Here is a 276494-nt window from a genome sequence, read left to right on the forward strand (position 1 = left end):
TTATTAAATTCTTTTTCTGCATCTGTTGAGATGATCATGTGGTTTTTGTCCTTAATTCTATTAACACAGTGTGTTAGTTAGATTGCTTTTCATAAGTTGAACCAAGCTTGCATTCCTGGGATGAATCTCACTTTGTTATGGTGTATAGTACTTTTACTTGTTGCTGAATTCAGTTTGCTGTTTCGTTGAGAATTTTTGCATCTCATTCATAAGGGATGACTTTCTTCCCTTTTCATGTGGTGTCTTTGTCTGACTTTGGTATCAGGATTACACTGGTGCTGTCTTCTCTTTCACTTTTTGTGAGAATTGGTGTTCACTCTTCCTGAAATGCTCGTCCTTGCTCTAATTAAACATTTTCTTTCATACTAAAATTTTATTTGTGATTTGGTGTTCTGCTCCTTAAAGAGGGTCCTCAAGTTTTATATGTTTCAACTCCTACAAAACTAACATCTCTCCTAGAATCTGTTGTACTGTTACGGGCCCTTGGGTTACTCCCATTTGGGACTTCATGAACAGTGCTGCTATGAACCTTCTTGCGCGCGTCTCCTGGTGCCCATGCAAATACATTTACTGAGGGTGACACCTAGAGTAGAAGAGCTGGGTCAGAGAGGACAACGCTGGTGCCCTGAGCTGGTGGCAAGATACACTCCCACTAACCTTGGACGGGAGTTCCTGTTGCTCCACAGCCTCACCAACACTTGGAATTGTCAGATTTAAAAACTTCAGTGTATTATATGAGTGTAGTGGTGTCTAACCTTGGCTTCAGTTTGTGTTAGGTTAAACTGAATGATATTGCCATTTTGTAGGTCAAAATGGTCAAGCACAGTTCACTTCACATTATTTAATCTAACATTTCTCTGCTGACTTATGAAGTAGAGCATGCTTTCATATATTTAATGCCCATTTAATGGACTTCCTCTTCTTTTATGAAATGCCTGCTCAAGTAGTTTGCTCATTTTTCTTTTGGATGTCTGATGTTTCCTACCTACTTGTAGGACTTTACAGACTCTGACTATGAGCTCTATGTCAATTATATGTGTTTCAAATGTCTGTCTCACTTCACAATTTGTCTTCTAATTCTCTTAAATATGTCTTCATTTTAATGAGGCAAAATTTGCCAGTGTTTTCTTTTTGCTTAGTGTTCTTTGTATCCTGTTTAAACCTTCCCCTAACCAAGGTGGTAGATATTCTCCTGAAAGAGGAGAGTGAAAAAGCTGGTTTAAAACTCAACATTCAAAAAACTAAGATCATGGCATCCATCCCATCACTTCATGGCAAATAGATGGGAAACAATGGAAACAGTGAGAGACTGTATTTTGGGGCTCCAAAATCACTGCAGATGGTGACTGCAGCCAGGAAATTAAAAGACACTTGCTCCTCAGAAGAAAAGCTATGATCAACCTAGACAGTATATTAAAAAGCAGAGACATTACTTTGCCGACAAAGGTCTGTCTAGTCAAGGCTATGGTTTTTCCAGTAGTCATGTATGGCTGTGAGAGTTGGACTATGAAGAAATCTGAGCACCAAAGAATTGATGCTTTTGAACTATGGTGTTGGAAAAGACCCTTGAGAGTCCCTTGGACTGCAAGGACATCCAACCAGTCCATCCTAAAGGAAATCAGTCCTGAATATTCGTTGGAAGGACTAATGTTGAGGCTAAAACTCCAATACTTTGGCCACCTGATGTGAAGAACTGACTCATTGGAAAAGACCCTAATGCTGGGAAATATTGAAGGCGGGAGGAGAAGAGGGTGACAGAAGATGAGATGGTTAGATGGCATCACTGACTCGATGGCCATGAGTTTGAGCAAGCTCCAGGAATTGGTGATGGACCGGGAAGGCTGGCATGCTGCAGTCCATGGGGTCACAAAGAGTCACACATGACTGAGCGACTGAACTGAACTAAACTGAATGTTTTCTAAAAGTTCTATTATTTTGCCATCTATATTTAGATGTAACGCCTACTTGCAATTGATTTGTGTATTGTGGGAGATAGGGTTCCAATTTAATTTTTCCACATGGATATCCAATTTTCACAGCACAGTTTATTGAAAAGACCCATCTGAATTGTCACTTTTATCACAAATCAAATATCAGATATTCAATTGTCTCTCTTAGTTTTATTGGTCAGTCTATCGTTGAACCAACAAGACACTGTCTTAATTACTACAGCTTTGCAACAAGCTTCAACTGGTAAGGCAGTTGACCTTCTTCAAAGATGTCTTAGCTGTTTCCACATTGTGTTTAGTTGCTCAGTTGTGTCCAACTCCTTGTGACTCTGAACTGTAGCCCGCCAGGCTCCTCTGTCCATGGGATTTTTCAGGCAAGAATACTGGATTGGGTTGCCATTTCCTTCTCCAGGGGATCTTCCCGACCCAAGCATTGAACCCGCGTCTCCTGCATTGCAGGCAGATTCTTTACCCATCCTGAGCTGTTGGGAAAGCCCTAGCTGTTTCCATATAGTATATTATATATATTATAGAATCCCCTTGTCAACTCACACAAAAGAACAAGAAAAGCAAGGAGGAGGAGGAGAACCCATGACAATTTTATTAGGGTTGCCTTGAACCTATATATCAATTTGGAGGATAACTGATATTTTTACAATATTGAGTTCAACATCCACAAATAACACATATCTTCCACCTACTTTCATTTAATTTTCTCTGTAGCGATCTCCCATATTTTTATGTTTATTCATAGGTTCCTGATTTGTATGCTTTGTAGAAGTAATCCTTTGAAAATTTCATTTTCTAACCATTCATGACCGGTATATAGAAATATAATTGATTTTGTATATGGATGTTCAGCCAGCTATCTTGATAAGCTTTTACTAATTCAAATAATAGATCTTCTGGATTTTTCTATAACAAATCATATCGAAAGGAAGTTTACTCCTCCCTTTCCAGCCCTTCTGTCTTTTATTACTTTCCTCACTTTATTACCTCACTAGGGACCTACAGTACAGTGTGGAATAGAAATAGAATAGTAGGTTGCTGCTGCTAAGTCACCTCAGTTGTGTCTGACTCTTTGTGACCCTAGGAATCATAGCCCACCAGGCTTCTCTGTCCATGGGATTCTCCAGGCAAGAATACTGGAGTGGGTTGCCATTTCCTCCTCCAGGGGACCTTCCAGACACAGGGATCTAATCTACATCTCTTATGTCTCCTGCATTGGCAGGCAGATTCTTTACCACTAGTGCCACCTGGGAAGCCCAGAATAGGAGAGTGCCTTATTCTCCATCTCAAAGGAATTCTAATTTAGTTTGGGTTTTCCCAGAAGCAGACCCTAGACAAGAATCTGAGGGCAAGAAGTATACTCGGGAGATGAAGGAGAACATTGGGAGGGGTGGGAGACAAGGAAGGGAGGCTGGCTGATCAAGGGGTTTGTTATCAGGCTTCATTCTGGAGTTTAATTTTGCTGGAGAGACTGTTCAGTTCAGTTCAGTTGCTCAGTCGTGTCCGACTCTTTGCAACCCCATGAACTGCAGCATGCCAGCCCTCCCTGTCCATCACCAATTCCCAGAGTCTACCCAAACTCATGTTGATTGAGTCGGTGATGCCTTCCAACCATTTCATCCTCTGTCGTCCCCTTCTCCTCCTGCCCTCAATATTTCCCAGCATCAGGGTCTTTTCAAATGAGTCAGCTCTTCGTATCAGGTGGCCAAAGTATTGGAGTTTCAACTTCAACATCAGTCCTTCCAATGAACACTCAGGATTGATCTCCTTTAGGATGGACTGGTTGGATCTCCTAACAATCCAAGGGACTCAAGAGTCTTTTCCAACACCACAGTTCAAAAGCATCAATTCTTTGGTGCTCAGTTTTCTTTATAGTCCAACTCTCACATCCATACCTGACTACTGGAAAAACCATAGCCTTGACTAAACGGACCTTTGTTGGCAAAGTAATGTCTCTGCTGTTTAATATGCTGTCTAGTTTGGTCATAACTTCCTTCCAAGGAGTAAGTGTCTTTTAATTTCCTGGCTGCAGTCACCATCTGCAGTGATTTTGGAGCCCAAAAAAATAAAGTCTGACACTGTTTCCATTGTTTCCCCATCTATTTGCCATGAAGTGATGGGACGGATGCCATGATCTTCATTTTCTGAATGTTGAGCTTTAAGCCAACTTTTTCACTCTCCTCTTTCACTTTCATCAAGAGGCTCTTTAGTTCTTCACTTTCTACTATAAGGGTGGTGTTATCTGCATATCTGAGGTTATTGATATTTCTCCTGGCAATCTTGATTCCAGCTTATGCTTCATCCAGCCCAGCGTTTCTCATGAGAGACTGTGGGAGTCAGTATAAACCACAGACATCAGAGTTACTTCACCCAAGACATGTGCAGCTGTGTATCCATACACAAAATCTCGCCAATCACTGGTTAAACTTCTCTGGGGTAGACAGTATTAGTTCCCTGGCATTTCCAACAGCCACGTGAGTGGAAAACTAGTTAAGCAGCAGAGGAAAGCCTGCAGGTAAAGAAGTACAGATATCGGTGGTTGGATGTGGGCCCAAGTGGACTGAAGTGGGGAAAGTGAGACCCACAGGTGGGTTACCCACAGTGTCTTCTACAAACACCTTCTACTTTTTATTATTTCATTATTTTTAAAAATGATCTAGGCTTCCAAATGTCCTCTATTTAATTCAACATTTTATTATCACAAATAACAGTTGCAGTCCCCACAGGATATCAGCAGCTGCTTAAGTCCAAATGTCTCTGTGCATCCCTCAAAAATCATGCAGTTAAACAGAAAGAAGGAAATAAAAGTACTCATTACTGGGGAATTCCCTGGTGGCCCAGTGGTTAAGGATCCACCTTCCAACGCAGAGGACACAGGTTCAATCTCTGGTCAGGGAAAGAAGAGTCCACAGGCCAAGCAGCCAAAGTGGGGGGAAAAAAAACAGTCATTACTCTGGCTTATAGCCTAATTGCTGCTGTTGCTACTGCTGAGTCGCTTCAGTCGTGTCCGACTCTGTGCGACCCCATAGACCGCAGCCTGCCAGGCTCCCCTGTCCCTGGGATTCTCCAGGCAAGGATACTGGAGTGGGTTGCCATTTCCTTCTCCAATGCATGAAAGTGAAAAGTGAAAGTGAAGTCGCTCAGTCATGTCCGACTCTTAGCGACCCCATGGACTGCAGCCTACCAGGCTCCTCCGTCCATGGGATTCTCCAGGCAAGAGTACTGGAGTGGGGTGCCATTGCCTTCTCCGATAGCCTAATTAGGATAGAAAATACTACAAGCTTGAGTGGTAAAGTGCTGCCACCTGGTCTCTGCTGTTCTGAAATCCCATTATCACATCAACACTAGGGAGTGATCCCTCTCATCAACACTGCCTGCCTCAGCCAGGGGGAGGCTTGGTAACTGTGATACAACAGCAGGCGGGGCTTACCAACACTTAGCACTAACAAAGGTAAACAAGTGCTGGTACTTAGAAAAAAATCCACTCCATTGGGAAAATACTGGCTAACTTAAGAGAAAAAAAAGGAGAACAAACACAAGAAAGGGAGAAAAAAAGGAGAGGGGGGGAGAGAGAAGAGAGAAATTAAAGGGGAAATGATTAACCAAAGGGTGGGGGGGGAATAGTAATGAGACTGCTTTAAACTGGGCAAATAAATGCGAACACTTAGATAACATGACTAATTTCTAAAACCAAAATTTACAAAAATTAGTGCATAAATAAATTAGACCAGGAAAACATCAAAAAATTTTTTATGAAGCAAGAGTAACATTAATAGCTAAAGCTAACATGCCAACAAACCCTGCAAGTCAATCTTATTTATGAATATACATGCTGAAATCCCAAATAAAGTGAAATAAAGTGTTGTCAAATACAATTAATGATCCCTTAAAAAAGAACATGACATGATCAAGGGGGACTTGTTCTGGGAATATATGGCTTGATATTAGGAAAATCTATCAGCATAATTCCCTACATTACTTGTTCTAAGGAGAAACTATCAGATGATTATGCACCAGACATAAAAAGCACGTACTGCCTGATTCCTTTTATGAAAAATTCCAAAAAATGCAAACCAACCTATAGTGACAGAAAGCAGACCACTGGTCACTTGGGGCCCAGCGATGGAGAGTAAATGATTGCACAGTGGGTAGAAGGCAACTTTTTGGGGGAGTGATGGAAATGTTCTGTATCTTGACTGTGGAGACGTCTTCCTAGATGTATATATCTGTGAAAATTCATTGAATTGTATACTTTTCAAAAAAATTGTATACTTTAAATGGGTATAGTTTCTTGTGTGTAAATTATACCACAATAAAGTTGAAAAATATTTTAAAAATCAATAGCTTCTACTAGCTACACACTGGGTGACAGTATCTTTGATGCACAAACCCAACAAAGGACTTGGATTCTATATAGGAACATACAAACATTCAGAATTTACGTTCTGAGTGTACATCTGTGTATTCTATATATCCATCAATAAGAATAGGACAAACAAGTCAATGTAAATGGCCAAAATATAACAGCAACTTCACATGAGGTTATCCGAACAGCCAGTGAAAACGTGCTCAATATTACTTACCAGGAAAATGCAAACTAAAATCCAATCAGTTACTACTACACACTTAACAAAATGGCTAAAATTAAAGAGACTGACAATATCAAGTGTTGGTGAGGGTGTAGAGCAACTAGAATTTTCCTGGGGGGTTTGTAAAAAGCCACTTTGTAAAATAGTTTAGAAGTTTCTTATAAAACAAGCATACACCTATCCTATAACCTGTAATTCTATTCCTAGGTATATATCCAAGAGTAATGAGTATTTGTCCACAAATATACTTGCCTGGAAAATCCCATGGATGGAGGAGCCTGATGGGCTGCAGTCCATGGGGTCGTGAAGAGTCGGACATGACTGAGTGACTTCACTTTCACTTTTCACTTTCATGCATTGGAGAAGGAAATGGCAACCCACTCCAGTGTTCTTGCCTGGAGAATCCCAGGGACGGGGAGGCCTGGTGGGCTGCTGTCTATGGGGTCGCCCAGAGTCGGACACGACTGAAGCGACTTAGCAGCAGCATACTTGCATAAGAATGTTCACAAGAGCTTTCTTCATCATAGCCAAACGCTGGAAGCAATTCAAATACCATCAATAGGAAAATGAAGAAAGAAACCATGGTATATGGTATATTTTGCTGAATATGGTATTATTTTATTATTCAGCAAAATATGGTATATATAAAATATTCAGCAAAAAAAAGGACTACTTCCACATGCAACCACATAGATAAATCTCAAAAATATTATGCTAATCAAATCTTGTTAATCAAAAGCCGAAATTGTTAATCAAAAGCCAGACAAGTTAAAAAAGAAATCTGACAATTTGGACAAAGAGAGTATGGTTTCGTATATGAAATTTGTGGAATTCAAAAACCGACAAATACATAGGGTTTTGTCAACCTTCTGTATCCTTTTGTTTTAGCTGTGTCTCTTGTAAACAGCTATAATTTTCTGAGTCTGACAATCTTTGTATTTTGACTAAAATAGTCTACTTGTTTTTTTAAATAAGAACTTTGAGATATGATACAATTAGTCAATTTATTAATGTTTTAAGTAGAGATACTGGGTTTCAGTCGACCATCTTAAATGCTTTCTACTGCTTCTTTTTTCATTTCTCCTTCTGAATTTTAAAAAAATTTCCCCACATTTTTAGTATAAAAATGTTCAAACATACAAAATTTGAAAAAAAAAATAGTACAATGAACACCCTCAATCTCTCCACTTAGAGTCAATGCTTTTTAACTTAGAGCCAACCTATTTTACTATTCGATAGCACACACACATATACATAATATGGTTTTGCTGAACCATCTGAAGCGAAGTTGCAGAATAGACCGATTATTTTTTATTATCCCATTTTCCTCACTCAATTAGTTTGAAGTCGCATTTGTTTCCTCAGGCTGCTGTAATAAAGTACCATGAACTGGCTGGCTTAACACAATGGAAATTTGGTCTCTTACAGTCTGGAGGCTTGGGAGTCTGAAATCCAGGTGTTGGCAGGGCCATGCTCCCTCTGAAACCTGTAGGGGAATCCTTCCTTGCCTCTTCCTAGTTTCCTGTGGTTTGCTGGTCATCTCTGACATGCCTTGGCTTGTACCTGCAACACTCTGCTCCTCCACTTTCACATGGCACTCTTGCGGTCTCCTCATCTCTTTCACTCTATGCATCTCTGTGTGTCCAAATTTCCCCTTTTTATAAGGACACAGTCCTGTTGGATGAGGGATCCCTATAATGACCTCATCTTAACTTGATCATCAGCAGGACCCTTTTCCCAAATAACATTGCATCGATAGATCCTGGGGGCTTAGGATTTCAGCATCTTTCAGGGGACAATCCAACCCCTAATAGAAGCTATTGACTCAAACTCTATTTTAGTGTCTTTCCTAAAAACTACAATATAAATCCTTGACTTCAAAGGATAGTATTGAACTGATTCCTTCCCTCTCCTCCTGAACATAGCAAGATACTTAAGTTTAAACACACTTAAGCACACTTTAACACATTTCTCTCTCCATAGTTTTATGCTATTGTGGTTATACAGTTTAATCATATGTATTTTAAATCCTACAGGCATCATTATTATTTTATGCATCTTACTGTTTTTTAAAACCTAAATGGTTGTATTTATATACAAATTAATTTTTGCATTGGTAACCAAAAAGTTGGAAAGACACCACTTAGCACAATTATTTTGATAGAAGAGTTTACAAGTAGACTTGTGGACTTTTCCTATTTTGATTTTTTTCAGTGATAATTGTTTCTTGGTCATATGTTAACAATCAAGTAACAGCAGCAGCTGCTAAGTGAAGGATGATGAAGGGCAAAGCTGAAGCCCAGACTCTGTCCCTCTCCTGGCAGTGCCTGGGAGGGGTGGGAAAGGGATGGGTGCAAAGGGGAACAGCCTGAGCCGCCCAGGGAGGCTCTGGGGGCATCTAACGCTGAGCACTCAGACCTGAGGGCCAGGCTGGGCTCCCAAACTATTCTGGGAATGGAAGGACTGGGGATGGGAAAAGACGTGACCTTCCCACTGTGAACTCACCCACCTCTTCACTTAGGCATGAGCTTAAGAAAAAAGAAAAACAGACTTGAAATCCAGTCTCCATGAGCTCTCCCAGGATCTGCGGCCTCCTCTACCTGTACCCTAACTTCCCCGCCTGTTCTGCACTCAGAGGTTTAAGCCAGGCCTGAACCCCCCACCCCGCCAACCTCCAAATAAGTGCAACGGAATGAGCTTGAGTGAAAAATCCACTTTAATAATCCAGCTTCAGCTCAGCTGAGAACTTCCCCTCTCACGTGTGAGAGAAGTTTCTCCAGAGGTCTCAGTCTACCAGGAGGCTACGGCTCAGAGAAGGGAACAGCTCAAAGAAGCCCTAAAAGAGAAGGCAACATGGGATTTGCGGTTAGTGGAGACCAGATGGGGGGTGCCCCACTGCTCACTGTCTACCAACACGGCCCAGCAAGAGAGGAAGGCATAGTTGCTTCGCCCACAGTTGACTGCTGTCAGTCTTCTCATCCCCAATCTCCTCTCCAACTTTTCATTATCCTCTGGGGGCTGATGAGGGCCCCTGAGCTTTGAGAAGAAGGGGGACCCTACTTTGCCTACACGGTAGCACTAAGACAACCAGCCCCGTGCACGGGCCGCTCACTTGGTGATGGTGCCCCAGGACTGATCCAGGTACCAGATGGGGAGGGAGCCTGGCTTCCACAGTGACGGGGGAGAGGGTTCAGAGTCACCTTAAAGAGAGTGATGGTCTGGAGTACTCCTGTGGTGCAGGCTGTCTCCCGGATGGAATGCATGGCCAGCTGGGGGCTGCCTAAATCCAGCACCCGCAGACCTAGCCGAGAGGCCAAGATAGGTCCGATGGTGGTGCCGCAGGGCGAGTCATTCCGGACCATGAGATCCTGTGGAGAGGAAGGGCCGTTCACGAGCAACATGTAACACCTGTTTCTTAAGACCCAGGAGGAAGTCACCTTAGAACTGAGGGGCTGAAAGGAGTCTGGTACAACGTCCACTCCGACCTCCCCAAAGAGTGGACGTGACCGGTGTAAAGTCCCAAGGCTGACACTAAGCCAGGCCCGAAGGACAGGATATTCTGAATCGGTCCCATTCTCTCCATCTGCATTACCACCAGCGCAGTTCTAACTACCTCGTACTGCCTTTCACACAATCCATTCCCCACGCAGCGGGCAGGGGGACTGGAAATATATATGTACCCTCTATGTCCCCTTGCTTCGTAACATGCACCCCCACCCCACCCACACATAAAGAAAAGTCACTCAGTAATCTTACGGAGAGATCTGACAGAATGTGGTCCACTGGAGAAGGGAATGGCAAACCACTTCATATTCTTGCCTTGAGAACGCCATGAACAGTATGAAAAGGCAAAATGATAGGATACTGAAAGAGAAACTCCCCAGGTCAGTAGGTGCCCAATATGCTACTGGAGATCAGTGGAGAAATAACTCCAGAAAGAATGAAGGGATGGAGCCAAAGCAAAAAGAATACCCAGCTGTGGATGTGACTGGTGATAGAAGCAAGGTCCGATGCTGTAAAGAGCAATATTGCATAGGAACCTGGAATGTAAGGCAAATTGGAAGTGGTCAAACAAGAGATGGCAAGAGTGAATGTCGACATTCTAGGAATCAGTGAACTGAAATGTACTGGAATGGGTGAATTTAACTCAGATGACCATTATATCTACTACTGCAGGCAGGAATCCCTCAGAAGAAATGGAGTGGCCATCACGGTCAACAAAAGAGTCTGAAATGCAGTACTTGGATGCAATCTCAAAAACGACAAAATGATCTCTGTTCATTTCCAAGGCAAACCATTCAATATCACAGTAATCCAAGTCTATGCCCCAACCAGTAACGCTGAAGAAGCTGAAGTTGAATGGTTCTATGAAGACCTAGAAGACCTTTTAGAACTAACACCCAAAAAAGATGTCCTTTTCATTATAGGGGACTGGAATGCAAGAAACACCTGGAGTAACAGGCAAATTTGGCCTTGGAATATGGAATGAAGCAGGGCAAAGACTGATAGAGTTTTGCCAAGAAAATGCACTGGTCATAACAAACACCCTCTTCCAACAACACAAGAGGAGACTCTATACATGGACATCACCAGATGGTCAACACCGAAATCAGATTGATTATATGCTTTGCAGCCAAAGATGGAGAAGCTCTATACAGTCAGCAAAAACAAGACCAGGAGCTGACTGTGGCTCAGACCATGAACTCCTTATTGCCAAATTCAGACTGAAATTGAAGAAAGTAGGGAAAACCACTAGACCATTCAGGTATGACCTAAATCAAATCCCTTATGATTATGCAGTGGAAGCGAGAAATAGATTTAAGGGCCTAGATTTGATAGATAGAGTGCCTGATGAACTATGGAATGAGGTTCGTGACATTGTACAGGAGACAGGGATCAAGACCACCCCCTTGGAAAAGAAATGCAAAAAAGCAAAATGGTTGTCCGGGGAGGCCTTACAAATAGCTGTGAAAAGAAGAGAAGCGAAAAGCAAAGGAGAAAAGGAAAGATATAAACATCTGAATGCAGAGTTCCAAAGAATAGCAAGAAGAGATAAGAAAGCCTTCTTCAGCGATCAATGCAAAGAAATAGAGGAAAACAACAGAATGGGAAAGACTAGGGATCTCTTCAAGAAAATCAGAGATACCAAAGGAACATTTCATGCAAAGATGAGCTTGATAAAGGACAGAAATAGTATGGACCTAACAGAAGCAGAAGATATTAAGAAGAGGTGGCAAGAATACAGAGAAGAACTGTACAAAAAAGATCTTCACGACCCAGATAATCACGATGGTGTGATCACTGACCTAGAGCCAGACATCCTGGAACGTGAAGTCAAGTGGGCCTTAGAAAGCCCACTACGAACAAATCTAGTGGAGGTGATAGAATTCCAGTTGAGCTATTCCAAATCCTGAAAGATGATGCTGTGAAAGTGCTGCACTCAACATGCTAGCAAATTTGGAAAACTCAGCAGTGGCCACAGGACTGAAAAAGGTCAGTTTTCATTCCAATCCCAAAGAAAGGCAATGCCAAAGAATGCTCAAACGACTGCACAATTGCACTCATCTCACACACTAGTAAAGTAATGCTCAAAATTCTCCAAGCCAGGCTTCAGCAATATGTGAACCGTGAACTTCCTGATGTTCAAGCTGGTTTTAGAAAAGGCAGAGGAACCAGAGATCAAATTGCCAACATCCGCTGGATCATGGAAAAAGCACGAGAGTTCCAGAAAAGCATCTATTTCTGCTTTATTGACTATGCTAAAGCCTTTGACTGTGTGGATCACAATAAACTGTGGAAAATTCTGAAAGAGATGGGAATACCAGACCACCTGATCTGCCTCCTGAGAAATTTGTATGCAGGTCAGGAAGCAACAGTTAGAACTGGACATGGAACAACAGACTGGTTCCAAATAGGAAAAGGAATTCGTTAAGGCTGTATATTGTCACCCTGTTTATTTAACTTATATGCAGAGTACATCATGAGAAACGCTGGACTGGAAGAAACACAAGCTGGAATCAAGATTGCAGGGAGAAATATCAATAACCTCAGATATGCAGATGACACCACCCTTATGGCAGAAAGTGAAGAGGAACTAAAAAGCCTCTTGATGAAAGTGAAAGTGGAGAGTGAAAAAGTTGGCTTAAAGCTCAACATTCAGAAAACGAAGATCATGGCATCCGGTCCCATCACTTCATGGGAACTAGATGGGGAAACAGTGGAAACAGTGTCAGACTTTATTTTGTCTCCAAAATCACTGCAGATGGTGACTGCAGCCATGAAATTAAAAGATACTTACTCCTTGGAAGGAAAGTTATAACCAACCTAGATAGCATATTCAAAAGCAGAGACATTACTTTGCCAATAAAGGTTCGTCTAGTCAAGGCTATGGTTTTTCCTGTGGTCATGTATGGATGTGAGAGTTGGACTGTGAAGAAGGCTGAGCACTGAAGAATTGATGCCTTTGAACTGTGGTGTTGGAGAAGACTCTTGAGAGTCCCTTGGACTGCAAGGAGATCCAACCAGTCCATTCTGAAGGAGATCAGCCCTGGGATTTCTTTGGAAGGAATGATGCTAAAGCTGAAACTCCAGTACTTTGGCCACCTCATGCAAAGAGTTGACTCATTGGAAAAGACTGTGATGCTGGGAGGGATTGGGGGCAGGAGGAGAAGGGGAGGACAGAGGATGAGATGGCTGGATGGCATCACTGACTCGATGGACGTGAGTCTGAGTGAACTCCGGGAGTTGGTGATGGACTGGGAGGCCTGGCGTGCTGCGATTCATGGGGTCGCAAAGAGTCGGACACGACTGAGCGACTGATCTGATCTGATCTGATCTGAATCTTAGTGGTTTTAAAAATATAGCTATGGGAAGTTTTAAACTACTTGATTTGTATTCTGGTAAACAAAAGTAAATATGTGATGGTAAACATACCATCATAATAACGATGATAGACATCAAGATTTTCCACATAAAAGAAAATTACAAAACCAAGTAGTAACTGTTCTTTTTTTAAAAATGAAAATCGCAGTATTAACTCACGATTTTTAAAATATGTACATTTTTCCTATGTCCTTAGAAATGACCCCAAAGCATTCCTCCCCCCGCCCCCACAATAACAAAGAACACTCATGATGCTAGACAAGCCTCTGACATCAATATCCATCAAAGGCCACCAAGTCTGGGGAGAGAAATGAGCAAGATGAGCCTGAAATTTCCTCTTGGGCCAAAAAGCAAGACAACTACCCAGAGTCATGACAGAGAACACAGGAGTTATGTGGAAAGGACTCCCGCTGGTCAAAGTCACGACAATTTGAGCGTGAAATGACATGACTATGTGGACCAGATCCACCTGAACCAGCGGAAATCTATGATTCTCATTTTACAAGACCATCAAAAAGGGAGGCAGCCATGAAAACACTTCACCTTGAAAACTGGTTATTAAAGGGAACAGTAAGTATTTGTCCTAACTTTCCAGGAGCAACCATACTTCACAATAATCAAATGGCCCTACTGGATGGGAGAAAGTTCTACTTCACAGAAGAATGATAGCTAATAAATGCAAAAGGAATAAAAAAAATGGACGGGGGCATTTCTTCAGTAAACACTGATGAAATTATGGACTTAGGCAAGGATTATCAATTAGTGTTAAAACTCAGCACTTGTCTGATTGATGGGAAGCTCATCACTTGTACAGGTTACTGTCCGGTCAAAGGAGAAATACCTCCACGCAGCGGAGGGACTGAGGGCAACCCTCCCAGTGTGGTGATCAACCTTATTATCACTACGGGTGAATCACCCAGATAGTATGTGGGTGAGACAACGTGGAGGACACACCTCTCACGATGTCTTCTGGCCAAAAAGGTTTAACCTGAATCCATCAAGCCTTTAGATATGAATTCTAGATTGCAGGAAATACACGGGCTAGAGGCTTAAACTCAATGACACCATGAGGAAGCAACCAGGAAAATCCAAAAAGGAAGGAGACATCACATGGGATGATGAGCCTGGTTTCTTCAATAAGTCAATGTTATTTAAAAAAAGAAGAACAACAACAAAAGTAGGTGGGGTAGCTATGCTAGATAAACAGCCAGATATAACACACGATCCTGGACTGGAAACCTAAGTGGGACAGACTGTAAAGAATGCTTTGGGGATAACTGAAAATGATCTGTGTATGAAATGAGACATAAATTTACAGAAACTAAAATTTTCTGAAGTAGAAAGATGGAGAACACTGAGTGAAAAGAGGAAACAGAAGATATATCCAAGATGATTTCATTTTTTTTTTAACAAAACGTGTGTTAAGTATATACATAGAAAAAAATCTGGAAGAGTACGTACAAATCTCTTGGGATTAATGTTTTATTTTCTCATTTCCATTTATATTTTCTAAAGTACACATGCCCTGCTTCTGCTGTAAGCTGTTGAAGAGAAATCCCCCAATGTCCTCCTACTGCCTTAGCAAAAGATCCAAACACCCTTCCTGCCTAGGAGGCCCAGCAAGACTGGCTCCTCCCCCTCATGCTCTCAGCTCTGGCTGCTCCTAATGGACCAAGATCACTCCTGCCCACTGGGGGCTTTTGCCTTGGGGCTTCCCTGGTGGCTCAGACAGTAAAGAATTTGCCTGCAATGCAGGAGACTCGGGTTCAATCCCTGGGTCAGAAAGATCCCCTGGAGAAGGAAATGGCAAGCCACTCCAGTATTCTTGCCTAGAGAATTCCATGGACAGCGGAGCCTGGCGGGCTGTAGTCCATGGGGTCACAAAGACTCAGACACGACTGAGTGACTAATTCTCATCCTCAGGCAGGGATGCTATTTACTCATAGCAGCCTCATTCTCAATGCTTAGGTCTCAGCTCAAATGTCACCTCCTCAGAGAGGCCTTACTGAGAATGGAACAACTCAGTTCTACAGTGTGAGGTGGGGGAAGCTATATGGGCAGAGCGAGCCCTAGGCTGGAGTTCAGGATGTCTAGTCCTAACTTATTAGGACCTCCCTGCTATGTCTATCACCGGACCACCTGGGCTCCAGCCCTTGAAACATATATTATCCTAACATAGATCTTAATCATTGCATATTTTTCCCTCCCTCCCTCTCTCTCTGACTAGATGGGCCGTTGCCAAAGCAAGAGTGACAATGAGTTCCAGGTTTCCTGGCCCTGAACTTCTCTTATGGAAGCCCCCAGGGCGTGTAAGAGAGACACAGGGGAGCTGGAGGTGCTGGGTGGGAAAGCGGTAGGACTAACTCTCCATTTGCCACGAGGACACTGCACCTTCAACCCCATTTTCCAGGAGTGGAAACAAAATCAAGGGAAATCAGGAGACGAGTCCAGGGTCACAGGACTAGCATCCCGTCAGAACCAGAACTGTTCCTGGCTCTGGGAACAGTTCCTGGCTCTGGTGGGGGTATATCCAACCCCACTGCTCCTCACTCAACTAGGACCCTCCTCCACTAAAGACTGTCTACCAGGCCCTCCTTACTGGGGGACCATCTGCCTGTGCCCCCCACCCCACCTTCCCAGGCAGGGTCCATCCTCACCTGCAGGGGCACCCCGACACTGCTGGCCACCTCTCGGATCAGGGCCTCTGAAACCGCATTTGAGGCATAGCGTTGCTTGCTGTTCACCTTGATCACAGGGCCCTGGGGAGAGGGAAACCAGGAGTTGAGAGGGAGGCAGAGATGCCTGACAGGTCCAGAGGAATAGGACGGGGCCTGGAAACAGTCAGGCCTCCAGACACCAGAGGAGAAGCAGGAGCGCCTCACCTTGTGGAATAAGGGCCTGTGGTTCTCCTCATGCTTGTCCCTGTAAGAGACCGAGAAGGGCCAGGGATGGCCAACAGCAGCTGTCAACATGCACCACTCGCTCACGGCAGACATTGCTAATACGGCATTCTTTCCCACCCAGTCTGCAGGACCTCAGAGTCAAGCTAAACACAGGGCTCCAGGCAGCCTCTTGCAACTGGGGGCGGGGGTGTGTGTACAGAAGTAAGTCTGTAGACAGAGCCTCTTTGGATGGGTTAGGCATGACGTGACTTTGACCAAGTCAGGCTACAGAACAGTCAAAAGGAAATCCCCACGGAACCTCCTGGCAGAATGAGGAGGAAGGGGAAGGGGAGAGGCGGAGCCCCAAGCCCAGGGCTGAGCCTGAAGGCAGGCCGCGCTCCAGTCTCCAGCTATGTGAGGCCTGTATGCCCAGTGCAGGAGACTCACAGGTAGTTGGGGTGCACGGCATGGGCCATGTCTGCGCTGATCATGTAGGACTTGGGGATGGCTTCCTCGAAGGCCGTCAGGTGCTGGGGCGAAGCCGAGATCCGCCGCAGCACCAGCTCCGTCAGCAGTGACTGTGCGCCCTGTGCACTCTCTGACCCCACCTGGTGACAACAGAGGCCCGGCTCTGGGGGTCTGGTCTGGGGGTCTGGAGCTGGAGGCCAGGAAGAGGGGCCCACTGCCCAAACTGGCTCAGAACCCCCACTTAATCAGTGGGTGGGAATGCGGACTGTTATCAGCCACTTCCCCAACCCTATACCACCAAAAAGCTGATGGTGAGCTGGGGCCACCGTCTAATGCTTGGCCATGTCCAGGGGAGAAAGAGAATTGTCCAATCCACTTCCATTCCTGGCTGCCTTCCTTATCCCCTGACCATCTGGGGTTCAAGCCCAGGTGCCCCAACTCCCTGGTCAATCTTCTTTCGTGCATGTGACAGGAGCTGCTAACCCTGACGTGTGCGGTTACAGGAAGCTGTGTAGCTGTGTAGGCGTCTCAGCTGGCACCCTAACCCAAGCACCCCAACCCAGGCAGGGTGAGGACCCAGCCTGCGCCAGGCCCTGGGGCTGCTAGTGCGAAAGGGCAGAGTCCCTGTCCTCCAGGAACTCACCACGTGGCACCCAGAGACATGGGAGTTGTCGTCACACTAGGAGCAGGTACAAGCTGAGCCAGAGGGCACACCGAGAGCTGAGCAAGCACAGGCAGTGTCTGGCTCATCCCTGGAGCCTCCAGAAGAGCCCTGGCCCGTGGCAGCTGCTGGATACCACTGGCTGCACAAGACTCCCCGGAGAAGACCCTCCCCAGAGCTCCCCAAGCACCTCTTCATTGTCGTAGAGGGCGATCATGCGCACGTGGGGATCCGCGGCCAGAGAGGCAGGGGCTGAGCAGGAATCGATCAAGGCCTGTTGGGAGAGCAGGCAAAAGCATCGTCCTCCCCACTCCTCCTTCCATAACTCAGCCCACCAACACCTGGGAGGCTCACTTGCTCGCCTCCCACCATCAAGGCCTGAGTGAAGCGGGCTCCAGCGGTCACCGGGCTGCATCTCTCAGGGTGCTGCTGGGTGGGAAGACATGCGGGGGGCCTTTTCGACGAGATGGGGGAAAAGCTCCCTCTCCTCCCTCACATGCCTTCCCACACAAAAGGCAGGAGGGTGTGTAAGATGGAGAGGAAGGGCTGAGAACCCTAGCAAGTCAAAAGGACCAGACAGGTCATGTAAACTAGTTGGTCTCGGCAAGGACACTAAGGGCCAAAGAGGTGACTGTGACTCCGTTGAGGTGATGCGACTGGCTGGCTGGCAGCGCAAGTGGCTATGAATCCCAGGTCTGGCTCTGGTCTCAGTTACAGCCCAAAGCCTGTCTCTGAGAACAGGACGGGGTGCAAAGGGGAGAACGGAAAGGACAGAGGGAAGAGCAGGGGTGATAGGTGAGGAGGAGGAGGAAGTGACCAGGGTAGAAAGAAGGTGGGGAATATCAATGCAGCCACCCAATGAGATGCCAAGGCTCAAAGGCGGCTGGGTGGGCTTAAGCCAGGGCTTGGGGGGGAAGGCTAAAGGGAGGGGAAGATACTGCTATACAGGATGCTAGGGTCTTTCCTTTAAAGCAGAGCTTAACTTGGAAGCAGGACAAGTCTCTGTGAGGCCCTGAACAACCCTCCTGTCGACCTCATCCCTCCAGCCCAGCCAGTGCAAAGATGGGGCCCAGAGGAGCGACACTGAGGCTGAGGCATTTAGGCCTCTCCCCATGGTCCACCCGCATCAGGGGTCTTCTCATGACCCATAGGACTCAAGGCGGTCCTCCCGCGCAGTGCTCCTGGGAGTGCCCCGCTCCTCACCTGCAGGGCACAGAAGCAGCTGTGCAGGTTGTCCAGCCGAGGGGCAAAAATGAACTCCTCGTAGGCACCACCCAGGACCTAGAAAGACAGGACGGTCATCCTGATCTTCATCCCCTCCCCAGGACTCAGCCTCTTCTCCCTGCTCCCTAGGAGCTGCGTTTGAATACATCTCCTTGGTTCCTTGCCCAACCTCTCCCACCCTCTGGCCTAGAGCACTCAGCCCTTTTTGCTGAGCTGAGAGGAGGATGGAGAAGGGCCAGGCTGGAGCTGAGGGACAGGAGGGTGCAGGCCTGCGGCTCCTGACCAGTTCCTACGGGACAGGACAAGGGAGAGACCAAACAAGAAAAGGAGAACGCCAAGGAACTAAACAGAGGAGACTAGGCGAGAAATAGAAGCTGAGCACATGTCAAACATGGGCGAGCATCCAAAGACATGGCCATCTCCTACGGTCAGCAACTGGGAGAGATACAAGGACAGGCTCCAGGAAGGGGGGGCGGTGCCCGTCCAGGCCTCCCGTCCTCAGAGGTTTGGAGCCAGCACAGGTCAAAGTGGACAGGAACCCCAGTAGCAGAAACTCCTCTGGAAGTTGTGGAAAGCTTATGCCCCCACCCAAACAGCCCGAGTAGGCAGACCTGGCGTGGGAAACCTGCTATTTTCGAGAATCACTGCATGAAAGCAGAGCGGGGTGGTCTCTACTGGGAAAACAGTGAAGTGAAAGTGAAAGCCGCTCAGTTGTGTTGACTCTTTGCAACCCCATGGACTATACAGTCCATGGAATTCTCCAAGCCAGAATACTGAAGTGGGTAGCCATTCCCTTCTCCTGGGGATCTTCCCAACCTAGGGATCAAACCCAGGTCTCCTGCCTTACAGGCAGATTCTTTACCAGCTGAGCCACAGGGAAGCCCAAGAATACTGGAGTGGGTAGCTGATCCCTTCTCCAGTGCTTGGACCCAGGAATCGAACTGGGGTCTCCTGCATTGCAGGCAGATTCTTTATCAACTGAGCTATGAGGGAAAACAGGGATGAGTATAATCGAAGGACTGGCAGAGGTGATGAGCGCTTCAGGGGGAGACATGCTCGCGCCGGCTGGAATCCCAGGGTCCCCACCCATGAGTTCCTCACCGCTGGCTGAGTGTCGGCGAGACACAGTTCCATCTCCAAGATGTCCTCGGGGCTCAGCCCCAGATGGGCGCAGAGAAGGGACGTGAGGACCGAGTGGTGCCGCTCATCCTGCAGGGCAGGGGGTGCTGAGAGGAGGGCTCACTCCCCACTCTCTCCCCTTCTCCGGAACCAGTCTCTTCCCCCCTGCGCCCCTCCCCACGAGCAGGTGGCTCTTACTGTAGCATTGAGGGGGCCTGGCTCAGGAGTCCCCTTCTCCAGCTCCTCCTGGATGGATGTGGCAAGAATGGGGACCCTGCGGGAAGACATGTGAGGGGGACGTGGGGGGAGTGCTGGAGGACACAGCAGGTGGGACACCCTGCATCAGGACCCTGCGCTCAGGCATCCCCTGATGGGGAATTGCCCTGGTCCCTCAATTCCCAGCTCCCTCTCAGCAAAGCAGAGCTCTCAGGGCCCTGGACATCTGCTGGGTCCCTGGGGTAGAACTTGACCATGGCCACTGTTAGGGAGTGGTCTCTGAGATCCCAGCAGGCACCCCCCACCATCACCCACGCCACACCCTCCCCAGCTCCAGGCCACCACCACCTTCACCCTGTCTCACAAGTGCATCTCCATGTTGGGCCCAAAATTCTCATTGACATTTCTCTGCAGGTGGATGGCCAGGTGCGGGATGCGAAGAATGGGCCTGTCCACGTGCACCAGCCGCTGCTCCAGCCGGCCTGAGGTAGGGCACTGTGGCCAAACAGGCAGGGTCAGCCCAGGCTGGGGGGCCCTGCGTCCGCAGCTGGTTAAATCCCCTACTTCACCCAGACTAACCAAGGTGGTCCTCTGACCCAGGCTGCCCCTTCCCCCCTTCCCTGGGGGGCTCTCTGCAGGTTCCCTGAAGGGGGGTGACAGTCATTCTTCAGGCAGCTGAAGCTCAGGGCCTCCCAGATCCAACCCCAGTCCCCACCTTGACAATGACACGTCCAGCCAAGGTCAGGTCACGGTCAAACCAGGTGCTCCAGATCCCACCACCATAGGTCTCCACACCAACCTGCTGGAAGCCCACCTGGCTGCGGCGAGAGCGCCGTTTCACCTGAGTGGGACAGCCGGGAACAAGTATTCAGAAAAGGCCAGGCGGCATGATTTGGCGCCGAGAGGACGGGTAGTGTGACACAGAAGGGCCCCAAGAGTGGAGGAAGGAGCTGACAAGTCTTCTCTGCACACCCCCTGATGCCTCCCTTCTCCCGGGAAGCCCCTCTTCCTTACCCGGAGGCAGGGACTGTCCGTGTGGGCCCCAATGAGGCTGAAACCATTGCCGGGAACGTACTGGCCCCCCACAGCAAATGCGATGATGGTGGAGGAGTTCCTGGTCAGGAAGTACTGGGGTGGGGGTTTCGAGCTGGATTAGCCAGAGCACAGGACTTAGAGCCCCAGCCCAGGTTCCTACCTCTCCGCCCCCACCCCATCCCCAGTACCTTGCTCTCCGGCTTGATATCCCAGCTCTCGGTCTCCTTGAGTTCATGGAAGCCGGCCTGGAGGAGGCGACTGCGGCACTCGGCCACCGCTGTAGGGAAAGAACCCTCTCACGGTTGATCGAAGCCGGGAGGAGGCACACCGGCTCCCTACCCGCCCCCTGCCCTGGTCACTCACCGTGGAAAGGAGAGGGGCTCCGGTTGACGAACTTGAGCAGTTCCCGGGCCGCGGCCTGAACCGCCTCTTTGCGGGCCCTGCCGCTCATGGCCACCTAGGGGACGGGGGTCGGGGGGGGCGCTCATACGCTTACGAGGTCTAAGACCCCTGACCCATCTCGGCTTCGGGAACCTCTCCAGCCAATCCCCACCGAGTGAGGGCTCGCAGGCTCAGACCTCGGCTTCCGCCCCTTTCCCCACACCAAGAGACGCAGAAGGCCGGGCTCCAACCCACCGGAAAGTATCACAACCCTCCCGCTGCGCTCCGGGCCCAGCCGGTCCCAGACGGCCCGCCCCCTAATCCGAGTTTCAGTCCGGCCCCACCAAGTCCATCCCCACGTGACCGACTAGCTGGAAATCCCGGTCAGTTCCCAAACTCTGAGCTCGCAATCAGAGGCCCCTAACTCTGAGCGGGCCCGTACACCACGTGCGTGACCCCACCCCAGAACCAAAGCCCTGTCCCCTAGGGAACACCCCACCTGGGTCTCACCCCTGAACAACCCGGGAAGGTAAAGTCACTTGGGATCAGACTTTCGGTTTCGTTTAGGGTCGAGGGGAGCCCCCCACGTCAGCAAGCGCGCTGCTGAGCTTGGACCCGGGCGGGCACCTGGGCGGGTCTAGGATCGAAGTTCGTCGGGGACGAACAGAGGCCACCTACCTGCATGGCCTTACTTGTGGGCCTGCGTCCGAGTGCCCGGCCCCTGCGCACAGCCCGCTCCGACTCCCGCCGCTATAGCCCCGCCCCGGCCCTGAGGCTCGCCCCGCCCCGCCCTCCGCCCCTTCTACGGGGGTGGCGGACGCCCTCTGCCGACCCGGAGGTGCTAGGACAGCCTGGAACGGCCGGCCCGATTCTTTAACCCCCAACCCCCAAGTTAGGGAGTCCAGGAGAAAACGCCTCCGCCAGCTCACCTGGTCACCTGGGTGTTGTACAAAGTGCTCTCTCTCCCCACAGGCACTCTGGTGGTAATAAAAGCAACATGGTTAATGTTTATGGAGGGCTGACGATAAGTTTTAGCTTTATAATAAAGCTTAATGCGCTAGGTAGTTTAATCTTCATTGCCCTTTCAACTTTATATCTTTACCGTCCCTGGTCAGTGAACTAGATCTCGAAAGCAGCTGTGAAGGGAAAAAAAAAGGACAGAAAAAGACAAACTCCATATATTCTTGTAGGCAATTCCAATATTCCTATGTCAAGAGTGTTAAGTAGCAATTTTTAAAACCCAGGAACACATTTGGTTATAATGGCCATCACTTTAAAATCTACAATCAATGCTGCAGAGGGTGTGGAGAAAAGGGAATCCCCTTACACTGTTGGTGGGAATGTAAATTGGTCTATCCACTAGGGAGAACAGTATGGAGGTTCCTTAGAAAACTAAAAGTAGAGCTAACATACGGTATATGCCCAGCAATCCCACTCCTGGCCATATATCTGGAGAAAGTCATATTTCAAAAGATACATGGGACTTCCCTGGTGCTTCCGTGGTTAACCAGACTCTGCCTTCCAGTGCAGCCGATGTGGTTTTGATCCGTGGTCGGAAACTAAGATCCCACATGTTGCAGACAACTAAGCCTGCGCCACTACTCAGCAACAAAAAGATTCCACATGCCACAACTAAGACCCGGCACAGCCAAATCAGTATTTTAAAAAAAGAGAGAGAGAGAAAAGATGCATGCATCCCAATGTTCACTGCAGCCCTATTTCCAATAGCTGGGACATGGATGCTACCTAAATGTGCATCGATGGATAAAGAAGATGTGGTACATATATACAATGGAATATTACCCAGTCATAAAAAAACCCAATAATACAATGCCATTTGCAATGAGAAGGATGGACCCAGAGATTGTCATACTTAGTGAGGTAAGGCAAAGAAAGGCAAATATATGACATCACTTATATGTGGAATCTAAAAATATGCTACAAATCAACTTATTTACAAAACAGAACTATGGTCACAAATGTAGAAAACAAACTTATGGTTCCCAAGGAGGAAGGAGGGGAGGGATAAGATCAGAGATTGGGATTGACGTATAAACACTGCTGCTGCTGTTACTGCTAAGTCGAATCAGTCGTGTCCAACTCTGTTCGACCCCATAGATGGAAGCCCACCAGGCTCCTCTGTCCCTGGGATTCTCCAGGCAAGAACACTGGAGTGGGTTGCCATTTCCTCCTCCAATGCATGAAAGTGAAAAGTGAAAGTGAAGTCGCTCAGTCGTGTCCAACTCTTAGCAACCCCATGGACTGTAGCCTACCAGGCTCCTCCGTCCATGGGATTTTCCAGGCAAGAGTACTGGAGTGGGGTGCCATTGCCTTCTCCAATATAAACACTACTGTATATAAAATAGATAATAAGCACCTACTGTATAGCACAGGGAACTCTACTCAGTACTCTGTAATGATCTATATGGGAAAAGAATCTTAAAAAGGAGTGTATATATGTATATGTATAACATTCACTTGCTGTACAGCAGAAAGTAACACAACATTGTAAACTATACTCCAATTTTTACTGGAGTATAGTTAACATTAAAAAAAAAAAAAAAAAAAAAAAACCCAGGTCCTTGCCTAGCCATTGACTCTGATCAGGACTCTTGATGGTCCCTAGGTTCAACATAGGGGCCAATTACCAGGGGTGTTAAAAACATTCCAGGGATTTCAGGTTGATGGAGCAATCTGCTGTTTATGTACTGGAGTAGGAATATCAATGGCAACCCACTCCAGTATTCTTGCCTGGAGAATCCCAGGGACGGGAGCCTGGTGGGCTGCCATCTATGGGGTCGCACAGAGTCAGACACAACTGATGTGACTTAGCAGTAGCAGTAGCAGGAATGTCAAGGGAGTGAGGAGTAGTTGGAAAGATCCTGCGGCCCTCAATTCAAAGGAATAGATATTGCAATGTCGTATTCAGGAATATGAGCTTCCCTGGTAGCTCAGCTGTTAAAGAATCCACCTGCAATGCAGGAGACTGTGGTTCAATTCCTGGGTTGGGAAGATTCCCCTGGAGCAGGGCATGGCAACCCACTCCAGTATTCTTGCCTGGAGAATCCCCATGGGCAGAGGAGCCTGGCGGGCTACAGTCCATGGGGTTGCAAAGAGTAGGACCCAACAGAGCGACTAAGCACATTCAGGAATATACACACTAGGTGATGGGTTAAATTCATGGCGTTCCCTCATTGTTCCCTGGAATGCCATTATGTATAAAAATTCACCGCTGAGTGGGACATGAAGAGAACATTCTTGCTCTCTGAGGAGCCAGAGGCTGGCTACTGGTGGAGGAACACATTCAAGGACAGTGACAAGAGCAAAAACAGGGATGCAAACAGGGTAAGGGAGGGAGACTTAGCTCAGAACTCTTTAATGTTCTGATCACAAAGAAGAGTACTTGTTCACAGCAATTGCAAATCAATTGTACTTGAATAAAAAATAAATAAAAACAATTCAAATAAGTAAAATGTATCATGTTTTTAAAAAAATACACGTTAATGTGAGCAATTCAAATATCAATAAAATGCAAAACTTAAAAAGTAAAAGTGAAAGTAAATGTTTGCAAAATTGAACATCCAGTCTTAATAAAAACAAAACCAGGGAATTCCCTAGCGGTCCAGTGGTTAGGACTCCACACTTTCACTGCCAAGAGTGCAGGTTCAAGCACAGCCGGAAAAAAAAAAAGAACCACCAAAAAACCAAACAAAAAACAAAACCAAAATCCTCTCAAGAAACGAGAAGAGAAAGGATAAAGGCTGTTTTCCAGAAATCTAGAGCAGACATTGTGGGGAAATACAGAAGTATCCCTGTTCAAATCAGAAGCTGATGAGCTGTTATCACTGGTAACCAATGTGGATCCGAAGTCAGAGCCAGTGCCAGAAAACGATTTTATATGTAAAAGCATAATCTGTCCCTATTTGTGGGTTATATTTTTTTTACCAAGGGCTTCCCTTGTGACTCAGCTTGTAAAGAATCCGTCTGCAATACAGGAGGATCTTGCTTTGATCCCTGGGTTGGGAAGATCCCCTGGAGAAGGGAATGGCTACCCACTCCAGTGTTCTGGCCTGGAGAATTCCATGGACTGTATGGGGTTGCAAAAGTTGGACAGGACTGAGCAACTTCCACTTTCACTTTCGTAATTACCAAGACAATAAACTGACGAGCTGTTAGAACTGGAAGAAGGGGTGGCCTGATTTGAAAAATCATCGGCTTTCCTGTACAATAATCAAACAGAAAATATAATCATAAAAAGGTCCTATTTACCAGAACAAGAGAAACTGTTAAATTACTAGGAATGAGCATCTGTGTGACCCAATCTCAAGTAGCCAGGGAAATGCATGTTAAAAGTGAGATAGCATTTTTGATTTGTCAGATTAGCAAAAATGAAAAAGATTGGTAATATCAAATGCAGGAGAAAGCCTGGGGTCATGTATGTCTTTCTACCCAATTCTGTGGTATAAACACTCCCTATGGCTAATTCTAGACTGCCAACATGAACTGAAAGTGGAATTGAGAAGGAATTTGGAAAAGCAAACCATTGTGTAGATTTCTACCAAACGGATGCAAATAGACACAAATAACCTCAGGAACATAGATTTGTAGTAAAATAATTAAGAAAGTGATGATTTTTGAGTATTTATAACCTCTATTTCAATATAATTTCTTTGGTTGTTAAGTTTATATAATTTCATTTTTAAGGATTGCTGTGTTTAACAATAGGATCACAAAATTCCTAGAAATTTGACGGTCAGTTCTTATGAGCTGGTCCAAGCTGACTCTAACACACCACTTCGCCCATACTCTACACCTCTGTTCTGCAAGGTGTGATTGGTTGACCTGGGAATTTTTCAGAAATTCAGAATCTCAGGGCTTACCTCAGATCTACCAAATCAGAGCTGCATGTTAAGGAGATCCCTAGATGATTTGTATTCACATAAAAGTTTGAGACAAAATGTTTCAGATTTCCTTGTGGCACTAAGAAATGATGTGAGGTCAATCTTGATGTATTATGATAGGAAAAAGTACCAAATATACTGTTGAGGGAGGAAAAGAGCAATTTCCAGAATAATGTTTATAGGACAAGAGTATTTTGGTAAAACTCACACAATGAGCTAAATTTCTAGATTTTATATAAATATGTATGTAAATTCATGGCAATGTGTTTGGAAGGAGAGTGGCCATCTCTGGATAAGGAAATGGCATTGGGTGTGAAGTGAGAGTCAAGAAGGGACCTCATCTATCCAAAAAATGTCTCTGAGAATCAGTCTTGCCTTCAGCCTCCTCAAGAAAATCTTCCCCACCAGTCCTTATCTGGTGTTTACAATGCTACCATTTATTATTTATCTTTTTGGTTGAACAACTATTTAAGTGCAAATGCCTGTGTTAACACAGCAATCTGTTACACATTTCAGTGTGAGTTGATTTGATATGTGTGTCCTTTCTGATCAGTTTATGAGAGATGGTTCCTACGTAGTAATTTGTCACATAATACATTTGGGATAGAGAAGACCAAAGCAATGCTGTAGGGAGAAGGCATTTAGAGTGAGTGTGAGTGTGTGTGTGTGTGTGTGTGTGTGTGTGTGTGTGTGTGTGTCCTGCCCTGTCTGCTAAAATGGGTACAGTGAGAAGCTAAATCAGAAGACCTTGATTTCCTGATGCTAAGACAGTCCTGGGTACCTCATAGCTGGTAGATATCTCGGTTGTTTAACTAAGTAAATAATTCACTTCTGGGTCTTGCATAACACGGCACAATTTGTTCTCTTACGTCGTTGTTGGATGGCCACTTAAGTTTCCAACACGTGTTTTCTGCTCAAGTCCTGTTTTCCGAGCAAGACTCAGCTGTGTAAGATCTACAAATCCCAGAGTGCCTGGAGGAGAGTTGCTCAGGCAAGATTATAATTTTCAACCAAGGCTGCAGGAGGGAGGTTTGAAAAAGCATTTTATTTAGTTAAAAAGAATGAGTGCCTGTACAGGTACAACTTCCAAGATATATTATTAAGTGAAAAAACAAGTGGTGCAGAATGGCAGTTATGGTGTGCTGTCATTCATGTGTATAAATATCCGACTACATATTCCTACATGTTTAAGACATGTCAGGAAACACACAAAAAATGGTAACTGACTCTAGGAAGGAGAAAAGTGATAGGGAGAGTTGAGGGTAGAGGGAAACTTCCTTTATCCTATGAAAAGGATTCCTATAAATCCTTCTGCAGTTTTTGAATTTTTTTCTATGTGTGTACATAGTAAAGCTTTTAAAAAGTAAATACGAAAAAGTTTTTTTAAAAAAAACTAAAACTGAAACTAAGAAGTAACAGGTGGCAAAATAATCTTTGAGTGCTTTCTGTGACTAAATGTTTGTCGTTTCTGCACCGTGATTGAGTTGGTAGCATTTGTTGGTTAGGGTTTAACCCTACAGCTTTCAGTTAAAAAAAAAAGCCCCACGTGAGGCTTCCCTGGTGATCCAGTGGCCAAGACGCTGCACTCAATGCAGAGGGCTTGGATTCGACCCCTTATCAAGGAACTAGATTTCACATGTCACAATTAAGAGTTCCCAGGTCCCAACTAAAGATCCTGCATGCCACAACAAAGACTGAAGATTCCACACGCTGCAGCTAACACCTGGCACAGGGTAATACATAAATACATATTTTTAAAAATTAAAAAATGCCCCCCCCAAAGCTGTATTACCCTCTGATATGGAAATTGTCTTTTGATATTGATATTTTAAACAAAAAATAAATTGGGAATGAGACAGGAAAAGCTTCAGAAAAATGTACTCAACTCTGTTAATTCCTTACCCGCACATGAGCTAAAAACTATTGATCCTACCTCTTCCCTATTCCTCACTCCCCTCCTCTTCACTCACCTCCAACTCGGTACAACTCATCTGCTCCATCATTGTAATCACTCCCTTGCACACGCCTCCAGTCCTTGGCTCACTCTAGGTTTGCTTACTTGCCTGGCGAAAACCCTGACTGACTCAGCCAGCTCCCCATGCCTCATGTCTGTACCTGGCACATAGTAGATGAATAATGAATATTTATTAGGTGAATTAATTTTATTTTATTTTTTCTCTGCACTATGTGGCTTGTGGGATCTTAGTTCCCTGACCAAGGATTGAACCCGGGCGCCAGGAGTGAAAGTGTGGAGTCTTAACCACTGGATATTGACAACTGTGTGCATGCTCAGTCGTGTCTGATTCTCTTCAACCCCATGGGCTGTAGCCTGCCAGGCTCCTCTGTCCATGGAATTCTCTAGGCAAGAATCCTAGTGTGGGTTGCCATGCCCTTCTCCAGGGGATCATCCTGACCCAGGGATCTAACCCAGGCCTCCTGCATTTTGGGCAGATTCTTTACTGTCTAAGCCATCAGGGACTCTATCCTTTGATACAGCAACTCAAACCTTAACATTTATCTTCAGGATTGAAATGCAGGTACACAGATTCAGATGTAAACTGCTTTTTCAGTGTAGTGTCATTCAGAATAGTGAACTGAAACAACTTAAGTGTCCAACTACAAATGACTGGCAAAAGTATTATATAGCCATGTGAGAAAATATTCCACAGTCTTCTAATTATTGTTGTTATTTAGTCGCTCAGTTGTGTCCAACACTTTTGCGACCGCATGAACTATAGCCCGCCAGGCTCCTCTGTCCATGGGATTTCCCAGGCAAAGATACTGGAGTGGGTAGCCATTCCCTTCTCCAGGGAATCTTCCTGACCCAGGGATCAAACCCTTGTCTTTTGCGTCTCCTGCAATGGCTAGTGGATTCTTTACTAACTGCGCCACCTGGAAAGCCCCTTAACCACAGGACTGTTGAGGAATAAAATTTCTGTTATTTGTGAGAAGTGCCTCTCATCCCACCACAAGGAGAAGTCCTTGGGCCACGGCTAGAGTAAGCCTGCGCACCCCAGTGAAGCACCCACAGCCCACAACTAAGACCCAGTGCAGCCAAAAAGTAATAACAAGAAATGGTCCTCATAGAATAATCCCCAGCAATAAAAAGGAACAAACTACCGCTAACCACAGCAACTTGGATGGATCTCACAGGCATTACGCTAAGCTAAGAAAATGACAAAATTATAGACTTGGAGAACAGAGGAGTGGTTGCCAAGGGCCAAGGAAGGCGGAGAAAGGGATGGGCGTGACTCTCAAAGAGCACCACAGGGAATAACTTGATGGTGGTGGAATGGTTCCACACCTTGATTATGATAGTGGTTGCATGATTACACATGTGATAAAGTTTGAGAGATACCTGTTGAAATACAGGACACCCAGTGAAGTTTGAATTCCAGATAAACAAAGGATAACTTCTTAATCTAAGTGTGTCCCAAAGAGTGCATGGGATTCCCTGGTGGCTCAGACGGTAAAGAATCTGCCTGCAATTCAGGAGAGCTGGGTTCATCCCTGGGTTGGGAAGATCCCTGGAGGGGGGCATGGCAACCCACTCCAGTATTCTTGCCCGGAAAATTCCATGGACAGAGGAGCCTGGTGGGCTACAGTCCATAGGGTCACAAAGAGTTGGACACAATCAAGCAAGTAACACTTGCACTTTCACACTTACACCAAAAACAAATTTTTAACTGAGTGTCCTGTATTTGTAATATCTGGTAATCTTGGATAACATGACATAGAACTATACACACACACTTCCCCAACATCATCGGCCCGGTTGTGGTATTGTATTGTAGTCGTGTAACAGGGAACCACTGGGGGATATCTGATGAAGAGTACATGGGGCCTCTCTATTTCTGCAGATGTGTAATTGTTTCAAGATAAAAAGTTTTTTTTTTTCCATGACCCTCCAAAGAAAAACAACTGTTTCTGTTGGTGATTAAAACAAAGAGATACAGGGAAGTGCTGCTTATTAACCTTGGGAGTTTTACAGGGCACTGTAAAACCAGAACTTCACACCAGTCTTGAGGTGTTTCCCTCTCAAATGTCAGTGACCTTGTTTAGTTACTGACAGTGTAACAGAGTGGTTATGTGCGAGGGCTCAGGATCAAACACCCCTAGGTTCAAGTTCTGGCTCCTCTGTCGATTGGCCATTGCAGTGCTATGCTGGAGGCAGCTCACGCTCCCACCCCTTCCAACTCCACATTCAGTGACAGCAGGCTGGTGGCTTGAGACTGGCCTGGGAGAATCCACACTACGGTGACTAGCACATCCTACAAACCAGGGCTTTGTTTTCCTCCAGAAAGCAAGCTGTTAAACATTTACCATCATACCAACATCAACAGATGCTGAACCTCAATTCCCTCATCTGTAAAATGGGGGAAAGTGAAAGTGAAAGTTGCTTGGTCGTGTCTGACTCTTTGTGACCCCATGGACTGTACAGTCCCTGGAATTCTCCAGGCCAGAATACTGGAGTGGGTAGCCCTTCCCTTCTCCAGGGCATCTTCTCACCCAGGGATCGAACCCAGGTGTCCTCCATTGCAGCCAGATTCTTTACCAGCTGGACCACAAGGGAAGCAAAATGAGGAAAAGTAAGAGTAATAAGATAACGTTAGGAGGATTAAATGACATAATGTGTGTGAGGTGCTTATCATTAAGCCTGGTCAAATAATAAATGATCAATAAATGTTAGCTATGCTTACACCCTGCTATATGGAAAGTAGGTGAACAATAAGGACCTAGTGTATAGCACAGGGAACTATATTCAATATCTTGTAATAACCTATCATGGAGAAGAATCTGAAAAGGAATATATATATATATATAACTGAATCATTTTGCTATACACCTGAAATTAACACAGAATTGTAAATTTATACTTCAATTAAAAAAAGATTAAGAAAAGCATGTTGCTTTTTAAGCATGTTGCATGCATGCTAAGTCACTTCAGTTGTGTCCGACTCTTTGTGACCCTATGGACTGTAGCCCACCAGGCTCCTCTGTCCATGGGATTCTCCAGGCAAGAACACTGGAGTGGGTTGCCATGCCCTCTTCTGGGAATCTTCCCAACCTGGGGATCAAACCCACGTCTCTTACGTCTCCTGCATTGTCAGGCAGGTTCTTTAACACTAGCACCAACTAGGCAGCCCAAGAAAAAGTTAGCTATTATTATTTCCTCAGTCTTATCTCTCATACTAAACTGTGAGCAACTTGAGAGCAGGTTTATGCCTTACTCACCTTGATATCTTTAGTGACTGGCACAGGGCCTGAAACACAGTAAGTGCTAAACAAACATTTGGGAAATTAATGAATAAATCACAAATAGTAGTGACTTGAGGTGCTATACCTCCAGAAAATGTGCATTTTACCAGAGGCCTTTAATCTTGGAGGTTTCAGGCCCTGTGGCAGGCTGCCAGGGAGTTCTGGGAAGCACTCACACCCCCAAAACTACTGTCTGCCCTTGGAGACCTGACCCTGACCTCCTAATGTCCCTCCCTGCCCCCTGCTGCCCCAGCTGATGCCCCCAGGTGGTGGGGACAGGCCCTTAGCTCCCCTTCTTCCGGGAGCCAAGATGGAGTGAGCATTGCTGGCTCTGAGCCTCTCTTACTGGAGGTCATTTAATCCTTGCAGGATTTGTCCTGTTTATTTTAGTGAACAGGGCTGTTTACTTTCAGTTCGTATTTCTAGGGGTGCTGCTCATTTTGCTTCCCTATTATTTACTCTTTGCAAGCACTTGGGTTTGAGTAAATATGTCTATAAAGTCCCAGAGACTGGCTTATTCTGTGTCTGGTATTTTAATGGCCTTTAAACAGTGTCTGCTCAGGTAAGCATTTTATAGATGAGTCGAAAAGATAGAGAATTCTGTTCTCGGTGGCCACTGATTCCTTCCAAGTGACGGCTGGCCGCCAGTAGCCTCTAAATCATGGCTTTTCATCAGTAATACAATATCAAAAGCCGATACCCATCTCTGGACAGAGAAACTAGCCAACCCTGGTCAGTCAGACATGGGACTCGGGGACTCTGGTAGGTATTTCCACCCTAGGACAGTGCTTAAGGTAAGAATTACTGAGTGTTTTTTAAAATGCAGATTCATGAGCCCTACCCTTGAAAATTCTGCTTTGAAAGATTTACACGAAGGCCCAGTGATGTGCGTTTTTAACCATGCTGCAAATAATTCTATCTTTAGACATTCTGAGAAACACTAGATTCTCCAAACCAAGAGTGTCAAGGGCAGCCCTTGAGCACAGTGCAATGCTCAGGGATGACACGGGAGAAGCCAGGGAACGAGATGGGGCTGTATGGAGTTATTTCCATTTTTTTTTTTTTTGGCCATGCTATGAGGCTTTTGGGACCTTAGTTTCCCAACCAGGGATTGAACCCACACCCTCAGCAGTGAAAGCGCCGAGTCCTAACCACTGGACTGGAGTTATTTTCATCACCACTTAGCTCACCGCTATGCCCAAGTTAGCCAAGAGGACAGTGATTATGTTCTGGGAAGCCACTTGCTCAAGGTCTAGTGTGTCAGCAACTTGAGGGTCCCTGCCTGAAGTCCTGGTCATCTTTTTATCCCCCAGGCAGTGCATGGCTCACAGCTTGGCGCTCTGGACTGGCTGGGGTGCTCCCACCAAGACAGCCTTAGGACACAGGCCTGGTTACCTCAGGGTAGCCTGGGAGCCAGTTGTTGGGAATGGACGTGGCAGAGAGGCTGAGTGCCATGGTCACCTGCTGCCTCCTCTGGAGCTGAAGCTAGGTCTGTTGGAGGTCGAATGGGCACCACCAGCTCCTTCTCCTGCTTTGGCTCCTCTGCTGCGACCTGCAGGGTCCTCGGTCCATCCCACAGGGCCCATTATGACATCATCAATGCAATCTGAAATAGTAAGGGCCTCACAGCACCCGGGCTTCAGGGGGTAGCCTACTGTGGCCCAGGGTCTAAAGGATAACCCTTGACCTGGGGGAGGCTGTCCTGTATTCCGGGGACTCCATGGGTCCATATCCAACCCCCCTACCTGCAGAATGCGACCTCCAGGAGGGCACAGCCCACATCCACTTTGTTCAGGCTGAATCCTTAGTATCTACTGACACATAGTAAGCACTCAAAGATTTTTCTGGGTACAAGAGTATGTGAATGAGAGGTTTGGCTGGCTCCAGCCATCCATTCATTTATTCACTCGACAAGCATGTTCTGTGGCATCTGTTGCAGGTCAGGCTCTTGTCCATCTGAATAAAACTCGTTTCCTGCCCAGAGGAGCTCCCAGCCTGCTGGGAGGATGCTGGAGACACATCCTTTGTGTAATGTTCCCTGACAAGGGCTCTGAGATCTAAGGGAGATGGGGTTGTAGGGAGGAGCACACAGTAGCAACGACAGGCCCTGAAGACAGAAAAATGGTATGTGGTCTGGCAGGATTTCCCCTGCCTGAGTCAGCGAGCCCCATCTGCCCCAGGCCCCCGTCTGTGCTGACAACCAGGCTGCTTGTTTCTGCTAATATTGCAGCAGGGTGCATCTATAGAGGCAATCTATAATACACCATTTACAGCCATAACTAAACCACAAAAATCAATTCCCAGCGCTCACTCCCATCAACAAACATGCTTGCAGGGCCTCGTGAGTGTGGCACACAGCTTTAAGGAACCACAGGAGATACAGGGATGAAAAAGTGAGGATTCTGACCCAGGAGGCTTTGAATCTTGCTGGGGAGACATGACACATGGAAATGAGATGATGAGCCATACCGAGTGAGAGAGTGTATGCCAAGAAGTGGATGAAGGTTCTAGAACTGCAACACGCTAGCCACCAGCCACCTGAGCATCTTGAAATGTGGCCAGTCCCAATTGAGAGGTGCTATAATGGCAACCCACTCCAGTACCCTTGCCTAGAAAATTCTGTGGATGGAGGAGCCTGGTGGGCTACAGTTCCTGGGGTTGCAAAGTGTCAGACACGACTGAGCGACTTCACTTTCACTTTTCACTTTCACTTTCATACGTGTAAAATAATGTATACATTGGATTATGACAAAATATATATCTCAATTTTTGACCACTGCTTACATGCTTGAAATAATGTTTTGGGTGTATGTGCGTGCTTAGTTGCGTCTGACTCTGTGACCCCATGGACTGCAGCCTGCCAGACTCCTCCGTCTATGGAATTTTCCAGGCAAGAATATTGGGATAGATTGCCATTCCCTTTTCTACTCCAGGGGATCTTCCTGGCCCAGGGATCCAACCGGCATCTCCTGCATTGGCAGGTAGATTCTTTACCACTACACCATCTGGGAAGCCCAATGTTTTGGATACATTGTGTTAAATATATGATCAAATTAACCTCACTGGTTTCTTTTACTATTTTAAGATGTAGCTGCTAGAACATTTGAAATGATGCATATGGCTCCCGTTACATTTCTGTAGACAGCACTGGTCTAGGAGTTGAGGGGACCCAGTGAGGGACCCTGTGCTACTAGATTTGAGAAGAATTCTGAGGAAATGCAACAATGAGGAGCAAGCAACAGGACACTGAGGACAGGTGTGGGAAGACATTTGAGCAGTTTGATCATGAAGGAGGGAGGAGGGCAGCTCGAGGAGGCAACAGAGGCCCATGAACCATGCACGCATCACTGTGCCCTCCCTTCCTTCCGTTCCTGACATCTTCCAAAAACATCGTGGTACCTCCAGCCACCCTCCGACTCAGTGACTCCAGAAGGCTCCTTCCTCTCCATCCTGGACAATGGGGAGCTGGCCTGTGAGCTGGGCTTACATGCTAAGTATTGGCTGACTCCCAGCCCTGGGGAAAAGGGCAGTGGTGGGGGAAGGTAAGGGAGCTCAGGTATCCCCACGCTGGTGGAGCTGGGAGTGTGGTCAGTGTTTGCTATGGGAAGCAGTGTGGCCTGGGAGGAGGCAGTCAGCCCTCAAATCTGGCCAGACAAAGCTTCCCCTGTGGACACATTTCATTAGAGGAAATCAGGCAGCCTGGATCTGATGTTCCTGTGTCTTCCCTCCCACTCAGCCACACAGAGAAGCCATAAACACTCAAATGCAAGGATTAACTCTGCGTGTGGTGTCTGGGACACTGTGCACAACTCTTGGTGGCTGTGTTTGTGTCTCTGTTAAGATTGATCTTTTTAACCCCCAGCACCTAGGATGTGGGGCTTGCTACACAGCCAGTGTTCAATAAATATCGATGTATGGAGGAAGGAAGGAAGAAAACAAGATGGGGAGTGGGGAGAGGGTGAGGGTGGAAGGAAAGATAAAACACTCATCTGTCACAGCGCAGAAGTAGCCAGTTGGAAGGGGTACACTGTTCTCCGTTAGTCTTGGATGTGGGCAGCATGAGGGGTCTCAGGCCAGATCCCACGTGTCCAGGTCAGAGCAGAATGGATGCTCTCCATCACCCTACCTCCCTGTCACATGGCCTTGGGCCCCCAAGCTTGGAGACAGTGTCTGTCCAGGCTGTAACCTTCCTGGGATAAAGCTCTGCTCCTAGTCTCTTAAGGCCTCTGTAAAAGGAAAGATAACGTGAAGAAATCGGGGAGGGCTATAAGCCTGATCTGGAGGTAGGGCTGGCTTGAGTTAGTTCCTGGACCAGCAAAGGAAGGACTCCCCAAGCACACCGGAAGCCTGCAGTTTTTCCACACGGCCACTGGAGGGCACTTCAACCTTGAAATAGAGTCTTTGGAGAGCCCAGATTCAACAAACGTTTTTAAATTATCACAATAATGATAGCTCTCCTGGTTGAATATCCAATGAGGGCCTCAACGCCTTAAACATATAGCATCTCGTTTAATATTCACTACGATTATGTTCAATTAGCTATTTAGTAAAAATCGAGGCTTAAAGGAGCCAAAGAATTTACCTAACCGCCCCCTGCTGCTGCTGCTGCTAAATCGCTTCAGTCGAGTCGGACTCTGTGCGACCCCACAGACGGCAGCCCACCAGACTCCCCCATCCCTGGGATTCTCCAGGCAAGAACACTGGAGTGGGTTGCCATTTCCTTCTCCAGTGCATGAAAGTGAAAAGTGAAAGTGAAGTCGCTCAGTCGTGTCCGACTCCTAGCGACCCCATGGACTGCAGCAGACCAGGCTCCTCCGTCCATGGGATTTGCCCCTAGCTAAATGCAATTTGGGAATAAGAACTTGAACCCAAGCCCTTGGACACCCATCATAAATAATGAATATACATGAAGCTGAAAAGGAGACTGGACAGAAGCAGAGAGTCTGCCACACAAATATTGTCACTGAACAATTTACACATACATGAAGTTGGAAGATGGCTTACAGATACTTTGTACATTTTACGTGGTATTGTTCCTTTTTTTCCACTGGAAATGATGTTATTGAATAAATGAAGTATTTCACAATTTATGATGTCTTAACTTGGAGAAGGCAATGGCACCCCACTCCAGTACTCTTGCCTGGAAAATCCCATGGATGGAGGAGCCTGGTGGGCTGCAGTCCATGGGGTCAGGACTGAGCGACTTCACTTTCACTTTTCACATTCATGCATTGGAGAAGGAAATGGCAACCCACTCCAGTGTTCTTGCCTGGAGAATCCCAGGGACAGCAGAGCCTGGTGGGCTGCCGTCTATGGGGTCGCACACAGTCAGACACGACTGAAGCGACTTAGCAGCAGCAGCAGCAACTTGGAGGAAATGAAGTCATTGTAATACAAGGCAGTTAAAGATAGTTTCATCAAACACTTAAACAGCACTTACCATTCTCTGGGAATTGTTCTAACCACCTTGTGTCAGGTAACTCATAGCCACTCTGTGAGGAATGCACTATTATGATCCCCATTTACAGATGAGGAAATGGAGACCTAGAGAGGGAAGCAACCTGCCTAGGGCCACATGGCTGGTTTCAGCCAGACCTGGGATCAGCGGCCCAGGCAGTCTCCAGAATGAATTTGGGAAACCAGGCTGGAGCTGGCCCTTGAGAGAAGAGAGGGTAAGAGTTTCCTAGGAAGTGCGCTGTGGAGGGGAGGGTGTTTCAGGAGGAGGGAATTAGCACCAAGCGAAAGCTCCGACTAGCTGGGGAAACAGGCGGTCAGCAGTCAGGATCGTCTCAGGCCTGGGCTTAGGAGGCCAGATGGCTAGGCTTGCACAGCCAGAGCTCCCTGGGGCCTCCTAAGGCTGGGGAAAAGAAGAGGGGTGCAGCAGGAGTGCCTGGGATGGGGCCAGGACGGGGGTGCTCCGATGCAAGGGACGAGCCGAGCCGCCCTTCCCCCACCCCACCCCTCTCCAGGGACTAACAGTTTGGGAAGTGCGGCGTGTGCTCAGGAAACGGTCGGATTGGATTACAGGGAAGATTAAAGGAGCTAAATCGGGCTTGGGGCTGGGGGAGGTGTCAGAGAAGGGAGCTGCAAAGGGCCAGCGGCTGGACGATCGGGGTGGGGGCAGGGATCCCACATCGGGCCGGAAGCCCTCTTGACCCCAGTAAGGCTGGAATGTGGGATCACCAAGCCAGGGCCTTCCCATTTTGAGGGAGCTGGGGGAGGGGAGGGGCAGAGACCCGGAGAACCCGGGAGGGAGTTGGCGGGCTGAGTCCCTGGAGGATGTGGACGCAGACCTAGAGGTCGAGGAGGCGGGGAGAGAAAGAGGAGTGACCTGGAGGGGAGGGGAGGCGAGCTGAGACCAAAGATGGGGCCAGAGATCGGGGGCGGGGTGGGGGGCGAGGGAGGATCAGAGGGCGGGGGGGGAGACAACTGGGGGGCGGGGGGAGGTAGAGGGGGCGGGGGGGGGCGAGGTAGAGGGGGCGGGGGGGGGGCGGGGGCGGAGACCGCCTGAACTGAGAGGGCTTCTAGCGATTCCAGCTTGTCCGGCTGGCAAGTAGGGGGCACAGGTTGCCTGTCCAGAGTCGGTAGGGAACCCGTTGCACTCCACAGAGAAGCAGCTGGAACTGGGCCCCCGGGGCGCCCTCCTGCCGTCCTCGCCCCCACCTTTTCCATCCCCTACCCCAGCCTGAGTGGCAGCACCGGCTGCGGCCCCTCCTAGCCCCGAGGGCAGGTGGTCAGTGGTCTATTCTGGTACCCAGGGTGGCTGGGGAGCCAGAAGAAAGGCGGAGGGGGTGAGGTGGGGGTGGGGGAGGGTGTGCTGGCCCTTCTTCTTTTCGAGGCTGGATGGGGAGGGGGCAATGGGGAGGGCTCTTTGGGACAGTAGGGGAGGTAGATTTCTGACCACTGCCGGCTGGGGAGAAAAAAAATTATAGTGCTGTTTTCAACAAATTGTATCTCTCAGGACCTTTAAAATTGGGAAGCAGAATGTATGCCCGGCCTGAGAGCCGGGACAATGGAATCCCCAGCAGCTGACAGTGGACCCCAGAGTTTCTTTAGAACTTGGAGGACACAGGACCAAGCCCAGCCCCCAGTCCCAGTCTTCCAGGCAGCCTCTCAGAGAGAACTGTGGGTGCTGTTGTCCCAAACCTCCTCCCAGGCCAGCGGGGGGCAGTCTGGGGCCAGGGTGCACTCAGGGGAGCCTCTCCAGCCTGGGGGGGAGCCCCAGTGCCTGATCGGCCTCAGGGTGGCACAGGGCAGAGTGGTCCCTATATTTCCCAGATAGAAAATCTTTAGTGCTCCACCCCAGTTCCTGTGAGATGAAGGCCAGAGTCTGCTGCTCTTTCCAAGCCCAGCTCCATATCTGAGGGCAGTGGGGTTGGGGAGAGAAGCAGGGCCGAATGTCGAGAGAGACTTGTCCACTGGACAAGGGACTTTTCAGTGGAGATCCCCAGCTAGGGCCAAGTTAAAAGGGGAAGGACCTAGAGCTGAGCCTGCCAACGCGGTTTATGGCAAGGCCTTACTGACCACACAGAGAAATGAACTGGGTTTCTAGGAACCATGGGCTAAGATTTGAACCTTAGTTCAAGTCCAGACTTTGTTTTTACTTCCTGTATAACCTTAGGGAACTAATCTAACCTCTTTGAGCATAATGTCTATAACTGAAAAATGAGGTTAATAGTTACTTCCCAGTGTCATGAAGATTGGAGATAGTAATTTTTACATAGCAGGTATACAGAATACCATGCCAAATATACAGTTCAGTTCAGTTCAGTCACTCAGTCGTGTCCAACTCTTTGTGACCCCATGGACTGCAGCACGCCAGGCTTCCCTGTCCATCACCAACTTCCGGAGCTTACTCAAACTCATGTCCACCGAGACGGTGATGCCATTTAACCATCTCATCCTCTGTCATCCCTTTCTCCTCCCACCTTCAATCTTTCCCAGGATCAGGGTCTTTTCCAGTGAGTCAGGTCTTTGCCTCAGGTAGCCAAAGTATAGGAGTTTCAGCTTCAGCATCAGTCCTTCCAATGAATATTCAGGACTGATTTCCTTTAAGATTGACTGGTTGGATCTCCTTGCAGTACAAGGGACTCTCAAGAGTCTTTTTCAACACCACAGTACAAAAGCATCAATTCTTCCGCGCTCAGCTTTCTTTATAGTCCAACTCTCATATCCATACATGACTACTGGAAAAACCATACCTTTGACTAAACAGACTTTTGTTGGTAAAGTAATGTCTCTGCTTTTTAATATGCTGTCTAGGTTGGTCATAGCTTTTCTTCCGAAGAGCAAGTGTCTTAATTTCATGGCTGCAGTCACCATCGATAGTGATTTTGGAGTGCCCCCAAATAAAGTCTCTCACTGTTTCCATTATTTCCCCATCGATTTGCCATGAAGTGATGGTACCGGATGCCATGATCTTAGTTTTCTGAATGTTGAGCTTTAGCCAACTTTTTCATTCTCCTCTTTCACTTTCATCAAGAGGCTCTTTAGTTCTTCTTCACTTTCTGCCATAAGGGTGGTGTCATCTGCATATCTGAGGTTATTGATATTTCTCCCAGCAATCTTGATTTCAGCTTGTGCTTCATTCAGCTGGAATAATGCATGATGTCCTCTGTAATAAGTTAAATAAGCAGGGTGACAATATACAGCCTTAACGTACTCCTTTCCCGATTGGAACCAGTCTGTTAGTCCATGTCCAGTTCAAACTGTTGCTTCTTGACCTGCATACAGATATCTCAAGGGGCAGGTCAGGTGGTCTGATATTCCCATCTCTTTAAGAATTTTCTATAGTTTGTTATGATCCATACAGTCAAAGACTTTTGCATAGTCAATAAAGCAGAGGTAGATGTTTTTCTGGAACTCTCGTGCTTTTTCAATGATCCAGTGGATGTCAACAATTTGATCTCTGGTTCCTCTGCCTTTTCTAAATTCAGCTTGAACATCTGGAAGTTCACGGTTCACATACTCTTGAAGCCTGGCTTGGAGAATTTTGAGCATTACTTGGCTAGTGTGTGAGATGAGTGCAATTGTGTGGTAGTTTGAGCAATCTTTGGCATTCCCTTTCTTTGGGATTGGGATGAAAACTGACCTTTTCCAGTCCTCTGGCTGCTGCTGAGTTTTCCAAATTTGCTGGAATACCGAGTGCAGCATTTTCACAGCATCATCTTTCAGGATTTGAAATAGTTCAACTGGAATTCCATCACCTCCAGTAACTTTGTTCACAGTGATGCTTCCTAAGGCCCACTGGACTTCATATTCCAGGATGTCTGGCTCTAGGTGAGTGATTACACCATCGTCGTTATCTGGGTCATGACGATCTTTTTTGTATAGTTCTTCTGTGTATTCTTGCTACCTCTTCTTAATATCTTCTGCTTCTGTTAGGTCCCTACCATTTCTGTCCTTTATTGTGCCCATCTTTGCATAAAATGTTCCCTTGGTATCTCTAATTTTCTTGAAGAGATCTCTAGTCTTTCCCATTCTATTGTTTTCCTCTATTTCTTTGCATTGACCACTGAGGAAGGCTTTCTTATCTCTCCATGCTATTCTTTGGAACTCTGCATTCAAATGGATGTATCTTTCCTTTTCTCCTTTGCCTTTAGCTTCTCTTCTTTTCACGTCTATTTGTAAGGTCTCCTCAGACAACCATTTTGCCTTTTTGCATTTCTTTTTCTTGAAAATGGTCTTGATCACTGCCTCCTGTACAATGTCACGAACCTCCATCCATAGTTCTTCAGGCACTCTGTCTATCAGATCTAATCCCTTGAATCTGTTTGTCACTTCCATTGTATAATTGTAAGGGACTTGAGTTAGGTCATACCTGAATGGTCTAGTGGTTTTCCCTACTTTCTTCAACTTAAGTCTGAATTTGGCAATAAGGAGTTCATGATCTGAGCCACAGTCAGCTCCCAGTCTTGTTTTTGCTGACTGTATAGATAGAGCTTCTCCATCTTTGGCTGCAAAGAATATAATCAATCTGATTTCGGTATTAACCATCTGGTGATGTCCATGTGTAGAGTCTTCTCTTGTGTTGTTGGAAGAGGGTGTTTGCTATGATCAGTGTGTTCTCTTGGCAAAACTCTGTTAGCCTTTGACATGCTTCGTTTTGTACTCCAAGGCCAAATTTGCCTGTTACTCCAGGTATCTCTTGACTTCCTACTTTTGTGTTCCAGTCCCCTATGATAAAAAGATATCTTTTTTGGCTGTTAGTTCTAGAAGATCTTGTAGGTCTTCATAGAACCGTTCAGCTTCAGCTTCTTCAGCATTACAGGTCAGGGCATAGACTTGGATTACTGTGATATTGAATGGTTTGCCTTGGAAACAAACAGAGATCATTCTGTCGTTTTTGACATTGCATCCAAGTACTGCATTTCAGACTCTTTTGTTGACTATGATGGCTACTCCATTTTTTCTAAGGGATTCTTGCCCATAGTAGTAGATATAATGGTCATCTGAGTTAAATTCACCCATTCCAGTCCATTTTAGTTCACTGATTTCTAAAATGTCGATGTTCACTCTTGCCATCTCCTGTTTGACCACTTCTAATTTGCCCTGATTCATGGACCTAACATTCCAGGTTCCTGTGCAATATTGTTCTTTACAGCGCCGATTTTACTTCCATTACCAGTCACATCCACAACTGGGTGTTGTTTTTGCTTTGATTCTGTCTCTTCATTCCTTCTGGAGTTAGTTCTCCACTGATCTCCAGTAGCATATTGGGCACCTACTGACCTGGGGACTTCATCTTTCAGTGTCCTATCTTTTTGCCTTTTCATACTGCTCATGGGGTTCTCAAGGCAAGAATACTGAAGTGGTTTGCCATTCCCTCCTCCAGTGGACCACATTTTGTCAGAACTCTCCACCTGACCTGTCCATTTTGGGTGGGCCTATATGGCATGGCTCATAGTTTCATTGAGTTAGACAAGGCTGTGGTCTATGTAATCAGTTTGATTAGTTTTCTGTGATTGTTTTCATTCTCTTGGCCCTCTGATGGGTAAGGATAAGCTTATGGAAACTTCCTGATGGGAGAGACTGACTGAGGGGGAAACTGGGCCTTGTTATGATGAGTGGGGCAATGTTCAGTTCAGTTCAGTCACTCAGTTGTGTCTGACTCTTTGTGATCCCATGACTGCAGCACGCCAGGCTTCCCTGTCCATCACCAACTCCTGGGAGCTTACTCAAACTCACATCCATCGAGTCAGTGATGCCATCCAACCATCTCACCCTCTGTCATCCCCTTCTCCTCCTGCCTTCGATCTTTCCCAGCATCAAGGTCTTTTCCAATGAGTCAGTTCTTCGCATCAAGTGGCCAAAATATTGGAACTTCAGCTTCAGCATCAGTCCTTCCAATGAATATTCAGGACTGATTTCCTTTAGGATTGATTGGTTGGATCTCCTTGCAGTCCAAGGGACTCTCAAGAGTCTTCTCCAACACCACAGTTGAGTAAATCTTTAATCCATTTTCTGTTGATGGGCGGGGCTGTGTTCCCTCCCTGGTTTTTGACCTGAGGCCAAACTATGGTGGAGGTAATGAAGATAATGGCAACCTCCTTCAAAAGGTCCCATGCATGTGCTGCTGCACTGAGTGCCCCCGACCCTGTAGCAGGCCACTGCCCACCCATGCCTCTGCCAGAGACTCCTGGGCACTCGCAGGCAAGTCTGGATCAGTCTCTTTTGGGGTCACTGCTCCTTTCTCCTGGGTCCTGGTGCACACAAAGAGTCTGTTTTGTTTGTGCCCTCAAAGAGTCTGTTTCCTCAGTCCTGTGTAAGTTCTGGTGGCTCTATGGTGGCGTTAATGGATACCTCTTCCAAGAGAGCTTATGCCATACCCAGGTCTGTTGCACCCAGAGACCCTCTCTCTGCGGCAGGCCACTGCTGACCCAAATCTCTGCAGGAGACACTCAAACACAGGTCTAGCTCAGTCTCTGTGGGGTCTCTGGGTTCTGGTGTGCACAAGGTTTGTTTGAGCCCTCCACATGAGGGTATGGGTTTTGATTCTAAAAGCAATTTCGCCCCTCCTACCATCTTCCTGGGGCTTCTCCTTTGCCTTTGGACATGGGGTATCTTTGTTTGGTGGTATCCAATATTCTCCTGTCAATGGTTGTTCAGCAGCGAGTTGTGATTTTGGAGTTCTCTCAGGAGAAGATGTGTGCACGTCCTTCTACTTCATTATATTCTTCTGACGTATACAGTAGGTGCTCAATAAGTGGTGTGTGCTCAGTTGTTCAGTCTTGTTTGACTCTTTGGAACCCTATGGACTGTAGCCCACCAGGCTCCTCTGTCCATGGAGTTTTCCAGGGAAGAATATTGGAGCAGGTTGCCCTTTTCTCCTCTAGGAAATCTTCCTGACCCAGGGATCGAACCCGAGTCTTCTGCATTGATAGGTGGATTCTTTACCACTGAACCACATGGAAAGCCCTCAGTAAGTGGTACCTCTGCTATTATCAGAGGCAGCATAGCCTGTGATAGAGAGCTTTGGAGTTAGGCAGTCTTGGCTATGAATCTTGGCCTCTACCTGCTGTCCTAAAGCAAGAACTCAAGCCAGACTGGACCTCCAGGAATCAATTTCCTGTCGGTCCAAACAGGATAAAATATTAGTAATGGCTGGCACTTACTTCACACTCACTGTGTGCTAGGCTGAGTGCTAAGTGCTTTACAGTCCATTTCTCATTCAGTCTTCCCCAAACCCTATGCTATTATAATCATTTTACAGATGAGGAAACTGAGGCTCAGAGGGGTGAAGCAACTCACCCAAGAGTGGTAGATCCAATCTGAACCCAGGCAGTGGCCCAGGAGCTGCTCCCCAAATTCCTCCCTTTGTCCCATACCCCTGCAAAGTCGAATGGAACTTGGGCCATTGGCTGGCTGTCTGGACAGGTGTGAGAAGAGTTCTGTCTGGGGCTATAAAAACACTGAAGGTTCAAGAATGGGTATCTTCTGGGACTTCTCTGGTGGTCCAGTGGTTAAGGCTCTGCATTTCCACTCAAGAGGCTCAGGTTTGATGCCTGGGCGGGGAACTAATCCTGCGTGCCTCGTGCAGTGCACCCCTCCCCCAATTAATTAGTTAATTTTTTTTAATGGCCATTTTCTGGAACCCAAGACTCACTTTCATTGTGTATTTGGAAAATCTGAAGAATAAGCATCTGACCCAGCAGTGAAAACAGCTCAGGATGCTGTAATGGGCTGTGGTCTGGAGTGGCAGAGAAGACCGTGGGGTCTGAGTGGACCCCAAGCTGACTGTGACTCAGCTGGCTGGAGGAAGAGGAGGATGATCCTATAAGGCTATAGATAGCAACTGTGCATAGTGGCCCCGTGAGGTCATTGCCAGCCTGCTCAGGCTCTGTTTAAAGCACTCCACAGCCTCAGAGGGATGTAGGAAACCTGGAAAGCGCCCAGGACGGCAGGGATATGACCAAACTGGAGGGGTTGAAACCAAAAACAGCCTATGAAGAAAGATAAAAGGAATGGGGATAAATCAGGCAGAAGAGAGGGGTGAGTGATGGCACTAAGAATGGCAGGAGAATCCTGGGGAAGAAGGGAAGCTCTATTTCTCTATCTGGGTTAAGGTCTAAGAAAGAAGGAACTTACATTTCAGCAGACAGGTTAGAGTTAGGCCCTGAGTGACTCTCTAGAGTGTGAGTCCATAGGTAGGCAGAGAAACCCATGAAATCTCCTTTCACAGAGGTTGGAGCAGGGCTGGGTGCCACCCTACACCAAGCTCAGCTGCTCCCAACTCACCCTGACACCTTCCCACCCCAGTTCTCACACCCCTGCCCCTCCTCCACCCTGATAAACCCTGGTCTGATCAAGGACAGTTTTCTCTTATTCTCCTTGGGTTTCAGCTGAGGGGACGGTGCATATTTGTGTTGGAAAGAGAGGGCTCCCCTGCCTCTTCAGGAAATGGCTCAGGACTGAGGGGACTTGGAGAATTCAGGGGTATCCCCCCAGATGGCTGGGAACTGTGGGGAGGTGGCTGGATGTGGTGGGGGCAGCAGTGTACCAGGACAGCTGAGACGCCAGGAACCCATGAGGAGGTGGGGGCTGTGTCTGTTCTGTGGGGCAGGAACAGGTGCTCACACAGTGAGGACGGAGCCAACAGAGACAGGGGAGGCAGGAGGAACCTGCGGGGAGGGAGAATGTGTCTCTACGGAGGAGGCTGAGTCCATTTCTGCTGGCAGGTGTAGCTGCCTCTCATCAACACACGGTGGGGTTGGGTGTGTTCTAGGTACGCGCCAGTGTTTGGATTTGGCTTGATAGGAGTCTGTCTGAGCAAAAAGGCTTCAGATGAGGCAGCCCAGGGAGGCACCTTTTCATAAGAAAGGGCCTCTCTCCCTCCTCTTCTGGGGGTCAGAATAGGGAGGGACATCCAGGATATTTCATTTTAAGCAAGGAGACACTGCAACCCAGAGAGGAGATGCAACCAGTCCAAGGTCACACAGCTTATCTGGGGCTGGCCAAGACTCTGGCCTCCTAAACTCCCAGCCATATGCTGCTCCCAGGGCACCAGGGTGCCTTCTTGGGGACCTTCCCTTCATGCTAGCAAAGCTCCCTCCTCTTCCTTCAAACTGACTTCCGTCTCCATCCTCCTCGCCTCAAACCTCTTACTGATTCAAATAACACCTGAAAGCTACCAGATGCTCAGAGTCCACAAAGCACTTTCACCTCCATTTACTAGCTCCTCCCTTTGAGGTTCAGCCTCCCTGTCCCCACTGCCTCCTCCCCAGCCTGCAAGGCAGCCTATAAGGAGGAGGTGAGATCAGCCTCAGACTTCTCCTACTTTGGCAGAAAACCCGCAGCACTCCATGTCTGTAAAAGGAGCGTGGGTCAGGAGGGGGTTGGAGCCAGCCTGTGAGGCCTCCCCAGAGAAGGAGCTAGGTCAGGGGTGTGGGGTTGACGAGGAGGAGATGTGGGAGGAATTTATAAGAGCTGGGGTGGGGGTGCCATGAAGGAGGGGTCCCAAGAGAGGGTCTAGGGTCAGAAGGTGGAGAGAGGTGGGAGAGGGAGGCCTGGAGGTCTTAAACCAGTGAGATGCAGAGGGTGGTGGATGAGAGGGGTGATTGCTGGCTGTGGGGCCAGGGGGCCAGTGCAGGGGGGAGGCCGGGGTGGCGGGGGATGAGTCTCAGGGATAATCCTGACGCCACCGTTCCAGCTGGGCCCCCCAACCCAACCTCCCCCGCGGTGATATCAGGAAGAAACAATTGCCTCTGGACATTCCTTCCCTTTTACAGTCACTCTAGCTCCTCAGCCGCCTGTGGAGGTTAAGCAGCCCTACAGCTGAGAGGAAGATGGGGGGGCAGCATGGAAGGGACTGTTGAGGGCCGGGTCTCTGGGAGCACTGAGGCGGGGATGACTCTGCCAGGGACCACTCAGTGTCCCACCCCCTGGGCCCAGAGACTCAGGATGTCAGAAGCTGAGGGGGCTCTGGAGATGACCCGGCCCAATCCCCTTTCACACCTGGACATGTGAGACTAGGCAGGAAATGGGACTTGCCCAGGGGGCACAGATGGTTAGTTGGTGAACCTCCATGATAAGCATCCATATCTTAGCCTCTGGCTGACTGCCCCACCTCCAGACCCCCTTGCTTGGGTCTCCCACCTCCCCACCAAGTGCTGAAGCTCAGGCAAGAGCCAGGGTCCCAGAATCCACACCTGCCATACTGTCCCCAAGCTCTGACGCGGTGGCTGTCTCCTGACCCAACCCAGCTTGGAATAGAAGCACCAAGATGCTGGGAAATAGAAAGAGGAGGGTGGGCCCTGGACAAAGGGACACAGGCAACCCTGGAGGTGGGGGTCAGCTGGTGGAGAGGGGGTGCACGGTGGGGAGGCACCAGCACTGTCTTGCGTCTGGGATCCTGGAGTAGACCGGGGCTGGGGGATGCTCCCAGACAGGGCAAGGTGGAAAAGTCACTTCTGGTTGTCTCCTTTTTGACCTCTTTCATTTTTTCCCTCAATTCAGATGCCCTGTGGTGGCCAAGTCGGTATCCCCATCCTGGTGATTCATCCATATCAGCTGCCTGCCCCCTATCCATGCCATCCATGGGGCCTGGGGGGTCCTATGGTACCAGGGCCCTTGTCTTCTAGGGCACCCTCCATGAGGTTCAGAGATCTACCCAGGCATCCACAAGCCCTCCAGTCACTGAGTTTAGAGGAAGGCAGGGAAAAGCTTGGCAGTGTCACCCAACAAAAAAGAGGCTGTGTGAGGTGAGCCCAAAGGAGAGGTGAGTGAGCTAAGGTTAGCAAGATGGGCCAGTTTGGTGGGGCTTTGGAGGCTAGGATGAATTTGGGTTTTGCTGGTCCATTAGTTTAGGGAAGGGAGAGAATTGGGAATGGTGAAATAGGCAAAGTCTCCAAAAGATGTGAGCACTACCCCGAAATATTTGAAGTGGGATCTCTGAAAGGGATTTCTTTTCGCTCTGTTTGGTTCCCAGGGCAGAGTAATAGGTATAGCAGAGACATCTCCTGGGTTCAAATATAAGGAAATGTTTCAAACAGCAGGGCTGTCTGTTGTCCCATGACCAAGGCATGTTATTTACCCAATACTCTTTGTGGAGTGGAGTGGGCACCCTGGAGACACTGTGTCCCCAGGCAGTAGAGGGATTCAAAGTGGAGCAGTGCTTGCTTGAGTCACAGTAGAAACGATTTAAGCCTTAACTGAGAAGTGGGTGTGTGGGACTGGTTGACCTCATGACCTATGAAGTTACTTCCAACCTTAAGTTTCCAAGACTCTCCAAGGTTGGAGTAATGTGGGAAGATTTCAAGCAAACATCAGGACTGACTTCCTTCTTTAACTGATTCAACAAAATATATTGGTAATGTGCATTGTATTAAATACAAGGGGACTGTACCATGAACACACATTTATAAATTGTCCCCCTTTTCTGGCAAATGATGAATGAAAAGGTCTGTCTTGGTGGACCTTCCCATTTCCAATATCACTTAGCTCCAGTGAGAGATATGACCATAAAATAATGTGATACCTTACCAAAAGAATAAAATGCCTTACCAAACTTTATATATTCAGAAGTTTGTCCCGGGACTTCCCTGGTGGTCCAGTAGTTAAGAATCCACCTTGTAATACAGGGGACATGGGTTTGACTCCTGGTCAGGGAACTAAGATCCCACATGCCAAGGAGCAGCTAAGCCTGTGTACCACGACAGAAGAGCCCATGCACCACAGCTAGAGAAAGATCTCTCATGATGTAATGAATATCCGATGTACTGCAACTAAGACTTGACAGCCAAATAAGTAAATATTTTTTAAAAGTTTTGTTCCAAGGATGTTCATAGCAGCATTGTTTATAATAGCAAAAGATTGGAAATGTTTATCAATAAAAAATTGGCCAAATATGGTAAATACGAATACAAATGTGAAATACAAATGAGGATATTAAGAAGAATGATTAAGAAGAATGACTCAAAATCTCCCAATAAAGAAAAGAGTAAGACAAGATGACTTCCTTGTTGAATTCTACCAAACATTTCGGAATTAACACCAACCCTTCTCAAAATCTTCTAAAAATTTGAAAAGGAAGTATTTCTTAACACATCCTATGAGGCCAGCATTAGTCTGATACCACAGCCAGACAAAGACATACAAGAAAACAAAGCTACAGATGTATATTCCTTACAAATATTAATGTTAAACTTCTCAACAAAATGCTAGCAAACCAAAATTCAACAGCATATTAAAAGCATTATACACATGTTGACATGGGACTTTTTTCTGGATGCAGGAATGGTTAAATACATGAAAACCAATCAGTATAATATATCACATTAACAGAATAAAGGGAAAAGCCCTCATTATCAACTTCATCTATAATAGCATCAAAAAGAATAAAATACCTAGAAATAAACATAACTAGGGAAGAGTACTGTTGCCTGGAAAATCCCATGGATGGAGGAGCCTGGTGGGCTGCAGTCCATGGGGTCGAGAAGAGTCGGACATGACTGAAGTGACTTAAGAGTAAGGCTTGTACATTGAAAGCTACAAAACATTTCTGAAATGAAGACACAAAAATTGAAAGATATCCAGTATTTATTGATTGGAAGACTTAATATTGTTAAGCTTTCAATACTACCCAAAGTGATCTGCAGATTCAGTGCAACCCCTATAAAAATCCCACCAAAATTTTTTTTAAGAAATAGAAAAATTCATTCCATTTAAAATTCAAAATGGAATCTCAATGGACCCCTCATAGCCAAAACATCTTGAAAAAAACAACAAAGTTGGAGGAGTCACACTTCTTGATTTCAAAACTTATTACAAAGCTATAGTAATCAAGGCAGTATGGTACTGGTGTGAGTACAGATACCTAGGTCAATGGACCATAACAGAGAGCCCAGAGGAAAAAAAAAACTTCAAATATATGGCTAAATTTTTTCAATAAGAGGAAAAGGACAGTCTTGTCAACAAATGGTGCTGGGGAAATTATCTATCATATAATACTCATATAACATATTAATATGAAAAAGAATGAAGTTGGACCCTTATACTGTGTATGAAAATTAATTCATAATGGATCAAAGACTTAAAACTGTAAAGCTCTCAGAAGAAAACACAGGGGATAACATTCTTCACATTGATTTGGCAATGATTTCTTGGATATGACACCCAAAGCATAGGCAATAAAAGAATCCATAGATAAACTGGACTTTATCAAAATTAAAAACTTTTGTGCATCAAAGGATACTATCAAGAGAGTGAAAAAGCAACCCACAGAATGATACCTTCTGCATTTTATGCTAAGTGCATTACCCATCCAGATAAATTGTCATTATTTTTAGCATGTCTAGTTCTAAGAAGTCCCAAGGGGAGTCTAAACTCTTCCTTCAGTGGTGCTGCCTGGTTAGGAACATGCTTTGGAATGCTCCTCTTTCACCTGCCTTCCAAGCCTCCAAGTGTTGTTTTGCTGCCCTCCATGGTAGCAAATCCTTAGGGGTGGAACCAAATTTTGGAAACAGCTCCAAGTGGTTCAGAGCCAAGTCTGGCAGATGTTGATTTTGACTAGAGAATACATGGTATAATTTATTTATTTGCTTTCTGTCTCATTTCACTAAGGAACTGAGGCCTCAGGCTGGTCCAAAGGGCAATTTCCTTATGTGGTCTGGAGACTGTTCACAGACAGGAGTCCCAAAAGTGTTCTGGCCTCTTTAGTGTTGTGGAAATGGGCGCACAGTCTCCTTACAGCATATTAGCCAGGGTTGTTTTGATTACAAATGGCAGTAGCCAATACCAAGTCTCTGCAGTTTAAAAAAGAAAAGTTTATTGGCCCCAAACCCAGGAAGGATACTGGGGGAGCTCACAAAATGGAGAACTGAAGAACCAGGGTCCCGGGAGATGGAATTTAGGACTTCCAGCCTCACATTCTCCTTTTCTCTGGGTGTCTCTGCTGCTCCCGGCATGCTGACCTTTTTTTCCCTATGCCAGAAAGACCTCCCCAGTGGGTAGGAAACATGGTTGCCAGGCTCCAGTTTAGTAATCCCAGTTCCATGTATAAATTCCAAGGTGGGTCTCTGATTGGCCCTGGTCAGGTCCAGGCCTGCCCCTTGAGCCAACTGCTGCAGTCAGAGGGATTCAGTTATAAGAGTGGCTGGGAGCTGACTCACCTGTCCACTCATGGACAGGTGTGTCTCATGGACATGTGTGTTTGTGTGCACGCAGCGTATGTTAACAAAATAAGGGGATGGGAAAGAAATCTTTCAGGCTACTTTGAACAAGGACAGTGCTGCCTGTCCAAAGGGACATGCAAAGGAGTCACATGGTCTCCCCAAAATTCTCCAGGAGCCTACAATCTAGTTTGGGAGACGAGACACAAAAATAACCAGAACACAACAGCTTGCACTGACTCGAAGGCTGGATAAGAATATCTGGAACTCCCCACCCACCTCATAAGCTTGTCTCTTGGATAAAAATTAGAAACTGAATGTGAAAGGGCTTTGCAAAGACAGCAGCAACAAAGCTCTTTGCAGTTAACCTGGCACATTCACACATACCCTGGGGACAAAGCATGGGCTCTGGAGTCAGACTGCCTCAGCTTCCTGAGCTACAACATGGGAAGGGTACTAGCTCTTACCTCACAGGGGTGTCAAGAGAATTGGGGATCACGGGTGGGAAGTGCTTAGCAGAGTGACACACGGTGGGTGCTCAGAATACACAAGGTAGTAATTGTTACTTGAGCCTCTTCAAACCCATAGTCGGTAGACACCGCCAGGGTGACCATTCATACATTATAGTGACGACACAGAGAAGGGAAGGACTTGCCTGCTTGTAATTACATCTTCAGGTGATGGCAGAGCTAAGATAAGACCAGACCTCTATTTCCAAACTTTGCATTCCTAAAGGGTCAGGCCTAAGAGAGACCTGAATAGTGCCAGGTGGAGCTTTGGAGAAACAGCCAATATTCATGGAGAAGCGGAAATGTCCTTAGGGGTCAGCCAGTGCCTTGTACTAAGGAGGAGACCTTAGTACAAGGGATGGACAAGCCCTATTCAGGGCTTCTCTGCTGGGGGCTTAGAGCATGAAGAGGGTGGGAAGTGATTGGGGCTCATCGCCTCAAGCCTTCCTCCACCATCTGATACCCATGTCTCCTCAGGTACCCGACCCCCACCCCCCCAGAGCTCCTCTCCTGTGTGCTTGTTTCCCGGACTGATGCATTCTCCTCTATAAATACCAGCTCTGGTATTTGGGGTTGGCAGCTGTTGCTGCCAGGGAGATGGCTGGGTTGACATGAGGCTCCTGACAAAACACAAACCCCTGGGGGTGGGGGTGGTGTGAGGAAGGGGGATGAATCAGAGAGGGGGTGGGGGTGGGCTCACAGGGACAGAAGCCCAGAGAAGTTGGCAGTGTGGGGGTGAGAGGACACAGTTATAATTGTTATAATTGGAAACTGAGAGCCTACCAGGCCCTTTCTGGAAATCACCCTGTTGTTTGTAAACTTGAGGCTGCACCCTCACTGGTAGGGGTGGGGTGGAAAAGGACCTTCATGAATCCAGAGGGAAACTGAGGCTGGGAGCTGGAACTCAGATGCTAGTGGACATACCTGAGGAGGTGGGCTCTGGTGGGGATGGCTGCCTATCCCAGGGAGGCCTTCCCATCCTCCCTGCCTGTCAGAGACGCTCCTCCACTAGGCCTGGCTGGGGCATCCCTGGTCTTTGTCTGAGCCCTCCTAAATGTTTGCCACTTTCGGAGAATCTTTAGGGAAAAAAAAAAAAGGTGATTTGCAGACTGTCTTGGAAATAGGCCTTGTCTCTTCAGGAAATGACCCAAAGTATCTCTTTGGAGCCAAAAGAAGCCCCTCAAACTAAATAGAAGCCTCTCCCCAGCTCTCTCCGCTGATCACCCCAGGACCAGGGAGGCAAGGACTGAAAGGGGGCTGGCCGGGGGCTCCAGACATGTTTGCGCCCGGGTGAAGCGGCTGGCAGGCCTGCCCACCTTCTGCCCTCCTAGGTCCGCCAGCCTCTCCCACACCCCGCAGGGGCCCCCACCCACCCGCCCGCTGAGGGGCTCAGTCCTCCTGCGGGGGAGCTGGCCTCCCCGCCCCCACGCCAGGGGCCGCCCTTTCCTGGCAGGACAGCGGGATCCTGCAGCTGTCAGGGGAGGGGCGGCGGGGGCTGATGTCAGGAGGGATACAAATAGTGCGGACGGCCGGGGGCCCTGTCTCCCCTCGCCACATCCACTCTCCGGCCGGCCGCCCGCCGCCTCCTTCTCCGCGCCGCCCAGCCTCGCCCGCGCCGCCACTATGAGCCAGGCCTACTCGTCCAGCCAGCGGGTGTCGTCCTACCGCCGCACCTTCGGCGGGGCCCCCAGCTTCCCGCTCGGCTCCCCGCTGAGCTCGCCGGTGTTCCCGCGCGCGGGCTTCGGCACCAAGGGCTCCTCGAGCTCGGTGACGTCCCGCGTGTACCAGGTGTCGCGCACGTCGGGCGGGGCCGGGGGCCTGGGGGCGCTGCGGGCCAGCCGGCTGGGTTCGACCCGCGTGCCCTCCTCCTATGGCGCGGGCGAGCTGCTGGACTTCTCGCTGGCCGATGCCGTGAACCAGGAGTTCCTGACCACGCGCACCAACGAGAAGGTGGAGCTGCAGGAGCTCAATGATCGCTTCGCCAACTACATCGAGAAGGTGCGCTTCCTGGAGCAGCAGAACGCGGCGCTTGCTGCGGAGGTGAACCGGCTCAAGGGCCGGGAGCCGACGCGCGTGGCCGAGATCTACGAGGAGGAGCTGCGCGAGCTGCGGCGCCAGGTGGAGGTGCTCACCAACCAGCGCGCCCGCGTCGACGTCGAGCGGGACAACCTGCTGGACGACCTGCAGCGGCTCAAGGCCAAGTGAGCACCCGCAAGCGCCCTCAGAACCCTCTCCCTCTCCAGGGGCCAGGCACGGGAGGCTAAGGCCTGGGGCTGGGTCCAGTGGTCAGTACCCCATCGTACCCAGGGTGAGGATGGTCTAGCTGTGTCTCCGGGGGAGGGGGAAGAGACGCCATGCCTCTCCCTGTGCTCTCAGGCTGCAGACGAGGCTACGGTCCCAATTTTCTTGGGGACATCGTGGAGTGGAAATGGGCGACCTTGGGAGACCAGGTGCTTCTTACAAAGCATCTTAAGATGCTAGGGGTTTGTTTCTGGGTTCAGGTGGGCACATGGAAGGAGAAAGGAGGCCCATAGGCAGTGGGAGGGAGAGGACAGGTTGGTAGGAGACAAGGAAATCTGGGGCCAGCAGTAGCTCTCAGTTCTTCTGTGATGAAGCCCTGTGGTTGGGGGTAGAGAGGGGATCTTGACCCCTGGGCCAGACTTAAGCTTTATAGGGAGGATGGATAAGCTGGAGGAAAGGAGAGAGTGAGTTGGGGGGGCGGGGGGAGAGGAGGAGACGCAGCCCTCAGACAGATTGGAACACTGATTGTGGCTCCACCAGGCTCCCTGTGCTTCAGGCAGCAAGAATAGAGCAAATACTGGTGGGTCCTGCTTTTCTGTCCAAGTGATCACTGTTCTACCACCCAGGTCACAAACGTTAAATGAGCACCTACATGCGCCAGGCTGGGGCTGGGGCCTGGGAACCCAGAGGTGGATAAAATAAGAACCGGGAGGTGGACAAAATAAGACGCAGTTCTTAATCCCAGGGAGGTCACAAACTAGCGAGGACATGGACTTCCAGGGTGTGGCTCCAGGGCAGAGATTGGGCCACTTCCTGTCCCCTCCCTGTGTGGGCGGGCCCTCCTCACTCTATTCTGAGCCCACTCCCTGGGCAGCCCCCAGTCAGTCTTCTCCCCAGCCTGTTTCATCCTCACCATCTGTCTGTCCTTCTGCCTGTGTCTACCAGGCTGCAAGAGGAAATTCAGCTGAAAGAAGAAGCGGAGAACAATTTGGCTGCCTTCCGAGCCGTGAGTCCTCTTGGGTCTCCCAGCTGCCTTACCCCTTCTGTCCCCTCTGTGTCACGCCTGGTCTCCCTCTGCAATGCCCGGGTGATCAGTGTCCCTCTCCCTCTCACTTGACCTTTCCCAGGACGTGGATGCAGCCACTCTAGCTCGAATTGACCTGGAGCGCAGGATTGAATCTCTCAACGAGGAAATCGCGTTCCTTAAGAAAGTTCACGAAGAGGTACTATGCCCTGGTGAAAGCGGCTGGAGCGGATGGTGGTGGTGCTGGACTCGGGGAGTGGGGTTGTGAGGGTACGTGTTGGGGCTGGTTGGGGACTGAAGCCTAGCCATACCCTGCAGGAGATCCGCGAGCTACAGGCCCAGCTTCAGGAACAGCAGGTCCAGGTGGAGATGGACATGTCGAAACCAGACCTCACAGCTGCCCTCAGGGACATCCGTGCTCAGTATGAGACCATCGCGGCCAAGAATATCTCGGAAGCCGAGGAATGGTACAAGTCAAAGGTGAGACTCTGGCAGCCCCTCTGTCCCCTCAATCCCAGTTTGGAGGTATTTCCTATGGCTCCATCTCTGGGGAGGAGGGTGAGCCCAGGGTCTCCATGCTTCTTTGCCCACCCCTTCCTGTATCCTGCATCCTCCCTGTCATCTCAGGGACCCTCTCTCTTTGCCCATAGGTGTCTGACCTGACCCAGGCAGCCAACAAGAACAATGACGCTCTGCGCCAGGCCAAGCAGGAGATGATGGAGTACCGCCACCAGATCCAGTCCTACACCTGCGAGATCGACGCCCTCAAGGGCACCGTGAGTCCCTGCCCACCTTGCCTGGCCCAGCCCTTCCCATCTGCAGCTTACGCTCTGTGACCTCAGGCGCATCACACACCCTCTCTGGGCCTCTGTCTCCTCATATCTACCACAGGGGTAGAAACAGACAGGTGGACTCCCAGGGGGGCTCTCAGGAATCGTGGGACTCCTGCGTGGAGGCAGGAAGGGTGGACAGCCATGTTCCCTTGTATCAGCTGTATTCTCTGATATTCCACATAAGGCTTCATTTGAGTTCCGAGTTCCCTGGCTCAGAGGACTTTAACAAGTCCTCGGCTTGGCTATCTGGGGTACCTCCCAGCCCGGAGACTGTGCCCCTGTCCATCCTGGGCCCCCCGTGTCCCCTCGACCACCAGCACAGCCCGTCCTTGACCTGGGCACCCCCTCCTGCAGAACGACTCACTGATGAGGCAGATGAGGGAGCTAGAGGACCGCTTTGCTAGTGAGGCCAGCGGCTACCAGGACAACATTGCCCGCCTGGAGGAGGAGATCCGACACCTCAAGGATGAGATGGCCCGCCACCTGCGCGAGTACCAGGACCTGCTCAATGTCAAGATGGCCTTGGACGTGGAGATTGCCACCTACCGGAAGCTGCTGGAGGGCGAGGAGAGCCGGTGAGGGGCCAGGCAGAGGCTGGCCGTGGGCTCCTGGAGGGGGGTGCATTGAGGGCCCCTTCCTGCCCTGAAGCGGGGCTCAGGATCACCATCACAAGATCTAGAAGCAATATTATACAAGAGGCCACCACTGCGCTGATTACAGAGAATTAACCAAAGCCACCTGGGTAAAAAGTGATTTAATTAATAGCTTTTATAAAAAGAGAAATATAAGTATTCCCATATCCACCTTCAGAATTAAGAACCAGCAGCATAAAACCATATTCAGCAACTAGTAATAAAACATTACTGCCAGTCAAGGGAGAGATGGAAGCAGAGCTGGGAGTGATGAGGAAGGAAAGGGAGGGGGCAGATAGAGATGAATAGAGACAGATGGAGCTGGGACATGATAGGCTAAGAGAGAAGGTGCAGAGATTCATGCTCAGAGGGTGCACACACATGCATGTGTACACACACACGTGCTCACAGGAAAAGATGCAATGACGTGCTCAGAACAAATCACCTTTAGACACAAAAACACCATGCAACCAGAAAGGGACACAAGGGAACCTTCTTCGTTGATGGAAATGTTCTATATCTTGATTTGGACTGGTGGTTACATGGATGTAGACACTGATCAAAACTCACTGGATTGCACTCTAAAGATCTGTGCATTTCACTATATAAACTTAACATCAATTCAAAACAGATCATGTACTCAACAAAATGATGCCCACTGATGCTCACAAAAATGATAAAATCTGAAGTTTACAAAAATCAGCTGACATATTTAGATACAGATTTATAGAGAGGAAGATTTCAGATACTGTAGAATAATATCCTCATATAATGACCCCTTCAGGTAGCTAAGGTCACACTGCATTTTCCCAGCTGTAGGCATAAAGGGCGGGTGGCAGTTCCTGGAACTTGCCTTCCTGTGAGTGGGCCAGAGATTCCCAGACTGACTGGAGGGTGGGCACATGCAGTGGATGTCATCCACAGCTCTTGTTGATACACCCTGCAATGCCAAGGGCAAGAAAGAAATCTGGGTACAGTGGAGGGTGCAGTGGGGGTCCTGGTGTCATACCAGCAGGTCAGAGAAGGACTGGGGTGATCCTTCCAGAAGGGACAGTTCCTGGGACAGCTCGAGTGGGCCTTTGGCCCCATGCCCCAAGCAGTGTTGAAGTCAGTGGGACTGGGACAGCTGAGGATGGTGTTTACAGAGGATCAGGGCAAGTTTTGAGGGGTGGTGACGAGAGAGATGGAGGGTCCTAACCCTTTGGGGGCCTGGTCTCTCTCCTTTTAGGATCAACCTCCCTATCCAGACCTTCTCTGCCCTCAACTTCCGAGGTGAGTGCGTGTTGGCAAGTGGAGGCTGGAGTGGCAGAGGGTAGGAGACCAGCATGAGCACTGCCCAAGGCCATCCAGGAAGGGAGGATACACCATAGGGACAGGGATGGGGTCTGGGGAACAGAAAGGGGGCTGCAACGGGAGAATGGGGACATTTAGGTAGAGGCATCTTCTGACAAAGGGAGCTTTTTATTTTATTTTTTTAAATTTCACGGTGTTGTATTGTATGACCATGTCCCCTGCATCTTCTGGGAATATTAAGTGGCCAACAGTTTCTTTTTCCTAATATACCCAAACTCTGAGGAAGTACCAGGGTATCCTTGGGGACCTGGCGGCAGAAGCATCTAGAACCCTATGCCTGAGCTACAAGGCACCCACCACTTATTGTCTGTTTGACAAGTTGCCAAGCACCCCCCACTGCCCTCCAGCTGCTTATTGAGCATTTCCAGCTTTCTGGAGCAAGATGTTGGGTGCTTGCTTTAAAAAATGAAGCCAAACCTTAGCAAAGCCAAACAATTAAAAGAACGAACTCCTAGGGCATTCTGCCATTCTGACATTAGTAATATGCAGATCGAGTGGCTTTCCAACCCCAGAGAGCAGAAAAACACGCTCTAATGATACATTAGGAAAGTAAGTTGGAGTCCTTGGCAGCTTCGCCTTTCCTAGATCAAATCTTTTATATATTCGATGTTCATTTTCATCAGAAAAAAATACATGCTGTGCTCCACCGAGTTGCAATGTTCATCACAGGCTGGCTGACTGCTAAGGAGATTTATGAACACCAAACTCATAACACCAAGGACCTAAATTTGACCCTTCCAATAAAACTCAGAATGGCTCTTTTCGGTTAGCAGTTTATGCAGATATCAAGTGTGAGCCTTGCATTTAAAATCGCTTAATGCTTTTTCAAGTCAATAGTTCTGGGCCATGACAGGGCAAGTACTGCTGTTAACGTTCATTTCACAGTGGGGAAACTGAGGCATGGAGGGACAAGTGACTGGCCATCCACGCAATAAATCAGTGACTGATTCCTGTCCATCTCTCTTTCATTAAGACATCAAGTTGTTCATCCGGAGATAAAGGAGGCTGGGTACCAAGAGATCCTTCAAAAGAGTGCCTTGGTTCTGGGCTCTAGGGTCCTAACTGTCAGGGTACCCTGCAGGGATTCCTGCAGGGGTCTCTTGGGGACCAAGGGTGGAGGGGGAGTGAGGAGGGGTGTCGGTGGAGGGGGGACTGCTGGGTGGCCTGGGGCCTACGTGATCCCTCACCCTCTTGAACCTGCCAACACCTGGAGCACACCCCTTGGCTCCTTGTCTTATCTCAGCCCTGGGACAGCCCCTTGGGTCTGCAGAGCCACCTACTGGGTGCTGGGCACAAGGACAGGTGAAGATGTTTTGCTGAAAAAGTAACAGGCCCATATTGAGGGGGTGGGCATCTTCCGGGCTTTGCCCAGTGAGACCAGGGAAGGACTCCCAGCCACAGGAACAGCCCAGGCCTGGCCTTGGTCAGGCTGAGTGTGTGGATGAATCTGTTACAGAAACAAGCCCCGAGCAGAGGGGTTCTGAGGTCCATACCAAGAAGACGGTGATGATCAAGACCATTGAGACCCGGGACGGGGAGGTGAGTGGTCTGCCTGGTCCCCTTACCCCTGAGGTGGGGGGGCCTGTGGGGTGTGTCTGGGGGGGCTGTCAGCCAGGTGTCTTCTACCAGCCGTGCTGCTGGTTCTGCCTGGGGGCAGAGGGGTCTGCCACTCTGGGGAGGAGGTGTCCCGGGGTCATGACTCCATTCTCTGGCCAGCCCTGGGTTAGACTGGGTTTCTCTTCCTCTCCAGGTCGTCAGTGAGGCCACACAACAGCAGCATGAGGTGCTCTAAAGCCAGAGGCTTCTCTGCTGCCAGAGACCGTGCTCACCTCTGTCCTCACTGCCTCCTAAAGCCAGCCTCCCTCCATCCCAGGGCACCACCCCCAGCCACAGTGCTCCCCTCACAGCCTCTGACCCCTGCTCACTGCGACCACCCTTCCTGGTCCCCACAGGGGACATGGCCCAACCCTCCCAGGCACAGGGAACCCCTGCCGTGTGAGGTCTGGATTTTGAAGTGAGGGGGCCTGGCCCTGGGCCGCCCTTGGAGTGTGCTAGACAGGGCCAGGCTGGAGCCAAGACATGGCAGTGACCCTACCCTTCCCACCTCCGTGACCTCAGGCTCTAGCATATGGCTTTGGAGGGGACTCCAGAGTAGGATGTAGGAACCCCTCAGGGTCAGGTCAAGCCCTGTGGACCTCCCCACTGCCCCCGCCCCGGCCTGAGTCAGAAAGGCAGCATCCTCAGCAAGCCAGGCAGGTAACTGGGGACATAGCCCCCCTGTGGTTACTGGGGGGCTTGAGACTGACCCCATGGTCCCTTACTTTCCCAAGGTGGGCTTACAAAGCAGGGGCTGCAAGAGAGAACCCCCGAAGGTGCCAGATGTGGGAGCAGGAGATGCAGAAAGAGAGAGGGTGGGCGAGATGCTGGAGCGAAGAGGAGAGAGGAGAGAGCGGTCTCAGGCAGGTGGTAGGGGGGCCCACCTCCCCGTGCCTGCCCCTTCCCCGCTGCAGGGGCTCTGAACAGAAACAATAAAAAGATAAGCACAAGCCTAGCACGGCCCCTGCTGTTTTGACTGCCAGGTCTTCTCTGAGAGAGCCCTGTCACACTATGTCTTTTTTTTTTTTTTTTTTTAATATTTTTTGGCCACATAACACAGCATGTGAGATCTTAGTTCCCTGACCAGGGATCAAACCTGTGCCCTTGCAAGGGAAGCATGGAGTCCTAACCACTGGACCACCAGGAAATTCCTTGTATCACCTCTTGAGGTGAACTGTGTGCTGCCCTCCTGACCAGCCAGACTGTCCCCCAGGGCCTGCCACCCCTTCTATTCCCAGAGCTTTGCAGCCTGGCTGTATGTGTGTAGCATATGGGGGAGGGGGCTTTTGTTGGGGACTCACACATACCTCTTGTTACGCCCCATTACCAGGACTGCCCCCACACACTGCTCTGAAGTAGGGCTCCTGTGGTCCTTGCCTAAGGTAGCTTACACCCTCTTCCCACTAAACCTGGATCTTCGAAGCTCCAAGGCCAAGTCAGGAAAAATAACCTTGTTAAGAAAAATAGAAAGCTCTATCTCATCCTTGGAGAAGACGACTCACTGCTCTAAAAAAGATGTCAAGTCATCCTATGTTAGCTTATAATTTCAGTGTAATATAATCTTAATTAAAATGACAAAGGGAAATTTTGGGAGTATTTGGAAAGATAGGAGGGAATGTAGGACATATGGGAAAAAAAATCATAAAACATTAACACAGATATCTTAAAGGTTTCCATGGGGAAACCTTAATTATTCAGTACTGGGCATGGTAGCCATGGACAGGGGCAGCAGTGAAATCTGTCTTTTCACTCCTTTCAAAAAATAAATTCCAGGTGGATCAGAGATTTAGGAAGCTTGATGGATCCATGTAGGTCTCTGTCTTCCAACCACCCCTCATATTTAAGAGGTTACCCTTTAGAAGCGGGAAGAGGGTAGAGATCACAAACATGATAAATTCGGACAGTTTGTAAGGGAAATAAATCCAACAGAGCTTTAGTCCTAAAGTCCTTAGTATGCTGTTCCTAACTGGCTTTTTCCAGAAGCTTCCAAAAGCCTTTCTGGTGTCTCTTTCTCCCCCTTCTTGGATGCAGCCCTGGCTCATGAGTTGCCAGCCCCCCCACCCCCACCCCGTAACTTGTGTGGTCCCTCCCTCCAGGGCTCCAGGAAGGACCCCCTTCTTCAAGGTATGCTATCCTTCATCTTGCCCCGGGAGCATCTGGGGCTAAACCCCATGTCCCCCACCCTCCCTTCCTTTCCCTGCAATCCTCCAACAGAGTGAACCCTGAAGGCCCCAGAACACCCCCCCCACAATCAACCCGTGGTGGACCCCCAACAGAAATGAGCAGGAGCATTTCCTGTGCACACTGGGATAGAGGGGGGCAGCGCCTTCTTATCCTGAGCCTATGAGGGGCCCTGGAATCTGAGCTCCTCTCTGTGTGAGAGAGACTCCTGGGTGAGGTGGGCCCACGTGGGCATGGTGGTGTTCGTGTATCTGTGAGTAACCTCCGGAGGCTCTCAGCTTGCTCTTCCCCCTGAATGAGTTCTGAGCACTCATCTACCCCACAAAGGATAAAGGGACATGAGGTCAGAGAAAGGCTTAGGGGCTTCCTTACCTTCCCAAAAAAGGCTTAGGTGCAGACTGGTCACTAGAAGGAGAAAGTGGAGGACTCTTTAAGACTGGCAGACCCAGATCTCAAAGGCCCCCAGGCCATGACTTGCCCCCCAGAAAGTCCCACATCTTGACCAGCTGTCCTAAGGCTACGCTTGAGTGTCTCTGGGGTCTAAGAACACACTGCCTCTTAGGGGGCCCCTTCTTGCTGGGACAGCTCTGAAGGTCAGAAAGTCCTTCCTTCTCACACACATTTGTCCCTGTGATGGCTACCCATCTGTCCTCAGAGAAGGGAGGAGGCCCAGGGGAAAGCATGGTCTGAGTCAAGCCTTCCTGGACTGGAGCTTCTGGTTCTAAGCCCTCTGCTTTGTCTGTCTCCTTGTGGGTTGGACCGTGACCTAGAAATCTGGGGCAGAGGAGATGCATGTGGCCTGATCCCAGAGAATGGACAAAAATAAACTGAAAAAGATCTGGGTCTCTGGTGGTCATACACATACACCCAGATCTTCAGTCTGCACCCACACACACTGTGTGTATCCCTGTCCCCTCCATGGCTAAACCTCTCCCTACTCTTTGGGAACTGGCATCTGAACACTGAGAAATAAGATGGTTCAGAGGGCTGACCAGCTTCCCACCATGGGAGCAGCTCCAGACCAACTCAGACCCTACCTGAGCAGGTGGAGTGGGAAGGATTGTGGAGGCAAATATGTCTATAAGCCAAGAACTGACGTCTCAGCAGGCCCTTTCCTATCCTGTCTGTCCACTCTGGCTATCCCGCCACCCCTGCGCCTTGAGACAAAGCATTCCACTCACTCACCACTTCTCTCGCTCCTCCTCTGACCACCAGCCTGCCCAGGACTCATATGCAAATCATTGACCTTTGATTCAACACCTAAAATGTCAGCTAACCAAGGGCAAGGTTTTCATTCATTTTATTCACTACTCTTGGTGCCTGGAAGAGGGCTTTGTCCATAGAAGGTGCCCATCAAATATTTAAATACGTGTTGAATGAATACCCGCTGGGCACTTTTATTTACTTTTCTCTAAATTAAATATTTACCAGAAAGGTTGACGGTCCCCACTTCATTCACTGATTCATCAAACAGTGAGCTTTTGCCATGTGCCAGGCACATGGTGCCTCATTATGACTTGGAGGAATCTCCCGCGGCCCAGAGAGATGGGTGAACTGCCAAGGTCACACAGTGTATCATTGGCAGAGGAGGACGGGGGCCCCTGCTCCTTGGCCTCCAGAGAGCAGATTTCTTTCCATGACACCACAGGCTTGTGATTGCAAAGCAGGGCAGACTGGCAGCACACACCAGCTGGGCGCCAGGCCGCGGGGCACTGTGGGGCCGCTCTGAGGGACAGATGAGCGCCTTGTAGCCAGCTGGTCTAGGTGAGGGCCCTGGCGAGGGCTGGAGGGCTTCCGGCGTCACAGCCAGTGCGGGCTCTGCCAGGAGAGGGCGCCCGCGACTTGCCAGGGCCTGTGCCCTCCTGACCCAGGCCCGCACACTCATTGCCCACACCTCAGCGAAAGCCCCCATTATGCTCATTCAACCAGGAGAGAACGAGCCACGTTCCAGGCTCTGTGCCAGGCCCTTTTAAATAGTTAATATTTGTTTTAATATTTAATATAATAATTTAAAGCCATCACAACAACCTAAGTCAGATCATGTAATTCCTCAGCTCAGAATCCTCTGAGATGGCTTCTCGTTTCACTAGAAATAAAAGGGTCATGGCCTACAAGATGCTAGGCTATCTGGCCCCCACTGCGTGTCTGAACTCATGTCCCTCTAGCTCCCCCACACTCCCCCCAGCCCTGCTCTTCTGGAGCCTACAGGGCATATGCTTCCTGGAGCAGTCCTGCCCAGACTTCTGCTCCATTTGGTCCTCACCCCTTCAAGATTGGCTCAACAATTTCTTGTGAGGCCAATTCCTACCACTCTGTTTCAAACTGCAAGCCCCCCATCACACTCCCATCTTCCATGTGTGTGTGTGAAGTCACTTCAGTTGTGTCCAGCCCTTCATGATGTTGTGGACTGTAGCCCACCAGGTTCCTCTGTCCATAGGATTCTCCAGGCAAGAATACTGGAATAGGTTGCCATTTCCTCCTCCAGGGGTTCTTTCTGATCCAGGGATCGAACCCGAGTTTCCCGTGCCTCCTGAATTGGCAGGTGGATCCTTTACCACACTAGCGCCACCTGGGAAGTACCCCCTCCCATCTCTCTTACCCTGCTTCATTGCCCCAGAATACTTATCTTCTACTGATCTTTATAATTTGTTTCCCTATAGTTGTCTCCTTCCTTGAATATAAGCAACACGGGGGTAGGAACCCTTGTCTGTTTCTTTTTTTAAAATTTATTTATTTTTGGCTGTGCTGGGTCTTTGTTGCTGTGTGCAGTCTTTGGGGTTACTCTCTAGCTGCGGTGCATGGGCTTTTCCTTGTGGCGGCTTCCCTTGTTGCGGAACACGGGCTCGAGAGCACAGGCTCTGGTAGTTGTGGCATGGGATTAGCTGCCCTTTGGCAAATGGAAATCTTCCTGGACTAGGGATCAAACCCATGTACCCTGCATTGGCAGGCGGATTCCCAGTGACTGGACCACCAGGGAAGTCTCCTTTGTCTGTTTTGTTCCCTGCTATTTCTCTAGAGGCCAGCACAGTGCCGGGCACACAGGAGGAACTAAAAAATGTTTGTTGAATGAATGAATAAACCCTGAGTTGGGCTACTCCCAATTTATAATTGAGGAAACTGAGGCTTAGGGATGTTAAATAACTTGATCAAGATCACAGAGTTAATTTATTCAACCAACCAGCCGACCACCTACCACAGTCCATGCAAACTGTTGAGGTATAATGCTAGGAAGTTTGGGGTTATTGGTTTTTTAAAAATAGTCTCAAATCTTTCTTTTAGTCTTGGTGTTCCATGTGCTTACAATGTCTTCCCCCGCTCCCCATTTTTACTTTATAGAATTCAATTTACGTTTGAGAATTCAACATCTGTGGTAGCCTGAGTTGGTGGAGAGGGCATGGTTGACTATGAAGGAGATGCTCAGGCCCATCTTTAGGGTGATGAGACTGTTCTGTACGGTCCTGGGGAACCAGGTGCACAGTCGTCCGCATTTGTCAAAACCAGCAGAACTGCACATCACGAAAAGTAAGCGTTAATGTACGTAAACTAAAGCCAAAGATTTCATTCCTCAAGGCTCTCGTCCCTGTAGATATGATCCAGTGTTTACACGGTTTCTTCTCTGCCCTCTCCGTGTACACACAGACACAAGCACACTTAGCCTGCCAGAATGACAGTGGGGGTGGGGAGGGTTGGCAGGGAGGGGAAAGGGTAACTTTCTCCCTCTAATGACTCCCAGCTCCTCCCTGCTTTTCCCAAGCCCATCCCTCAGGGCTCAAAGTCAGGTCTGGCTGTCTCACCTAAACTTTTTTTAAGCTTTTTATTTTGAGATCATTGTAGGTTCACTTGCAGTTATAAGAAACAGTACAGAGAGATCCTGTGTATCAGTCACCTGGTTTCCTCGAATGGTAACATCTTAGATAACTCTAGTACAGTATCACAGCCAGGAAACTGACATTGATACAGTCCACCATCTTCTTCAGATTTTATCAGTTTGTGCTCTCATTAGTGTGTGTGTGTGTGTGCAGATATTTGGTTCTATGAAATTTTATTACATGTGTAGATTCACACGACTACCACCAGAGTCAAGACACAGATCGTCTCATCATAAAACTCTCACTTAGACTTTTAAAAGCAATAATGTCCTCGCTTGACATTTCTCAAAGTACAGTTCTCAGGTGCATCAGAGTAACTGGGCCAATTCCGGGGCCCTCCCAGGGCCCCATACTTTACATGCACCTCTGGGAGTGGAGCTCGGAAAGCTGTGCTTTTAACAGAGGCCCATGGACAGGGGAGCCTGGCGGGCCATGGGGTCGCAAAGAGTCAGACACGATGGAAGCGACCTAGCACAGTACACAATACTTTAAGAACCACAGGTTCTAACTGGCTTCCAAGCCTCCCATCTCAAATCCACCCTCCCCACTGTGGCTGCCAGAGGGATCCTTCTAAAAATCAGCTCTGACCATATTATCCTACTGCTTAATGCCCTGCAGTGCCCTACCTGCATCCCCCACCCCCACCCCAGGGCCATCAGGATAGAGACCTTAGGGAGCAAAGGGTCTCCTGTCAGGACCCACCTCTCACCTCGCCCACTGGGGTTCAATCCTTGCAGACTCCTCTGATTCTCCTTTTGGCTTGCTGGGTGGCTTGTGAGATCTTCCTTCCCCTACCAGAGCTCAAACCCTGTGCGCTTGGCAATCAAAGTGTGGAGTTCTAACCACTGGACAGCCAGGGAATTCCCCAGACTCCTCTCATTCTTAGCACACATCATCTCCTTTCATCATGCTCTGATTTTGGTCAGGCTGTTCCCTCTGCCTGGAACCTCCTTCCCACTCTTCTCTGCTTGTTGCAACTCTGTACAACGACTCAGTTCTTACAAATGAGGATGTGGAGGTTGAGAGATGTTTGATGTCATCCAGCAAGTAAGGGCAGGGACTAGCTGGGCGGTCCACCTGACTCCCTGCTCCAGGTCTTACTGTTCACCACGGCTGTCATGGAGGCTGGGGGAAGCCACTGGTCCCTCCTCCCCAGCCTCTGCTCACCTCCACTTGGGCCTGCTTGCCCATCTGCCTCTCAGAGGTCTCACCCGGGACCGTCTCTCTCTCTCTCCCCCAGCCGCTTGAGGCTGGGAATCAGAGACCCAGGAGGAGGGAGGAAGGGAAATGGGATTTAGCCCAAGGGTAATCCGACTCCATGAGTGGGTGGCTGGGGGGCGGGGCACACCGCAGGGTAGGGGGCTTGGAAAAGGCCTCAGGGACCCATATAAGCCAAGGGAGGGGGGCGACGGGGACTCCTAAAGGGGGGAGAAGAAGCAGAGTAGAGTCCAAGTCCCCTCCTCTGCTGCCCCCTTCCTGCACTGCTCCCTCGCAACCCGAGCCGGGGGGCCTAAAAATAGCCCCCGAGGCGCAACCGCGGCCGCCCCGGTGACCTTCTGTGTAGCACAGGCCGAAGGCGGGCGGGCGGCAGGAAGGCAGGGCGCCGGCCCCCCAGGACTCATCTCCCAGGGCAACATCCCCCGGGTGCCCCCGTGGCCGTCCAGTTCCGGCGTCTCCCCAGCTCAACTCGCAGAGGCCATGCAGAAAGCCCGGGGCACGCGAGGCGAGGACGCGGGCACGAGGGCACCCCCCAGCCCCGGGGTGCCCCCGAAGAGGGCCAAAGTGGGGGCCGGCGGAGGGGCGGCGGCCGCGGTGGCCGGGGCGCCGGTCTTCCTACGGCCCCTGAAGGACGCGGCGGTGTCTGCGGGCAGCGACGTGCGGCTGCGGGTGGTGGTGAGCGGGACGCCCCAGCCCAGCCTCAGCTGGTTCCGGGATGGGCAGCGCTTGCCCCCGCCGGCCCCTGAGCCCAGCTGCCTGTGGCTGCGAAGCTGCGGGCCGCGGGATGCCGGCGTGTACAGCTGCAGGGCCCAGAACGAGCTGGGCCAGGCCTCCTGCGAGGCGGTTCTCACCGTGCTGGAGGTCGGAGGTAATGGGGAGGTGGGGGCCAAGCCGGGGGGAGGGGGGTGCTCACAGGTAGAGAAGGTTACCCGGGCTGCCGCTGGCTCGGGGGAGGCATCTGTTCATCCAGCCTTTTTCCGGGTGCTCTGGCTTCTCAGATGTGCTGACCCAGGAGTGCCCGTCAAGAGGAAAGTGCAGGGAAAGCGGGTGTGAAGATAGAGAGGCTCCCCACAGGAAGGTCAGAGGTTAAGGGTCAGCGTTTGGTAAGCCAAGCCTGAGCCCCACTCAGGCCTCTCTGAGAATTGCATAGTGGGAACTCTCCTAGTTTCCCTGTAGAGAGGGGCCTCCTGGGGAAACTGTTTTCACCGGCTCTGATAATTTAGATTCGGAATCCACCTCTTCAGACATGCCTGCATGTCTGAAGGAGGAGGCGGGCTCCCCTGATCTGGCTGTGGTGTTGAGGGGATGGGTCAGAACTCCTCATAGTCCATTGCCAGGCCAGGTTTGTGTGGTCAGCACTAGGCAGGTTGGAAGGGGCCAGTGGGTGGACAAGTACGGATAGGGTGCAGAGCAGCAGGACAGGGTGCAGAGCAGCAGGAGGCAGAGCCTGGGTTGAGGGTTCCCAGCACATATGGAGGGGAGTGCCTGAGAATCCACACGCAAGCCCACCGTGTGCATGTGCATGGGCGGGCAGTGCAGGCGTCTGGTGGTGCCAGCAGATGAGGGGCTTGTGGAATTGGTATGGGAAGTGCATGGGCCATGTCTCCCCCAGGTTCAGAGGGCATGGAAGGGGGCATGGCCCTGCCTGTGTGTGTGAAGGGGTGGGTGATTGTCCTAGGTGGAAGGGAAGGGGCATAAGACTGAGCCCTGTGCTCAGGGTCCTGCTGGGGCTGGTGTGGGTGCAGGCCAGGGCCGAATTTCCTTGGGTCAGTGTTTTCGGCTTCCTTTTTGACTTCCTCAGCCCCTAAACCAGTTCTTCTCTAGGCTGAAGACAGAATCTCAGCAGATTGAGTCTTAAGCAATAGAATTCTGAGGAAGAAAGCTGCAATTGGGGGAGATGGCAAAGAGCTTGAAGATCATGAGTTTGTCCTGGTTCAAGAGGGAATTCTCACTCCGGCTGGGTAGTGTCACATAGGGGGACATGCTGAGGGGCTGAGGAGGAGGCATACCGTGCTCCCTGGGTATAGCGAGCTGCACAGCTCCAGCATCCTGAAGGAACTCAGCAGCTGGAGGGTAAAGAAGGCTGCAGGGTGCAGCTGTCGGAAGCTGGAAAAGAGGCTCGGCCTCCCTCTGCCAGCATCTCCACTCTCTCCCTAGCTCTGCCTTGCCCACCTTCCTCTTCAATGACCGAGAGGGCCGAGGCTGGCTTGTCTTGGTTGGCTTCACACCTGGCCAGGTACAGGCTTTCCTCGTACCTGCTCTGGGGTCAGGGGCTGGGGCTCGTCCTGGCAGAACTCTAAGCTGGGAGACGATGGGACTCCTTGGGGGCCTTTGTTCAGGGGCAAAGGGGACTGAAAACAGAACATAAATAAAGGCACAATTGATAGGTTGATGAGAACACAACTTGGAGGAGAGAGATACGGGACAGAGAAGAAGTGCTGAGAAGGATCCTGGTGTCATTATGTTTGTTTAGAGTCAGAAAGGACCACAGAGAACTGCAGGTCCACAGGCTGCAGCTTTAAGGGTGAGGATGCTGTGGTCCAGAGCAGAGGGGGAGGCCACGACTAGCTGTCTGCTTAAAGACAAACAGCTAGTTATGCCCATCCCAGATCTCAGAACCCAGTCCTCTGAGTTTGGGCTCTTGGGGCCTTTTTACCTCTTAAGTTCTGGAGGGAGGAGAGAGAAAAGGGAGAAGGAGCTGTCTGTTGTACGGAGGACCTTTCTGAAGATGAGAACCTCCTTGCCTGCCCTGGTCCCCCAGAGTGGGAAGGGTGACAGGATGCTAGAGCCTCCCAGCCCCTCTGGAATCCAGGTGGCAGGGTCAGCAGAGCTAAGCCCTGGCTGGGCAAACCTAGCCAGAGGCCCGGAGGCCAGAGGCCCGTCTGCAGGCTCTCTAATGGAACAGCATGTTTGAAAGACTGGGGTGAGGAAAGGATCCTGGGTGCTCGGGGACTAGATTGGAGACCTTTTGCCACTCATGTCAAAACAAGAAGAGGGGCTGCAGCAAGTCACATCTGAGAACTTTTTCATACTGGTAGAAGCTTTGCCCCAGTAGCAGCTTTGCAATTATGATTCATTGGTAATAAGTCTTAGTAGCAATTTTTAATAGTATGAATAGCCACTATGCTGCTGTGTGGCAGGCAATATGCTATCGTACCCTTTGATATATCATGTAAGTCCCACAGCAACCCTAGGGAACCTGAGGCCCAGAGGGATTAAATGAAGCACCTTGGTTGTACTGATAGGAGGTGGCAAGGCAGGAATGGAAGCCTGGGTCTGTCCCACTGCCAAAAACCACATGCTTGACTACTATGCCCCTCCCACCTGATTGGTGAGGGAGGGGCTTTGCTTTGGTGATGTTGGCTGAGTCTGGCTTCCTCCTCTTCCTACTGCCCACCCTCCACCAATCCCTGCCCAGTGAGAGGTCTCCATCAAGGTCAGTTGGGCAAGCAGCTCAGCATTGCTCAGACTTCCTCATGGAAAACTTTCTTGGTTGGGATCAATAGCAGGAGGACTTCAGGGTTCTCGAGGAAGTCCAGCCAGGATCTGGCTGCAGAGAGAAGCAGGCAGTTTCCTGGCTGGGATTGCCGTCTGGCTCGGCAAGACGGGGTGATGCTAAGGTTCCTGGCACTTCTGAAGCCCAAGATGTTAGCTCAGGGATAGAGGGATATTGGCATGGTTGGGGAAGCTGGGGCCTTGAGAAGACAAGAGGGCTGCAGGCTGGAGAATTTGAAGGATGCGAAATAGGAGGGTGGGATTTGGGGGTATAGAAATGAGGAAAGACTAGGAATAGTGACGATGGCAGAGATGCAGGATACTTGTAGAGTATTTAACATGTGTAAAGCACCCTATCTCATTTCAGTATTTAGTCTTCTAAGTTCCAGGTTACTGTTATGACCATTATACATAGAAGAAAACTGAGGTTCAAAGAGGGAATTTACCCAATGTCACCTGGTGAGTGAGGTGGCAGACCCAGATCTGAGTCTAGGTCCACAGTGCCTGTCCTCAGAAAGAGAAGCGTGGGGAGACTGAGGCCAGGATCTAGCATTGTAACTATCCCTCTTGTCAGTATCCCCAAGTACCCTTCTGCCAGCATCTCCACTCTCTCCCTAGCCTCTGCTGTCTCCAAAATAGGCAGGCATTCTTCTCTGTCAAAACATCAGGCTCCCATTTGGATGGGCTGAGAAGCTATGTGCCAGTCAAGTAATCAGGGCAAGTGCCACCCTCAAAGCTTGGGGCATGTGTGACTGGAGAGGGAGGCCTATACTGAAGGGTGGGGGTTAAGGAGGAGAGAGCACAGCCAAGGGAAGGCGCAAGCTGACAATGCTCACCGTGTTTGGCAGTCAGAAGTCTCATAGCCAGGGCCTGGGGGACCCTGGTGCCAATCAGAAGGGCCAAAGTCAACAGATGGTAGTAAACCACGCAGGGGACTTGAAGGCATGGAGAGGAGAGATTAGAGAGAAGGAGGCATTTAGCAAGAGAAAGGTTGGGGACTCCAGCAGGAGCTGCCTGCAGCTAGATGGTGCAGGATCATCTTTTTCACCTAGAATGTGGACAGTGTGGAAGAAAAGCTAGGAGGAAGCCAGCATGGAGTTGGGAATGGGTATGGAGAGTGGCCCCTCCATTCATGCTAAGTCCTAATTAGGGAGAGGAGGAGGGGCCAGATCAGGAGCAGTGAGGAGCCCTGGAAGGGAAAAAAGAGAATAGAGAGGCTGTAAAGTCAGCCAAAGCCCACACAAGAGAACTTTCCTAAAGTGAGGGTAGCCCTCCCAGGAAGATCCTGGGTGGAAACAAGATGGTCACGTCTCCACTTTCTAGAAAAGGGTCTGGGTCAGAACAGAGATGGGAGGAAGGCTGGAGAATGACCTGCTCCAGCAAGACTCATAGTCCCCATCCCCCCACCCCCATCCTCACTACCAGCAGCTCTGTGCCCCCACCCATGTGCCACGTGTATGGAGTGCCCACCGAGTGCCCGTCACTGTGCTAGGTGCTTGAGATTTATAAGTCAGGGGAGGGGGAAAGACCAAAATCCCTGTCCTCTTAGAGATGACATTCCAGGGAGGGAACACATTATGCATGCAAAAATCGTAACTATATGAAAATTATATAGTATGTCAGAAAATCAGAGCAGGGTGAGCAGGAGGAAGGAAGGGAGAAGACTAGAACAAGGCAGGGAAGAGTGGGGTGTGGGTATCTGGCTCAATGGAGGCTCTTTGTGAGAGATGAGGCGTGGCTTTTCTCTGGTTAAGGGGACCTGCAAGCGGGGCAGAAGTTGGAAGTCTGGTTTGGAGAAATGGCAGGGTGGCCCAGCTGCCCAGCCTTGGAAGAAAATGGGGCGTTTAGGGGCCAGCTCGGGGAGGCCCACCCTGAAAGTATGCTCCAGGCTGGCCTGTGTGGGTGAGCGGTGCAAGCCCAGAGCAGGAACAGAGTCTCATGGGCCCCTCTTCGGCCCAGCTGTCCCGTCACTCACGCCTGCTGCCCATTGGTTATTTTTGCTACGGAATGTGCCAGCCCCTCGGATTCTCCTGGGGAACAGGGGCTCAAGTTACCCCCTCTCCTCACTCAGCTCCCACATCTGTGAGTGGGTGTGTTTGGGGGTGGGCAGGGAAATCGCCTATGTGTGTCCCGAGTCCTCCGGCTGGAATTGATAAAGACATACACGTGTCCCCCTCTCACTGCATGTCCTGTGTGTGTGTCTGTAGGTGCAACCTCTGCTTCTGGGGGTCTGGGTAACAGGACCACCTGCAGGCACTCAGAACGTATAAGACATGACCTAAAACTTTCAAATAAAGAGCCATACAACTCAAACAACTTCAGGAGCCAAGTAGAAACTGAAAAGGAGAGAGGTGGTCTTGTCAGCAGTTGAATTTGAGCAGGCTTGCCCCACTTAAAATATTGTACAGGCTGAACAAAACTCATCAGTTGGCTCAGTATTTATTTTGGACCCATGCTTTAAAGAAAAAAAGTTAGGGGTCCTCCTAACCAATCAGCATATGAGGTTTTATGGCATGATGCTCAGTGACTCAGTCATGGTGCCTGGGTGAGAATCCCGGGATCCCAACTACAGGCTCTGTGACCTTGGGCAAGTAACCTCTCTGTGCCTCTGTGTACAGATTGAGTTTATTCGTATCAAGTGCCTAGGCCGTTGCTCCGTATGTGCTAGGCATGCTGCCAGTGTTAATGATAATGACTTTGTAGTCACATCTCAGCAACCAGGATTGGCACTACTTGTGTGGACTGGGGTGGGAATTCGGATCTGGGCAATCGTGGAGGCACAGAACCTGTGTGGCTTTGGCTAAGTGATAGGACTTGTCTGAGCCTTAGTCACTTGTTGATTAAATGGAGTCAGTTACATGTTCTTAAGAGTTTCAAACTCACAGGGTTGTTGTCAGTGAGGTAACGATTATAAAGTGCCTGAAGTTGCTCAGTCATGTCTGACTCTTTGCAACCCCACGGACTGTAGCCTTCCAGGCTCCTCTGTCCACGGGGTTTACCAGGCAAGAATACTGAAGTGGGTTGCTAATCCCTTCTCCAGGGTATCTTCTGACCCAGGGATCGAACCCAATTCTCCTGCATCGCAGGCAGATTCTTTACCATCTGAGCCACCAGGGAAGCCCTGATAAAGTGCCTGGCACTTAATAAATGTTTAGGAAACTTAGTTATAATGATTGTGTGTGGGGGGGAGGGGTAGCATTTTGTGCAAGCAAAACATTCATGGTGCCAAATGCCAGGAGGATAAAGAAAATTTGATGTGTGCTCACCCATGAATGAGAAATTGGGTTATATTTGTGAATAACAGGAAAATCTCTGGGCATCTTAGCTCGTGTGTGTGTGTGTGTGTGTGTGTGTGTGTGTATGCCAGGGTGCAGGGACAGAGGACCTACAATCAGGGAACTTGAGGGCCTTCTCTGACCTTCCTTAGCAGCCTGAAGGGGTTCGCGTTCTGGGTCCAGGTCACTAGGAGGACCCGTGCCCTGTGTATGCTCCGGGCGCCCCCGCCCGGCGCCGCGGCCCTGCGATGTGTCGGGTACTGCCTGGCAAGGCGGACGCGCGCGCATGTTTGTGGAGTGAGCCAGTGGAGATGCGGCTGACCTTCTGGAGCGGCCCCGCGGGAGGCGGGGGGGGGGGGGCGGTGTGGACGCCGCGCTGGGCAGCCAATGAGCTAGTGGCCCGAACTCTCCTAGGGGCCACTGCACCCTTTTCTGTGCCTCAGTTTCCCCATGTGCCCAGGACCCAGGAGGCCGATGCGGGGTCGGGGAGCCGCGAGGCAGGTGATCGCCGCCCCCGGGGACGCAGGGCAGCCGGCGAGGGAAGGGGCTCCTAGGGGGGTGCGGGCTGGCGGGGGAAGGGCGGGCTCCGGCCTCCGCCGCCGCCGCCGCCGTCTTCCCCCCGCCCGGGCTCCGGCGGCCCCGAGGCTCCTTCCGCCACCGGCGCCGGCCCCCGCCAGCTCCCCGCCTCGCCCCCGGCCCCGCCTCCGACTCCGCCCCGCCCCCGCCCGTCCCCTCCTCGCCCGGCCGCCGGCCCGGCCCCCTCCCCCGCCATGAAGAAGCTGTGGGTGAAGAAGCGTTTCCAGGTGAGGGCTCCGGGGGCGGGCGGCGCCGGGAGGGGGCAGGAAGGGCTGGGCGCCCCGGAGGGAGGGCGGGTCGCCGCGGCGGGGCCCGGGGGAGGGGGCGCCGGAGCCGAGCCTGCCCCACCCCGGCGGCCGAGGCGGCGGGCAGGGCGCGCTCCAGGGGGCTCCCTGGCCTACGTCAGGCCCCTCCCCGCGCCCAAGGGCAGAGCCCCCGCCGCCCCAACCCCCAGCACCCGCGATCGCCGCGACCCCCGGGGAGGCCCCCGCAGCCACCCTCGGCGTGGAGCGCCCACGGGCTTCTGTACCACCTCTTGCCTCTGTCCAACCCCTCCGTGCCCCTGGCTGGCTCTCCCCAGCCCCCTACTCCGGTGCCTTCCATCTTCCGGGGCTCCTGGAAGCAACGGCGCAGGGATCCGCGCTGAGCTCAGTGCATTCCACTAGCCCTGCCCTGTCCTCCGTGGACCCGGGCCTCCTTCTTGCTTTCCTGAGGCTCCCGTCCTTTGGAGGACCTTGCCCTCTGCCCCCGCATCACCCTCCTGCCCTCTTGACACCTATCTCAGGGGTGTCTGTTCTCCCCCTCCACCCCCCCCCCCGCCCCCATAAGGAATCTGTGTCCTTGTCCTTCCATCTCCCAGTCATCCAAGCATGCCCCCCACCCCCACCAAATTTCTTCCTTCACATCAGTCAGCCTATCTCTGAGAGTGTCGCTCAGGTCCCCAGTCCTCTGACCAGCGTTTGACCCTTAGTCCACCCTTCTTCCTCCCCAGCTCCTCCCCAGAGCCTCGCGGGAGCTCCAGGGGGAGGGCTGACAAGCAAGGAAAACTGGAGATATTTATTCCCTTTAGGGGAAGCTAGCTGCCGGGGTCCCTTCCGCTTGCTCTGCCCCCAGTGGCCCCTGGGCCGAGTTTCTGATTGATACAGAGCTTTGGACGAGAGGTATAGGGAGGTCGGAGCATCAGGAGCGAGCCTTCCCCTCAACTCCTCATTCTGGCTTTTCTCTTTCAGAAAACCGGCCACTCCCGCCGGGCCTTTGGCCGACTCACCCATGGTGCGTGGACCGTGAGCTGCCTGCTCTAGCCCGTGCACACTCCTCCTCTTGGTCCATGTCCCTTCATGAGGCACCCAGGCCTGAAGACGGCCCATGAGATACAGAACCCCCATATTCCCCCACCCACCTAACTGCTTAACCACCTACCCACCCACCCAAGAAAGCCCCTTGCAGCTGAGAAAGGACCTAGCAATAGGGGTGGGGGTTAGCTGGCACACCCCCTCATGGGTCCCGGACTTATTATTCTTCATCTGTGGGCCAGGTGGGGATGAGTTAAGTGCCATGCTTCTACAACCAGCACGTGGCTCCTGCTTGTCATGGCATTCAGGGAGAAACTGAGGCACAGAACCTGATAGAATCTGAGAAAGTTAAAAGAAACATGCCCAAGAAACTTTGCTCCTAGCCTGACCACATTTTTGAGGACCATTCAGCAGTAGCAGAGAGGGTTTGGGAAGAGGGTGCAGGTCACGTCATGATGCCAAACAGATGGAGAGGTTCTTTTGAGAGGTCAAAGCACAATGCAGATATTGTACCAGAAGGTGGGCCTGACCCCTAATGGGGGGCCTGGGTCTGTGGCTGGGCTGAGTACAAGTGGGTGTATGTGTGTGTACGTATGTGTGTGTGTGTGTGGCCAGTGGGAGCACCAGTGAAAGTGCAAAGGTGCAGAATCACTGGGGTCATTGGAAGAATCTCCCAAAGCACACTGGCTCCCCAGTGCTGGGCCCACTGGGGCCGGCAGGCAGTCAGCGAATGAGAGGTGCTTTGCTCATCCCAGGTGTCTCCCTCCCCCAACTCCCATCCCCACAAGGCATCTTTGGGCACCGGGTACCCTGATGGCCCCTCTGTCCTGCCTGTCCATCATGCCCTACCCCACAAACGCTCTGATAACAGTCTGTCCATGTCTCTCTCCTGCTGCTCCTATGGAAGCGAAGTTTTCCGCTCCTGCAGAAAGCAAAGTTACGGTAGGAAACTGGCTCCTGCCCTGGCCCTCCACTCCCCTGCTTCCCTGCCCAACCCCGGCCTCTCCTCACCCTGCCTCAGCTGCACCCTGATGTGTTCCGGCTGGTTTGGGGTGGAGGACAGGCTGGCCCTGCGGTTGGTCGAGTGCCCTGACAGTACGACTCTGAGGTGACTCCCCTTTGTTCCTGGGTACCGGAACCCAGACTTTAGAGCCTTGAAACGTAGGATCTTGTTATTTGGGGGGCTGTGTGGGAACTTAAGTTATCACTGGCGGAGAGGAGGGGGAGGGGCTACAGCCCTGCAGTCCATCAAGTGGCTGGGTGGGGGGACTGCAGGTAGCTTTGAGGGCACTACCACGGAGGCAGGGGTGAGGAGCCAGAGGACCGGCATGGGAGGGGTGACCCCGAGGCTCCCAGGATGGGCAGCGGGATGTGGGGAGCTAAGGCGAGAAAGGATAGATGATGGAAGTCCTGATGGCGATGTGGAGCCTGCTGCGGGGGAGGCAGGAGGGAAGAGTCGGAGTCAGGGGGAGGGAGAGCCCTGCCCACACAGACCCTTTCTCCTCCAGACTCGGAGACAGGCGAGGATGACATCAGCGACGGGCAGGGGACCCAGCGCCTGGAGCTTCGGGATGATGGGGCCTTCAGCACCCCCACGGGTGAGCTCTCTGGGGTGCACACAGAGCCAGCAGGTGGCCTTCCCTCCAAAGGTGCCTGGCTTCACTGTGTTCCTCTCTCTAGGGGGCTCTGATACCCTGGTGGGCACCTCCCTGGACACGCCCCCGACCTCCGTGACAGGCACCTCAGAGGAGCAAGTGAGCTGGTGGGGCAGCGGGCAGACGGTCCTGGAGCAGGAAGCGGGCAGCAGGGCTGGCACCCGCCGCCTCCCGGGCAGCCCAAGGCAAGCACAGGCAACCGGGGCCGGGCCACGGCACCTGGGGGTGGAGCCGCTCGTACGGGCATCTCGAGCTAATCTGGTGGGCGCAAGCTGGGGGTCAGAGGATAGCCTTTCGGTGGCCAGTGACCTGTACGGCAGCGCATTCAGCCTGTACAGAGGACGGGCGCTCTCGATCCACGTGTAAGTAACGGCCTTACCTGGGCCCTTCACTGTCCCACCTCACCATGCCGTCCCGCACTGCCCCTCACCGTCCATTAGCCTCCACACCCCATGTCCCCTGCACCATCCATCCCTCTGTGCACTTCTCCACCCCCCCACCATTGCTTCCTCTCCTGGCCCCAGCTGCCCACTCTGTCTTCCTACACAGCTCCATCCTCCTCCTGTTCCATCACCACCCACATGCTCCTGCTCCCACCTGTCCTGGCTCACTGTGCCATCTCCATGGTCTCGTGGACCCCTATCTCCCTTCCTTGTCTCCCGCAAGATCTCCACTCTCCCGGGGGCCCTCTCCTGCCTCGCCCATTCAGGCTCCAGTTGTCCCCAGGATCCCCACTCCCCCCCCCATCAGGGGCCCCCTCCGTGCCTGCTGTCTCAGCAGCTGCTGCCTTTTCATCTCTGCACATTCCTGTTCCCATGTGGGCCTTTTTCTGGGAGGAACGGAACCTTTCTGCACGGCAGCTCCCGGGAGAGCAGGAGGGAGCGAGCGAGAGCACAACCAGGAGACAGAAGAGAGCGAGGTGGTCAGGGGGTTGTTGGGGCCAGGGGCCTGGGAGAGCAGGGGGATGTGAAGTGTGTGGGCCGCAGGGGGCTGGGGCAGGGTGGGGTGGAGATTGGGGGTTGGGGGGGCTAGGCTGGAGGCAGAGGGCTCGGAGTGATGGAGGTGGGGGCATGTGAGGACCCCATGTGGGAGACGCCTCAGGGTGGGGTTGAAGGTGGTCCTGGGAGGCTACGGTGAGGAGCGGAGGTGTTGGAGTGAGATGTTGGAGCCGGTTTTGGGTTTTGGAGATGTGGGACTGGCAGATACAGAAGAGAGTGCTTTGGTAGAAGAGGGGAGTGGCTGATGAGAGAGGTTATCAGGGGGCATTTGGGGAGCTGAGGGGGGCCTGATTTGTGATGGGTATGGGTGTGTGTGTGGGAGGTACCACCATGGAGGAGAAAGAAAGGGCCTGGTGGGGGGAGGCCTTTTTTGTGGGTGGCTGAGGTGGCTGGTGGTAGGCAGGGAAGAGGTCTGGGGGCAGGTGCAGAGGAGGCGCCCTTGCTTTATCTGGCTGGCATTAACCAGGCGCTCCCATGCCCTGGACTTGCCTTTTCCTTCCCTGCCTTTCTTTGCCAGGCCCCAGCCAGAGCCTGGAGTTGCTATGGCAACTTCCGAGGAACCCATTTCCTTAGTGATGTCTGTGGTACACAGGCTGGCCTGGAGCTTGAAACTGCCAGCAAGAGATCTCCTCTGCTGTCCCCAATTTCTCTCCCTGCCTCACCCAGTTCCCAGAGGCCGTTCCTCAGGGACTCTGCTGTCCCTCCCCCAGAGTAGACTCTGCCTCCCTGCAGGTGGCTGGTTGAGGTTTTTCTCCCTAGGGCACTCTAGATTGCATGCCCCCCACCCCCACCCCATACCCTGTTGGAGGTGAGGTTTGCTGTGTAAGTGGCTGACCCAGGTAGCCTGACACTAAGGCGCTGGAGAATTTATGCTTATGGCCAATACCATACTTTTTTTTTTTTTCAATACCATACTATTTCTCCCGTCTCTGTGCCCCCAGAATTCCAGACATATTGGAGGGAATAAGGGCTTAGAAACCAGACTACTGGGCTTTCAATCTAGCACCAACTATTTCCTAGCTATGTTACCTTGGTAAGGCACCTCACCTCTCTAAACCTCACTTTCTTCATCTGTAAATGGAGATAATAACAGTCCTTGTCGCAAAGGATTGTTGTGAGGATTAAATGACTCAATGCATTTTAAGCATTCAGTACATGCTTGACACACAATAAGTACTCAATGAGCCATTTCATAAGTTTTTATTAAGCTCTCTCTAATGTGTTAGGTAGGATGCTAATATCTCCAATTCCTTTTCTCGCTAATCTCTATGTTTGGTGTGCCCCCAAGAGTCCAGATGGGGGAAACTGAGGCCCAGCTCTTGGGCATCAAAGTTCTGGAGGTGAGAGGGGCAGTCTGGGGCTGCCCAGCTCCTTTCTTCCTCCTCTTCTCCCACACCCACTGTTCAGGCCCACACAGTAGTTATTTTGGAGCTGAGTTATTCCTGAGCATACCCCTTTGGGGAGCTTCTGTGTTTCTCAGGGGGTGGTTTCCAAGGACTCAAGGTAACTTTCCCAGGGGCAGGACAAAGTCAGAGGCCTTGTACCGGGGGCAGATTAATCAAAGGCACGGGAACCTGGGTACCCTCGTCTCCCACTCCAGGGACCTCAGCTGTCACCTGCTGTCAGCACTGGTGGGGGCACAGGTCTGAGGAGCTGTTAGGCAATCCCAGGGATGAGGGTATTGCTCCTGGAAGGCGTGTGCCTGTTCTTCCTGGGGCACAGTGAAGGGGTATGCCCTGCTGAGGAAGGGCAGGGCTGTGGGGGCCAGCTGGGGGCAGGAATGAGTGGGAGGCTGAATTCCTGAGAGGGCCCCGCCCCATCCCACCCTCCCGCCTTCCCTGCCCACTTCATCTTTTGGGTCTTCAGCCTCATCCTTCCCCCCCCCCCCCCACTCAGTTTCTGTTTGTGCTGTTTCCCAGCTTCTGGGGCTGGGGAGAGGGGGCTGGCCAGAGCCCCTGGGACTGAGTCTGTTCCTGGACCCAGCCACCAGCCCAATCTTCCGGGGCCAGAGCCGCCAGCCTCTCCCCAGCACCTGCTCTGGCTGTGCCTTCCTCTTGGCGGGTGGGGGGGCGGAGGAGGGGCTGGCCGATGTCACCCCCAAGCCTTCCCAGCATGCCCACCGCCCGATTCCTGTCACGACCTGAAGGTCTGGGAGGGGAGGCCCCCTGAATCTCCTGCCCCTCTTCGTCTTGGTCCCGCAGCAGTGTCCCTCAGAGCGGACTGCACAAGGAGGAGCCTGACCTTCAGCCTCAGCCCGCCAGCGAAGCCCCCCGTCGCCCAGCCCTGCCGCCCCCCTCCAAATCCGCGCTGCTGCCCCCACCGTCCCCTCGGGTGGGTAAGCGGCCCCCGCCGGGAGCCGGCGGCCAGCCCCTGGCCACCCCCACGCCGCCGCACCGGCGCTCTCGGGAGCCGGTGCCGCCCGAGGACGCCACCGCCGAAGAAAAGCGAGGGAAAAAGTCCAAGTCGTCCGGGCCCTCGCTAGCGGGCACGGCGGAGTCCCGGCCCCAGACGCCCCTGAGTGAGGCCTCGGGCCGCCAGTCGGCGCTGGGCCGCTCCCCGAGGCTGGTGCGCGCTGGCTCCCGCATCCTGGACAAGCTGCAGTTCTTCGAGGAGCGCCGGCGCAGCCTGGAGCGCAGCGACTCGCCGCCGGCGCCCCTGCGGCCCTGGGTGCCCCTGCGCAAGGCCCGTTCGCTGGAGCAGCCCAAGTCCGAGGGCGGCGGGCCGTGGGGCACGCCCAGGGCCTCGCAGGAGGAGCTGCGGTCCCCGGCGGGCAGCGTGGCCGAGCGGCGCCGCCTATTCCAACAGAAGGCGGCCTCGCTGGACGAGCGCACGCGTCAGCGCAGCCCTGCGTCCGACCTCGAGCTGCGCTTCGCCCAGGAGCTGGGCCGCATCCGCCGCTCCACGTCGCGGGAGGAGCTGGTGCGCTCTCACGAGTCCCTGCGCGCCACGCTGCAGCGCGCCCCGTCCCCCGAGAGCCCGGCGAGCCGCCGCTCTTCTCCCAGCCCTCCACCCCCAAGACCCCGCGGGCCTTGAGCCCCGCCGCCGCCCAGCCGCCCCCTGCGAGCGTCGCGGAAAAGCCCGGGGATGAGCCAGGGAGGCCCCGGGGCCGTGGGCCAGCGGGCAGGACGGAGCCGGGGGAAGGCCCGCAGCAGGAGGTTAGGCGCCGGGACCAGTTCCCGCTGACCCGGAGCAGAGCCATCCAGGAGTGCCGGAGCCCGGTGCCGCCCCCCACCTCTGAGCCCCCCGAGACCAGGACGAAAGCTCCCCCGGGTCGGAAGCGGGAGCCCCCGCCGCAGGCCGTGCGCTTCCTGCCCTGGGCCACGCCGGGCCAGGAGGGCGCTGCTGTGCCCCAGACCTTGGAGAAGAACAGGGCGGGACCCGAGGCCGAGAAGAGGCTGCGCAGAGGGCCAGAGGAGGACGGTCCTTGGGGGGCCTGGGACCGCCGAGGGGCCCGCAGCCAGGGCAGAGGTCGCCGGGCGCGGCCCACCTCGCCTGAGCTCGGTAAGGCCTCGGGGAGGGTAGAGAAGGTGCTGAGTGAGACCTGGGTGGGAGCATGTCTGGAAGGAGCGAGACTGCTAGGCAGTTGCGAGGGTGCGGTTTCAGAGGAAAGGCACGGTCCCAGGTTCCAGTTTGAGTGAAGGATTGTTGAAGGCCCCTTGTATATGACCTGTCCGATGGTGAGAGTGTGAGAATGTTTTGATGGAGGCTGGGCGGAGCGGAGCTGTGAGCAAAGATCCTATGTCCAATGCCTTCTATAACGTCCCTTGGGTCCAGTGGCCTGCTGGGCTGTTGGGTCAAGGATCTAATGGTGGGGGGAAACCCTCCACACCCCCACTGGTCTGTGGGGGAAGAGACCAAAGGCCATCTCAATAAGTAATTGATCATGTCCCTCTTACTGTTAAGCTTAGGGCCAGCCAGTTCTCAGTACTGATCTTCTCATCCCCATACATCACCTGACCCATCAGGGCTACTAAGATCTCACTCAGCCTCCCTTCTAGCCTCATCCCTCCTATCTTTTGAGTCCTTGCGTGGCTGAGCTGACTGTGATCACATGCCAACCAGTGTGTTGTCGCCCACTCCTGTGGATGGTGGCCAGTACCCCAAATGCCTCTGCCCCTAACTCTGCTCAACTGAACATCAACTGGGGCCACTTCTGGTGCGAGACTGAGGAGCCATCCTCAGCTCACTCCTGCCTCTGCTGTTTTTCCAGGCCAGATATGTCAACCCCCTGCTCTTAGGACACTGTTGGTGTCTCTCTCAGTGCACTTAGCACTCCTCCCCCGCTTTTTTCATCACATTATTCTTCATTTTAGTAGTACTGTCTCAAAATCTTTAGAGATGACTAGGTGCCTATTCATCGTTCTACTAGCCACGTTATTGAGTGTCCACAGCCATGTTCCAGGTGTTGTGTTAACTGGGTGTGTTACTTTATTTTAATCTATATGCCAGTTTTATAGGATGTTGGGTGTTATTTATCAGCTCCATTTTACAGATAAAACTGAGGCACAGAGATTATCTAACTTGTCCAAGGTTTTGTACCTAGAGAACAGCATAACATCTTCATGGCTCTTTTGGCTACAGACACTGTGCGTTATCTAGCTCATGGGTTGTGTTAAGTCACTTTAGTCGTGTCCAACTCTTTGCAACCCCATGGACTGTAGCCTGCCCAGGCTACTCTGTCCATGGGATCTTCCAGGCAAGAATACTGAAGTGGGTTGCCATTTTCTTCTCCAGGGAATCTTCCCAACCCAGGGATTGAACCGGCGTCTTTTAGTTCTCCTGCATTGGCAGGCGGATTCTTTACCAGTATCGCCACCTGGGAAGCCTGTTATCTAGCTTATAGAAGGTCAGAATTAGAAAATACCCAGAGAGAGTCACGACCGTGGAGTTTTAAGGTCTCTTTGTGCGTAGGAGCTCTCTTCCTGTGTGTGTATGGTCTCTTCTGTAAGCAGGGACTGCCTCTTATTTCTTATTGTGTCCCTGGTACCCATACGGAGTAAGTAGTAAGTGCAGTGTTACTGTTTGGTGAATGGACACAGTCAAAGCTGATCTTCATGAGGCCTCTCATGGCTACCGGAAGCACCTGCTGCTCCCTTTTTAATCCAGTGGCATCACTAGTTTGACAGTTTACCACACATTGCCCTGTCACACTAGCATTGCTTAGGTCTTGGGTTGCTATTGGCTTGTTCTCTGTTTGGAAGCTTATGAAGTTGTGTCCTCCTCAGACCACCTTGCACAGGGCCTGATCTATGATCACTGATGACTGATTTGTGTAAAGACAAGCACAGTGCAGTCCCTGTCGTCCTCCAGAAACCAGCCTCCTAACTGTGGCTGAAATTAAGCAGCCAAACCACCATAGAGTCCCGCCGCCCTGTTCTGTTTGAGAACTCCCTTCTGTTTTCCTTTCTTCCCTGTCTCAGGAGCTTCAGGAGAGAGACCCTTTGGTCTCCAACCCTTGCCTTCCAGAAGGCCCTCTCTTTGGGTTTGCCCCCTCTCCCCCAAGTCATTCCCACAGGGACATGTCCCCTTACCCTCTCGCCCATGTGTCCTGCAGAGTCTTCGGATGACTCCTATGTGTCTGCTGGAGAAGAGCCTCTGGAGGCCCCTGTGTTTGAGATCCCCCTGCAAAATGCAGTGGTGGCCCCAGGGGTGGACGTGCTGCTCAAGTGTATTGTTACCGCCAACCCCCCGCCCCAAGGTGAGCTCTAGGCCTGGGGTCAGGCTAAGATTGAGAGAAGGAGGGGAGAGTCTCCCTTCCCTGCCTCCCACCCCAGTCCTTGGGGGGAATGGGAGGGAGGGGGTACGGGGAGTGGGCGGGGAGATCATCCATTCCATGGGGCTGGCCAGACTGCTGTGTCGTGTGTGTATGTGTGTGTCTGTGTGTGTTAGTGGGGTCACAGTCCCTTGAGAGAGGGGAAGGTGGGCCTGGACTTTTGTGACTGAGGGGTCAGTCCTCGGGATTCCCTGGGGTGGGGAGAGGAGTGCTGTGGGCCCTGTGTGGGGTGGGGTGGGGGGAGATTGGCCCCAGTGGGCCCCTGTGGGCAAGGACAACCTGGTCACCCCGCTGCTTCCCCACAGTGTCCTGGCAGAAGGATGGGTCCCCGCTGCGCAGTGATGGCCGCCTTCTCATCCGGGCAGAAGGCGAGCGGCACACCCTGCTGCTCCGGGAGGCCCGGGCCGCCGATGCCGGGAGCTATGCAGCCACTGCCACCAACGAGCTGGGCCAGGCCCGCTGCGCTGCCACGCTGGCCGTGAGACCTGGTAGGGAACCGTGGGCCCTGGGGCTGGCGGGGGTGAGCCACTAGTGACCCTTCCCACTCCTAGCCTGGTGCTTGGGCTCTCAACCAGTGTGCATTCTAGTCCATTCTCCTGGGTTGGCTGCTCTAGTGCAAGCATTTTAAATGGCCCTGCCCCCAAGGCAGTGGCCAAATTCCCAAGGCACATGCCAGAGACGCCAATTCATGAAGTCACTGAAGTGTGTCTTCCGACATCCTCTAAACGCCCTCCTTCCATGGCAGTTCCCTGAACCAGGTTCTGTGGGGAAAGCAAATTATCCTTGAGTCTCAGAGATAAAGAATCTCCTTGCTCAAAGGGTTTAAAAGCCATCAGGAGTCTTCTGAGGTCATTTTCTCTCTAGAATGGTCACCTCTATTCCCACCTCTTGTAAAAACAGATACTTTTAAGTGCCACAACCTTCCCCTGCTCCCTTGCTCCTTCAGTTGAACCCAGAGCCCGAAAGAAGATGCATCTGAGAGTACCTCTTGGGATATAGCTGAGGCTGCCTCGTTTTCTATTTTTATGAAAGTCCTTTCTTGGTGTCGGACTACTTCCTATGGATTTGAGCCCGGTTTCTTTCAGGTTGAGGACTGGTGTTGGTGTGCATTGCCAGTTCAAGTCATTCAGGTTGCTGGGCTGACAAAGTGCTGGCCCTGGGCAGTGGGGTGGGGTGGGGAGGTGAGAGAGGGTAGGGGGCGTTTCAAAAGGAAACGTCGAGCATGGGCTGTAGCCTACCAGGCTCCTCCGTCTGTGGGATTTTCCAGGCAAGGATACTGGAGAGGGTTGCCATTTCCTTCTCCAGGGGATCTTCCTGACTCAGGGATTGAACCCGGGTCTCCTGCATTGTAGGCAGATGCTTTACCATCTGAGCCACTAGGGAAGTTCATTAAGGAGATTACCACTGGGCAATCAACCTAGGTCAGCGGACCTGGGATAGAAGACAGTGCAGGGTAGATGAACCTGGTCCCTAGACTGGCCAAGCGGTCTCTTGGTGTTGTGAGATCCTGGACTGAGAGACATCAGAGCCCTGCAGGAGCCTGGGAATTAGGCGGGCAGGGGGAAGGGCTAGGCGTGCCTGGACAGGGAGTAGTACGCCTTGTTCTGTCCTTTACTTTGACTCCATGCTGCTGGGGACAAGATTACAGAGCCTGTTTGCTGTGGTCCTGGGTCCTCAGCACCTTCACGATCAGAGATTAGGGAGTTCTTGGCAGTGTCTGGCCTGAGTCCCAGTCCAGCATTAGGTCCTTTGGGTTGCACCTGTCTGGCTTTGCAGGCCTGCAGGTCTGCCTCTTCCTTAGCTTACATCCCCCTTCCAGGAGCCCATGAGTTAGGTATTCTCCTTCTGCTCGCCCCTCCCACCACGCTGAATCATACCCATCCCTCCACTGCATGCTTCCGTCCTTCCATCACCTCCGGGATCTGGCTTCTGACTCAGCTCCCCGCTCCTCTTTGGGGGCCCTGGCCTGGCTCCAGGACTCCGGTCAATACCTGGCTTGGGCTGAGATTTGGCCGAGGGTTGTATGTGCGTGGTGGTGGTAGTAGTGGGGGCAGTTTGCCTCAATACTGGCTCAGGGCCATTTGAAAGCCTTTTAAGGTTGGGAAGGAGGCTTGGGGCAAGGCAACTGTCAGCACTTGACTGGGAGTTCTATGTTCCGCCACATGGAACCTCCCTGCACTTTAGTTTCCTCGTTTGTAAACCAGAGATAATTATACCATCCTCACGAATGAAAGCAAATGTGTGAACGAGCTTTATGAACTGTAAAGCTGTAGACAAATGTTAGTTGTTAGCATTATTAAGGGGTGATGTTGAGCACAGGAGCATGGGTTTCCAGGAGGCTCCCAGAAAACTGCCTCTTCCTTTTCTGCTCTTCCTTCAGCCTGCCTGTGCCTTGGGGACTCCTTCCCTGCCCTCCCCAGGCCTGCGGCCCACAGCCCCTCTGTATTTCCCAGTCCCTGGGTCTTTAGCCCACCACAGCATCTCTGTGCCTCCTCCAGCCTGGGGAGCCAGAAAGCTTCATCACATGAGTCAGCCGCACCAGGCACTGTGGCCACGGAGCAGTTCCCATAAGCCAGGCTGGCTGGACGGCCTCAGGGCTTGAGGGACAAGCACGTGAGTCTAGACGCGGCTGTCGTGGAGAAAGCAGATTTTCTTACCCTACAAGGCGCTGTTTGGTCCAGAGCAGCTGGACGGGGGCCAGTGGACCTAGAGAGCAGCAGGAATGGGCGGAACCTGTGGGTGGCACAGACATTTGGCAAGGGAGGGGGTCCCAGGCCTGGAGTCTGTGGGGATTGAGGGGGTGGGGCAAGGGAAGGGTGTCAGGCAGTGTGCTGTGGCTGGGGTTGGGAGTGTGTTGAGGGAGGGAGGGTATGGTGTCATGTAGGAAGAGGTCTCTTGGAGCCACCTTCCTTTCTTGCTCCTTCTGGCCCCCCTTGGTAACCAGGGGTGGCTGCCCAGTGCCCTCTTGGGCTTCCTCCCCTCAACAGGACAAGCTTTTGAGATCCGACAGATCTCAGTTTCTGGTTGGGAACTTCAGGAACGGGGGTAACTGCAGAACAGAGTTGCATGGGTGCTGGATTTGCAGGGCAGAGCCTGCCCTCGCTGCCTCTGCAGCCCCACCCCAGCCCTGGTTCCCTCCCCGCCCGCCCCACCCTGCTGGATAACTCTGTGGAGACCCAGTCGTGCTCCCAAAGGGAGTGTGTGTGTTGGGGCGAGTGGTGGGGGTGTGTGGGAGGTGAAGCTAAGCATTCTCAATGCTGCCCACATCCATCACACGTGCATTTACTGAGCACCAACTGGGTGCCAAGTGCTTCATGTCTCTGAACAGTTTCTTGTGTTTGGAGAGTGCCAGATACTTTTTTACAAACCCTTTGACATTTCTCCCTTCACTTGAGCTGCATCCCACCACATACACCCCTTGGAGAGGAACATTTCCGGGAGTAACATGGCGGCTTTACAGACGGGATGATGAAAGGGTAAAGTGGCAGAGTTCCACAAGGGCAGCAGCCTTTACTGAGCATCTGTAATCTGCTTCAGAATGTTAGAAGCAACAGGTGACTTAAAGCGATGGAAACACTCACCCATGAAACATAAATTTAGCATGGAAGGCAGAATAAGGTAACATGCTGTTGTTCCGTCAGTGAGCTGTAGCCGACTGTCTGCAACCCCATAGACTGCAGCATGCCAGGCTTCCCCGTCCTTCACGTCTCCCAGAGTTTGCTCAAACTCATGTCCATTGAGTTGGTGATGCCATGCAACCATTTCATCCTCTGTCACCCCCTTCTCCTCCTGCCCTCAATCTTTCCCAGCATCAGGGTCTTTTCCAATGAATTGGCTCCTCGAATCAGGTGGCCAAAGGATTGGAGCTTCAGCATCAGTCCTTCCAATGAATATTCAGGGTTGATTTCCTTTAGGATTGACTGGTTGGATCTCCTTGCTGTGCAAGGGACTCTTCAAGAGTCTTATCCAGCACCACAGTTTGAAAGCATCAGTTCTTCGGTGCTCAGCCTTGTTTATGGTCCAGCTCTCACATCCACACATGACTACTGGAAAAACCATAGCTTTGACTATACAGACCTTTGTCAGCAAAGTGATGTCCCTGCTTTTTATGTGATCAGGTCTTGTGTTGACTGGGTTCTCATATGTAATACAACCCTGGGAGGTAGGCTTTATTATTATGCTCCTGTTGTTGTTGTTGTTCAGTCGCCCAGTCATGTCTGACTCTTTGCAACACCATGGACTGCAGCACGCCAGGCCTCTCTGTCTTTCGCCATCTCCCAAAGTTTGCCCAAGTTCATGTCCGTTGCATCAGTGATGCCATCCAGCCATCTCATCCTCTGACGCTCTCTTCTTCTGCCCGGAGTCTTTCCCAGCATCATGGACTTTTCCAGTGAGTCAGCTGTTCACATTAAATGACCAAAATACTGGCGTTTCAACTTCAGCATCAGTCCTTTCAATGAGTGCAGGCTTGATTTCCCTTAAGATTGACCGATTAGATCTCCTTGCTGTCCAAGGGACTCTCAGGAGTCTTCTCTAGGACCATAGTTCGAAGGCATCCATTCTTCAGCTCTCTGCCTTCTTTACAGTCCAACTCTTAATATGAGTTGGGAGGACCATAGCCTTGACTATATATGGACCTTTGTCAGCAGAGTAATGACTCTGCTTTTCAGCACACTGTCTAAGTTTGTCATGACCATGTTACAGATGAGGAAGTGGAGACTTGGGAAGCTTTAGCAAATTGCTCCAGAGCATCACTGATCATAGAACTTCCTGTGATGATAGAAACGTTCTTACTTGCCCTAATAGGGTAGCCACTAACTACAGGTGGCTGTTGAGGACATGAAAGGTGGCCAGTGTGACTGAAGAGCTGACTTTTTTGTTTTATTTCATTTTAGTTAAAGTGCACTGAAATTGTCTCAGGCAGCTGGTGGCTACCCTGTTGGGTGCTCAGCTCTAGGAGCAGAGGCCGCTGGAGGCCAGATCATGGTTTGAAGCCCTGTTCCTGGGTCTCCCAAGCTTGTCCTCCTAATCACTGCACTGTACCATCCCCTCTTCCGCTACCCGAAAGGGGTCAGGGTTCGAGGCACAAGGGTAAAGTTGTGCTCTGGAGCTCCCAGGGCGGGGGGCAGAGGCTGTCCATGCCCACTGTGGGTGGGTCAGCCTGGGGGAGCGTTTCTGTGCTTCTTCTCTGGCTCCCCACCTTCCCTTCGGCTATAGTGCTGCTTTGTTTCCCTGCGTGCCTGGTGGCTGTGGTCAGCTCACCCCCACTGCAAGCTCTGGTCAGGAGGAGGGGAGACATGGGGGATTCACGCACCCAGGCCTCCATCCAGCTGCCTTCAGCCCTCCCCTCACACACAGGTCTTCTATATTTGAGTCTACGGTTCTAGCATTTTCCAGCTGAGCCTTGGCCCCAGCTGGTGGTGTGTTCTCGTCTACAACGCAAGGATCACTTTGTAACTCCTGGGCTACTTTCATTGGTAAGATTTGTGAGGGTCTGTGGGGCTAATGATTAGGCTAAGGACATTTGGGCCAGAAGATAAGGCTTAACAAAGCTCATTCTGGTCCTACCAATAGGACCAACACTATCATAATAGGGAAGAAGTGGTTTATTGGAGGTCATCAGTGTAAAAAGAGAGGAAGAAGAAATCATGGTGCCAACATCTGCTCCCCCACCACCCCCCTGCTTCTTCTGGCCCCTGGTCTTGGTCTGTTGCTCCAGAATCACAGGTTTTTCCTTGGGAAGGCAGCAGCTGCCCATGGAGGGGACCTTGAAATGCCACACGGCCCTTCTGTCCATCTTTGCCAGCGATTTGGACAGCATCTAAGAAAGCAGTGTGGTCCCTTGACCTGACTCAGCCCACTGCCACACTGCTCTCTACCGGAAGCAAGTTGCCCCACAAAAGCTGCTATCCCAGAGTGGGAGTCATCACGCACAGCTGGCAGAAGAATGAGGGGGTGTCCAGTGGTTAGGACTCTGTGCTTTCACCACTGAAGGCCCTGGGTTCGATCCCTGGTCGGAGAACTAAGATCCCACAAGCCATGCGGTGTGGCCAAAAAAAAAAAAAAAAGAACGGGGACTTCATCCACCGTTAGTGCCAATTTATCTAAACTTGCGGCAGCCCCAAGTACGGAATTAACCGCTTCCATAGCTAGGTCAGGCCGACCACGTGAAATTCTCTCCGCTTCCAGATCCATTTTAAGCCAAAACAGAAACACTCTCAGCACAGCCCTTCTCCTTCTCTAAGCGGGGACACTTCCTGGCAGCGCCTGTGGACGCTCCCAGCTGCAGGCCAGCCTGTATCCTCCCTTCCCTCACTTCCTCGGCGGGGTTACCCAGCAGACATTTAGAGGAATCACCTCTAGAGGACCTCCCGAGACAGTGCGTGTGAAGAGTGGGCTGTGAACAACCTGACCACATATGTCAGTGCTGTGAGCGTCCGGCACGTTACCCCTTCCTCAGGTACCTCCCAGAGCTCCCCTTTGCCCTCAGAGTGAAGGCTGCACCCCTGAAGCAGACCTTGACCCCCTGGGCCTGAGCATGACCCCGCAATGGCCAGAGACACTGACACTGTCACGTCCCACTTCTTTCTTCTTTACCTAGTTTTGAGCCAGAAGGATGAGCTATAGTTCACTGCACACGCTTTCTGCCTTTGAGCATTTGCTCAGCTGGTTTCCTCTGCCAGGAATGCTTTTTCCTACTTAAACCAAACTCTGAATTCTAATACCACCCTTCCATCAGTTCTCCCTTCTTCCCTGAGCCGAAAGTAACATCCTGTTCTCTGTATTCATCTGGCCCTTATCAGTAAGCCCCACTCTTGCCACCGTATTCATGCTTGATATTATGTCGTGTGGGTATCTGGTTTGTCATCTCAAGCAGCTGGAAGTTTCTTGAGGACACCACTCTTTTCTTCACCCCTGCCAGCCCTTCCAGTCATACCTGGAGGCCCTCCTGGACAGCCAGGACTGGAGTGGACCACCGAGATGGCAGTGAGGGTAGAAGCTTTCACAAACCCCTGGAAAAGCCTAGGTCACGTGCAGAGGCTGGGTGGGATGCGAATCTGCCAAGGGTAGTGAGGATCTGCCTGAGAGTGGAGGTTGGGATGGCAGTAGAGACCATAGAGTAGTGGCCCCCAGGTGTGGACCCCAGACCAGGAGCATCATCATCACCTGGGGACGTGTTAGAGATGGAGGGTAAGAGCCCCAGCCAGACATACAGCATTAGAAACTCTGGGGCTGTGACCCAGTGAGCTGGGGTTTAAGAAGCTCTCCACATGATTCTGGTGCCAGGTGAACTCTGAGAAGCACCACCGTGAGTCAGGGGCCTTGTGCCAGGTGAGAGGCCAGTGAAGCCAGTCCTCCAAGGTTTGGAGCTTAGCCTTGAAGTTTGTTGGCCGGCTGAGGTGGGACTTAGTGATACCACTTCTTCGGGTTGTCCTCATCCACTGAGGGTCCTGGGGTCCCTAAATGTTTCTATGCATAAGAATCTCCCTGGGGATATGCCATTTAAAAAAATTTCTCATGTTTCAGGAAATCTAATTTTTCGGGTCAGAAATCTATAATTTAAATAGGCTGCCAGGTGGTCCTGATATGGGTGGTTCAGGACCACTTTGAGAAGCTCTGATGTAGAGGCTTTTCATGTAGGTGGCTGTGACTGTGTCTATACCAGCAACACCTCTGGGGATGTTGAGATGCACTGGTCTTAAGAGGGAGAGCTCCCCGACTTGTGGGCTTCCTAATTCCCAACCCAGGAATCGAACCGGGGTCTCCTGAGTTGCAGGCAAATTCTTTATTAGCTAAGCTACCCAGGAAGCCACTAAGGGACTTGAAAGTGAAAGTCACTCAGTCATGTCCTACTCTTTGCGACCCCATGGACTATAGAGTCCATGGAATTCTCTAGGCTAGAATACTGAAGTGGGTAGCCTTTCCCTTCTCCAGGGGATCTTCCCAACCCAGGGATCGAACCCAGGTCTACTGCATTGCAGGCAGATTCTTTACCAGCTGAGCCACAAGGGAAGCCCAAGAATACTGGAGTGGGTAGCCTACTCCTTCTCCAGTGGATTTTCCCGACCCAGGAATCAACCGGGGTCTCATGCTTTGCAGGTGGATTCCTGAATCCCTTGATCACCCCATGCCCCAGGTGCTATTCCCCCAGCCACCACCAGGGGTCTCGGGCTCCCTGCAAACCCTGCTGATCAAGCTCTAATTTCTGCAGTCTCTCTTTGGGCACTTGAGCTACCTCAGTGCTGTTCAACCTGCAGGTGACCCCAGAGGTCACCAGACTCCACGGAGAGGAGGGGGATGCCTGCCTCCAGGGGCTATGCCTGTGATCTCGGCATCAACTAGTGCTCAAACCCTGAGCAGATGCTCATCAAGTGCCATCCTGACTTCCCTCTCCCATCTCCATGTCAGGACAGCCAACCTGAATGGTGGGCCCTCCCCCCTTCTTCACTGGCAGCGCTGGGAAACACAGGTCATAGCTTGGGAATGTGGCCGCAGGGCGGGGGTGATTGCTGGCGGGAGAAGGCCATGTGACCTCTCCTCAACAGCTCCCCTGCTCTGCTGCTCTGTCTCCGAGCCCCATGCCCATCCAAGTGCAGATGGGTGCTAGTGGTGAGGGGTCACTGTGGGCAGCGGCCTCTGTCCTCCTGACCTGTCGGCTCTGGTGGGCAGAGAGGGTGAGGGATGTCGCCAACAGGTCCCTGGTAGAGCCGGTAGAGGAGGGGGCTGGGTGCAAGGCTCAGGAACCCACGGTCGCTGCGGGGCCACACCTGCCATGGCAGGACTGGAGAGGCAGAGTGGGGACTCTGGGCCCCTCAAGTAGAAGTCAAAGGTCCCGACAGCTCTCTGATCCTCAGCACCAGGGAAGACTGGGCACGGCCCAGCTCTAGTGGTTGAGACTTGGTGGTGTGGATTCCAGCATCAGGGAGCTTAGCCATTTAATGGTCAGGGAAAAGGGCATCATAGGGGCCGTTTGCCGTCAGTACCTCCTGTGGTGGACACGGCAAGACAAATGGGTCAGATGCGGGCATCTTGACTGCTGCAGCCAAGTGTCACTCTTCCCCTGGGGACTGAGCGCCGCCCCCCCCCCCCTTGAGCCGAGGCACCATTAAGGGGGTTTCTCATTTGTCAGGGTCTAGAAGCCGTAAGGAGAGAAAAGGCAGATCCCGCCGCTTGGGAATGATCAGGGTGGCTAAATAGGGAGGCCGCTCTGCCCCTCCCCTCTCCTCCCCCTCCGCTCCAGGGCCCAGGCACCACCTCCCCCGGCCAGCTGCCTGCCTGCCACCCAGCCTGTCCCGGCCAGGCCAGCCCCTACCTCCTCCTTCCCCCTCCCCAGGCTCCTTCCCCTCCCCCTGGACCTCGTGCAGAGCCTCAGCAGAGTGAGTGGGGCTGGGCAGGCTGGGCTCCCGCTCCCTGGGGAGCCAGAGGGGTGGGCAGTGGGCAGGCCACAGGAGGCCTGGTGCCAGGACAGAGCCTTCAGGACAAGCGCCGGCTGGGGTCCGTGTGCAGAGTCTCGTGGGGTAAGTTGGGGTGCAAGCCCTGCCCCTGGGCGAAGCCAAAGGGGCTTGGGGTGGGGGACCAGGAGGAGGGGCCAGGGGGCTGTGGCAGATTCATGTCTGTATTTGGCAGTCGGATTGGAGCCAGCTCAGTGAGGCTGGGCCCTTGGCCAGTTGCAGGGGAGGGCGTCAGGGCCCTGGGGACACCCCTCTCCCGAAGCAGTGCTGGTGCCCCCTCCTCTTCCCCTGAGCCGCCCTTCTCTGTGGATGACTCAAAACTCTGCCTTCCTGGCCCCTGAGAGTTTGGGGGTTTGTACTCCAGGGCTGGGGCCAACAGGTGCCCCTGGGGTATCTGGGGCAGGAAGCTGAGAAGGGAGTGGGGGAAGGGCTGGCTGGACAGTGCCGCCTCATGGGCCTTGGCACTGAGGTCAGGATGGGGCTTGTCCGAGGTGTGTGTTCCTCTGCACCAGGCCCAGCTCACCCGAGAAACGGGTTTCCTGGTTGTGCCACTCTGGGGTCCAGAGCCATGACCTACCTGAACTGGGGGCCTGCAGTTCAATGCTGGGTTCCCTGCTCCAGTGGAATCCCAAATCTCCCACAAGGTCCAGGAACGGCCCCTCTGGGGCCTGAATTCTTTGCCCCAGGCCATTCCCTATGGTTGCCCCACTCAAGAGGATCAGCAGGGTCAGGGTTGGGAGCTTCTGGCAGATCACGAGTCCAGGGCTCTGTGACAGGAAACACCTGGGCAAGGTCACAGCGAGTGAGTAGGAGCCCCGGGATGTGAAGTCAGGGCAGGGCTGGCCTTCTGAGCTTCCTTGGCTCCTGGGCCTTTACGGAGCCATGTCAACTCCTGGGCTCTGCGACTTTGCAGACCTTATCAGGTCCTTGACCCCAGACTATTCCACTAGCTGTCTCAGTCTCCCTGCCCACCCCACTTTCTTCCAGACATCCCTATGGCACTGTTTCTCCTCTGTCTCTCCTCCAGGTGGGTCAACATCTCCTTTCAGCAGTCCTATCACCTCTGACGAGGAGTATCTGAGCCCCCCAGAGGAGTTCCCGGAACCCGGGGAGACCTGGCCCCGAGCCCCCACCATGAAGCTCAGTCCTGGCCAGAATCGCCGTTCCTCCGACACTGGCTCCAAGGCGCCCCCTACTTTCAAGGTCAGACCCCCTAAGGCCAGCCCCCAGCTTCCTATTCCTTTGTGTGGCCCTTTGTTCTTGGGACCACACCAGGCTCCAGCAAGGCCTGGGGCTTTGTCCCATCAACCCTTCTTACCCAGAGTCGGTCTCCATCAGACTGGTGTGGAAGAGACCTCTGACCCAGGGTCCCCCTCCCCTAGGAGCCAAAGCTGGGCCCTGTCTCACCTGACACATCGGGGTCCCCTGCAGGTTTCACTTATGGACCAGTCAGTAAGGGAAGGCCAAGACGTCACCATGAGCATCCGTGTGCAGGGCGAACCCAAGCCGGTGGTCTCCTGGTGAGTAGCAGCCCCTGACTACCATCTTCCAGCTTTGCCGGCTCTGGGCTGGGCCCTGTGAAGCCTGGCTTTGGGTGGGGGGTCAGTGAACCCTTTGTGGAATTCAGTCTGTCCGAAGGGGCATCATCCCAGGCACAGTGGGACCCCAGGCTACCATCCCAGGCTACCCGCACCGTGGCCCCACCCCTGCCCTGGTGTTCACACTCATTCAGGGCTTCCCCTCTGCGAAGGGTTTGGGTAACAGATGGTCTCCTGTCTGTCCACTTGGCGTGAATGACCCTGTGTCCTCTCACTCCTGAAGAAGCTTCCCAACCCTCATCCCAACCTCAGCCCTGTTGTTTGACAACAGGGTGACTTTTTTGAGGCCTGTGCTGTGCCCAGCCCTGCACTGGGCCCACACTTAATTTGTTTCTGAGCTGCCAGTGTCCAGAGTTAAACTTGGGCCTTAGCTGCAGGGCTTCGTCTCAGGTGCCATTTGATGACTCATTTGGCTTAGGTTTCTATTGGTTTGGGTTCTCTTTTTCACTTTTAAATGATTATCTAGTCCCCAGTGTAGTTTTTTAACACTAAATTATTTCCTATTCCTTTTGGGAAGTGAGAAAGCTATCTCTCCATTAACATAAGTTAAAACAAGACAAAAATCTAAGGATTATCAAGAGCTGAATAGCTTGGTGTTACTCTTAACTGCAATTGCCCGGAAAATCCCATGGACAGAGGAGCCTGGCGGGCTACAGTCCACAGGGCCACAAAGAGTTGGATGCCCCTAAACGCACACACACACACACACACACACACACACACACACACATATGCAGTTAGGTTCCAAGAAGGGAGTGACCCAGGTGGGCAGAGGGTGTCTGGAAGTTCCTGGGGGGCAGGGGGCAGTGGTGGGATTGCGAGTCAAGGTGAAAAGCAAGCCCTGTAACCCAGGGGTACCCATGCCCAGTGAGACATATCTGGGGAGCGGACGAATGATGTTGGGGTGGGAGGCCTGCTTGGCTTTGCAGCCCCATGCTCGCAGGGCCCGGGGACTGAGTTCTCACCCTTCTGACAGGCTGAGAAACCGTCAGCCTGTGCGCCCAGACCAGCGGCGCTTTGCTGAGGAGGCAGAGGATGGGCTCTGCCGGCTTCGGATCCTGGCTGCCGAGCGGGGCGACGCTGGCTTCTACACCTGCAAGGCGGTTAACGAGTATGGCGCTCGACAGTGTGAGGCGCGCCTGGAGGTCAGAGGTGAGTACCTCACACTCTCTACAAACCCCTCACCCTGGCCCTGGCCTCATCCCTGCCCGGTTGCCAATTTTCACACAAGCTTAGTTAATGGCTTTCCACAACTGAAAGGGCCTTCGAGGTCCCCAGGTTCAGCTGCTCATGCTGTAGTGAGTAAACTGAGACCCAGAGAGGGGAGGCAATTTGCCCTAGGTCACACAGCAAATTATTGAGCGCTCAGCTTACTACACAGTACTGCTTTCCCTACCCTCCATCACGCCTGCTCCGGTGCCAGCTCGAGAGACCCTGCTTCCTGTCGCCGGCGGTCCTCATCTCACACTCTTCTAAGCCTTGGTCACCTTGCCAGGCCCCTTCCTCACACCCACTCCCTGCTCCTCTCTTGCTTCTTCCACCCATCCCATTGCTGTGTGGACGATACCGTGGTTGGGGGTGGCAGTGGGGAGTGTTTGATAGTCGGACCCGTCCGGAGGGGCCCTTGGAGTGACTTGGGCATGGAGCGTTGCAGGGACCCGGGGGTCGCCAGGGTGAGCAGAGCTGGGAAGACACGGAGAGGACTGGGCCCCCGGAGTTGGGGCGTAAGGACAGGTGGCCTCTAGGCCTCAGGACAGCAGGCGGCCCCTTGGGGCTGATGCTTTTCCTCCCCAGGGCAGGCCCTCTGCCTCACCTTCTACTCCCCACCTTCCCTGTGGGCAGTTCAGGGCCAGGAACCCCTCTCCCCAGCTCCACACTCAGCCACCACCCCCTCCTCCTGGCAGAGGCCAGCTCTGAGGAGCCCCCCAGCTCCCTATTGGAGCATGGACCCTGAGAGTCATGGTCACCTCCTCAGTCCCCATGCGCTTAGTGACCATGCCCATGCCTCCTGGTGCCTGGGGCTGCCACCTCTTCCATCTCTGAATTCTTTAGCTCTCCTCCTGCCCACCTCCCCAGCCCAGCCCCCTTCCCTGTCCTGCTCCTTCCCCCACCCGGCCCCCGCCCCCCAGGATCTGGCTCTGCCTTGCTTCTCTGTGTTAACCCACGTCTTGGTGCTTCTCTCTTTGGGATTCCTCCCAGTGTCCCCCAGGCGGTTGGGGTTCTCCTGACGCCTAGGAATGCCTTCTTCTTGGTTGCCCAGGGCCTCTGCCTGCCCAGGAACCCTGGAGACCTGGCCTCTGGCTGACTGCCGCCCCCTCCCCCCAGGGCCAACCTGGGCGGGGAGCCGAAAGTAGCAATGCCGCCCTGGCAGTCTTAAGAGGGGCCCTAGCCAGGTCTGCGTGCGTGTGCGTGCCTGTGCGTGCGTGTGCGTGTGCTGCACTAACCTGCCGCTTGCTGACTGAGGTTTTTGTCTGTACACAGGCGAGTGAGCTCAGGGGGCCGCCTGCGCTCCCCCCCGCTACCCTCCGAGCCGCGCCCCTGTCTCAGGCACCTCTCGGACCTCGCTGTGTTTCACTGCCTCCTGCCCACAGACCCTGCCGGCCCGGACCCTGTCCCAGCCTCCCCTCCCCTCCCCACCCACGCAGCGTCCTGGGACAGCCCATGAGCCCTTATGGACCCCCCTCCCCAAGCGGACACATGGTCGGGCAGGCTGGGAGCTCCCCCACGGACTGGGTGCCAGGAGGGGAGGGCGGCTGTGAGGGGTATCAAGACCACCCCCCAGTCTCTCCCCGAAGGGGAGCACCCAGCGAGTGCATGTGCTGCCTCTGCTATAGGCCCTGTCTGTCTTTCTGTTTGTCTGTCTGTGTGTCTGTGACAGTCAGGGAAGGATGCCCTCCAGCTGGCGTAGGGTCAGGCAAAGGGGGAGAGGACATGGCCTGGCGTCCGTAGGATAGAGGGAACCAGAGGGGCAGGGGGCTGTGGGCAAGGGGCTCAGGGGGCACTGACCATTCCAGAAATGGGTTTCAAATGGCACAATCCTTTCTATTTCACAAGAGACCAAAAGCCAGAGGCCCTTGGCCCTGTGCTGATGAGGAGGCCTGGCTGAAGCCTGGCCGTGGGCGGCAGGCTTAGGGCCCTTCGGGGCTCCCTTGTTCACTATCAGGGCCAGGGATGCTCTATTTGAGAATGAGAGTTAGCCAGGCTTGGCGCAGGAGTAGGGGCCTGCTGTAGTGGGTGTGGACATATTCAGAAATACCTGTTTCTTAGTTCAAATAAAGTCCAGTTTGTACCCAGCTGGTGTGCTGTGTCTTCTTTTTCCGCCGCCGTCTCTGTCCCCATGTGGCCCTCTCGGTTTTCATGCCCTTGATTCCCTCCCGCTTCCCCCGAGTTCCCCCTCTCTGGCCCAGGTGGGATGGCCATGCGGAAGCCAGGCCTGGGAGCCCCTTGCTATCTTGGCCTGCTGGGCGGGCGGGCTTTCCCTGTCTCCAAAGGAACAAAATGCATCTCTCTCTCTGTGTCTGTCTGTCTGTCTCTCTGTGTGTGTGCGTGTGTGTCTCCCTCGGCCCGTGTTTCTCTGCTCCGTGTGTGCCCCCTGTGGCTGCTTCCCCCACCCAGCACACCCTGAAAGCCGGTCCCTGGCCGTGCTGGCCCCTCTGCAGGACGTGGACGTGGGGGCCGGGGAGATGGCGCTGTTTGAGTGCCTGGTGGCGGGTCCCACCGACGTGGAGGTAGACTGGCTGTGCCGAGGCCGCCTGCTGCAGCCTGCACTACTCAAATGCAAGATGCATTTCGATGGCCGCAAATGCAAGCTGCTGCTCACCTCTGTGCATGAGGACGACAGCGGCGTCTACACCTGCAAGCTCAGCACGGCCAAAGGTAACTGCCCACTTGGGCCCTAGGGCTGCTGCCGGCTCCCAAGAGCTGGAGGGAGGGGAGTGGAAGTGTAGGAGCCCCGATGGTGCTGGTGCTGAATAAGACGACCAGAAAACGGGCCTCCATCTCTGGGGAGAAGAGCAGTGGGGTGAGAGAGTGCAGTACACCTGCCTCCTTCAAGGCAGCACCAGCAGTCACACCTGGCACAAAGCAGGTGTTTGACACGGTGTCAGTGTTCACTGTCATTCCTGTTGGGGAGCCCACTGCCAGCGTGTAGCAACCACACCTGGACTGGGGTTCCAGTTCTTGCCTGGCCATATGGCAGCTGCGTAACTGGACAAGTCACTTCATTTCTCAGAGTTTTAGGCCGTTCGCCTGTAAACAGGGATTGTGGTAATGCCTGCCTCGTAGCAGGAGCGATAGGGCTAATGAGATAATGTATGGATGGACAAAGCTAAGCACCTGGCGAAGATGGCGCCTAATGAATGTCTGCTGTTATTAATGACATCTCTGGCCTGGTCCCCGTCTTTGTGTGAGGAGCTGAGATAATGCCTCATCTGGTTGTGCTGATGTGCACCTAAAGGGGACACTGAGGCCTTTGTAAGCAGGAAGGGATCAGGTCAGCGTCAGGGGCTGCTGTTTCCCCAGAAGATTCTGCGTGCAGTGGTAGTGTGGGGCACAGGGGCATGTGCTCTGGGTCTGGGACGGGGGCGAGGGAGTGTGGGCACGACCTGGCCATAGAGGAGAGTTCCAAGGGTAGGGGGAAGGGGTGTGGAGGACGGAGTGGGCTTGGCTTTAGGCCCTTCTCTTAGAGCTGTGCTGAGGTTCACCCTGGGTGGGCAGGACGAGGTGAGGAGGGCAGAGCCAGGCCATGCCCTGGTCTCCCACGTACCCCACTGACTGCCCCAGCAGTCTGCTCCCTACTCTCGCTGCCTACCAGCCTCTGGAGAAGGTTCGGCCTCTCGATCTTGCCCGTGGTCTCAGACTGGTGCCCCGGGACCTGGCTGGGCTCTTCACAGGCTCCAATTTTTGCCCAAGCTCCTTTTACCTGCCTAGCACAAGGGCGAGACTGGTGGGTTGGGGCGCCCAGGGCTCCACAGCCTTCCCTGCCTCAGTGCTGACCCCTCCCTGCCAGATGAACTGACCTGCAGTGCCCGGCTGACCGTGCGACCCTCGCTGGCACCCCTGTTCACGCGGCTGCTGGAGGACGTGGAAGTGCTGGAGGGCCGCGCTGCCCGCTTCGACTGCAAGATCAGCGGGAGCCCGCCCCCCTCCGTTACCTGGACTCACTTTGGTATGGCCCTCCACCCCGCAGATGTCGGGAGGGGGACCTCCGAGGGGTCAGAGGGCAGGGCCACTGTCTGAGGCTGCCGCCTGACCCCCATCCCTCGCAGGCCACCCCGTGGAGGAGAGCGAGAACGTGCGGCTGCGGCAGGACGGGGGCCTGCATTCGCTGCACATCGCACATGTGGGCAGTGAGGATGAGGGGCTGTACGCGGTCAGTGCTGCCAACACCCACGGCCAGGCCCACTGCTCAGCCCAGCTCTACGTGGAGGAGCCTCGGACGGCTGCCACCGGCCCTAGGTACCACCCCGGGCCCCCCCGTGCCCCCGCGCAGCCAGGGCTGCCTCCGGGGGCCCCAGCCCTGTGGTAGGAGGTGCGACTCCAGGCCCCTGGGCCACTGTGTGGTTCTTACAGCTCCAAGCTGGAGAAGATGCCCTCCATCCCCGAGGAGCCCGAGCAGGGTGAGCTGGAGCGGCTGTCCATGCCCGACTTCCTGCGGCCGCTGCAGGATCTGGACGTGGGACTGGCCAAGGAGGCCATGCTGGAGTGCCAGGTGACCGGCCTGCCCTACCCCACCATCAGCTGGTTCCACAACGGCCACCGCATCCAGAGCAGCGACGACCGACGCATGACGCAGTGTACGTGTCCGGGAAGGGACGCTGGGGCTGTCCCCTCCAGCACCCTCTTTGCTTGCAAGAGCCCATCCCCTCTGCCCACCCTTGGGCCTGCCTTCTCTCACCTGATCAGGGATGGGGTGCCTGAGAGCCCACAGAGGCTATGGGGTCACAGCCTCCTGCCTTGAGCCCACCCGGCCCCCATCTGCTGGGTCACCACTCTCGGCCTCAGAGGCCTGTTAGCACTTACTGGCCCAGCAATCCAGCCTGCTACTGACTGTGGCAAGTTACAGAACTCTCCAAGTCTCAGTTTCCTCATCTGTGGTAGGCTTGTTGTGGGAATTGAATCAGTTAATACACAGCACGTAGGGCGAATAGCAAGGGGCCACTGAGTGTTAAATGTCACTGTTACGGCTGCTGTTGTTACCATTACCATCATCCTTGTCGATAAAGTGATGCTTCTCACACCCTCCTGGAGAAATTCCAGTGAAAATCCTGACGTGGATAGCATCTGCATGAAAAGGATGCTTGGTCCAGGGTTGTTCAATAACAAATAAAGAAGAAAGAACAGCAGGAAAATTACAGAGGGACACATTTGGGTTGGTGTCCTCCTCCTCCTCCTACTAAGTCGCTTCAGTCGTGTCCGACTCTGTGCGACCCCATAGACAGCAGCCCACTGGGCTCCCCCGTCCCTGGGATTCTCCAGGCAAGAACACTGGAGTGGGTTGCCATTTCCTTCTCCAATGCATGAAAGCGAAAAGTGAAAGTGAAGTCGCTTAGTCGTGTCCGACTCTTAGTGACCCCATGGACCGCAGCCTACCAGGGTCCTCCACCATGGGATTCTCCAGGCAAGAGTACTGGAGTGGGGTGCCATCGCCTTCTCCAGGTGTCCTCCTAGCCTGGGGTATTTTCTCAAGGAGTATCTCAGTTCCATCCTTGAAGGAATCTGAGCCTCGTGTGAGAAGGTCTAGCTACGCCCTCTCAGACAGTGCCACCCCGCAACCCGTGATGGGTTCCTCTAACTGCTGCTGCAATGTGACAAAACTCACCTTTGGTAGGCACTTCTTGAGTGCCAGGCCCTGATGCTAAAGGCCTGACATGAGAATCCCACGTTCCTCACCACAGAACTGTAAGGCAAGTATTATGGTCCCTGTTTACAGATGGGAAAACTGAGGCTTGCAGAGGAACAGAGATTTACCTAAAGGTAGACAAAGACCATCCGACTGCCTAACCAGGACATCTCCTGTCACCCGTGCTCCACTCACCCCTCCCATCCCCAGTGTCACCACCTTGGCTCTGACTCTCCCCTCAATCCCCATCCACCACTGTCTTTGCTCAGCCCACAGGCTTCCCATCTCCCAATCTGCTCTGAGGCCCAGGCTGAGCGTCTGTCTCAGGATCTGAGCCGGCGCCTCTGTTTCTGTCTGTATCTGGGGTCAGCAGTGGTGTTGGGCTTCTCTTCCTTTATAAATAGTGTCAGCAGAGATAAATGAATGGGTGGCTGTTCTGGGCAGAGATAACCTCTAAGAGCGGGGAGGGGTGTTTGGGGACGGCCCTGACGTCGAGGAGGAAGGACAGTGCACATCTCTTCCCCTTCATGTCCCTCTGGGGGATGGCCTCCTCACCATCATTCAGGAGGCACAGTGTAGGGAGAGAGCTTGGGAATCCAAGGGAACCAAGTTCGAGCCATGGCTTCATTGTCTATTAGTGGTGTGACCTTGGGACAAGTCTGTTAGTGTCTCTGACCTCATTGGTAACATGAGGACACTCTTGCAGGGTTGTTGAAAGGATATGGAGAAAGACATGCACGTCAAATATCTGGCATGGACTGGGCACAGTGCAAACAAATGTTATTGTAATTTATAATCTAATGTACTTGGCACTTACTGCATACAAGGCATTCAGTACTGAGCCTGGTGGGACAAATCAGCTCTGTCTTCAAGGAGCTTACGGGAGGCGGGGTGCATGCAAGAAGAGGAAGGACCACCCGAAGCAGTGTGGGCCGGGTGCTGGGGGGTCCTGGGGAGGTAGTCAGAGATGGAGGGGCAGAGGGAACCAGGGGCATGGAGAGCAGTGCCCAGGGCTGGCACTCACTAAACTATATCTTGAAGGAGAAGGAGGCTTCAGGTAAGAGAACAGTCCAGAAGAGAGGAATTTTGTGAGCAGAGACCTGGAGATGGGACTCATGTGGCTTGTTTAGGGACCTGATGGTGGGTCAGAGTCAGGACATGGAAGAATAGCAGGAGACAGGGGTGGATGAGTTTGGACTGAGGGCTTTTGGAGGCCACCTGTTTGGCAGTAGGTGCCATGAAGGTCCTCATGTGGAGAGATCACATGTGATCACATGAGGCTGGTGGGGTGTGGCTCATGCAAGTGGAGGCTTTGATGGGCTCTGAGCTGGAGATGGGATGGGCAGTGGCTCTGAGGATGGAAAAGAGGGAACTGTCTGGGGTAGGAACCTGCAGAGGGTGAAGTGTAGTGGAGGACGATGAGAAGGTCTGGGCCTGAGTGCTGGAGGACCAGGCAGGAGGGGCGGGGCTGCAGGTGTGGACGGGCAGCCTGGACCTAGAGTGTGGCTCCCTTCTGTGTCTGCCCTGCCCTTCTCTCCCACCTATAGCGGATTGTTGGGGGGTGGGGGGTGAAGGGCCAGGCCTGGATGGCATGGGCCCACCCTCCGGAGTATCTTTCCAGCTCAGGCCCAGTGTCATGTCGCTCCCCGCCCCCAGACAGGGATGTCCATCGCTTGGTGTTCCCTGCCGTGGGACCTCAGCATGCTGGTGTCTACAAGAGCGTCATTGCTAACAAGCTGGGCAAAGCCGCCTGCTATGCTCATCTCTACGTCACAGGTGAGGCAGGTACCCTCCGGTCAGCTGGGTACATAGCCTAGCCTCTGGCCCACCTGGGGACCTGGGTGAGGGCAGGGCCTCTGCACCAGCTCTCTTTCCCCTCCATTCTCTGGGGAGCCACCTGGCCTTGCCTGTGCCCATGGGGCTTTACCTCCAGCCTGTGCCCCAAGGCTTGGCGATCCCGTGGGGTGATGGGGCCCTAAAGGACCCCCATGGACGGTGGACCTCTGGCTTTCAGATGTGGTTCCAGGCCCCCCAGACGGTGCCCCTCAGGTAGTGGCTGTGACCGGGAGGATGATCACGCTTGCATGGAACCCCCCGAGGAGTCTGGACATGGCTATCGGTGGGTCCCGGCCACATGGGGGCATGGGTGGGGAGGGGAGGGCATGGACAAGACAAGCTCAGGCAGGGCACCGGGGGCGGGGGGCCAGGAGAGGAAGGCAAGGCCAATGGGGATATACAGGTCAGAGTGGGAGTGGATGGAGCGTTGAAAATAGGACAGAAGTGGCTTTGCGGGCCCCCTCCCCACGGTTGACAGAGCCCTGGTGCTGGGTCAGGGGAGGAGGCAAAGCAGGGGCTGCCGTGTTGCCTTCCCTTCTCAGAGGGACCGGGTGCCTGGGTGGTGGTTCTTCCCCGTGCACAGCATTCTCCTGCTCTGTGCCTCAGTCTGTCTACCTCAGGTGGTAGCAAGGAATTAGAGCTAAGTTAAGCTCCCTCCGCGCCTGTAACTGGACCGCATGCCTGACACCTCATGGGCTCTAAGCCTTCCCCCGCCTGTGGCTGGGCAGGAGCAGGTGGGGAAATGGGCAGAAGTGACAGGAGAAACTGAGGCAGGTCCTCAGACCAGACTGATGATGAGACCCTGGGTCCCGAGCCAGCAGAACGGGGGCGGGGAGCACCCCAACCAGGCCCGCCTCTAGCAGCTGCCTCCCCGCTAGACCCAGACGCCCTGACCTACACCGTGCAGCACCAGGTGCTGGGCTCAGACCAGTGGACGGCGCTGGTCACGGGCCTGCGGCAGCCCGGGTGGGCAGCCACCGGATTGCGAAAGGGGGTCCAGCACGTCTTCCGGGTTCTCAGCACCACCATCAAGAGCAGCAGCAAGCCCTCGCCCCCGTCCGAGCCCACGCAGCTGCTGGAGCGTGGTAAGCCTGGTGTTCCTGGAGGGGGGCGGGCAAGAGCCATCAGGCCAGGGGACAGGGTGTCCGTGGAGGAGGCTCCAGGGCTGGTGTGGATGCAATAACTGGCAGGATTGGCATGGCTACACAAGACCCCTACCTGTCAAGAGTGCTTCCTTCTCACTCCTGAAAGCTGCATGCACCAAAGTTGAGGCTGAGGCTCTGGGTCAGAGGAGGTGGGGGTCCAATCTCAGCTCTGCCGCTCCTGGCTGAGTTCCCTAGACGAGTTGCTAAACCTCTCTGAGCCTTGGTTTCCTCGTCTATAAAAAAAAAATGGAGCTCACGCGGTGATGGGGGGTGGATTCCGAGAGCAGTGGGTGCTGAGGCCCAGCACTGAGCCAGCCCTCCCGTTCGCAGGCCCGCCCCTGGAGGAGGCGCCCGCTGTGCTGGACAAGCCAGACGTCGTGTATGTGGTGGAGGGCCAGCCCACCAGTGTCACCGTCACCTTCAACCACGTGGAGGCCCAGGTTGTCTGGAGGAGGTGAGCCCGCCTTGCCGACCCTACTCCTCACATGAGGTGCCTGGCTTCAGCTGGCCAGGCTGACCTCCCTGAGGCTGAATCCTGGGTGACTGCCCTGTTCTGTGTCCCTCAGCTGCCGAGGAGCCCTCCTAGAGGCCCGGCCAGGTGTGTTTGAGCTGAGCCAGCCAGATGACGACCAGTACTCTCTTAGGATCTGCCGGGTGAGCCGCCGGGACCTGGGAGCCCTCACTTGCACTGCCCGCAACCGCCACGGCACACAGGCCTGCTCAGTCACCCTGGAGCTGGCAGGTGGGTGACCGCGGCCTCTTTACCTCTCCCTGCTCTGAGGCCCACAGCCCTCTCCTCACCCCCTAGATGTACACACCCACCTGACAATCCCAGGTGCCTCTGCTTAGGCTTGTCCATCTAATGGCTATAATAACTGCAGCAGTAGTAACAATAACAGTACTAGTACTAATAAGATATTATTGAGAACCTGTATGTGCTAGGCTTGGTGCTGAGTACCTTACATTTATTATTTGTTTCATATTTAGATCAACCCTGTTAGATGGAATCAGCTATTACCTGCATTTTACAGATGGGGAAACTGAGGCCCAGAGAATGTGCTAAGTAACAGGCCTAGAGTCACACAATGTAATAAATCAGGAGCTGAGATTCAAGGCTGGATGCCCTACTCCAAAGCCAGACAGTGTTCCTAGCTCCTGTGTTAAATATAGCAGGAAATAGTACTTCCAGAATAACAAACTGGGGTGGGGCTGGGGGCAGGGTGGAGCAGTGCAGGGGGATGAAGGTGGAGAAAAAGGCCCAAGTGAGAGCATCTTATCACCAGACTCCCAGCTCTGGGATCCTGGCTGCTGCCCTTTTGCACAAGCCTGTGTGACAGGCTCTGTGTGACAGAGCCTCCCAACCTTTGCAGTGAGGTTTCTCCTTTCAAGATGCAGTCTCTCAGACCGTAGCCTGCATTAAGTAGTAATTGTCTTGTTTTCCAGTTTGTTAATTAACTCTAGACACATGTACCTGCCACTCAGAACGTTGGATCAGGGTGAGCTAAGCAGTTACCTGCTGAGTAGATAAGATTCCAAGCAAATGCAAAGAAAGTTACATTTTAGTTAGCACAGGCCACCCTATCACGGGATAAATGTACATCTTCTGGTGCTTTAAAAAATTGTTGAAGTCAACTTGAAACTTTCTGATCCTTTTGACCTTAGTAGACTGACCCCTGCCACCACCTCCACCCCATACCCAGCAGACTAGGGACCAGATTCCTAGAGGGTAGGACGGGCAGCTTTAAAGTGGGAGAGAGGTGGCCGTAGGGTATGTGAGGAGGAGATATGGGGGCCCTACTGGCCCTGCTGTGGATGGTGGCTGGGGTGGAGCCACTGATGGTCTGGGTCGCTGGTTTCCCTTTTCTGTGTCTTCCCCTCTGCCTCGCATCCTCCCACCCTACCCCACCCCACCGCCCCGCCTGCACTTCCCACTCAGCCACCCCTTTGCTTCTTGGTTGTGATTTTTTCGGTTTTTTGGGGGGATTTTTTGGTCATACTGCTTGGCTTGTGGGATCTCAGTTTCCCAACCAGGGATCAAACCTGGGCCCCTGGAAGCAGAGTCCTGACCCCTAGACCACCAGGGAAGTCCCAACCACTGGCTCCTTATTAGTAGCATCTGTAGGATTCATCTTTCTTCCCAGGTGTAGGAAGAGCCCTGGGGTTTGGGGAGGCCCTGGATACTGAGAGAGCAGCAGCCAGCCTGATGGGACAGTGACTGAGGGAGACGGAGTCCCATCTGACCAGGGCTAGAGCAGGCCTGGGCTTGGATCCACACCCCTTCCTGTTGTGCCCACCCCCGTCCCCCAGGCAGGTGGAATGGTCCCTTCCCTCCACACCCGGGCCATGGATGCATTTTCCCCAGGATGCTGTCCCTTTTGTTCTGTGCAGAAGTCGAGCTATGTGCCTGCGGCTGGGTGGTGCTCCCTGCCCAGCACTCCTGCTTTCCCCCCTACTCCCCTTAAAGCCCAGATCCTCAAACACTCAGAAAGGAGGGGGAGGGCACCAGAAGTTTCTCCAAAAAACACAAGCACATTGGAATATGTATTGAATTCCGTCATGAGAATTAAGAACTGCTTTACCAGGAAATAACATGATATGTGTGGAGAATAAAATCAGTCACATGGGGGAGAACTAAACTGAGAATCGGTGACTATTCATCTTGCCATCTTCCAGATGGTAGAAGGCCCCTTAAATATTTAAATAAGATTCAGAGAGAAAACCTCAAGATGGAGGCAGTGCCATCCGTGAACTCCACGCGGGGTCACAAACTGAGCCGCCCACCGGGCCCTGGATGGGTACAGTCAGAAGCCCGCAGTAGGACTGTGCTGGGGGCCACCACCCACAGGGGGCAGTGTCGGGCCGCTCCGCGACAGCCCATTAATGCAGTGAGGGAAGCAGCTCAGGACAGCCAGTCCTGTTTTTCCAATAGAGGCAGGAAATCCAGATTTCTTTTGTGTGTGAAAATCTCCTAATTTCAAAGCTGGCCAATGAATCCTGAGAGCCCAACAAAGCAAGCCTGCACCCCCTGGCTGAGGTTTTCCGAGATTTGCAGAACATCACGTTTAGATTTACAGGGAGAGTGCTTGGTTCAGGCCAGGAATTCATGTTCTTTGGCCAAGTTTGAGAGCCCCAGGGTGGGGTGTTGGGACTCTGAGGGGTGCGGGAGGTGGGGCAGGGTCTGATGTTCTGCCTGAGCTGGTTGCTGAGGGAGGGCTCAGCGAGGGGCTGAGGAGGGAGGCCCTTGTGACCCCAGCGTTCTGTTTCCCCACCACCACCCTTGTTTCAGAGGCCCCTCGGTTTGAGTCCATCATGGAGGATGTGGAGGTAGGGGCTGGAGAGACTGCTCGCTTCGCCGTGGTGGTGGACGGGAAGCCCTTGCCGGACATCATGTGGTACAAGGTCAGAGGCTGGCTGCAGCCTCCTTCCAAGTGGGGGGCGAATGGAGGGGTGAATTCCTGGGGGCTTGGAAGGGGTCAGGGAAGCCTGGAGAGAGAGGAGGAGGAAGTGGGACCCAGAGGTGTTGGTGACGCTGGGAAACAAGGGTGGCGCCAGGCCCCTAGGGGAGCTAGCGCGAGACCCTGAGGGCAGGGTGAGACTGCGTCTCTGGTGTGGAGGTAGAACTGGGTCCCAGGCAGACAGGAAGCTGGGCCCGGGCTGGGGTGACGGCCACCTCTACAGGATGAGGCGCTGCTGACCGAGAGCAACCATGTGAGCTTCGTGTACGAGGAGAACGAGTGCTCCCTGGTGGTGCTCAGCGCGGGGGCCCAGGATGGAGGGGTCTACACCTGCACGGCCCGTAACCTGGCTGGCGAAGTCTCCTGCAAAGCAGAGCTGGCTGTGCACTCAGGTGCGTTGGAACTCAAGGGGAGCAAGGCAGAGTGCTCACCCAGGGATCCAATGATGTGGGCCCGAGCCTCCCCCCCCGACCGGGAATCACTCGCCCGCCCTTCACTCCAGACCACGCCCTCCTCCAGCCCCAGCTCCAGCAATCGTGCTTCTCTTCTGTGTCTTCCGGCTGCCCTGCCTGGCCGAGTCTCTGCCCTGTCCCTCATCTTGTCCTCCCCACCTAACGCCAGGCATCTCTTCCTCAGCTCAGACAGCTATGGAGGTGGAAGGGATCGGGGAAGACGAGGAGCAGCGAGGAAGGAGGCTCAGCGACTTCTATGATATTCAGCAGGAGATCGGCAGGTGTGGGGCTCAGAGTGGGTGCGGTGTCTGGGGCCGATAGAGGCTGGGCCTGAGGCTCAGCAACAGCTGAGCCTTGTCCTCTCCTTGCATCCTCACCCAGGGGTGCCTTCTCCTACCTGCGCCGTGTAGTGGAGAGGAGCTCCGGACTGGAGTTTGCAGCCAAGTTCATCCCCAGCCAGGCAAAGCCAAAGGCATCGGCGTGGCGGGAGGCACGGCTGCTGGCCCGGCTCCAGCATGACTGCATCCTCTACTTCCATGAGGCCTTCGAGAGGCGCCGGGGACTGGTCATCGTCACCGAGCTGTATCCTGGGATAGGCTGGGCGGGTGGGGGACACGTGGCCTGAATGGTCCTTGGAATAGCCAATTAGCAACATGTTTTACACTTTACGAAGTGGTCCCGTCGACAACTGGGATTTCTCGAGGCACCTTTTTAAAATTTTTATTCATTTTTGGCTGCAGTGGGTTATTTTGTTGCTGCGTGCAGGCTTTCTCCAGTTGCAGCGAGCAGGGGCTACTTCAATGCACAGGCTTCTCATTGCAGTGGCTTCTCTGGTTGCGGAGCACAGGCTCTAGAGAGCATGGGCTCCAGGAGTTGTGGCACACAGACCTAGTTGCTCTGAGGCATGTGAGATCTTCTTGGAATAGGGATCAAACCTGTGTCCCCTGCACTGGCAGGTGTATTCTTAACCACTGGACCACCAGGGAAGTCCAAGACATCTTATAAACACTTCACAGAATGGAGTCTGGAGATGTGTGTGAAGACCAACATTTTTTAGCTTAAATTTACAAAGTACCTGATGTATGGCTGGCAGTGTTCTAGGAGCTTTACCAACATCTGTTTCATTATCATGTATACTTATCTCTTGGAATTTTATTATCCCCATTTTATAGATGATGAAACTAAGGTGTAACGAGATAAAGTAATTCACCCAAGATCACACAGTCGGCAAGAGGCACATGATTTTTACCATGGAATGCAGTACAGTATATCCAAACATTTGCAGCGACCCCCATTTCAGATGCACGTTAATACTAGGCTTTATTTGGGAGGCTCTTCTCATACAAAATGGATTTTATTCTTTCATAAGAGCTGTAAAGTCACACTGAGGTAAGGATGCTGGGCAGCTGGCTTGTCACTGCCACGAGTAAGGTGACCATGTCTTACACGCTAGCCTCCCAGTCTGCACTGTTAGAACCCAGACCTCAGCAAAATGACAAATTTTTATGTGTCATGGGCCTTCTGGGTCATTCTCAAATACAGTCAAGAGGTTCCATCCACAGTCAACAAAATGCTGCTCTAACTTGAACCTTACAGACACTTCACAGGGTAGGTGAGAAGAACATTATCCCTATTTGACACCGGCAGGAACCTAGGCTCAGAGAGGTTAGGTGACTTGCCTGAGATCCCACAGCAAGTGAGAGTTCAAGCAGGGTTGTCCCATCTACGCACCCGGATGACAGGGGAAGGGGAAGATGCAGTTGATAACTGGTAGCAGATGTGCTTTTGGGGGAAAGAGAACCCTGTGCTGAGCTGGGACCCAACTGGAGCTCTGGGAGTGGGCCCAGCTGTTGGCACTGGTCACTGTTTCCTTGATCCAGGACATAGCTGCACAGAAGAGCTTCTGGAGCGAATGGCCAGGAAACCCACCGTGTGTGAGTCTGAGGTGAGGGCAGTGGGTGGGAGGGGCCAGGCTGGGCACCAGCGTTCACCCACCTGATCTCTGAGACCCGAGGGGTGCATCCCAGGTGTGCCATCTGTGGCCACAAACAGGCCAAGGTGGTGTGGATAGCACTGTTAGGCAGGCAGCAGACCCCCACACTGGGACTTGCACTGTCTTCTATAAATCTCAGCACCTACCCTGGCCTCCAGCTCTGTTGCTTCTCAGTCTTCCTCACATAAAGATCACTCAGACGTTACCCCAGAAGGAGCCCCATCCGGACTCTGTTCAGTTTCAGTGCTATCCTGCCGTATAGGGCTGTACAAATTGTGCACTGCACAATTCTACTTATTATCATGTAAATGGTGTCCTCCTCTAATTGTGCTGTGCTCAGCCTGTGCAGCTGTACATGGAAACCCTGAACCTCAGTAACCCCAAACCTATGTATCGGCCCCCTCCTGAAGGCCACTTCCCAGGCATAGCCTGGCTTCTTGCCACAACCCTGGTGGTGATCAAACATAATACTCCCTGGACTCTGGGCCTCCTGTCTCCACAGATCCGGGCCTACATGCGGCAGGTACTAGAAGGAATATGCTACTTGCACGAGAACCACGTGCTGCACCTGGATGTCAAGGTGCGATGCAGGTGGGGGTGGGAGCAGGCAACACCTGTGGGAGCCAGGCCTCTGGGTTGTCCTCCCCTCGGCCCTCAGCTCTCATGTCTCGCCTTGTGTCCCACAGCCCGAGAACCTGCTGGTGTGGGATGGTGTTGAGGGCGAGGAGCAGGTGAGGATCTGTGACTTTGGGAACGCTCAAGAGCTGACACCGGGAGAGCCCCAGTATTGCCAATACGGCACACCTGAGTTCGTGGCGCCCGAGATTGTCAACCAGACCCCTGTGTCTGGAGTCACTGACATCTGGTAACATTGGCATGCTGGGCTTCTGGGGTGGGCCGGGGCAGCTTCCCCCCATGCCATGCTGAAGACTCACTCAGGGGCAGAGAGGAGCTTTACTAAGCCCGGATGCCTGCCTTCTCTGACAGTCAGCTGCTGACCTTGCTCACAGGGGTCTCCTGCCCTTGTTACTACCTCCCTTTCCTCCCTCAAGGCCAACCCAGCCACTCAAGGCCTCAGCCCTATGGTCCTGGGTGCCACACCTCCCCACCTACAGCCACCTTGCCTCACCCCCAAGTGAAGCAGGCATAGTCTCTTGGTCCGCAGATTCCTCCAGACTTCCTAGGCCAGCCTTGCCATGATCCTTGAGTCCTCCAGGCACGTTGTGACCTCTGGATTCAGGGTCTTCCCCAAAGGAGGCTCCCCGTGCCTGTTTGTCCATGGCAGTGTTCACAGGGAGGACCCTTCCTCAGTAGATCAGCAGTAGCCAGAGGATTGCTCACTTCTGGTGGAGCGGGGCTTCCCTCTTACCGCTCACTCTCCTTTCCCCACAGGCCCGTGGGTGTCGTCGCCTTCCTCTGGTAAGAGCCCCTCTGCTCTCAGGAACCCCGTCTCCTAACATTTTCTCGTAGAAGGCCCGAACGTTGGCAGAGCCTGGGGCAACAGAACATTTGAGGGCTGCAGCCTGCCCCTTCTCTTCCATGCCCTGGCTGCTTCCTACACTGGAAGGGGCCTCATAAACGTGGACACGCTGCCTGCGTGTCCAAGCTTTGTCCACCGCCATGTGCCTCCATAAGGGGCGGACACGCTGGTAGTATGCTTGGGAAGGCCAGTGCTGACTCATTGCCATTAAGACAGGGGACTAGTCCAGAAGACTAGAAAGGGAAGGGCCGGGGCTCCGGGGACATATCCCCTGGCCACAGACTCCTCACTGCAGGGACGGGCCGCGGCTGGGGGAGGGCTGGCACAGGTCTGCTAGAGCACGGGCCGAGGGCAGGGGTCTGGCTGCCCAGGGCTCAAGGCAGTGCTGCCATCAGGGGGCCGAATAGGGGCAGGACGGGCAAGTATCTGCAAGATTCTGCGCAGATTCACCCAGCGCCCCCTCCCGTCCCCAGCCCTGTGCTCCTGCTGGCTTCCTACTCTCTCCTCTCAGCCCCAGGCGCCCCACCCTCACTGCAGCCCTCTCCACCCATGCAGCCTGACCGGAATCTCCCCGTTCGTTGGGGAAAATGATCGGACGACATTGATGAACATCCGAAACTACAACGTGGCCTTCGAGGAGACCACGTTCCTGAGCCTGAGCAGGGAGGCCCGGGGCTTCCTCATCAAAGTGCTGGTGCGGGACCGGCTGTGAGTATGAGACCCAAGGAGCCTCCCCGCTGCAGAGTTCCCCCACGCCGCCCCAAGCCTTTGCCTGTAGACAGTCAGTCCCCCAACTCCTTAGTGGCCCCGTTTTCCCAAACGTTTAATGAATGAATGATAAATGCCTTTTTAATACTCCTTCCTTTACAGGAGGCCTACTGCAGAGGAGACCCTGGAACATCCTTGGTTTAAAGTGAGTCTTGTCTTGCGAAACGGTGGTAGAAGAGATGGAAGGAAAGAGAACGTTATTAGCAGCTCCATTTATTGAGTCCCTCCTGTGTGCAGTAACCACGATATGCATTTTATTTACGTATAATCTGTTAGCCTCACAATAGCTCTACAAAGGAAGGTATTATCACTCCCCTTTGGCTGATAAGGAAACTGAGGCTCAAATTGGGGTATCATGGACTGCAAGGCACAGGTCTGACCTGCCCCCTTCCCCGACATCCTAGGGATCCTCACAAGAGTTCTTCTTGGCTCTTGAGCCCAGCCCTGGGCCTCCTCACTCCTGGGGCTCACCTCTCTCCTGCCTTGGTCCTGCATACTGTGGTTGGTGGGTGGCCTGGCTGGTTTGTCCTCTTGGTTTTGAGCTCCCTATGGGCAGAGTTCTCACTCATCTTCAAACCCCAGCACCGCAGGGCATAGCACCAGGCAGAGGGAGGGGTTCAGCAAAGGACCCAGTAAAAGCAAACTGTTCATGGAGAACTGTGCTGGGTCAACAGAAGGCTGAGGTCATTCTGGTATCTGTGCTTGGAATACAAGCCTGGTCTCTCAGATCAGAAACGAGCTCTGAAAAGGACAGCCTGGGTGGGTGGCTGAGGAGAGCATCTGAGGTCTGGCCCACCAAGGCTGCAGATGTCTGGGGCTCTGGCTCTTCAGGAAGCCAGTTGGTAAACTGGGGAGCAGGTTTCAAGTGAGGGGCCTGAGCACAGGCCTCCCAGGACAGCCAGTGTACCACGATAGGGCAAGCCCTGGTGTAAGGTCTGGAGTCTGGGAGCCACTGATTTCCTCTCTCTGTACTTGCACTTGTGCTCAGTCGCTTCAGTCGTGTCGGACTCTTTGCAGTGCTATGGCCTGTAGCCCACCAGGCTCCTCTGTCCATGGGATTCTCCAAACAAGAATACTGGAGTGGGTTGCTGTGTCTTCCTCCAGGGGATCTTCCTGACCCAGGGATGGAACCCACATCTCTAACGTCTTCTGCATTGGCAGGCGGGTTCTTTACCACTAGCACCATGTGAGAAGCCTGAGGTGCCTCTCCATTTAGCTTCAGAGAATTTGTCCACATGTGGGCACCTTGACGGTGGGAGTTGTTGTGACAGACCCCCCTGGGAAGGGAGCCTGAGGAGCCCAGACTCGATGCTGCTGTATCTGCTGTCCCCTCCTGTGGACGTTATCTCTGCACTGCTGAAGCCGGAGCGTTAGGGTTGATGGAGGACTTTCCCTCAGGCCCTCTTTCTTGGTTTACAGGCACAGGCAAAGGGTGCAGTGGTGAGCACGGATCACCTAAAGCTATTCCTCTCCCGGCGGAGGTGGCAGGTAAACTTGGCTGAGCCCCACCTCTGCCTTCTTCTTCAACATGCTACAGCTTGCTCTAATGCTGCCTTTTCTGTCAGATGCTCTCACTTCTGTGCATCTATCTTCATACACTTTTTAATTCTCTCGGCTGCCACGTCTGCCTGCGTTAGGCCTTCTCCCCTGAGGATGAGGTGGGCCTGAGTGGGTCAGTTTGGCCCCAAAGGGCCCTCAGGTCTGACTCTGGTACCCTGTCTCCAGCGCTCCCAGATCAGCTACAAGTGCCACCTGGTGCTGCGCCCCATCCCGGAGCTGCTGCGAGCACCCCCGGAGCGGGTGTGGGTGGCCGTGCCCCGAAGACCACCCCCTAGTGGAGGGCTGTCGTCATCATCCGACTCTGAAGAGGAAGAGCTGGAGGAGCTGCCCTCTGTGCCCCGACCTCTGCAGCCTGAGTTTTCGGGCTCCCGGGTGTCCCTCACTGACATTCCCACTGAGGATGAGGCCCTCGGGGCCCTGGAGGCTGGGGCGGCCACCCCCATGGACTGGCAAGAACAAGGAAAGGCCCCCTCTCAGGACCAGGAGGCCCCCAGCCCTCAGGCACTCCCCTCCCCAGGCCAGGAGTCCCCGTCCGGGCCCAGCCCCCGGCGGGCAGAGCTCCGCAGGGGCAGCTCGGCTGAGAGCGCCCTGCCCCGGGCCGGGCCGAGGGAACCGGGCCGGGGCCTGCACAAGGCAGCGTCCGTCGAGCTGCCGCAGCGCCGAAGCCCCAGCCCGGGGGCCACCCGCCTGACCCGAGGAGGCCTGGGTGAGGGCGAGTATGCCCAGAGGCTGCAGGCCCTGCGCCAGCGGCTGCTGAGGGGTGGCCCCGATGATGGCAAGGTCAGCGGCCTCAGGGGCCCCCTGCTGGAGAGCCTGGGGGGCCGGGCTCGTGACCCCCGGCTGGCGCGGGCAGCCTCCAGCGAGGCAGCACCCCATCACCAGCACCCACCTGAGGCTCGGGGCCTGCAGAAGAGCAGTAGCTTCTCGCAGGGTGAGGCAGAGCCCCGGGGCCGGCACCGCCGAGCAGGGGCACCCCTTGAGATCCCCGTGGCCCGGCTGGGGGCCCGCAAGCTGCAGGAGTCTCCCTCCTTGTCCGCCCTCAGCGAGGCCCAACCACCTAGCCCCGTGCGGCCCAGTGCAGCCAAGCCCAGCACCCCTAAGTCTTCAGAACCTCTTGTGGGCACCCCCAGTGAGGCTGCACAGCCTCCAGCACCCCAGCCTGCCCGAGAGAAGGCCCCAGAATCTACGCCAGAACCAGCTCGGGGCCCCAAGCCCACACAGCCCCCCACAGCTCTGCAAACCCTAGCGCCTCCTCTCACTCCGTATGCGCAGATCATGCAGTCGCTCCAGCTGCCAGGCCAGGCGCAAGGCCCCCCACAGGGCGCAGTCGTATCTCCTACATCTCGGTCTCCAGCATCTCGGTTGGAACCCAAGCCCCACCCGGCTGTGTTCTCCAGGGTGGCCTCCCCACCTCCAGGAGCCTCCGAGAAGCGCCTGCTGCCGGGAGCCGGAGCAACCCCAGGGCCAGCCGAAAAAGCCCGGGTCCCGGCGGTCCCCCGCAGGCCAGGGAGCAGTCTCAGCAGCAGCATCGAGAACCTGGAGTCGGAGGCCGTGTTCGAGGCCAAGTTCAAGCGCAGCCGGGAGTCGCCCCTGTCGCGGGGGCTGCGGCTGCTGAGCCGCTCGCGGTCGGAGGAGCGCGGCCCCTTCCGCGGGGCTGAGGAGGAGGACGGCATTTACCGGCCCAGCCCGGCGGGCACGCCGCTGGAGCTGGTGCGACGGCCCGAGCGCTCGCGCTCCGTGCAGGACCTCAGGGCGGTCGGGGAGCCAGGCCTCGTGCGCCGCCTCTCGCTGTCGCTGTCCCAGCGTCTGCGGCGGACCCCGCCCGCGCAGCGCCACCCGGCCTGGGAGCCCCGCGGCGGGGACGGCGAGAGCTCGGAGGGCGGCAGCTCGGCGCGGGGCTCCCCGGTGCTGACGGTGCGCCGGAGGCTCAGCTCCACGCTGGAGCGGCTGTCGAGCCGGTTGCAGCGCAGCGGCAGCAGCGAGGACTCGGGGGGCGCGTCGGGCCGCAGCACGCCGCTGTTCGGCCGGCTGCGCAGGGCCACGTCCGAGAGCGAGAGTCTGCGGCGCCTGGACCTCGCGCAAAATCAGCTGGCGGCCCAAGCCGGCGCCGCCACCCCTTCCGCGGAGTCCCTGGGCTCCGAGGCCAGCGCTACGTCGGGCTCCTCTGGTGAGAAGGGGCCCCAGGGGGCGAAAGCGTAAACAGGTGTGGTGGGATCTGGCGGGGGGGCGAGGCTGGTATGTCAGGTGCGGGGAGAATGAGAGGACCAGGGACTCCCAGCGCAAAGAAGCGGAGATATTTCTGGAGGCCCCCAGGACAGAACTGGCAGGACTAGGGCGGCAGAAGGCTGAAGGATAGAGGCTCTTGCAGGAGCCGGCCGGTGTCGAGGCTTAGTCGCTTCGAGTCTTTGTGACTCTTTGTGGCCCTATGGACTGTGGCCTGCCAGGCTCATTTGTTCATGGAATTCTCCAAGCAAGAATACTGGAGTGGGTTGCCATGCCCTTCTCCAGGGGATCTTCCCAACACCCAGGGATTGAACCCTGGGTTTCCTGCATTTCAGGCAGATTCTTTACCGACTGAACCACCAGGGAAGGGTCAGGGCTATAAGTTCTCTATTCCCTGGTAGTGGCTGGGCAAGTGCTCACAGGCTTGGTTCTTCACAGCTCCTGCAGAAAGTCGAAGCCGCCTGCGCTGGGGCCTCTCTCGGCTGCGGAAGGACAAGAGGTTGTCACAGCCTAACCTCTCTGGCAGTGTCCAGGAGGATTTGGGTCACCAGTATGTGCGCAGTGAGTCAGGTAATCCAGGCCTGCTGGGTGAGTAGCCCCCTGCGAGCCCCAGGGAAAAGTTACAGCCGGGTATAACTTGGCTACAAGTTGTAGCTTGGAGGAGCCCTGGCAGTGGTGGAGGGGGCCTGGAGTCAGGAAAGAACAACAATCATCATAATTGCTTCAGCTGCCATTAATTAGCAACACCAAGTGTCCTTTAAGCACTTAACAAGCATTGCCTCACTCGCCCCTCGAACATTGCTTAGGAGGTAGTCTTGTCATCTGCCTATTTTACAGGTGAGGGAACAGAGGCTTAGCCATGCTAAGTAGCTTGTCCAAGTCACAGAGCTGGTAGTAAGTTGGACTGTATGACCCTCTGCACCCAGAGCCCAGAAGTGGCTTTGTGATATCGTACTAATGCCTTTCTTTGGCCAGCTGCCCACCCCCACCACACAGAGGTCTCTGTCCCTGGGTGTGATTCTGATGGAGCTCAGGATCGGACTCCCTGTCCCTCAGCGCCCCCTGTGCTGTGTGTACACAGGATTGTTGTGTGTGTTCTCATTTGCGTCTGACTCTTTGCGACCCCATGGATTATAGCCCGCCAGGCTCCTCTGCCACGGAATTTTCCAGGCATGAATACTGGGGTGGGTTGCCATTTCCCGCTCCAGGGGATCTTCCTGACCCAGGGATCAAACCCTCGTTTCTTGAGTCTCCAGCATTAGCAGGCAGATTCTTTACCCCCTGAGCCATCTGGGAAGCCTGTGAACGTGCTCCCAAAGACACTCTTTCTCTCCCAGCCTAGAGGCCCACAGTCTGGACTGTGCCTTCAACCTTCCATTTCTCTATAGCCCTGAACACCCGATCGCCCCTCCCTATCCCCTCTGCCCCCACCAAAGGCTCTGCACACAGACAAGCCACCTCCGGGGCTCTTTCCTGGGGGGAGCAACACCTGGGATATGCCCTGGTCTATCTCTCTGCCCACGTCCCGGGGCTACGGCGGGGGAGGTATTTCCCCCCTGGGTCACCTCAGTCCTCCCCTTGAAAGTGGGGAGCATTACTCACGGATGGCAGAAGTTCAGGAGGCCAGGGTTTCCAGACCAACCTGCAGAGAGGAGCAGGCCCACCACACCAGGCTACATGCAGGGCCTTTATCAGTCATAGATCTCTTCTCCAGTTTCCGATAAAACTCCTCAGAACTGTTCCAGATGCATCTCAGCAGGGCTCATGACTGAACATGTGACCTCGTCCCTCCTTGGCTGGTGGTGGGGGAGTCTGGGCATCTCACTCTAGGCAGTGGGTGGAGGGGGCTGTAGTGAGGGAAGAGGAGGGAGGGAGGCCGGCCGGTGGGGGCAGGGGCAGGGAAGGAGGGGTGGGGGGTGGGGGGTTGCGTAGAGAGAGAAGCCAGCCCGAGGCCTGGGGACAGTTGATCCCTTTCCACCTGGGGCCCCCCCTCCCGACTCCATGTTGCTTGTGCAGCTGGTTTCTTGCCAAGGCCATGTCTCCTTACTTCATCCTCTGCCCCTCTCCCCTCGGGAAGAAGGCTGTCCCACGTCCACCTTCCCAAGTCGGGCTGGCCCCTGGGAGGATCATGAGTGGGACTGGCAGAGCTGGACCAGGGTCACTTTTCATCTCTCCTTCTCCTTGGCTCCGTCTCTCTCCCCGCTACCCAGTATCCTCCTTGATCTGAAGGTGGTCATTGACAAAACCATATTCCCTTTATGTTGATGGCACCTGGGTGTGGGAGCCCTCCTAGGGGAGCGCTGGGGTACAGTGGGAAAAGGGGCAGGCTGACGTCCTGTCAGCCTCTTCTGCAGATCCTCTTCTCCCAGCTCATCCACATCCCGCCCCCTGCTGGTTCCGCAGACAGGCAGGAGCCAGGGCTCCCAGGTGTATCTACCTCTCAGTCCACATGAAAGAAATCCACCCCCCACACACACCACTACCATCACCAGACCAGGATGGGATTTTTCTAAAAAGACATTCCCAGGGAGCAGAAGTGCAAATCCTCAGGGCACTAATGAGCCACAAGGCCAGCAAAGACCTGGAGCAAAGACAGTGGCCATCTGCAGCCCTGCCGTGGGCCCATTCACCAGCCTGCTGTGAAGCCAGCTTTGCTGAAACAGCCTCTTTGGGGGTCTGTGCTGGCTTCTCCACTGGGCATGTTAACGAGATAATAATCACAACAATAGAAGCTAGCATCTATGAGCGTTTATTATATATTAGACATCTGCTAAGCGCTTTACTTGCCTCTTTGAATGCTCATGACAACTCTGTGAGTTTGGTGTTATTTTCCTCAATTTACAGACATGGTCTAAGGTCATGTAGACACGGTGTCTTTCCGTTTCAAAAGCTCTTGCCACTTAGCTGATCTGTAGGAGGGTGTAGAAGGTCTGGGACAGGTGCCCCAGACCCTAGCGGGGACAAGGGATGGGGGAGACTGACACACTTTCAGGGTCTGCCCCAGGTTTGCCTTGACTTTAGGTCTTTTGAAATTGCACATTTTGACTGAATGTATGTTCAGTCTTGGGAGTCTCAGTTCAGGTCACCAGCTCCTGTCACTTGTCCTATAGTACCCCAGAATGAATGGGTATTGCAGGAGCTTAACCATTGTAGTTTTTCAATATTTGTTTTCATCTTATTTAGCAAGTGCTTATAGGGACTTCCCTGGCATTCCAGTGGTTAAGACTCTGCTACCACTGCAAGGGGGCGCGAGTTCAATCCCTGGTCAGGGAACTAAGATCTTGCATGCCGTGCAGCATAGTCAAATAAAAATAAAACAAAACCAGGTGTTTGTAGAGCACTTACTTAGTGCCAAGCTGTGCTTAAAGTGACTTACAAACATACAAGGTAGCAGCTACGACATGTCTTCAATAATCAGTGAAGGGAAAAGATAGTTGTACACACAGCAAGTGCCTGGGAAAGTCATGCTCACCCCAAAGGAAATTCTCAAAGGCAAGACCTCCTTCCCCCATCTGCCTGGGAAGAGATGGCCTTTCACTCTGCCCTCTGCAGGCAGTGCTAGCTCTCACATGCCTCCTCCCCTCCATCAGCGGTGAGGGAGCCGGGGTTCCCGCAGACCCATGACCATCTTTGCTGTCGCTTCAGACTTTCCCCCAGTCTTCCACATCAAACTCAAGGACCAGGTGCTGCTGGAGGGAGAGGCAGCCACCCTGCTCTGCTTGCCAGCAGCCTGCCCTGCACCCCACATCTCCTGGATGAAAGGTGAGGCGATCACATCTCCTCCAGAGAGAGAGGAGTAGGCAGGTGGCCCCACGGCCAGGGGATGTTCAGCGGGAAGTGGCAGCTGAGGGGGCCCAGAGGACACATGTGCTACTTCACTCTGCAGCCCGTCCTTCTCCTCTTTTGCCCGCAGACAAGCAGTCCCTGCGGTCAGAGCCCTCGGTGATCATCGTGTCCTGCAAAGATGGTCGTCAGCTACTGAGCATCCCCCGGGCGGGCAAGCGGCATGCGGGGCTCTATGAGTGCTCCGCCACCAACGTCCTTGGCAGCATCACCAGCTCCTGTACCGTGGCTGTGGCTCGTGAGTCCAGGGCAGGGACCCAGGAGGCAGTGATGTGGGTGGTGGGACAGGACTCGATGGGGTGCAGGGGCTCACTGGGGCTCCACTTCTCTCACCAGGTACCCCAGGAAAGCTAGCTCCTCCTGAGGTGCCCCAGACCTACCAGGACACAGCACTGGTGCTCTGGAAGCCGGGAGACAGCAAGGCGCCTTGCACATACACGCTGGAGCGGCGGGTGGATGGTGAGGGACTGGCAGGCTGGTCAGGGGTGGGGGGCAGGTGGAGGGTGAAGTTGGGGAGACAAGTACCTTCCCTGAGCTCCTCACAGATGGCACTGGGAGCTTGGGCCACCTCTTCTGTGGCCTCAGCCCCTGCCCCATGCTGCCTGTAGGGGAGTCTTCCTGGCACCCCGTGAGCTCGGGCATCCCCGACTGCTACTACAACGTGACCCACCTACCAGTCGGCATGGCTGTGAGGTTCCGTGTGGCCTGTGCCAACCGTGCTGGGCAAGGGCCTTTCAGCAACCCTTCTGAGAAGGTCCTCGTCAGGGGCGTGCAAGGTCAGTGGGATGGCAGGGGTGGCCAGGGAGGGCAGGGTTACTGAACTCCAGGTCCAGCCCCTTCTTGGAGCACCTGGTTTTGCCCCTGAGGCACCATGGTGATGGTTTTCTCTGTCTCTACTTAGATTCCTCAGCTCTGCCATCTGCTGCTCACAGAGATGCCCCTGTTACCTCAGGGCCAGCCAGGGCCCCGCCTCCTGACGCTCCTACCTCACTGGCCCCTCCCCTGAGCCCCTCCCCAGCTCCTGCTCCCCCAGGCCCCCAGGCAGCCCCTCTCGGCCCTTCATCTTCCCCAGCACCCCCCAGCCAGGCCTTGTCCTCCCTCAAGGCTGTGGGTCCACCACCCCAAACCCCCCCACGAAAGCACCGGGGCCTGCAGGCTGCCCAGCAAGTAGAACCTACCCCACCCAGTGCCCAGGACTCCCCAAGTGAGCCCAAGTCTTCCGTCCCTGACACTGGGACCCCCATCCCAGCCTCTGCCCCTCAAGTGGTGAAAACAGCCTCTTCCTCAATGCCCCTGTATATGGTGACCTCCTTTGTGTCTGCACCACCAGCCCCTGAGCCCCCAGCCCCCGAGCCCCCTCCTGAGCCCACCAAAGTGACTGTGCGGAGCCTCAGCCCAGCCAAGGAGGTGGTTGGCTCCCCTGGGGGTGGTCCCCCCAGGGCTCCTAAGCCAGAGGGCACCACTCTTCGACAGGGCCCTCCTCAGAAACCATACACCTTCCTGGAGGAGAAGGCCAGGCAAGCGGGACCAGGGCTGGGGGAGGGAAGGAGGACAGAGGTGGGGAGTACATGGAGCTTTGGCAGCAACAGGGGTTCAGAGAGAAGACCAGCCTGGCTGGGGAGTTGGGGGTGCCTGGGAAGATGAGATCTGGGTCCTTAGCCTGAGTAAGTTCAGATTTTCTCTGTGCCAGGCGCCATGCCCAGCGCTTTGGCCTCGTGATCTTAATTTTTACAACTGAAAATTAAAGAGGGACGTTGCATTATTCCATTCCATGGATGGGTTGGGGAGGTTACAGGATATGCCTGAAGTGCCGAGTCAGTGAAGAGCAGAGCTGGGACTCAAACCCAGGATCCCAGGAGTGAACTCCAGGGCCCACCCTGGGAACCACAGCATCCTTGCTCCCAGGGGTCCCTGCTTACCCTCTGCTTAGTTGGCACAGTTCAAGTGCTCCCTCCCTCCTCTGAGCCTATGATATGCCCCCCAATGCATAGGGGTCGCTTTGGTGTGGTGCGTGCCTGCCGGGAGAATGCCACCGGGCGAACATTCGTGGCCAAGATTGTGCCATACGCGGCCGAGGGCAAGCGGCAGGTCCTGCAGGAGTACGAGGTGCTGAGGACCCTGCACCACGAGCGGCTTATGGCCCTGCACGAAGCCTACATCACCCCGCGCTACCTCGTGCTCATCGCCGAGAGCTGCGGCAACCGGGAGCTTCTCTGTGGGCTCAGCGACAGGTGGCTGGGCATCTGGGCGGGCAGGGAGCTGGGGTGGGGGAGCTGGGCTCGGCTGTCCCCTGACACCCCCATCCCTCCAGATTCCGGTATTCAGAGGATGATGTGGCCACCTATGTGGTGCAGCTGCTACAAGGCCTGGATTACCTCCATGGCCGCCACGTGCTGCACCTGGACATCAAGCCAGACAACCTGCTGCTGGCCCCTGACAACGCCCTCAAGATCGTGGACTTTGGCAGTGCCCAGCCCTACAACCCCCAGGCTCTGCGGCCCCTGGGTCACCGCACGGGCACACTGGAGTTCATGGGTGAGGGCACCATGCTATCTAAGGGGGGAATGGGGTACTCGCAAAGGGGCAGCAGCCAGGGCTCACCCCACTTCACCCACACACGTGGCATTTATTGAGTGCTTACTGTATGTGAGCCGCGAATTAAGTCCTTTCCGTGGATTTTTTTCAATTTTTCTTCACAGTAGCCCTGGAGATTGGCATAATGTTACCTCTATTTTACGGATGAGGAAACAGAGGTGCAGGGAGGTGTTTGTTCAGTATCAGTGTACATGGTAGACCCAGGATGTGATAAACACAGGAGAATTGATTATTAATTTATATAAATAAGGGAAACTAGCTACCATTTAGCTACCTGCTAAATACTCTGTTCATCATCTCCATTCCCTAGAATAACTGTGCAAGCCACAATTTACAGAGGAGGAAATGGAAAGCCAGATGGGTTTAGTACAGTGCTCAGGGTCCTGTCACTAGAAGGGGCAGGCTGGGATTAGAGCCAGCCCAGCTGATTTCAGAGGCTCTTAATCTCGGTGTTGGCCATACTCTTCGTGAATGAGCGCCTACCTTTGGAGCTGATCTGAGACAGCTTGTGATCATCTGCTTCTTAGCTCCTCTGTAGTTCTGGGGACCCCCACACATACACATTCAGTGCCTGGGATGATTCCTCAGGTGCCCCAAGTCTCGCCTGGGGGCCATGCAGCCCACCAGTATCCGGGGCCTGCTGCTCTGCTTGTACCCATTGTCTGGTGACCTGGGCACCGTCCTGCTTCCCAAGCCCCCAGTGGCGTACTCTGCCTCTCTCTGGTCCCTTGCCACCTGGAAGCTGGCTCACCATGGGCTCTTGTCTCCTGTCAGCTCCTGAGATGGTAAAGGGAGACCCCATCGGCTCTGCCACGGACATCTGGGGAGCGGGTGTGCTCACTTACATCATGTGAGTGCCCCCAGGCCCCACCCTCTGCCTGCACCCCACGTCCCCACCCACACATGCATGTGCACTAGTCATGCACACATACACACATGCATGTACACACACAAATATCCAGGTATCCTTGTCCCCGAGTGCTGTGCCCCTAGAAATCCCCACACTACTGTCCCCCTGGACCTGTGAGTTGACCCTCAGTCTGCATCTCTTAACTGAACTGTCTCCTCTGCAGGCTCAGTGGACGCTCCCCATTCTATGAGCCAGACCCCCAGGAAACAGAGGCTCGCATTGTGGGGGGCCGCTTTGATGCCTTCCAGCTGTATCCCAACACATCCCAGAGTGCCACCCTCTTCTTGCGAAAGGTCCTCTCAGTACATCCCTGGTGAGTGGGTCTCACACCTGCCAGCCTCCCAGCATGACCTTCTCCCAGCCTCACACTGCCCTGGCCCAGCCCACACCTAAGCCCCCCAACTCCTACCCCACACCAATAATACACTGCTGCTGCTATTACTACGGTTACTACGCCTACTTCTCCTAAGTGGCTGTTCTGCCACCATTTAAAGCCCGTAACAGCCCTATGACACAGGCAGAATCATTGTCCCCATTTCAGAGACTGGGAAACTGAGTCCCAGAGATGTCCAGGCTCATTCCCTAGGGATGAATCCAGGATTGGGAGTCCTGTCTCTGGGAGGGTGGAGTCTGTCCTCCTCTGGGAGCCATGCCTCCAGCCTCACTGTCCCTGGCTTGGCCTGGCAGGAGCCGGCCCTCCGTGCAGGACTGCCTGGCTCACCCGTGGCTGCAGGATGCCTACCTGATGAAACTGCGCCGCCAGACACTCACCTTCACCACCAACCGGCTCAAGGAGTTCCTGGGTGAGCAGCGGCGCCGCAGGGCCGAGGCCGCCACCCGCCACAAGGTGCTGCTCCGCTCTTACCCAGGCAGCCCCTAGCGCCTCGGACCACAGCCCGGCCTTGCGGGCTTCGACTTGGGGTTCCCGCTGACACCCCGGGACATTCCAGGGCCCCCGTGGAGCCGGGTGGGCCCAGGGGGGCTTCGGACACCACCAGCACCAACATCCGGCCGGGCTATTACCTCATGGACCTGTGGGGACAGAGACCCTGGGCTTCGGCCAATGCCACCCAGCTGGAGTCAGAGCCGGAGACCCATGGGCCAGGCTGGGTGGGGTCAGGATCAGGTCAAGAGGGACAAGGAGGGAATGGGCAAGTGAGGAAAAGAAGCCGAGGCATAGGGAGGGGGAGACTCTATGGAGGTTCCGGGGGAGGGAGACTGAGCATCTGGGGGAGAACCAACCCAAGAGGGTGTGAATGAATGGAGAGGAGGAAATGGGGGAAGCCCGGGGTGTCTACAGGCCAGGGGCTGGGAGTGTCACTGAAGCAGGACAGGACGTGGAGACAGTGCCAGAGAGCCAGAGGCAGTATGTGAGAGAGGGCAGCGAGGTGGGAGAGGGAGAGGAGAGAGGACTCAGGTGGGGGCGCGCGGCCAGCTGCCAGCCTCCCCAGAAGGAGAAGCGTGGAGGGCTGAAGGCTGGAGGCGGGGTCTCAAGCCAGCAGCGCTTTCCTCCTATCCCGGTGAACGCAGCGCTGGGCCCTCTACGCTGGCCCGAGGATGTCCCCACCGCCTCTCTGTGGCCTTCACCCTCCTTCTCATTCATATTTATTTATTTATTGACTTTTATGAAGTCTCCCTGCCATCCAATCCCTCTTGCCTATGTTGTTCCTGACCATCCCCACCCCACCCCCAGCCATCCAGCTGTCTGTGCAGCTGTCTGTCTATCTGTCACAAGGAAAATAAAAACAGCAAGCAGCAGGACCTATGTGTGTGGTCTATGGGGAGGGATGACTGGGGGGTACAGCGCGTACACAATGCCAGGGTACTGGGACGGGGCATTCCAGCCTTTTCTGGACCAGTGAGAACCGAGGTATACCACCTAGCACCTTAGGACCTTTCCTCCCCTGCCCTCTGACCCTCCTGGCCCCTCACCTGTCCCTTATTTCTTGAGAAAGGAAAGATGTGGGTGTGTTTCTCCCTCTAAAGTTTCTGAAATCCTGGCAGGACCACTGAATCCCCACCCCCAGCCTCTAACTATATGGGTGGCCCCGACTTCTTCACATGTTCCATCATCGCAATGGGAGGATGCTGGGCTCTGGAAGGGACCAGCCCACACCCCCATCCTGGCTCAGCCTTCTTCACTCTGTTCAGGGGACAGGGCAGCTCTGTCCTGACCCCTGGAGCAGAGGGGGTTTCATCATGATGATTGGTGAGAGCAGATGGTGAAAGAGCTGTAGAGGAAAGCAGGGCAGGCTCATGCGCCCACGCTCTGTGTCAGAGCACCAATCAGCACACTCACACCAATCAGCTGTGAGTGCCGTCAGTGCGCCTGCTGCGATGGGGCCATAGATAAGGATTTTCTTGGGGCCCAGGGACACTAAGTCTGGCCCTTCTTATTCCCACGGCAAGCCAGGGATCCACTGGGTGCTAAGGTACCTTGACTCTAGCTGCCCTCCTGCAGTGCCACAGAAGGATCACTGGGTCCTGTAACTGGGCTGCCCTGCCCTGAGGTGGATGGAGGGGGAGCCAGTTCTTGTGTCCAGAGGGACTGTGCCCCACTGTCCCTCCCCAGACTGAAAACTCTGTTCTTGGCCATGTAAAAGGAATAAAGCCTTTCACCGTGAGCACATTGAGCTGGTGCTGGTGTGTTGCTGATCAAGTTTGAGGCTCCCTTGGCTGTAGTCCGAACCACCTTTTGCCCAGCCCAGCCTCTCTGGCTTCTCAGGACACAAGGGAAGAGCCAAACCCCATCATCATAAAATAACAGAATATTAGGGCCAGCTGGAAGGGGCCAGAGAGCCACCTTTACCACCTGCCATTTTAGCGATGAAGATATACAGTTTGCCTGTGAGAGTCTCTAATCCCCTACACACTGCAAGTGTTTTCATATAAAAATGAGGTGCCTGAACTCATATCTTGATAAATGGTAAAATTCTTCTCCCGTCCCCCCTCTGATCTTGAGCTTCCCTCTCATCTCCATTGGAAATGGCATGTGAACTGCTTGTTCCAAACCTGGAGGAGCAAAGGTAATTTATGTCAACAGAGCCGTGTCAAAACTGCTCTGATCAAAAGCTGACAGCGCTCCACACCTGGGCAGGCAGTTACAGTGAAGGGAAGCAAGGCTTATCTAGTGCCCTGGCCTGGGTGGACTGGACTCCAGGCAAATCTTAGAGGAGTTAGCCCCCTCACCCCCGGTGGTCTGATGCCCCTATACACCAGCTTATGCCCAGGGAGGGAGCTTGGGCAGACCTAGAGGGTCAGAGTCAGTGCCAATCTCCAGGGACAGTGTAGCGCAGCCAGACCCTACGATGTCCCATGGAGGGGAGTGTGGGAATGGGGCAGCAGGAGGGGTGGCTGTTCTCAAAAATCCTTAAGGTCCCTTCTAGGTTTATCTGTTTACCACCAGGAGGCACAGCGTGGAAATGACAACCCTAGACTCCTGGGGTTGGGGGGAGTAAGGTGTTTCCAGATTGGTCCTGACTGCCACGTGGGCCTCTCATAATTGGCTAGCTGGACAGTGAAGCCCATCACCACTCTGGCTTTATTCAAGGGCACCTCCAACAAACACTCACACCCCTTAACTGACTGTGTCCAGGACCCACATGTTGTCTCTCTCTCCAGGGACTGACCTGAGTGTAAACTTCCCCAGCAGGGAGCTGAGTCTCCTGTCGACCTGAAGCTGTGCCTAGTTCTCCTGGAAGTGAGATGGATAGCCCCTGCTCTGGGAAGGGGATGGGGCCATGCCCAGCTGCCCAGCTCTCTGGGTGCTGACGTGTGGTGCACCCCAGAGCCGCCCAGGTTTCCCCTGAGGGCTGCCCCAGTGGCTGAGCTAGCATCCCAGGCATCCTCAGGCTAAATAAGGAGACTGTGTGGGTCAGGGAATGGAGGCTGGGTCCCCGGGGGCTTGGGGCAGCCTCGCCAAAGAAGGCAAGGAGGGGAGCCATGTATAAAACCTGGGCCTGGGGCTGAGCAACTACCCGTGCCCTGGCCCTGCCGTTTGGAAGGCCATGCCGCCTGCCACCCAGCAGGGTGAAGCTGAGCCCTCACAGCGAGTCTAGATCTTCAGGTCAGCCTAGACACTCTCACATAGGGGGATGTTCTGAACCTACAGGGAAAAGGCTGAAATTCGGAATCTCTGTGTCAACCTAGACCTCTTTGTTTCCTGCTCCCCAGCTCCTGCCAGAAAACCAGCTGCTGTGTTCTGCTCCGCTGCGGCCCCTCCCCCTGGATGTATGCTGGATATCAATGACCCCCAGGTTCAGAAAGCAGCCATTCGCATCCAGGCCTCTTACCAGGACCACAGGTAAGGGGGAGCTCTGGAGAATTGCTGGAGGAAGGGAGCTGGAGCTGCAGAACGCTCACGACTGCATTTGGGGGATGGGGGTAGACTGTATTTGGGGGGTTGGGGAGACTGATGCTGAAGCTGAAACCCCAATACTTTGGCCACCTGATGCGAAGACCTGACTCATTGGAAAAGACTCTGATGCTGGGAAAGATTGAAGGCGGGAGGAGAATGGATGGATGGTTGGATGGCATCACCAACTCGATGGACACGAGTTTGAGTAAGCTCCAGGAGTTGGTGATGGACAGGGAAGCCTGGCGGTGCTGCACTCCATGGGGCCGCAAGGAGTCGGACACGACTGAGTGACTGAACTGATACTGACTGAGCACAGTGTCATGTACCTGTAGGGTCACTGGACTTAGAGTAGAGCGGTTTCTGAGGGGTGGAGGGGTGGCTGCCAGAGAAGACAATTTTACTAACAATTCAGGAGCGGCTGCCTTCCCTACCCACCCCCACACGTTTAAGGGTCTAGTGGGCTGGGTGGTGGATGGGGAGCAAGGGATGCTGTACGGATGGACAGGGCTGCAGGTGGGCCCGGGCCGTGTCATGAGAGCTTGGGGCCTGACTTGGACCGTGCGGGTAGGTCCTGGAAGGAGCTGCGCGAGAAGGGGCCACCGAGAGTGTTGGAGCCGCTGAAGGACGTGGTGCTGCTGATGGAGGGCGGCGCGGCGAAGCTGACTTGCCGCGTTTCGGCTTTCCCGGACCTATTCATCCGCTGCGGCAAGGACCGCAAGGAGCTGCGCGACGGGCCCAAGTGTCGTTATGTCTTCAAGGACCCTGACGTAGTGGCACTGGTGGTGCACGATGGCGAGATGGCAGATCTGAGCCAGTACAGCGTCAACGTAACCAACCCCTTCGGCCAGTGCTCCGACTCGGCGCGTATCCTTGTGGAAGGTACTACGCGCCCTGGGGGCAGCGTCACCGCGCGGAGTAGCACCAGTTGGCGGGCGCCCACAGCCTGGTCTTGCTGCGCTTACCGCTGGGCCTCCCCGAGTCCGCCTGGGGATGTGGCCCAGCCCCCGCACAGCCTGAGCCGCAGAACAGGGCGCAGCGCCGGCCGTGCGCGTACTCCTTTCCTACCCACAGAATTCCATCCCATCCAGCCTATGAAGTCCGCTAAGGGCTTCAGTCACGCTATTCCAGGGCCCCAAGGTCACTGCGAGCCAGAAGCAGAGGCAGGGTTAGAGCCCTGGTCTTCTGGCTCTCAGCCCAGGGCAATTTCCGAGGCATCGCTAGATGTGCGAACATTTCCAGATTTTCAGCCCTAGAATCTCTATTGATCCTTCTTCATTAACCTCTGCGAAGGGCGGGATTAGTCCCGCTTGACAGTTGAGGAGATGATGCCCCAGCGAGGTTAAAGACCTGCCCACCATCACACAGCGAGCTTAAATCCATCTAGTATTTAGAGATGGGTATTAGCTGGGGAGGTGATGCCCTGCCTGCCTCATCTCTAGGTCCTTTTACTGGGTGGCAGTCCCTCTCCCTTCCTCTAGTTCCAGCGAAGATTCAGAAGGGATCGGATAAACACTAAGGCGCGCAGAGGCGCCAAGGTAACGCTGATTGCCGAGATCCTGGGTAAGCCTGCGCCCGACGTGGCCTGGGCCAAGAACGGGGAAGAGAAGAAGACTACAGGTGAGGGCGAGGACTTGCGCAAGGACAGCACCTGGAGCGGGAGCTTGGGCGGGGCGGGGGTCCAGAAATTGGCGGGAGTGGGACGGGGGCGGGGAACTGGGAGGCGAAGAATGGAGTTCAGTACCCCGGGCGGAACCCGCGTAAACTGACCCCAGGCCCTGCCCTCCCCTTCTTCCCATCTAGAGTGTTCTTTGAGATCGGCAGTACCACCGCGACGCTGACTATCCGCCAGGCCACGCCGGAGGACAGCGGCAAGTACGAGGTGTAAGTGGAGAACAGCCTGGGCATGGACCATCCATCGCTCGCGTGGATGTGGCCTGAAAGGAACCCTCAGACCCGTCGCCCTGGCCGGAGCCCCGGGTGGGTGGGTCAGACCACCCTCCTTCATCTTGCTTAATAAAGCTGCTCTCTGACCCTCGGCGTCTATTCTGTTCTTTTGAGACTCCATTTCCCCTGCACTTGCACCCACGCTTATTCCAGATCAACACACCAAGGTCACAGAAAGTTGGGATCAGAATGTTTGGAAGGTGCCTAGTCCAGTGGTTCATTTTGCAGACAGGGAATCTGAGATATGACTTCTCTCACGGTCAAAAAGTTCCTGCACTACGAAGTCTATCACTTGCCTTCTCTTCGTTTGCATAGCTCAAGCCCCACCTTCTCCTGGGGGATTTGCACTCTGGCCCCGTCCATCTCAAGACTGGCCACACTCCCTCAGGTCTCTAGCCTCGCTCTTCCCTGGGACCTGGCTCTCTGCTTTGGCTGATACCCCTGGGCCTTTTCCCAGACAGCTCAGGACCTAATCTTAAATTCCAATCTCAGTTTCTCAGGCTCCATTCTTCTAATTTGGATCCGGCCCACTAGATTCCTTGGCCAGGCCCCCGTGCTCTCCCATAAATCTCACCTCCTGGCTCTTGGTAGAAAGCAAGAGGATAGTCAAGAACTACAATTCCCGGCAGACTCTGCGAAGGAGTTCTCGCGAGTTGCGAGAAGACACGTGCGCGGAAGGAGTGAGCAGTAGCGGGCGACAGATCTAGCGAAAGGGGACTAGTGGTAAAGGGAGCTGATGGAGGGGTGCCGAAAGGATTAGCGGGCAGAGGACGGTAGACCGAGAGCGGCTCGGAGGTCTCGACTGGCTCTCCGCCCTAACGCTCTTGTGTTGGTACCACAATCTCTGGCTGCGCGAGGCTAGGATTTATTAGTCAGTTGTGGGGTTCAGAGGGTCAACAATCAGTTCTCCGAATCCAGAGATTCAGTACTTGTCGTCAGTATCGGTGCTCAGGGCTTGGTAGGTTCGGTGTTTGGGACGCTAAAGGAATCTGTCTTTTGATTCGGGGTTCATCACCTAGAGGTTAGTTTTAGGATTCAGGTTCAGCCTATATAGGTTTATTTTAAATTGAATTTGGGATGCATTATATACGCATCAGTGTTAGTTCAGTACTTGGGAGGCATTCTTAGGATTGTAGTTAGATATTTGGGACTCAGGGTATGAGGTTCAATATTCAGGGTTCACTGTTGGGGTACAGGGCTTAAGATCTAGTCAGGATGCAACAATTGGGAATTGATGGGTTTGGAGTTTAGGTTTCTTGAGGTTTGAGATCTGAGAAGGGTGTATCTTGCTGAGTTTCTGAGTTTGCTGAATCTGAGGCCAGAGAGAAGACTGTTAGGGGTCAAATTGTGGGGTGTGAATTTCAGAATTTGGGTGGATTCATTGTGGGGTTTGAAGGCCAGCTGGAGTCTGGGCTGGGATTTGAGTTGTGTGAAATATATGAGGTGTTGTGTCCCGGGCAGGTGCATATTGAACTTTGGATTTACATCCTTGGAGAGGGCTAAGTGTTACTATTTGGGGTTTGGGGCCTAGTTAGGATATGAATCAGGTTCCCGGGTTGAGGTGTGAGATCTGAGCCTAACTTCTCTGTTGGGATTTGAGGTTTAGGTAGCAATCGCCATCATGCTCAAAGCTGTGATCCTGATTGGAGGCCCTCAAAAGGGTGAGGAGCCAGGGGAATGAGGGGAGGAGGTTGGGCTGAAGTGGTTGACTGGGTGGGTGCAGAAGGAGGCAGGAAGCTGAAATGTGCTTCTTTCTCCTCTCCCAGGGACTCGCTTCAGGCCTTTGTCATTTGAGGTGCCCAAACCCCTGTTTCCTGTGGCGGGGGTGCCTATGATCCAGCACCATATTGAGGCTTGTGCCCAGGTAACCCCATAGGCTCTCCTCTCCCACTTCACTTCCTGCTCATCTCCTTCATCCATATTTCCCCCTTTTCCAACCATGACTTTCCCACAAGGCATAACTTCAGGGACCACCATTTACAAATGAAAATGTGAATGTTGCCCCCTGGAGTTGTTCTGTACGGATGCCCTCCTGTCTTCCCCTAACCTAGTCTCTCATCTGGCCTCGTGCTCAGATTCTGCTCCTATTTTTAAAGCATGAAATGTGAGATCAGGCAAAAATCTTAGAGACAATTTAACGCTGTAGCTGGGGGAACCTTAATGATAGCAAAGCACAGAACTCATACCTTTGCTCACTGAGGAGCTAATTTCTTTATTGCTTTTGGTATTGAAGCAGGCAGGGTTTTATTTGAATCTAGTTTCTACTTGCTGTAAGAACATGAGCAAATTTCCTAGTCTTTCTGAGCCTTAGTTTCCTTATTTGTAAAAACGGAGATGATTAGACCTGCTTTGTGAGATGGCAAAGCTTGCAATCGTGTTTGTAAAGTGCCTAGTATAGTATAGGTGCTTGATAAATTATATCCTCATCTCAAGCTCAGGTTGACAGATAATAAATATGGGGTGCGGGGAATGAATGGGTTATTCTTTAACACAGCTTGGTAGGCAAAATCTTCCCTAGGGTGAGCCCCAGTTCAGATGTGAGAGGTCAGGGGATAATAGAATAATAAAAGATGAAAACATCAGGGACTGAGACTTTCTCCAAACTTCCTCATTGTCCAGAGGAGGAAACAGGCCAGAGTGGTAAAGTGAGTGCCCAGGGGCTCACAGCTGAGAAGGAAACTGTGGTCTCCAGACTTCGCAGCCAGCACCCGGGATTTCTCCCCGTTTTCATTCTTTCCTATCAGATATTTTTTTCTTCCAACCTCTTCCTTTATGCCTAGGTCCCTGGGATGCAGGAGATTCTGCTTATTGGCTTCTACCAGCCTGATGAGCCCCTTACCCGGTTCCTGGAAGCTGCCCAGCAGGAGTTCAACCTTCCCATCAGGTGTTTGTGCCCATGGGTGGTGTGGGGGTTGGGGGGCAGTGCCCTAAACTTCTGGTTCTTGGGAGTGGGGTCCATCCACTGGACTTTACCTCACACACTAGGAGGATTCTTATTGGGGCATCTGTGAATCCCTGAGTTTATTGAGTTTCTCTGTGGACCGCAGGCAGGTGTACCTATGGGAGCAGGAGGAGTCAGTTACCCAGGCTCCTCATATCTGTCTCTTCTGATCTCACTGAGCTGGCCCTGGGGTCCCTGGGGACAGGTACCTGCAGGAATTTGCCCCCCTGGGCACAGGGGGTGGTCTCTACCATTTCCGGGACCAGATCCTGGCTGGAAGCCCTGAAGCCTTCTTCGTGCTCAATGCTGACGTCTGCTCCGACTTCCCCTTGAGCGCCATGTTGGATGTCCACAGACACCAGCCACACCCTTTCTTGCTCCTTGGCACCACGGTGAGAGGGCCCCGGGGGGCTGGAAGGTGCCAAGGGGGTGTGATCCAGAAATGTTTCTGGAATGCAGGGGTCGGGGAGGCAGCCCAGGGGGTTGGACTGGGAACGGGTGTCAGGATGGAGTTGTGCTAGAAACCCCAGGAGCAGTGGAGATGGCGGTGGAGATCCCAAGCCCTTTGGCTGCTCAGCCGCAGGGAGCGGGTGAGGGGGTGGCGGCAGCTATCAGTTCTCACCCTTGCTGCAGACAGAAGCCCTGTCTGCCGTGGAGATGCGTGCCAGGTGCTATAGGAGAGGGAAAGAAAGACAGAGGAAATAGACCCTGCTGCTCTGGAGCTAGCAGGTCACTGTCTGTGTGTGTCTTTCAGGCTAACAGGACACAGTCCCTCAACTATGGCTGCATTGTGGAGAATCCACAGACGCATGAGGTGAGAGCAGAGAGGGGGCTGGCTGGGTGCTTGCTCTGGGAATGAGAACATGGTGATGAGTGAATGAGGCATGAGATAGGAGACAGGCGTGGGAGGAGGGGGTGAAGGGCCTGTGTGTGTCATCATTCTCCAACCACTCCCCCTCTGGAAATGCTGCACCACTCTGGGGTGGGCCCCACTCTTGTCAAACAGGTGGGGTATGTCCTCGGTCGTTCATCTTGTACCCCTTCTAGAGAGATTGCGAGAGTGAAGGCGTCACAGATAAATGATTGGGGTGCTATGAGAGCACAAAAAGAGGCCCAACCCAGCCTTGCCTGGCTGGGGGAGGGGAGGGCTACCTGGAGAAGATCTGTTTAGATGAAGGAGACGGGAATGCATTGCATGTAGAGGGACCGGCATGTGCAAGGGCCCGGAGGCAGGAAGCCACGTAGCGTCTCCAGAATTACGGAAGTCAGAGCACAGTCAGCAAGGTGGAGAGTCTCTGTCATTGTTTGTGAAGCTCCCTGAGCCTGACTTTCACATACCCCTTTTATTTGTTCCAGCTTTAGTATTAAAAATACATGTATACACACATGTGCATGCATAAATTTTATTTTGAAGTTTTGAGCTAGGCACTAGCTAGGTGTAAGAAAAGTAGAGCTGAAGGACAATCCCTGTTTCTAAGGATCTCAGACTAGTGGGAAACCCAGCCATCACAAATGATACTAGTGCTGTGTGAGGTGTGGCCAGAGGTCAGGGGTGCCCGGATCTGAGAAGCCAGCTCTGGGGCAGAGTGGACTCACACTGGGTTTTGAAAGCCTAGTTTTTCAGATGAAGAGATGGGAAGGGGCATTCCCAGAGCAGGTATGCGATAGCATGGAGTTGTGTTCCGGGAACACTGGGAAGTGGGGAGGAGAAAGGCATGTAGTTCAGACTTACCTTGAAGGTGAAGGCCAGCAGCCGGGGGCAGTCTGCGTTGCAGGAAGACCACTCTGGCAGCAGGGAGGACCTGGAGCTCAGGGGGTCTTAGAGGTGGTGGCAGTGGCCTCTCCTCCCCTAGCCCCAGCCTACTCTGTCCTCAGGTCCTGCACTATGTGGAGAAGCCCAGCACGTTCGTCAGTGACATCATCAACTGCGGCATCTACCTCTTTTCCCCAGAAGCCCTGAAACCCCTCCGGGATGTCTTCCAGCGAAATCAGCAGGATGGGCAACTGTGAGGCAGGCCCCATGACCCTGTGACCCCAAGTGCCCCTGGTCACAGACCACCCCCCCCCCCGCCACCTGCCCCCAGTCTCTGCAGGCTCCACATCCACCCGCTCACCTTCCTTGTCCTTCTTGTCTCCACTTGTCATCTCCAGCCGAGCCTCCCTGTCCCTCCCTTCCTAACCTCATTCTGTCCCTCTTCCTTATCCATCTCAGTTCCTCTTCTGTCACTGCCTGCCCACTCCCCTCCTGGTCCATTTCTCTCAAGCCCTGAGTGTCCCAGAGATGCCTTTCCGAACAGACGGCAACACACACACATGGGTGCACACAGGCGTGTGTGTGTGCACACATGTGCACGCGCGCGTACACCCATACTCTCAGGCCCAGGCTCCCCCTGGAGCACAGTGCCCCGGAGCCCTGTTCATCATCAGCCACAGCCCAGGGTCGTCGTCCTAGGCTGGGACCTGCTCCTTCTGTGGATCCGTGCCTTCACTCTCTCCTCCCCTGCCCATCTCCCATCTCATGCCTCATTCACGCATCACCATCTTCTCACTCCCACCCATCTCTGCTTTTCTCTCCATCTCTCCTGGCCTCTCTGTTTCTGCTGAGCTGGCATCTCCACCATCTCTCTCTCTCTCCCTCTCTTTCTGTGACTGTCTCTGCCCTCACCAGCTGCCTTCCTCTGGGGTGAGTCTGTCTGTGTTTCATTCCATCCAGTTGAGAGGGAGGGCGGATGGCGGGGAGAATGGGAAAAGTGGGGAGAACCTAGGTCTGGTCGAACTCCCTCTGGATGTAGGGCAGGATGGGCAGCAGGTCTGTGCCTGGGGACATAGCAACTCGGGGGGTGGGGGTGGAGAGAGGCGGGTGATGTGTGTAAGGGTGATAGGAGAGCTTCCTGAGATGTGAGCATCCTTCTGGAGCAGATCTGACCAAACCTGGAGAGGTGGTGGGATTCTCTCTGATCCCTGTCTCCAGGAGATTGTGTTGGCCCCCAGTCGGGCTCAGCTGGGGAACTGATGTCAGCATCTCTCCCTCTGTGCCAGGGAGGACTCTTCAGGCCTATGGCCCGGGGCAGGTACCATCCGCCTGGAGCAGGACGTATTCTCCGCCCTGGCTGGGCAGGGCCAGATCTATGTGCACCTCACTGACGGGATCTGGAGCCAGATCAAGTCCGCAGGGTATGGGAGTGGCCTCTGATGGGGTGGTTGGGTCATCTGAGACTTTGGGGCAGTGGGCGCAGGCCCTGCTGGCCCCTGAGCCCCCATTCCACTTTCTGGCCCCCAGCTCAGCCCTCTATGCCTCCCGCCTCTATCTGAGCCAGTACCAGCTCACTCACCCAGAACGCCTGGCCAAGCACACGCCAGGGGGTCCACGGATTCGAGGTACCCATCCTGCCCCAATCCATAACCTTTGCCCCCCAGCTCAGTCCCCCTCCCCTCTGAGCTGTGACTCCTGGTCACAGATCCAGAGGTGAAGTCTCAGTCCCACACTCCCTGAACCAAGTGTGGTTTAGGGGCATTTGCCCCCAGTCCTTTCTTCTGCTTCTAGGAAATGTTTACATCCACCCGACTGCTAAGGTGGCCCCATCGGCGGTGGTAAGCAGTGGCCCAGCCCAGAGGAAGGGAGGAAGGGAGGTGGCCATCAGATGGTAGGGCGGTACAGATTCTCCCGAGCTCAGGGTGGGGTCTCTCCTTCGTGCACAGCTTGTAGGGTGGCCTCAAGCAGGTCCCTTCCCCTTTATCTTTTCTGTGAGGGGACTGGATTTGGGGCCCTCCAAGGCCTATGGTTGTGCTTTCTCCACAGTTGGGCCCCAACGTCTCCATCGGGGAGGGGGTGACCATAGGTGAGGGCGTGCGGCTCCGAGAGAGCATCGTCCTCCACGGAGCCACACTGCAGGTAGGCATCCAGGCCCACGCTGCCCACGTGGCACCCCCAGAGGCCAAGTGGAGGAGTGCACCCCATGGGCTGTGCATCTGGCCCCTCACTCCCTTCGTGCTGTTTGTCAGGAGCACACGTGTGTTCTGCACAGCATCGTGGGCTGGGGGAGCACCGTGGGGCGCTGGGCCCGTGTGGAGGGTACCCCCAATGACCCCAATCCCAACGACCCCCGAGCCCACATGGACAGTGAGAGCCTGTTCAAGGACGGGAAGCTGCTGCCTGCCATCACTATACTAGGTATGCTTCCCGGGGTGCTGGGCTGCGAGAAACTTCCACAGGTGATGGCCATGCCCTGTGGGAGCGTTTGTGTGCCTGTGTGTCTGTGTGTGTTGAGCAAACATTTACCCAGTATCTGCTGTGTGTCAGGTCCTGTGTGAGTCGCAGGGGGCACAGATGGGCAGGGAGGGGTCCCCCCACCCCCAGATGGCAGTGGCCCCCAGCTCATTGCCCCTCCCCTCCCCTCCCCACGGCTTCTCCCTGGTGCCCTGGTCCACACTGCAGGCTGCCGCGTCCGGATCCCTGCCGAGGTGCTCATCCTGAACTCGATTGTTCTGCCACACAAGGAGCTGAGCCGCAGCTTCACCAACCAGATCATCCTTTGAGGGGGCCTGCCAGAAGGCCCCCCTGAACTCCCATCTGCTCCCCTGAGGCTCCTGCCTGCCTGCGTGGCCAGCCTCTGTCCAGGCAGGCTCTCCACACGCGCACTTGCAGGGAGCAACGTGGGTGGTTGGAGGACTCTGGCCTCCCTCTCCACTCCCTAATAAACCCGGGTGAACCCTGGAGCCAGCACGGACTCCGTTTGTGCCTGGGCCGGGGGTGATGGTGGAAGGGGGGCAGCTGAGTCAGGCCCCCCCACATTAGCATTTAAATTGGAGTTGTTGCTGCGGGCTCATGAATAATGAATCTGGAGCCCTGGTAAATTTCCCCCTCCTACAGCCTCAGCCTCTCTGCCGCTCTGGAGGAAGGCCCTCTAGGCTCCTAGCCTGCAGGCCCTGCCTTCACCCAGATGCTGGCTCCCTGTTCCCCTTCACTGGGCCTGGCTCAGGCTCCGGAGTGTAAGGGTTCCAAGGGGAAGGGGGAGGGATTTCAGTTGGCCAGTGGGGTGCAGGCGGCAGGCATGGGAATTGGGCCTGGGAGCCCAGGGCCCAAGGTTGGATCACCTGGTGTCCGGTCTCTTTGGTTCCTGCCCAGTCCCGGCCCGCTTTCCACTTTGCCAGCTCCATCTGCTCCCAGCTTGGCTTTTGGCGGGATGGGGGTATTCTCCCCCGCCCGAGGCCGGATCTCTTGTCTTCTAGTCCCTGGCAGGCAGGATGGGCCTGAGCTGCTGCCTTTCTCTCCAGAAGCACAGTGGGAGCTACTCCATTCTGGGAGGGGAGGAGCCCTGGCCACCTCCCACACTCTGGCTCTGCCCTCTTCCGGCAGGTGGGTGGGTAGGTGGAGGGTTCTCAGTCTTCCTTCCACATTCCTGAAGCCCCAGAGAAACCCAGCTCTCTCTGGTGTTCACCCGTGACCCCCGTGTGCCCCTCCTGGTGCCCCCCGCTTTCCCCAGCTGTGGGTGCAGAGCTTAGTTGCCAGATGAGCTGGTAATGATCGTAATCTGCTAATTGAGAGGAATCTAATTACCCGAAGAGACTGGGGGGGGGTGCAGGGCGTGGGTGGGAGGGAGGAGGGGGTCCTGGCAGCCAGCAGGGGTGGCAGGCAGCAGGGTGCTAGGGCCTTTATCAAAGCCCAGGATTTCAGAGCTTTGGAGCTGGGCACTTAGAAAGATGTGCTTTCTTTGGGGGGGGCGGAGCTGGGCTGAGGCTGACCTGGGGATTGGGCTAGGTGTGACCTCCTAGCCCTTGGAGGCCCCTGCAGGCAGAGTCAGAGCACCTGTGAAACAACCTTGGGGTTTCAGCACTCCTGATCTACAATACAGTCTGCCTTGACTCAGCTTCTTGCCTCGTTCCCACTCCTGGTCCCTCCAGTCTCTTCTCCAGGCCGGACCTTCTGTCGCCTCTGCGTAGGGTCCGCAGGGGGCTGCAGATGGCTCCTCTAGGCTGGGGTCAGCCCCTGAGGGAAGGGCTGGGAGAGGGGTGGGCCAGGGGGCCAGGGGCCCGGTCCCTTCCTCTCCACCCCCAGTCCTGACCCTTCTGTTCCGAGTGGTTGGCAGAGGCCATGGCAGCTTCATCATAAATATGATAATTTAATTATTTTCTCAGCAAAACACCGTGAAATCCAATAAGTCTGTGTCAGGCCCTGGCCCCCAGGAACCCCCTCCTGGGCCCAGTGGGGGTGGGGGCGGGGGCAGGGGCAGTGTTAAAAGTGGAGGGGGCTAGTGAAGCTGAGGTCTCTGTGGTGTGCCCCCTGCCCCAGGCAGAGCAGGTCACTGTTGTCTCTGTGCTGAGGTGCAGAGGGGGCTTCTAAGGAGAGAAGTTCCATTGCTCTCCACTCTCTTCAAGCCTAGTCTGTCTGGGAGGGGCCTAGTCCCCCTCCACCCCTAAGGGAACATCCCAGGACCCAGCACGTGGGAGTGTCCGGTGGGAATGTCCGGCCTCCTGAGGGGAGAGCGCTGGGGTCCCCCTTCACTACCTCCAGGACCTCACTGGCCCTGTAGGGGTAGGAGGGTGCTGGCCCCTGGGGAGAACGGAGGGAACTGGGGTGGGAAGTATGGGATGGTGGGGGGAGGGATGCGGGGGAGGGGTGCGCTCCTGCCATTAGCGCTTTTTTTTTTTTTCCAGTTTCCATAAAAAGATTATTCTGTAAAATCAGCGAGGGGGAGCGAGCTGGGGGCCGGGTGGGGGGGCGGCGGGTCCCTGGCACCAAGCTGGATGGGGTGACAGGAGAGCTGGGGACGGGGACTGAGGGGACTGAGCGTGGAGAGAAATTTGGACGGGCTTCAGGAGCCAGCCATGGGGAAGAGGCCGAGCCAAGAACACAGATTGGGGGGAGGCCGGCCAGGGTGGGGTGTGGCGGGGACCGGGCCTCCTTCCCACCCCCGTCTCCATCCCCTCCCCCTGGCACTTAGCAGCCATTATCGGGGGAGCAGATTGCAGCCCCTCCCCCTCTCCGGGAAGCCGGCACAGCTGGGGCCCCGCCACATCTGCCGCATCAGCACGGAGCACAGCTGGGTGTGCCCAGAGCCTCGCTCCCCAAAACACGACGTGGGGGCGGGGGTCCAGGGAGAGCCCAGACCCCCTGAGACAGACACACTGACACCTCTGCCAACAGACACAGACTCCTGGAGGCGAAGCTACACCCACCGCCACACAGGCTCCCTCGTGCGCGGAGACGGGAGAACTGACAAACGTGCAATTACTCTGCCCCGCCCGCCGCCCTCGCCCCTTCCGCCGCCTCCTCCCCTTCCTTCCCTCGGGGCTCCCCTCCGCCGCCCGGGCCACCTCTGAACCGCCCTCGGCCCTCGTCCGTAGGGATCAGGGATTTCTCCCTCCCCAGACACCCTTCAGGAAGGTTTGCAGAATAGGTGGGTGGCGGGTGGTAAGGGGCATCGTGTCTGAGGCTTGAGCTGGGAGAAGCCACTGTCCCTCTCCGTGCCCACGCCCTTACCCACAGAGAAATGCCCCCTCCGAAACACTGGTCCTTGCCACCCTGGACGTAAGTGGGAGTCTCCATCCCCCGGTGGGCTGGCGGGGCACCCTTGATTGTGGTCAAGGTCCCTTGTGACACGGTTTCCACTGGCCGCCTCAAGGAGGCGCTTCGTGTCCAGTCCAAGTTCTAATCAGAGCTCGGAGGCTCCCAGGGCCGGCCCCTGCCACCCGCCTCCCCAGCAGTCTTCAGTAGCCTCCCACTCCCAAGGAATGTCCCTCTCCACTCAGCTCTGCTACCCCGAGAGCAGCGTATGGGGGCTCCATCAGTGGCGGAAAAGTCCCCCACCTCAGCAGAGATGAGCAGGAAGACTCCGTCCTCTCCCCACTCCTCAACCAGGCGACGACCACGTCTGGTCTCTGGTTAAATCCTGCCCCCTCGCAGCCCTAGTTTCCCGCACTCATCTTCTGGGCCCCGGGGTCCGGCCCTCAGCCCTCTCCTTCTCGCCTCCCCCCACCCCGCCCCCGCCCCCGCCCTGGCCCCTCGGAGCTTTAATCCCTCCCGCTGCCGTACCGCCTTATCTGCTCCCAGCAGCTTTCACTGCTGCAAAGCCCTCTCCCCCCTCCTTCCCTGGATCTTCTTCCTCCTCCTTCCACGTCCTCTCTTCTCTCTGACCACCCCCCCACCCCGGCCTGCCTCTGCCTCTCAGGCCCCTACGATGACTCCTGGCTGCCACCAGATAGAACGCCAGTGCCCTTGGCCCTCTCTCCAGCCTCAGCTCCGAGGTTGCCAGCTGCCTACCCGGCCCCACATTGGCTTCTCCCCACCCCAACCCTCCCGCGACAGACTCAGACTTGGTCAGCTTCTGACCAGCCGAGATTTTGCATCTTTCTTCCCTCTCTGCCCTGCCTTCTCTGTCCCCCGCCCCTTGTTCCTCCAGCCGCCCCCTCGATCTCAGACGTGGTCCCTTCAACCTCTCGTCACCGACTGCCCCCACTGCCTCTACCTGGGCGGGCCCCCAAACCGGATGCGGGGCTGTCGGTGCCAGCCACAGGAGAGGAGTCAAGGCCGGGCTGACCCGGCCCTCGGACAGAGTAGGGGGTGCGTAGTGCTGGTGGCCAGTGGGGGCAGGGCCCGGTGGCGGGACGCTAACCCTCTTCAGTTGCCTCAGATCACGTCCGGGCCTCCCCACCCCCTTCGCTGGGACTCTCATTAACCGCTTCTCCTGCCTCGTCCGCGGCATAAATAACCCAGATAAATCAGCCGCCGTCCGCCCCCCGCCCCTCGGCCCCCGCACAGCCCGTTTGTCACCGCTGCTCGCTCACCAGCCAGGACTGGCCCAGTCCCGGCCTCCGCCCCCCGATCCGTGTCCCTTTCCCACCCACGTCTGTCCCACACTGGCTGGTGCCCTGGGTGCCCAGCAGAGCCAGGCCTGGGACAGGTATCAGCTGGGCTGGGCAGGGTGGCAGGGGGTGTATTCTGGAAGCTGAGGGTAGCTCGGGGCTCGCTCTAGGACCATTCTGTCTAGGAGTTTGGGGGTCATGTCACCCAGGCTGGGAGCGTGAGACCCACGAAGAGGGGGGGTAAGGGGCAAATGCAGCTTAGCTTGGGGGTCCCGGCTGGGAGAAGAGGCAACCCAAGGCCTGGGGGCCAGGGGCAAGATAGCTAGGAACCCCCAAACTGGATCCTGAGAGGCCTCCAGGTCTACCTTCCGGAGCACTTTGCCCAAATAAAACCTCCATGCCCCCTACCAGGGGCTCTGAGTCAGAACCCTCCGGCCCTCCCTCACCTATCCGCCCCCCATTCCCAAGCCCTGGCTGGTCAGGCTGTACAGATGTCAATCTAATCGCTGCCTCAGTCCATCCACCGAGCTCTCTCTGTCGGGAAGCCTGCTTCAGCTGGGTGGGGATGGGTAGAGAACTGGACTGGGGAACAAGTCTGGGCAGTGGGACCAATGGGAGGGCGGAGGGCGGGCAGAGGACGACTGGCTAAGGCTTCACGTCCGGACCCTGCCCTCCCCCCTCCCCCCAACTCCAACCCCCCAACCTGCACCCACATTCCCACCCCCAGAGTCCTGGGCAGCCCCTCCCCCCTTGCTTACACCCGGCCCCTGTCCAGCTAGCCACACTTGGCCCTGATGCTCACTGCAGGGGGCAGCCGGTCCCCTGGGAGTGGGTGGGAGAAGCACAGGGGAAAGGGAAGGGGGAGCTTGGGCGCAGGGCTGGGGGTGGGGGTGGGGAAGAAGCTGGGCCGGGCCCCAGGGACCAGCTGGGCAATGAGCCGGGGAAGCAGCCGGGAGGCTAAATGAGGGAGATTATCACCCAACTGCAGCCGGGCAGAGAGGGAGGCAGGCAGGGAAGCGGGGAGAGGGAGGGGAGAAGGGACGGGGGGCCAGAGGGGAAGGGGGTGTAAAGGGGATGGGGTGGAGTGACAGGGGAGGCTGGAGAGATGGGGGGGAAGACCAAGGGATGGGCTGGAAGGACATGGAGGGGCTCCCACTGAGCACAGCCATATTCCCGGGATCTGGGAGACTGGATGGTGGGGACTTGGGAACAATTGGAGACAGCTGGCTGTGGGGCAGTCGGGGGGCAGGGGTGGGGGCACTTGCGGCTCACTGCTGCTCCACTTCGCAGTGGCCTGGAGCTCCCCTCACCACCCTCTGCCCTCTGCCCCCTTTATCCCCCCCACACCAGGTTACCACCCGACTTCACTCCTGCTAGAGGCTGAAGGCTTCCTGACGCACCCTCAGGAGGAAAAGGGTGTGCTTTGGGCTCGCAATGGAGGCCAGTTATGTTGGGGAGCACAACCTGTGTTCACAGGACAATTTAGTAACACACACGGAGTCCTGGGCGGCAACCAGTGCTGGGGGAGAACTTGGGGGTAGCTCCCCGTTTTCTTGGCAGAGCCCCAGACTGAAGTAACCTTAAAAAAGCAATTAAATCACCTTTAAAAAAAAAAAAAAAAAAAAAACCAGTAAAGAAAAATCAATACCAGGAGAAAAGGGGAAAGAGAGGCTGGGGAGGACAAGGAGGTGGGGGAGGAAGGCTGGAAGGGTCTAGTGGTCTACAGGGAGGGGTGAGCATGGCAGAGGCAGCGATGAGGGCTGTTGGTGGTCACTTGGCGACTCTGAGTGCTAACTCAGCAGCTGCTCTCAGTACCAACCCCTGTCCCCTCTGGGACTTGGCCAGACAAAGCCCCTGGCCCCCAGGAGTCTGAGACCCTCAGAGTGAAGGAGCTGGCCCAGCCAAGAGCCCCTGAGGAAGCTACTTTGATGAGAGGCTAGGGCCAACCCCCGCAGGGTGCCACACAGGGCTGGGGTTGTGTGTGTGTGTGTGCTCCACGCTTGGGTGACCTGCAATGGACACGGCCTGACCTGGGCTTCCAGCCAAGAGTGTGCAGAGCCCTTCCCTGCCCCCCTGGGGAGCCACCCCGGGCCCCTTTCCGGGGCAGGGCAGGCCTGCCGCAGGGGAGGGGTGGCTGCTGGGCAGCGGGTGGACCTCAGGCTCTAATCCCCGGCTGCTGCCGTTTCCCTCAGATCGATTCCCTTCTCACTTTTTTTTTTCAGCTGCTGGTTCCACGGCTCGGATCGATGGAGCCGCCTTCCCCGCCCCTCTGAGCTTCCTCTCCCTGCTGCTCATTAGCGCCCCGATTAATCAGCGCCCCCTTTCCTCTAGGGGACAAGTGCTTCTTCTCCCATGAGGGCTCTCACTTTCACACAAGGCCCCCCGCTCCCAGGGCACAGGCAGCTCACTGTGACCACCCCACCCTGGGGGTACCCCGGCATCGTCCCTTCTGGGCCAGCCACCATAGGCCCCATCCTGCCTCTCCTCAGCTAGGCATGGCCACCCCAGCGCTCTGCTCCTCTGCCCCTCTGCCTGGCACCCCCTGCGCCTGCTTCTTTAGGATTGCATTCCCTCCGATTCAAACCCAGCACATCTGGGTTCCCTCCAAACCCCCCATTTGGGCTTTTCCTGACCTCCATGCCATACCCTCTCCCCACGTTATACATCCTCTGCTCCCTGGCCTGGCCACCCAACACGTTCCCTGCCCCCACCACAGGCCTGGCTGTGGCAAGGGATTTGGGGAATATTTGGGGAGGCAAAGTGGCCACAGATGCTTATGCTGGCCAGGGTGCCCTCTATCCCAGACACAGGAGAGACTGAGTTTGGGGATGGAGATGAAGTGGGGGAGAGGGCAGCCAAAATTGGAGAGCGGGCAGGGGCATGGTGGATGTTAAGTCTGGAGCAAAGCTCTAAGGAAGTCAAGTATCTTAATGGAGCCATCACTGACCCCTTGTCTGTCTTGCCTGCCATTCTCTGCCCTCCCCTCCCCTCCCTCATTCAAACAAGTGGCTTTCCCAAGGAGTTCTTTGGAAGGTGCTGTGAGTGGGGTAGCGAGGTCAGGAGGTGCTGGTGTTAGGAGTCAGGGAGGCCAGGAGATGGGGAGATGGAGTTGGCTGACCCTTCTCAGGGTGTGGTCCAGAAAAGTGGCAGAATAAGCTAAGGACTCTGGGTGCAAGCCTCTTCCCTGGTGGCCTGGGAGTGGGGCCAGGTGGAGACCCCATGCGTGACGAGGGTGTAGCAAGAGTTTGGGGGCCTCCCGACGAGGTCCCAGGCAAGGACCGGAGATCCCTGTCCTGGGCTGGGGGCTGCCCCCCTCCCCTGGCCTGGCTCCTGCCGCCCGTGCTGCCGGTGAAACGCTGTTGACATGTCCTGAATTATTAAGCACGGGGTGGGCTCCGGAGCACATGCTGAGCGGAGCGGCTGGGGCTGCACGGCGGCGTGGCAGAGCAGCGCTCGCTCCCTCGCTCACTCGCTCGCTCGCAGGGACACACGCAGGGGCTGACAGCTGTGCTGGTGCTGATAAGGGAAGCCACAAGGAGACGATCGAGGAGAGAGACAAGCGGCAGCAGAGGCAGCAGAGGCAGAGGCATCATCAGGGCTGCGGAGCTGCTGGGAGTGGGAGTGACTCCCCCACCTCGGGCCCCCACCCTGTCCCCATCCTCTTCCCCGCTTGCCCTGAGTTTAGAAGAGCCGCTGCTGCCACCGCCGCCACTCCAGAGGGCACCGGGGGCTGCTGGCCAGGGAGGGACAGGGGCAGGAAGGCTCCGGCTGGTCCCAGCATCTGGGGACAGATGCCGATCGAGATTGTGTGCAAAATCAAATTTGCAGAGGAGGATGCGAAACCCAAGGAGAAGGAGGCAGGGGATGAGCAGAGCCTCCTGGGGGCCGCTCAAGGGGCAGCAGCCCCCCGGGACCTAGCCACCTTCGCCAGCACCAGCACTCTGCATGGGCTGGGCCGGGCCTGTGGCCCAGGCCCCCATGGACTGCGGAGAACCCTCTGGGCACTGGCCCTCCTCACCTCTCTGGCTGCCTTCCTGTACCAGGCGGCCGGCCTGGCCCGGGGCTACCTGACCCGGCCTCACCTGGTGGTGATGGACCCCGCTGCCCCAGCCCCGGCGGCCGGCTTCCCCGCCGTCACCCTCTGCAACATCAACCGCTTCCGGCATTCGGCCCTCAGCGACGCCGACATCTTCCACCTGGCCAACCTGACCGGGCTGCCCCCCAAAGACCGGGACGGGCACCGTGCTGCCGGCCTGCGCTACCCGGAGCCCGACATGGTAGACATCCTCAACCGCACCGGCCACCAGCTCGCCGACATGCTCAAGAGCTGCAACTTCAGCGGGCACCACTGCTCTGCTAGCAACTTCTCTGTGGTGAGTCCTGCCAGGCAGCCTGGCCAGCCTAGGGTGGCCAGAGGCTGGCGGTGGGGGTGAGGGTGGCGTGCAGGGCATCCTCGACAGGGCTTCCCCTCCTTCTGCCGCCACAGGCTGGCCTCATGTCACCCCCCAGCCCGGTGTTTCCCTTGGGGCTCCCCAGCAGGGAGCAGTGGACGCTCCTGGGGGCTTACCCAGCGGCTGCTGCTGCTCCTCCACGGGCTCTCTGGCTGCCGCAGCGCCAAGGTCTGGGGGGCCGGGGGTCCTGGGATGGGCTCACAGGGGCCTGGAAGCCAGTCAGCTTGCTCGGAAGGGATGCACCAGGCCATAGCCAGACCAACTGACCCCTGCTTTTCTCTTACTCCCCTTTTCTTCTGTGGTCGCTGGATTCCTCCCCCCCCCAACCCCCACCAAACAAGGGTGATGGGGAGAGCATGTCTGGGGGCTCCAGCAAGGGAGGGACTCGGGGCTGCGTCTTGGGGAGCCGACCCGGCCGGCAGACTGGATAGAGCCGATCTTCGCGGACACTGGGTGCCAGTGTCTCCCGCTGTCCCTGTCTCTCACACACACCCCCTTTCACGAACTCCCTCACACATCCCTCTTTCATGCTCCCCTCCAGCTTCTCCCGCGGCCCAGGCCCTCCCTCCATTTCCTGGTTCTTGCTGCTCCCTTGCATGGCTCTAGCTCTTACACTGAGAATCACTCATTCACTCTCAGGAGCTTGGCTCACCCTCACTGCTGCCCCCGGCACACACGTGCATGCAACACACACACACACACACACACACACACACACACCTACCGCATGGGGACATAGTTCCTGCACACTCTCTCACTCACACTCAGCGTCCCTGTCGCTATGCTCCCGTGCACACCTGCACACCCACACACGCATCCAGAGCTACTCATCCACGTGCCCACAGCCCAGCCCTTACTCAGCTTCCCAGGACAGGGTCACCCCCTGGATGCCGACCCATCTTGTGACCCCAGCTACCTCAGCCCCTCCCTGCTCCGTCTCACATATGTGTGAATGCACGCAGACACACACACACACTCTCACGTGGAGGCGTGGAGCTGCCCTCCCATGCACACCTCCCATAATCCAGGTGTGTGAGGCGTGTGTGTGTGGGGAGGTGTGTCTTGTATGCTGTCTGTCTGTTGGTGCTCCGTTCACCCACAGTCACAGGCTGTCTGGTATTCCCAGGGCTTGGGATGCTGTCCCTGGTCCAGTTTACTCCTGGCATTATGCATGTGTGGAGCGTGGGGCGTGTGTTTTCATTCTTGTGACCGTGCCCAGCACATATGCAAATACATGGCATCAACATGGTGCCCATCCAGCCCAGGCTTTAAAGCCAGCCCCAAACGAGGCACTCTTCCTTGTCGTGACCTGGGCCCCCCACCCAGGGTCTCCTTCACTCACTGCCTCAGTAGCACCAGGAAATATGCTCCAGCCATGTTCCTGCCCCCACCAAGCCTGCAGCCTCGGGGTCCTCCTGCCGTGGGGTGGGGGCAGTGGGTAGAAATGGAGGAAGGGACGAGAAGGAGGATTGTGCTGAGAGAGGAATGGGGCGGGGGTGAGCACTAGCCCTGTGGTCCAACCACACACTCCTTCTTCCAGGAAAAATCACTGCTCTCAAAGCGATTGTCCCTAAGGAGTGTGTGAATGTGGCCTCTTGGGTCCGAGGGGCTGCTCCTGAGACATCCCCACCCCTCCGGGTTGGTTGGGGGACAGAGCCCAGTGTCAGCAGGTGTTGTTGGGGCAGAAATCAATGGGGGCTTTGTGTCCCTGAGTGGGAGTTTGTGTCCCAGGCCCCAGTGTGGGGGTGGAAGGAAAAGGGGAAGAGCGATGAAACCTCAGTGGGGAGGGAGAGATAGGGGTCGAGGAAGCAAGGTGAGGGAGGCCAGAGGTTCCTGCCTGGCCTCCAGGGAAGGAGGATGTGCCTGGAGGATATGGGAACAGGGAGTCCCGGGATCAAAGCTGGTGAATCCCTTTGAATGTGGGCATGGCCAGGCATGGGTGAGGGTGGATCTCCCATAGGCCCTTTGCGATGGAGAGAAATGGACTAAAGATTGTGGTTTTCTGCTCTGGATGCAGCAGGACAGTGAGGGGCAGAGGAGCAGAGCCAGCACTCGGGGAGAGGAATGTCCCTTGGACCCATCTGCCCCCGACCCAGCCTAGGTCCTGTACCTGTCTCCCAAACCCCAACCCCCGTGTGCCAAGTGGAACTCTTCCCTGGACCTGGCATTCTAGGGCTGAGTCCTTATTGCCAGCTTAGCATGGTCTGGCATTATGGTTGGGATGGCAGGATCCATGGCAATGGGGAAACTGGGGGTGTGCTGTGTGGGCAAGACTGGAGAAGGGGTACGGACAGACAAAGACATCAGGCTCTCTGATGGGGACTTGAGGTCACAGTAGACTCTGGTGAGAATGTGGAGCCCACGATGGGGATTTGGGATCCATGGAGGGGAGACAGGTACAGGGATCAGTGATGGGAACCTCCAGCGCATGAGTGCTGAGACAGTCAGTGACAGCGATAGATGGGGTGTGGGTAAGGGGCTGGTGTGTGTTTTCTGCTGCTTTCCCCGTTTTCTCCTTCCCACTCCCCACTCTGCTGTGACCTTTCCTCCGAATCCAAGTTAATAAATGTCACATTTTCCAGCCTATTTTTACTCTGGGTAATGCACCCTCCCCCAGTCCCCTCAGCTGCAGCTCTTGCTTCTGTTACCACTGCCATCGCTCTCACCCCCTGCTCCCTAATGTCCCCTCACCAACTCCCAATCAGTCACTCAATCAACACGGAGTTCTGAGCACCTACTATGTGCCAGGCTCCCTGCCAGGTGCTGTGGGGGCAAAGAACAAAGAACGGGGGAGCCCTGGTCACCAGTCCCTGTCCTCAAGCAGCCTCCAGTCTCGTGGTGGGGCGGGGACGGGGAGACTTCAGAGCTTAACCAACCATGCAAGAGTTAACCAGCCATGCAAGCAGTGTCAGGAGGCACCAGGATTAATTGCCAAACGAGGTACATGGATAGTGAGAGCCAAGGTTCGGAGAGGCACTCTGCTGAAGAGGGCTGGGAAGGCTTAAAAGGGATGAGGCAGGCTGGGCTAGGTCTGGGGAGGAGGGGAGAGGGGTGAGAGAGGAGAGGGCTCCTGGGTGGTGGGGGATGCTCCCACCTCTCCACCCATACGCCCCTCCACCTAGCTCACCCCATCTCTTCTCTTTCCTGCCCCCCGCCTCACCCAGTCTCATACCACCCACCTCCACCTCCTCCTTCCATCACCACCCATATACTCTCTCTTCATCCTTGATTCCTACCACCATCAGCTCCCCAACCCCAGTGTGCCAAGCCCCATCCATACTTTCCCTGGCTTCGGCTTGCTCTGAGCCTGCCCACTTACTAGAAGGCAGAAATCACTCTTTCTCCTTAGGCTTCGTTTCTTCAGCTGTAAAATGCAGCTCTAAAACTCAGCATCTTCTCTCATGTGGGGATTGTACAGTGAAGCAATCAAGTGTGTGGGTTCTGGAGCCAGACCACCTGGATTCGAACCTTGGCTGTGTGGCCTTGGAGAAGTCAGAAAGCTGCTGTGAGCATCCACTTCTGTATTCGTTAAATACAATAGTAGAACCTAAAAAAAATTGGGTGCTTGTGATAATCAAAAGAGATGGCTGTAAAGGGCTTAGCCCACTGCTTGGCACACACACACGTAGTGTGCACTCAGAGTGTCAGCTGTTAGAAACACCACCACCCCAGCTCCTGGCCCTCCTTAACCTGACTGTTCCCAGCACCACCTGCTGTTTTCCAACCCGTGTGCTGGCATCTTCGCTGCTCTCCATTACCTAGCCTTGCTCCTCTCCTGACCCTCGAGCCTGCACCCCCACTCTGTCATAGCATCCCCATGTTCTCCACCCCTCCCCAAGATTCAGGCACATGTGTGCATGCAAAGGAGTGCACACACTCACGATCCATGCTGACACACAGAACACTCTGTGATGATGGAAACGTCCTGAATCTGTGCTGTCCACGGTGGTCGTCACTAGCCACACTGGCCAGGGAGCATCTGCGGTGTGATTAGCATGACGGAGGACCAACATTCCATTCAAACAGCCGAGCGTGGCCAGTGACTGCGGTATCAGACCGTGGGGCTCCAGGTGGTCTTGGGGATGGGGTTCAAGCTGCCAGGTTGGGGAGGATAGGCTTTCCAACTGGCATCACAGGATATGAAGTGGTGGCGGTGGGCTGTGATCAGAAGTCTGGCCGTCTACTAAGGTCCCAGGTTGAGCCAAGGATGGGGCCTGTGCCTCGGGACATCGAGGTGTCTGCTCACCATGTGAGCAGGTACACCTTACTTCCCGGGTGTAGGATGTGACCTTGGTCTTTTCCATTCTGTTGTCTGGAAAACTTAGGCACGGGGAAGGTGGAGAATCCCTGAGGAGGTAGAGGGAGGCCAGCTCGTCTCAGTTTGTCCTTTGGGGTCTGGGCAGCCCCCCGGCGGGGCAGGTGACCAGGGACCTGTGTGCGCTTCCCTGTCTCTATCCACTCTCAGACTTCCCTCCCCATCCCAACACCCCTCCCCCACGCGCTGGTGACTGCCGTGACTATTAATCACTTGCCCTGTTCTCTTCCTCTCTACTAATCAGGCACAATTAGACAAGGCCTCTTCCAGCTGGGCAGTCCCCCTCCCTGCCCTCTTCCCTCCTCTCCCAGCCCCACCCCAGCTGCCATCAGGATGGCTCTGAGGCAGAGGGAGCAGCAAGTCGCCCTCCATCACTCTCTGGCTGCCCCAGCCCCCAGTTGGAGGCTCCTCCACCATCTCCTGCCTTCAATCCAAGCTTCCACCTGAACCCAGTACCCCCTTCCCTGGTATGGTCAGGCCAGTACCGACAGTCTCCGCACCTGCTCCTTGATTGTGGCAGGGGCTCCTCCGCAGATATCCCAGCTCCATAACTTTGCCTGAAGCCACCTCTCCTCGCCCCCTTGACTCAGGAGGGGAGAGGGTTCCGGCTGAGCCTGGTCCAGGCCACTATCTACCATATGAGCTGCCTCTGACCCTCACTGCCAGTCACCCTCTGTGCCCACCAGCCCCACCTTCTCCCGAGGCAAGAACCGGGAGAACATTTAACTCAACATCTAGTTCAGGGTTGGTCCTGCCTTTCACCCAGTAGGGAAGGGTGGGGGGTGAGAAGGGAAGGTCACTTACCCTTGAAGGGAGCAGCAGCTTCTCAGCCTCACCTGACTATTGCCCTCGGGTCAGGATGCCCAGTGTTGGGGGTGGGGGGGTGTCTTCCAGTTTGTCCAGAGAAGCCTAGAGTGTTGATTACTTTAATTAAAAATTTCTTGATTAAAAAAATAATCCCAAGAGCTACCTACAACTTGGACTGCAGAACTCAGTGAGCCAGCCCTCCCCACTGCGGGCCCCATCACTGGCTGCTGCCCCTCCGGCCCACCTGAAGGGGGCGCTCTCAGCCTGGGTACCTCCTACTGGCTAGTGGCGTTGCTGGGGGGGATTTAAGTGGCGTGGCCCAGACACCGCGGGCAGGCACTGTTACAGTTACCCAGGGCTGGTCTGCAAGGGCAAAGGGGAGGGCCGTGCCCCACCCGGCCCCACTCAGCAGCCCAGTGGCCTCTTTATTAATCAGGAATCAGCCCCGAGCTGGGCTCATTATCAGCTCAGCTTCTTGTGGCACTGCCGGAAGATGCTGATTAGCATTTGAAGAAATGGCCCCCGCATTCTTGTCTTCCCTCTGTCTCCCCTACCTGTGCTTCTTCCGGGACCCCCACCCCTGACCTTATGTTCCCTCTCCTGGCTGGTGGCAGGGCCGACTCCGCCGCCAAGCCCAGGCTAGGGGCAAAAGAGATCAGGGATTTGGGAGGGGGAGCGGCAGGGAGGCAGGAAGACTTCAAGGAGCACTCAGAGTGCAGAGCTTCAGGGCTACTCAGTTTGGGGCCCCGAGTCAGTGAGTCCCACGGGGGGAGGAGGAGGGGGAGTGAAGGCGGGCTGAAGACTCAGGGTGGTCTCGAGAGATGGATAGCCTCCCTGGAGGAGGGGGGTGAGAGGGCAGCTTCAGACTGAGTTATCAGTGTTTCCCTGCCCTTCCAGGCTCTCCCAGTAATGCCACCTCCTTGGAGCAGTGCGGGGAGAGGGTGGGACAGTCAGAACCGTGGACAGGAGGCATGAGAAGTTTTTTTTTTGGGGGGGGGGGAGGGCGGTAAATCCCGCAGGAGGCTTAGGGTCTTGGAGCCATCCCACATGAGTGGGGGTGGGAGGACAGAGACCCCCAAGGGGTGGAGATCAGAGGCTTCAGAGTGCAGTTTTCCAGAAAAGGGAGGGGTGCCTGCAGTTCTTCCCCGGCTCCCAGCCCCCAGGCCGGGGCTGGCAGCACTGAAAATCCAACCCACCCCCCAAATGTTCACTATGCCCTTGGGACACCCATTTTGAGTCAGAGGGGGAACAGTTCCAGAAAGACAGGCAGAGGCTGCAGCCGCCGAGGCAGCAGCGAGAGAGTTCAGAGAGGAGCCACGGGATGATTAAGGGGAAATGGAGGATTGATTTAGGAGGAAAGATTAAAGGAGCTAAATCCGTGGCGCTTGGCTCAGCGGTGACTAAGCGTGGACAGGATAATAGCTTACAAATGTGTGAAAGGTGTAAATACCAAACGGGGGGAGGGGCGGCGGCTCGGCGGCCAGGGGAGCGAGGCTGGGGGGCTGGGGAGGCCCCCGGAAGGGCAGGGGACACTCGGGCGATGGCCCCGTAGAGGGCTGGCTCCTCTCCAGTGGGGATGCAGCGCAAGCAAACGGGGATGTCGGGGAGCCCGGGTTCCCAGCAGGGGTTCCATTTCGGGGGCACAGCTTCGCCGGCCTGTGCTACCTCCATGTCCCACTCTCGCCCCGCTGAGGATCTGAGGCCGCGGGTTCAAATCCCATCGGAGTCCCTCCACGGCCCTGGGCACCCCGCCTTCCCCTCTGCAGCCCTCGCCTGGGGCCCCCCGCCCGTCCCCGGCCGAGGAGGGCGGCGGGAGGCGGGGTCTCCCTCCGCGGTGGAAGCCTTTGGCGCGGCTGTGTGCGGAGGTCACTTTGCCGAGGAGCCGGGAGCCGGGGGAATGCAAATGAGGCAAACCCAGGGAGGAGAGCGGAGGAGCCCGAAGGAGACGGGAGGGAGGGAGCCCCGGCTCCTTGATGGATGCCTACCCCGCGGGAGGGACGAGGGAGGCGGCGAGGAGCGCCAGGCGGTGGGTGCGGCCCTCTGGGTGCGCGTGGGCCCGGCCTGGATGCTCCGGTGCACCCGCGAGGTGGGGGCGATGGCACATCCACCGTCTCACTGCCGCTGCCACCTTCTCGTTCCCGGCTCCTGAACTCCCGCCGGGCTACGGGTGCGATTCACTGTGCAAGCAAACTCTTTTTAACTACTAACTTTGCATCGAAGGCTGGAACATCAGGGAAGGACTTCGTTACAAATTAAAAATATTCCTGCCTGCAAGACTGGGGCTTCCCTGGTAGCTCAGACTCTAAAAAAAAAAAAAATCCTCCTGCAATCCGGGAGACCTGGATTCGATCCCCTGGAGAAGCGAACGGCTACCCACTCCAGTATTCTTGACTGGAGAATTCCAGGGACAGAGGAGCCTGGCGGGACGCAGTTGATGGGACTGAGCGACTTTTACTTATGCAAGACTGCTTTCTAGGGTTTAAGGCCTATGCGGTCGCTAACAGGTCCGGCTGTTTACCTGGGCCCCGGGGGCCGCCTTCTCTCCTCCGCCGTGGAGACACGGCGCTCCCTGAAATCGCCGTGTTCTCCCACAGACTCACGTGCTCCTGCTACCGGCTCCAGCTCAGCAGCTACACAAGGCCTTGACTGTCTCGTACTTCTCCACCACTGCTCATGCATTTACATTTGAACAAACATTGTGCCCATTTCCTTCTAGACTCACAATCACCTATACCTTGGAGAAGAAGTCGCCTTGAAAAGTACCTGGCGGCTGGGGGCTGGGGTGTGCTGCGTCATGGTCCCTGGGGTAGGGAAGGGGGCCAGGTTTATGGGGTGGGGGTCGTGCGTGCTAAGTCGCTTCAGTCGTGTCCGACACTTTGCGACCCTGTGGACCGTAGCCCGCCAGGCTCCTCTGTTCTTGGGATTCTCCAAGCAAGAATACTGGAGTGGGTTGCCATGTCCTCCTCCAGGGGATCTTCCCGACCCAGAGATCTCTTATGTCTCCTCCATTGGCAGGTGGGTTCTTTACTACTAGTGCCCCTTAGGAATCCCTTAAGGGGGAGGGGTGGAGGTGGGGTATGCTCCCTGGGTCTGACTGTTCTGTGATCAGATGCCCTTCCTGGGTGGGTTAGTGCTCTTGCTCTGGGAAGCTTGACTCTCCAACCCAAGTTAAATTCCTGTTCCACAGTCATAGGACTTGGATTCGTCCCCCTATCACAGCTCACATCCCAGCTACTAACATTTGCTTGTCCCGGGGATTGTTGGTTTTGTGTGCTTTGTTCTCCACTGTTATACACCTGGCTCCCAGCACTGGTGCTCAACAAACACTTTTGGAATGAATAAATGCCTCTGGGGCCAAACGGCCAACTCCTCCAGGGCAGAAGCCAGGGATTTTGTTCTCTGAATTATCCCCAACAGCAAGCACAGTGCCAGGCATACTGTACAGGCTCAAGGAACAGTGTAGGACAAGGACGCCTGATGTGAACGCCCGCCACTTCAGGAGCTCCTCCTAGTCTTTGGGGCTGTGCCAGGTGTGTATCAGTACACAGTGGCCTTGAGCACAGAGTCCCATGCCCCTGACCCAGTCCCCTCCTCTGCTACCTCACGTGACTCTGGCTTGCTCTACCCTCTCCGGTCTTCCATTGTCTTGTCTGTAAAATGGAGATGTTAAGACATCTCCAGTAGAGGGTTTTTGTGAGAATTAAGGTCCCTGGGTTGGAAAGATCCCCTGGAGGAGGGCATGGCAACCAACTCCAGTATTCTTGCCTGGAGAATCCCATGGACAGAGGAGCCCAGCAGTCCTACAGTCCATCAGTTCAGTTGCTCAGTTGTGTCTGACCCTTTGCGACCCCATGGACAGGGTTGCACAGAGTCAGACACGACTGAAATGCCTTAGCATGCATGCACACAAGGAGTTAATTTATATAAAAGGCTTAGGACTGTGCTTGCCACAGAGTAAGCACTGAATAAATGTTAACTGTCGCTATTATTTATGTATTCAATACATTTTTTCTTTTCCATTACACCTCCGACGATGCCTATTATTATTCCCATTTTACAGAAGAAAAATGGAGGGTCAGAGAGGTTAAATGACTGAACCCGAATCTCACAGACAGTTCAGGGCTGCTGGCCTGCACCCTCCTCTGGTAGGACAGCCAGATCTCAGAGCCTGGGGGTTTTGCTTTGACAGCATTTCATCCTCGCCCACAACTGCTGAGAGAGCCTTTACTAAGGGGCATTGTGCCCAGTGAGAATGGGCCCCGGAGGGATCCAAGGTCAAATGGCTGCCCCAGTTGGGCTCCCCCACTTTCTTGAGCACCTTGCATGCATCTCTCTGGACTTACCTCTGATCCTCACTGTGAACCTCAGGAGGAGGAATTACCATTACCCCTTTTACAGAAAAGTAATCTGAAGCTCAGAGAGGTTAACTCACCACCCAAGGTTGTTTGTCCAAGGCTGGTGGCAGAGCCAGAATTTGAACCCTGTTCTGTTAGACTTCAAAATGTGCACCCATTTTTGAACCTTAAGAATCTTATGTGGATCCTTTCCCAGCACCGCATCTGCTGGCCGATCTCTGCCCCAGTTTGAATCTTATTGGCCTCCACAACACCCTCATAACTAATACTGAGGCCTCATGTATGTGATTTTACCTTGCAAATGCCTGTCACCTACTTCATCTCTTTTGAGACTTATTACCAACCTATGCGATAAGGCGAGCAGGAATTTCTGTCCCCACTCGACTGATAAGGAAACTGAGGACAAAAGAAGTCAGTAAATCACTTTACTAACCAAGTTACACAGCTGTCACTGGTGGAGCAAGGGCTGGAACCAGGGTCTACTGACCTCCAGGATGCATAATGGAGGTTAGTGGACAATGCTGGGGCCCAGTGGGGGTTGGGGGCTGGGTACTAGTTCTGAATGTGCCCTCTTTTTTCTGTATGCCCTTGGGTATGTCCCTTGCATCTCTAGGCTTCAGATTTGGCCTTTGTACAGTGAGGCTTTGGACTGAGTGACTTCCCAGTTCTGACCAGTGAAGACACCCCAGGCATTCTGAGTTGGCACGGTCTTCCCTGGTGAGGACAGAGAAGGAAGAGGCTTTGAACCTGGATGCTTGGGCTACCCCTGAGTGAAGCTGGGGCTGAAGAGCCATCTGACCTGGGATGCTAGTTACGGTCCATGGCAGATGAAAACATAACCCCTTCCACTGGCTACCCTGGACCCCTGGGCACTATAGGATTAAGGGGAGTTCGTTCCAGGGGCTGAAGTGAGAGGCATGGGGCTGGACCGGATCAAGGGAGGGCTGATGGAATTTGAAGGGATAAAGCTGCCGTGGAAAAGAGGGGTGGGTGGAGGTGCCAAGGCCTTGGCAGAGGCAGGGTGCCCAGAAGGCACTGGAGATAAAGCCCAGGCCGCAGATTAGTGCTGGGATTAGCCCAGCCTCAGCTGCTCCTGGCTGCTTCTTATCTCCTGGAGGCCCAGAGCCCTTTCCCCCACCACTCTAAGCCCTGGCCTTGCTAATTGCCTGTTAACCCCGTGGGCTCCATGATTGTAGGGAGGATGAGGGAGTGGGAAAGGGTGAGGGCAGATAACAGCCAGCCAGCCAGGGAGAGTTTTTCAAGGCAACCGGAGCTGTGGACAGATGGAACTCAAGGAGCTGAGAGAGAAGCCGTTGCTCAGAGGAGCACGCTCTGGACAGGTCTCTCCCAGTCTCTGGTCGTTGGTCATCATCTGGGGCAGACCCAGAGAAGCAGGCAGGGAGAAGGAGGGACTCTTGGTCAGGGAGGTGGTTTGGGCCAGAGAAAAATCAAGAGGAGGAAGACAATAGTCAGACACTGGATACCTTGTCTAGGGGATAGACAGGGAGAAAAGCAAACAGGTAGAGATGCAGTGGGCAAAAGAACAGAGGCGGCGGGGGGCAGGGGACGGGGGGAGGTGGGTGTAGCCAGGCCAATGGGAAAAAGGCCAGGCCGGGGGATGGACAGGTGGGCAGAGCGCATGGGGCAGAGACACAGGCCAGATGAATAACTGATTAGATGCTGAGGACAGAGAAAGACTCAAGAGGATGCAGAGAGGCTTGAGAGACAAATTGAGATCAGGGGATGGGGAGGCTAGAGAGGCAGACAGACCCAGGCCAATGCTGAAGGGGAGGTGGTCCGAGAGGGATAGGCAGAGGGCTGGCAGGAAGTGAGTTGGGGGAGGGGTCCAGGGGTCTGCCTGCAGTGCCGCAGACACAGTGCTGTCAAGAAGCTGTCCAGCCCCGCCCAGAGGGGCTCCGCCCACGTCCAGGGTTGGGGGGGGCGGTGGGGGGGCAGACCTAGGAACGAGGGCAGACAGCAAGGGAGGCTGAGAAGAGGGAGCACCAGGCGGGAGAAGGAGGTGTTGCTGGGATGGGAACAGCCTGAGAGGCTGAGGCTAGTGGTGGCAGATCTGGAAATAGCCCGTCAGTCCATCAGGGTACATCCTGGCCCAGGACATGCCTCTTTCCGTGGCCGGACTCTGGAGCCTCAACTCCTGCGCACTGACCCTCCTCTGGGGCCAGTCCTTGGGGAGAGCACGGTGGACAGCCAGTGGGAGCTTGTGGCTGAGCGGCCGTGCCGTCTCCATGGAAGAGTCTGTGGACTGTGCGGCCACCAGGGTTCTGCCACTTAGGAGCCAGCAGCTCTACCCACTGCTGCCTGCCTGGCCCAGGGACCGTCTCCAGGGCAACGCTCTGCTCTGCCCAGCAGTGGGGCCTGACCCAGGCGGTGCAGGTGGCCTGGCTCTGCCAGTCTGGCCTGTCCACTCCCTGCAGAGCATTGTCCATCAGACCCAGAGTCCTTCCACCCATCTTCCTTTGTCACCTTCTCTCTGCACAATCGCCTCGAGGGCAGAGATACCAGGTAGCCACCCCCATCTGAAGCCATTGGAGCCAAAGCCTTCCCAGTTGGCTCTGCCCTGCACAAGGGTAGTCTCAGTGTCATGCAGTCTGTGTGTGTGTGTGTGTGTGTGTGTGTGTGTGTGGTGGAAGGATCAGGTAGGGAGGCGGCTCTGGCCCCACCCAGGTTCAGACTTGAGAGACACAGGTTCGATCTCTGGGTCAGGAAGATCCCCTGGAGGAGGGCATGGCAACCCACTCCAGTGTTCTTGCCTGAAGGATCCCATGGATGGAGGAGGAGGCTGGCAGGCTACAGTCCATGGGGTCACAAAGAGTCACATACAACTGAAGTGACTTAGCAGGCACTGGGGATACCAAGATGGTATCCCAGCCTGGGGCCTGGGGCTCCCAGCCTCAAGGAGTCCACGGTCCCAAAGAAGAGATCATGACAGTGCCCAGGGGTCAGGGTCAGTCACTGCACGCTGGGGGGCACGTGTGAGCAGCTCCCTACCAGGGTCCCCATGCAGCCCGGTACCTTGTTTAGCTGCCCCACTGGAACCCACACTGAAAAATGGCTGCAGCAGCAAAAGCTGATTCCAGCATCTGCTTGGCTCAAAATAGGAAGGAGGTGAGTGCTTTGAGAATTGGGGCAAATGCTCACATATTCTCCCCCTTCTGCCTTTCCCACACCTCTGAGGATCCAGCAATCTTGCCCCAGCCCTGTTCAAAGCTCTCTTCCCTCTGGGGACATGTTGTGAAAACACAGATCTAGAGTTGGGCTGTCTTGCTGGACTCTGGCCCTTTTGTCTAGGGGCTTTTGACCCACCGTGTGGTCTGCAGACCAGTGGGTTGTTAGAAATGCAGAATCTCAAGTCCTGCTCCCCAACACACGTTTGCTGACTCAGAACCTGTCTTTTGACAAGACCTCTAGGTGCTCAGTGTGCAGATTAGAGTTTAAGAAGCACTGCTCTTGGAGACCTTGGCAAATCAGCCAACCTTGGGACCTCAGTTTCCTCATCTGTAGGATGTCGGGTGGCTGTGAGATTCGACTGGAATTGGAAAGAGTGTGAGAAGCACTGAGCGCAGTGCCTGGGGCAGAGCGAATGCTCTGGGACTGTCTGCCATGCCCACTCCTGCCCCACTGATGGACACAGCAGGGACCTGGGGCAGGGGTGTGACGGAAAGGGTCAATGACGACTGGAACCCAGCAGCCGGCATGGGTGCAGAAGGCGGAGGGGAGAGACAGGTGAGGGACTGAACCGAGAGGTAGCAGATATGGAAAAGAGAGTAGGGAAGGTGTAGAGGAGTGGAGTGAATGGGACGGCGGAACGGAAGAAAAGGGGTTGAGTGTTGAGATTCCAGTCTCAATTCAGCTGGATGGGGCCGGGACAGGGGCTGGGACTTGGGGCGGGGTAGGCTGGGAGGGGAGTTGCCAGCACTGGATGGTAGGAACCCCTGAGTCCTACATCTATCTCAGTCAGCTCCACCTCTCCCACTGACTAGCTGTGTGACCTTGGGCAACTCACATCACCTCTCTGAGCTGCGGCTCCCTCATCTGTAATCATCAGGCTAATTAAACCTGCCTGATACCAGGGTGGCCGAGGAGATGCAGTGGGGCGGCAGACGTTGCCGTGTTTTGTAAACTGCACAGTGCTTGTTACTGCGTCCTTTTGTTTTGAGAATCTGAGGCGGGGTGCTTGGGTGATAGAAGAACTGTCTGAGAGGGAAGAATTATCAGGATCATTAACCTAGTAGAGATAGGAGGGTGAGACAACCCTGCCCCACAGACGGGGGCACCCCAGGCCCCCAGTTCCTAGAACTCTTCACTCCCACTGTCTTCAACCCAGCCCTCCCCTTTCCCTGGAGCGAGGTGTTTAGGAATCTTTTCCCTCAGACGGCCTCCTCATGCCTCTCCTCCCAGCTTTCACCAGAGTGAAAATGTTCCCGCGGAGAAGGGGAGAGAGAGAGATTGAGTGCGCTGACCTCCTTACCGAAGGTGCTGCCTGTGATGGGTTTGACCCGGGGGCTGGTCTCTGTGGGGTGAGCCCGGCAGGGGGGAACCTCCATCTGCCTCCCTTCCTCAACCCCCTCCCCAACCCCAGCCGCTTGCAACTAACTCCCAACCGCAGCTCTGTCCCCGCCGGAGCCTCGGCTTCCATCTCCGGGGCGCCAGCGCCATCTGGTGTCCATATGGGAGAACTCTCCGCAGAGGAAACCGGGGATGGGCTTCGTTCAGCGCGGGTCGTCTTTTCTGGAAGCATCTCTTGTGCCCTGCACTGGGGATGCTCCACTCACTGCCTCTGTGTAGCATGAAGTCGAGTGAGGGATGATGACCGCTGCTCAGGGAGACAAACAGATAAGCAAGGTTATCTGAAGTCTTGATGAGTAGTTTGAGCAAACCCACAAACACACTGATCAGGGAAGGGTGACACTGAACATGGGTGTGGCCTATGAGTGTGCATCTGAAGAAGAGACACTTAAGCTCAGGTTTAAAAGATGAGCAGCTGGGCCGTGCCAGCTGGGTGGAAGGGAGCATTCCAGGAAAGGGAACTGCAGGAACAAAGGCCCTGGGAGAGATGGTGCTCCATAAGTTTGAATTTGTCATGGAGATCTCTTTGCAGGAGAGAGGCAAAGGTCACCTCTCATGGAGACTTTCAGGCAAGGAGGGAACTTGGCTTTATTCTCTGGGGAATGGGAAGTGGTTGTTGGGTTTTAAGATGGCAAGTGACTTGATTGGATTTCTGCAGTTTAGAATGAGCACTCTGGCTACCATGTTGTGAATGGCTTGGTAAAAAAACCTTAAACATGCCAACACTCAGTCATGTCTGACTTGGAAGGTAGGGGCAAAGGCCTAGGGACACTAGGGACACTAGTTCGGAGCCTGCCGCCATGGCCAGAGGCAGATAACAGTGAAAGTGGGACATGAGATGGAAGGAAACTGGATGGATTCTAAATAGATTTCGGAAGTAGAATTGCCAAGATGGCTGCTGGATTAGATGCCTGGTCACCCCTGTTCCGTATCTGAGCAACCAACTTACCAGAAGAGGGAGATTTCAGGGATTCTGACTCTAGAAACTAGGTTGAGAGCGGAGCCCTTTACTCAGAAGAGGAGAAGGAGTCAGGAACAGGATTTGGGAAAACATCAAGAGTTCTGCTATTGATACGTGAAGCTGGAAAAGAAAAGTGAAAGTGTTGGTCACTCAGTTGTGCAACCCCATGGACTGTAGCCCACCAGGCTCCTCTGTGCATAGGATTTACCAGACAAATATACTGGAGTGGGTTGCAATTTCCTTCTCCAGGGGATCTTCCTGACCCAGGGCAGATTCTTTACTGGCTGAGCCACCAGGGAAGCCCCATTAAGCTGAAGGTGCATTCTAATCATTGAAGAGAGGATGCCAGTAGAAAAGATGGAACTTGAGGGAGCAGCTGGGCTGTAGGTTGGTTGCTGGGATATAGGACAGGGGTGACCAGGCAGGTCTGGTGGCCCTTATAGACCACCAAAGCTTAAGGGATTGTCTTTCATCCTGCACCCTGCCCCTCCTCTCTCTCACCCCAGGTCTATACTCGCTATGGAAAGTGTTATACCTTCAACGCGGATCCGCAGAGCTCACTGCCCAGCCGGGCAGGGGGCATGGGCAGCGGCCTGGAGATCATGTTGGACATTCAGCAGGAGGAGTACCTGCCCATCTGGAGAGAGACAAGTACGCAGGCGGGAAAGGGACAGGGGCTCCAGCCGGGGTCCTCTGCCTGCAATGAAGGTTTCCTAAGGACCCCATCTCCACTGTGCAGATGAGACATCGTTTGAAGCGGGCATCCGAGTGCAGATCCACAGCCAGGAGGAGCCACCCTACATCCACCAGCTGGGCTTTGGCGTGTCTCCAGGCTTCCAGACCTTCGTGTCCTGCCAGGAACAGCGGGTGAGCATGCCCAACTGGGTCCTGGGTTGGCCATGGGGTGGGGCCTTTGGGCCCAGAGAGGAGGCTGACTGGATCTGCCCTCCAGAAGCTCACATCCCACCAGCCCTTCCACAGCCTTTGCTGGGGCTGTGGGTGCTGGGGGCAGGGTAAGACTTCTATGCGTGACTCCATCGTGCCCTGCCTCTTCAGCTGACTTACCTGCCCCAGCCCTGGGGCAACTGCCGAGCGGAGAGTGGGCTCAGGGAGCCTGAGCTTCAGGGCTACTCAGCCTACAGCGTGTCTGCCTGCCGGCTGCGCTGTGAAAAGGAGGCCGTGCTTCAGCGCTGCCATTGCCGGATGGTGCACATGCCAGGTGGGCACCCCACCCCCACCAGCCCTGCGTGCCACCCTGCCAGGCTCCAGAACCTCTGAGGGCAGAACACTGCTCATGTGCATGGGGGCAGGTACATGTGTGTGACACACGTGTGCATGTGTCTACCCACGTGAGGGTGCCTGGTATGTGTTTGGGATTTTGTGCATGTTTTCACATATGCATATGTATCTCTGCACACATGTACTTGTGTAATCTGTACTTGTGTATGTGGGTTGTGTGCACGTGCTTCATCACGTGCATGTAAATGCATGTGCTTAGTTGTGTCCATGGAAGCGTGCGTGGCTTGCATGCATATATGCACGCATACATCTCCATGCTTCTATGTACAAACACGTACACATTCGTGCATGCACATATATGCACAAACACCCACATGTGTGCACATGAACATGTGTGCCCATATTTGGGAATATGCGCTGTGGAGAGTGGATGGAACCATAGACTCCAGGAATAATCTTCTCTCCTTTCAGGCAATGAGACCATCTGCCCGCCAAATATCTACATCGAGTGTGCCGACCACACACTGGGTCCGTGCTGCCTTCTCGCCCTGCCTCTCCGCCCCACTCCTCTTCATCTCTCTGTCCACCTTTCTCCTCACTGCCTTGGCTCCTCCCCTCCCAGTCTCTTCCTGGGGGTTTTCCTGGGGGCTGAGCCTTATCCCATACCTCCAGGGGTCTGAGGACCTTTGCAGGTGTGGTACTTGGGTAAGTGAAAGCAGCGGGGTGGGAGGTTGCCGAGAACCGGAACTGAGAGTGAGGGGCGGGGCTTCTCATCTTGGTCCAGCAAATGAACTTGCCTCTCTGGGAAGGGGAAATGACTTCTCTCTTGGTGTGAGGAAAGGTGCATTGCTGGCTATCAGTGTGGGTAAGGCAACCCCTTCTGTCCATAGATCTCGCCTGATCCACACTTCATTCATTCATTCATTTATTCATTCTACAGATGTTTACAGTCTGCGCTGGTGCCAGAGGTAAGAATGGGAATAAGAGCCCTGCTCTGTGGTGCTTACTACCCAGCAGGGGTGTGGACGGGCATCACAATGCAGTGTGTTAGTCCTTGGGTAGGGGAACCTCAGCGATTCTGTGGGGCCCCAGCAAAGGCAGGCAGCCCCACCTGGGCAGGAAGGGAGGATTTCCAGAGGAAGTGACATATGAGCTGAGGCTTGAAGGATGTAGAGGAATCAGGCTGGTGAAGAGGGGGACCCTTCTAGGCAGTGGGAGCAGCTCTTGCTAAGATTTGTGGCCAGAGAGGGCACACATGAGTCTGGGGCCTTGAAAGGTCAGTGTGCGCAGAGGAGGCTCTGGGAAGCCAACAGCGGCTTAAGGCCAGGCAAGAATGCCTTCTGCTTTTACAAAGGGGACTCTGATGAGATGCAAGGATGGAAAGGTGAGGAGGAAGAGAGGAGGTAGACTAGACTCAGAGTGACTGGTCAGGAGCTCACTGAGGAATCTAGATGCTGGCCACAGGGGCGGGCTTAAGATCTGGGGGCAGAGTCACACCTTCTCTGTCCTACTACTTCATCTTCAGAGGGGTGACTGAAGAGTGTTTCATGAAGAAACAGATGTGAATGGGGATAAGGGGACCACAGGAGGTGTGAGACTCCACAGAACTAGGGGCACCCAGAGAGGGACCTGTGACTGTCCGAGATGGACAGGAGCTGGGAGCTGGGGCCACGAGAGGAGAGATGCAAAGAGGGCGGGGAGTCTAGGTGACGCATTTGGCAGAGGTCAGCTTCCTGGGACAGAGCAAGGTGGGGAAAGTGGATCTGAAGGGGCGAACAGAGAAAACCCAGCACACTGAGCACAGGATCTTGCCCACTGTCTGTCCGTTCAGTCATCTACTCATTCATCCGTCCACTCACCCATCCTCTCCAAGCCCCTCGTGTGTCTGTGGCCTCACATGATTGATTAGCTCTGGTTGGTGGGCTGAGCCCTCCCTCTAAGCCACGAGGACCTCTCCGCCCCAGGGGGCTGGGCAGCAGAGGGAGAAGGAATGTGCTGGGGGTTCTGCGTCTGCCCACTTTCTTGGATGGTCTGAAACTGAACCTGGAAGCCGGTCTCCTCCAGGTGGTGCCAGAGCTGGTCAGAACCCGCCCTCAGTGTGGGCGTGCCTGCCTCAGGACCGCCCCCGAGGCTTCCTTCCAACAGCTGGTGGGCCTCTGGGGATCCTGCCCTCCCCCACTGCACTTGGTGCCTCTGTGTTGCAGACTCCCTGGGTGGGGGCTCCGGAGGCCCGTGTTTCTGTCCTACTCCCTGCAACCTGACCCGCTACGGGAAAGAGATCTCCATGGTCAGGATCCCCAACAGGGGCTCGGCCCGGTACCTGGCAAGAAAATACAATCGCAACGAGACCTACATACGGTATGTGTGTGTGTGTGTGTGTGTGTGTGTGTGTATGTATGTAATGGAGACCACCCTCAATAGGTCTAAGTGTATGATGGAGGCTAGGAATGGATTGCAGCTTTGTTAATAATGAGCGTTCTGCCAGGAATACCTTTCAGGATCTTGATCTGTTTTTTTTCTAACTAACCCCTGCCCACCCCAAGTCATATCCATTGTCTCTGCCTCCAGGGATGCCCTTCAGAGCCCAAATGCCTTTCATCTGAGCTCCCACAGCATGCTCCCATATCTCTATCGTTGCATTAACCTGCTGTTTTAGAACCCTCTGTTTGCGTGTCTTTCTGCCCCAGCAACCTGGGAACTGTTCAGTGCATGTCCAGTTCTGTGCAGAGGGAGAGGAACTGGAAGGGATGGGGGAGGAGCCGGGTGGCCCACAGGTGGCCCCACTGAGCCCTGGATCTGGTACCCTGCAGCCAATCTACAAATGCTGAGCATCCTCTGAGTGCCAGGCCCAGCGCTGGGCCCTGTGGGGATAGAGATGATTATAACTCATGCCACAGTTTGTGGATGAGGCCTTGTTTGAAAGTGTTCTTAGGCCCCCAGGAGAGACAACTGCGGGTGGGGTAAGGGGAGCAGGGGAGGCATGAGCTGGGCTTCTGTGGACCCCGGGTTTGGGTCCATGAGAAGAGGAGGGAGGGGGGAATCCCAGTTAGAGATGTGTGGGATGCTGCAGAGACCCGTCTGAGAATCAAGAAGGCTGTGTGGAGAGAAGCAGATAAGAGCGCAGTTTGGACAAGAACATACAGTGCGGCGGATCATGGGCAGTCTTGAAAGTCTGGAAGAGGAATTATGGAGTGGACTGCAGGGTAATAGGGAGCCACTGAAGGTTCTATGGGGCTTCTAAGGTGGCGTTAGGGGTAAAGAACCTGCCTGCCAATGCAGGAGACACAAGAGACTCAGGTTTGATCCCTGGGTCAGGAAGATTCCCCTGGAGGAGGCCACGGCAACCCATTCTAGTATTCTTGCCTGGAGAATCCCTTGGACAGAGGAGCCTGGCAGGCTATAGTCCATAGAGTTGCAAAGAGTCAGACATGACTGAAGTCACTCAGCATGCACGCACGCCCACACACACGAAGGTTCTACAGAGGTACGGGGATGAGGCAAAGTGAATGCTATTTGCTGCTTTAGAGAAGGCAGGAGGGAAGGCAGGCCTGGGAGTTTTGTTTTGTTCTCCCAGGCCTTTTGCTAGCCTTCAGAACATGAAGCTAACAGGAATCTGGGCCTGCTTCTCCTCACAGCCTTTGGGAGCCTGGGGGTGATCACCAGCTTCTCCGTGCAGGGGCCTCAGATCTGGGTCTGCTGGGTCTGGGATGTCCCACCAGCTGTCTCCTTGAGACGATGGCCCCTCAGGGATACCCTGCTTCCTGTCTCTGCAGAGAGAACTTCCTGGTTCTTGATGTCTTTTTTGAAGCCCTGACCTCTGAGGCCATGGAGCAGCGAGCAGCCTACGGCCTGTCAGCCCTGCTGGGTGAGCCTGGCTCCGATTGCACGGGGATGGAGCAGCCCAGCCTCCTTCCTCTGACCCTGCTCTCGCGCTCCCCAGGAGACCTCGGGGGACAGATGGGACTGTTCATCGGGGCCAGCATCCTCACATTGCTGGAGATCCTCGACTACATCTATGAGGCAAGGGATAGGGGCCTGGTGGGTAGGAGGAGGGGCTGGGGGAGAAGCAGAGAGGCCCGGCAGGCTTTCTGGTAGACCTGGACTGGCAGGAAGTCAAGCTCAGAGTTCTTTACTAGCCCTCCCTCCTCCCTTGACTGGCCAGAAGGTCTGAGGGCAAGGAGGGGCAAAGAGAAGGGGGATGGGGGAGGAGGGCTGGGGTGTCCCGGTGAGGGTTTGCTGGGGCAGCAAGTCCTATGTGGTGGGGCTGGTGAGGCCCGTCCTTCTCCTCTAGCAAGTTTCCTGAGTCCACTGCTGTCCCCCTACCCTGAACCCCAAGGTGTCCTGGGACCGACTGAAGCGGGCGTGGCGTCGCCCCAAGACCCCCCTCCGGACCTCTACTGGGGGCATCTCCACTTTGGGGCTTCAGGAGCTGAAGGAGCAGGTGAGGATGAGTATGCAGCCAGTGCTGTCTCCCAGGACTGAATCCCCCGATAACCTCTGAACTAGCCCTCCAGGGTGGGGTTCCTGGAGCCTCTGCCCCCCACGGACAAGGGAAGGCTGGCTGTGAGAGGCCTGCGGGCTTCACTCAATCTCTCCCTGTCCCCCTCCCTCTTCACCTTGCAGAGTCCCTGCCCAAGCCGAGGCCGTGCTGAAGGCGGGGGTGCCAGCAGCCTGCTCCCCAACCACCACCACCCCCACGGCCCCCCAGGAAGCCTCTTTGAAGACTTCGCTTGCTAGAATGGTGCTGTGTCCTAAAGGACCCAGGAGTCTGGGACTCCTCCCTGGATCCCCACTGTAGACTCTGGCTCCCGGGACAGGAGGCCAGGGGAGAGGGGTACCCAAGGCTGAGGGAGTGAGGGCGGTGCCCACTGGAAGGGTGGGGACTCTCACTCACCCTGGCGCCAGCTGCTTTGCACAAGGCTTCCTCTTGTGCACACCCTCCTCCCCCAGGCTGGTGACCAGGGAGAACTGGAGACTAGGACGTGGGCCCCTGTGGAGGAGAGAAAGGCTGAGGGAGGAAAGAGGGAGGAGGAGAAAGGGGCCCACCCTAGCAGGAGTGGAACCCTCTGTACATTTGTATATATTCAGGGAGGACAGGGTGGGGCTAGGGTACCGATGTAGAAAGCGGGTGGGGTGATGGTGATAGGGGTGGGTAGTTTAGGGACAGCCAGGGTCCTAGCCCTGCAGTGTCAGCAGGAGAGGGCAAGCCCCTCAGGACTCAGGACAGCTGGGCTGGTCCTGCTTCCTGCCCCGCTCCAGACCCAGCTCCTCTTTCGGCAGGAGAGTGGGTGATCCAGCCGGCCTGGCCCAGCTCCCAGTTTCCACTGCCCCAACTCCACTCCCCAAAGCCTGCGCCACAGGGAGCAGCAGCTCTTCCAGACCTTGGCTGAGCTTGGGGGTGGGAAAGGGGGCTTCCTCGGGCCTCTCTGCTTCCGATCTGGTTTTATAAAGTGCTGACAAAATTGGGAATAAAGAGGTATTAAGAATTCTGTGTGTGTATATGTGACTAAGCTGGGAGCTGGGGCGTGGCAGGGCACACGCATGACTCGGTCCCTTGGAAGAGGAAATCCTGACCCCAGCCAGCACCAGGGAGCCTCCATCCTCAGTCCTCCCTGCCCCCACACCCATCTTTCAAAGACTCAAGCACCACTAGTCCACACTCAGCCAGTTTATTAAAGTCAGGGAGCTTCATCAGGAATGCAGAGGGGAGAAGATGGGAGATGACCCACCCTCCTCTCTCAGCTACCCTTCTCCAACAACTCATCTGCAGCCCAGGTCCCCTGGGCTGACCCTAGGAGGTGGGGCTGGCGTCAGGCAGACTGCACTGCATAAATACTCGGAGGCCACAGCCTGAATCAGCAGCGTCAAGGGGCCAGGGAGACGAGATTTGGGGCAGAAAGAGGTGGCTCCAAGGGTACCTCTTCCCAGGCTTGCTCTGAGCCCGAGGGCGACCCCAAGCCAGAGAGAGGGGCCCCTGGGGTCTGGGGCTGCGGCCAGCCCTATCCTGCGAGTCTGGCAGGTAGCTCCGGGTGGCTGGGGGAGGAGCGGGGCGGGGCGCCGCCTTGCCCGGTGCCGGGGGCGCAGGGCGGTGTCAGGTGCTGTTGCCCTGCTCCTGCTCAAAGAGCAGCATGGCCAGCTGCGTGCGGGAGCCGAGGCTCTCGAGCGCGCTCTGGCGGCAGCGGTGGTATAGGTCTTCGCTGAGCCGCGCACTGCACGTCTGTGCCCGATAGTGCTGCAGCAACGCCGGCTCCACCGCCCGCAGCACATGCAGGCTGGAGAAACGCAGGAACAGCTCGTACACATCCAGGCTCTCCATCAGCTCCTCCTCCTGGTCCGAGGACGCTGCCAGCCGTGCTCGGGCCGCCACGTAGTCAGAGTTGTAGAAGCAGGTCTCGGTGGCCGCCTGGCGATCGAAACGGCCTGTGTCGCGGCCCAGTTCGGGGGGTCCCGGGCCCTGGGGTGGGGCCACGGCCGGGTGGAAGGCCTGGAAGTGCATGGGAAAGAAGGCCTGCCAGCCAGAGATGGCATGCATGCGGCAGCGGTTCAGGAAGTCAGGCGTGAGCACCGTGTCTGGCCCGGCCAGCAGGAACAGCGTGTCCAGCGGGTGCTTCTTGGAGAGGAGATCCATGAGGCGCAGTGGTGAGGGTGCGGCTGTCTGCACGCTGAGCCAGGGCACCCGGGCACCGGGGAAACGCCGCTCCAGCTCTGCCACATGGGCCTTGACGGGGGCAAAGACATCGGCGTGGGCCGCCCGCTGGGCCTGTCGGGGCTCATACAGTAGCAGTAGGGTCAGGGCTGCGGCAGCATCGCCAGGCTCCAGCGCCGCCGTGGCGAAGGCCTCCAGGAAGGCAGGGGCCAGGTCACGCTCGGCTGCGGCTAGTGGGAGTAACACAGTGAGACGCGAGGCCTCGGTGACGTAGGGCACGGGCAAGATCTCCACGCGACTCAGTGGCCGTAGCAGCTGCACCCGGCGGGTGAGGGGCCGGCGGCCCCCCTGGGGGGTCAGTGCCTCCAGCTGCAAGTCCAGCGTGTACTCCATCCCCCGGGCAGGATCGAAGCGTCGGTAGCCATTAACCAGTTGCTGTTTCTGGAGCCGCAGGGCTGGGTGGTATCGGCGGTTGAGCTCCTCTAGGGCTGCCCCCAGAACGTCCGCCACATCAGCCCGGTCAGCCCCACGCAGCGGGCAGCGTGGGGAGCCATCAGCGCAGGAGAAAGCATGTTGCTCTGTGAAATAGTCCCAGCGCAGCACCTCAAAGCGGGAGGCGGGGCGAGACGGTGCTGGAATGCCCACTGGCCAGGCAGCTGCCCGCTCCCCATCCGCTGCCAGGCGGCTGGTGTTCTGGATCTCCCACTGGGTTGGAGAAAGAGGCCATGAGCCAGGCGCGGACCACGGGGGCCAGCACGCAGCCGGGAGGCTGGGCAGGCAGCACGTGGCACTCAGCACAGGTCCCCAGTCCCTTGCCAACCTCGGCCCACTCAATGCTCCCACCTGTCCTTTACCCAGATGGGAGGCAGCCTAAGAATTAAATTGGAGAGGCTCCTCAGAAAAGGTAGAAGCAGACAGGGACCAGAAAGCAGGGATGCTCTGATTCTTGTGCTAATTTTTTTTATTTTCCTGGGATCTCTGAGACCTCTTAGGAAACCTCACTCTCCACTCTTCACCCCCTACCCCCTATCCTCCACCTCCTACCCTCCACACCCCCCTACTCCTAACTCCTCACCCCCCAAACTCCCTACCCCTCACCCCCAGCCCAGACCATACCTGTAACTCCTGGATCTCCTGGTATGTGCGTTCCAGTTCAGCTCGAGCAAAAGCCTTGTGCAGCTGGTACATGTGCACAGGGTCATGGACAGGGTGAGCAGTCAGGGCACTACGGAAACGAGGGTCCCCCTCCTGCACGGGCTCCCCAGGGCTCAGCTCCAGGTAGCTATAGTGGACCCCCTGGGGAGAGGAAGGGAAGTGGGAAATACGAAGGGACAGTGCCCTCCCCCCCAATATTGTGTGTCTCATCTCTCCATCCTATGACCTGTTGTGGACTTGGGGTCAGAATCCTGTGGGTGTCGGCCTACCTTGACCAGTTGTGAGCTTGTGTGACCTTGGGTAAGCCTCTGTCAGTTCATCTGTGAAACAGGCATGTGTCCTATCTCAGAGCTGTCCAGGGGCTCAAATAAAATAATAATGGCCAATACCAAACACCTACTATGTGCAAGCCTCCCTTATTTTTTCTAATCCTTATAACAAGCCTGAGAAATAATTATTTCCATTTGTATGGATGAGGACGCTCAGGACATTCAGTAACTTACCCAAGGTCACAGGGATAGAAAATGACAAAACAGCATAGAAACCCAGGCCTATATCTCCAACCACCCCCTCTGCCTCTCAGGGGGAAGTGCAGACACCCAGATGGGAGGCACCAGTGGGGTGGCTTCTCTTCCTACCTCGTGGTCGCCAGTGCAGCTCACCCCGGTGGCATCAAGGATGCAGCGGCCCAGCCACTCATCCGGGCGCGCACTGACAATGTCATTGCGGCAGGCTTCCAGGTGGGGGCGCAGCTGCTGCAGCAATGTGCGCGACAGCAGCACCCCAAAGCCCCCGTGGCAGTAGCGGCCTGGGGCAGGCTCTCCACCGATGAAGTCCTGGGGCCGGCCCAGATAGAGGTGGGCAGCGGCTGCCAGGCTGAGGCGGCCGACTAGGCGCGCCAGTCCGTGCGCCTCAGTGTAGGTGGCATCGGGTACTAGGAAGAACCAGTCGAAATCGTCGCCGTGCTGTTCCAGCAGGTGGCGCAGTGCCAGGTGCAGGTGCCCAATGGGCCGCTCCTCACCTAGTGTCACCACCGCCATACCTGGTGGTGCCCGGCGGCCCCTCGAGCCTGTCAGGAACACCACACGCTCTAGCCTGTGCCCCAGCGTGCGGTTCACGGCCACGCCCAGCGTAGGCAACGTGGCCTGTGAGGTCAGCACCGCCACGAGCAACTTCTGCCTGATGCCCAGCTCCGTGCTGATGTAGCGGGTCCTGGGGTGGGGGAAAGATGGCCCAAGGTTATCAAAAAGACAAGTAGGGCAGGCAGAGGGTAGCATACATAGGCTTCAGCAGGTCATGTCCTCCATGGGCCTGTTTCCTCATTTATGATAGAATAACTCTTCTAGGGGTCACGAGGATTTAAGGGAATTGTTGTCCTTACCTACCCAAGTGCTTTTAAAACGGAGATAGTATTATCCATGCAGATACGAGAGATATATTATGGGTCTCATTCTCTAGTTTGTTATTTAGTAGTTGAATCTTTGAGTGAGTTATTTAACCCATCTAAACCTTGACTTCCCTGGTGGCTCACATGGTAAAGCATCTGCCTATAATGCGGGAGACCCAGGTTCAGTCCCTGGGTTGGGAAGATCCTCTGGGGAAGGAAATGGCAACCCACTCCAGTACTCTTGCCTGGAAAATCCAATGAACAGAGAAGTATGGTAGGCTACAGTGCATGGGGTCCCAAAGAGTTGGAAGCGACTTTTCTTTCACTTTCACTTTCAAACCTTGGGTAGCCTCATCTGTAAAATGAGATGACTGTATCCCTTTAAAGCACTTTGCCAAATTCTTGGCACACAGGTACTGCACACATCATGTACATATTTATTTCTAAAAATATGCCATTATACCACAAATACATCACAGAAATGATGTAAACGGATAGATGCCATTGAGGCATAGTGAATGTGTTTGGGGGGGCTCAGGGATTCAGAAACTTATGTTCCATAATACGGAAGGTAAGTTGAAGAATTGGAATTTGAACTCAGTGTTACTTAGGAGAAATTATTTCAACTCATAGGCAGAGGCATTAATGGGATGGGTACATCATCCTTTCCCCACAAACCTCCCTCTTTCCCAGATGCCCACCCAGGAACAGGAGATACAGGTAAATCCTTGTTGGTGTTTGGTCAGTAAGTCATATCTGACTCTTTATGACCCCATGGACTGTAGCCCGCCAGGCTCTTCTGTCCATGGGATTTCCCAGGCAAGAATACTGGAGTGGGTTGCCACTGCCTTCTCTAGGGGATCTTCCTGATCCAGGGATCAAATCCAGGTCTCCTGCACTGGTAGGTGAATTCTCTTACTGCTGAGCCACCAGGGAAGCCCCCACAGATAAATCCTAGTTCTCTCTTTTCTCTTTCCCTCTCTCAATGCACCCATTCTATATACTAGTCATTTCTCTAAACCTAACACCCAGTGAGCCCTGAAGACCTTTGAGGGTCCAGGGGGTCAAGCAGGTCTAGGTCAGAGGCGAGTGAGTTCTGCCCAGTCTGGATGGAGCCTCCAAACCTTCCCAGGGAGCAGGGCCATCGGAAATGATCGGAGCCCAAAGACTTCCTGGCTTGTCAGACCCTTCCTTCCGGGGCCTGATCCAGCCCCAGGCGGCCTCCTCTGCGCACCCATCCCAGCCGGTTCCCAGGGGGTGGGGCAGGCGGATCCAATCCTTACCTGACGGCCTTTTTGGCGGCCTGGCCAGGCTGTGCAGGGTGGTAGGGCAAGACACGCGGCTCCCAGTTCTCCCCGGCGCCTGCACCGGCCCCGGGCCTTTCGCGCTCCGCTCCGGGCTGCACCGAGTTGGGCCGGCGCGCCGCATTGGTGTTGCCGCGCGGAGGCAGCTCAGAATCTCCGGGCTGGGGCGGCCCTGGGCCGCAAGGCTCCTCCACCCAGGTGACGCTAAGCAGGCTCAGAGTGAAGCCCAGAGAGATACCCACGGCCACGGGCCCCGCGGGCCTCAGTACCGACAACAGCAGCGATGCCCGCATGGCGCCCGGACAGCGGGCCCCCGGCCCTGGAGCAGCCCCAGAGCCGCAAGAGGAGGCTTCGAGGGGGCGGGACCGGGGAGGGGGCGGATCCGGAGGTCCCGAGCCAAGCGGGCGGGCCCCCTCCCTCCCCTCCGAGCAGGGCCAGCCGCCGGAGCGGAATCCCCTGCGCCGCGTTCCTGTGCCCCTCCAGCTGCCGCTCGGTACCGCGTAGGGTCCCGGCGCTGGGCGCGGGAGCCTCCGCCGAGGCCGCCGCTGTCCGACGTGTCACTGGAAGGGCCCCGCCTCCGGGGTGGGGTCTCGGGCTCCAGCTACCGGAGAGGGAGGAGAAGGGGGAGGTTAAAGGGGAAGGACCCCCGGAAGTGCCCCCTCCTCAGTGAGGGAGAGGCAGACGTCGGGGGCGGAGTCCCCTACCTCCCCCCGCGGCGTGGTTGGTGCGTCCCCTGTGACGTCAGAAGCAGCCCGCCCCTGCCTGGATGGTGCGCCCTGAGTGACGTAAGGAGCAGAGGCCGGAGCTGTCCATCAGCACCAAAGGCCGCGGGCGGGCTCAGGGCATGGGGCCGCGGCTCTGGGGCAGCCCGAGCCCCTGCTCCTGCTTCTTTCCCTTCCCCAGGCCCAGCCTAAGTCCCCGGACGTCGCGGGACTGGAGTGCCAGCCGGTGTTGGAGGCGGAGCGGCGTCGCCGCCGCGCAGGGACCGGTCCCTCCGGCCCAGCAGCCCCCTTCCCCTCACCGCGGACTTTTACCGGACCCCAGTCAGCTGGAGGCTCTGGCGCCCGGCGACCGCGGCCCCTCCGGCCCCTGCACAGCCTCTTTCGCTCAGAAGCTCAGGTCGCCTCCAGCCCAGGTAGATCTTGGATAATCCCAGATTTAACCGCCCACAGACCAGTCTCCTGGCTGTCTCCTCACCGGCAGCACGCTGCCCTCATCTCCCCCCAACTTAGTCCCCCTTTTAACTTCTTCATCCCAGCTCCCTCTAGCCAGGCACTTTTCCCCTCTTTTGTCTTTTGTCCCTTACTTCAGGGATGCTTCCAGAGCTGTGTAATGTGGGCACCACTCCTTTGTCCACTGTATCTTTGCCTAGTTCTCCACTCCCATCTCACCCTCATCCTGGTGGAGACCCAGGACTCCTCCTTGACCCCCAACTTCCTCTCTGTCAGGCTGACGTGGGAGGGTGACTCCCTTCTGTTCCCAGCACTATGCCGGGCACTGTGGCAACACTTCGGTTCCAGTTGCTGCCCCCGGAGCCAGATGATGCCTTCTGGGGAGCACCCTGTGAACAGCCCCTGGAGCGCAGGTACGAGGCACTTCCAGCGCTCGTCTGCATCATGTGCTGTCTGTTTGGAGTCGTCTACTGCTTCTTCGGTAAGACCCCATCATTCCTTACTTGGGCCCCCCCTGTTTCCCCAAGTTATTTTTCTGAGGCACCTCAAACCTTCTTTGGAACTTTACCATGAACTATCTGTCTTTTCTCTTTTTTCATCCCGTACATGTTTGTAGATCATTTAGACTCTAGATCCTAGAGAACACAGGTTTTGATTTAGGTGTGCTTGGATTTGAACCTGGTTCTGCACTTTACTAATTACAATGCCTTGGGCACATTAACCGTTCTAAGCCTCAGTTTTCTCATATGAACAGTGGAAACAATGATATTTGTCTCACACGAGGTTGTTGTGAAAATAATAAACACTCAATAAATAATAGCTATTGTGGTGAAGATGTGTTTGGGTCACTATTCTAGGTAGGCACCAAAAACATTTAGAAGGGTGAGTTAACATGGTCCCTTACCATGGGGCATAATGTCTAATGAGGGAGAGACTTCTGGCATATTCATACCTGCGATATATATTAGAGGGAGCTAAATGGTGATCACATACATGGAGATATATATACAGGCAGGCTCCAGTAATCAGTGCTCCTGTGGATGGCTGTCCAGGACACGAGGGAGTTTGGTTGGATAGGCAAGTGGGGGCTGAAATCCAGTCCATGCTCCACTTGCCAAACTCTAGAGCTTGGTGCAAGGCTGCTTTGCCTAGAGGAAGGCACAACTTTTTCTAATTTGCACCAAAGTGCCAGATGGTCTAGTGGAGTAGGTGCCCAGTGACTCTATAGCAAGAAGTACAGAACTTCAGATAGGGAAGTGAGGTTTATTGGCTGAGCATCCAGGGAAAGCCTCCAGGCAGAGCATTACAGGTGGCTGGATGAAGTGCAAAGGAAGCTTGGAGGTCTGAGTTCCAGGTTGGGCAGAAACAGGGCAGGACTTATGCTCTGCAGCCTTTACACCTCCCCCTAGAATGGCTGGGTAGTAGGCAGGCATGGAAGCCAGATGGTCCCTCTCTTTCCACCTCCAAACTCTGGGCTGAACAATTGCAGAGTGGGCAGGAGGAAGAGCCCTTCTATAGGTTCAGGACACATTCTGGGTCTCCAAGGAGTCTGTGTCACCTCACCCCCTCCACTATTTATACCCAATCCCTCTACAGTTGCCCAGTGCAGCCTGCCAATCCTTCTCCTGGGCTTCCCTGCCCTGTGGCTCTTGGAGGCTCTCACTCTCAGGCTCTTGGACCCTTTGAGACATTGTGCATGCCCTACTCCTTTTCCTGATCCTAGAACCTCCTAGACTCCAGTGCTTCCTCTCATTCCTAGCACTGATTCTCTTTTTTATAACCTTTCTCTTTGGCTCTCCCTGATCATTTGACTCCCATCTCTGACTTCCATCTTCTCAGCTTTTCCGGGTCCCTCACACTTCCAGGTACCCTTACTGGACCTAATGGCCCTATAACCTCCATTTTTCTGAAACTCCACACCACTATTTGCCCTATAATCCACTTTGACTCCCTATGGCTCCTTGTGAACCCTATTGACACCCCCACCAAGCTATCTCATTACCTTCCATCCCTCTGATTCTATTACTCCTAACACAGGGGAATCCCTATGACCCTGTTGTCTGTTTGCCCCCACCATGATCTCAATGATTCCATTTTTTCTGGCTTCAATATTATTACCCTCTCTCAAAAACCCTTTAATACGCTCAATGATCCCACATCTGTCAATTCCCCTGACCTGAAAAGATTTCATCTTTCTGAACCTGTGTGACCTCATCTCTCAAGTTCTTTCTGACTTCCAAATACCTCATCCCTCTGAACAATCCCACCCTAAGGACTCCAGGGATTTTATTGGTCTTCTATCTGTGACCCCAGTGACCTCTCTCTCTGACCTCTATGATTCCAAAAACCCTAGTGACCCTGTAACTGATACAATGAACTATCTCTATCTCAAAAACCCAACATTCCTTTCAATGACTGTCTGTTTCCCAGAGACTCCCAATGACCTATCTCTCTGACCTTCCTTGATCCCAGTGGTCCCTTCACTGTTGCCCTCAGGACCCCAGTGACCCCCAATTCTCTGAGCTTAGTGTCCTGCCTCTGGTTCCCCTGTAATTCCTTGTTCTTGACCCCTCTGACCTCCTACCTCCAGCCCCGTGACCTTGTTTTGGCCTCTCACTAGCCCCTGTTTCCCTCCAGGTTACCGTTGCTTCAAGGCAGTACTCTTTCTCACCGGGTTGCTGTTTGGCTCGGTGGTCATCTTCCTGCTGTGCTACCGAGAGCGGGTGCTGGAGACGCAGCTGAGTGCTGGGGCAAGCGCAGGCATCGCGCTGGGCATCGGGCTGCTCTGCGGGCTGGTGGCCATGCTGGTGCGCAGTGTGGGCCTCTTCCTGGTGGGCCTGCTGCTTGGGCTTCTGCTTGCCGCTGCCGCCCTGCTGGGCTCCGCACCCTACTACCAGCCGGGCTCTGTCTGGGGCCCCCTGGGGCTGCTGCTGGGGGGCGGCCTGCTCTGCGCCCTGCTCACTCTACGCTGGCCCCGCCCGCTCACCACCCTGGCCACCGCGGTGACTGGTGCCGCGCTCATCGCCACGGCTGCGGACTACTTTGCCGAACTGCTGCTGCTGGCGCGCTACGCGGTGGAGCGTCTGCGGGCTGCCCCTGTACCCCCCCTCTGCTGGCGGAGCTGGGCCCTGCTGGCACTGTGGCCCCTGCTTAGCCTCATGGGCGTTCTGGTGCAGTGGCGGGTGACGACCGAGCGGGATTCCCACACGGAAGGTGAGAGGGTACATGCCAGGGTGGGCATGACAGACATGGGTGGTTGAGTGGGGGGATCTGAGCTGTTGAGGATGGGGTGGGAGCTGTAGGCACCAGCAGCAGAAGGCCTCAGTTGAGTTACAGAGAGCTGACTGGCTCAGGGTCTGGGAAAGCAGGACCTCAGTGCCACCGTCCATGCCACAACAACAGATGGAACAGCGGCTCTGTGCCAAGCCCCTTCCAGGCATCTGGGGATGCAACAGAGACAAAAATGGAAAAGGCCCCCATCCTTCCAGGGTTACATCCAGGGTGAGGGAGACAGACAATAGGCAGACTAACAAGATAATTCCCATTGTGTGGACTGATATGAAAGAGGTGTGCAGGATAATGTGACGTATGGACAGGGTGGCCAAGGAGGGGTGTCACATGGAAGAGGTGACATTTAAGCAGAGACCTGAAGGATAAGGCACCAGCCATACAAAGAGCTAGAGAAGAGGGAAGAGCAAGGGCGAGAGCCTGAGAGGGAATGAGCTTGGCCTGGTGAGGAGGTGGGGCGGGAGTGGGGGTTGAGGGGGGGCGACTGTGTGGCCACAGTGGGCCATAATGAGGACTCCGGATTTTATTAGAGGGCTGGTGAGATGCCATTGGAAGTTTAGCAGGAGGGATATAAACTAATTAAGTATCTTCTGGCTTCTGAGTGTAGAAAGCATCAGGGAAGGCAGGTGTAGAAGGGGAGCCAGTGGGGAGGCAGCTTAGTTGTCCAGTTTAGGGATGATGTTGGCCAATCTAGGTGAGTCACCTATGACTCCAGACTGGGAGAGGGGTAGGGTAGCAGCCCGGAAGAGGTACCTAGAGCCTAGGAATCTTCCCTAAAGACCTTTGGAAGAAAAGACCTATGGGAAGCCCTATCTGGCAAGTGGGAGACCAGGAAAGTAAAGGAGGAGAGGTTTCAGACCAGGGGCATCTGGGAGCCTATGTGGGCCTCTGAGAACCTTGCTCTTCCCCACCCTTCGCAGTGGTCATCAGCCGGCAGCGCCGACGTGTGCAACTGATGCGGATTCGGCAGCAAGAAGAACGCAAGGAGAAGCGGCGCAAAAAGAGACCCCCAAGGGCTCTCCCCAGAGGCTCTCGGGCTCCTCCGAGGCCTGGGCCCCCTGACCCTGCTTATCGGCGTAGGCCAGTGCCCATCAAGCGCTTCAATGGAGACATCCTCTCCCCGGTGAGCACCTCGAGCCCTTCCCTCCAGCCCAAGTGGGGAGAAGGGGGTGTTGGACTCTCTGTCCAAGCTGGACTGGGCCTTCCCCAGGGCTGGTCACTGTCTAGAAGGCCTAGGACTTGTCCACCACCATAACCCCCGTAGTTAGGGGCCTGATGGGTAACGGGAAGAGGTGACCTGGGTGTGGATTTTAATGAGGCATGGTACAGGGAAGGGTCTCAGGGCTGTGGACTCTGGGGGTGGTGAGGTCCCAGACCGGCAGAAGACCAGGATGGGTCTCAGGCTTGTGATGGTGCAGGCTGAGGCCATCTGCCTGGGTGGCTTTCAGGGCAGGGGTCCGCAGTGGCACTCTCACACCTGTGTTTCCTCTCCCACAGAGTTACATCCAGAGCTTCCGGGATCGACAGACTGGGAGCTCTCTGAGCTCCTTCATGGCCTCACCCACAGATGCGGACTATGAGTACGGGTCCCGGGGCCCGCTGACGGCCTGCTCTGGGCCTCCAGTGCGGGTATAGCAGTCCAGCTGCTCCTGCTCGCCTACACTCATCGGTCACCAGCTCTGCCGGCTTGGGGAGGCCTGCTGGGCCGAGGCTCAGCCCACCTGGCCTTGTACCCTTTGGCTGTTCCTTTCCCTACCCTGGAGAGGGATGGCTTGGCCACCAGATGGGAGGACCTGCTCAGGCTTGGCCTGGCCTGAGGAGAGAGCCCCTCCCAAGCTCCCCAGGAGTTCCTGAGGGACGCGAGTGTGAGCCCCACTGGGCTGTGCTCAGGGTTGTGAGTGTGTCGCCTGTGTGTGTGCGTGTGGAGGGGTGGGCTTGGAGGGGACCTTGGGACCCTTGCCTTAGATTTCTGATTGGTAGGGCTTCTCCAAGGGTGGCCCCACCTCCTCACCCACTGCTGGGGTCCCATGGGCCAGTCTCCTGCATGTCTAAGTGGAGGAGGTCTGCCTTCCTCCCCCATCACCTCCACTTCTCAGCCAGACTCATCTAAGGCTTCTTGTCCTTGTCCATGGGGCAGACTGCAGTGGTCCTCACTCTAGTCCCCTGTCCTCTGCAAGTCACCAGCCCAAGGGTAGTGGCAGGGGATGGGGTGGAGGGTGCTGCTCTGGCCTGGGTCTGGCAAGGGGGCTAGGAGGAGGGGGCTTAAGTGCACGGTGCATGTCTGGTGTCTGTCATGCCACTCTGGACACCTCATGCTTCTGTCTCCTCCCACCCCACCCTGTTTTACATCTTTTATAAATGTGCCAAACTGTGAGGCTTCTGCCAGTAGTGGTGGTCTTAATGGCTGGCGCTTCCAGGGGCCAAGATGGAGGAAGCACTGCAGGCTTTGGTTCCCTGCGTCACTCACTCTGCGGGGGCTCCAGGTGAGTTCTGCCCTCACATGTCACACAGACAGCCAGGAAAGGAGCTGTAACTTTTTTTATTGTCTTCCAACACCTCGGGTCCCCTCCCTCCCTACCCGCTCCCAGGGTAAGAGCATGTGCCCTCCAGGCTGTCTGAGGGCACCTGCCTGGCCTGGTTCTGGCCTCCTAGCTACCTGCAGAGGAATGACTGTGAGTGGGGCTGGGGAGACAGTGGGTACCACATTCCTCTCCCCTGGAAGAGCCTTGGTACCCACACAGGAAGAACTGAGCCCTCACCCTCTGACCCACCCCTTCTAGGCCTGTCAGGGCTGGAGCAGGAGAGTGGGGGTGGTCAGTCAGAGGTGGGGCAAGGCAGGCATCTGAAGGGAACGCAGGAATTCAGGTGGAGAGTGTGGCATCTCCTATGTGGAAGAGGAAAGAGATGGGACTAGCTCAGAAGCCCTCTGCACAGGCCAAGGTGGAGCTCGCTGAGATGGGGGAGAGCAGAAGATGAGGGACAGGTGGGGGGCACAGACCCAGGGCCAGCAGGTTGGAGGGAGAGGAATTTGGGTACAAATGGGGGTGTTCAGGAGAGATGAATGTGGTCCAGCGGTGGGAGGGAGGGAGGAGAAGCTCAGACAGGCAGGGATGTAGCAAGGTAGGAACAGCTGCCCGGAACCAAGTGGTTCCTGTTGACACCACAGGGCTACTTCCTCTTCTCAGCCCTGGCTGTGTGATCTCCTGCCTCCCCACTGCCCACCTCCAACACATCTCAGAACCAGCTTGACATCCCAAGTCCTGGAAAACCTGTGGGAGGTGTGTCTCAGCCCACCAGCTCCTAGGAGACACCTGGCCAGCCGGCTCGCCTCATTGACCTGTGCCCAGTCAGCTTTACTCACCCTCTACCAGCAGCCGTGTGTAGGCGCTGTCTTGGCCGGCCTGGCAGCAGTAGGTGCCCTGATCCTCAGGTCGAACGTCATGGATGACCAGGCTGTGGGTGGGGCCGTGGCTGCGCAGCTGATACTTGTCTCCCGGGCACAGCTCAGCCCCTTCCCGCAACCAGCACACTTGACCTCCCGGCCGGGACACTGTCACCTCCAGCACCGCCCGGCGACAGACCAGAACCGTCTTCTCGCGGGGGGGCCGGCGGAGCATCTGCAGAGGCAGTGCTGGGGGTGGAGAACGAGGGCTTATTAAGTTAATAGGGACACGCACGACCCCAGGAGAGACGCATCTTCCCTCCCGCTCTGGCCTCCATTCCTGATCTTAGATCTCTATGCCACCAGCCCATTTCTCTCTATCTTCAACCCCAAGTCTCCTCTTCCCCAGGAAACGCACTGCCCTCTGTGACCCGCCTCCGGAGAGTCTCTCGAGGAAGGGGTGGGGAGGCAGGTTTCCTCGGACCGATCGCCAGCCTGGCAGTTCCGGGGGAAACCGTGTTCACTCCTGGTCGTCCCTGCCCCAGGTCTTACCCTCCACCTCCAGTTGAGCCACGGACTGGGCGGGTCCCGCCTGGAAGCGGACCTCACCAGCGTCCTCGGCGCGTAGTTCGCTCAGCACCAAAATGTGTTTCTTCCCTGGGGGTATAGGAGGCGCTAGCGAGGCCGGAGCCGCCTCTGGGGAGGGTGGGGGGATGAGGGTGGGGCCAGAGTAGGTCCCGGGGAAGAACTGGGATGCCGAGGGGAAAGAGGGATGGTCCTGGACGGACTGAAGAGCTGGAGGTCAGGGAGAGGCGGAGAGACAGCTTCTGGGGCCGCAGGGCGGAACTCATCGGAGCTGGAGGTGGGCCTTTGGGCGGGGTCTGTCTGAGCCGGAGGGATGGGGCAGCGAGGGGGCCAGAGTGGGTAGAGAGTCGGCAGACCTTCCTGCCGGATGCGGACGCGGCCTCCGGGTCTCAGCGGGCGGCCTCCGAGCTCCCAGCTCCCAGCTGTCTCGACCTCCGACACGGTGCACTCGAACGTGGCTCCGTCGCCTTCCCGGGCGCTCACGGACCGCAACTCAGAGAGGACAGACACCTTGCGCTCTGGGGCGGAGCCAGGGGGCGTGAGGAGGGCGGGCCTGAAGGGGGCGGTACCAGATCCCGCCCACGCCACGCCCCCTCCTTAGAGGCAGCGTAGCGAGTCCCCTGGGCAAGTCCGGTCCGCAGCCCCGCCACCCACAGTAGAGCCTGGCCCGGGCAGCACCTGGTACCCACCGCGCACCACTAGGTGAACGGGCCCAGTTCGGGCCATCCCCACCACGCAGCTGTAGGTCCCTGCGTCCAAGGGGCTGCAGCGCCGCAGCTGGAGAAGGCGGCGCGTGCCGAGGGCCTGGAGCCTGAGCCGAGCGCTGGGGGTGAGCGGCTGCCCATCCTAGGGGCGGGGGTTGCAAAGGGTCGGGGTGAAAACTCGGCCGGGCACAAGCGGCCCCGGCCCTAGTAGGCGGCGGCGCCCTCTGTTGATACCTAACACTTTCGAGGCACGCTTATGCTACGGGGTAGGGCCCTCCCGCGCCTTCTGGGCCGCGCCAGGAGTCTCATTGTGACGGTGTCACCCTTTGGGGACATTTGGTCTGAGGAGGGGCGCCATGGACGCGGGAAGCCGAGAGTCATGTACCAATCATGTCAGCAATGTGTGTGGATTCTGGAATCAGGAAACCTGGATTCAAATATGAACTCTATGTCTGCCCTGGGGCAATACTTCACTCCACTGAACATCAGTCTCCTTAGAGATAACAAGATCATAAGACCTGCCTCATCGGGCTGCTATAAGGTTAGAGGCTTAAATGTAAAGTAAACCTTAGCACATGCCAGGCACATGGCTTACTGAGTAGTAGTTCTTTCTGTTGGGGCATTGTTACTGCTCTCATGATGCTGAGGTGGGCTGGGCTGGGGCTGGGCTCTGACCTTCTCCCAGGTGACATCAGCCAAGGTCTGGGAAAGTGCACACTCGAACGTAGCTGTGTCGCCCTCGGTCACTTCAAGGTCCTGGAGCCCCCGCACAATGGTCACTGGGGCCTCTGGGAGTGGGAGAAGGAGGACACACTTGGACACAGGGGTCACTGATGGGCACATTTAGACAAGGTGATCAACAGAGGCCACCGGTGAGTGGGGGGCATGCTGGAACAAGGGGTCCAAAGGGGATGCTGATCAGTGGGGGACACAGTGAAATCAGAGGGGTCAACAAGGCAGGAATGGCCAGCTGGGGATGGGTCACATTTAAGGTGGTCAGTGGGGGACATAGTGGGGCCAGAGTGGGAGAAATTGGAGCAGAGATGTCACCCAAAAGCAGGCATGGTCACACTGGCTGGAATGGACAGGAGACACTGGACAGTGAGGGACACCACGGGTTCAGAGGAGCAATGGGGGGACCCCAGAGTAGATGTGGTCAGTGGGGAACACACCAGGGCTGCAAGCAAGAGAAGGGGTCACTGACGCGGAGTTGCCCACGGAGTCACTCTTTGGCACTGTTGGGGCTCAGTGACTAGAGGCCCACACTCAGGCAGGCAGAGAGAGCTGCAGCAGGCAGTGGTGGTCAGTGGGCTCACACAGGTAGGGCAGTCACCAGGGCCACATGTGGCGAGTCAGGGCATCACACTCTGGTAGGGAGGTCAGTGCGGGCCACACGGGTAGTGGGGTCAGTAGAATCACACCGGAGCAGTCAGCAGGCAGGCAGCAGTCCTAGAGGCCACACCTCTCACGGTGAGTCTGGCTGCACAGCGCAGTGTATCCGCAGTGAAGGAGATGCAGCCCGAGTCGGCCAGGCCCAGGCCGCTGAGGACCAGGTGGTGAGCGTGGCCCTCGGCCTGAATTTGGCACTTGGGCCCCGGCTGCAGCCGCACTCCACCCCGGGCCCATTCCCCAGTCACCCCCTCCTGGGACAGCTCCAGTTGGAAGGTGGCACTGCCCCCCTCGATGATGGTCACCTCCTCCAGAGGTTGAAGCACCCTTAGCTGCTTTGCTAGTGGGGGGAGATGGGGAAAGAGGGGGAAATGAGGCCCTCCACATCTGGGCAGGGCTTTTGGGAGCTCCACACACCCCTTGGCTCTGTCTGCCTCTAACCCCTAATCTAGTAAGACCCTATGAACAAAGTTCAGAACCAGGGAGCAGGAAGAAGGGAGTGAAACCAGCCAGATGTGGGTGGAGAGAGGGGCTTACTGGGGTTAGGAGAGGGGACACATGAAGGGGGTGATGTGTGGTTGTGGGGTGAGGAGTTGGGGTGAAGGGTGCTGTGACACTGGAAGGAGCCCAGAATTTAAAATCAGACACAGCAGGACTAGACCCCAACTCTGCCACATAGTTTGCTATGGAACCTTTGGCAAACTGCTTGAACTCCCTGGGCGTCAGTTTCCCCAACTGTATGAGGATAATAGCCTTGAGACATGGGTTTGTTGTGATTGAATGAATGAAATAAATCAGAAGAGAATACACATCCCCACCAACAACCGTTTACCAAGTTGTGTGTGGGTATTTCTCATGTTATCCCGATTAAGTTTCTCAAAGACCCTTTTTAAAAGAAAACTTGGCTCAGAGAGGTTAAGTAATTTGCCTGAGGTCATACAGTTGATAGAGGGCTCCATCTTTGGGGTGGGGGTGCTATTGCTAACCATCCCTGCTTCTCAGATGGGCTCGTATATCCTGGGGCAGGTGACTGACGGATAAATATGGCAAGTCTTTCTGAAGTATAATATTTATGTTTATAGCAAAGCCAACTTGGACGTATGAAATGGAAACCAAAATCCACAGGGACTTCTACGGTAAATAGAAAACAGTAGAAAAAGAAGAGTTTTGTTTTGGGCAGGCTGCTTTGGGTCACGCTCCTGGGGGTCAGCCAGGGCTGACCTGCCTTGCTGGCGAGGGGCACTTTGGTGTTGAGGGGGGGGTGGTCTGAGGGGCCCTGGCCAGCCAGGAGAGGCTGCACCATGGGGAAAGGGAGGCGTTAGGAGAGGATGGGGCACTCACGCCTCACGCTGAGCCGGGCCAGGGTGCGGTCGTGGTGGCTCTCGCAGCCGTAGGTGCCCTGGTCGGCCAGCACAACGCAGTGGATGAAGAGGCGGTAGATGTGGCCGTCCTGGGCTGTGGACAGGCGGGAGTCAGGGGGCAGGGGCGCCCCACCTCGCATCCAGCGGACGGCCCCTGCCGCCCCCACGCGGCCGGTCTCCACTTCGAGGCACACGTCCTGGCCTTCCTCCGCCCGCACGTCCTGCAGCCGCCGCAGGAACAGCAGCTCCGTTTCTGGGCAGGAAGAGAGAGCGGACCATGGAGCCTGGTGGGCCGAACCCCGGCTCCCTCTTCTCAGGGACTGGTCTCCTAGCAGGGCCAGGGCTGGGAAAACAGGTTTAGGAACAGGACTTGTTTCGTCTCCATCAGGACCGAACCTCGAACGTGCAGCCGGGCACTTGTGGATGTGCCCCCAGCTCGGGCAGTCACAGTCCCTGCATCCTCGAGCCGGCAGCTTCGCACGGTCAGTGTGCGGCTTGACCCATTCTGGGTCATCTCTAGCTGGGGCCCTGGAGTGACAACGACCCCATTGCGCAGCCAAGTGATGTCGGCATCTGGTGGGGAGACTTCACACCGGAACGTGGCGTCATCCCCCTCATGGACAGTGAGTGGTGTCAGCTCCGAGATTAGCTTCACCAGCGGGGGTTCTGGGGGCAGAGGGCAGGATCAGACAGTGAGGGGGGCTGGGTCTTTCTACCGCCACCCTCCTCAGCCCCTCCTCATCCCCAGTAACAGGCTTTCACCCCCCAGTTATTAAACAGAATCTTCCTGAGGACCAGCTGTGTGTCAGTCATGAGCTGTTTTGAAGGACAAGATGTCAACTCCCTGCCTGCCACTCCTCACCACCTCGTCTCCATGCTGGCCGGGCACCCACCTTTCTGACTCCCTAATAAAGACAGATCGTTTAGGACAGACCCTGTCAATCTCATTTAACTGTCACAATAGCCCTACAGGCCAAACGCTATCCTCCCTCTGGGGACCCGGGGCTCAGACAGTCTAAGCAACTTGCCAGTGTGTCACACAACTACTGGGAAGGAGACTTGAGCCTGGAACCTGGGGGGTAGACTCCAGAGCCCTCTGCCCCTCCTTTTTGAGGATTCCTGGAAAGGGGAGCCCTGAGCCCTCATCCATGCGATAGCTGTGCATGCATTGGTGGGCAGCGAGGTGGGTGGGGGCGAATGGTGGGGGGTTGGCGTGAGGCCCTTAGTGGGGGGGCTGGGGCCCCAGGGGAGTGAGGACGGCACTGTTACCTTCCACGCTGACGAGGAAGATGCGGCTGTCCTGGGGCGTGTCGCACAGGTACTCCCCAGCGTCCCTGCTCCGTGCCCCCCGCACCCGCAGCACCTGCCTTGCCCCGTCCTGCTCCAGGTGCACCCGCCCCTGGCTGGCCAGGCGCTCCCCGTCCTTGTACCAGCGTACAGGGCCCCCTGGCCCGGAGAGGCGCACCGCCAGCTCTAGGTCCCCACCTGGGGTGCTGCGAACCCTCGTCTGGGCTGCCTCGGGGGCCACCACCCGCACGGGGGGCTCTGTGGGGTCAGGGCCGGGTGTCATTGGGAGGGAATGGCTCAAGGGCTGGGGAGGAGGGTGGTGGGAGGCCAGATTGGGAGAGGGACTGAGAGCCGTGGGGCAGGGGCCGGGGGCTGGGTGCACTAGAGAGGGGGAAGACTCAAGGGTTTAGGGGCGAGACTCTCAGGTTTCCTGCCCAGGGCTATACTCACCAGCCACTTGGACGGTGAAGCTGAGGCTGGGGGCCCCCGGTGCTGCCCCACACTGGCAGGTGTAGAGGCCTGCGTGGGCCAGGTCTGCAGCCCGGATGCAGAGGACGCGGCGGGGTCCTTCGGCTCGGAGCTCCAGGCCCTCGCCTGTTTGCACCGGCTTCCCGTTATGGCTCCAGAAGACCAGGGCACCAGCCCTGGACAGTTCACAGCTCAGCACCACTGGCTCCCCGGGGGCCACGCAGAGCGGGCCAGGGGCTGCCTCTGGGGCAAGGAACTGGACAGGGGGCTCTGGACAGAGGGTGGGTGTGTCAGCTCAGTGATGCCCCCCGCTCCCGCCTCCCAGACCCGGGCTGGCCAGGAGCACCCACCAGCCAGGCTGATGTTGAAGGTGACGGCTTCATCGCGAGTCTCACACACATACTCCCCGGCGTCCTCGGGCTGGGCGTGGGGCAGGGTCAGGGTGCGGGTGGGTCCCTCGGCACCCAGTTGCAGGGCATCCGATGCTTCCACCTCCAGCCCATCCTTGTACCAGCGCACCTGGGACCCAGCTGGGGCCACCTCGCAGCGCAGCTCCACGCGCCCCGGAGCCCTGAACTGCAGGTCCAGCGAGCGGGCTGCTGGGTGCACAATCCTCTCTGGAGGGGCTGGTGGGTGAACAGAGACAGAATCGGGTGGGTTCGGCCTCTACCTGTCTGACCACTGGTTTCTCAATCCTCTCCTTTTGCAGAGCAGCTCTTGGGAAATGGTACCACCTACAATCCGTAGGCACTTACTGTGTGCCAGGTGTCATGCTAAGGACACTACAGTTCTTTTCTCAGCTACTCCTGACACTCCCTATTTCTGCCTTCACTTTATAGATGAGGACCTGAAGCCTCTTTATAGGGAACTGACTTGCCCAGGGTTGCATGGACAGGAAGAGGTAGACCCACACTCACAGATCTAACCCTAATGCACAGCCCTCCCTACCCCTCCATTTCCTGTCCCTTTTTCCTGTTTTGCCTCTGAAGAACTGATCACCACCTGAAAAACCACCTGTTTCCCTTATTTGCTGTCTGTCTGCTCTCACAAGAAGGCAAGCTCCATAAAGACAGGTTTTCTCTCCTTCGTTCATTACCGAATCCCTCAGCATCAGAACAGTGCTGAGCAGATCAGTGTTTGTTGAATACACGAATGAATGAGCTCTCCCAATTGTTGGGCTCTCTCCACCAGGCCTCTGGCCACTGTCCTGACCTGGTTTGGGCAACTCAGGGCTCTCTGATGGCTGAGAATGAGGAGGCTGGGAGGGAGGGAAGCCTGGACAGGGGGAAAGTTGTGTGTGGCACACAGGGGTCCTGAAGGTGCAGGAACTGGGAGGGGTGGGTATCTGTCCCTCAGCCTCCTGCCTCTCTTCCTCTCCAAGGGGGTCTCGGAGACTGCCCACCTGTGACGGTGACAGTGTAGAAGGCTGAGTCGTCTCCGGCGTCGCATACGAACTCGCCCCCGTCCTGGGGCTGGGCGGCGGGCAGCACCAGGCGACGGTGGGGCCCGTCGCTCTCCAGCACCAGGGCCTCGCTTTCCTCCACCTCCAGCCCGTCCTTGTACCAGCGCACTGGGGCATCCTCCCGAGACAGCTCACACATCAGCACCACACACTCCAAGCTCACGGCCACCAAGGTCACCTCGTCCCGGGGGTATAGGATGCGCACTGGGGGTTCTGCAGAGTAGGGACAACCACAGGCTCACGGTCAGCCTCCCTGGAGCCGTCCGGCAGCATGAAATCCCGGTTGCCCAAATCGTTAAGAGTGATAAGGATAGTAATAGGTCCAAAATCAGTTCTCTGAAATCCCTGGGGCCACAAGTGTGCTGGAATGTGCTGGAACCATCCAGAATGCTTCCAATTCTAGAAATGGTGCATTTATCATATAGCACATACTCCCCCTCAGCCCCTACTGTGGACCCCCCAGAATCAATCATATTAACATCTCTGCAGTGTAACATATGGAGATACACCCTAAGCAGGATAATTTAAAAGTGCAAATAGCTTCACAGAGTTAAGCTCAGGTTTTACAGAAATAACTTTTAATACCAAACGTACAAAAAGCCTTTTGATTTTAAGTGTTTTCTTTCTTATTTTGGTTTCAGGATTGTGGGTAAGGGATGGCAGATCTGTAATAGTATTGGTAAGTACTTATACATTGTTTGCTAAAGTTCCAGGACAGTTGTAAGCACTTTACACCCTGATAGCAATCCTAGGGAGTACGTACTGTTTTAAACTCATTTTGCAGATGAATAAACTGAGGCACAGAGTGGTTAAACAACTTCCTTATGGTCACAGCTGGCTACACCTACCTAGAGCAGGAGGAAAAACCACCATTCGATAAAGGGAAGCTCCTTATTGCAAAATTCAGACTTAAATTGAAGAAAGTTGGGAAAACCACTAGACCAATTCAGATATGACCTAAATCAAATCCCTTATGATTATACAGTGGAAGTGAGAAACAGATTCAAGGGATTAGATCTGATAGACAGAGTGCCTGAAGAACTATGGAGGGAGGTTTGCAACATTGTACCAGTGGAAGTGAGAAACAGATTCAAGGGATTAGATCTGATAGACAGAGTGCCTGAAGAACTATGGAGGGAGGTTTGCAACATTGTACAGGAGGCAGATCAAGACCGTCCCCAAGAAAAAGAAATGCAAAAAGGCAAAATGGTTGTCTGAGGAGGCCTTACAAATAGCTGAGAAAAGAAGAAAAGCGAAAGGCAAAGGAAAAAAGGAAAGATATACCCATTTGAATGCAGATTTCCAAAGAATAGCAAGGAGAGAGAAGAAAACCTTCCTCAGTGATCAGTGCAAACAGAGGAAAACAATAGAATGGGAAAGACTAGAGATCTCTTCAAGAAAATTAGAGATACCAAGGGAACTTTTCATGCAAAGATGGGCACAGTAAAGGACAGAAATGGTATGGATCTAACAGAAGCAGAAGATAATAAGAAGAGGTGGTAAGAATACACAGAAGAAAAATATTCATGACCCAGATAACCATGATGGTGTGATCACTCACCTAGAGCTAGACATCCTGGAATGCGAAGTCAAGTGGGCCTTAGGAAGCATCACTATGAACAAAGCTAGTGGAGGTAATGGAATTCCAGTTGAGCTACTTCAAATCCTAAAATATGATGCTATGAAAGTGCTGCACTCCATATGCCAGTAAATTTGGAAAACTCAGCAGTGGCCACAGGACTGGAAAAGGTCAGTTTTCATTCCAATCCCAAAGAAAGGCAAAGTCAAAGAATGTTCAAACTACCCCACAATTGCACTCATCTCACATGCTAGCAAGTGAAATCGCTGTTATGTCTGACTCTTTGCGACCCCGTGGACTGTAACCTACCAGGTTCCTCCATCCATGGGATTCTCCAGGCAAGAATACTGGAGTGGGTTGCCATTTCCTTCTCTAAGGGATCTTCCCGACCCAGGGATTGAACCTGGGTCTCCTGCCTTGTAGGCAGACGCTTTAACCTCTGAGCCACCAGGGAAGCCCCACATGCTAGCAAAGTAATGCTCAAAATTCTCCAAACCAGTACATGAACTGTGAACTTCCAGATGTTCAAGCTGGATTTTGCAAAGGCAGAGGAACTAGAGATCAAATTGCCAAAATCTGTTGGATCATCAAAAAAGCAAGAGAGTTCCAGAAAACATATACTTCTGCTTTATTGACTACACTAAAGCCTTTGACTGTGTGGATCACAACAAACTGTGGAAAATTCTTAAAGAGATGAGAATATCAGACCACCTTACCTGCTTAAGAAGCAATAGTTAGAAATGGACATGAAACAACAGACTGATTCCACATTGGGAAAGGAGTACGTTAAGGTTGTATATTGTCACCCTGCTTATTTAACTTATATACAGAGTACATCATGCGAAATTCCAGGCTAGATAAAGCACAAGCTGGAATCAAGATTGCCGGGAGAAATATCAATAACCTCATATATGCAGATGACATCACCCTTATGGCAGGAAGTGAAGAAGAACTAAAGAGCCTCTTGATGAATGTGAAAGAAGACAGTGAAAAAGTTGGCTTAAAACTCAACATTCAGAAAATGAAGATCATGGCATCTGGACCCATCACTTCATGGCAAATAGATGGGGAAACAGTGGAAACAGTGAGAGATTTTATTTTCTTGGGCTCCAAAATCACTGCAGATGGTGACTGCAGTTATGAAATTAAAAGACGCTTGCTCCTTGGAAGAAAAGTTATGACCAACCTAGACAACATATTAAAAAGCAGAGACATTACTTTGTCAACAAAGGTCTGTCTAGTCAAGGCTATGGTTTTTCCAGTAGTCATGTATGGATGTGAGAGTTGGACTATAAAGAAAGCTGAGTGCCAAAGAATTGATGCTTTTGAACTGTAGTGTTGGAGAAGACTCTTGAGAATCCCTTGGACAGCAAGGAGATCCAACCAGTCAATCCTAAAGGAAATCAGTCCTGAATATTCATTGGAAGGACTGATGTTGAAGCTGAAACTCCAATACTTTGGCCACCTGATGAGAAGAACTGACTCATTTGAAAAGACCCTGATGCTGGGCAAGATTGAAGGCAGGAGGAGAAGGGGATGCCAGAGGATGAGATGGTTGGATGGCATCACCGACTCAGTGGACATGAGTTTGAGCAAGCTCCGGCAGTTGATGGACCAGGAAGCCTGGAGTGCTGCAGTCCATGGGGTCACAGAGTCGGACACAGCTGAGCGACTGAACTGAACTGACAGACTCTGCCAGTAGTGGTAGGGATTCCAAGCTAAGGCTTGTAGGAAACTCAGTAATGAATTTGCATCTGTGCCTGAATTCCCTGGGGATGTTAAATGCCGATTCGAGTTCATCTCTAACTGCTCTGGAGTGGTCAGCCTTTCACAGAAAGGAGCGATGTCAATGTGGGAGGTGACAAGGGCTCTGAGCGCCGGGCTGCCCAGGCATCTACGCACCTTGGAGGTCTCCCCTAATCGTCTCCAAGACGCGGAAGTGCTCCTTCAGCATTCGGCACCCTAGTGGCTGGCTGGGGAACTGCTAGCTTCCCGGTCTAGGTCTTTGCAGTGGGGAGTATGGGCAGACATGCCCACCAGTGTACATCCAGCTCTTGCCTCTGCCTCCCTAACTGGGCTTGTTCTAATAGTCTGTATGATGCAGGTTGGTTCTCTGGGTCTACCAGCGCCATGAGATGTTGGAGTGTGGCTGCCTGAATGGTGGGGGAAGTGATGGAGGCAGTGGAGTGTAGATGGCATGCAGCCATGGGACTGGGGAGTCTGCAAGGCTATGGGACCTCAGCTTGGCATCGGACCTGATTCTCCTGGTCCACAGCCAAGGTGGTGTGTTGTGCGAACTTACCAGGAAGAATCTTGTGTTTTGTGGGGAGGCTAATTATGGGCTGGAATATGTGTGTCTGCAGCCATGATGTCTGGCCAGGGCTTGGGGAGGGAGCGGTTGAAGGCAGCCACTACAGAACAGAATATGTGCAGAAAGGCCTTTTTGGCTTTGTGGCTTGTGTGTTTCAGGCTGTCCTATCTGGGATGCAGGGAGTTGGGAGGCCCTAAGTAGCTCAAATCTAGGCTGAAGCTTTGTTTCTAGAGCAGGTCAGTGGGGAGGGCAACCAGAAGGTGCCGGCATCGGGATGGTCGCTCCAGTGCAGCCGCTGGGTTCTTCAGTGCCATCCAGAGCCACCTGGGTTTTATACTCCCCGCCCCGCTCAGGTACACACTGTGATCGGCGCCATGAGCTGCAGCCCCAAAGTTTCCGGCAATGAACCATCATTTCCGTAATCATCCTGTGCCTTCCTGCTTTGAACCTTGACCTCTGACCTTCAGTCCAAATCCAGACCCCCACTTAGCTAACTCAGACCCTGCTCCAAATATCTGTTCTGAAGCTACTTCCTGCCTGCTAGCCAACCAGGTTAGCAGCCCCCAGTCCTGAGCTCTCACTGCACCTTACTGCGACACTCCCTCTAAGACTTAAGGTGTTTGGCTTTCCTGCCAGGCTATCCACTCCTGCAGGGATGCACGTGTGTCTGCGAGCTACCGAGTGTCCAGAGCCTGGCCCAGGACTGGCTCCTGCGGATGGCACAGTGACTCTCCCCGAAGCCCTCCCTGACCTCCTGTCCGGCTCTCTTGAGCCCTCTTTCCTCCACGGCACTTGTCACGAAGTGTCACCGTACATTTATTTGCGTGTTTATTGGTTAAACACAGGGGTCGCAAACTCAAATGCCCACAGGGGCCAGGCTGAAGCAGTCTAGGAAGGGGAGCAAAAAAGAACAGTGGGGGATGGGGGTGGGTGTGAAACAGAGGAATGTGGGCCCCGAATTACGGGGGCAGCTGCTACTCAGCGCCAGCTGTTCGTCGCCAAGGGGGGAAGCGGGACCAGAGGCGCCGGGTCTTCGGCTTTTTCAAGAGGATGCATAACTCCGGGTTGTTATTGGAACTGTCCTGACTTTGGTATGACTCTGCAGGCCAAACACAACACACCTGTGGGCTGTATGAGGCCCGAGGGACTGCCGGTTTGCGACCCCTGGTTAACGGCTGCACCCACCCCACCCCCAGCTAGACCGGCACCTGTCTGAGAGCAGGGACCTTATATGCAATAAGCATCAGTGACCCACAGCACCTGGCCTGACACATATAGACTGCTCAGTAAGTGAGCTGGTGAAGCACAGCTATTCCTGGCTTGGGCGCTGGGGAGGAGCCTGCTTCCTCCAATAGTGACCCCCGGATCTTCTGGGCAGGGACCACCCCCCACCACCACCTCCTGCACCTGCAGCCCCTCCTCCCTGCCCCCAGTGTGCTAGCTAGGGGCTATGTGGCCAGCTCCCCAAGGGCTCAGGGCAGTCCTCTGATGACCCCGGGGGTGGGGGGTGGACCCACACCTGTGACGGTGACCGTGAATGAGGCGGATTCGTCATCGATTTCACACAAGTACTCGCCCGAGTCCTCCAGCTGAACGGCGGGCAGCACCAGGCGGCGCACTGTGTCCTCCTTCTGTAGGAGCAGCGCAGGACTCTCCACCACCTCCTCGCCATCCTTGGTCCAGCGCACCTCGGCCCAGGGCCGGCACAGCTCGCAGGTCAGCACCACGCGCTCCAGGCGCACGGCCGCCACGTACACCTTGCCGCTGGGGTACACGATCCACGAGGAGACGTCTGCAGGACACGACACAGCCGTGGCTGGGCATCTGGGGCTGGGGCCGAGGTGCCCGGCCACCTTGCCCGATTCACGCCTGTTCCCTACTCCTGGAAAGGACCAGGGCTCACAGCGGCTCAGATGGTTACTCAAAGCTAACCGTGACATGACCACAAAGCACAGCAGGGGTGTAGCGGCACGGTGGGGACCGTGGTGTCAGCCTCGCCTGTGGAAACTCTCCCCATTCTCTGGGTGGGGACAGGGCTATACGAAGTGTGAGGTTGGGGAGAGGAGAGTTGGGTGCCCAGACGGAGCTGAGGTCTCCCACAGGAGACTTTTAACCCCTCTAGTGCTCGGGTCTCCTCACCCCACACTACCCTACGGCTCCCCTTGGAGGGCCTTCAGGAGAATAGAGAAGGTGGGCTTCCCTCTGCCATGTAGCTATGACTAGTGCGCTTATGACAATGCATTTTCTGCAGTGGCTGAACCTCAGCGTGCAGACCATGGGTTGGGGGGAAAGGGTGGGGTGTGATCGGCTGGGGGGGGTTGGGAATGGTGGCCCAGGAGTGTGCCGGCTGTCCAGGCGGGAGGAGGGCACAGCTGCCCCATCCCGTGGCCTGCCTGGAGCCCCACCTGTGATGGTCACGGTGAAGTAGGCGCGCTCGTCTCCAGCGACACACTGGAACTCGCCCCCGACGGAAGGCTGGGCAGAGGGCAGCACAAGGCGGCGGTGGGGCCCTTCACTCTCCAGCAGCACGAAGTCACTCTCCTCCACCTCCTGTCCGTCCTTGAACCAGTGCACAGGAGCGTCCTCCCGGTCCACCTCACAGGTCAGCATGACACACTCAGAGGTTATGGCGTGCACAAACACATGCTCCCGGGGGGCCACGATGTGCACTGGGGGGTCTGGAGGGAGCAGAGATGGGGTCACACCGACACCCACACATGGAACACCTGAGTCCATGGTGGTGGGTGAGGTGTCACAGGTCAGTATTGCCGATCCTGTGGACAGGCCTGGGAGTCCCCAGAGGATCCAAGGGTGCTGGGTGGGGGGAACACAGAGGGCCTTTGTCTAGGCTGAGAGGAGGTCATTGCTTGCTTTGGCTTTTACCAGGAAGCCCGTGGTGGGCTGGCCCCAGGACAGGGAGGAGGTAGGAGGTGGGAATGACTCAGTGCTGTCACCTTGGGGCAACACCCCCTACAGGTAGTGAGTTCCCCATCACAGGGCACATTCACGCAGGGGCAAAGGACCTTTTGGCAATGGGGCCATAACAGGATTTCCACTCAAAGTGAGAAGACTGAGCTGGTTCAGTGGTTCCAGAGTTGTCCTCCTAGAGTGGATCTCAAAGCTTTGTCCTGGATATTCGGGCTCTGGAGGCCTGGGGTTGGGGTGGGGGGTGGGGAGAGGCTACGCACTAATAATAGGTTTCCTGATATTAGTCTCTGAAGCAGCCAGAACATGGACTGGCTTCCAAGAACCTCTGGACCACTGCACCTAAAGCTTTCCTTTGACCCTGACCTCCTGCGGCGTGGGATAAGCAGTCCTGGGTGTGAACCCAGGTAGCGTAGTTCTGGCTGTGTGATTGTGAGCAACTTGCATAACCTCTCTGAGTCTCCGCTACTTCATCCATGAGTGGAGATATACTGGCTCTCATGTAGCCTTGAATGTTGAATGAAAGTGTACATTTCAAGTATCCAGCACAGGGCTTGGCTAGCAAGTGCCTAACAAATGCTAGCTCCCACCTCCCCTGCCCTTCATTGATTTGAGGTCCCCTCACATCCCTCCCAGCAGAGGGTATATGAGGGCCAAGTGTGCTGGAGGGTGGTGTGGGGGCAGCGTGATCTGCAAACATGTCCCCTGGCCCCCTAGGCCCTCCCTGGAAGGGACCCTCAAGCGGGCAGAGCAGGGGATGGGGTAGGATTGGCATAGCCCCCTGGGTCAGCCTCGGCTGGGGGAGCCTAGGCTGCCTCAGTCCCTGACCTTGGACGGTGACGCTGAAGAAGGCTGAGATGCCTTCTGTCCTGCACTCGAACTCGCCGCTGTCCTGGACCTGGGCCTCGGGCAGGATTAGGCGGTGTTTGCGCCCGTCCATCTTCACCACCAGTGACTCGCTCTCCTCCACCTGCTGCCCATCCTTGTACCAGCTCGCTGGGAAGTCCACCCGGGAGAGCTCACAGGTCAGTACCACCCGATCGGAGGTTGTAAAGGTCAGCGACACCTTGTCCTGGGGGCTCAGGATGTGCACGGGACTCTCTGCGTGGGGAGAGGTGTGGTCATGGGTAGCGCCCTGGTTGTGCTCTGCTTACCCAGTGAGCGCCCCACTGCAGGGCATGTGCTGGGGGAGGGGGCTGGGCACATCAGGCTAGATGACTGTTGTGATGCATTTGTTGGTTTTAAAAATTCTTTTTGTGCTTACACACCAACTCTCAAGAGCAGTGGTTTTAGTGTGCATAAGAATTCCCAGAAAGCCTACTGAAAATGCAGATTCCTAGGCTTTGCCCCTCCCCCTGCCCCAGCATGCAAGGGTCAAAGAATCTGCATTATAAACCAGCCCTCAGCATGACTCTGACATTGGTGAAAGTGTTAGTCACTCAGCCTTGTCTGATTCTTTGCAACCCCATGGACTTCTCCAGGAAAGAATGCTGGAGTGGGTTGCCATTCCCTTCTCCAAGGGAGATTCTTGACCCTTCCTGAGCTGATCGAATCCAGGTCTCCATCATTGCGGGCAGATTCTTTACCGCCTGAATCACCAGGAAAGCCCAATGTTAGTGAAAGATTAGTTGCTCAGTTGTGTGTCTGACTCTTTGAGACCCCATGGGCTGTAGCTTGCCAGGCTAATCTGTCCATGGAATTCTCCAGGCAAGAAGGAGTGGGTTGCCATTTCTTTCTCCAGGGGTTCTTCCCAACCTAGGGATTGAACCCAGGTCTCCTGCATTGCAGATAGATTCTTTACCATGTGAACCTGGGTTGTATTTTAGTAATGCTGCTCTCTTTGTGGGTATTTCTTACTTGGATCTCCTCCTGGGCTACTGCGAGCTAACTGCCTCCAGGCCCTGTGCGTGGACACTGAGGAATTCTGTGACTGGCCTTACAAATTCCAGCAATGGTGCAAATGCCAGTGCATTCCCTGAACTTTCAGACTCCTGCCAAGAACTCATCCTCAAGGAGGCCTCATTCCCTCTCCTCTCCTCTTTCCTCAGGGTGGCAGAGTGCAATACTGCAGCCAGACCGCCTGCGTTCATAATCCAGCACTAGCACTTCTCAGTTTTGTGACTTCGGGCAAGTCATTGGACCTGTGTCTGTTTCCCCATCTGTAATGGGGATGACAAAAGAACACATCCCGTAGGGCTGTTGAGAAAGTGAAAGAAGTGAAAGTGAAGTCGCTCGGTTGTGTCCGACTCTTTGCGACCCCGTGGGCTGTAGTCCACCAGGCTCCTCTGTCCATGGATTTTCCAGGCAAGAATACTGGAGTGGGTTGCCATTTCCGTCTCCAGGAGATCTTCCCGACCCAGGGATTGAACCCAGGTCTCCCGCATTGTAGGCAGACGCTTTACCATCTGAGCCACCAGGGAAGATTTAGGGCTGTTGAGCAGTCTGTGCTAATTAATATATGTAAAGCAATTAGGATTGTGCCTGGCACACAGGAAGTGACTCAGATAGTGTTAGCCATCACATGGTAGGGCAGGAAGTGGTCAGGGACTAGGGGCCAAGGTCTGTGTCTTTAAGATGACAAACATGACCGAATTCTGCAAACCACAAAGTACCCCTAGAGAATTTGGATATGATGCTGGTGAAAATAACAAGGAATCTCCTATACGGGCTTCTCTGGTGGCTCAGACGGTAAAGAATCCGCCTGCAATGCAGGAGACCTGGGTTTGATCCCTGGGTAGGGAAGATCCCCTGGAGGAAAGTATTGCAGCCCACACCATGGAATCCCCATGGACAGAGGAGCCTGTCAGGGTCGCAGAGTCGGACACGACTGAGCGACTAAGCACGGGTTGAAATTGGACTTCTGGATCCCTGAGTGCTCTATCTGAGCTCACCTAGGATGCTCCTGACTCCTGGCTCAGATGTGAGAAGCACGAATAGCGTGTGCCTCATTTTGCTAACGGGACTTCTATGTCTTGACCCTATCTGCTCACCATGGTCCCCACCAGTACCAACCTTGGATGGTGAGGGCAGCTGAGTCCTGCACACCTGGGCAGCTGAAGCCGATCAGGGCCCCACTGTCCTGATGCCGGACGGCCTGCAGGATGAGCCTGTGCTGCAGGCCATGCTGTTCCACCCGGTACCGCAGGGGCCCCGGCCCCACCTGGCCCTCTGGCTCGTTACTCTTGAGCTCCTCCCCGTTAAGGAACCAGGTGCCCTGGATGACGGTGGAGAGATCCAGGGAGAAGACGGCGTCTTCCCCATCATACACCTGCACCTCCTCCAGACCAGCCACCAGGTGAGCTGTGGGCACTGAGACAGGGACAGAGCACGGCCATCAGAACCAGGGGGCTGGCAGAGGGCACAGACTGGCAGGTAGATGGCATATAGCTAGAGAGAGGGGGGAGCGCAGGGGAAGGGAGGAAGAGTGATGGGGAGGGCACAACTTTAGGTACAGCCACTGACAGCCTGGGCTGACAGGACCAACTCACCCAGGTGAGCAGACCCATGGAACACCACGTGCGGGCTGCGGCCGTGTTCACTGACGGTGCAGACTCGGAAGCGGTAGTCACCCTCGGTCGGCACGCAGTCCCCGGGCACCTCCACGGCCCCGGCTTTCTCAATGCTGAAGCACTGTACCCAGTCTTCCGAGCCCACCTCCTGCCGCTCCAGCCGGTAGATGAAGGGGGTCTCGGGGGTGGGGTCTGGAGGCTTCCAGGTGAGCAGGACCGTGTTCCTGTGGCCCTTGAACATCTCAGCCAACACTGGGGGTCCTGGGGGATTGTGCTTGATGCCTGAGACAGAGGCAGGGTTTGCATCCGAGCCCTGTTCCAGCCTCCCACATCCCTGGGACCTAAAGTCAACTTTGCCAACCCAGACTCTGTCATCTGGTCACCCTCCTGCCCTGACCGTCCTGTCCAGCCCTTAAGGAGGTTGCCTAGGGGCTTTGGGGCCCTCACATTTGACTCTAAGCAGAGTGGTGGTCCGGGAGTTGCCCAGACTGAAGGTGACCTCCCCAGCATCTTCTCGGGTGACCCCTGGAAGGACCAGGGCGTGCATGTGGCCTGAGCTGCTCTGACAGGTGGCCGGCAGGTCCTCTCCGTCGCGACTCCAGCGTCCCTCCACCCCAGCCTCGCGTGTCTCCACCAGCAGCACCGCGTTTTCGCCCTCAAAAACGTCGAGCTTCCGGGGCAGCCGCTTCAGGATGGGCCCTGAGACAGGGATGGGAGATTATCAGCCCGTGGACTGGGCACCGGCCTGCCTCTGTCTCGGCCTCCCCCATCCCCGCCACCGGCCAGCCGACCTTTGACTGTCACGTTGGCCACGGTGCGCACACGGCCGCGCATCTCGCACAGGTAGACGCCGTCGTCGTCCGCCTTCAGCCTGTGGATGATGAGGCGGCGGACCGTGCCCTCCTCGATTTGCTCGTACTTGCGGCAGGGCAGTAGTCGCTGGTCCTCGCGGAACCAGGCAGTGGGAATGCGAGAGTTGGGGACTTTACACTCCAGCACCGCAATTCCATGCTCTCGGCCCTCCACGTCCTGCAGCGGCCTAGAGAAGCGGAGGCGGGGCTCTGTGGAGAAGAGAGAGACCAGAGAAGGCTCTGGAGAGGGCCCCGACCGGGAGAAAGACCCTCCTCTGTCACCCACTGCCTAAACCCATGGTAGCTCAGGCCATTTGCTCTTCTCCCAGAGCTAGTAGCGTTGTATACTCAGAGAAATCCTCAGAAGGGAAGTCAGATGACCCGAATTCTCGTTGACCCTAACACATCACCCTGATCAAGGCCATTTTCACGATGCTGGGCCGCAGTTTCTTTATTTGTAAAGCAGAGAAAGGGATAGAAGGGCTTGGGGCTGTTATCAGGGATTTTCAAAATGTTCTGTGGGGCCCCTCATGGGCACCACACACAATTCTGTAAGGGTTTGAGTTGAACTTCATTTTGAAAGTACTTCAACCACTTTTAAAACTGAATTTTACAAAAAGAAAGCATGATGACAGAAACGGCCAGTGGGGTCACTTGGGCTGCTAGGGGAACGGCCGCCTTGTCACTTGGCTCTGGGAATCTCGGCCTTCGTCCTGGACTTTTCTGTCCTCAGGGGGTGAGAGTTCAGCTCCGCCTGGCTGGTTTGTGCACATCAAACTGTACCCAAGAGGCCACCAGCCGTGGTACAGGTGCCACATGCTTGACTGCGTGCCAGGACAGACTCGGGAGATTTGCCAACTATTTTTCTCTGAGGGAAAGAGTTGGGTAATAACTAGTGAAGGTATTATGCCGTGAGTTGCGATGAACTCCTATTATGGGCAGCTTTAACTTCCAATGTGAATTTGGCGTGTTTTTCACCCCTGACTTTTCTAGTTATGAGCAATGTAGTGTTTATTAAATACCATTGGGGGCTCAACTTTGAAATATAAATTTCCTCTCCTTCACTTTCTTCTTCTTGCAAACCCGGAGAGCAGTCTAATGACAGAATAGTCAAAAATTGGGGGGCATTTTTTTTGCCCTCAAGTTTTCTCCCTTTGGTGTGAATCGGGAGTTTGTCAGTGTGACACCTGAAGCTACGCTTTCCCCATGGGGCTCAAAAGCTAGACCCAGTTATGAATGGTTAAAATGTGTGTGCTTAATAAGACAGATCCCTTGTTCTCATTGACTGACTTCATAAATATATGTTACAAATTTGGATTTAGAAATTTACACCCATAAAATGATTCTTTTATATAATACACTGGGGCCCCAATGGGGTTTCCACTGGGGAATGGGTGGTGAGATAACAAAACCCCATTGGGGAATGGGTGGTGAGAGAACAAAGAGGCTGAAAAACACTGAACTACAAGAGTTGTAGGTCCCTTTGGGTCATTCAGTCATTCCTTAAAGGCCTTTATGGAAGAGTGGTTTTCCACCATCTGCCTCAGAATCATTTGGAGAGCTTGCTAAGAAGTTCCTGGAGCATACCTTGGAGACGTACTAAACGCGAATCCCTGGGGGATGGGAGGGAGGGAGGTGGGAAATGGCATTTTAATATTCAGCCTCCCTTACTCCTCGCTGTCTTCTAGGCACTGAGTGGGGCTGGAGTTAGTGGGGTCAGGGAGGGCGCTGGAGGCCCCTCGCCCCGGCCGCCCCTGGCCCCGGCCGCCCGGGGGCGCCGTGGTACCTTTCACGTGCAGCTGCACCGCACTGAGCGTCTGGCCCGCCGAATTGCGCGCGGCGCACACGTAGAGCCCACGGTCCTTGGCCTGGCAGTACAGCACCTTGAGCACAAAGCCGCCGTCTCGGTCGCGGTACATGAGGCGGCGGCGATCGGGGAGCAGCGGGCGGCCCTCCCAGTGCCATTCAATTTCTGGCTCCGGCTTGCCCATCACGTAGCAGCGGAACTTTGCGTGCTTGCCCTCGTTCACCCAGAAGGTCTTGGGCGCGCACTTAAGCGGCTCCACCACGGGCGTGGGGGCCTCGTCGGGGTCCTCGGGCGGGCTCTCGGGGGTCTGCTGCACCTGCAGCAGCGCCCCGGCCCGCGCGTGGCCGTGGGCATTGCGGGCGTGGCACACGTAGACGCCCGAGTCGGGCAGCCGAGCCGCCAGGATGCGAAGCGCCAGGCTCGCGCCCGCGCCCGCGCCCGCGCGGCCCGGCTCGAGGGAGAAGTGGCTGCTGTCCCACACTTCGTCCAGCGCCATCCCATCCTTCTCCCAGTAGAGCGTGGGCGCGGGGAGGCCCCCCACCTGGCACTCCAGCACCACCTCCGCCCCCCGCAGCACCCACTGGGACCGGGGCCCCGTCAGGAACACCGGGGCGCCCTCTCCGGCTCCGGGCGGCGGCAGCGGGCGCTCGGCGAGCTGGGGCTCGGGCTCGTGGGCCGGCGGCTCCAGCACGGTGACGGCAGCTGCCGCGTAGGCCTCTCCGGCCGAGTTGCGGGCGCGGCACACGTAGACCCCAGCGTCGGTGGGCAGCGCCCCGCTCAGCAGCAGGCAGTGCTCGGCGCCGTCCACCGGGAAGCTCAGGCGATCGGAGGCCGCCAGCTGCTGCCCGCCCTTCTCCCACACGACAGTGGGCGGCGGCTCCCCCAGCACCACGCACTTGAGCTCGGCCTCCGCGCCACTTACCACCCGCACGGGCCGCGGGAAGCGCAGGAAGCACGGGGGGCTCCCCTGATCCCCCGAGCCCGCCTTCATCGTGGCGGCGCAAGGGCAGGCCGGGAGCGGCGGCGGGAGCCCGGGAGGCGGGGCGCGTCCGGGGACTGGGCTCCGGGACCCGCGGGGCTCTCTGCTGTCCGCCCGCTCCCGGCTCGCCTCCTTACCCTCCGCCCGGAGCTGCTGCTCTGCGGCTGCGGCGGCGATTCCCGGGCCGGGGGCCCAGGGCTCAGGGGGGAGTCCTTCCTGTTTGCCTCTCCAGCAAGGGGCCCCGCAGCCTCCCCTGCCTGCGGCCTGGCTTCCTGCTCCGGAGAGCCGGCCTTCCCAGCCCCCTCCCACAGCCAGGGCCTCTTTCCCCTCCTCCCTCCCACCTCCAGCCGCCAGGTCCCCAGCAGTCCGCCAGAATCGGGCCTGAGTGACAGAGAAGCCTGCAGCTGCCAATCCCAAAAATATTCTCTGATGACACAGCTGGAGAACAAGAGCCCAGACCAGCTCCTCCAGGCTAAGTTTAGAGCAGGCGGGACCCCTGCCCCCCGCCCTAACCCCAGTTCTAGCCCCCGCCCCGGCCCTTCCCCCTAGGACTGGCCCAGCAGCTGCTGGGTTGAAAAGGGCCCCAGGAGGTTCGAGGGGCTGGCTTGCTCTGTCTCCCTGACAAATAACGCTTTTTAGACCTGGCAGACCCCCAGTTAACAGGCTCCTGTCCCATCTGGTGTCACCTCTGTGCTGGGTTGTGACACTGTGTGACTCTGTGTGTGTGGAGAGCGAGGGTTTGTATGTGTGGTTTAGGTCACTTGGGGTGAAAGCCCTCTCCAGCCCCTCCCCCACATTCCTGGCGGGAGTGGGAGATAAGGCTCAGGGCCACAGACATCTGCGTCAGAGATAGGAGGTCTCAATGCCATGGGCAGGGGCAACTCGACTGCGGGGCGTGGGAAGGGCTGGGGAAGACTGGGGTGAGAAGGGTAGAAGAGGGCGGTGGTGGGATGGGGAGGGTGGAGTGGGGAGGCCCTGGGCAGACCCTGGCAGAAGGGGCACAGGGCAGGGTGTGGGTTCCCAGTGGGCAGGGCCAGGGGAGCTATGTGGCTTCAGCTGCTCCTCTTGCTGCTGGCCCCTCAGGGCGGGCATGGCTGTCATGGGCTGGAGCTGGACCGGGAACTTGTCCTGGCCAAGGTGAGGGCCCTGTTTCTGGATGCCTTGGGGCCCCCACCGGTGACTGGGGAAGGTGGAGATCCTGGAGTCAGGCGTCTGCACCGGAGGCATGCCGTGGGGGGCTTCATGCGCAGGGGCTCTGAGCCCGAGGACCAAGATGTCTCCCAGGCCATCCTTTTTCCGGCTGCAGGTAATGAGGGTGGGGTACTGGCACCTTGACTCTGACAAAGAGTGTGGTGTAGCCTGGGTTCGGGAGCTAGGCAGGTTGGGTTGAATCCCAGACCTGACACTCAGCTGACTTTGCAATAATGGACCAGTTACTAAACCTTCCTGAGCCTCTTGTCTCCTCATCTGTGAAAAGTGCCATAACGCCTACATTTCAGGATCGAGTGAGATGGTATATCCAGAGTGCCCGGTTCATAGGAGCCATTTGCGAGATAGTCGTCTGGGAGGCCGAGGGTGTCTAGGGACAGAGAGATCCGGGCGTGTGCCCCTTCCTGCCATCTTTCCTCCTACCTTTGCTTTTGCACCCTGCTCCAAACATTGTTTCTTTAGCCTCAGACAGCTGAGACTTGAGAAGATATCAGGGATGCGGGAGAACAGTTAGTTGGGAAATTAACCTACCTTCCCTTGAATTCTCTTCTCATCTCCCCAGTCAGTTGCACTGACTCAGTGAGTAAAGCCCTCCACTGGCTGGACCTTTTTGTAACCTGGCTCACTTTTCTCTCAGAGAGGATGCTCTGCCTCCCTGTGCTTCGGGCCCCAGGCAGCACAGTGAATGTGGCTTTAGGATCAGGCAGAATCCCAGCCTGGGCACTTAGTTTAAGGGCTTTTCATCTGGCTCAGATGGTTAAACATTTGTCTGCAATGTGGGAGACCCAGGTTCAATCCCTGGGTTGGGAAGGTCCCCTGCAGAAGGGAATGGCAACCCACTCCAGTATTCTTGCCTGGAGAATCCCATGGACAGAAGAGGCTGGTAGATGGGGTCACAAAGAGTCAGACATGACTGAGCGACTAACACTTCTCATCTGCAAAATGGGTCAGTTGTTGTGAGGTTTATAGTGAGATGTTCCACATAACAGTACAGCCCCAATTGCTAGTTCTTTAACTCCTGCTGGTTCGTGACTGTTTGATGCAGTCTATATACTTGTCAGGGTAAGTATGCCAACTGCATTTTCTTAGAAAGCACTGTCCTTGATTCTGAGCTGAATCCTTTCTCCTCTGCCCCATCCCCTTCCTCCTCCTTCTTGGTGTTAACCTTTATAGAGTGGAATTATTTTAAAGGGTTTCTCATGCAGTATTTCTGACATGAGTAATATAACAAATGCCTGTGTACATAGCATTCAAGGTACCATTTCATAGTATCAGGTAAAAATTTAAATAGAAACTAACAAGTCTAAGCAATGGTGAAGGGAGAGAGTGCAGGGCATCTTACACATCACTGATGGGAATATTAATTGGTAAAACCACTTCAGAGAGAAGTTGGCAGTGGCTGGCATTTTTGAAGTCTTTTAATGCTGAAGTAACACATGGGGATTTTCCTAAAGGAAATCAGTCCTGAATATTCATTGGAAGGACTGATGCTGAAGCTGAAATTCCAATACTTTGGCTACCTGATGCGAAGAACTGATTCATTTGAAAAGACCCTGATGCTGGGAAAGATTGAAGGCGGGAGGAGAAGGGGACGACAGAGGATGAGATGGTTGGATGGTATCACCGATCCAATGGACATGAATTTGAGTAAACTCCAGAAATTGGTGATGGACAGGGAGGCCTAGTGTGCTGCAGTCCACGGGGCCGCAGAGTCGGACACGACTGAGCGACTGAACTGAAGGGAACTGAACACGTGGGGGGGGGGGCCTCTGTTAGTTCCCTGAAGATTGGGGAGGGTCCTGGCCTCTGGCAGAGTACTTCACGTGGCGCCTGGCAGGCTTGTGAGTGGCAGCCAGATCCCTCCTGCTGAGGGGGAGGGGTCCCAGGTTTTGCCGATGGGGGCTGCCCTTTCCCTTCCCTCTGCCCCCTGCAGGTGCCAGCTGCGGGGATGAGCCAGATGCTGGAGAGGCTGAGGAGGGCCTCTTCACGTATGTGTTCCAGCCATCCCAGCACACACGCAGCCGCCAGGTGACTTCGGCCCAGCTGTGGTTCCACACAGGACTGGACAGACAGGAGACCGCTGCCGCCAACAGCTCTGAGCCCCTGCTTGGCCTGCTGGTACTGACATCCGGGGGTCCCATGCCTGTGCCCATGTCGCTGGGCCAGGCCCCCCCTCGCTGGGCTGTCCTGCACCTGGCCACCTCCGCCTTCCCTCTGCTGACCCATCCTGTCCTGGCGCTCCTGCTGCGTTGTCCTCTCTGTTCCTGCTCCACTCGGCCCGAAGCCACCCCCTTCCTGGTGGCCCACACACGGGCCAAGCCGCCCAGTGGAGGGGAGAGGGCCCGGCGCTCCACGCCCCCACTGCCCTGGCCTTGGTCTCCCGCTGCGCTGCGCCTGCTGCAGAGGCCTCCAGAGGAGCCCGCCGCCCATGCCGACTGCCACAGAGCCGCCCTCAATATCTCCTTCCAGGAGCTGGGCTGGGACCGGTGGATAGTGCACCCTCCCAGTTTCATCTTCTACTACTGTCATGGGGGGTGTGGGCTGTCCCCCCCACAGGACCTGCCCCTGCCGGTCCCCGGGGTGCCTCCTACCCCTGTCCAGCCCCTCTCTCTGGTCCCAGGGGCCCAGCCCTGTTGCGCTGCCCTCCCGGGAACCATGAGGCCCCTACACGTCCGCACCACCTCGGATGGAGGTTACTCTTTTAAGTATGAGATGGTGCCCAACCTTCTCACCCAGCACTGTGCTTGCATCTAAGGGAATCCCGCTGTGACAATAAATGACATAGTGCATATGACTTGGTGTGTCTTCTCAGGCTTCTCTGATAAGTGTTTTTGTCGGGGTGAAGTGTAGGCCCTGGGAGCATGGGATTGTGGGGTCTCAGGTCACTCAGCCTCACTTGATCCAGGAGATGGGGGTTTGCCAGCAGTAATTGGATGTGTATCTGGTGGGAAGATACCATGCTTGGGGAGGACAAATAGGTGCTGTCAGCTCAGGAAAGCGACTCTGGAGCCAGAACTGGCCCTCGTACAAGTTGGCGCTGATGTGTCAACTGGGTGGTCTGCCATGCACACCTCATAGTGCCTATGCCCAAGTGTCATAACCACCGCCACTCTGCCCTAGCTGATGGACACCTAGCTCAAGGTCAGGTGATTTATAGAATGGCCAGAGATTATGGCTTTGGGGGCCCCACTGAGACAGATGTTCAGAGCTGTCCAGGCGTTTCCTGTGCCTGGGATGTGGGTGACATTTGAGGGCTGGGGACACTTTACTGAGGGGTACAGGGTTCTCTACTAGGCCAGTTAGCAGTGTTGCTAGGGAAGTATCACATATCTGAGACAGAGAGAAGTGAGTGCCACAGAGTAACTTTCACAAAGCTAAGGGTATTCTTTTTAAATGACTGCCCTGTATTCTAAAGTTATCCTTCATGTGTGTGTGTCAAAGTGTCATTTCTTTTATGATATTATGGTGACGGTAGATAGCAGTGTTTTTTTTTTTTTTAATGTGTTTGTTTTCAGATTTTTACTTAACAAAATTAAAACTTGGCAATTCGAATTTGGATCCTAAGATTTTTCTTTGTAATTTTGCTGCTGAAATCTGTGAAATCTCAAAATCTGAAATCCTAAAGTCTGGGAGTCACTGGTCTGGGCCTCCTCTTCCAGAGTCTCCAAGGCCTTTGATTCCACTAGCTTAGCAAGTGAGGAAGAAATGTCCACCCCTACCTAAGAGGGGCCAACAGTGACTAAGAAAATCTGTGTCCACTCCTGGCCATGAGACCAAGAGCAGGAGACTTCGGAGATTTTCCCTGTTCCCAGTGGTAATCATTAGAGACACTGAATAATCTTCATTCAGAGTCCATTTGAACAGAAAATTCAACTCAAACTGGCTTAAACCAAAGAAATAAAATTAAAAAACCCCAGTAGCCTATGACAAGTCCACAAGCACAGCTGACTAAATTACAGCTCGATTCGGGGCTCAAAGATGCTCCCAGGATTCAGCTATAGGCTCCAAATCCCCTGGGTGGGCTCCATCTCGTCTACGGCAGTCTGGGGCAGACCCAGATGCCCAAGTGACACCACTTGGTCTCGTGGGAGGGAGTCTGCTTACAGAAGTCGCAGGTTGGGTCTTGGTGGCCTGACTGTCTTGATTAGGGTCATGTGCTCCTCCAGGAAAAGCGGGAACAGAACAAGTTAATGATTCAGAGCATGAGGCCCACCCCTGGAGTCCAGAGCCTGAAGCATGAGGTGAAGTTATTCTCTGCTTCCCCTCAGCAGAGTGCAGTTACCACACAAGGGGTGGGGGGTAGATGCTGAGAGAAAGCACTGTTGGTTTTCTTTGCCATTCTCAAATCTAGCCCTTTCCCTCTCTCTACATGAACACCATTTTGCCATTTAAGCGGCAGTTCTTTTTCTTTTAATTGAAGTATAAGTGATATACAGTATTGAGTTAGTTTCAGGTATACAGCAAAGTGATTCAGTTATATACGTATTATACTTTTTTCAGATAATTTTTCATTATAGGTTATTTCACGGTATTGAATATAGCTCCCTGTGTTATGCAGTAAATCCTTATTGCTTATCTAATTTACGTATATAGTAGTTTATATCTGTTAATCCCATACTCCTATTTTATTTCCTGCTTTCCCTTCTGGTAACCATAAGTTTGTTTTCTATGTCTATGAGTCTGTGTCTGCTTTGTATGTAGATTAATTTGCACTATTTTTTTTAGATTTCACATATATGTGATATAATATTCATTTTTCTCTTACTTCATTTAGTATGATATTCTCTAAGTCCAACCATGTTGCAGCAAATGACATATTTCATTCTTCTTTATCACTAATATTCCATTTTATATATTTATATATACACACTACATCTTAAGGGCTTCCCAGGTGGTTCAGTGGTAGAAGAACCTGCCAGCCAACGCAGGAGATGAAAGAGACTCGGGTTCAATCCTTGGGTCAGGAAGATTCCCTGGAAGAGGGCATGGCAACCTGCTCCAGTATTCTTGCTGGAGAATCCCATGGACAGAGGAGCCTGGCAGGCTACAGTCCATGGATCACAAAGAGTCAGACGTGAATGAAGCAACTTAGCACACAATACATCTTAAACCAATCACCTGTTGATGGGCACTTGGGTTGTTTCCATGTCTTGGCTATTGTAAATAGTGCTGCTATGAACATTGGGTAGATGTATCTTTTAGAATTAGAGTTTTTGTCTTTTTCTGTACATAGGCACAGGAGTGCGACAGCTGGACCATATGATAACTCTATTTTTAGTTTTAAAAGGACCGCCCATAGCGTTTTCCACAGTGGCTGCACCAGTTTACATTCTAAAGGGCCATTCTTGATTGGGCAGCTCAGCAGCCTCCTTACTCTAAGCAGTCACTTTCTACCTCTCCAGTCCATGTCCCACCTGGTGCCCAGGGGTAACTTCTTTGATGATTTTATCCCTTAGGTGACTTAAAAACTTGTCTATACAAAGTTAAACCTGCTTTGTGTGGTGTAACAGCCCTTTCCAATAGATCTTATACCTGTCACTGCAGCCTTGGAGTGATACAGCCATGAGCTAAGGGATGCCAGCAGGTGCCACAGGTTAGGAGAAGCTGAGAATAGATTCTCTCCCGAAGCCTCCGACAGAGCCTGTGATGTGTTACTTTACCTGGCAAAGTGGCCTTTGCAGATGTGATTAAGGCTACTACAGACCCTAAGATAGGGGAGATAACTGTGGATTATCCTGTGAGCCCAATATAATCACAGGAGTCCTTAAAAACAGAGACTCTTTTATGGCTGTTGTCAGAGAGATGTGATGACAGGATAGAGTCAGAGAGATTCAACGTTGCTAGCTTTTAAGGCAGAAGAAGGGGGCCAAACATCAAGGAGCAGAGACAGCTTCTAAGAAGCTGGAAAGGCCAGGAACTGATTTTTTCCTTCAAGTCTCCTGAAAGGAAAGCAGCCCTGCTGTCACCTTGATTTTAGCTCAGGGAGACCCAAATCAGGCTTCTAACCTAAAGAACTGTAGGATGATTAATCTGTGTTCTTTTAAGCCACCAAACTTGTGATGCTCTGTTATGGCAGTTAACAGAAGACTAACCAGAAATAGTGACCAAAGATGAAGTGGCATCTGGGAAGAAGAAAAAGCTTTTCTCTGCTTCCTGATGTAGTCTGTCTCATCCAGGAAATACTTGGCTCCAGCAGAATTTCGAATATTTATGTGGATCATTCTTTAGATTCAATATGTTTGATTAATAATACATTCCTGAATTTCTACACTAGTTTTGTCTTGGAGTAGAATATATTCTGGGTTGAACAGTTAGAATGAAAGTGAGGAAGTGAAAGTTTCTCAGTCATGTCCTACTCTTTGCGACCCCATGGACTATACAGTCCATGGAGTTCTCCAGGTCAGAATACTGGAGTGGGTAGCCTTTCCCTTCTCCAGGGGATCTTCCCAACCCAGGGATGGAACCCAGGTCTCTCACACTGCAGGTGGATTCTTTACCTGCTAAGCCACCAGGGAAGCCCAATATATATGTGTGTTCCCTAGAAAAATGTGTTCAGTGAATAAATGAGTGTGATCAAGACAGGCTCTGAAAGGGACTGTAATTACTCTATTTTCAATTGCTGTTTAGGGACTTTCTTGGTGGTCCAGTGGTAAAGAATTGCCTTCTAATGCACGGGATGTGGGTTCAATCCTTAGTTGGGGAGCTAAAATCCCATATTGTGTGGGGCAACAAAGCCTGTGTGCTGTAACTAGAGAGCCTGCACACCAGGAAGAGCCCATGAGCCACAACAAAACCTTGCACAGCCATAAATAAATAAATAGAATGTTGTTTAACACGTCTTTCCAAGGATTACTGACCTTAATGTCTTTGTGTTTCTAGTTTATGATGGTAGTAGCTTTACATGTAACAATGCCAAGCTGTATTTTTTGATCTGGGTAATATATATTGAAAGAGGAGAGTGAAAAAGTTGGCTTAAAGCTCAACATTCAGAAAACGAAGATCATGGCATCTGGTCCCATCACTTCATGGAAATAGATGGGGAAACAGTGGAAACAGTGGAAACAGTGTCAGACTTTATTTTCTTGGGCTCCAAAATCACTGCAGATGGTGATTGCAGCCATGAAATGAAAAGACGCTTACTCCTTGGAAGAAAAGTTATGACCAACCCAGATAGCATATTGAAAAGCAGAGATATTATTTTGCCAACAAAGGTCCATCTAGTCAAGGCTATGGTTTTTCCAGTGGTCATGTATGGATGTGAGAATTGGACTGTGAAGAACGCTGAGCGCCAAAGAACTGATGGTTTTGAACTGTGGTGTTGGAGAAGACTCTTGAGAGTCCCTTGGACTGCAAGGAGATCCAACCAATCCATTCTAAAGGAGATCAGTCCTGGGAGTTCTTTGGAAGGAATGATGCTAAAGCTGAAACTCCAGTACTTTGGCCACCTCATGTGAAGAGTTGACTCATTGGAAAAGACTCTGATGCTGGGAGGTATTGGGGACAAGAGGAGAAGGGGACGACAGAGGATGAGATGGCTGGATGGCATCACCGACTCGATGAACTTGAGTTTGAGTGAACTCCGGGAGTTGGTGATGGACAGGGAGGCCTGGCATGCTGCAATTCAGTTGGACACGACTGAGCGACTGAACTGAACTGAACTATAGTGGAGGTAATGAAGATAATGGTGAACTCCCAAAAAAGATCCCTGCATCTACTGCTACAGTCCTTGCAGCAGGCCACCACCAAACCACACCTTCGCCAGACTCACAGACATGCACAGGCAAGACTCCTGTGGGGTCACTGTTCCTTTCTCCTGGGTCTCGGTGCACAAGGCTCTGTTTGTGCCCCCCAAGAGTCTTTTCCCCAGTCCTATGTAAGTTCTGGCAGCTCTATGGTGGGGTTAAAGGTGACCTCCTCCAAGAGGACTTATGCCATACCCACACCCAGAGCCCCTGTCCCTGCAGCAGAACATTGCCAACCCGTACGTCCACAGGAGATGGTCAAACACAGTTCTGTCTCAGTCTCTGAGCGACTGAACTGAACTGAATATATAGCTAAATCAATAAGTTAAAAGATGCATAATTTCTTAATAAGAGAAATAATTATTGAATGATCAAACTAGTTCAAAATCAGAATACAAATACTTTTCAGTATATATCACAAAAAATTTATTTTGACTAAAAGATTTCTTAATGGCTGTTGGTCAAAACATTATAGAGAAACTTCAATGTAAATTCTACCAAATGATTTATCAAAAGGGGTTTTGTTCATTTTTTGCCCCTGCAAACAAATATTGTTACATTAACACTGAGCTTGTAACAAACTGGTTTGCCTGGATGTTTAAAAGTTTCAACATAAACCAGCCCTGCAAAATGGAACATATTTATCTCAAGACCTCCTCCTGGTCCAAATGTATCTATACTAAGGCTGGAAGATAGAATAACAATAAAACCAAAATGCGTCTGGAAAGTAATAAAAATAATTTGATTGCTTTTATGCTGGAAGTACTTTTCTTATTAATACAGCACACCATCTTTCTGATCTGCTACTGCTTGGATAGCAATAATATTATTTTAGTTGCTGGAGTACCAAGGCATGAAGAATTACCTGTTTCTTGTTGACTCTCTGGAAATGAAGGCCAAGAATAAGTAAAAAGTTGCAAATTCAGGACAGAGTGTACAATAAAGTCTGGAACATCCAGGATCCTGGGTGTAATGTTGAATCTTTGTATCAAATGACTCTCATTGGCTAACTTGATTGGAATTTTTGTCATTGGCACTGAATTGTTAACAGGAACAACTGCATTAAGTACTGACTTCTTTTCTGGGGGGAAGGTGTATTAATGATTTCAGGTGTAAGGCTTCCAAGTTTTTGCTTTATCTCCTAAAAGCCTCGAATCTTATTCTAGGTTATATGTATTACTGATCGTGATACTCCTCTGTACCCAAGTTCATGTGGCCACTCTGAACCAGTTGCAGAAGCTCCAGAGGAATTTCTTTTGAAATCTTCTGCCAGCAATGCCAGTTTATACAGATGGCTAATGAACACACAAAAAGATGCTAAACATCACTCATTATTCAGTTCAGTCAGTTCAGTTCAGTCGCAGAGAAAGTGCAAATCAAAACCACAATGAGGTATCACCCTCCCTTACATGGGTCAGAATGCCATCATCAAAAAATCTACAAACAATAAATGCTGGAGAGGGTATGGAGAAAAGGGAATCCTCCTGTACTGTTGGTGGGAATGTAAATTGATACAGCCCTATAGAGAATAATATGGAGATTTCTAAAAAAACTAGGAATAAAACTACCAGATGACCCTGCAATCCCATTATTTGGCATATACCCTGAGAAAACCATAACCGAAAGACATAGGTATCCCAATGTTCATTGCAGCACTATTTACAACATCTAGGACAGGTACCGCACAGTTGCACTCATCTCACACGCTAGTAAAGTAATGCTCAAAATTCTCCAAGCCAGGCTTCAGCAATGTGTGAACCGTGAACTTCCAGATGTTCAAGCTGGTTTCAGAAAAAGCAGAGGAACCAGAGATCAAATTGCCAACATCCGCTGGATCATCGAAAAAGCAAGAGAGTTCCAGAGAAACGTCTATTTCTGCTTTATTGACTATGCCAAAGCCTTTGACTGTGTGGATCACAAGAAACTGTGGAAAATTCTTCAAGAGATGGGAATACCAGAGCACCTGACCTGCCTCTTGAGAAACCTATAGGCAGGTCAGGAAGCAACAGTTAGAACTGGACATGGAACAACAGACTGGTTCCAAATAGGAAAAGGAGTATGTCAAGGCTGTATATTGTCACCCTGCTTATAACGTATATGCAGAGTACATCATGAGAAACACTGGGCTGGAAGAAGCACAAGCTGGAATCAAGATGTCTGGAGAAATATCAATAACCTCAGATATGCAGATGACACCACCCTTATGGCAGAAAGTGAAGAGGAACTACAAAGCCTCTTGATGAAAGTGAAAGAGGAGAGTGAAAAAGTTGGCTTAAAGCTCAACATTCAGAAAACTAAGATCATGGCATCTGGTCCTATCACTTCATGGGAAATAGATGGAGAAACAGTGGAAACAGTGTCAGACTTTATTTTTTGGGACTCCAAAATCACTACAGATGGTGAGTGCAGCCATGAAATTAAAAGACGCTTACTCCTTGGAAGGAAAGTTGTGACCAACCTAGATAGCATATTGAAAAGCAGAGACATTACTTTGCCAACAAAGGTCTGTCTAGTCAAGGCTATGGTTTTTCTAATGGTCACATATGGATGCGAGAGTTGGACTGTGAAGAAGGCTTAGCGCCGAAGAACTGATGATTTTGAACTGTGGTGTTGGAGAAGACTCTTGAGAGTCCCTTGGACTGCAAGGAGATCCAACCAGTCCATTCTAAAGGAGATCAGTCCTGGGTGTTCTTTGGAAGGAATGATGCTAAAGCTGAAACTCCAGTAATTTGGCCACCTCATGTGAAGAGTTGACTCATTGGAAAAGACTCTGATGCTGGGAGGGATTGGGGGCAGGAGGAGAAGGGGACGACAGAGGATGAGATGGCTGGATGGCATCACTGACTCAATGGATGTGAGTTTGAGTGAACTCCAGGAGTTGGCGATGGACCAGGAGGCCTGGCGTGCTGCAATTCATGGGGTCACAAAGAGTTGGACATGACTGAGAGACTTAACTGAGGACAGGTAAGCTGCCTAGATGCCCATCGACAGATGAATGGATAAGAAGTTGTGGTACATATATACAATGGAATATTACTCAGTCATAAAAAGGAACACAGTTGAGTCAGTTCTAATGAGGTGATGAACCTAGAGCCTGTTATACAGAGTGAAGCAAGTCAGAAAGAAAAATGCAAATATCATATATTAAAGCATATACATGGAATCTAGAAAGATGGTACTGATGAACCTATTTGCAGGGCAGCAATGGAGATGCAGACGTAGAGAACAGGCTTGAGGGGACACTGGGGGAAGGAGAGGGTGGGACGAATTGAGAGAGTAGCATCGAAACATGTACATTACCATATGAAAAATTATATACCCAGTGGAAATTTGCTGTATGACACAAGGAGCTCAAATCTGGTGCTCTGAGACAATCTAGAGGGGTGGGATGGGGTTGGAGGTGGGAAGGAGGTTTAAGACAGAGGGGATATATGCTGATATAAGATGGAAACCAACACAATATTGTAAAGCAATTATCAGTCAATTAAAAATAAATGAATAAAATAATGCCAGTTTAAAGGATTTATAATATTAGTTGCAGAATTTCAGGCATACATGCAAAGACAGTTACCCTTCTCGTAACAGACTTCAGAAATTGAACATTTGTTGGGTCATTGTAAGGACTCAATTCTCCATCAAATAAATTGAAGCTGCTGCTTCACAGTTTAAGCAGAATCTAACATCTGGCTGCTGATTTTCTCCATTGATGTATTCAGATCACTTACAAAAGGAATGACCCAATCTCTATCCTCCACCTGTAGAAGACTTAGATTTCTCATGACCCAAAGTTCCTGAGGCTTCACTCAGCGGGGCAGTCCCATGTTCCCTTGCCTCTTTAGCTTATTCACCATTTTCCCAGTAGAAAGTTGAATTATATGTAATCCCCTGTATCCATGTTCACTTGAATAGAACCTTAACGATGAAATGATGTGGTGATGCAATGACGTGGTCGTCAGCTCCTTAAGTGAATGTTTTCCCCAGTAGTGGGAAAAAGTCTGTGGGCTCTTAAAGACTAACTTTAGGTCTATCAGATTTGGAAGATTTGCATTTCACTTTGTCTTTATACAGTTCTGCTAATTTATTTCTTGATACATCATCACTTTGGATGTTTTCAAGTTTCCTGGCAAGATCTTCATACTTTTATTAAATTCTGCAAATCCTGTGCTTGTGCGGGCCACAGCTCTGAAGATTTCCTTTCCTACTCTTTGGCAAGGTGCTGCCTTCACCATCTGCCACCAGCTTCTGGCTTCTTGCCTTTTTAATGTTTCTCCCCACACCCTTCCCCCCACGCCCCATTTTGTCTTACTCTTTAGTTTGAGAGGGCTTCCCTGACAGCTCAGTTGGTAAAGAATCCACCTGCAATGCAGGAGACCCTGGTTTGATTCCTGGGTTGGGAAGTTCTTTAGTTTGAATAAATTTACTGAAATCTTTGCTGACCATTGCTTTTTACCTTTTTCTTGGGCTCATTTTTCTTAGTATTGACCTACTTTCTTTTATTATTTATTTCAGAATAAGTCTGTAGGTGATAAACTTTCTGAGTCCTTTGCAACATAAAAAGTCTTTTTATTTTTGCAATTGAATGATGATGGTTGGGCTGTGGGTATAACTCTAGAGTCAAAGATTTTTTCCTCTGAATTTTGAAAAATTTTCTCTGCTTCTTGTATCCTGGTTTTCAATGAGACTTAATGCTCATACGATTCTCATACTTTTGTACTTCATCTATTTTTTTTTCCCCATTGGAAATTTTCAAGATTTCCTCCTTATCACACATCTGAAATTATGTCACACTAAATCTCATGTTAATTTGTAAAGGAGATCCTAATTGGCCTTTGATGGGACCTTTCAAACTGAAGATTCATGTTTGGTTTTTTTCCTTCATTTCTATGATATTTTGTTCCTTTGTGTATAATTTCCTTTCATATTCTTTGTATTTTCTCCTTCAGAGCCTTATTATTAGCTGATGTTGAAAGTGTTAGATCAATCCTCTGGGTATCTTAGTTAAAAAAAATAAAATACTTTGTATATTTGGTGTTGAGCTACGTGCTGAAAAAACACATATTTGCTCAATCCTTCTGGTCACACATGTATCCTTTACCTGGGCTTACTCAAATCACTCTTTTGAGCATTTCTGTTGCTTCATAATCATGTTCAATTTTTCAGTTGATAAGAAAAAGTCAGTGTGATATCTTTTTCCACCTAAGAATGTTATAATTCTTCTAAAGTCTTGTTTTCGCTCTATGATTTATTTCACTGCATGAAAGTTCCTCTACGCACTGCTGTCTCTTTTACCATGCTTTCTCCCAATGTTTGGTAATTATTAGTTGGAGGCTCCTCCTTTACCTCAGATTCCTGTATGACTATACACTCTTTAGCAAAAGGGGTATGAGATAATGTCACGATATATACAGCATCATCTTGTCAGTTACTCGGGCAGGGGGATATACTCAGAGATAGGATGTTTCAGCAGCTCATCTTCCACAATCAGGTGCTCCCTTTTTCTCCTTTATGTCACCAGTCACCAAGAACACTGTCCTTTTTCTCCATCTGACAATCTTATATCCACTGCTCCCACCTGAAGGCATATACTCCTGCTGGAATTTTGTGGCCCCAGGAGACAAGAAGGGAGAGAATGTGTGGAGTGGCTGACAGGCTGCAGCATGCTGAATAATCAGTGCGCTGTTGATGACTCCTGAGGCCGGGAGCTCCCAGGATCCACCTTCTCTAGGCATGGCATGCTCTTGCTGCTGTTTTCAACTCATTCAGCAGTCTACTGTTATGCACATTTGGGGCTGTGATCTTCTTGTCTGTCCAGTTTCCATTTGCCATCCTTCTTTCAGGGACTCCTCATGGTTTCTGGCCCACTAAGGGCCCTCCTTGTTATCCAGGGTAATTATGAATTTATTTACCTACTTTTATATGTTTTCTGTTATTTCTAACTATCTGGGATGAGAGGGAGAGGCTGCAGCAGGAATTCAGTTTCCAGTCTGGGATGAGACCCATTTCCCATATCACTATCTCTACTATAACATGCATCACGCTTGTGATAGGCAACATAATGGCCCCTCCCCCCAAAGAGGTCTATGTCCTAATTCCCAGAATCTGGGCAAATGTTACATGTACACTCTAATAAATTTATACAATGTTATATGTCAAATTTATTCAATTAAAAATGTTATGTTATATGGCAAGGGAGAATTAAGATTGTAGATGGCACTGAAGTTGTAAATCAACTGACCACAGAATAAGAATATTTTGGAGCACCCAGGTGAGTCCAATGTAATCACAATGATCCTTTTTAAATAGAGAAGAGGAAATCAGAAGGGTCAGTGTCAAGAGTGATATGATGTGAAAAAGAATCATTGCTGGCTGTGAAGATGGAAGGGGGCTGCCCGCCAGGGATGCAGGCAGCTGGAAAAGACGAGAAAACAGATTCCCCCCTGGAACCTCCAGAAAGTAACAAAGCCCCCAGGACACTTTAATTTTTAGCCCAGTGAGATCCATTTTGGACTCCTTATCTTCACAATTATAAGCTAATAAACATGTGTTGCTTCAAGCAACTGTTTGGTGTCATTTGTTACAGCAATGATAGGAAGCACATACAATGTTGAGATGTGATTGCTGGAGTCTCTTCCACCACACTGGTGGCTCTTGAGAACAAGAGCTGCACTGTTGTTGTCTATATCTACCCCCAATGCAGCACAGAATCTGGCACATAGTCAGGGCTCAGTAAATACTGGTCGAATGAGTGAAAGAGTTAAAGAGTGCTCTAAGTTTGAGGTTCTACAGAAGCTCTGAGATTCCAAAGCAGGCTCTGCCTTTCCCCTTACCTCTGTCCTGGAGACCCTAAGCTCTCTGATCTCACTTGTCTTTGTTTCACTTTGGAGGTTTTTATTGCTATTCTATTTGCAGCTTCTTCCCTTGCTGCGCACCATTTCTTTCCTCTCTCCAGCCTTGCATGTAGGCAGAACTGAGATGGCAGACACTTGTCACATATGTACCTGACTTTGTCAACAGGTCTTATATGGGTTATGCCTGAAACAGTGATGTCTGCTTTCTTCTCTTCTCCATAGCTGCCTCCACTCTCACCTCCTATCAGGCTTTTGCTGTTTTCCCATGAGCTTGAACAGCGAATGTAGTTCTCATACCATCTTCTCCTTTTTGTGTTCTGAATTAAACCCAAGGTCAATCTTTTTATAGCCCTTCTTAGTCCTCTTCTCAGATGATTCCATGGGCTGCCAGGACAGATAATGAAAAGAATTAAAGGCACTCTCAGGTGACCTCAGGTTTACCATAAAGCCACTCAGGGAATCCCTCAGAACTGCAATTCCTCCTGGGCTGGGTGACCATGGCTGCTGCTGGATCACTGAAACATTATTTTGCAGCTTCTCAGCCAGCTGTTTATTCTCAGGCTTTCGCTGATTTCACATTGAACTTGCCTTCTGCTTCTCCAGCTTTCCCTCTGTGCACCTAACATTCAGTCTCTCCTGTAACCAGGCAGGATGGGCTTGCTTAGTTGTGGTCCAACGCCGAGTTCTCAAGCCAGATCTCCTCCAAAACTGCTGATTTGTCCCATATGTTTGATTGTGGTGACTCGGTCAGTTCCTGGACCAGTCTTTTGTGGCTCAGTCTGGGAGCAGAGCCAAGAGACATGATATGTGGTTCTAACATAGACTGCCTCTGACCACTGAATTCTGGGGCTGTGGGTGCCAGGCACACAGACTAACTAGTACAAACTCTTTTACCAAAATCTACTTTTGGAGGTTAATATTTGCACCTCTTCATTCCCTTCCATGTTCCCCCCAACCCTTGCCTTTCCACTCCATGAAGATACCTAGCTGATGAAACAAAGCATCTAATTTTACCCTTCCTACCCACAATGCAATTTCAAGTGTGAAATTTTCATTACAAAGGAATCCTTAGGTTTTGGTCATCTGATCTGTTGTAGGAGGCTGTTGCACCAGAGTGGTGAGGTCCAGGTCAGAGACGAGGCTCACGTCCTAAAGATGAACTATTACTTCTGTTCCCCATGGGCAACAGTCCAGGGGATTGCATGATCCAAGGCTGCAGAAACAAACACGCACTGGACCAGGATGCTGAGGTTTACATTCTCTGGTGGCTGATTTTGTCATTCTTGTATGAAGATACCTTTCCTTCCTTCTCTCCTTCCTTGCTGCCTAAGCTAGTCACCAGCATAACTTCCTTTACCCCTTTAGTAACAAGCATTTTGCGGATGCTACCCCAGGGAACTTGAGGTGTCAGGGAAGCTAGCAGTGAAAGCTGCTTATAGCTCACTTTCCTCCTCACACAATAATATGGAGATGAAACCTGATGCACATTTCTGATTTTAGGTGGAGTGTGATTCCTGTGGCATAAAACTCAGAAGGGTGTTTGTAAATTAAGAGCATAATGTCATAGCATTTCTTTGAGAAACATAATTTCATTCATGATAATATGGAAAAGTCCCTGATGCCAGGAAAGATTGAGAGCAAGAGAAGAATGGGGCCACAGAGGATGAGACAGTTAGAAGGCATCACTGACTCAATGGACAGGTAGTGAAGTACAGGGAAGCCTGGCATGCTGCAGCTTTTGGGGGTGCAGAGTCAAACATGACTTATCGACTGAACAATATGCAATTATGCAGTAGCAAGGCCTGTATATTATTTTCTAAGAATAATTTTTTTGAAATGACATTGCATGTTTTTTAAATTAAGATAATAATTCTTTAAGAGGTGAATTTGAATTCAAACTTTAAAGAGTCCTTAGAGTTAATTTTTAAAACAATGTTTAGCTCTTTGATCCTCCTGGAATTTAATTTGTGTGATGTAAGGTTAGGAACTTAAGTTTTTTTCAGATGGAGAGCTAGTTGTTCCAAAACTATGGAACAACTCACATTTTTATACCATTAAAGTCAATTGGAGAGGAAATGGCAACCCACTCCAGGATTCATGCCTGGAGAATCCCATGGACAGAGGAGCCTGGCAGGCTACAGTCCATGGGGTGGCAAGTTGGTAATGACTTAGCAACTAAAAAGAGAAAGAGAGAGTAAAAAAAAAGTTGCCATGTAATCTTAGTTGTTTCTGTTGATATTTGTCTATCTCTTTGTCAGTATCATGCTGCTTTGGTTACTGTGGCTTCATAGGTCACTCTGCTATCTGGTAGGGCATGGCCCTCCAAGTGCCTCTTGTTCTATTTTCTCCTCAAAGCTTCTTGGCAGTGCTCGTATGTTTAGTCTTTCAGAGGAATTTTAGAATCAACTTGTCAAGTTCCAAAATCTTACCATTGACATTTTGATGGAAATTACATTAAATTGACATCAGTATAATATTGAATCTTTTCATTAGAACATGTTATCTTTTCAATTACTTAGGTCATTCCTAATGTCCTTAAAATTCTCTGGTTTTCTTCATATAGATATTGCACATTTCTCAAAATATAGGTGTATGCTGTCTTTTTTTTTTTTTTTTTCTGTTATGGTAAAAGGGTAATTTTTTTCCCTTTAAGACTTTTAAGTTTTTGCAAAGGTTCTGTCTTAGTCCAGGTCCTTGTGGCAGCACTTTACAGAAATACACTCTAACTTGGAAAAAAGGGAGTCAGGTGGGGTGGGGAGAATTCATTGGAAGGTGGCCAAGGCCTCCCCTCCAGGCAAGGGCAGAAAGGGGAATGGGCCTCACAGAGGGCTGGGAAAAAAAAGCTGCTTAGTCTCTTGTTGCTGCTTCTCTTAGGAGCTATTTTCTTCTTCCAGTTAAGCTTTCTTTGCTGCTCTTTGCTCCCACTTTTACATTCAAGAGGATGCAAAACAAATCTGGTGGGGGTTGGAGGGGGGGTGGGAGGCTACCCATATGAATGGTGAAGAACTCTGTGGGCTGGAGAGGCACACCTGAAATTGATTTCAAAGCACTGCAATGTCAGAAACATCAAAACAATCTGTCTCTTCTTGTCTAAAAAGGTTAGAATTAGCAGTAGCCCTATGGGAGAACCCACTCTCTAGTTTCAGCCATTCTCTAGTTCCAGGCCTTTGATAAACGGGGACTGACAATCATCACCTTTATGGGATTAATAATCAACAAAAATATATTGAGGTCCCACTGTTACTTTATATTTGTATACTGCTTTGCTGTTCATGATGTGCTTCCTCTGTTTCACTTCTTTTAAGCTCTGGGTTCAAGTCACATATAGTATGCCATAGTCGCTAAGTTGTGTGCTTTAGAGGCATAAGTTGCCATTTCGAATATTTTGTCTTCAGAAAAGAAGACCCTTCAAATTTTGTAACTCGGAATAAAAATGACTATGACCTCATTCCTACTCTCAACTGGCCTACCACTAATTTTAAAAATAAATCAGAAGATTGGGCATTACATTAAAAAAAAAAAACAAAAACCCTCCCTGAAAACAAGAAATTTTGTTAAAGAGGCATTGCATTACTCGTTAATTCTGTAGTCGACGTCTGTATTTCACCGGGTCTAGGTGAAAGCTACAATGGGAAGTCGGCAGTCTTGGGGCTATCGGTTACTAATTGAATGACCTTCCCAAGTAACATAGGCTTTTGTGAATCTATTTTCACATTTTCACACTCGAAACAATAACTTTTAAATTCAAGTGTTAGGAGTCGAAACAAAGGAAAAATAAAGGACGTGGTGCACGTGGAGCGTTACGAAGCTAATGTGAGAGGCTGATATTCACGAAGGAAAAAGAAAAGCGAGTCTGGAGGAAGATGAAGGAAAAAGGGTCCAAGGGACCCCAGAAATGGCACCTCTGCCAGCCCCAGCTCTTTCACACAGATGTGAAAAAACTGCCTCCCATGGCGGACACGCTCTCCTTTAACTGAAAAAGGAGTGTTTGGATGAGTCTTTTCCTCAGTAACAGAAAACTCCTTTTCTCTCAACTGTGCTTCCCCGCCCAGTCTGCAAACAAGGAGTCAGATTTTCCTCACTGACCCGGAGCGGCCCCAGCCGAGCTCAGTGGCTGTGTCAGGCCTTGCGGGGACCACAGAGGGGCAGGGACGGCGGAGGCCCAGCTTGGGATTGGGGTCTGGGCTCCGGCAGCTGAGACGCGAAAGGACCGCCTTCGCCCGAACCAGCGGGCACCGCCCCCCTTCGACACGTTCACACGACTTACCGCGTGGTTTCCGGCAGCGCTGGCTTACTTTTCGGCCGTCCCTTCCGAGCGCCTTTCTTCCGGGGCGGGACTTCCTGTCTATTATTGATAGGCGCCCGGCTGTAGAGCTGGTGGGAGGATCACACAGGAAGGTCAGTCTAGCTGGTCAGGCCTTATGCTCTTTGAAAGGGAACCAAAGAGGAGCTCTTTCTCGCCCTCTTGTTTGCTTTTTTTTCTCCGCGAGGCTTCGGTTTGCGCGGACGTCCTGGCGTTTTGGCACTGCTACCACCTGAAGCTCTTCCGCTTCCTCCTTTCTCTGGCTCCGCCCCCAGCGTCCTGTGGCCATGACGACCGCCCCGCGGGACTCTCTGGTGTGGAAGCTCGCGGGGCTTCTGCGCGAGTCCGGTGAGTGAACTTCCGGTTGGGCTGAGGCTGGGCGAGAGGGGGAACTTCCTACGTTCCAGAGACATTCCTCGTTAGGAGTCATGAGGTTACAGCTGTTTAGGGTCACGAGGGTTTGGGTGTCAAAGAATTAATTTCTCTACTCCTCCCAGAGTTTGTTCGCTCTGTCGCTCTTTGTCTTTGACTGTCTAAACCTTAGCCATCCTTCTAGGCCAAACTTGGGTGCCACTTGCTTCATGCGTTCTCTGATACTCAGAGAGGGGAGTGATCGTTACTTGGCCGTAAACCCTTTTAGACCAAGGCTAGTCATAATTGTTGATCTGTGGTGCTGACTTAAAAAAAGCGTTATTTGGGCAAAATGAGGACTATAGCCCATGAGCTAGCATCTCAGATGGCTCTGAGAAACTGCTCCAAAGAGGTAGGGAGTAAGGTCAGTATATATGTGAGTTTGGTGGAGAGAGAGTAAATGCTATCAAGCACATATTTTTTGCAGACCGTTTCTGCTAGTGATGAGCAGCAGTTGTCACCACGAAGGATGTTAGTGTTTTTATGAGGAGTGCTAGATGTAAAGAGATACAGAAGAATTGGGCTCATAATAAAATTGGCTCCTGAAAATATGTAACTATCTGCTAGGTTTTTTTTGTTGTTGTTCCAGAGCACCGAGCTCCTCATTTCTGCTCTCCACCCTAAACTTTTCAGGGGGTGTCCAGAATCAGCAGCTGCAGTAGCACATGATGTAATCCTTGTAGAGGTGGATGACAAGTGCCAATGGCGAGTGCCACTTTGTAGTTGACAGTGGCAAAGCATGAAGTATAGGATAATTAAAAGCCCCTGGGTTGGAATCCCAGCTCTTTCAAACATGACCAAATTGTTCAAGTTTTCTGAGCCTTAGATCTTCCTCACCAGCAAAATGGGATAAGGATTGTACTTAACTGAAAGATTGCTATGGGGATTCATTTTAATTCATATAAAGCATTTAGAACAGTGATTGCATATATAGTAAGCACTCAAAATTGGTAGTAATTATTCTAGTTTCTTTCTTCTGAGCCTAGGCACAGTGGAGCCATTGTAGTTGTTCAATAATGGTTGGCCTTAGTTGTAGAAATTCTGGCTGACTTTGAGAACAGATGGAAGTAACAACTTCCTATCAGATTTATGATCTCAATTGAGATTCTTAACTTTTCTGCGCTCCAGTTCCCATATTTGTAAGATGGTATTGACAGTGCTTTTTAGGAGATTTTGGTGAAGTTTAAATGAAATAACGTGTGTCTGGCACATATTATTCAGTGTTAGCTACCTTTTCATCTCTCTGCACTCCTGTTGATGGTATCTGTATAGCATTTTTACTTTCTGGCTTGTAGTATTAACTGTGCACATGTCTTACCTCCTCTTCTAGACTGGGAGGCTCTTTCGGGGTAGGGAGAGTCCTTGAACCTTATCTGTATCTATCCTTACTGTCTAGTACATAGAAAATCCTTCATACAAGGGTGTAGGATTTGATAACTTATTTAGCAAGAATCTGACTTTGTTCCAGAGGTTAGGGCTGATGGGGGTGTGTGTGTGTGTGAGTCCATGCACACAGGCACGCAAGTGACTAAAGGTGTAGCAGGAGGGAGAGTGTTGCAGTGATGGAATAGTTTTATATCTTGATTGTAGTAGTTACAGGAATCTACATGTAACAAAATGGCATAGAACTATACACCTTTTCCACAATGCTAATTTCCTGATTTTGATATTGTACTCCACATAAAATAAAACCATTGGTGGTTACAAATAAGGGTATGGGGATCTCTCTGTATTATTTCTGCAAAATCGTTCTAGTCAATCCTTATTTTTTCCAAGAAACTTAAAAATCTCTGTACCTACCTTGTAGTTGCACTTGTACTTATTTTTATTGAAGTATAATTTATTTACAGTGTTATGCCAAGCTCTGCTGTATAGCAAAGTGACTCAGTTATACACACATATACATTCCATTCTTTTCTACTGTGGTTTATCACAAGGTATTGAATATAGCTCCCTGCTCTGTACAGTAGGACCTTGTAGCTGTATTTTTTTAGATGCAGTAATGAATACCAGAAGATGCCCTCAAGGACAAGAGAAGGCAGTTTTAACGTGGAGAGCAGTAGCAATATCTTAGTGCTTAAATGAGTGGTTACTTTTTTGACATGCATTTTAGTGTTGTTTGAAAGTTTCTGTAAGTGCACATGTTCCTTGTACAATGAGACAAAGAAATACAGATAAAACTTCTCGTTCACTCTCATATAAAGTGAGTAATTACGGTGAAGAGTTCAGCAGCGGTGCATGCTGAGAAAGCTTCCTGGAGAAGGTGGGTCTTGGGCTGGGCAGAGTGGAAGGGGTGTGTCAGAAAATGAGGAAGCTGCAAACCAGTGCTGTTGCCAGCACTATGAGTATGCCAGACTCTTTTGAGCAGAAGACGAAGGGAAATTTAGAAAAGCTGGAGTCTTGTAGTGAAGCAATCTATCAGGCGGAAAAGTTAGGACGTTTTGAAAGATAGAGGAGAGCCATGAAGACTTGAGCAAGGAAGAGTGGTGAAGTTTGATCCTTGTGGAGAATGGGAACGGGTCTATGAATAGGAGTGGGTGTATCCTGGGGTCGTAAGTCTTAGAATAAATGGAAAGAGCCTTTTCTTATGTCCTCCTCTTGTCTGCCCCTCTCCCTGTAGGGGATGTGGTGCTGTCTGGCCATAGCACTCTGACCCTGCTGACTGCCACATTGCAGCACCTGAACCACGTATTTGAGCTGCATCTGGGGCCATGGGGCCCTGGCCAGACAGGCTTTGTGGCTCTGCCGTCCCACCCCGCTGACTCGCCCATCATCCTCCAGCTTCAGTTCCTCTTTGACGTGCTGCAGAAAACGCTTTCACTCAAGGTTCTGGGGTGGGGATGGGGTCGGGGGTACTGAGAGCACAAGAGAAGAGTGGAGGTGGGGTTGGGGGTGTGGCATGCATGCACAAAATCTACAGGGCCCAGACCCAGGTGAGGAGAGAGATGTGCTTGGCAGTGCTAGGGAAGAGAGGCCAAGGAAAGGGACATGTGCCAGGCCTCAGTGACCTGAGTAGTTTTTTTTTTGTTTTTTTTTTTAGCTGGTCCATGTCCCAGGTCTTGGCCTCTCAGGGCCCATCAAAATTTTTCCCTTCAAGTCCCTTCGGCAGCTGGAGGTATGGGGCACTGGGGGATGTTGGTGCACAAAACCCAGCTTGAGCAGACATTTGGGGCAGGAACAGGGAAGTGGCCTCTTGGTGGGGTGTGGGGGGCAGACCGAAGTGTGCTTGTTGCTCTTCAGTGATGCACCACCTACTCTTCCATTTAAGGCTGCCCTGAACCATAGGTGGCTTTGTCATCATTCCCCTCCTCCCCACTGGGAGGTGGGGATGAGACATCTGTCCTCTGAAGTTCAGTCTCCCTCCCTCCCTCCTTCCCTTCGCTTGCTCCAGCTCCGAGGTGTCCCCGTCCACTGCCTCCGTGGCCTCCGTGGCATCTATTCCCAGCTGGAGACCCTGATCTGCAGCAGGAGCCTCCAGGCATTAGAGGTAAGGAAGGTCAGGGGCAAGCCCGGCAGCCTTGTCCTAAGGGACGTGGAGGACCAAGCTCTGATGTTCCCGCTTCTCTGCAGCCTGCCCTGCCTCCTGCTAGACAGTGTCTTCCCTCCCTCTGCTGTGTTCCCACAGCCCTCTGTGCCTGTCTAGTTTAAAATCACACCAAGCATATTGTATTCGACATTCTCACGTCTACCTCCCCCGCTGCTCTGTCTGCTCACGTTTTTGGGAAGGGGGCATTGGGCTTTTTTTAAGTCTGCATCTCCAGACAGAGCTCAGTATATAGAGTGAATGCATGGCCAGGTGACAGAGCGTGGCCTTGGTGTGGTGGGGGGCGGAGAGTGGAGGTAATAGCACCCGCCTGTCTGCGCAGGAGCTGCTGTCAGCCTGCGGTGGTGACCTCTGCTCTGCCCTGCCCTGGCTGGCTCTGCTGTCTGCCGACTTCAGCTACAATGCCCTGACCGCCTTAGACAGCTCCCTGGTGAGCGAGCCTCAGGAGGGGCTTTGGGAAACTGGGGAACGACAGGCATGGGCCCTTAGGGTGGAGGGCCAGTTGGCTGCCTGGGGACGTCTGATTTTCTGCTTCCCATCCCTATCCCCCCTCAGCGTCTCTTGTCAGCTCTTCGCTTCTTGAACCTGAGCCACAATCAAGTCCAGGACTGCAAGGGCTTCCTGATGGTGAGTATGAACAGCCTGGCTGGGCGGGTGCCACCTGGGCCTCCACTTGTTCTGCTCAGACATTCTCTTCTAGACTCCTTTTGCTCCCACCTTGCTCTTGGCCTCCCACCTGCCACCCCCCTGCTTCCCCACCCCTACTCCCCATGGAGTCGCATCCTGGGAGGCAGTACTCTTTGGAGGCACAGACTCTGGCATAAGACAAACCAGTGTTCAAACCTCAACTCTTAATCTCCGTGGGACAAATTAGTTAACCTCTCAGTTTTTTTATCTGTAAAGTACACGTCATAGGAGTACCTACTTTTATAGTATGAAAATGATTGTGAAGAGTATCTGATATTACTTAGCTCAGGGTCTAGCTCAGTAAAGGGTAGCTTTCATGATGAACTTGAAGAATCCTTTTCCCATGTCTCTCTGTCAGAGATAAAGCTGGATTCTGGTTAAAATGGCAAAAAACTATTGGTGATATTTAATTAGTAGTAAAACTATTTTAATCAGTCATAAGCTTTTCTGTGTGAACTGAACTCCAGTTTGATTTGTGCAGAGGTGAGCATTTTCAAGGGAGCATGAGGCAGTGGGAAGTGGGACAGTGGGGGCTTGGGCAGATTCTCTCTTTGACCAAACCCTAGTCGGGTTCCCCTGAAGTTGGCAAAGTGGACGTGTACGAAAAACAGGAAGGGGCGTTCGTCCATGTGAACCTGTCTGGTTTGCTAACTGGCTCTTGTCAAAGCCCCACGGAGGCAGAGAGCCGGGCCCTATCTTTCAGGTGTTGTCTGAAGCAAACTAAATCCTTCTGCCACCTTGAGTTTTCCTGGGCAGTGATGTCAGGGGACTGGGGTGATCATTCCAGAGCTGTGAGAAACGGGTACATTTGTTCGTCTTAATGTGGGGGTTGATAGAGGGGCAGGTGAAATCATTTGTGCTGAGACTCTGTAGTCTTTGTAGGCCAAGTTTGAGGCCTAGTCAAGAAGAGGATTCAGAGAAGCCTGGCCAGAGTGTGATCAAGGAGAGACTGTTACTGCCCCCCTCCATCCCCTCCCAGGATTTGTCTGAGCTCTGTCACCTGGACATCTCTTATAACCACCTGCGTTTGGTGCCAAAAATGGGACCCTCAGGGGCTGCTCTGGGAACCCTGATTCTGCGGGGCAATGAGCTCCAGAGCCTGCATGGTGAGTGGGGGAGTATGCTGGGGCAGGGGAGCAGTCCAGCATGGAAAGGAATGGGGGCAGTATGAGACTCAGGGTGGCCTGGGATCCGTGTGCCTACCAGAGCCTCCTGCAGCCTTCAGACAGGTGTGGGATGCCCAGGCTGGCCTTTCTGCCATGCCTTCCCCTGGCACGCCCCCTCTACTCCACTCCACCCCACCCCAGCCCCTCCACCCTTGCTCACCCACAGCCTTGCTCACACCTCTCCTCTCATCTCTGCCCCAGGCCTGGAACAGCTGCGGAACCTGCGGCACCTGGATGTGGCCTACAACCTGCTGGAGAGACACAGGGAGCTGGCACCGCTGTGGCTGCTGACAGAGCTGCGCAAGGTGAGGACCAGGCAGCGGGCTTCGTGCCCTCCTCCCCCCGTGCTGAGTTGGTCAGCCCCCTTACTCATATAAGGAGGCTCCAGGCCCACCTCAGTCACCTCTTCCTGTGCCCAGCTCTACCTGGAGGGGAACCCTTTGTGGTTCCACCCTGAGCACCGAGTGGCCACTGCCCGGTACTTGTCGTCCCGTGCCAGGGACACTGCTGCTGGGGTGAGTGGTCTGCCCATGCCCGCTCTGCGTTCCCTTTCCTGCCTAGGCCTCCTTCACCCCTGCATGCTCTTGCCTTTCCCCACATCCGTTGGTGAGGGACCGAGGCCTCAGGCTGCTGGCTTATTATGCCTTTCCCCCTCACTGAAGCTGCTGGTCCTTACAGGACTAGGAGGGCTCCCAACCCTGGCTAGGGGCTCCCCAGAGTGTGTGCTCCCACCGACTCCGCCCTCCCCTTTTATCTCTGCTCAGTTCCTTCTCGATGGAAAGGCCTTGTCACTGACTGATTTACAGGTTCGTGTGGCGGGAGTGACGGGGCGGAGGTGAAGGAAGGGCGCTAGCCAAGGGAAACAGGGGGGTGTCCAGGAAGGGTCTGTCCGATCAGCTGGAAGGTAGGCCCCGTCTCTCGGTGAGCATGGGTGGAAGAGGGGTGCGCCCTGGCTCTGACCTCTGTCTCCTTCCTGTTGTCCCATGCCAGACCTCCACGTCCTCGGGGCTCAGCACCTCGGTACCACCTCCGCCCTGGCCAGTGGGGAGTACGATCGAAACCTCCGGTGGCCCTGACTTGAGTGATAGCCCCTCGTCAGGGGGCGTTGTGGCCCAGCCCCCGCTCCGCAAGGTGAAGGTAAGCGGGGTCCTAGGCTGCCTCATGCCTGGGCCTGGGTGTGTTTACGGGGGCTACAGAGGTCCTGGGAGTGGTCAGGGCATGTCCTTGCCTGAGGGTGGGTGTTCTGGGTGGGTTGGGTGGGAGGCCACTGGCTTTCATAGAATGTGGGGTCTGTCTCCCAACCTCAGAGCCGAGTCCGCGTGAGGCGGGCAAGTATCTCGGAACCCAGTGACACCGACCCAGAGCCCCGGACACTGGACCCCTCCCCAGCTGGTGAGTCAGCCCATGCCCAGCCCCCCGGCCTCAGTCCCACGTGCTCCAGTCTTCTAGTTGGGAGGACTTCTCTTTTTGGTGGAGTGGAACATTGCGGGGACCTCGTCATCCTTCCTGTTTCAGTCTGGGGAAAGAAGAGACTGCTCCTGGGCAGCACTTTCCAAAGGGTTTTTCAGGGAACGTTATCTTTGTTCGATGTCAGCGGGTCGCATAATGAGAGGATCCTGTGGCCCCATCAGTTTGGGAAAAGCTGGGTTAAACTAGAGTACCTCTCCAGACCTTAAATGCGCTGCCCTGTCTCTTGAATCTCTCTAAGCGGCAGGCGCTTTGTGCTTCTGAGTTGCACATGACCTCAGCGTTGCATAGAACTCGCTTCAGCACCTGCTGCCGAAAGGACAGACTTCGGCTTCCCTCTGAACTGGCTGTCCCTTGCCGCCACACCCCCTTTTTTACCTCACCCTGAGGAGCACGCCCATAAGATGGGGCGGCTGGGGGTCATGGTGGGGCCGGGCTTGCTAAGCCGTGTGCTCCCCCACCTGCCCAGGGTGGTTTATGCAGCAGCATCGGGAGCTGGAACTCATGAGCAGCTTTCGGGAGCGGTTTGGCTGCGACTGGCTGCAGTATCGGAATCACCTGGAGGCCTCTGCCCTCAGCACGCTGTCCCCGGACGCCCCGAGCCCAGGGCCTGCACCCAGCCCTCCACCCCCTGAGAAGGAGTCTCCACAGGAAGTGGCAGAGGAGGTCTGGCCGGAGCCGGAGCCTCGGGAGGAAGAGGATCTGGAGAAGCAGGGAGAAGAGGAGCTGGAGAAGCAGGGAGAAGAGGAGGGAGGAGAGGAGCAGAGTGAAGTGGAGGGTGAGCGTTCGCTGGCCGTGAGGGGGCCCGGAGCCAGGTGGTGGTCGTGTGTCCGGGAGTCGGGAGAGCCCAAGGGTGGGGACGGACGGCCGCCCCATAACAGGGGCCGCATCACGGTGTCCCACTCTCCGTCTCTCCTCAGTGGAGCTCTGCCGGCCCATATTGGTGTGTCCCCTAGAGGGGCCCGAGGGCGTGCGGGGCAGGGAGTGCTTTCTCTGGGTCACTACGGGCCACCTGTTTGAGGTGGAACTCCAAGCAGCTCGAACCCTGCAACGGCTTGAGCTCCGGAGTCTGGAGGCAGCTGAGGTAGAGGCAGAGACCCAGACCCAGAGCGAGCAGGTGCCTGAGGTGAGTGGTAAGGACCAGGGCTTCTGGGAGGGGTGCTAGGCTTTTTTTTCTGGAACTGACTCTTAACAACCTGGTCAGGCACCGGGCCGGGGTTTCCCATACTCTGCCACTGCGCTTGGAGCCGGGGAGGGGCACTAAGGGGGCAGAGGCAGGCCCCAGGCAGCTTGGAGGCTTGGCCGAGGGGCAGAGCTCCTGGGCTGCAGCATGGCTGTCAGCAAAAGCATTTTTGTGGAATCTAGAGCGATTGTTTGCATCACACTCTCAGCATAACCCTAATCCCACTGACCACCTCTTCCTGTGCAGAGTTCAGATCCACAACCCCAGGGCCCCATCCTTGTTCTCCGCTTCTCCTACATTTGCCCCGACCGGCAGCTGCGTCGCTACGTGGTGCTGGAGCCAGATGCCCAGGCGGCTGTCCAGGTGATGGAACCTAGCGCGGGGCCCAGGCAGCTGGGGGAGGCTGGAAGCCTGAGGACTCGGGTCCTGCTCACGGCTGTGTCTGGCCCACCCTGTCTCAGGAGCTGCTAGCTGTGCTGACCCCAGCAGCCACCTCTCAGCATCAGCTTGAGGAAGCGGGGGCCCCTCCAGGGGACAGACTCCAGTGTCTGCGCTGTGGCCGTGAGTTCAAGCCAGAGGAGCCCAGGTTGGGGCTGGATGGTGAGGAAGGCTGGAGACCACTGTTCCGGAAGACAGGTACCAGCCCTGCCCCTGACCTCAGTGTCCATGCGCCTCCTGCTGCTTCAGGGAAAATGGCTTTGAGCTGGGAGTGTGGAGGGGGAGCCCTAGGGAAGAAAGGAGCGGGGGCCAGCTTTTCAGCCTGGAGGAAGAATTAAAATTGTCTGCCTGCCACATTTACAAAAAAAAACTACATCCTCTTTTTCTCTTAAGTCAGGAAGTACAATCTCTGTAACTGCTTAAATATACCCATTATTTTTCCATAACTTGGAGCATTTCTCTCCTTTTTTTTGGCTACTATTTCAGAAGCCACGTAAAACATACGAGCACTCTCTGCAGTGCTGGGCTGTCTGGCAGCCGCAGTGGGATGCTGTGTGAGGGGGCTTAGGTTGTCCTTCCCTGACTGACCCTGTGAGTCACTTGAGTAACACTTCATGGCATTTCTTCACACCCTGTTTGTTAAGATGACAGATTTTTCCACTGCAGACCAGTCAAAAAGCCGTGTCTTTGAAGACATTGAAGAGGAAAAAAATATTCTTGGTAACACCTGCACTGAAATGTTTGATTTTTATTAATTGTGTTTTTTTTTTTCCTGGAAGTAGCTGAAATAGGGATTTAAATTTTATTCAGAAACTGAGCCCTCTTCATTCATTCTCCAACCTGAACTTGCCTGGGCAGCTGCAAGCCCAGCAGTACAGTGTGTATAACAGAAACAGCCCTGCCCTGTCCCAGACCCATCTGTACTCCAAGGGTCGTGTGGCCCTGGTGTCCCTTCCGTGGTGCGTTAGTCTTGTACATTCCTTTGTGCTCCGCTGTCTTTTGATCCGAGCCTCAGTCTCCTCCTCTGAGCAAAGGAGAGGATGGACTTGGCCCGTGACATGAGGAGGTTTCAGTGTGACGGAACAGCACCAGGCACCATGCCTGGCTCAGAGCCGAGGTCTTCCACACACAGTAGCTGCCACCTTGACCCCAGCTATATGGCCTTGACAGGGCGCATCAGTGACTCCATCTTTGCTTTCCTCACTTGCACAATAGGGTCAGGAGAGTTTCGATACAGCTGTCGAAGGGTCTAGCACGTTCCAGCATGTCATAGCTACTCAAAGAGTGTCTCTTGTCTCGTCGCTGATCTGTGTCAGGTTTCTTTACCCAATTCAGTTCACTCGTCCTGACAACCTTCTAGGATTGTCATCATTCCCATCTCACAGATGGGGAACCAAGCACAGAGAACCTGGAATTGGACCCTTATCTGTTGTTTTCGGGCTCTCAGACTTCAAGTACATGCCCAGCCCAGGGCTGTGGAAGGGGCCTTCAGCAGGGCCTGAGTGGGTGTGGCCCTCTCTGAAAGGGCCTCCTGAAATGAGAAGGCAGGTGTATTGAGCTTGTGGGCCTGCTCATCTGTCACTGGGATGGGGAGTGATTGGTCAGCAGTTTGGTCTGCTGAGGGCATCAGGTCGGGTGGGAGCACGGGGAGCATGTGAAGCTAGAGATGGGGCCCAGGTGAGTCCCAGAGTCGGGAGGGAGTATTGTGAGCACGGTGGGGCGGGGTCGGGGGGAAGGATGTTATGTGTGTGTATGTGTGTGGTTGATGAGCTGTGTCCATCCCCCCTCCAGAATCATCTGCTGTGTGTCCATACTGTGGCAGTGATCACGTGGTTCTTCTGGCCGTGTCCCCGGGAACCCCCAGTGGGGAGCGGAGACAGGAAGAGCAATTGATGGCCCCTTCGCAGTCCCCGAGCACTGTCCACGACCCTCCTGGCCACAGTGACCCCAGCAACGGGGCTGGCAGTGCCCCATCCCAAGCCCTGGCCTCCCATGACCACCACAGTTGGAGCCTCAGCCCGCGTGAGTCTAGGCGAAGAGAGACAGGTGGTGGTGGGGGAGGGGTGCTGGGGTGGCCCGGGCGGGCTGACGGCCCACCACTCACCCCCAGCCCCTGAGCGCTGTGGCCTCCGCTCCGTGGACCACCGACTCCGGCTCTTCCTGGACGTCGAGGTGTTCACCGATGCCCAGGAGGAGTTCCAGTGCTGCCTCAAGGTCTGTGCCAGCCCGGCCCTGCCCTGTGCCCCCCTGCCTGTTTCCAGCACAGCAAACTGTCTGGGCAGTCACTCTGGAGCCACGAGGCGCGGCTTCCAGTTTGAATGCCGGCAGTGACTCTCAGTGTGGCTGTGGACCTGCTCCTTGGTGTTTGCACCTCCGAAGTCTCCCCTTTCCCATGGGGAGGACCCTGCTCACCTCACAGGGTGTGGGGCACACATGGGAGCCAGTGTCTGCGGGCTGTCTGGCGCAGCCTCTGGATCTGTGAGCGCTTGTGGGACACCGAGGGCCTAGAGTACCGCAGTCTTGCTCTCCATTGTCCCTCCTGGTGTGAGGAACAGGCAGCCACGATGAGGTGCCTGTGCCGGAATCAGGCTCAGGTCCTTGATAGGCATGTGATCCAGCCTGTGGGGGCCTGGGAAGCCTCTCCTTCCTGCGGGATGAGTGACGGGAGGGAGAAAAAGAGTGTTCTAGGGAAAGGAGGCAGCAACTGCTCTAAAGCCTGAGAGGAGCTCGTGGGGAGAAGTGACTGAGCAGCGCAGCCAGGGTGTGAGCGGGGCAGGTGTCCTGAGAGGAGCCTGGAAGCATCATCTGGTGTCTGCCGCGTAGCTCGGACTTGATCCCACGGCCTCTGGCGCCTCTGAAGTCTGGGGATCTGGGGAGTGGTGGTGGGTTTTGTATTTGGGGGCAGTCGTCCTCTCAGAGGGTGGGCTGGAGGGGGTGAGATGGCGGTCAGGGAGACCTGCTCAGAGCCTGACGTGGGTCCGAGTGTAGGCGGGGCTGTGGGCTAGAGAGCGAGGCTGACGGAGGTGCCGGATGGCTGAGCAGTATCCCCAGGACACCTTGGTGTCCCCTCAATCTGCCGGCCGCCTCTCTAGTCCTCTCTGTTTCTTGCCAACCTCCTCTTCCCCTTAGGTGCCGCTGGCGTTGGCAGGCCACCCTGGGGAGTTTCTGTGTCTCGTGGTTGTGTCTGACCAAAGGTTCTACGTGTTGAAGGTGACAGGGGAGATCTGGTGAGTGGGTGGGGCTGCTGCCAGGGAAGGGCCCGGGCCCCCATACTCTGACTCTGCTCTCACTCTTTCCTGCCACTCTGCCCTCCCCGTCTCCACAGCGGGCCCCCAGCTAGCTGGCTGCAGCCGGCCCTGGCCGTTCCCCTGCAGGATCTGCGGCACATAGAGCTGGGCCTGGCAGGACAGAGCCTGCGGCTGGAGTGGGCAGCTGGGTCAGGGGCCTGTGTCCTGCTGCCCCGAGAGGCCAAGCGCTGCCGGGCCTTCCTGGAGGAGCTCACCGGTGAGAAGGGGCAGGGGGAGGAGGGAGGCTGGGGCCGGGGGCTGTGGACCGCAGTGCCACGTGTGGCGCCCGCAGTGAAGACAGACGGGTAACAGGACCCATCCCTCTTGGAAGTTCTGCAGCATGGAGGATGGGAAGGTGTGGAGAGGTTGGGATGGAAGAGCCGGAGTCATTGAGGGCTCCCTGTCCCCGGCTGGCTCTGTCCAGATGTCTTGCAGTCCCTGCCCCCAACACGGAGGAGCAGTTTCAGCGCCACGGAGGAGGAGGTGACCCCTAAGCACAGGCTCTGGTGAGTTGAGGAGGGGGCTGAGGCCAGGCTGAGGCCCAGACAGCTGCTCGTGGAGCACAGCCCCTCCACTCACAAGCCCCGGGTGGAATCTTGAGCGCCCGCGCCTCCTGACCTGGGCCTGGCCTTCTCCTCACTCCACCCCACTGTGGCTCTTCCCACCCCGTGGCTGACCGCTCCTTCCTGGGCCTGCTGCCTTCTCCCTAGGCCACTGTTGAAGACAGAGTCTTCCTCGGAGCCTCCCCGGTTCTTCTACCTTCGAGTGTTCCTGGATGAAGGTGAGATCTGGCCCGGGCCTTCCAGCCGTCCAGCCCCTTGGCGCCTCTTCGTGCCTTTGTAGTAATTCAGTGCCAGGATGTAGACTTCCACCCAGTAGCAGTCTCAGTGTCCCGGCCTCTCTGGAGGGTCCAGGGCATGCCATGGGGTGTCTTGTTGCTCAGGAATCTTTGCTTTGGGGCCCAGGCTTTGTGGGAAGTAGAGCAGATCATCTCAGTCTGCCCTATCCTACCCTTTTGGTGAAGGGGAGAGTGGGTGCATCTTTCTGATGTAGGGGTGGGAGTGGGGCAGGTTCTCTCTGACTTGGGCCTCAGAGGTTTTGGAGGCTAGAGATCCCTGGAGTTTGGGAAAGTGAGAACTGTGGTCCCCAGAGGCACAGGCCTTGCTGTGGCCGCCTCACTGTGGTCACTCCTCCTCTCCGAGCAGCACTGGGACACCAGCCCGGGGATCTGGCTCTTCCATGGCCTTCTCTGGGCCTCACCCTGTCTCTTGTACCCTAGGACCGGCTACCTGCCCTGTGTCCCTGTTGCTGACTCTGTCCACCCTGTACCTGTTAGATGAGGACCCTGCAGGGTCCCAGGCAGAGCCCCCTTCTCCAGCAGCGTCTGGCGAAGCATCTGAGAAGGCCCCACCCCCCGGGCCAGGCCCCTCAGTGAGCGTCAGGGAGCAGCAGCCCCTCAGCAGCCTGAGCTCTGTGCTGCTGTATCGCGTGGCCCCAGAGGCTCTGCGGCTGGTCTTCTACGACGAGGTGTGGAGCGAACGAGAGAGAGGGGTGGGGAGGGGGTGGTGAGGGGCGGTGCGGCAGGTGGGTCTAGGAAGTCTAGGATCTGGGCTCTAGGGAACCTAACCACAGGCAGTCGTGATGGCAGGGAACGCAGAGAACAGGGTGCTGGGACCTGGGAGCCTATTGTGGGGTGTGAACAGTAGCGAGGAAGCAGTTACGGGCGGTGGGAACACTGTGCCCTTGAAGCCCAGCCTTGCGTGAGCTCGGAGGCCCTGAGGAAGCAGCCGCCACTTGGAGTTTGTGTCTCTTTGGGCCTGTGCGCCAGCCGTGTGATTTTTACAGCCTCTACGTGAGGAGGCAGTATGGTTTTTAGCTCAGTTACAGTTGAGGACTCTGGGGCTGGGGGGATGTTAACCAGCGGGCCCAGGTCATAAATGACAGAGCCAGGAACTAAGTCCCAGCGACTCCTTGGAGTTGACTCTAGAACTGAGAGTCTGAAAGCAGGAAGGATTAAAGACACAAAGTGGTAAACGAGAAAGCTCTTTTGTGGGTCATCCATCAGTGCCAATTGGGTTCTGTTTTAAAAGCTCAGAGTCAGGATCTTTTCCGGAGAGAGACAGGCCTGGGGTCGAGAAGAGGCCTTGAACCGGGAGGGGCAGTGGGTCCTCCTGAGACCCGCCTGCCCCGCTGCTTGGGCACGGCCCTCGTGTGTCTCACCTCACTGCTGCTTGTATGCCAGGTGTCCCGGCTGGAGAGCTTCTGGGCACTCCGCGTTGTGTGTCCGGATCAGCTGACGGCCCTGCTGGCCTGGATCCGGAAGCCCTGGGAAGAGCTGTTTTCCATCGGACTCCGAACTGTGACCCAGGAGGCTCTGGACCTTGACCAGTGAGGCTGCTGGGCTCGCCCCGCCCCTGCCGTAGAAGCCACCGCTACAGATGTCCTCTCTCCAGACTCTGGCCACTGACTCGTCTGGGCACTGGCCAGCAAGGCCCCAGCTGACCCCCAGCGCACGGGCAGGGTGAGAGGACTAGTCTGGCAGGGACTAGTTGACCTGGCCCCAGGGGATGGGCCAAGTGGTCAGGAGTGTTTCTCCTGTGCTTTCCTCAGGTATCAATAAAGCTGTTTCCATTCCAGATGCCCTACGGGCACCTGGATGTGTCACTTGTGAGGCCTGGTGTCCTCCCACTTCTTACAGAAACTGCCCTGCCCGTGGCTCTTCCATAATGGACCAGCCAGGCAACCTCATTTGAACTGCGACACTAACCATCTTCCAACCCTGCTTTGGCTCCACCGATGGGATCAAGTTGGACTCCTACCCACGGGTACTCGTCCTCAGCCAGCAGCGCCTGTCATGTGACCTGGCGAGGAAATCCCTGCCCAGCCAACAGCTGGGCCAGTTAGGTTCCCACTCTCTCGAGTTTCAGCTGGGGACTAACGAGCATCTCAGGCCACTGGTGGTGCAAGCTGGAAAGGAGTGTGACTGGGGAGCGGGTGTGTAGAGCCGGGCTGTGGAGGGAGGGCAGGCGGGCAGGTATCTGGGGGTTTCCATCCCTGCCTTCTTCTCTCCTGCACTGCTTTGTTCAGCTCAGGGCCTGGGTGGGTTGACCCCACTGCTTTACCTGTGTCTCCACAGCCATGGTGAGTGGTTCAGGAATGCCCATGGTTTGGCCTACCAGGCCTCAGGCCTGGCTTTTTGCCAGAACATCCAAGAAAGAGGCAGGTTTCCCCCAGGAGGGCTGCTGAGAGAATAGACCTGCAGCTGCTGATCGTGAAAGGGGAGTAACCAGGCCGAGAGAGGGAGTCAGAGCTGAGGTAGGTGGGGTGAGTGAGGCCAGGTGTGGGTGGTGTCCATGGAGTCCTGGGGTCAGATTGTGCCCAGAGGCACATAACCCTGGAATTTTAGGTTATGTGAGCCAAAGGAGACCTGTTCGTTTCTTTTTGGCTTTAGCTAATTTGAGCCAGATATGAGGCACTGAAAGGGTCTTCTCTGCATACATCCCTGCTCTGACTTGAGGCAGTCTGAGTAGGGATCTGTTTCCTGCATGCAAGAATAACCCAAGGGGAGTGGTGGTACCCATATATTTGTGTACAGGGGTCCTGTGAGAGGACTTGAGAAGGGAGTGTTGGGGACTCCCTTTGAACTCCTGAGCCCGGCTTGGGCTGAGTGTGTGTGTGGTTTTGAGAACTAACAGATGGGTTTCATTTTGGGAGCATGTACGTGCCAGGCACTGAGTTCCGTGCTGATAGTCTGCTCCATGCAGAGGTCCTGGGAGACAGTGGCATCTTGTTACAGGTGAGGAAACTGAGGCTGTGAGGAGGTGAATGACTGGCCATGATCCCGTCAGTAAGTAGAGGACACCTGATGACGTCCAGGCTCAAATGACTTCAAACCTGGGGTGTCAGCAAAGCAGTGTAAATGTCCTTTAACAGAGGAATGGATAAAGAAGACATGGTACATATATACAATGCGATATTACTCAGCCATATAAAGGATGAAATAACAGTATTTGCAGCGACATGGATGGACCTAGAGATTGTCATAGTGAAGTATGAGACAAATACTGTATGATATTACTTTTATGTGGAATCTAAAAAAACGGTACAAATGAGCTTACTTCCAAAACAAAAATAGAGTCACAGATGTAGAAAAAAAATGTTCAGTGACCGGGGGAAAGCAGTGGGAGGGATAAATTGGAAGATTGAGACTGATACACACACTCCTATATACAAAATAGATAATAAGGATCTGCTGTATAGCGGAGGGAACTCAAACTGTAATGGCCTATGTGGGAAAAGAATCTGAAAAATAATGGAGATGCATATGTATATAACTGATGCACTTTACACCTGAAGCTAACGCAATGCTGTAAATCAACTATACACCAATAAAAGTGAAAAAAGAATAGGGCTGATGACACTTGCTCAGGTGTTCCTTGACTGGAGGAGGAAGCTGGCCCAGAAGATCCTGTGGGCCCGTAGTGGGGCCCAGAGGCCAGCTGAGAGGGTGCTGGAGAGTGTGCAGGGGCCACTGCAGAACGGGATAGGCCTGGCCCCCATGTGGGGAAGCGAGCAAGTTTAAGTCGAACCGATTGTGTTTAAATCACTGGACTGAGTTCACTGGAATGTTAGGCTAACTTTTCTATTGGTTAGAAGTGGGGACTCATTACAAAGATTAAGTTGAGTTATAGAGGAAAAAGCACCCCCAGGTGCTCCTAAGGCTTGGGGGGCAGGGAGCAGACAAATTCTTCTGGGGTCTGGACCCATCCTTGACCCAGCCAGCCCTCTGCAAACTCTGGGTCCTGGGAGAATGGAACTACCGTCACTCAGCCTCAAGCCCTCCTCATGAATGGCTGAAAGTCCTGTCTCCAGATCCTTGGATTTTGAGGAGGGAGAAGAAGTGCTGGGCCCCAGCGGGGAGAAGGCATTTAGGGTAGTTAGGGTCACTCTTGGCAGCTCTGCCTTTCCTGACCTCTGTGTGGGTCAGCATCGTCTGTCTCCTGAAGCAAGTGCATTACATACTCATTCATAAATCCACTGATGGGATGCGTTCATTCGTCCGTTCACTCAGCAGGGGTTAAAAGAACACAGGTTCTACCGCAGAGCCCATTAGAGCATACCTCAAGAGAGGTTCTCCAGTACTCATGAATGACCCCCATGAAACAGCTGCTCTCTGGGCCAGGACGGCAGGGTGGGCGTGGTGGGGCCAGGACTTAAGGTTTGGAAATTTACAGAGGAACACCCCTAAACAATCCTCACCTGTAACAAGATGCCATAGCTTAGTGAGCGCTTACTACGTTCCGTGCATTGCTTAAAGCATCTCATCTTCCCAGGCGTTTCTCATATTCCTTTGGTCAAAAGATACAGAGCTGATAAGCTCAAGAAAGAGCCTTCAGTGTATAGACGTGACCCAGACCTGAAGGCTGGTGCTGAGGCTCCAGAGACAGGTTTTTCCTGTTTCTTGGAGCCAGATGGTTTCTGTCTTCCCTTCCCTGCAGGGCCCTAGTGTGTACTGGCAGGAGAGTGGGGGTAAAATCGTGTGAATCTGAGAACTGGCCTGTTGGGAAATGCTGGCCAGTGGAGGATCCCTCACTGACAGGCCTGCAGAGGCTGGAGGGGGCCCAGGGAAGACAGTGCAGAGGTTCAGGAAATAAGTTCACCTACTTCTGTTTTGCTCAGAGCTGGCCTGAATTTTTAATTGATGCAAATTAAAACTTCCCAAAAATACTAGTCCACTTTCTTGGCAGTGAGCACACCCCCTTCCCCATTAGTGATTTGGCACCATCTGCAAACAGGAGTCCGTGCTGGTCCTGCCGAAGGCCTTCTCCAGCTGCCGGCCCAGAGTTGCCTTTCAGGGAGGCCGGGTCCGTGGACAAGCACATTCCCAGAAGCCCCATTGGGTCATGGTCCGGATGGGGTAGAATAATCTCCAGTCATCTCAGAGTGACCTGGAAAGCGGTGTGAGCCTGGGGGACCTGAAAGAAAAGCTTCATCCATTTCCTCCTGCTTAAAATCTCTGGGCTTGTTTTTGTTTTCTGTAACAATTTAACAAGTCCTCTGCACTCTTTGTCCTGGGGATGCTGTTTGGTGAGCCAGAGGACAGAGGTGCTGGTGTTGTCCCCCGAGGCCATCACACTCCTGGGAGTATCTGACCTTTAGCCCTGCACCCCACCTGGAGGAGGCGCCGGGACATTACTCCTCCTCTGACGGACCACAGCTTTGCCACCTGGCACACATGCATAGGTGTTAGTCAGCAGGACTTGCCTTCTATACCCTGAACTGACCCCAGGGATAGGTTTGGCCATTCAGCCTGGCCTTTCCCTTCCAACGAGTGCTTATCGATTGCCTGTTTGGCCTTGGGCTTGCCGGCAGAGCAGGCCTGAGGTGGTGGAGAGAAAGGATTTGCTCCCTGAAATTGTACATAACAACACTATGTCACATTTTCTGTAGAAACAAGGTGAGAGAGAGTGAAATAGACATTCACATTTGCTTCTATTTGTATTAGATTATGGAGGGAATAAAAGCATTTGGGGGCTTCCCAGGTGGTGCTAGTGGTCAAGAACCCGCCTGCCAAGGCAGGTTAGATGTAAGAGTCGCAGGTTCGGTCCCTGGGTCAGGAAGATCCCCTGGAGGAGGGCACAGTAGTTCACTCCAGCATTCTTGCCTGGAGAATCCCATGGACAGAGGAGCCTGGCAGGCTTCAGTCCATGGAGTCACACAGTTGGGTACAACTGAAGCGACTTAGCACACACACACATTAAATATTTTATTAAATAAAAGGTGGGTGAAGATGGGACAAGGTAGATGGAGGAGAGGGGTGGTATTGGGTGTTTTTTTAAACTTTTTTATTGAAAAATATTTTAAAACTCAATGTATTATGATTCAAAAATTATATTAAACATTTTTATGAGGTTCTGGGATGGGGATCAGTGGCCAAACTGAGTGATGTAAACTTTGATTGTGAAGACTTAGGAAGAAGGGGAGCAGGTCAACTTGAAAACCTCTCCCTCTTAATGGGAGAGGTATTGTCTTTGCTGACGGGTCACATCACGTGGAGTGAAGGGTGGTGTCCTCCTTTGCCAAGATGCTGCAGTGGCTTCTAAGAAGACCCTGTCCAGATTGGTTAGCTGTGGCTGGAACCTCAGCTGCTGTTCTGTGTGGTTACTTTGCCCATCTCTGGGTGCGTGCAGTATTTTGCACTCACCTACTCGAGTCAGCATGTGTGACGGTCATACATGAAAAGGCACAGGGGATTTAGATCCGAAAGATCCAGGATTATGTCTTATCACACTATTTAACCATAGTAAGGCAACTTGCCCTTACTGCTCTGTGGCTCCTTCATCTAAAGTGAGGGGATAAGACTAATCAATAACTTACCCAGGTCACAACATTGTCGAGTGTGGTGATAGACATGGAAGCGCTAAGTGGACCATGAGGCAGTAAATAGATGCTGGTTTTAAAAAAGCCTGCCTGTTAGTTAATACAACATGCTTTGTTGCCTAGAAAAGCCCTTTGTAAGCAGAGAGGAAAGACTGCATCTTCTGCCTGGGTGTTTATGAGTGGCTATTCTCCAGGGTGCTTCAAAGGGAGCCTCAGACACTGCCCGAGACATGAGTAGGCCATGACATGTTTCTCTTGGCCCATACTTGGTCATTTGATCATCTTGAAACTAGTGACTTCTATGCCCTCCACAGAAACATTCTTCAGTTTATTAGTTACTATAGTTACTTGGGCACTAGCCTTCAATGCCATGACATTATTGAACTCTTAGAAGTGTGCTAGGCTCTCTGTGAGAAGAGGGTGGGATATGAGGCTCTGGCTCTCAAGGGGTTTACCTCCCAGGAAGGGACTGGGGAAGGGCGCCTTGGAGCTGGGTCATGAGGATGGGAAAGATTATAAAAGGAGAATGTCATCGTAATGGCCATCTACTTTGTTCTACTTGGAGAAGGAAATGGCAACCTGCCGGGAGCCGGCATATTGCATATTGAGTGCATATTGCATATTGAGTGCAGCACTTTTCAGGATCTGGAATAGCTCAACTGGAAATTCTATCACTGCCGGTAGCCAGCGTGAGGAACTCCGCCCATGACAAAGGTCATGAGGAAGGAGGCTCGGCATACGCAAAGGCGGGATCGAGCTTCAGGAGTCCCCCTGGAAATTCTCGAGCATATACCCCCAAAACCAGAGTCTGCCTACTTTCTGCTTTGTGCTTTCACCTACACCTCTGACTTTACGGGGGGCTGTCCCCCACTACCTCTCTGAAAAAAGTTAGCTTACAGCTCCAGTTAATAATTCCTGGGTGTGACAGTGTTTAACCTACAAACTCCTTTGGAAATCCTCTAGCCTGCCTGAATAGGTTTTTCCGGCCACATGTGATTGTTCAGAGCCTCCCAACTGTGAGAGGCAGGAGATGTTCTAAACTGTCTAAACACAGATTCTTTTGAGTAGTTAAAAGATTGATTAGAAATTGTATTGGTAAAGGGATTTTCACTTGTTGGGCCAATGTTTGCTGCTAAGTTTCCATATCCCTTACCTGCTGTGTCCCTGGCAGTGTATTGGTTAATATAATTGGTGTAAATAGTAGCTTTAATGTTTGTAACCTGGGACCCTTGAGTTAATTCTTTTTGTAGCCCACCACACCTTTGCGCTGTACGAATGCAACTTTATCTAATGCTTTTGGAGGGTGGCTCCTGACCAATCACCTTTAGAGAAAAATAAGTTTTCTGAAGAAAAGGTCTTAAAATGTTAACAGGCCTCCGGGCCAGAAGATGATGCAAATCACCTAAGCTTTTGCATATGATAAGTTTGCAGGAAGAAAGCCTGGTTTGCTGCAAGACTCTACCCCTTCCCCCATTATCCTCTGTGCATAACTTAAGGTATAAAAACTACTTTGAAAAATAAAGTGCGGGCCTTGTTCACCGAAACTTGGTCTCACCATGTCGTTCTTTCTCTTACCTTCTGGCTGAATTATTCAGCCTCTTTTCTCCACTGAATTTCCTCACTGAGCTATCCTTATTTCAGCCTCTTTTCTTCACTGAATTTTCCTACTGAGCTATCCTCATTCTATTACTCTTTATATCCTTAATTAACATTTAATTAAGCAATTGTTTCCTGATCTTCGCCTACGCCGTCTCTCCTTCGAATACCCTGGTTCAGCCGGGGCTGGTCCCCGGCAGCAACCTACTCCAGTATTCTTGCCTGGGAAGTCAAATGGACAGGGGAGTCCATGGCGTCGTAAAGAGTTGGACAAGACTGAAGTAACTAAGCTCTAGACCAGCACTTTGTTCAAATCATTTCATTGACATCGTTGCACTTGCCTGAAGGAAAAGTGTGATCTCTAGTTTCCAAGGGAGGAAGCTGAGACTCAGGTTAAGAAAGGTGATTCTCACCAAGGGGATGCTGGATCCCAAACTCATGATCTTTCTCCTTCCATGAAGCCGTATACCCTCATATACCTTCCAGGATACCCACCCTCCAGTCCTTTTAAACTTGTCTCCTTGTGGCACCAGGTTCCTGGGCTGCCACATCCCACCACCATTCAGATCCTCAGCACCCAAATCCCCACACTGATGCTGTTCTTTCCCACCACGGGGCTTTTCCAGAGCTCTTCCTTCTGCTGTGAGTGCTTCCCCTGCTTCCCCACCCCACCCCTCATTGCATGACTGATTCTCACCGTTCAGGTCTTTGCATAACTGTCTCCTCTTCACAGAACACGTTTTTAACTTCGCTACCTGAATGTTCCCTAAATGCGCCTTTCCCCCCATGGCGCTTGCCCCATTTGATAATTAATAAATTTATGCATTTGCTTGCTTATTGTTTGTAAGGTGCCTAAGGGCAGCGGCCACGTCAGGTTTTCTTCACTGATGTGTACCCAACACCTGGTGTAGAGCATAGCGTGAGTGTGTGGGTCTCAGTTTACACACTTGGGGTGCAGGAAACATTACAACATTTTCAACACAAACTTTTATTTCAAGTCCCCATCCCGTGGGGTTGGCAGGACTCACTGACCGCCTCCTCCTGGCCCCCCACCTTGGGGTGTGGGGGAACCTCCTTCTTTGCTGATGGGGGAAGGCAAAGAGTAGCTCCTCTACCTCCCTCCTCGCCCCCAGCTCCTGGCCAAGACACTTCGGGTCTTGCCAACCTTTTCTTTTTCTTCCTCTTCAAACTTTCCTAGGTTTCCCAAGACTTTGGCTCTGAATGAACAAAAGGCAGAAAGGCTCACTGGCTTTCTGTCTCACCCATTTCCCCCAAATAATGAAATCTAAAGCAGGCTAGTTGTCTGGGGAAGGAGAGCGAAAGGACCTAGACTCATGTCAAAATGGCACCCCAGCGCAAATGACTCCGCACCTCTGGAGCTGAAAGGTGGACTCTGTAGGGTGAGAGCCCAAAGCTGGATCAGGTTTTCTGAGGGACATATGGACTACTACAAGATAAACCACTGCAGAGTAACAACAATAGTAAATAAGAAGAATGACATTTATTGAGCACCTATTCTGTGCCAAGCATTGAACTGGCATTTATATATAGCATCTCTTAACTCCAGAGTCTGGGCTTTTTATCAAAGCCATGTTGCTTCTCTAGTGAAAAAAAAAAGGTCTTGTTCACCATGAGGCTTGGGTTTCCCTGGTGGCTGAGACGGTAAAGAATCTGCCTCCAATGCAGGAGACCTGGTTTCGATCCCTGGGTTGGGAAGATCCCCTGAAGGGAATGGTTACCCACTTCAATATTCTTGCCTGGAGAATTCCATGGACAGAGGAGCCTGGCGGGCTATAGTCCATGGGGTTCCAAAGAGTCAGACATGACTGAGTGACTCACATACACATACATAATGAGGCCAGTCAACAGCATTCAGCACTGGGTGGTCTGTTCTGGCAAGCAAGGAGGAGATGCTATTGGCAAGAGGGAATTCCAGGCCAGTCTCAGTGACAGCGTGGAGCTACCTGAACCCACACTTTACCGTCTTCCAGAAACTCTTCATCCTGCCAAGTTAGGGTTATAAATGCGAAGATTGGTCCACTGGCCAAGGACTGTCAGGACCTACCTGGTGGAGGTAGATTTTGCAAAACATCTTTGTCTTCTCTGAGCTGATGTGGTTGGTAGCTTCAGTTTGGCTGCAAGACACATTGCCCGTTGAGATGTCAGCCCATTTTCACTCATTTCCTGTGTGTTACATTTCATCATTTTTCAAACTGCAAGTTACCTGAGGGCTTTTGTGTCTCTGCTTTGTAGTAGTATTGAGGCTAGTTTAACGTTTATCAAGCCCTATGTGTCAGGTACTGGTCTAAGAGCTTCACACAGAGGAGTTCATGTCATCCTCTTAACAACCCTGTTCTTTTTTTTGTTGTTGTTTGTAACTTAAAAAATGTTTTTGGCTGTGCTGAGTCTTCGTTGCTGTGCAGGCTTTTCTCTAGTTGCAGTGAATGGGGCTATTCTCTAGCTGCGGTGCGCAGGCTTCTCATAGCGGTGGCTTCTTTGTTGCAGAGCATGGGCTCTGTGGTGCTCCGGCTTCAGTAGTTGCAGCACGTGGGCTCCGTAGTTGTGGCTCTTGGGCTCTAGAGCACAGGCTCAGGAGTTGTGGTGCATGGGTTTAGTTGCTCTGTTGCCTGTGGGATCTTCCTGTACCAGGCATCAAACCTGTCTCTCCTGCACTGACAGGCAGATTCTTTACCACTGAGCCACCAGGGAAGCCCATCAATCCTGTTCTAATTGCCATTTTGCAGATGAGAAATCTGAGGCCCATAGAGGGTAAATAACTTGCTCCAGGTCATGCAATTACCAGTGACTGGTCTATGAACTGGCGCTGCTTGATCCCTCCCCTCTATGGCTTCTGGTAGCAAAGATGTGGTCTCCTTAAAAAACTCGTCTGGGAAGTGAGTGGTATATTTCAGTTTGTTCTCCAGGCATGGAAGGTTTATTTATTTATTTGTATATTTTTGCTATATAAATTTGTGTATTTGTATATTTCTACAAAATATATTTTGTATACAAAATTATTGTATACAAATTTGTATGCAAAATCTGTATATTTATTTGTATATAAATTTATTTATAAATATAAAAAATGTATTTGTCTCCACTGGGTCTTTAACAGCTATGGGAAGGCACCAAGGTGTGGTGGTGGGGGGGCAGGGGGCACTGTAGTGTATGCGGATAAACATTATACATGGAGCCACAAGCCCTCGGGTTCAATTCCTGGCCATGCTGGCTAGGAGCCTTTGACCTTAGGCAAGTCACTCGCGCTTCCTGAGCCTCACTTTTCTCGCCTGTCAAATGGATTAAGATGCTCTACCTTAGAGGGTTGTTGTGAGTGCATGAGAATATGAATATTAAAGTGGTTTGTACCTAAATTTAGGGTGATGAAATGATCATGGTTGCTAACTTTACGTTTTTTTTTGTTGTTGTTATTGTTGGCTGCGCCGTGGGGCCCATAGGATCTCATTTCCCTGACTAGGGATTGAACCTGGGCCACAGCAATGAAAGCCCAGAATCTTAATCACTATGCTAACCAGGAATTCCCATTATCTTAAAAAAATTGTTTTTTATTAAAAAAAAAATTGGTCTGAAACAGCTGGGGCCATTGGCATTTTGTTCTCCACCCCAGAAGGAGCGATGAGTATGGGTGTCCAAAGACCCTCTAAGGGGAGATTTCACTCCATCTCACTCCCTAGGGGCTAGGGGACAGAGGAAGGGGCTTGCAGAGCTGGAGACCAAAGCTTCTGACTGGGGGCAGAGTGGGGAACTCCCCAACTGGGAAGAGGATGGGAGTCTGAGGGCCCTAGGAAGATGAGACCTGTGCTCAGGCTAATCCCTTGGGATGATGGAGCCTCAGAGGGATGCCTTAAGGCATCAATATCCAGGGACCAGGTTGTCAAAACCCTCCCTAAGCTGTCTCAGTATTAAAGTACTGCCATCTGACTTTACAGGCTAGAAAATGGAGCCTGAGACCCCGAGAGAACCAGGTGTCAGAGGGTCCTGGGAAATGTTCCCAAGGTGGGGGACTCCCAGGTTCCTATGTACCTCTGAGCAAGGGTAGGCTCCACCAAAGCACAGAAGGTAGAGACTTGGAACTGAGTTACCTGGCTCAGAGGGATAAGGGACTGGGTCACGTATTAGCATGCTGGGGCTGCCCTAACAAAGTTCCATGAACAAAATGGCTTAAACAACAGAAATCTGTTGTCTCACAGCTCTGGAGGCTGAAAGTCTGAGATCAAGACACCAGCAGGGCTGTGTTCCCTCTGAAGGCCCAGGGGAAGGATCTATTCCCGGCTTCTGGTCATTCCTGGGCTGGTGGGAGCATAACTCCAAACTTCACATGGCATTCTCCTGAGTGTGTTTGTGTCCACATTTCCCCTTTTTATAAGGACACCATTCAATACTCTGGTCACCTGATCCCAAGAGCCATTGGAAAAAAACCTGGTGCTGGGAAAGAAAGATTGAAGGCAGGAGGAGAAGAGCATGGTGTAGGATGAGGCGGTTGGATAGCATCACTGACTCGATGGACATGAGTTTGAGCAAGCTTTGGGAGACAGTGAAGTACAGGGAAGCCTGACGTGCTGCAGCCACATGGTCACAGAGTCAGACACAACTCAGCAACGGAACAACTTTCATATTAGAAAAGGAGCCCACCCTCTCCCAGCATAACTTCATTTCCAAATAAGGTCATCTTTTACTCCTTGGAAGGAAAGTTATGACCAATCTAGATAGCATATTCAAAAGCAGAGACATTACTTTGCCAACAAAGGTTCGTCTAGTCAAGGCTATGGTTTTTCCAGTAGTCATGTATGGATGTGAGAGTTGGACTGTGAAGAAAGCTGAGCGCTGAAGAATTGATGCTTTTGAACTGTGGTGTTGGAGAAGACTCTTGAGAGTCCCTTGGACTGCAAGGAGATCCAACTAGTCCATCCTAAAGGAGATCAGTCCTGGGTGTTCATTGGAAGGACTGATGCTGAGGCTGAAACTCCAATACTTTGGCCACCTCATGCGAAGAGTTGACTCATTGGAAAAGACTCTGATGCTGGGAGGGATTGGGGACAGGAGGAGAAGGGGATAACAGAGGATGAGATCGTTGAATGGCATCACCGACTCGATGAACATAAGTTTGAGTGAACTCCAGGAGTTGGTGATGGACGGGGAGGCCTGGCATGCTGCAGTCCATGGGGTCGAAAAGAGTCAGACATGACTGAGTGACTGAACTGAACTGAACTGGAGGTACTGCGGATTAAGATTTCAACCTATGAATTGGTGGTGTGTGTGTGTGTGTGTGTGTGGTGGGCAGGGGAGGGTGCACAATTCAACCTGTAACAGATGGGTCTCACACCCTGAGTTTCGGGGCATAGTTCACACACTCTACTTAAACCCAGCTGACTCTCACATGGGCATCTTGGTTCACTCTTTCCACACCCTATGAGCCTGGAAGGCTGACCACCTCTCCTTTGCTGAAAGAGGTTGGGAGTAGTAACGGGCGGCAGCCGGGACATACATTGAAGATGCCCTGTCAGCAACCTGCTTCCCGGCTGTGACCATGGCAGGGTCACAGCCTCCCTGACTCTCAGCTGTGATGAGGTCAAGAGGAGGATGGAGAGGGCCCAGACTGGACAAAGTGCTCAGCTGATTCTAGCTGCCTTCCCCTCTCCCTGCTGTCGACTCTGAATGTAGAAAATCTTCCTTCAGGTTGAGTGGAGACCCAGCTGAGGGCAGGGCTGTGTGGGTGTGTCAGTTGCTCGGTTGTGTCCCACTCTTTTGCGACCCCATGGACTGTAGCCCACCAGGCTCCTCTGTCCATGGGATTCTCCAGGCAAGAATACTGGAGTGGATAGTCATTCCCTTCTCCAGGGGATCTTCCCCACCAGGGATTGAACCCAGGTCACCTGCATTGCAGGTAGATTCTTAACCATCTGAGCCAGAAGGCAGGGCTGGGAGAGGGTAAATTACAAGTCCAAGGTCACAGGGTTAAACCTCTTCTCCCACCCGGAGCCCATCACGCCCAGCACCCTGTACTCCGCCCGCGATGTTGGTTTCCCTCTCCTGGGTCTGGCCAGTGCCACTCTCCCCTGCCCATCAGCTCCATCCTGGGTTCTCCCTGCCACATCCTCCTAAGTTCTCCTAAGGATTCAGGGACGCGTCTTCATCAGCTGTACAGCGAGGGGAAGTTAGGGACATGGCAATGTGCTAAGTGCCATTTCATCCAGACCCCAAGGGTCAAATTGGGATCCAGTGTCGCCTTCCAGAGACTTTGCCCTTGGGAAAGGAGAAGTGACTACTTCAGGGAGTTGGGGGGGGGGGGAGGGGGGCGGAGGTTGAGGAAACTGAGCCAGAGAATCTTAGAGCTGGAGAGAACTTTGGAACGTCCTGATTACAGGCCCTTCTGGCTACGATGGAGAAACCAAGGCCCAGGGAGGGGAGGTAACTGCCAAGGTCAAATGTTGGGCGGTGCCCGGCAGCAGGAGCCAGGCATCTGGGGCTATGTCGGGACCGGAGGGACAGGTGGTGCAAGCTCCCCCAGGTCTGCGAGCTCAGTTCTCACGGTCGGAGGGGCTGGCGTCTGCGGAGGGGTCGCCTCCAGAACTCTTGCGGGGAGGGCAGGCTAAAAGCAAGGTTGATGCGTGAATCTGGGGATTGTGGGAGTGGAGGGCGGCGCACCCGCCCGGGGCAACGAGTGGGGCACGGGAGAAGGGGCTGGTGGAAAGGTGGGGTCCTGCGGGGGCCGGTGCGTGGGAGCCGAGCTGGCCGGGGCGGGGTGAGTCACCGCCCGCCCGCTCCCATTGTGCGGCCCAGCAGCGGCGGCGGAGCTGCGGAGCCGAGCGCGAGGAGGTGGAGCCGCGGGCTGCGGGCTCCGGCGCCTGCGTCCGCCCGACTCCCCGCGGCCGCGGGCGCCCCCCGGCCGTCCGACCCTGCGTGGCGACAGGCCCCGGAGCCCGCGCGGGAGGGAGATGGGGCGCGGCGGCCGGCCCAGGCCTCGCACTCTCCGGAGCCCCGAGGTACCGCAGGGCGGGGCGGGGCGCGGCGCGCCCGGCCCGGGGGTTGTCCGGGGTTCGGCGGGGCCTGGATGGGCGCTGGGGAGGCCGGGGGGATCCGGCTCTGGAGAGAGTGAGGGGGCGGCGGCGCGAGACTCCTGACCCCGCCCTCCTTCCCCAGGGCTCCCCATTAGGTTCGCGCAGCGCCCCCTTCTTCTCACCCGGGTCACGGGTCCCTCAGTGAGTCCGAGCCTCCCAAGCTGCTTCTCCGGACATGGCCAACGGAGTGATCCCGCCACCCGGGGGCGCCTCCCCCCTACCCCAGGTGACTGATGCTCGCGGGGGTGGGAGAAGAGGAGGGGGAGGGACCGCAGGAAGAGGCGGGGGTGTCCTCTGGTCGATTCTGTGACCACCCCGCTCCCGATCCAGGGATGGAGCTGGGCAGGGATATGGAGAAGGAGGGGGGTCTTTTGGTATTTTTCTGATCTGTTGACTCCTCTGGTCCCAAGCCCTGAGAGCCTGGGAAGTTGACCCCAGTCTGGGCCTCAGGGAGTAGAAGATGGGGTCTGCTGGTCTCCCCCACCTCCACCTGGGGCTTGGAGTTGGGGTAGGTGTGTCAAGTTCATGGATCGAGGGTCCTTAGGAGAGGCTGCTGGGTCTGCAGGTCCGGGTGCCCTTGGAGGAGCCACCTCTGAGTCCAGACATGGAGGAGGATGATGACTTGGGCAAGACCTTGGCTGTGAGCAGGTTTGGGGACCTCATCAGCAAGCCCCCGGCCTGGGACCCCGAGAAGCCCAGCCGCAGCTACAGCGAGCGGGACTTTGAGTGTGGGTAGCCCGGGGACCCCTAGTGTGGCCGCCCTCACCACCATCACCTTCATTTGCCACCATCACCGTGCTCACCACTGGCTGGGTCACCCAGGGCCATCTTATGCTGGACGCTGCGCTGGGCCACCACGCCGTGTTAAGTCATCCTGCCTCACTCACCCATCACCTGTCTGCCTGCCAGGGGATCTGGGCCCCAGACACAGGGGAGATGTAGGGAGATGGGCCGGAGGCCGCTCTTGGTGACCTTCATCTTCCTCAAGGCTCTGTCCTTCCTCTGGCCCTGCCCTTTCCTCTCGGCCACCTCTCCTCCCCTCTTTGTTTCGGCTGACTCCACCTTTACCTTCCTTGCTGTATCCTGGCCTCTCATACCCCCATCTTCCCCTCTCCATCACTCCATCCCCCCTCTACCAGGCCTTACCCATGACAGGCTGTGGATACAGGTGTTGGGGGGAGCCTGACTCTGGAGGAAGGACCAGGGTGCCCTTCTTTGTGGCCTTGAGCTAGAATAATAAGGTGTGTGCCCCTAGGGTGGTGAGGGGCCCCCTTCTGCTGTGGGGGCCCCAACCGGCTCTCCTGCACCCCCAGTTCACCGACACACATCCCACCACACCCACCACCCGCTCTCGGCGCGCCTGCCTCCACCCCACAAGCTGCGGCGACTGCCCCCCACCTCTGCTCGGCAGACCAGGAGGAAGAGGAAGAAGGAGAAAACCTCTGCTCCCCCCTCCGAGGGGACTCCTCCCATCCAGGAGGAGGGGGGAGCCGGAGTGGACGAGGAGGAGGAGGAAGAGGAAGAAGAGGGGGAATCTGAGGCTGAACCTGCAGAGCCCCCACCCCCAGGGTCCCCAACAAAAGCAAAGGTAGGGACCCCTGAAGTGGGGCTGGCTGCTCAGGGAGGGGCGCGGAGAGGAGGGGAGGCTTGGCAGTTGGGGGTTGGGGCTGAGTCGGGGCACGGACCCAAGGCACACACGGTTTATCCACAGTTCTCCATCGGAAGTGACGAGGATGACAGTCCCAGCCTCTCCGGGAGGGCTGCCTTCACCAAGCCCCTGCCCTCGGTGGGCCCGAGCTCGGACAAGAGCCCCCAGCACTCTGTCAGGTACCGGCCCCTGGCCCAGCCCAGCGCAGGTCCCAGGCTCCTTCCTGAACCCCAGAGAAGAAGCTGGGAGGAGACGAGAGAAGCGGGCAGAGGAGGCAGGCAGGGCGTACCCCTTCTCTGCACGAAGGACCAGGAGGGTTGGCAGGGACAGTCTTCCAGGAGAGAGAGGGTGTCTGGGTGGAGAGGAGAATGGGACAAAGAGGACCTGGGGACCTGTGTGATAGGCTTAGGAAGGTGGAGATAAGCTTTTTCTCTGCCCAGGAGAAGCCTGTGTTTAGTCCCCAGGGGGGCCAGTCCAGCCCTGTCCCAAGCTGGGGGAGGGCAGGGGAACCCCCTCACCTGGCCCATCTCCATCGAGCTTCCCTGCCAAGTTCAAGGCTGCCGTGTTGCCTCCTCAGCTCTCCTAGTCCCCGGGCCCGCGTCTCCCGAATCACCGGAGAGAAGGGCCGACCATGGAGCCCGTCGGCCAGCTATGACCTGAGGGAGCGGCTGTGCCCAGGCAGTGCCCTGGGCGGCCCGGGCAGCCCAGAGCAGCAGGTGCCCACTGACGAGGCAGAGGCCCAGATGCTGGGCTCTGCGGACCTGGACGATATGAAGAGTGAGTGACACACACTCCCAGGGGTGCCCAGCCTGTGAGAGACCTTGGAGAAGCTTGGTGCGCTCCCCTACCCAGGGCTGAGCCCCCTCTGCAGTATCCCTGCCTGCTGGAATGTGGCCAGTGACAGGGAGCTCACTACCTCACCAGACTATGCCTCGGGTGCCAGAGCTGAGATTTCCCCTGATGACACCCCTAGCCTTCCGTCCTGGTTGTGTCCTCTGAGTCACCCCTGGAATGAGGCAACCCCCACATGATGTTTAGAGACATCCTTGTACCCCCTCTCCCGAGGCTCCTCTCCTTGGGGCAAACTCTTGTTAACCCCCTCACCCCGAACCAGACCCCTGAGTCTGGGCCACTCATCTTGTGTCGGGGCCCCCTTGCTCCCACCACACCACCCTCAACTGGGCCTGGCTGTGATCTCGGCACATTCCTTCCATCTTATCAGTGCCCTGGTTTCTGTGCCACCTGTCATCACCCATGGGGCACTGTGCCCAGGCCAGGGGCATCACCGACCCCTCCCTCCTCCCCCTTGGAACCACAGTGTGTCGGGGTAGGGGGAGGAGTTGGAGGGAGGGCTTTGAGCTCAATACGTCATGGAAAGTTGCCAGGGCCTGAGGACAGGGACAGGAACAATCCGATGGCAGCAGAAGCAGCAGCAGGAGCAGCGGTGGCAGCGGGATGGGGGGGCCAGGGGGAGGGCGTGTTTACAGACCCAGCGTGGGGGCTGGGAGCATCGGGGAGCAGGCTTGGGGAGCTGGGGAGTCAGGGTTGGGAGGCCTGGCCACTTGCAGCTCTGGTCGGACCAAGACCACCGCTGTCCAAGCTCCTATCTCTCCGGAGAGCCAGGGCTCTGGGAAGGAGCAGGGGCTGCAGACTCAGCCATCTAGGGGATGACGAGCCCACTGGAGGAGGTCACAGAGCCCAAGGGGGCATCGAGCCCTGGGGCCGGGGACACTGAGGGCCAGGTCCCTGGGAGGGCTCCAGCCCCCAGCCCTCAAGACTCGCTGACCTCAGAGGACTTAGAGATGTTTGTGCTGGACTTTGAGGACTATGACCTGTGGGAATCCATCAGGGGCCAGCTGAGCCCCATGGCGGGGGAACTGGCTTGTGAGTAACTGGGCTGCTGGCCTTGTCCCGGCTCCGGGCCTGGAAGGGGTGCGTGGGGAGAGAGGGACGGAAGCTCTGCCTGACTGTACCCACGCGGGGGACGTGGGTGCCAGGGGGCACAGGCAAAGTGCTGAGGGTGCAGAGCCTGGGGACTTACGTTGGGTCCTGGCTCTACAGATTGAGAGGCAGTGGTCATGGCAGGGGCTGTGGACCAGGGTGGGTGGGGGTCTGCCTTTTTCCTGTGGCTTAGCCAGCGTCCCCTCTGTGACTTTGGACTAGTCCTGTCCCCTTTCTGAGCCTCAGTCTCCTCATGTACGAAATGCGGCCCCCCACCCCGGACAATGTGGTTTTGTTGGCATAGCCCCTGGGTGACTGTGGCGCCCCCCCACCCCCCGTCCCCCAAGTAGACTGGCTGGGTGGAGCAGGGGGAGCTGGCCATGACCCCTGGGGGGCCCTGAGCTGGTGCCCTGGGATGGCAGAGCCCACCTTCTCCGCAGGTCACCGGCTGGAGGACAACCCCGGCATGCGGCGGCACCTGGTCAAGAAGCCGTCTCGGACGCAGAGTGGGAGGGGCAGCGCCAGCGGCCTGGCCCCCATCTTGCGCAGAAAGAAGAAGCAGCAGCAGCTGGACCGGCGGCCCCATGAGGTACCTGACCCTGCAGGGATGGGCCTTTCGGTTCCTCTCGCCTCTCTTCCCACCTTCTCCCTCCCTCCCTGCCTGCCTGGCCCATCACCCACATCCCCAGGACGGCCAGGCCCACCTGGCGGCCCCCCAGGCCCTCACCCTGGGCACCCCACCCCAGGTGTTTGTGGAGCTGAACGAGCTGATGCTGGATCGCAGCCAGGAGCCCCACTGGCGGGAGACGGCCCGCTGGATCAAGTTTGAGGAGGATGTGGAGGAAGAGACAGAGCGCTGGGGGAAGCCCCACGTGGCCTCGCTCTCCTTCCGAAGCCTGCTGGAACTCAGGAGGACCATAGCCCATGGTAGGGGCGCTGCAGAGCTCGGCCGGCGCCAGGCTGCCCAGCTCCTGGGACGATGCCCTGGGGCCAGGCGAGGCCTGGCTGCCCCTCGGGAATGTGGGGTCCGCACAGCCGTATTCTGAGGGCCGGGGCTGTGCCTGGGGACCTGGTTCTATACCTGGTGCACAGTAGGTGTCTGTCCAGGCAGAAAGCCAACAGATGACCCCTTTCTGGGCAAGGAGGGGCCGTGCCCTCACCCCGTGCTCTCTTTTCCCATCCCATGTGGAACTGTGTATCTGCCTGGGCACATGGGATGCTATGCTCACCCAGCATACTTGCCTGCCCTTGGGGGAGCAAGGCCACTGAGGGGGGGGGCGGTGTGTGTGTCTATATCTAATGGGAATGAGATCCCTTCCCTGTCTGTTCTCCCAGGGGCTGCCCTTCTCGACCTGGAGCAGACCACTCTGCCAGGCATCGCACACCTCGTGGTAGAGACTATGATTGTGTCTGACCAGATCCGGCCGGAGGACAGAGCCAGTGTCCTTCGCACTCTGCTGCTGAAACACAGGTGCCAGGCTGGAGCGCCAGGGAGAGGGGATGGCCTTCAGGTTCAGTTGCCTTCCAGGAGTGCAGACTCTCTCGAATGGCTCTTTCCAGTCTGCTTGAATACCTCAAGTGACAGAGAGCTCATTCCTTAACCCATTAGAAAGTATCAACCATTAGAAAGTTCCTTCTTACACTGAGGCAGAGAGAATGGAGGCCCCAACCCTCCATATCTAATTTCCCCATGACCTCAGGCCACCAAGGGCCTCTCCTGCTCACCTGCCTGCCCCCTCTGCCCTCTCTCCAGCCATCCCAATGATGACAAGGACAGTGGCTTCTTTCCCCGAAATGCGTCCAGCTCCAGTGTGAACTCGGTCCTAGGAAATCACCACCCAACCCCCAGCCACGGCCCTGACGGTGCAGTGCCCACCATGGCCGATGACCTGGGGGAGCCAGCCCCACTCTGGCCTCACGACCCTGAGGCCAAGGAGGTCAGTTGCTTTGCTCTGACCTGGGCTGGGAAACAGCAAGGGTTTCATTGAGTGGATCAGGATGGTTGGATGCTTGGTGCCAAGCTAGGCATGGAGAAACAGGAGGTTTAAGTGGGATCATGGGGCAGGGCCAGGGGAGCCACTTAAATAAAGCTGCGGTGGTGGTGGGACTTGGAGGAGGGGTCCAGATCCTGGGCTGGTCTCCTCCTGATGTGGGGCACATCACCAGGAGCCCCCACCTTGGCTGGGTTGGGGGTGGTGCAGGGAGAAAGCAAGATCCAGATCCAGGGGTTGGAGGCAGAGCCCAGGCCTGGAGCGAGGGATGGGAGGGCCTGCCACGGCCTCCGGTCTGGGTCCCAGCCCTATTCCAGTTCTGCGTCCTCAGAAGCCCCTGCACATGCCCGGGGGAGATGGTCACCGGGGGAAAAGCCTGAAGCTGCTGGAGAAGATCCCTGAAGATGCTGAGGCTACTGTTGTGCTCGTGGGTAAGGAGGGCTGGGCGCTGGGGATAGGGGTTATAGGGCGTGGATGCCTCCACCACAGTCTGCTTGTCTTGACTTTGGCCTGCAGGCTGTCTCTTCCATTCTAGCCAGGCCCTCAGCCTGCCCCTTCTCTTCCTCTCAGCCCATCTTGCCCCAGCCTTTTCTTCCCTAATCCTCTGTCTGCTTCCTGTTCAGTTTTCTGCTATCTTGGCCTGCTGCCAGTCCATATAGCACCTTTGTGAGAATTAGACAAAGGCACCTCTTCCTTAATACCCTTGATTTCCACCTGTTGGTAAATTATAATAAATATACAAGCATATAAACAGATAGGGCTTCTTTAGATTGGAGTTCCTTTATGCAGTGTGCAACCTGCTCAACAAGTACATGATGGCCCCAAATATCCCCTGCAGGGCCTGCCTTGACCATTCCCCCTTGCCCAGCACCCTGCGCCTTGCTCTCCTTCCAGGCTGTGTGCCCTTCTTGGAGCAGCCAGCGGCCGCCTTTGTGCGCCTGAACGAGGCTGTACTCTTGGAGTCTGTGCTTGAGGTCCCTGTGCCAGTTCGCTTCCTCTTCGTGATGCTGGGGCCGAGCCACACCAGCACCGACTATCATGAGCTTGGGCGCTCCATTGCCACCCTCATGTCTGACAAGGTGGGTCTTGTTCCCTGGAGCCCTGTTTGTCCCTTTCACTGCCCCCCAGTGGTACCCACGGATGCAGGGATGCTACGCCCCCGCTGGGTGGAGGCAGTACTCTGGAGTGGTGGAAGAAAGGGAGCCTTGGGCTGAGGCACAGGGAGGTGGATGCAGGAGAGAAGCCCAGACTCTGAAGCTTTGGATGTGACAGGAGACTTGAAAGGGAGGCAGGATCCTCCAGGGCTTGGACAGGAGGGCCCTCTAGCCAGGGATGGTGTTCGAAATACTGACCAGCAGGCTGTGGGCACTCTCCAATCAGAATGGAGGTTGGATTGGTAAGGCCATGCCGGGCATCACTGTTGCATTGTGGAAAAGTCTGGAGACTCTCCCAGGAGGATAGAGAATGCTCCTCCGGGTGAGGAGTGGTATTCAGGGCCGTGGCTCCCTGCCAGAAAGGACCTGAGTCAGAGCTCTGACCAGCATCCTGGACCTGTGTGTGTGGCTGAACATCCCCCTCTTGCCTCTGGCTCTGTGATGGCCCAACACCTCCTCCCTGAAGGCCCCCCTCCCTGGGCCGTGGGCTGAGGCCCTGCCTCTCCTGCCTCCAGCTGTTCCACGAGGCTGCCTATCAGGCAGACGACCGGCAGGACCTCCTGAGCGCCATCAGTGAGTTCCTGGATGGCAGCATCGTGATCCCCCCATCCGAGGTGGAGGGCCGAGACCTGCTGCGCTCCGTGGCTGCCTTCCAGCGCGAGCTTCTCAGAAAGCGCCGGGAGCGTGAGCAGACGAAACCCGAGCTGACCACCCAGGGCGGCTACGTGGCCCCCGGGAAAGGTCTGACCCTATGGGGCCCGGGGCCCCCTGCACCCATGTCTCCCTGGCCCCATCTGACTCCTGAGTCCCGCACTCTGGCTTCCAATCCCTGACCCATGTCTCTGCCCTGGGACCTGGGCTGGGAAGGATGCGGCCCAGGGCCTGCTCCCAGCACAAGGTTCCAGCAGCCCCTGTGTTCCCCCAGAACTGTCAATGGAACTGGGGGGCTCTGAGGCCACCCCTGATGATGACCCCCTGCTGCGGACTGGCTCGGTGTTTGGGGGGCTTGTCCGGGACGTGAAGCGCCGGTACCCGCACTACCCCAGCGACCTGCGGGACGCCCTGCACTCCCAGTGCGTGGCCGCCGTGCTTTTCATCTACTTCGCTGCCCTCAGCCCCGCCATCACCTTCGGGGGGCTGCTAGGTGAGGGGCAGGAGGAGAGGTGAGGGGACTCAGTGTCACCTGCAGCATTCCTGGGCCAGGGGGTCCCATGGTCACTTCTAGGATGCCTGTAATGTGAGAGGGAGTGGGGCATCCGGTCACCACCCTGGGGGGCTGGTGCTGACGGTGCTGCTGGTAGCCCTGTCTACCACTCTGGGGGGCACTGCTCTGTATTTCCTGGGTCCCCAGGTTAGGGGAGGGCTTCCCTGGTGGCTCAGATGGTAGAGAATCTGCCTGCAATGGGGGAGACCTGGGTTTGATCCCTGGGTTGGGAAGATTCCCCTGGAGGAGGGCATGGCAGCCCACTCCAATATTCTCGCCTGGAAAAATCCCTATGGACAGAGGAGCCTTGCGGGCTACAGTCCATGGGGTCGCAAAGAGTCGGTCACGACTGAGCGACTCAGCACAACACAGCACAGGTTAGGGGAAGCTAGTTGAGAAAGGGGGGCCAGGTGGAAGGAGCTGGGCAACAGCCATCCCACTGACCTCCACTCGCTCCAGGGGAGAAGACGGAGGGGCTGATGGGTGTGTCTGAGCTGATCGTGTCCACGGCTGTGCTTGGCGTCCTCTTTTCTCTGCTGGGGGCCCAGCCGCTGCTCGTGGTCGGCTTCTCTGGGCCACTGCTCGTCTTCGAAGAAGCCTTCTTCAAGGTGACTGTCACCCAGTCCCTCCCCAGGGGCCACCTGCTCTACCTCGCACCCCTGGCCCAGGTGATGGGCCTCCGGGGTGGCTCCCTCCACTCCCTCGGGGTTCACCTGTCCCGCCTGTCCCGTGGGGCCCTGACAGCCCGGGTAAGTGCCTCTCTCTGCTGATCTCTAGTTCTGCCGGGCCCAGGACTTAGAGTATCTCACGGGCCGTGTGTGGGTTGGCCTCTGGCTGGTGGTCTTCGTCCTTGCCCTAGTGGCCGCGGAAGGCAGCTTCCTGGTCCGCTACATCTCACCTTTCACCCAGGAGATCTTCGCCTTCCTCATCTCGCTCATTTTCATCTATGAGACCTTCCACAAGCTCTACAAGGTGGCAGCCCCCAGAGGTCTTGGGGGTGGGTTTACGTGGGGGCTGGGCAGCGCCCTGGGTAGGGTGTGGAGCACTGGAGGGGGAGGGGACAAGGAGGAAGGGGGCTGTGGGCCCGGGGCGGTGAGGATGCTCTCAGCCAGATCTGAGCTGAAATGCAGGAGTCAAAGCCAGAGGTTTAAAGTCTGGGATTCGCCTGCACCGGTATGGGAAGAAAGGGGAAGAAAGCACCCTGTCAGTGCTTCTGGGCTGGGGGTCCTTGGGTCATTGTGTGTAGGGGAGCGGCATGGATGTGTGTGAGATGGAGCTGGATGTCCTGTGTTACATTGCCTGGTCAGGGGTGGGAGGGAGGGGCCCGGGGAGGGGCCCGCCCTCGCCCTTGCCCTCACAGGTGTGTACTGATGCTGTGAAGTCAGGCTCACCTGCCCAGGTGAGCACTGGGGCAACCTTGTAATCCACCCAGGTGTTCACGGAGCACCCACTGCTGCCATTCTACCCCCCTGAGGGAGCCCTGGAGGCGGAGCTGGACCTGAATGCAAGTGCCCTGCCCCCCACCGAGGGGCCGCCGGGCCCCAGGAACCAGCCTAACACGGCTCTGCTGTCCCTCATCCTCATGCTGGGGACCTTCCTCATTGCCTTCTTCCTGCGAAAGTTCAGAAACAGCCGCTTCCTGGGCGGCAAGGTGCGTGGTTGGCAGGAGTAGGGCCTGTAGAGTCCCCGTGGGCGTCCCTCCATTCCTGCTGGCACCATCGGGCTCCGCTCTGGAGAGGAGAGGCTCCTCCCTTCTCCTGGTCATGGGAGAACGCAGCCAAGTCCGTGTAGCCCCCTGCCCCTGTCTGAAGTCCTCAGAGAAGTGTGACCAGGAGACTAATGCCCTCCTGGGTTGGGTGGGCACCTGTGGGGTTTAAAGGGACAGGTCAGGAGACTTCTGGCTCCTGCTCAGGTTTCCCTGGTAGCTCAGCTGGTAAAGAATCCTCCCGCAGTTCAGGAGATCCGAGTTCTATCCCTGGGTTGGGAGGATCCCCTGGAGAAGGGAATGGCAACCCACTCCAGTATTCTTGCCTGGAGAATCCCACGGACAGAGGAGCCTGCTGGGCTATAATCCACGGGGTCGCAAAGAGACATGACGGAGTGAATAATGCTGCTACTACTGCAGGCTCAAGAAGGGTCTGGGTAATAAACCCCCATGTCAGTCTCCTGACTCTCCCCTCATCCCCCTCGGACTCCCTTCCCCTGACTGGTCCTTCTCAAGGCTCGCCGCATCATCGGGGACTTCGGCATCCCCATCTCCATTCTGGTGATGGTCCTGGTGGATTACTCCATCACAGACACCTACACACAGGTGAGTGAGCCCCGACACCGTCTGGCAGCTGGTTCTCATCCCCAAGGCCTTGAGAGGGTGGCTATAACAGGTCCCCACTGCCCCAGCAGCCAGTCAGGGCTGGAACCCAGCTTCCCTAGTGGAGCTGCTACATGCTGGTGCCGCACAGGGGTGGGTGGGGGGTTTCAGAAGCAGCTGCAGAGGACAGCAGGGGGTCTGGGGCTGTGTGTGACCCTAGTCAAGACTCTTGGGAGAGCCGGTGTGGGACTGGGGGCAGAAAGACAGATGCCCCCAGAGCAGGTCTCCTGACAGCTCCTCTGGGGCTCAGGGAGAAGGTGGATCATTTCCTCATTCACTGCCAGACCCTTGGAGGGACAATGACTTTGGAGGATTACAGAACTAATTTTCCCCAAAGCTGTTCACACCCCAATTCCCTGGAGCCCTGGTGCTGGGGACACAGAGCCGGGCAGGAACAGCTGCTATGTGGAGTCACTGGCGTCCCTGAACCCGATCTTCCTTCTGGCCGTGCAGAAGCTGACGGTGCCCACGGGGCTCTCGGTGACCTCCCCCAGCAAGCGCACGTGGTTCATCCCGCCCCTGGGCAGTGCGCGTCCGTTCCCGCCCTGGATGATGGTGGCGGCCGCCGTGCCCGCGCTCCTGGTCCTCATCCTGATCTTCATGGAGACACAGATCACCGCGTGAGGGGACTGGGCGGGCCCCGGGCGGAGGAGGTGGGAGAGGAGTGGGGTTGGGGGACTGGCAGCCCCTGGGGGACGGTCCCTGGACCTGGGCACGGTGTCCCCGTGGTGCTCTGAGAGGGTATCTGTCGCCACCACCGCTTGCAGGGTGGCACTTGACAGTCCTCAGAACACCCTGGCAGCAGCATGCTCTCTCAGTCTGTGATCCTCACATGTGTCTCATTTTGGTTAAACCACAATGACGTGGTGAGAGTTGGCATCTGGCTTTTGTGGTATTTGAGTATCCACAGTATTGGGAATTTGCCTCAAACTTGCTTAAATGTGAGAACTTCAGTTTGAGAGCTTGGAAGAGAAAGCTGGCAGGTCCTGGCGGACAGCCTCTGCTCTGCATGTCCTCCGCCCACTTCTGGTCCCTGCTGGGTGTGCCCACCCACCCCTCACCCCTGCTCTCCCCCAGGCTCATCGTTAGCCAGAAGGCACGGAGGCTGCTCAAAGGCTCTGGCTTCCACCTGGACCTGCTTCTGATCGGCTCCCTGGGTGGGCTCTGTGGCTTGTTTGGGTTGCCCTGGCTCACAGCTGCCACCGTCCGCTCCGTGACCCACGTGAATGCGCTGACTGTTATGCGCACTGCCATTGCGCCCGGCGACAAGCCCCAGATCCAGGAAGTGCGGGAGCAGCGGGTCACTGGAGTGCTCATCGCCAGCCTTGTAGGTGAGAGCTCCCACCTTGTAAAGCTCCGGTCCCCACCCCACAGACTTGCCTTCTGGAACCTGAAATCCTTTCTCCATCCCCGACTTGACCCAGATCTCTTCTGAGTTTCCAAACGCATCATAAATAGCCCTGGCTCTGACCCCATACCTGTTCCTTGACACTCCACGTGCTTTTTGCCTTGGTTCTCTGTCCTTGGTTCTCTGTCCGGCTCCATCTTCTCTAGATCTCAGTGACTGCACAGGCTCATCTGTCTCTGAAGGCGCTGTTGGAGGGGTCCTGTGGGTGTCTGTCTCCTCCTCCAGGCTTGTCCATCATCATGGAGGTGTCTATCTCCTCCTCCAGGCCTGTCCATCGTCATGGGGGCTGTGCTACGTCGGATCCCACTGGCCGTGCTCTTTGGGATTTTCCTGTACATGGGGGTCACATCGCTGTCTGGTATCCAGCTGTCCCAGCGTCTATTGCTCATCCTCATGCCGGCAAAACACCATCCTGAACAGCCCTACGTGACCAAGGTAGGGCTGGGAAGCATGGAGATGGGGAGATGGGGTGATGGGGGGACTCCGAGGGACCCCAGCACTGGAGATGGACTTGATGACTGGAGGATAAGTTGGGACCTGCGGAGCTGAGTCCCTAAGGATGTGGTGAGACCCGACACCTGTTCCCCAGGTGAAGACCTGGCGGATGCACCTCTTTACGTGCATTCAGCTGGGCTGCATCGCACTGCTCTGGGTGGTCAAGTCCACGGCGGCCTCACTCGCCTTTCCCTTCGTGCTGCTGCTCACAGTGCCTCTGAGGCGTTGCCTTCTGCCCCGGCTCTTCCAGGACAGGGAGCTGCAGGCGGTAAGGGATGGTGCTTGGGTCTGTCTTAGGGGGCCTGGGTCCTGGATTCAGGGAGGCCTGGCTCCCAGTCTCTTCTGTTGTGTGACTGATCTTCTGAAATCTCAGTGGGGCTCCTGGGTTTCTGGTAGCTCAGCTGGTAAAGAATCTGCCTGCAATGCAGGAGACCCCTGTTGGATTCCTGGGTTGGGAAGGTCCCCTGGAGAAGGGATAGGCTACCCACTCCAGTATTCTTGGGCTTCCCAGGTGGCTCAGTTGGTTAAAAATCCACCTGCAATGCGGGAGACCTGGGTTCGATCCCTGGGCTGGGAAGATCCCCTGGAGGAGGGCATGGCAACCCATTCCCGTATTCTTGCCTGAGAATCCCCATGGACAGAGAAGCCTGGCAGGCTATAGTCCATGGAGTTGGAAAAAGTTGGACACGACTGAGTGACTAAGCACAGCACAATGGGGCTACTAATTGATTCTCCCGTATGAAATTGTGATGATTAAACACGAGTCCAGGTAAAGCAATGAGAAGGGTGGTTTGGTGTGAAGGAAGCAGAGGCTGTTGGAGACAGTTGTGAACAAAACACACAGCTAAGGGACGGGTGGGGTGGGTGGCGTTGAAATGCATCCTGAGCCCTGCTTCGGTCAGCTGGAGCAGGAGGCCTCACTCCCCAGGATCTAATGCCTGATGATCTGACGTGGAGCTGATGTAATAATAATAATAGAAATACTGTGCACAATACATGCAATGTGCTTGAATCACCCCGAAACCATCTCTACCCACCACCCCCATCCTTTCTGTGGAAAACCTGTCTTCTGTGAAACTGGCCCAGGCTGGGATCCTCTGAGCTAGAGGAAGGGACATCTTTTTGAAAACTGTCCATTCACACATGGTGTACAAAGGCACCCCAGGAGCTCGGAGCACCAAGAAAGTTTTTCAGTGTGGTGGCTCCTATCATCATCATTAGGAGGCGTCACTAGAGGGTGACCTGAAGCTTTTGGCCAGAGGGAGGTGCTTCAGCCTGGGGCCATGGTCCCTAAAGGTCTGGGGCAGTGAGGGCTGCCATCCAGAGGAGGAGCTGATGAATGGGAGGCGGCAAGCCCACTTCCCCTGCCTTTCCCAACTTTCTACTCCCTTCTACAGCTGGACTCTGAAGATGCTGAACCAAACTTTGATGAAGATGGCCAGGACGAGTACAACGAACTTCATATGCCCGTGTGATCCTCCACCACGGCGCCGCTGGGAGACCCTGACACCTTAGTGATCAACACCTGGGCCCCAGTCAGAGCCCAACCCCAGGGCCAGCTGGCTGCTCATGACCCAGAGACGTGCCTGGAACCACTACCGTTGCCTCGACCAGAAGGACCCCCTGACTCTACCCTTGGCGCTGACCTCGTCTCACCCAGGTCCTTTCACAGACCAGACCGGCACAGGCTTTGAGCTCATTATAACCACACTCCTTGTCTTGTGTCTGCTTCACTTTCTTGTTCCCTCTCTGGTTTCTCGGGTCATGCTTACCATCTGGAATTGGAAGAATTCTGTTTTCAGGGTCATCAAAATCAGGGAGAGTTTTGAGGCAAGGACAGAATTCTTGGGGGAAATGGAGAGAATGGAGACCATAGAAGGTCAGAGATGGGCCTTATCACCCACCCCCAACCCCACCCCCTACTCCTCTGAAGTACAGTTCAGCTGCTGGAGGCTCAAGGTCTGGCTTAAGGTCATTTGCCATTAATGCAGCCCCAGTTTAGAAGGGGAGGGAGGGAGAGGGGAGAGAGAGCAGGTTGCTCTGCTTTAGCCTCTAGGGAAACCAGAGCGTCCCAATGACTGTGGAGCTACTGAGGGGAATGGAAAATGTTTTTCTTTTCGTCATCCTTGACATTCCGAAGAGCAGGGACAGTAGCTGCCCAGTCCCCTAGACGCCAGGGTGGAGCTGGATTTGGGGTCCCTGGACCATTTTAGATTCTCCAGGCTTAAAGGAGAGGCAATTCTGGGACTCCTGAGGCCACTCCTTGTGCAACAGTCTTTGTTAGGCCAGAAATAACCTGGGAGGCCTTGAGGAGGGTGCAAACTGGGAGCCCGTTGCGTCACAGTTACTAGGCAACCAGCAGCGTGCTTTAGCCGTTAGTCCCTGTGTTGCCCTCTGGTGGCCGCTCTCTTACACTGCAGGCCCTGTCCGGTCTGCGCCCGGGAAGCACTGCCACCTGGTGGACCCGCTGTGGTCAAAGATCCCGTTCAAGTACATTTAGTTCCTCCTAGGGAAACAACCGGAGAAGGCAATGGCACCCCACTCCAGTACTCTTGCCTGGAAAATCCCATGGACGGAGGAGCCTGGTGCGCTGCAGTCCATGGGGTCGCTAGGAGTCAGACACGACTGAGCGACTTCACTTTCACTTTTCACTTTCATGCACTGGAGAAGGAAATGGCAACCCACTCCAGTGTTCTTGTCTGCAGAATCCCAGGGACGGGGGAGCCGGTGGGCTGCCATCTATGGGGTCGCACAGAGTCGGACACGACTGAAGCAACTTAGCAGCAGCAGCAGCAGCAGCAGGGAAGCAACTCCTAGGCCTTCCCTGGTGGCTCAGTTGGTAAAGAACCCAATTGCAATGCAGGAGACCTGGCTTTGATTCCTGGGTGGGGAACATCCCCTGGAGGAGGGCAGAGCAACCCACTCCAGTATTCTTGCTTGGAGAATCCCCATGGACAGAGGAGCCTGGCGAGCTGTTGTCCATGGGGTCGCAGAGTTGGACACGACTAAGCAACTAAGCATAACATAGGGAGACAAGAGGGTGGGGCAAAGAGGTGTCATGGACTCCCGTGAACACCCGAACTGGGATGCCTCGACCCTACGTTAACGACTTCCTCTGGGGCTGGCCCAACTTCTTCCTTCTTCTTTCCCCATTTTCCTCCCAGATGTTCAGGCCAACAGCTTAGAGCCCTGAAATTTGGAGAGGGCATAGAGAGCTGTGAGACTGTTCTGTTCATAAGGAAGAGAGACGCCAGGTGTCCCTCCAGCTGTCCTCGGTTGTCATTCAGACTTAAGTATTAATGTTTCAGTCCAGTCGGCTGCTTGAGTCTCTGGCGCCATGAAGGCCTCCAATTGCATCTGCCCTCCGTGAAGACAAAATTCCTTTTCCCTTAGATGGGCCAAGGGCAGGTGGAATTGCTGAGGAACTTCGCCAAGGAGCAAAGTGAAGGTCAAATATAAACTGGGACAGAGGCATGCAAAGCCGATACAAAATGCGGAGATGGCAGAGGCCACACGTAGATATAGCCTTGGCAGAGATGCTTTGCACGCAGGACCCTGTTCCTTTCCTGAGCTCTAAATCAGGTCGCCTGGTCCCATCTTCTGGGCCTTGGGGCAGCTTCCCTGTTGGGTCTTGGGGATGCTAAGACGCCCACGGGAAGGAACCAACTTCTATCAGAACACCTGAGAGGAAGTAGTGACCTGGGACCTGAAATCTCGGCTCTTCATTGGACAGAGTTTGTGTCAGTCATCTCTGCCTGGCGAGTAACTGAGAACTGTGGGCGTTGCTCAACTGGAAAACTGAGAAACTAGGGGGCGGGGCCTTTGGAAACTGAATGAGTCTTCAGTTCAGTTCAGTTGCTCAGTTGTGTCCGACTCTTTGCGACCCCATGAATCGCAGCACGCCAGGCCTCCCTGTCCATCACCAAGGGTCAGGTGGCCTCCAGTATAACTAGGCCCTCGAGGCCTCAGTCAGAACAATGTGGATGATGATTTAGCTGCTAATTCGTGTCCGCCTCTTGCGACTCCACGGTCTGTAGCTCGCTAGGGTCCTCTGTCCATGAGATTTCCCAGGCAAGAACGCGGGCGTGGGTTACCATTTCTTTTTCCAGGGGATCTTCCCAACCCAGGGATCAAACCCGGTGTCTCCTGAATCCTAGGCTGAATCTTTACCAACTGAGCCACCAAGGAAATTAGGTGAACAAATTTCAGTGAAAGATTGAGCGAATTATAACCTCTGGATATGGACATCCCTTCCCAATCCCCTCCATGGGAAAGGACACGAATAATGCCTAAGAGCTTGGAGCCTTAGAGATCATCACCTTTACCCTCCCCTTCCCCTACCCCTACCCCAGAGGGAAGACGACTGTAGGGAAGGAAGTGCAAGGCCAGAATTGGCCAACATAAGCGCTGAACTGGGCCTGCGTTGGGGGGAATTCTTTCTCACCCAGGATGGGGGTCTTTGGAGGTGCTGAGACCACTTAGGGGGCTGAGCAGCTCACAGGTTTGCCAGGGATGGGTCCCTTGAGGGACGGCCGAGGACAGAGGGAGAGTGGGTGCCAGGGTAAGACAAGGGGAATGGGACAGTGACAAACACACAGAAAGACTCGTGGCCTGGCCTTTCAGAGATCATTCAGAGATCTTTGCGTTTGGAGACATTTGGAGTGTGTCCTGAGGCCTTGGCGGCATCTGTGTTTTCTCTGACTTTCTCTTTACTGACCCTTCAACTTTATCCCCCTGAGGTCTGCAGCTTGACTGAGGCTGCCTTCTTCCAAGGGTGGAGGGGAGCCAAGGGAGAGGAGCCCATGAGGTCCTGGTGGTGCAGCTCTTTGGGATAAGGGCAGGTAGAGGCCATACTTCTGAGTGACGGGCTCCACCACCTCCTGCTTTACAATGGAAACAGCTTGGCAAGTGGGCACATCTGGGATGGCCCAGGACCCTTCCAATAAGGAGGAGAGTGGGCTCATTGCCATCTTAGCCCTTCCCCTTGCAGCTCTCTGAGCAGGGATATGGCCGCATTCTGGGCAGCTGCCCCAAGCTTTCAGTATCCTTGGACAAGTTCAAGTCCACTTCAGGCCCAGAGAAGGGCTAATTCTTTCTTCTCCTCTCAGCAAAGAGGGCGGCTGGTGTTTCCTTGATCGGTGCTGAAGATTCAGCTCACTCGTGACTTTGATGCCCCTGTGAAAGCTTTTGGCTGTCAGAGCTCATAGACCATCTGCTTGGATTGCCCTGGTCGCCTCCCTCAGGGCACACAGCCTGGCAATAATGTGTCCTGTTTGGCAGCTCGTGTGACATCTCTTCTTGTATCGTATCAGGTGACTCAGATAATGATCGTGCCTGTTGACACTTAGAGTTCTCAAAGGGAATTCTGAGCAGCAGTGGAAAGATGAAACGAACCCAAGGGTGCTTGCACCAAACACTGCCTGAACAGCTGGCACTTAAGCCCGTTGCTGAAAATAACAATCAGACAGCTTCTGGGCAAGCATCGAACGGGGGATTGAATTCTATCTGGCAAATAGGAAACTCAGAGTGAGGAGTCTGGGTTCTAGATAAATAAATGTTATAATTACCTGAGAGAGAACTTGATCGGTTGTGTGACTCACCACTTGTGCCAAGAACAAACTCCAATATTTGTAGGGTTTATGTTCTATAAGGAAGATTTAATATTCAAAACCTCTGCTGGGATTATTTTTAATTTGGTTGGAAATGTTTCTTTTTATTGAACAAATTTTATCAGGTGCTGACTAAGCAGACAGCCGTTGGGATGTTCGGTGGGTGGTGGGTGAATACCACTTGGATCTGTGGGGCTGGGAGGAGGAGCAGGGAGCTCCAGGGAGGAGGTTGCCTGGATCATGGAAGGGGAGGGACAGAGAGGAGGTGGGACACAGCTGGAGATGGAGCGGGGGTGCTGGATGCTTCTGGAATGACAGAGGGAGGGGAGCATTGAGGAGCATTCGAAATGACTTTTGTTTTTAAACTTTTAATTTTGTATTGGGGTATAGCTGATTAACAAACAATGTTGTGAAAGTTTCAGGTGAACAGCTAAGGGACTGAGCCATACATATACATGTATCCTTTCTCCCTCAAATTCCTCTCCCATCCAGGTTGCCATGTAACCCTGAGCAGAGTTCCATGTACCGCACAGTAGGACCTTGTTGGTTATCCATTTAAAATATAACAGTGTGTACATGGCCTTCCCAAAGTCCCTAACTATCTCTTCCCCGCCCCTGCACTGGGCAACCATAAGTTGGTGAAACGACTTTTAAAAAAAAATGTGTTGGAGTGTAGTCTTTTCCCCTGGAAGTCATTGCACAGTATTAAGCAAAGTTCCCTGTGCTATATACTAGGTCCTTATTAGTTATCTATTTCATATGTGTCAATCCCAATCTTTCAATTTACGCCTCCTCTCCCCCTACCTCCCAGTAACAAGTTTGTTTTCTGTCAATACATCTATAACTCTATTTCTGTTTTGTAAATAAGTTCATGTGTAGCCTTTTCTTAGATTCCACATATAAGCGGTATCACATGGTATTTGACAAGACTTTCTTTAGAGACTCTCTTGAAATGCCTCGGTCTTCTCTGGTGGTTCAGTCAGTAAAGAGTCTGCCTGCAATGTGGGAGACCCGAGTTCAATCCCTGGGCTGGGAAGAGCCCCTGGAGAAGAAAATGGCAACCCACTCCAGTATTCTTGCCTGCAGAATTCCATGGACAGAGGAACCCGGTGGGCTACAGTCCATGGCGTCACAAAGAGTCCGACACAAAGAGTCACGCTTTCACTTTCTTTCTTTGCCATGCCTACTGTGGCACCTCTCCCGCCCAAGCCCCATGACTTGTACTTGTCTGTCTCCCTTTTCCGCCATAAGATGGGCAGAGACCCATCCTTAGCTTTTTTTGTACCCTTAACAACAAAACAATGCCTGGCCACAGGGTGCTCAGGGCATATGACCGAGCAGGTGGCGAAGAAGGAAGGGCCAAGAGGTCAAGGACACCGCCCCACCGAGGATCCAGGAATAGCCAAGGGTGACAGCAGTAGAACTTTTAAAGAATTCTGAGAATGCTTTGTTTTTTTTATGTTTGTTAGTTTCAATTACAGCATCACTTTCTCTGTGTCTGTTGGTAATAATACCCTCCAAACCCAAAGAGGCATCGCGGTTTTCTTTCCCAGCCAGCTGGTGGGGGAGATGTTGGTGAGTCTGCATACCAGGCTGATGGGAAAGGGAAAGTGCTACCAGAAGCCCCAGGAGTCGGAGACAAGCTGGGGTTTGAACTAGCAGGAAGGTTCAAGTTCCATCTGAGCTGTCCTGTTCCTGCTCCACCAGTGGTTCTTCAAAATGCTAATGATGGAGGGACCAGAGCATCTTCACTCTGGCTTTTGGAGGGGACGTCCCTGGTGCTCCAGTGGTAAAGAATCCACCTTCCAGTGTGGCGATGTGGGTTCAGTCTCTGATTTGGGAACCAAGATCCCACATGCTACAGCTAAGCCCTCGTGCCACAACTACAGAAGTGCAAAGAAGCCCACGCTTGTCACAACTAGAGAAAGCCCACGTACCACAATGAAGACCCAGTGCAGCCAAGAAAGAAACTCTGGCTTTTGTACAAGGCTCTTTTGTAAGGGCTTGCTTTCCCCAAGGCTGGGACTCCTGGAGGCCACCCTCATGCCCTGTTTTCTTTCCTTCAGCCCCTGCTCCTTGGGGCCCAGCCCTGCCCCCCTATTCTCACCATAGCTGACAATCATTTCTTATTATTGCTTTTCCCTAGTATGAAAATGCAAATACCTGGTAGGTACATTTATTTTCAGTCACCAAGTGACTTTTTTATTTTAGAAACGGCAGGAACCATGCCTATTTTGATGCTGTTTATCAAGAAACTGTAAGGGCTGTACCCAGCACGCTCTAATGTTTGGGCTGGTTGGGGCTCTGATCTCTGAGCTCCTTCCTGTCTTGGCTGACTTTGCTTTTCTTGAGGGCATTGTGGTTGAGTGGTCAGAGCACAGAGCTGGGAGTTGGGAGTCCTGGGTTGTAGCCTTAGTTCAGGCACTGGTTGGTGACTTGGTAATGTTCTCTCACCTTTCTGGGAGGTTAGGCGTTTGCTCCAGTGTCTCTGGATGTGGACCTTGTTCTTCCAGGAGACCTTGGCCATTGCAGTGCCTGTTCCAAGGAGGTGGGAAGCAGGAGGCTGTAGTGCCATTGTAACTCCAGGCAATCTCTGAGAGAAAGTACTAGGCTTAAGAATGTTTGCCTTTGCCTTTCCAGGTAGAAAGGAGCATAGATCTTGAGAGGAGCCTGCTTTTCCACTCCCTGGAGAATTAGGAACTCAGGGACTGAAGTGGGTAAGGTAGGGTGAGAGGATGGGGCTGAGCGATGACCTTGGAGAATGACCTTTCGAGTTATAACAATAATCAGACAAAGCTCTGAGAGATAACCAGAATTAAATTACATAAAAGTTTAATATCCATAAGAATTATGCAGTCCCAGAGGATAAGAAGCATATGGGAAGAATGTAGGGTTCTTTAGAGTTATATGAAAAAATACATAGTCACACATAATGAAAGTGAAAGTGAAAGTAGCTCAGTCCTGTCTGACTCTTTGTGACCCCATGGACTATACAGTCCCTGGAATTCTCCAGGCCAGAATATTGGAGTGGGTAGCCATTCCCTTTTCCAGGGGATCTTCTCAACCCAGGTCTCTTGCATTGCAGGTGGATGCTTTACCAGCTGAGCCACCAGGGAAGCCCTTTGAGTTAAGCAAATACAAAATCAGAGGACTTCCCTAGTAGTCCAGTGGTAAGACTTCACCTTCTAATGCAGGATATACAGGTTCGATCCCTGGTTGGGGAGCTAAGATCCCACGTGCCTGGCCACCAGAAAACCAAAAACCATATTGTAACAAATTCAATAGAGACTTTAAAATCTAACAAACAAACAAACAAATATAAAATCAGATGTGGATCTTGGATGGGGGTTATGTATTGGACTCTGGTTTGAAAACCAGTGATCAATCACTTGTATCTGATGGGGTGATCTCTTTGGCTACCTCTATCTTTTAAAAAAAGGCTTCCCTGGTGGCTCAGATGGTAAAGGATCAGCCTGCAATGTGGGAGACCTGGGTTCAATCCCTGGGCTGGCAAGATGCCCTGGAGAAGGAAATGGCAACCCACTCTAGTACCCTTGCGTGGAAAATCCCATGGACGGAGGAGCCTGATAGGCTACAGTCCACGGGGTTGCAAAAAATGTTTTATTTAAAAAAAATGTTTCTTTATTGAGTCATTTTGGCTGCACTGGGTCTGTGTGGCTGTGCGCTGGCCTTCCCGAGCTATGATGAGTGGGGCGACTCTGTAGCTGTGGTGCGCAGGCATCTCATCGTGGTGGTTTCTGTTCTGCGGAGCACAGGCTCTAGGGCACACAGGCTTCAGTAGTTATGGTGCACAGGCTTTAGTTGTCCCTGGGCACGTGGAATCTTCCTGGACCAGGGATGGAACCTGCGTCCCCTGTGTTGGCAGGCGAATTCTTAACCACTGGACCACCAGGGAAGTCCTGGCTACCTCCATCTTTAAATCAGAAAATTAGAGTCTACATATAGGGCTTGACAGATAGAGTCACCTGTCTAGTGAAGATGCAGTCTCATCAATAAACAACCTCAGAAGAAAGGAAATTACCTCCCTTAGGCATAGACATTTTAGTAGCCCAGGGAAAATTAAAAATTCAGCACACAATTGTTTAAGGGAATCAAAACTAGTAGTGTTAATATTTTCAAGTTCAAAGAATTTGTTCATATATTATTATCTTAGCCCATTCAGGGTGCTATAATAAAATATTACAGACTACATAGCTCATAAACAACAGAAAGTTACTTTTCACCCTTCTGGAGGCTGGGAAGTCCCTGATCAAGGTGCTACAGATTTGGTGTCTGGTGAGGGCCCACTTCCTGGTTCATAGACAGTAGTTGTCTTTTTTTAAAAATTGATTTGTAGTTGATTTACAATATTATATTAGTTTCAGGTATTCAACATAATGATTCAGTAAGTTTTATAGATTATACCCCACTTAAAATTATTATAAACGTGGCTGTATTCCTTGTGCTGCGTATTATATACTTGTATCATATTTATTTTATATCTAGTAGTTTGTACCTCTTAATCTCCTTCCCACATCTTGTCTCTCCCCTACCCATCTCCCCCTGGTAATCACTAGTTTGCCCTCTGCATCTGTTTGTCTGTTTCTGTTTTGTTACAGTCATTCATTTGTTTTATTTTTTAGATTCCACTTACCAGTGAGAGCATGCAATATTTGTCTTTCTCTGTCTGATCTATTTCACTAAGCTTAATGCCCTCCAGGTCCACCCATGTTATTGCAAATTGGTCATCTCCTTGTTGTGTTGCCATATGGCAGAAGGGACAAGGAAGATCTTTGAGGTCTCTTTCATAAGGGAACTAACTTCATTCATGGGGGCTCCACCCTCATGACCTAATCATCTCCCAAAGGCCCCTATTAATATCATCACTTTGGGCACTAGAGCTTCAACCTGTGAATTTGAGGGGGGCACAGACATTGAGTCTATAGCAATGATACTTAATGATACTTTATATTCATGTAGTTTTAAAGAGATTTTGGTTCCTCTTTTGTATTTCACTGGGATGATTGATTGAGCTTTGTGATATTAAGATGAAATCTTTCTAAGTTTACATATAGATTGGAAATTTAAGAGAATTTAAACCTGACCATTTTTTGTATGCTTAATTTATTAAATCTATGAGTCACTTTATTACTCAGGAAGATTTGTCAGATGAAGTACTTAAAAAGGAATTGAATATATTAAATTTATAAATGCTGCTTAAAATGTTAAAGAGGTTTAATTAACTAAGTGTATAAATGGGACTAAACATTAATCAAAAGCCCTCTCAAAGTAATTGTTAATATTTGCTAGACTTATAAATAGGATAATAAGATTCCTAAGCTGATTTTTTTTTAAAGCTCCTTGAGGAAGAACCATTTATTTCTGAATCTACACGTTTAGTAAATCAAATTCTAATTTTCAGGACCCAAGTAAAACTATGAGTGATCTTTTTCATACACGAAAGACATCTTCAAGGATGTAAAAAGTCTTCCTTCTAACCAGTGAGTAAGTCTTCAGTGGTGTGCGGGGGAGGAGTGAACAGAGCATACGATTTTAACATCACCGGGACTGTCTTATTCACAAGGTCAGGCTAGTTAGTGTATTCCACCCAATGCTCACTTGCTCATCTCAAAGGGAGAGACTGTGATTAAGTCCGGGCTCACTGTGTGGGGTGTCAGAATAACCCATGGGAGCATTTGGCAGCTAAGACAGTGGGTTCCATCGTTGTATCTTTGAGATCCTAGCTGCCCCTCTCAGCAGCCCCTTCCAGGTTAAGTTCCACTGCTTTGTTAACTGTAAGTTACTCTCCAAATTATTTCCCCTAAGCAAGAATAAGGATGTTTGTGGTAGAGGCTGAGGTTTTTGTTTCCCAGAGGGGTTTGCAGCTGAGAGCCAGTAGAATGTGCAATCAGTCAGAACGCTTATTTGCATCCGATGGAAGTTAGGTTTAGCCAATTTAAGCAGAAACAGAGCTGTGGAAAGCCACCCGCAGAATCACCAGGGAAGTAGGAGAATGCATCTCAGAAGCAATATTGACCAGAACCACAAAGACACGTCACAGAAAAGGTTTGGTAAGTATGCTGCTGTCCCCATTGGGCATGCCCTGGACTGAGCCCCTGGTGATGGACACCCTCCCTGGTATTGTTGCCATGGTTGCCCCTGGGATGGCCACCAGAAGGAGCCAACAAGTCACTTCAGCACCCCTGCTGGGGTGGTGTCATAGAGGCCAGGTTGGGGGCCTGGATTTCCTCCCCACATAGCAGTAATGAAACCCTTTTTTCCTCCCATCAGGGTGGTTTCAGAGGGGTCCTAGTGGAGAGTCAGAACTTTTCTAGTTGCCCGTCAGTAGGAGACAGAGAGGAAGATGATAGAATGATGAGTCAATCTACCAAGAAGATTAACAACCCCAAATGGGTATTCATCAAACAACAGAACAATGGAATATTTGAGGCAAAAACTGAACTGAAAGGAGAAACAGACAAACCATAATTCTTGTTGGAGACTTCAACGCTTTTCTCTCAGCAACTGATAGAACAATGGATAGAAAATCAGCAAGGATGTAGAAGAACTCAGCAACACCATGAACCAGTAGGATCAAGTGAACATTACAGAACAATAACCCAACAACATCAGAACATACATTCTTTTCCAGTGATCATGGAGACTATCCCAAGATAGACCACATCCTGGGCCATAAAGCAAATTGCAATGCACTTAATAGAATCAAAATTACACAGAATTTATTTTCTGACCACAGTGGAATTAAACTAGAAAATGAACAACAGGAAAATAACAGGAAAAATTAAAACTTAAAAATGAAGTAACACTCTTTAAAATAATCCATGAACCAAAAAATTCTCAGTGAAGTAAAAAAAAAAGCTAAATTGAATGAAATGAAAATATAACATATCAAAATTCATGGGACACAGCTAAAGCAGTGCTCAGAAATTTATAGCACTAAATGTATACATTAGAAAAGAGGGAAAGCCTCAAATCAATAACCGAAATTCCCACTTCAAGAATCTAGAATTAAGATGGACAAACTAAACCCAAAGCAAACGGAAGGAAGGAAATAATGAAGAGCAGAAATCAATAGAAATGAAAACAAACAAACAAAAAACCAATAGAGAAAACCAATGACAGGAATAACTTGTTCTTTGAAAAAAAAAATCAGAAAATTGATGAATCACTAGCAAGATTGATTAAAAAAAAAGAGAGAGAGAGAAGGCACAAATTACGGCTTATGTGGAATGACAGGTGATATCACTACTGACACTCTAGACTTTAAAAGACTAATAAGGGAACATTATGAAGAAGTTTGTATATACCGCATTCCAGGTAGATTCTTTACCATTTGAGCCACAAGGGAAGCCCAGGAATACTGGAGTGGGTAGCCTATCCCTTCTCCAGTGGATTTTTCCGACCCAGGAATTGAACCAGGGTCTCCTGCACTGCAGATGGATTCCTTACCAACTGAGCTATCAGGGAAGCCCCAGAGTGAAAGTTGCTCAGTCATGTCCGACTCTTTGTGTTCCCAAAGACTATACAGTCCATAGAGTTCTCCAGGCCAGAATCCAGGAGTGGGCAGCCTTTCCCTTCTCCAGGGGATCTTCCCAACCCAGGGATCGACCCCAGGTCTCCCACATCACAGGTGGATTCTTTACCAGCTGAGCCACAAGGGAAGCCCAGTAAGCTTGACATCTATGTGTATTCTGATGTTAGGTGTAAAGTTATGTTAGGTGAAATGTACCATTTCTTGAAAAACATGAACTATCATAACTCAGGATAAAAGAGATCATTTGAATTGTCTTATAATAATGAAGGAAGCTGGATTCTTACTTTAACAACTCCAGAATAAAAAATCTCTAGGCCCAGATCATTTCACTGGAGAATTCTCCTAAGTAGTCAAAGAAAAATTAACATCAATTTGACATAATCTTTTCCAGAAAGTAGAAGAGGAAGGAACACTTCCTAATTCATTTTATGAATTACTACCTTGATACCAAGACCAAAAATAAAATAAAATGAAACTGAAGCCCAGTATCCTTTATGAATATGATGCAAGAAATATTTTTTAGAATTTTCAAATATAAATCAGAAGTATAAAAAAGAATTAAAGGATTATTCTGGTGGTTCAGTGGCCAAGAATTTGCTTGCCAATGCAGGCGACATGGGT

At 53.8% G+C, this 276494-nt stretch overlaps 12 protein-coding genes and 2 long non-coding RNA genes across 36 annotated transcripts; 10 read left to right on the plus strand and 4 right to left on the minus strand.

The window, feature by feature from the left end:
* Positions 1 to 9245: 9245 nt before the first annotated feature.
* Positions 9246 to 33123, minus strand: DNPEP (aspartyl aminopeptidase). 5 transcript variants are annotated; one of them, XM_024999844.2, is made up of 16 exons: positions 33037 to 33123; positions 22345 to 22392; positions 21398 to 21491; positions 21223 to 21311; positions 21014 to 21127; positions 20715 to 20840; positions 20364 to 20494; positions 19982 to 20057; positions 19766 to 19873; positions 18644 to 18721; positions 17631 to 17714; positions 16759 to 16919; positions 16312 to 16351; positions 16087 to 16188; positions 9748 to 9915; positions 9246 to 9383 (listed from the first exon to the last, which is right to left on the minus strand). In XM_024999844.2, exons 3-16 carry the CDS (start codon positions 21483 to 21485, stop codon positions 9333 to 9335), a joined length of 1416 nt encoding a protein of 471 aa, XP_024855612.1. In that variant the 5' UTR covers positions 21486 to 21491; positions 22345 to 22392; positions 33037 to 33123; the 3' UTR covers positions 9246 to 9332.
* Positions 33124 to 53249: 20126 nt separating this feature from the next.
* On the plus strand, positions 53250 to 60325 carry DES (desmin). Its single transcript, NM_001081575.1, has 9 exons — positions 53250 to 53892; positions 54878 to 54938; positions 55060 to 55155; positions 55275 to 55436; positions 55607 to 55732; positions 56144 to 56364; positions 57650 to 57693; positions 59231 to 59313; positions 59525 to 60325. Exons 1-9 carry the CDS (start codon positions 53315 to 53317, stop codon positions 59564 to 59566), a joined length of 1413 nt encoding a protein of 470 aa, NP_001075044.1. The 5' UTR covers positions 53250 to 53314; the 3' UTR covers positions 59567 to 60325.
* A 6657-nt stretch (positions 60326 to 66982) lies between these two features.
* On the plus strand, positions 66983 to 125614 carry SPEG (striated muscle enriched protein kinase). Its single transcript, NM_001142485.4, is given in 42 exon segments — positions 66983 to 67506; positions 76785 to 76874; positions 76957 to 77293; positions 80131 to 80896; positions 80899 to 81430; positions 83484 to 83627; positions 84008 to 84190; positions 94182 to 94357; positions 94586 to 94674; positions 95729 to 95904; positions 98368 to 98628; positions 99761 to 99919; positions 100020 to 100209; positions 100324 to 100547; positions 103250 to 103369; positions 103608 to 103712; positions 104308 to 104514; positions 104905 to 105028; positions 105141 to 105316; positions 107861 to 107973; positions 108253 to 108421; positions 108666 to 108762; positions 108863 to 109063; positions 110369 to 110426; positions 110977 to 111054; positions 111161 to 111339; positions 111867 to 111893; positions 112510 to 112662; positions 112825 to 112867; positions 114142 to 114210; positions 114448 to 116449; positions 116944 to 117075; positions 120151 to 120267; positions 120419 to 120586; positions 120685 to 120807; positions 120957 to 121124; positions 121250 to 121865; positions 122340 to 122579; positions 122660 to 122883; positions 123718 to 123793; positions 124017 to 124166; positions 124541 to 125614. Coding segments are annotated over 42 exon segments (9843 nt in total). The 5' UTR covers positions 66983 to 67118; the 3' UTR covers positions 124734 to 125614.
* SPEGNB (SPEG neighbor) lies at positions 125128 to 130240 on the plus strand. Its single transcript, XM_015459287.2, is given in 8 exon segments — positions 125128 to 125241; positions 126005 to 126062; positions 127824 to 127919; positions 128027 to 128156; positions 128779 to 129089; positions 129689 to 129717; positions 129719 to 129827; positions 130011 to 130240. Coding segments are annotated over 8 exon segments (885 nt in total). The 3' UTR covers positions 130049 to 130240.
* Positions 130241 to 130837: 597 nt separating this feature from the next.
* Positions 130838 to 137815, plus strand: GMPPA (GDP-mannose pyrophosphorylase A). 4 transcript variants are annotated; one of them, XM_024999649.2, is made up of 13 exons: positions 130838 to 131175; positions 131755 to 131815; positions 131921 to 132018; positions 132935 to 133038; positions 133301 to 133487; positions 133850 to 133909; positions 134971 to 135101; positions 136135 to 136269; positions 136376 to 136473; positions 136640 to 136686; positions 136895 to 136987; positions 137098 to 137266; positions 137531 to 137811. In XM_024999649.2, exons 2-13 carry the CDS (start codon positions 131776 to 131778, stop codon positions 137629 to 137631), a joined length of 1263 nt encoding a protein of 420 aa, XP_024855417.1. In that variant the 5' UTR covers positions 130838 to 131175; positions 131755 to 131775; the 3' UTR covers positions 137632 to 137811. The 4 variants fall into 4 exon arrangements, with proteins under 4 accessions (XP_024855417.1, XP_059748119.1, XP_005202873.1 ...); XM_059892136.1 differs by having other exon boundaries at positions 131761 to 131815; XM_005202816.4 differs by having other exon boundaries at positions 130838 to 131112.
* Positions 137816 to 141107: 3292 nt separating this feature from the next.
* Positions 141108 to 168098, plus strand: ASIC4 (acid sensing ion channel subunit family member 4). 2 transcript variants are annotated; one of them, XM_024981642.2, is made up of 10 exons: positions 141116 to 146270; positions 161880 to 162024; positions 162113 to 162240; positions 162430 to 162592; positions 163084 to 163140; positions 164817 to 164970; positions 166386 to 166477; positions 166553 to 166632; positions 166949 to 167053; positions 167236 to 168098. In XM_024981642.2, the coding sequence occupies exons 1-10, from the start codon at positions 145302 to 145304 to the stop codon at positions 167347 to 167349; spliced, it is 2007 nt and encodes a 668-aa protein (XP_024837410.2). In that variant the 5' UTR covers positions 141116 to 145301; the 3' UTR covers positions 167350 to 168098. The 2 variants fall into 2 exon arrangements, 1 of the variants encoding a protein (XP_024837410.2); XR_009492041.1 differs by lacking the exons at positions 166949 to 167053; positions 167236 to 168098 and adding an exon at positions 163553 to 163580 and having other exon boundaries at positions 141108 to 146270.
* Positions 168099 to 168261: 163 nt separating this feature from the next.
* On the minus strand, positions 168262 to 173691 carry CHPF (chondroitin polymerizing factor). The gene is made up of 4 exons (NM_001205751.2): positions 173084 to 173691; positions 171052 to 171625; positions 170375 to 170554; positions 168262 to 169963 (listed from the first exon to the last, which is right to left on the minus strand). The coding sequence occupies exons 1-4, from the start codon at positions 173395 to 173397 to the stop codon at positions 168704 to 168706; spliced, it is 2328 nt and encodes a 775-aa protein (NP_001192680.2). The 5' UTR covers positions 173398 to 173691; the 3' UTR covers positions 168262 to 168703.
* Positions 173692 to 173770: 79 nt separating this feature from the next.
* On the plus strand, positions 173771 to 179938 carry TMEM198 (transmembrane protein 198). 2 transcript variants are annotated; one of them, NM_001078110.1, is given in 6 exon segments: positions 173877 to 173889; positions 174008 to 174239; positions 174553 to 174757; positions 176914 to 177489; positions 178485 to 178687; positions 179062 to 179938. In NM_001078110.1, coding segments are annotated over 4 exon segments (1083 nt in total). In that variant the 5' UTR covers positions 173877 to 173889; positions 174008 to 174239; positions 174553 to 174591; the 3' UTR covers positions 179200 to 179938.
* Positions 179939 to 180085: 147 nt separating this feature from the next.
* On the minus strand, positions 180086 to 202459 carry OBSL1 (obscurin like cytoskeletal adaptor 1). Of its 6 annotated transcripts, NM_001075491.2 has the most exon segments (21): positions 180086 to 180448; positions 180926 to 181195; positions 181499 to 181603; positions 181888 to 182049; positions 182221 to 182377; positions 182911 to 183023; positions 183698 to 183964; positions 184966 to 185238; positions 185382 to 185651; positions 186255 to 186530; positions 186723 to 187010; positions 187091 to 187366; positions 188143 to 188415; positions 193612 to 193884; positions 194498 to 194770; positions 195846 to 196118; positions 198030 to 198326; positions 198506 to 198808; positions 198974 to 199225; positions 199318 to 199587; positions 201164 to 202175. In NM_001075491.2, coding segments are annotated over 21 exon segments (5706 nt in total). In that variant the 3' UTR covers positions 180086 to 180425.
* LOC132343298 (uncharacterized) lies at positions 181660 to 185916 on the plus strand. 2 transcript variants are annotated; one of them, XR_009492045.1, is made up of 3 exons: positions 181660 to 181808; positions 185374 to 185608; positions 185755 to 185916. It is a non-coding gene; the product is annotated as an uncharacterized lncRNA (long non-coding RNA). The 2 variants fall into 2 exon arrangements; XR_009492043.1 differs by lacking the exon at positions 181660 to 181808 and adding an exon at positions 182367 to 182776.
* Positions 202460 to 203192: 733 nt separating the features above from the next.
* INHA (inhibin subunit alpha) lies at positions 203193 to 206166 on the plus strand. The gene is given in 2 exon segments (NM_174094.4): positions 203193 to 203469; positions 205306 to 206166. Coding segments are annotated over 2 exon segments (1083 nt in total). The 5' UTR covers positions 203193 to 203207; the 3' UTR covers positions 206127 to 206166.
* A 16124-nt stretch (positions 206167 to 222290) lies between these two features.
* On the plus strand, positions 222291 to 237112 carry STK11IP (serine/threonine kinase 11 interacting protein). 3 transcript variants are annotated; one of them, XM_002685595.6, is made up of 25 exons: positions 222291 to 222360; positions 222541 to 222613; positions 225297 to 225502; positions 225717 to 225791; positions 226068 to 226163; positions 226543 to 226650; positions 226776 to 226847; positions 227887 to 228013; positions 228275 to 228378; positions 228493 to 228588; positions 228838 to 228879; positions 229064 to 229210; positions 229381 to 229465; positions 230010 to 230318; positions 230461 to 230666; positions 230970 to 231086; positions 231185 to 231359; positions 232953 to 233183; positions 233272 to 233375; positions 234291 to 234388; positions 234487 to 234665; positions 234873 to 234954; positions 235159 to 235229; positions 235728 to 235975; positions 236691 to 237112. In XM_002685595.6, the coding sequence occupies exons 2-25, from the start codon at positions 222553 to 222555 to the stop codon at positions 236838 to 236840; spliced, it is 3189 nt and encodes a 1062-aa protein (XP_002685641.3). In that variant the 5' UTR covers positions 222291 to 222360; positions 222541 to 222552; the 3' UTR covers positions 236841 to 237112. The 3 variants fall into 3 exon arrangements, with proteins under 3 accessions (XP_002685641.3, XP_005202936.2, XP_024837432.1); XM_024981664.2 differs by lacking the exons at positions 222291 to 222360; positions 222541 to 222613 and adding an exon at positions 222705 to 224939; XM_005202879.5 differs by lacking the exons at positions 234873 to 234954; positions 235159 to 235229; positions 235728 to 235975; positions 236691 to 237112 and adding an exon at positions 234780 to 234866 and having other exon boundaries at positions 222291 to 222613.
* Positions 237113 to 248037: 10925 nt separating this feature from the next.
* On the minus strand, positions 248038 to 250670 carry LOC132343297 (uncharacterized). The gene is made up of 2 exons (XR_009492042.1): positions 250623 to 250670; positions 248038 to 248462 (listed from the first exon to the last, which is right to left on the minus strand). It is a non-coding gene; the product is annotated as an uncharacterized lncRNA (long non-coding RNA).
* On the plus strand, positions 250081 to 264442 carry SLC4A3 (solute carrier family 4 member 3). 6 transcript variants are annotated; one of them, XM_005202858.5, is made up of 23 exons: positions 250081 to 250425; positions 250583 to 250726; positions 251066 to 251228; positions 251814 to 252088; positions 252212 to 252327; positions 252726 to 252925; positions 254530 to 254678; positions 254836 to 255016; positions 255425 to 255560; positions 255843 to 256026; positions 256412 to 256511; positions 256975 to 257159; positions 257750 to 257975; positions 258160 to 258378; positions 258898 to 259046; positions 259216 to 259410; positions 259871 to 260089; positions 260660 to 260749; positions 261260 to 261426; positions 261884 to 262137; positions 262480 to 262649; positions 262804 to 262977; positions 264107 to 264442. In XM_005202858.5, the coding sequence occupies exons 2-23, from the start codon at positions 250676 to 250678 to the stop codon at positions 264182 to 264184; spliced, it is 3681 nt and encodes a 1226-aa protein (XP_005202915.1). In that variant the 5' UTR covers positions 250081 to 250425; positions 250583 to 250675; the 3' UTR covers positions 264185 to 264442.
* Positions 264443 to 276494: the final 12052 nt, after the last annotated feature.

Source organism: Bos taurus, chromosome 2 (genome assembly GCF_002263795.3).
Source record: "Bos taurus isolate L1 Dominette 01449 registration number 42190680 breed Hereford chromosome 2, ARS-UCD2.0, whole genome shotgun sequence".
Classification (NCBI taxonomy): Eukaryota; Metazoa; Chordata; class Mammalia; order Artiodactyla; family Bovidae; genus Bos; species Bos taurus.

Excerpts from the sequence above, each read along its gene's own strand:
- DNPEP (XM_024999837.2), bottom strand. The coding sequence starts at position 33,030 with ATGGCACTCAGCCTCTCTGCCACGTCCATTCCCAACAACTGGCTCCCA. Across the intron at positions 21,128-21,222 it reads ATATCAAGCCGGAGAGCAAG|TACTTCCTGACCAGGAACTC; the intron begins GTACTGGGGATG and ends CCCCCACCCCAG. Across the intron at positions 17,715-18,643 it reads GCTGCTTCTGTGCCCTGCAG|GCCTTGATCGATTCCTGCTC; the intron begins GTGAGGAGCGGG and ends CTCTCCCAACAG.
- DES (NM_001081575.1), top strand. The coding sequence starts at position 53,315 with ATGAGCCAGGCCTACTCGTCCAGCCAGCGGGTGTCGTCCTACCGCCGC. Across the intron at positions 53,893-54,877 it reads CTGCAGCGGCTCAAGGCCAA|GCTGCAAGAGGAAATTCAGC; the intron begins GTGAGCACCCGC and ends TGTGTCTACCAG. Across the intron at positions 55,156-55,274 it reads TTAAGAAAGTTCACGAAGAG|GAGATCCGCGAGCTACAGGC; the intron begins GTACTATGCCCT and ends CATACCCTGCAG.
- GMPPA (XM_024999649.2), top strand. The coding sequence starts at position 131,776 with ATGCTCAAAGCTGTGATCCTGATTGGAGGCCCTCAAAAGG. Across the intron at positions 133,488-133,849 it reads TCTTGCTCCTTGGCACCACG|GCTAACAGGACACAGTCCCT; the intron begins GTGAGAGGGCCC and ends TGTGTCTTTCAG. Across the intron at positions 133,910-134,970 it reads AGAATCCACAGACGCATGAG|GTCCTGCACTATGTGGAGAA; the intron begins GTGAGAGCAGAG and ends CTCTGTCCTCAG.
- ASIC4 (XM_024981642.2), top strand. The coding sequence starts at position 145,302 with ATGCTGAGCGGAGCGGCTGGGGCTGCACGGCGGCGTGGCAGAGCAGCG. Across the intron at positions 164,971-166,385 it reads CGCAACGAGACCTACATACG|AGAGAACTTCCTGGTTCTTG; the intron begins GTATGTGTGTGT and ends CTGTCTCTGCAG. Across the intron at positions 166,478-166,552 it reads CGGCCTGTCAGCCCTGCTGG|GAGACCTCGGGGGACAGATG; the intron begins GTGAGCCTGGCT and ends CGCGCTCCCCAG.
- CHPF (NM_001205751.2), bottom strand. The coding sequence starts at position 173,397 with ATGCGGGCATCGCTGCTGTTGTCGGTACTGAGGCCCGCGGGGCCCGTG. Across the intron at positions 170,555-171,051 it reads GCTGCACTGGCGACCACGAG|GGGGTCCACTATAGCTACCT; the intron begins GTAGGAAGAGAA and ends TCCTCTCCCCAG. Across the intron at positions 169,964-170,374 it reads AGGAGATCCAGGAGTTACAG|TGGGAGATCCAGAACACCAG; the intron begins GTATGGTCTGGG and ends TCTCCAACCCAG.
- TMEM198 (XM_005202871.5), top strand. The coding sequence starts at position 174,592 with ATGCCGGGCACTGTGGCAACACTTCGGTTCCAGTTGCTGCCCCCGGAG. Across the intron at positions 177,490-178,484 it reads GCGGGATTCCCACACGGAAG|TGGTCATCAGCCGGCAGCGC; the intron begins GTGAGAGGGTAC and ends CACCCTTCGCAG. Across the intron at positions 178,688-179,061 it reads ATGGAGACATCCTCTCCCCG|AGTTACATCCAGAGCTTCCG; the intron begins GTGAGCACCTCG and ends CCTCTCCCACAG.
- OBSL1 (XM_059892996.1), bottom strand. The coding sequence starts at position 202,175 with ATGAAGGCGGGCTCGGGGGATCAGGGGAGCCCCCCGTGCTTCCTGCGC. Across the intron at positions 193,885-194,497 it reads CTTCACCGTGACCATCACAG|ACGTCTCCTCGTGGATCGTG; the intron begins GTGGGGCTCCAG and ends CGTGTCCTGCAG. Across the intron at positions 186,531-186,722 it reads CTTCACCGTCCAAGTGGCTG|AGCCCCCCGTGCGGGTGGTG; the intron begins GTGAGTATAGCC and ends CTGACCCCACAG.
- STK11IP (XM_002685595.6), top strand. The coding sequence starts at position 222,553 with ATGACGACCGCCCCGCGGGACTCTCTGGTGTGGAAGCTCGCGGGGCTT. Across the intron at positions 228,589-228,837 it reads CCAGGGACACTGCTGCTGGG|TTCCTTCTCGATGGAAAGGC; the intron begins GTGAGTGGTCTG and ends ATCTCTGCTCAG. Across the intron at positions 231,360-232,952 it reads ACCACTGTTCCGGAAGACAG|AATCATCTGCTGTGTGTCCA; the intron begins GTACCAGCCCTG and ends TCCCCCCTCCAG.
- SLC4A3 (XM_005202858.5), top strand. The coding sequence starts at position 250,676 with ATGGCCAACGGAGTGATCCCGCCACCCGGGGGCGCCTCCCCCCTACCC. Across the intron at positions 250,727-251,065 it reads GCGCCTCCCCCCTACCCCAG|GTCCGGGTGCCCTTGGAGGA; the intron begins GTGACTGATGCT and ends CTGGGTCTGCAG. Across the intron at positions 252,328-252,725 it reads AGCCCCCAGCACTCTGTCAG|CTCTCCTAGTCCCCGGGCCC; the intron begins GTACCGGCCCCT and ends TTGCCTCCTCAG.